Raw genomic sequence first — 216,539 nt, forward strand, 5'->3', positions numbered from 1 at the left:
GGCTATGCACACAATATCTCTAAAATCAACCAGAGCCTTTTGCAAAAAATATCTCCAATTTCATTCTCAAAATGTTCAGGCAAAGAAAATCTGCATCTCCTCTCTAGCAATATAATCATAGCAATATTTGTATTCTATTGCGTATGTCAATGTTTAATTAATCATGTTCATGTTTTGTACCCTGCCCCCTGTGGGTGTTTATGTACACTAGATATAAAGAAGCTGACATCCATATATTCTCTTCCTTATGTATATCACTTCTAAATGCCTTTCAGAGACTTGTATCAATGTGATCGCCATGCATGAACCAGAATCATATTTCTTAACGAACGTTTTCTGTCACTTACTGTTTATCAATTGAAAATGCCCTCTTCCTCTCCCGCAGCACGCACGAGGGATATATCAAAACGGATTTAATTATTGTCAATACAAAGGTCCATGACACTTTAGTCTGTAATTATATGTCAGTGCTAAACAATGTGTACAGTTTTGCCATCGATATCAGTTCCCGCAGATGGAGCTAGCTCATTACACAACGCTGCGATAGCTGACGTCTAATGGTCTGTCATTTACTCGCCTATATCAATACTTCCATCAAGTAACCGGACTCGCACCACTTGTTTAGATTTGTTTAAAAGTCTCAAGAAAATAACAAGCTGGGGCTGTGCTTGACGTATCTGATGAACTGACGTAAGATGTAGTCTTTGTCCGGGGGTTGTAGCAATCACTGAGACAATTTTCTCAACATAACTTACATACTTTCTTACTTTAAAACCAAGTTTAAATAGATGTGCATATGGTTTCATACCCTTATCGTGAGATTGGCGGTTGGGGTATGATTTAAACTATATTCGCGAATCTCTGTGTGGACTCAAAGTAGGTTGAGGAATTTTCCATAAATTGTTTTTCGATGTTATTTAACGATTTTTTCTCACTTTTTGCACATTTAGAATGACAGTCACGCATTGTATTAACTCGTGCATAAGTTTGAGTCTCAACAAACAAACCAGAGCCTGGGGAAAGTACAAGCAATACTTTACACTTTGTAATTATTAAGGAATGGGATGTTAGGATAGTTCATACACAGTCTCAGGAAACAACAAAATATTTGCTGACTTATCGGCACAGAGAAGAGTTACCGCGAAAGAAAATCGTTTATAAAAGAATAAATACAGTAAACAAATTCTTAACAATTTAAAATAACACATCTACAAAATAAAATATTTACATAACGCATTGCAAACAACACAGATAGGGTTTACACACGGTAAGTGTCAGAAAGGAAGGGTTTTTACCGTGAAGATGACGAGAGATCTGGACTCAGTGGGAAGCAGTATAAACTAGTTTACGTCTCTATTTATCATCTCTTTGAACACAGATAAGCCCAGCGCTAGGCTTCTCAAATGAGGCTTCTTATGAATGAAATGCTTATAAAAAGAGTTCAAATATACTTGTAGAGGAGTTTGCATCTATATCTTAAGATTAATGACGTAGAGCTTCCTGTGAATGGATGTATGATACGTATGGAGGGAGTAGAGTAGGACCTGCTTGTTTGTCGATGTACGGAGTAGTGTAAGGCCTACTGGTTTTTCGATGTAAGGAGTAGACTAGGACCTGCTGGCTTGTCGAAATAGGGAGTATAAGACCTGCTGGCTTGTCGATGTCGGTGATTATTGTAAGACCTGCTGGCTGCTCGATGTAGGAAGTATAAGACCTGCTGGCTTGTCGATGTCGGTGATTATTGTAAGACCTGCTGGCTGCTCGATGAAAGGAGAAAGAGACTTGCTGGCTGGTCGATGTAGGAAGTATAAGACCTGCTGGTGTGTCGATGTAGGGAGTAGAGTAAGACCTGTTAGATTCTCAATGTAGGGAATATAAGACCTGATGGCCTGTCGATGTAGGGAGTAGAGTAAGACCTGTTAGATTCTCAATGTAGGGAATATAAGACCTGATGGCCTGTCGATGTAGGGAGTAGACCATGTAGGCTTTTCGATCTAGGGAGTGTAAGATATGATGGCTGTCGATGTATGGGTATAAGACCTGTTGGAATGTCGACCTAAGGAATAGAGTAAGACCTGATGGCTTGTCGACGTAAGGAGTAGAGTAAGATTTTGGTTGATTGGTTTGTTGTTTAACGCCGCACTCAGCAATATTCAAGCTATATGACGGCGGTCTGTAAATAATCGAGTCTGGACCAGACAATCCAGTGATTAATATCATGAACATCGATCCACGTAATTGGGATCGATGACATGTATCAACCAAGTCAGCGAGCCTGACCACCCGATCCCGTTAGTCGCCTTTTACGACAAGCATAGTCGCCTTTTAAGGCAAGTATGGGTTGCTGAAGACCTATTCTACCCCGGAATCTTCACGGGTCGAGTAGAGTAAGAACTAGCTGTTGGCTTGTCGATGTATGGTGGAGGTTAATGACCTGCTGGCTCGTCGGCTTAGAGAGTACAATAAAACCTGCTGTCTTGACGATGAAGGGAGTAGAGTAAAACCTGACTGCTTGTCGATGTAGGAGGTATACGACCTGAGAGCGTGTCGTTGTAGGGAGCAGAATAAAACCCGCTGCCTTGACGATGTAAGGACCAGAGTAAGACCTGCTGGCTTGTCGATAAAGGGAGTATTGTAAGACTTGCTCGCGTGTCGATGTTGGTAGTAATGTAGGACCTGCTAGCTTGTCGATAAAGGGCGTAGTGTAAGACGTGCTCGCGTGTCGATGTTGGTAGTAATGTAGGACCTGCTAGCTTGTCGATGTCGGTAGTAATGTAAGACCTGCTGGCTTGTCGATGTTGGTAGTAATGTAGGACCTGCTAGCTTGTCGATAAAGGGCGTGGTGTAAGACTTGCTCGCGTGTCGATGTTGGTAGTCATGTAAGACCTGCCGGCTTGTCGATAAAGGGCGTGGTGTAAGACTTGCTCGCGTGTCGATGTCGGTAGTAATGTAAGACCTGCTGGCTTGTCGATAAAGGGAGTAGTGTAAGACCTGCAGGCTTGTCGATGGAGCGACTAGAAGAAGAAGAGCAACAACAACAATAATAATAACATTATTACCCCGGTCAATGGATCAATGTGCACTCACCAATATTTCTCAGCTCCCCGCGGAGTACAGAACCCAACCTGCCTGGGAGACGCTAGGTTAACCTCACAGGTACCCATTCATTGCTTGGCACAGAGACACAATTCGTAAAGTCATTTGGCCAAGAAGACACAGAATGCGTTACATGTGCTTCAGCGTGGGGCAGAACTGAAACCCTAGCAACTCTCAATGGAGAAGATGCCGAACACGGTACCCATCAAAGGACTCTCCACGACCAACGTTGCTAAACTTCACCTCATGTGTGACCTGTGCGCTGTGCACAGGACCACGTGCCACCACTATTGAAGCCGTCATTGAACAAAACAAACAACTACTATTATTTAAATAGTTTGTGTGAGCCAAAATACTTATCTGAAAAAAGGTACAGTATCCGATAACTGCATACTTAAATGTGTAGTTGCTCGAAAGAAAATGTTTGCCATATAATATTATAGCTTATTATAATTATAGTTTTAGTTAAATAAGAGGACAGTGCCACAAGTAACGATGAGCAAACACGCCACCCGCAATCTTTGACGTCGACAAATGATGGAAGCTGACATTAGTAGATATGTATGCCATAACTTATGTTTCTTGTCAGTTTTCCAAGAGGGTTTTAAAATATTTATGATGAAATTCAGAATTAACAACCCGAATTGGTGTAATCGGTATTTAATCACGGGTCTTTTACAAGGTGTGACATATGTCTGTAAACACCGCTTCACACACATGCGGGGAAAGATAACACGGATGAAATGACTGTTGATATCAAGCGGACAATTTAACAGCATTTACTAAATTTAACCACCAATCACAAAATGTTTAAAACCTCACATTGGCATTGGGAGAAAGAAAAAAGTGCGGTTAAAGTGCAGGGAAGAAAACAACGTTATGTCCCAGAAAGAGTATAAAACACAACGAGATATATACTGTTGATGAGTTGATGTGCAGCATGCACCAGTCAATGTTAAGCGAACTTTTCGGACGTTGACACTGGTTAGAATGTGCCCAAAGCACAACAATACTGGTCGTAAAGGGGCGGCGAAGAGGACTCCGCAGGCCAGGCTGACGTTCGAAAGCTTTTGTCGTAAGAAGAAGAAGAGGAAGAAGAAGAAGAAAAATAACCTGATGCAGTTGTCACTGATGACCCACACATGGACATGGACAACATAAAATCCCTGATGTTGTCCTCGAAGATTTTCAGTTGTCCCCCTCTTCCGATCCCTCTTCTGTCGATGATCTTCTGATAATCCCTTGTATATTTTGTTCATGTCATTTTATAATAAAATCTGTCATTTCCACAGAATCAACTTCATAAATTAAATGACACCATTTCTGTTACTCTCAATGCGGACTGTTCTTTGCATGACATTAACTGTTGCGTGTATGCTGCTGCTCGAACACTGGATGAACACCATACAGTTTCCAAAGACGCTGTACAACAAAAAGGCAATAAACATAATCATCAAAAGGAAAACGGGTTCCAACAAAAACTAAATGAACAAGGGAAAATATATTCTGGATAGAACTTTGCTTGACATTACGTCCCTCAGGGCAATCAATGTCAGAACCCCAAATATCAATTTGGAAAAAATTAACAACAACACAAAAGAGAAAATTCTAAATCAAATTCATATTTCTCTGAAGGCAACGTTAAAGGTTTGGACAGAAAGAAAAATAATGTGGGACAAGAAAGATAATTTCATAAACCAAAATAAACTGTTCAAATCTAATGAAAAACAGTTTTACAGACAATTCAATGTAACCAATGACAGTGATGAGACCACCCACTATGGATTCCAGTGAAAAGTTTTGGAAACAGTTTTGGTCTGTACCCGGCAACTGGAACCTCGAGGAACCATGAGTAGAGGGTTGGTTACAATGATAATGTACACGACAAAATAACGTCACCATTGTTGTGTTTTATTACAACCGATTGTCCAAGAAAGGTTATTCAAAAGTCCAAATCTAATACGGCGCCAGGGACTGATGATATTAGAAACCGGTGTAGGAAACTGTTCCTATGTGTCTAACCACCTTTACTTCACAGTTTGAATTCTCGTGGGGATACAGGGGTTGTTCCGCCTTGGCTGTGCAAAGGTCCAACAATACTTCTCCCAAAGAAATGCGATTTGACTGACCCTAAAAACTACTGCCACAGTACACAATATTTACAGGGTGCCTCACAGATCTTGTGTCATCGTGCTGCTCTTCCAAAGACATTATTTACATGGAGCAGAAATGGATATTGGGGTTGTAAAGATCAATTGCTAGTTCAGAAAATGATCCTTGAAGAGGGTAAAACGTACCACCTTAACCTCTCAATGTGTTGAATAGACTCCAGAAAAGTTTATGATTCTGTACCTCACGGATGGATTTTGAAGTCTTTAGGACATATTGACATCCCCGAACGACTACTTGTTCCTCAAGTCTTTAAAGAGTTGCTGGTCAACTCAACGTGAGATTTATTCGCAGGGACAGGCAGTGACATCTGAGCCCATTTCTGTAAGAAGGGGAATATTTCAGGACGATTCTTTTAGTCCTTTTGCTTAGCATCCTGGTCCTCCTCAGCACAGCTCCCCAACACCCCCTATACTCACCTCCTTTACATGGATGACCTTCAACTTATTGCCAAAGGAAAATCCACAATAGAAAAACTCCCTGTCGAGTCCTTTTCTAATGACATCGGCATGTGGATTCGACAAAGGCGACATTCTTTATCTGAAACGTGGCAAGGTAGAAGAGGGAGGATCAGTCAATTTTCTTGGGGGAGGAGTTATTGATCATCTCGTGGAAGGTCAGGCCTATACGTACTTAGGGACGCAGGTAAGAGACAAACTCCAGAAGGCCCAAATCAAGGAAAGACTTCGGGCAGAATACAAATTTAGACTTAAGAAATCTGGAGTTCAGAGCTGAACGCTCGCAATAAAGTTAAAGCCTCAAATACTTATGCTGTACGCGTCCTTTCATATTCTATTGGTGTTGTTGATTGGACGAAACAAGAAATTCAGGGTATTGACAACCCTCACGCGAAACATCATGTCAGTTAGTTAGTGTCATGTAAGTGGATGCCCAGCTTTGGCATAAACAGAGTATCTTAAGCGACACGATGGAGTAGCTCGATCCTTCTTCGCCATGCTTGTGGTTTTGACACAGAGGTCCATCGATGGAACGACCCAGAATATGTAGAGGGCGTCATGGAAAATGATAAATGCAAAATTCAATGAAACCATTTATATCATTGAATTATCTTTCCCTTTTGACACCAATGTGATCGACAAGATTTGATCGACAAGATTCAGGAAAAACATGGCAGACGGACCTCGCTTTCGAAATGTTATGCTTGCACCCAAGGTACCGACTCTCCGTTGTTCTTGGTGCCTTAGGTTCGGCTTTTCTGCTAGGAATACAGCCCTTCTAAAATCTCTGTAATGCAGAAGGCTGCAGTGTTTGGGAGTCTTCACATTCTCGGAAACGTTCTTGGTGGGTTCGACTCGGCAGCGTTTCCAGGGAGTAGTCCCATTCGCTGTATGGGATGCGTATCGAGGGGGCAAGGGCCCTGAGGTGATGATGAGCCTAACCAGCCTGACTGTGCCAGGATCACCAAAACCCTCTTTGCTGCATTTTTTATTTTAATCTATAAATAATAATAAAAATAGCCTCGCCCTCTACGGAGTAAAAATACGGTGGTGCCGACGACCTCACCCTCCGCTGTGTATGCATACTGTAATGACGAGGAACCCCCAACACTCAACCTCACCCTCCGCGGTGATTAATAACTGTAATGACATCGAACACCCACCCCTCAACCTCACCCTCCGCTGTGTATACATACTGTAATGACGAGGAACCTCCACCACCCAACCTCACCCTCCGCGGTGATAAGATACTGTAATGACATCGAACACCCACACCTGAACCTCACCCTCCGCGGTAATTAAGTACTTAATGAGGACGAAACCCCACCCCTCAACCTTACCCTCCGCGGTGTATAAATAGTGTTATGACGACGAACCACCACCCCTCAACCTCACCCTCCGCGGTGTATAAATAGTGTTATGACGTCGAACCCCCACCCCTCAACCTCACCCTCCGCGGTGTATAAATAGTGTAATGACGACGAACCCCCACCCCTCAACCTCACCCTCCGCGGTGTATAAATAGTGTAATGACGACGAACCCCCACCCCTCAACCTCACCCTCCGCGGTGTATAAATAGTGTTATGACGACGAACTCCCACCCCTCAACCTCACCCTCCGCGGTGTATAAATAGTGTTATGACGTCGAACCCCCACCCCTCAACCTCACCCTCCGCGGTGTATAAATACTGTAATGACGACGAACCCCTACCCAGGCTCCCGCCAGCCTCCCTACCCCTGAAGACATCTGATGGAATTCACATCTTATCTCAGTCTTCACATCGTGCATCTGGCCGACGACCAATGCACGAGCAGCGCACGCGCAAAAGAGAACCCCTCGTGCGCGTTAAATGCTTTTTGAGATGGAATCTGTATATCTTAAAGAGGGATACTTCGATAAAACGTTTGTTTGGGTTTTAGAGCTTTTCCCAACCAGTAGTAAAATAATATTTTGACAAGTCATTTTTTGTACGTTATTTTTTTCGTCAAGGAAAGCTCTTGGGTTTATTAAGATGTCAGTTATGCGATTCGAATCGCTTTTGATCCGGGTTTCTGGACTCAAACAAAGTTACGATGTGTATTATGATTATGTTATCACGCGCCCCCCTGGGTACTACGTCACGTGAGCTCGTGCGCCGAAATTGAAAGTGGATGAAGCCTTGTTGAACAAAAACACGTTCAAACATCGTATACAGTTTCAAAATATACACAGCTTGGATTTCAAATTGTTTTGTTCTTTATCAACAGATAGAGGGTCTCAAGTCGGTTTGTTTCAGTCGTATTTATCTTTGATAACACAATGTTGATATAAGCAATGCAGACATTAGACATACGGGTCTTCACGACTCTGTGTCACCCTTCTTATGTATTCACTATCAAGGCCATGGGTACAGAGATGTTGAGGTCTTATTTTGATAGATGAAAGTCAGTATCATATGCCATGTCATTTCACAGAATCAAAAACCAAAATGTTACTTTAGATTATAATGACAAATGTGTAAGATTTTTGTTTGGTCGTTTAATGGATATTATCAGTTATCGTGAAAATAGCCGTGACTATTTTCGTACATTAGGATATTTTGCTACGGATTGTTTACATGCTTTGTGATAACATAGTAGCCGTATCATAATAACAGACCGTTACCACACAGCTAGCTTCATCTACTATACCTAGACGTACAATTACGAACATCTGTATGTCGGTGTTGAAGGGTGTGGCAGGCGGTGGTAGAGAATATGATCAATATAAACCACGACATCCTTTATAACACATAAAGGGTACAGGCGGCATTGGGGAGATGTCTCATATGAGGGTTTGTAGGAGGTCATAGGGAGATGTTTTATATGAGGGTGGGTAGGAGGTCCTAGGGGGATGTTTTATTTCAGGGTGGGAAGGCGGTCATAGGGAGATGTTTTATATGAGGGTGGGTATAGGCGGCATTGGGGAGATGTTTCATATGACGGTGGATAGGAGGTCATAGGGAGATGTTTTATATGAGGGTGGGTAGGCGGTCATAGGGAGATGTTTTATATGAGGGTGGGTATAAGCGGTATTGGGGAGATGTTTCATATGGCGGTGGATAGGAGGTCCTAGGGGGATGTTTTATTTCAGGGTGGGTAGGCGGTCATAGCGAGATGTTTTATATGAGGGTGGGTATAGGCGGCATTGGGGAGATGTTTCATATGGCGGTGGATAGGAGGTCATAGGGAGATGTTTTATATGAGGGTGGAAAGGAGGTGCTAGGGAGATGTTTTATTTCAGGGTGGGTAGGAGGTCCTAGGGAGATGGTTTATATGAGGGTGGGTAGGCGGTCATAGGGAGATGTTTTATATGAGGGTGGAAAGGAGGTGCTAGGGAGATGTTTTATTTCAGGGTGGGTAGGAGGTCCTAGGGAGATGGTTTATATGAGGGTGGGTAGGAGGTCAAAGGGAGATGTTTTTTATGAGGGTGGAAGGTCATAGGGAGATGTTTTATATGAAGGTGGGTAGGGGGTCATAGGGGGATGTTTGCTATGAGGGTGGTTAGGAGGTCAAAGGGAGGTGTTTTTCATGAGGATGGGTAGGTGATGATAGGTATTTGTTTTATATGAAGGTGGGTAGGAGGTCATTGGGATATGTTTTTATGAGGGTGGGTAGGAGGTCATAGGGAGATGTTTTTATGAGGGTGGGTATAGGCGGCATTGGGGAGATGTTTTATGTGAGAGTGGGTAAGAGGTCATAGGAAGATGTTTTATATTAGGGTGGGTAGGAGGTCACAGGGATATGTTTTATATGAGGGTGGGTAGGCCGTCATAGGGTGGATGTTTTATATGAGGGTGGGTAGGAGGTCATAGGGAAATGTTTTATATGACGGTGGGTAGGAGGTCACAGGGAGATGTTTTATATGAGAGTGATTGGAGGTCAAAGAGAGAATTTTTTATGAGGATTTGTAGGTGATGATAGGTATATGTTTTATATGAGGGTGGGTAGGAGGTCATAGGGAGATGTTTTATGTAACGGTGGGTAGGAGGTCATAGGAGATGTTTAATACGAGGGTAGGTAGGCGGTCAGATGGTGATGTTTCAAGTTTTATTTATGCTTATTTGTAGTTTCATGCCATGTTTATTGTTTTAAATGGAGTAGTGTCAAACAAACCTGTGGTTGATAGCATGAGCAATGATACCCGCAGTCGCAGCCAGTTCACACAATATGGGCACCCAATCACCAAGTCAACATGGCAAATATGGGGTGCTTGGGGCCTATTCTGACCCGGACTCCTCCCAGGGAGAATAACGGCAGTGGTGTATCTAGGTCATACACCTCACTTCATATGGGCGATGGGAAAGTCTAGTGGCTAAAATGTTAAAGTGAATGATGTGTCATACCCACAGCCAGCAACTTTGCATTATATCAATGACATGAAATATAGATTGTTACTCCGGAAAACTGGCTTCTATACCAACATGGATACAATTTGTGAAGTCAGTGTCTGGTGTTCCCATTGGCATTGCTTGAATACTGCTAAAAGCATCGTAAATCCATACTCACTCACCCACTTAACGTCGAGACAAAAGGTTCACGTGTCATGCTCGCTATCAAGACATCTAGGTCACAGCGGTCGTGACAGAGAGGCCCTTCACAAAACTCCAATTTTCAAAGAAAATCTCATTTAATATCAAGTACATGTTTATATCAAGAATTATGATATATGTTTCTGCTTCCATGGAAATTAAGAATAAAATCAACATTCAAGCTTAATGTGTCTCCTCGTCGCTAATTACAGAGACTACATGAAGGAGCTGTTTACGGCCGAGTTGGCCTATACTCTTGTGTGTCTCTAATTAAACATCTTCTATCAAACACACTTTTATCGTTCCCTTAATCAAGTTATTAAATTAGGAAAATGATTTTTCATGAGATGGCAGGATTTTGATGACAGCGTCAACTCCCCGTCCCTCCTTAGGTCACGTGACCCCGGACCTCCTGCAGCGCGGGGCCGGGAGGGGCGGAGCCCAGCGAGATATGACTTATCTAACAGATTGATATCGCCTGATGTATTGATAGTAGAAGTTCAGACGTTATATGTGGATAAGCGTTTGTCATAAACATCGGGGAATGATTATTGTGTTTGAAAAAAATGTGAAATTTTATCGTATCGCCAACGTTGAATTAGGAAATATAAATATTATATTTAAAATCTCGGTGTTCTATTGTCTTTACAAACACGTGATGCTGCCATTATACACATGTTGTCTTTGTACCAGGTATTACATACAAAAACATGGTATCATATGCAAACCCTTGCAAACTTGCAAAAAACGTGGAAGCAAACATTGCATAAATTCACGTGATATCATATACTGTAACATATAGACACGTGGTATTTTACAATGTTACATTTAGACACATGGTGTCATATGATGTTATATATGGACACGTGGTATCATACAACCTTACACAAAGACAGGTGGTATAATTTAATGCTACATATGGACACATGTTATCTTCTAATATTACATGCAGGCACACGGTAACATATATTGTTACATGTAGAAATGTAGCATTACGTAATGTTTACATCCATTGTATCTTTTTGATAAAACCGTTATCATATCATGCTATATAGAGACACAAGGCATACAGACACATGGTATCATATCATTGTACCTTCACACTATGTTATCGTATAATGCTATATAGCTACACATGACATACAGACACATGGTATCATATCATTTTGCCTTCACAAAAATGTTATCATATAATGCTATATAGCGACACATGGCATACAGACACATAGTATCATATCAATTTACCTCCACACTATGTTATCATTTTATTGCTGGAGACACATGACATACAGACATATGGTATCATACATTTTTTACCTTCACACAAATGTTATCACGTAATACTATAGCGACACATGGCATACAGACACATGGTATCATATCAGTATACCTTCACACTCTGTTATCCTTTTATTGCTAGAGACACATGGCATATAGACACATGGTATCATATCATTTTACCTTCACATAAATGTTATTATATAGTGTTATATAGCGACACATGGCATACAGACACATAGTATCATATCAAATTACCTTCACACTATATTATCGTTTAATGCTATAGAGACACGTGGCATACAGACACATAGTATCATATCTTTTAGCTTCACACTATGTTATCGTTTAATGCTATAGAGACACGTGGCATACAGACCCATGGTATCAAATCAATTTACCTTCGAACTATGTTATCATATAGTGTTATATAGCGACACATGGCATACAGACACATAGTATCATATCAAATTACCTTCACACTATATTATCGTTTAATGCTATAGAGACACGTGGCATACAGACACATAGTATCATATCTTTTAGCTTCACACTATGTTATCGTTAAATGCTATAGAGACACGTGGCATACAGACACATGGTATAAAATCAATTTACCTTCGAACTATGTTATCATGTAATGCTATGTAGACATATGGCATATAGACACATGGTATCATATCATTTTACCTTCACACTATGTTATAATGTAATGCTATAGAGACACGTGGAATACAGACACATAGTATCATATCTTTTAGCTTCACACTATGTTATCATTTAATGCTATAGAGACACGTGGCATACAGACCCATGGTATCAAATCAATTTACCTTCGTACTATGTTATCATGTAATGCTATTGAGACACATGGCATATATACACATGGTATCATATCAATTTACCTTTACACTATGTTATCATGTAATGCTATAGAGACACATGACATACAGACACACATTATCATATCACTTTACCTTCTCCCAACTGTTATTATGTAATGCTATAGAGACATATGGCATACAACCACATGATATCATATCATTTTACCTTCACACTATGTTATCATGTAATGCTATAGAGACACATGGCATACAGACACGTGTTATCATATATTTTTACCTTCACTCATATGTTATCATGTAATGCTCGTTTGATGTTCTATTTCTAGCATTGTGCATCACCAACTCAAACATCATTCACACCCTTCTTCATCTCGTACTTTTAATATATTCCTAAACGTGCATATTGGCAGCTGTGGGTGACGAATGATCTGTGTTGACTTATTACCTGGGCGTGGGGCTAACTACCAACCACTTTCACTGTATGTGTGTATCACATTAGCGCTTCTCGACCCCGTATACCTCCGAGCAGGTGCCTACTACCATTAGTTGTGAGTTAGGGAGGGGCGCGGTGAGAGGGGGTGATGGGTGAGGAGGGGTACAGGGAGGTAGATACGCTAGCGATAATAATCTCTTGATGAAGACAAGTGTAGACCATCAGTGAGAGCTGTCTTAGCTCATCCCGTATCTCCACTTTCCGTCTCCTGCCATTTTCAATTTTTGAATCAACCCCCGCATTGCGCGTGGCGTGAAGTCTCGTGTGAAATCTCGCACTGGATCTCGGCAATAAATCAGCTGTTGTGTGTGAGAGAAGATGGAGTAGTGTATGTAGGGAATCCAGACAGCTTTCACAAGACATTTCGCTGCACTGTTGGCGATCTGACAACTCTACACCAACTCAACCCACACAAACTATGGCCAATGCCAAACATACGTCTCAATCATGAACCTCTATAGATACATTTAACAAGCATCACATTTCCCGCCGTTACGATTCGTGTTTCATTAAGAAATGGCAGCACGTGGTATGGATTGATGCCTCACGTGGTCACACCAACTGACATATGAATTCATTATCAACAATAATTTTGATTCAGGCAAAACAGTGGGTTTCGTTTTAAGGTATTATTCGATATGTTTTGGGAATATGCACACTATATACCCACATACACCACGACATTTGGTCATTATGTCATGTACATATACTCCCGTATCTGGACAATATTAATAGCATATACCCCCACCATGTTTGGGCATTATGCGATGCATATACTCTCGTATCTGGTACATATGCATAGCATATACCCCTACCGTGCTCGGGCATTATGCCATGCATATACTCCCGTATCTGGACAATATGTATAACAAATACCCTGATACACTACCATGTTTGGGCATTATGTCATGCATCTACACCCGTATCTGGACAATATGTATAGCATATACCCTGATACACTACCATGTTTGGGCATTATGTCATGCATCTACACCCGTATCTGGACAATATGTATAGCATATACCCTGATACACTACCATGTTTGGGCATTATGTCTTGTATCTATTCCCGTATCTGGACAATATGTATTGCATATACCCTGATACACTACCATGTTTGGGCATTATGTCATGTATCTACACCCGTATCTGGACAATATGTATAGCATATACCCTGATACACTACCATGTTTGGGCATTATGTCATGTATCTACTCCCGTATCTGGACAATATGTATAGCATATACCCTGATACACTACCATGTTTGGGCATTATGTCATGTATCTACTCCCGTATCTGGACAATATGTATAGCATATACCCTGATACACTACCATGTTTGGGCATTATGTCATGTATCTACACCCGTATCTGGACAATATGTATTGCATATACCCTGATACACTACCATGTTTGGGCATTATGTCATGTATCTACACCCGTATCTGGACAATATGTATAGCATATACCCTGATACACTACCATGTTTGGGCATTATGTCATGTATCTACTCCCGTATCTGGACAATATGTATAGCATATACCCTGATACACTACCATGTTTGGGCATTATGTCATGTATCTACTCCCGTATCTGGACAATATGTAAAGCATTTACCCTGATACACTACCATGTTTGGGCATTATGTCATGCATCTACACCCGTATCTGGACAATATGTAAAGCATATACCCTGATACACTACCATGTTTGGGCATTATGTCATGTATCTATTCCCGTATCTGGACAATATGTAGAGCATATACCCTGATACACTACCATGTTTGGGCATTATGTCATGCATCTACTCCCGTATCTGGACAATATGTATAGCATATACCCCACCATCTTTGAACATTATGTCATGCATATACTCCCGTACCTGGACAATATGTATAGCATATACCCTAATACACTTCCATGTTTGGACATTATGTCATATACATGTATATACCACTGCGTCAGGACAATAGGTATTTGCGTAATAGATAAATCTATTGCTGTGGACATTACATGATGTCATAGAGCTATATCCACGAACACTTGAGTCAGATGAGCAAATTGTTTCGCAGTGTCAAGTCAGAAAAGTCCGTGGCCTGTGGAAAATGGACAAACATGGCGAACTTGCAGGAATCAAGTACTTGCAGAAAAGACCGAAAGGCGAATGCCTAAGCGTCATAATGCTGCTTCAGTAATCATATACAAGGAGAGCGTACATTTCGTTGTAAACTATATATACTCCCATTTCAGGGCAATATATAACCTATTTACTCCCATGTCAGGATAAGATATATCGCTATAAACTCCCATGCCAGGGCAATATATAAACTACATACTCCAATGTCAGAGCAAAATATAAACTATTTACTCCCATGTCAGGGCAAAATATGAACTATAAACTCGCATTTCATGGCAATGTATAAATGATATATATATACTCACATGTCGTGACAAGATGCAAACAATATACCAACATGTCAGGGCAATATGTAGACTATATACTCGCATATCCGAGCAATACATAAAATGTATACTCCCATGTCAGGGCAATCTATAAATTATATACTCCCATGTCAGGGCAATATATAAACTATATACTCCCATGTCAGCGCAATACATAAGATATATATTCCCATGTCAGGGCAATATATAAGCAATATACTCGTATGTCAGTGCAATATAAAAACAACATATTCCAATGTCAGGGCAATATAAAAACAATATATTCCCATGTCAGGGCAATATAAAAACAACATATTCCCATGTCAGGTCAATATAAAAACAATATATTCCCATGTCAGGTCAATATAAAAACAACATATTCCCATGTCAGGGCAATATGAAAACAACATATTCCAATGTCAGGGCAATGTAAAAATATATATTCCCATGTCAGGGCAATATATAAGCTATACACTCTCATGTTAGGGAAACCTGTCAAATGTACCCTTCCGATGCTAATAGTGTATTGGTTGTGTGAGCTGACGGACGACTCCGGTGTCCACGTCAGTACAAGGAGTTTATTTATCGACATATCTAGACGTGCAGACTTTAGCAGGGTGTAAGGCATTTGGCACTGTGAATGACGTCGCTTTCAAAGTGACATCTGTCAACAAATAAATTAAAATCAGTTTAGATGCCTGTGCATCCATTATGATAAGCTAATCAGTGTCTGGTCATTGAGAAATACAGAGGTCAGCCTGGTCCAATCTTTTATCATTGTACTATAGTGTGTGGGGATCTATAACGGGGGTCAGCATGCAGTAGCCATCTAGAATATACTTCTGTCTGTCTACATCACACGTGCATATGATCATCTGTCAACAAATAAATTAAAATCAGTTTAGATGCCTGTGCATCCATTATGATAAGCTAATCAGTGTCTGGTCATTGAGAAATACAGAGGTCAGCCTGGTCCAATCTTTTATCATTGTACTATAGTGTGTGGGGATCTATAACGGGGGTCAGCATGCAGTAGCCATCTAGAATATACTTCTGTCTGTCTACATCACACGTGCATATGATCACAATCTGCCAGACATGCTTTTAATTTAGGAGACACTGATATACACGCGTTATTATTGATGGCAAAAGCCATTTAAGTTTCCAAGTTTGTCCTGGCACGAACATAATCAGATCTCAGAAAAGCAAAAAATTGCAGAATTTTGGGACTAAAATACTGACTAGAGAAAAAGAAACGCGTGTTTATCGATGGTTTGGACAGGAAAAAATGCATGTTATTGAAAGAAAGACGATATTGTTTTTCATCTTGATTTGAAATACCCCCTCTTGCCTTACGATAAATGAGGTATAGCTGAAGGAAAAAGATTATGTTACGTTAAGTCACAGTAAATCTAAATTAGAAAAACTGATGACAGATTGCCGGAAGTACAAGCGGAATAAAAAAAGATTAAACCAACTTTCACCATTGGCATTTATGGAATAACACAAGGACTGATCGGCTCGATCATAATGTGTCTGCATAAGTGGGGTACCAAAGTTGAAGTCCGGTATGGTATCTCAGTGGGCATTCACTATAGAACCAGCATAAGTCCTGACTAGTACGTACTTGAACACATATACACGCACGCACACACGCGTAGCTATATTGGTGCAATAATCATGAATACGATGTTAAACCCCATTTCAACCCACCTCACCCGATGTCCACAAATATAATCTCATTCTGCTGAAACACATTTTAAAATGTATATTAATCTAGCAGTGAATGAAGACACAAATTACACAAAAATATTATCTCAGATTCATTAACTGATTACAACTTTAGACCCTGACTGGAGTTTAAGGCTTTAGTATACGTTCCTGTTTCATCATTTCATACGGAAAATTTACCTAAAATTGTCCTCAAAACAAGAGCCACTTAATGAACAGATCTTTGATTAAAATCAATTTACATAATGCCCCCACCTCGTGGGAACTAAGAAAGTAGTCCCTGGGACAGTGGTTATCAGAGTATGTGACACTTATCTCCTAACCATGATAACTGTCTCACTCCTCTACACTGCCCAGTGCCGGACCGAAGCCTACTCGTCTATCAATGTCATCAAAACACCCTGATAACACTATCACAAGTGCACAGTAAATACCCAACAGCCCATTGCGCCCATCAATGTCATGTTCGTTTCGTTTCCTGCTCCCGTTCGCCTTTTGATGTATCCTTCCACCTCCTTCGACATGCGCACAAGCAAGGAACAGGTGCGACCCCTGTCGGTCATGCGTTACACTACAAGTGTTTCACTTTGCACATGTGTAAGCCATAGGAATATACAGCTCCAACTCAAACGAATAGTCACTTCAGCACGTGTAAGTTAATTGAAAATCTAGCCAGTGAGTGGAGATACATTTATAGATAAGATTTATATTACAGCCGCCGACTTAAGGTGGCTGAAGTTGCAGAAATAATCTCCGTTTGCTTTAGATAAGAGGAATCAAATGGCGGCCGTAATTGTTGAATGTAAGAAAACAAAAATACACCATGTTCACAGAACAAAAACTGAACACGTGTTTTACTGAAAAAATAAATTACATTAAAATAAGCGTTAGCACTGAAGCGAAGTAGAGATGAAGACCGATAAGGAAAATGCATCATTGATTTGTGAAATATTCTCTTAAAAATTACACTCATAATATATGTGAGCCTGCACGCTTGGGTAACCCACATTCTCGACTGTTTTGGAGCGTGCTGTAATAGATGCAATGTATATCTTGTCCATCTTCCTCTTTCACTTTGTTGCAAAATGTTGACATTCCTGCCAGTTCATAAGGTGAGAAAATGTACATGGGGTCTAGCTATTTTTGCGGTTGAACTAAATATGTTTAAGTACTTCATATTAAGAACTGCCAAGTCATCAGGGGGAAAATGAACATGAAAGAACCAATGTCACTTATCTATCACATTTGTTTGGCAGTGGAAGATTTAAGACATTTTCCAGAATACTCCAAACTTAAAAAAAAACAAGACCAGTTATATATTCAGCGTTAAAAATATCTTCAGTGGCATTTTTGTATTGTTTTCGTAAAAAGGGTGACGGCGGGATGGAGAGGTGTGGGTGGCATGGTAGCGTCCCTGACCTGATGCCTCAGCAGGGCCCATTAAAGCGAAGCCCATATTTGATTAATTGTCATAATTGTTGTTATTTACTTCCTTCCAATTTCGACATAGAAATAATTTCAAGCTGATACTAAAAAGTCGGTTCTGGTGAAACTATAAATCCTTGGTAAAATTATGTTTAACGCATGTGCTTACACTTAATGCTAAAAACGTATGACATAAAATGCATTGTATAGTTATGTTTATATAAGACCATTTTTCATCATAATATCTGCGGTTTTATATTTGTAATTCTTTTATTTCGTGAAAGGTAGTGGCTTACTCACTGATTGTGTTCAACACTCTATTAGTGACATGCACTCTGTAGCCTACGTCAGCTTGTGGCATACGCTCTTTGTAGTTTACCCACAATACTTGTGAATTACGCTGTTTGTGGCGTACGCTCTGTGGCTTGTGCTCTGTAGCCTACGCTCTGTTTGTGGCTTGTGCTCTGTAGCCTACGCTCTGTTTGTGGCTTGTGTTCTGTTTGTGATTTCCACTTCGTTCGAGGCTATGGCTCTGTTTGGGAACTGAAACTCATCGCAAAAATGGCTTGGAATTGACTTTAATATTCTCTCCCCAGAAATGTCATCAATATCAATTTTCAGTTTGTATAAGGTGAACATCAACCGCACCTATCCCCAACCCGTGACAAGCCTCGACGATGCCTACACAAACGCGTGGATTTGTGTCCTTATGTGTGTCACAATTATCACAATGATTTGCTAAATGGAATTACAAAAAGAAACTCAAATTTTGCACCCAACAACTTAACGTTAATTTGTTGTCGTGTACGTACTGGTGTTGTGCCATCTCTTTACTCCACTTAAACTGTCAGTGTTTATAAACTAAATTAGTTTGACTCGTTTGATGACAAGAAATATGGGTGTTTTATGAAGTTTTCATTTCTATCAAGATATAAGGAGAACATCAAAGGAGTGATGCTTACACTGGCGTATGTCACAACCACTTCAAAATACAGCTAGGGTTTGATGTGAATAAGAACACGATGGAAAGAAACAGGCAAAGGAATGATGAATTTTGAGTTTGAGTCTAGTTTTTTTTAAAAGGATATCGTAAACAAAATTCTTTCTGAAGGATAGTGCATGCGCGTGTGCATGCATTGAATGATTCATGTTAAAATGTAGAAGTGTTCAAAAACTGCATCTGAAAAGATTAAGAACGCCCTATCTGAGAAATCTGTTTTGAGAACATTTGTTTATATGCATTTAATTGCTTCTTAAGTGCGTACAATAAAACGTATCAAATAAGACGTGAATGGTAATTTATTAAAAACGAACGTGATTTATATTTCACGTGATTTATACTTATATTTCGAATGATAGGATTGTACATTTATAACATCATATGGAAACTCCCTTTTACTTGCTTAATCACAAGATCATCATGGTCATTTGGGTTACATCTATGTTTATATAATGATACTTCACATTTATAATGTATGATATTCTATGTTTTTACGCATTCAACGTGTTCTTTTGTAAACACATAAGAAAGTATAGACAGTATATGTCACGTGTACCTGCTCCTTAAATTTGGAAATAAATTCACTTTTCATCCAACGAGTGTTATGTTGATGATTTCAAAATAATAAATTTAAAGTGGCAAACATAATTATTAAAACAAACATGCTATGGACGGCAGATGTATCAGATTTTAACCTATATTACCTCTAACATATGTAACATTACCGTCTGTGAACCCTCGGATCTGCATAATTTAGGAAATGACCAACACTTTCGGAAAATGTCATGACAGTTATCATATATGTTGACATTAGTAAGAAGTAGACGTTTTTCACACTTGCATTTTTCGGACTAATCACGGCATAAAATGTATCTCTTGCCTGAACTGTCTCGTAAGGGCTGTTTATAGAGGTTTTTAGGAAGCATTTTCCTTCATATTTGAACATGGGAAATTCTTTGACCCAAGCTCTTCTTCTTTGGAGATGTAGATAAGAGTACAAGCATATTTTGATAAAGTCAAGCTGGGTCACGGACTTAGTGCTAGTTAGAGTTTCACTTGAATTTGGGCAAAAACATCGTCCTTATTCGCTTCTTTTGCCATTAGTGTGAACCTGAACGTGAGAAAGTTTTCTATAACTTTGAAATTTGATATTTCCAGTTGCCCCAAAAGGAAACTTATCCTACCTCCTAATTTTCGGTTTGTTCATTTTGAAACAGTCCGGAAAAATAATAATCATATGTTAATAATCATGTGTTTATTGTCATAATGATTCAGTACCTGGAGATTGATAGTTTTGTTGAAGTTCACTCCTCTACAAGACGTCCCCGCTCCAACAGTCGACACGTCCCCGAAGCAAAGGATGCTACACACCCAGCTATTTATAACACCCACCTAAAGAAGCCAAAATTATCAAACGTCAGTCGAGTTGAAATGAAGGAGAACATATTAAAACTTATCACGGAATCTCACCAATCTAGACACGACTTCATAACTGACAAACATCTTCATGAAATAGGCTTTGAAATCTCAACATCATTTTTCCCGCAGGGGAGAATTAAAAGACAAGATTTCGGAATTTTGTCTGAAGTGCAAGACGTAGAGGGACACGAGCGTTCTCGATGTACAAGAAGATAGCAGCCAGACTGAGGACCCCCGGGGGGACGGGCAGATAGCCCCGAGGGTGATCATGATAAAACATACACACTTATTGCCTTCACTATCTGCACGGTCTGAATTATGATTTTTCACTGTAGATATACGACTGGTCTGAGGCAAGGAGATTCCATATAATTCCCCTTCTTTCTCTCTCCACGTGCGCCCTGCATTACCTTATCAAGCCGAAGATTTTTTCCTGTCGAATAGAAAATATTTATGCTTATTATTTTTTATGTTGGGTAAAAAATACTGTAGAATGATCTTGGTTTTGTAAACTGTGAATTAGTCTGCCGGTAGGTGGCGGGCGTGATATACACCATGAGGAGATCGGCTTGATTAGTTAGCAGTCAGCTAAGGAGTAATACACCTAAACTTGCGTGGGCAGAGTAACAACCGAGTTAAAGGGACTCAACTTACATGGAATCGACTTTTGTTAGTATGTACATGTATACGAATATATACGAGTAGATGAGTATGACTTTTACGCCCCTTAAAAAAAATTAGTCATATTACACCAGTAGTGGGGGACAAAGACAGAGGGAGTCACACACTGTACACATGTGGACAATCGAACCTGACGCATTGGCATGACGAGCGAACGCTTTAACCACTTGGCTATCCCCCGCCCCTATAAGCATATGTAGATAACAGAATTCACAAGCCATCCCATTGCATAGATGAGTTGGTGAGTTAGGGTTTAAGCTGTTTTAAGCACTATTCAAGCAATATCTCGATGTGGGACACAAGATATGGGCTTCATACACTGCATATTGTGGGGAATCGATTCCGCACTCTTCGACGTGAGGAGTCAACCACCAGGTTGACCCAACGCTCCTCGTGTGTGTGTAACAATATTGGTAGTCGATTTAATATAAATAAGGGACAAAACCATTTCCATTATCATAAGATGTATCTGCTAAAAGCATAATCGGTTGTAGAATTCCGACTATATCAGAAGCTTATGTTTGTCGATCACTATCAGAATAGTGATGAAACCAGGTGTTCGCGAAAAGATGAGCGTATCGCTCCACTGGTGGCAACCGTCACAAACACATGCAGACGCAAAGCATTTGTGTGACTGAAATACATTGATGCATCATATTTGGAAAAGTCCTCCACATGTCTACCATTCAGCGTTTTGAAAGCTTTCCTAGGGCTTTGAATGATGTTGTAACCAGATCAAAGAGCCTTTGAGCAAGAGTCGTATGACGCTCTTTGAAATCTTGATAGAAGAGCATGCTCGATTGTATCTTAAATGTTGTGAAATATAGATATCAAAGATTGAAGCTGCTGGAATATTGCTCTACATAAAGGCAAAGTTCCCAATTGAAAAGTTTAAGTCCCTCTTGATAATACCGTGTGAATAGATCGTAATCACTCGGTTTCGGTTAGAGGCGGTCTCCTTCATGTCTAATTCAGGTGGGTAAATCAGAAGATCTGAAGTTATACCTGAAGCTTTAGTTACGCGTCATGGCCAAATTCCCCTGTTATGATTTTGTCAATCCGAGCAGAAATTTTTATTCATATGCATAAAGAAACAGATCGGCAAGAAAAAGAGTGCAATTGGTTCCCATGGGGAGGTCTACTTCTTGGTTGACAGTCTTATCCCAAAGTTTCCGATAGCCCACACTGTCACTCCATGCCGCCTATGAGCACTATTGTTTCATTAGCTGAAGTGTCATTGACAGGCTGGAGGAGGCTGCTTCATCAGGCGTCCACTGTAGCCCGACGTGGGCGACATAAACCACCACCGACAGTTACATGGCTGCATGCTATCTATATGATCATCATTGCCCTGATAAAGATGTCACAGTGTGAAGAGCGTTCCCTATGCATTAAGAAGCTGACATTCATATACTTGTTATTTATTATACACTCCTACTTTGTTAACCCCACACGCGTAAGCTGTATATGAACATCCCAATGACATACGGACATACGGACCCCAATATCAGAACCATACACGCTGCTCTACTCAATCATTTCTAACAGACACCAGTATTAGAACCATATACGCTACCCTACTCAATCCTTCCTAATGGACGAACCCCAGTATCAGAACCATGTACACTGCTCCACTCAATCCTTCCTTGCCAACCCCAGTATCAGAAACATGTACACTGCTCCACCCAGTCCTTCCTTACGAACCCCAGTATCAGAACCATGTACGCTGCTCCACTCAATCCTTCCTTGCCAACCCCAGTATCAGAAACATGTACACTGCTCCACCCAGTCCTTCCTTACGAACCCCAGTATCAGAACCATGTACACTGCTCCACTCAATGCTTCCTTACGAACCCCAGTATCAGAACCATGTACGCTGCTCCACTCAATCCTTCCTTGCCAACCCCAGTATCAGAAACATGTACACTGCTCCACTCAATCCTTACTTACGAACCCCAGTATCAGAACCATGTACGCTGCTCCACTCAATCCTTCCTTGCCAACCCCAGTATCAGAACCATGTACACTGCTCCACTCAATGCTTCCTTACGAACCCCAGTATCAGAACCATGTACGCTGCTCCACTCAATCCTTCCTTGCCAACCCCAGTATCAGAAACATGTACACTGCTCCACTCAATCCTTACTTACGAACCCCAGTATCAGAACCATGTACACTGCTCCACTCAATCCTTCCTAACGGAACCAAATGTCACTACCATGTTCTCTGCCCGCTCAATCCTTTCTAACGGACTCGGTATGAGTACCTGCTTGTCGTAAGAGGCGACTAACGGGATCGGGTGGTCGGGCTCGCTGACTTAGTTGATGCATGTCATCGTATCCCAATACCGTGGATCGATGTTATAATGACAATCACCGGATTAGGGAAGATAATTTATGGATGTCAACACTTACTCCTTAGGTGACATTCATTAATTCTGTTCCTTTTGTGTATCACTTCTAAATGCCTTTCTAAGACTAAATCACTAGATTGTCTCCAGACTCGATTATTTACAGACCGCCGTCATTAACTGGAATATATCTGAGTGCGGCGTAAAACAACACACAACAACAACAACAGTATCAGTACCAGGTACGATGTCTCCTTAAACCCTTCATATCAGACCCCAGTATCAGACAAGACGTCTTCTGCGTCCTAACCGAAGTGTCCTAGCACAAGGAGCGGAGGTTAACGGAGGCGAACGGCCAGGGATCAAGACGGGATTAAGTAACAAATCAGACATATAAGACAACATTTAGCTGATCACTAAAACATAAATTTCAATACTCAACCATGACTGTTTGCTTTGGGGACTCATAGCTATAATTGATCTTTGAGTGACCTTTAAGTCACACCTTTACGGTTCCAGTTGGTTGAAGCGTCAGTCAGATAAAGCGAAGCAGTGTCTGATCACACCCAGTTCCAGTATTAGTGCAGACTTCGTGCAGTCAGAGGGACCGATCTACCCACATACCCGTCATTGGTTGGGAAGAATTGGACGCCCATAGTGAAACAACGGTAGGAGATGTAACACAAGATGCGAGGTCGTCTCTAAATAGTCTCCCGTGTCCCTTAAACAGGAAGCCGTCAATATATATCTATATGATAGTATTATCTAATCCATTGGAGAGCATTGATAGACAGGGTAATTGACACCTAGTTATATTAATGCTGGATTATCTTAACTTTCAGCGAGTATTTTACACACTTGCATGGTGACTTTATGGGCGCAATGACGGACGTGTAGATACAGTGGATTTACGATTACTTCTGTGTGTATATCTTTCTCTAGTTACATGAAAGTCGATGTGACCTAACGATGATTGTAGATATGTTGGCGTGGGTGTATACCTGACAATCTGCATTAATGCTCGACCTAGTGGCAGATTGTCAGGGGGTGTTTCTAACATCTTTCTGCTGGTAGCGCGTTTGCTATCATGTATACGTTTAAGTTGAATTGTACTGGGAAGACATTTAAGATGATACATTGCTATGACTAATTACCGCATTGATAACGTCCAACAATGAAGTTAGATTTCAGTAGCGATATGAATGTATCTACGTCATGCTTTCCATTCACAAAATATTAATATATGAGAAAACAGATGATGACGAAACTGGTTAAATATTTTGGATCTCTTTCTTTGAAACACATTTTAGTAAAGATGGTATCGGTGAGAGTGGCACAAATGTACTATTCTCTTGACTAAATATAGAGAGTTAAAACATGTTTGAAAAACCGCTGGTTTTACTTATATGTATAATACTGTAGTGTAGTGTGTAAATATTAATAAATATTTGGTCACGCTCTGTGTTACGCATTGTCGGGCATTTTGTAAATATATTCTAACAAGGTTAGTTACCTGTGACAAACAGTTTTACTTAAAAAACAAACAAATTATTTTTCACTACAAATGTACAGCTGTAATCTATAACTGTTCATATTTCGGTATTTAATTCATTATTGTCATCCATTTGATGTCCAGTATTATTTCTACATTGCAACTTTTTACTATATCACATATTTATATATTTAGAATGCAACGAAGGACCTTGACGAAGAAAGGCTCCATCGCTCAGATTTCGTTTACAAACCGGATATATAGTAGATATAGTGTGCACATGCATGTAAATGATATTCATTTTCTATTTAAAGGTTACATTTCGTACACACACTACACACTAAGTGATATAATTATATTTGTACTAAACCTGTATGTTGTTAACATTCAGTTTGTGAGCTAGGCACACAAGTGTATCTAAAGTTGTATGGTGAAATCATTTATATGCTAAATTGGACGGATATTTCTCCGGTTCAAGTCCCGATTTATAAGAGGAATATACTTGACAGCAAGAAGACCTTGTGGACGAACAAGTTGAACAAATTGTTTGTACAGGGTTACATCATTCCTAGCGTATAAGTAGAAATTTAATGAAGTTGAGTGGTAGACATGTGGAGGACATTTCAAAATTTGAGCATCAGTGACCAACATAAAGCCCGATGCAATTCCCTATTTTGGCTTTACCATATATTCCCGTGTTCGTTTAGGTGAACAATTGACTTGACTTTGCATGTGTTTGTGACGGATGCCCCTGGTGGGGCAGGATACGCTTACCATTTCGCGAACACCTGGTATCAACACTCTATGATAGTGATGCCTCAATACATGCCAATGACGAATACAACGAATATAAGGACGTTCGTAAATAATGCCTAGCTCCCCTAAAACTCCACGTGAGAGGCTCGTTTACCGCCTTCTACGAGATTTAAAGTAGACACAATTTATTAATAACAACTTCTCTTTTAATATCACGGTTATCCATAAATATTGTATCTACTTTGTCATCGGTCAACCTTTTAGAAATGCCTATCAAACAATTCTAAGAAATAACTGTTTAAAATATTTTTTTCCAATTGATCTTATTCCTTAATTGTATTCCCAGATTTCCTACACTTGTAAGAGAATAGGGGTAAGGTTTTTTTTCTTAATTTCTAAAGTAAGCACAAATTCCGAAACTACTATGTATGGGAATACTGAACCAATCCATATTTATATTCGTTTAAAAACTTTCTTTGATATATCTAAAACACAACAATTCGTTGAATAACCTACTACAGCAACATGCCACCGATACACGTATAGTTCCATGCCGCTAATGAAATGTATCAGAAACTATAATATACCATATACATACTACATATATATATATATATGATGTCTTGATATTAATTATATATATATATATATATATATGATGTCTTGATATTAATTATTTATATATATATGATGTCTTGATATTAATTATATATATATATATATATATATGATGTCTTGATATTAATTATTTATATATATATGATGTCTTGATATTAATTATATATATATATATATATATATATTTATATATATATATATATATATGATGTCTTGATATTAATTATATATATATATATGATGTCTTGATATTAATTATTTATATATATATATGATGTCTTGATATTAATTATTTTTATATATATATATATATATATATATATATATATATATATATATATATATATATATTTATATATATATGATGTCTTGATATTAATTATTTAAATATTTTTATATATATATATATTGGTATATATATATTGGTATATATTAATATATTTTGATATATATTGATATTAATTATATATATATATATTTGATGTCTTGATATTAATAATTTAAAAAATGATTTAAATATTTGACTCAAATGATCGGTAAACAACATACCGATAGAGCAGTGTATGCTCACTCTTTTCGCGAACACCTTGTGTCATTTTCAGAGATCCATTCAAATAATTGTCATCACTATTTTGCCTTTTACGCCCTACGAACTGTGTTTACGGCAGATATTCGCGATTGGTTATTCTCTGGTGTTGACGTTTTGAATTTATGAATTCAGTATGTTCATGATTTTGTTGAGAAGTGTTGAATGTCAATTATAAGAAAAAGAATCTGCCTGTAATAAAAATATATTTTGCCATAATCCTGATAAAACATAAGCATGCCTGTGGTTGACAGAACACGCCATGAGTGTTCAAATATTTTCAGTCATCTGTTATCAGAAGGAAAGTATCTTTAATTGTTCCTTTTTTCGTTTAAATTATATCTCCACATGTGAGATGTGTCAACGTGCAAAACCTGCCCCAGCTGCTACTTTCAGTTTACATTCCTTTAAAAAGTCTTCGATGTCGTAAACTGACGCGCGTCGTTTCGGTTGTCGCAATATGACATGCGGAATTGACATGGGAATTAATAATTGCAGAAAAACTAACGTAGTTTTTCCGCTTCAGACAGAGTTCATTTGCTAAAGAAGTTTTGAGTTGATTTGTTAACTTGATATGGATCGGATGTGAACATTTCCTCACATTACATCTAAAATAAGACCAGGGTTTCGCCCTCAAAACATCGCAATTTAACAATCATTGAAAATGGGTTCAAACTGGAATTTCAGTAGTTATAACCACTAGGGAAAATTTATAATCAGGCTGTGACTAAAATATTAAATAAATACTCTTCGCAATATAAAATAGTGTGACACATATATACATTTATTGTGAGGTATTTATATTCATCATTATCGGGAACTGCCAAGGGGGTCCCTACTCCTATTCCCCACCCTGACGCTCAACCCCACCCAACGATAGCCTGATGGCGCTGTATCTTAACACTCTGATCGGACAATCTGTACGGAGTCAAAACTAACGATGGCATAAATAAATGGCCTGCGAAATTCTTGCTTTCAAATGTTCCGGTGCCGAAATGATTTAATGGCGGACAAGTTTGTCACTAGGCTGTAAAGTAGAGAGAAGACATCATGCAGCGCATGGCAACTGTACACCAAACACCTGCGCACAGTCGTCAAAATGGCTGTCGGGGGCTTGGAAAGGGCGAACAGGCAGTTTCATACTCGCAACTGCCTAACTTATTTTAAACTTTTTCCAAACTGAAGTGTGAAAACCCGAGGAGGTGAAAATTTGGGAGGGATCATATTAATCTTCGTCAAAGGAACTAGTTTGTAATGCTTAACGTTGCAGGATCACCCGGTCTCCGTTACAGAACACTTTACGGTGCACGTCAGGTCAGGTCAAAATGACAAGTGTTCAGGTCCCGTTCTTTCTTGTAGAAACATGATTGCTGTCACTCGCGTGCATTACAGCTTACATGCTCCAGATTACATCGGATTCATCTGTGCTACATCTTCCCTTGGTGGGTAATCCCCGACGGTGATGCAAGGGGGAGGGGATGGGGGGGGGGGGGGGGGGGGGGGGGGAGATGACTCTTATCTAAACTTCCAACAGCAACTGTCAGTGAGTGACTTGAGTTTGAAGGCGCTGTTTATTCCAGCCAAGACGGGGGAGACCTGTAATAAGGCTTCATACATTGTATCTAAACCCAAACGCCCCACGTGAAAAATTAGTTAAAATATATCATTCATTGAACATTTGTCAAAATGAAATTACGTACTTGAAATAAACATTGAACAAAAAGAGTTTAATGCCTATTTCCAATTTACGATACAATCCATATATCCTGTTGTCTTAATTAATAGTTTAACGAAATGGCCAAAAATATAATACTTTTAGAAAACAAATTTTCGTTATTAATAATTCTAAATGAAAGTCCTTTCTAAATAAATAAATCAATTTGTTACGGGAAAAGTAATTCTCGCCTTCGGTGATGTTCTAAGTGAAATCTATGACAGTAGATGCAGGAATAACATACGAGAGTATATACATTCATGTATGAAAATAATATATTTCAAAACATAACAGTCACAATGAAATTGTCAAAGTTTACCAAAACAACATGGAAACAAGTGACAAGACTGACACTTACTCCATGGAAACATTTCTTTAAAATATTTGTATTTTTTCTCAATGAACCTTTCCTCGTATGCTGTTTTTATAGGAATCATGGAAACTAGACTAGATATATTCCAGTCATTCCGCAGGACTAACAAGTGACCTGACTGTCGCAATGGAGGAACACGTTTTCAACCCCCACCAGATCACGACAAGTATACCATACCGACTTGTACCTCGCTGCAACCGCCCAGCTGGTGAATGATATTATCAATCTAATGCGAGATAAGTTTAAAACCGGATCGCTGAGCAGGTAATAAGGGCAATCTCACAATTACAAGACGTACACGAGCGTAAATGCCGCAGTAAGAGTGAATGTACAGATATTTCTCTCTAGTCCGAACCTTGTTAGGAACGTACAAATAAAATGTTCAAATGTGTATTACTCATTACCAATGGTTCGATAATAATTTAATGAATTTAATGTTTTAATATCCGTGCTTTCACTGTGTCTAACGTAGTGAGAACCATGAGTCGCACTACTCGGCAACATTCGTAACGACACACATATACCTAGACTAACACTTAGTCAACGAAAAGTTGCTTTGTAAAATAAATATTTATTTTTCTTCGAAAGAACCTTTCCTCTTCTGCTGTTTTCATATGGAATCAAGCAAACTAGACTTGCTTAGTTTGGTCTAGACTTGCCTAGGCTTTTAGTAAAAACACAAAGTTAAAAGAAATATAAATTCAACAGTCATGGCGCAGGACTGACATGTACCATAGCTCGAGTTAAATCCTGGAATGACTATATAAGGAGGAGTGAGTGAGTGAGTGAGTGAGTATGGTTTTACGCCGCTTTTAGCACTATTCCAGCAATATCACGGCGGGGGACACCAGAAATGGGCTTCACACATTGTACCCATGTCGGGAATCGAACCCGGGTCTTCGGCGTGACGAGCGAACGCTTTAACCACTAGGCTACCCGACCGCCCCCATATATAAGGAGGAGGTAGGGCTTTTTGTTAGAGGCAGAATATTTTGATGTCACTGCATCTGAACGTGAAGGTTCAAAGCTGTTCTCGGAAATGAGGAATCAAGCACTTTTGTGGAGACCTACAACTACTTTCAGGACATCCGGTATGTTCAGTAAACAAGTCCTGTTCATTTTTACAACATTTTCGGGAAATTCTCTTTGTAAAAACTGACCGGCCTCTTACGCAACTCTGTTTCATACAATGTGCCATGCACATCGGAGCGGCTTTAAACAGCAAACAAACGAAACAGGTCATGCTCATTAGAGCGGCGTCAAACAACAAACAAACGAAACAGGTCATGCCCATCAGAGCGGCGTCAAACAAAAAACAAACGAAACAGGTCATGCCCATCAGAGCGGCGTCAAACAACAAACAAACGAAACAGGTCATGCCCATCAGAGCGGCGTCCAACAACAAATAAACGAAACAGGTCATGCCCATCAGAGCGGCGTCCAACAAAAAACAAACGAAACAGGTCTTGCACATCAGAGCGGCGTCAAACAAAAAACAAACGAAACAGGTCATGCCCATCAGAGACTTTATGTTGACGTCATCACATGAGCGCCGTTTCCTTGCATTCGACGACTGCGATACCCCATGAGGTGTCAGATTCAACTCGTTTTATGCTACACTACAACAATTCTAAACACGTCATTCATCATTATTTAATGTCAATAGTATCTCCTGTAGTCTTGTCACTGTGTGATAGTTTCATCACACTAACGGGACTTCACGTCAACATTCCCTCTCCATCTTCCCGTAAAACAATGCCTGACATCAGCACCTGTTGGTCGAACTGTCACGCCACCTAGCGGCACATAATTAACGCGTTGCGCGTGCATGTACATTTCACGGGTGATGTGTTGTGTTCAGTGAGACACCGGTGTGTGGGACGATCGTTGCGCATGCGCAGTCTGACTCGCCATATCCTCGAGCTAATGTGGTATGACGTTAAGAAAGACGTTAAGATATTGGGCAGATTTTGTGGCTGTATTGCGCTCCTAGAAGTTGCGAGGGGTCGTGGTCGACTGTCTCTCATCTAAGTAGGGGGATATATATCTATATTGTGACAGGGGAGATAAGGACTGATATTATTCACTTTTTTACATCTCCTGTTTTCACCGCTTGTCTTCATCCATTTTTCACGAGGACTTTTTTCTCTCTTTCTTCATTTCGACGTATACCACCTAGCGGCAGAACAGTAAATGTGTCAGTGAAGCAGACTAAATGCTTGTTTAACCTCTGGAGGGAATCTAAAAGGGTTGTTCGTTTAATGGGTCTCTATACAACCCTGTTCAAAATCTAGTTCTGCTATAACCTAACCGCATTAGGAGTGCGCAGGTTTGTGTATTATTGCCTCACAAGATAACAGTAAATGAGTGATGATTGGTCCTGTTAAAATATTTTCAAAAGAGGGTGGAGATCTATAGTGGCAGGCAGTATGTAGTGAGAAGAGATCAAGGGTGGTCCCCAAGGTGGCCGAAGTCGGTACAGATCTTGGGTTTTCACCAAGAAGGCAGAAGTTCGTACAGATCTAGGGTTTTCACCAAGGAGGCAGAAGTCTGTACAGATCTAGGGTTTTCACCAAGGATGCAGAAGTGTGTAGCTATCTAGGGTGGTCTTCAATGAGACATTATTTAGTGTGTAGAGATCTAGGGTGGTGACCAAGGAGACAGAAGTGTGGAGAGATCTAGGGTGGTTTTCCACGAAGGTAGTACTCAGTGTGTAGAGATCTAGAGTGGTTTTCCACGAAGGTAGTACTCAGAGATCTAGGGTGGTCTTCAATGAGACATTATGTAATGTCTAGAGATCTAGGTTGATGCCCAAGAAGGTAGCTCAGTGCGTAGAGATCTAGGGCGGTGTCCATGGGGGTTGGACGTGTGTGTAGATAGGGTGATCTTCAAGGAGGGCAGAAGTGTCTAGTGATCTAGGGTGGTGACCAGGAAGTTAGTACTTAGTGTCTGGAGATCTAGGGTGGTGTCCAAGGTGGCATACGTGTGTACAGATCTAGGTTGGCGTCCACGAAGGAAGTACTTAGTGTGTATAGATCTAGGCTGGTGTCCACGAAGGTAGTACTTAGTGTGTATGGATCAAGGCTGGTGTCCAAAGGAAAAGACCTGTGTAGAGATCTAGGGTGATGACCAAGCAGACAGAAGATCTAGGGTGGTTTTCCACGAAGGTAGTACTCGGAGATCTAGGGTGGTCTTCAATGAGACATTATGTAATGTCTAGAGATCTAGGTTGATGCCCAAGAAGGTAACTCAGTGCGTAGAGATCTAGAGTGGTTTTCCAGGAAGGTAGTACTCAGTGTGTAGAGATCTAGAGTGGTTTTCCACGAAGGTAGTACTCAGAGATCTAGGGTGGTCTTCAATGAGACATTATGTAATGTCTAGAGATCTAGGTTGATGCCCAAGAAGGTAACTCAGTGCGTAGTGATCTAGGGTGGTGACCAAGGACACATAATGTAATGTCTAGAGATATAGGTTGATGCCCAAGAAGGTAACTCAGTGCGTAGAGATCTAGTGCGGTGTCCATGGGGTTGGACGTGTGTGTAGGAGGGCAGAAGTGTCTAGTGATCTAGGGATGTGACCAGGAAGTTTGTACTTAGTGTCTGGAGATGTAGGGTGGTGTCCAAGGTGGCATACGTGTGAACAGATCTAGGTTGGTGTCCACGAAGGTAGTTCTTAGTGTGTATAGATCTAGGCTGGTGTCCAAAGGAGAAATAACTGTGTAGAGATCTAGGGTGGTCTCCCAGAAGGCAAGTGTCAAAGGAGGCAGTGGAGTTTGTAGAGTCCAGGGTAGTGTCGAAGGAGGCAGTGCCGAGTGTGTAGAGTCCATGGTAGAGTCCAAGGAGGCAGTGCCGAGTGTGTAGAGTCCAGGGTAGTGTCCAAGGAGGCAGTGCCGAGTGTGTAGAGTCCAGGGTAGTGTCCAAGGAGGCAGTGCCGAGTGTGTAGAGTCCAGGGTAGTGTCCAAGGAGGCAGTGCCGAGTGTGTAGAGTCCAGGGTAGTGTCCAAGGAGGCAGTGCCGAGTGTGTAGAGTCCAGGGTAGTGTCCAAGGAGGCAGTGTCGAGTGTGTAGAGTCCAGGGTAGAGTCCAAGGAGGCAGTGCCGAGTGTGTAGAGTCCAGGGTAGTGTCCAAGGAGGCAGTGCCGAGTGTGTAGAGTCCATGGTAGTGTTCAAGGAGGCAGTGCCGAGTGTGTAGAGTCCATGGTAGAGTCCAAGGGGGCAGTGCCGAGTGTGTAGAGTCCAGGGCAGTGTCCAAGGAGGCAGTGCCGAGTGTGTAGAGTCCATGGTAGTGTCCAAGGAGGCAGTGCCGAGTGTGTAGAGTCCAGGGTAGTGTCCAAGGAGGCAGTGCCGAGTGTGTAGAGTCCATGGTAGTATCCAAGGAGGCAGTGCCGAGTGTGTAGAGTCCAGGGTAGTGTCCAAGGAGGCAGTGCCGAGTGTGTAGAGTCCAGGGTAGTGTCCAAGGAGGCAGTGCCGAGTGTGAAGAGTCCAGGGTAGTGTCCAGGCAGTGGTGTGTACAGATATAGGCCGGCTTCACAATAATTTGTCACAAGACAAGTATAGTTGGACTGTTTGGAAATCACTGCAACATTTTAACCGACGACCGACTGTATTTCACTCACAGCTGTCTAAGTTCCGGGTTAGAATCAGTCTTCAGTAAGTGTCGACTAACTGGATCGGATGGTCAGGCTCGCGGAATTTATTGATGCATGCCATCGTATCCCAGTTTAGTACATCGATGCTCATGGATAACTTCTTAATTATGAGGAACACAACGTTTCGGAGTATACACTTACTCCTTAGGTGACATCCTTTAATTCTCTTCCTTATGTGTATCACTTCTAAATGCCTTTCAAAGACTAAATCACTAGATTGCCTGGTCCAGACTTCATTATTAACAGACGGTCGTCATATAGGTGAAATGATAGTGGGTGCAGTGTAAAACAACAATAAAACAAATATATGGTTAGTCTGAGCCTGGTCCGACCACACACATTCATGGTGGGCCACATGTAGGACACCGTAATGCATACATAACTGGAACGATGATCACTATAACCCTGCACATACTACAAATATGCGAGTAATGCCGATGTAAATTTAACTTTCCTTTGTGGGTATTGTTGGCGCTGTCATTGGTGATGATTCATTTTCCCCGAAAGAACCAGACTGGCACATAATGTATGTGATCTGATATCTCCCGTCCTTGAAGACAGAAATGTCGAGAATGGCCATGGCGTTGGTGGGAGTGCTATTTTATACACCAGCAATTTATACAAGAACACATATACTCTGATATTTCAACCATATAGCGTTGCTCCTCACTCGAATAAAATTAAATTAGATTATTAAAATTGGCTATCATTTCATTAAAAACAGATTTAACTTGTTGTTGAAACTACAGATGCACATAACCACACGTAGCGATATTCACTGCTATTTATTAATCTTATCTTAATGAGATTTGTGAATCATCTCCTTGCTTGACCTGAATCTAAAACCGAAAAGTTATCTGCACGTCCGTCAAGGGGCACTAAGAGATAAACCGGAAGTGGGATTTTTCTCACCTCTCGCAGTGAAGAGGGAAGCCGTGTCAACAATGTCACCTCCGATACAAGAGAGCTCATCTCCATCAGGTGTACTGCTGACTGGGGCAAGGGCTAAGGGTCGCGAGTCTGTCCCACCAAGGTGTGTTTGAAGAGTTAATCACTGCTACCTGGCAGGACAGCAGACTTTAGACGCCGGTATACAATGTAAGTCAATTGTACAGCAAACAACTTAAAGTAAAGATAATTGTGCGGGGAAGGTTGAAAGGTGCAAGATGGGTTTTGCATTTTTTTTAGGCCGGTGATGTATTTTTCATATCTGAAAATAGTTCAGACACACACAGACGGCAATGTAAATTTAATATGATAAACAAATACACCCAATCCCAGACTCAGACGGCGTATAAGTGTGTATCACTATATCAATATATCGTTTCCTACAAACAGCGTGAAAACTTTACCAGGCTGCAGTGACGGTCTTTATACACAGATTGGTTCTTAGTCGGTGCTGCGTTGCGTCACCTCTTTATTGTGAAGAGACGGATTTATGACCAGAACTGCGTTGGGACCAACCATTTGACATCCTGGTGTGTCTGTGTGTATCTGAGTGTGCGTGCGTGTAGAGAGAGGGGAGGGGATGGGTCAGTGTGCTGGGAATTCTTTTGAGAGAAGTGTGTTGAGGTGTAAATAAATTAATGTTTTCACAGGAACTATTAAATGTCGAGTATTGTAGTTATGACTGAAAAAGTTCCCCCCTCTTTCCATCACACACACACCTCACACACATCACTTTTGCACACATTTTGCCATATGAAACAAGGAAGAGAGTTTATTTCAAGCTGTTTCGTTTGTGAAATGAGAAATAGGATCAAGAACGCGTCGATTTAACTGCATTAATTCGGTCTAATACTATGTAAGCGTACACTTTATCAAATAAATATCAAACCAAAATTTAGTCTCTCTCGCTCTTTCCAATTATTACAGCCTACGTCTATAATCTGTGTACACACACACACGTATCGACTCAACAACCAACACAACCTACAGGTCTTCAGCAGTCCAGTGTACCGCTTGCAGAATGGTCAAGTGTTGGCGCCAGGAGAAGATTCGATACATCAACCTTTATCTTAGCCTTATCTCAGATATGCACTTTTTCTTCCTAAGATGTATTACTCTGTACCCAAAATATGCGTATATACGTAAATGTTTCAGTTCGGGCCGCCCGCGTTGTGCGAAATATGGGAATTCTGCAGAGCCTAGTAATGGCGCCTCACAAACTTAAATACATTGTACCTATCTCAATCTCAAACTTCCGAATAAAATATGACAAAAACATTCGTAATTCGAAGACAACTTAAATAAAAAGTCTCAAATTTCTGATTTTGTGTGACTGAAGGCTGTTTTATGCCGTATGTGCGGGGGACTTTGTTGTTTGCATGGCATCGTACCATCTTAACAAGAACAAATACGTAAAGCTAGAGCGACACGAATGCAAAATTATATTAATAAGATAAACAGTTATTATGTTATTAATGGCATTACAAGAAAGAAGGGAAAAGTACACGCGTATGGAGTAAATCTGTGTCAACATGAATGATGCCGTGACGTCATCGTTGCAGCAGCGCTGGTATGAACACGTTTTTCACGAACATTCATATGCTCGTGAGAACGCTGGTATAACCTTCAAGATGGCAGCCACTTGGCTTGAGCGTAACACACAAAATAAAGATCAGTACTCAGTACAAAGCCATTCAGATGGTATTTATAACAGGTAAAGTGCATCCCAATTTACCATGACAAGTGGAATTCGACTCATAACTATATATTCACTCAAGACTGCTGCACACGTACCCAAACCCCGTAGATGGGGAACCAGATAAATTCAAGCTATAATGGATATTAGCGTCATAGAATCAACAGGATGGCTTTTAATTTTCAGCATTCTACCGTCTGTGCATCTTGACACGTAATCCTAAAATGTGTGGAGCGAGTACGAATTACTCCATGCGCAGGATGTCCGAGGTGGAAACCAAAGAGTATCACTTTATACCCCAATCGTACTTTGTACTCCCGTCTTTAACAGTGATAAGGAAATCTACTGCGACAGTGGCAGGGCATCACAACCCGACCCGTCATTGCGGGTTACTGGTCGTAGCTCTCATTCCCTTCCCTGTCAGTTCCGTGTTCGATCATTCCGCTGAAAACATTTGGCAATTAATTTAGTTCTTAATACTCATGAGAATTATGTTTCAAGTACTGCACAACCTTTATCTTTACCATACTGGGCATAGGGACGGTGAACCTTAAACTACATGTAAATGTAAATGTCATGTATTTTCTAAAAAAGATCAGAAAGAATGACTGTTTAAGATTTGTTTTCTATTTTAATGGAAGGTAAAGTTATTATTGTATAATCGTAACAAGTCCTGCTTCACTAATTTGTCGCTAAGTGTGAAGGTTTTCGCGATGAAGTTGATCAGTGTCAATTAAATGTCTTACAAGTATATGGGGTTGAGCGTCGCGTTCAAGTATATCTCACTTATATAGCGACGAGTGCATGCACATGTATGTGTGTGTGCGTGCGCTCGTGTGCGTGTGGTCTAATGTCGGTTTTATAGTACTACCCCTCTAAGACACCATGTCGCAGTTTAACATGGCTACCCCGACAGTCCACTCTCCGAGCAAACGCTCTATCCACTAGACGGGCAGTAAATCCAGGAAGATCTGTGCGACCATGTCTGTAACCAGCTTGAGGGGTTGGCGAGGTGCCGCAATTATGTGTGCAGGACAGCCGTACCCGGATCAGATGATCGTACGTTCGAACCTCGAATTATTTAGAGAGCATTAATACCGTTCTCAAGGGGTTTCTACAAAGTGGCTATCATGTTGCGACATTCACGCACATTCGACACAAGCAGAACACACTGAAACCATGTGAACTTTCCCTTCTAATTGTATGTTACTTCCTCGATTCCTCACCACGCACGACGATCTGCGAGGGGACACACAGGACTTGATAATGAACTTCATATTTTAAGACTTTAAAGGATCAAATCGACTTTCCCGATTAGGCCACAATCGGATGCCGTTCGTGTGCCATCTCTAGATCTAAGGAAAACGTGCTTATTTTAGCTACACTTCTGGAACGACACACACTGGTCTTGGTGATGCTTCAACCGAATGCGGACCGTTTCAGGACACACAATGTACTTGATGTTTCAACTGAATGCCCACCGTTTCAGGACACACATTGAACTTGATGCTTCAACTGAATGCTGACCCTCCATGGTCACACATTGGACTTGATGCTTCAACTGAAGGCGGACCCTCCATGGACACACATTGGACTTGATGCTTCAACTGAAGGCGGACCCTCCATGGACACACATTGGACTTGATGCTTCAACTGAATGCGGACCCTCCATGGACACACATTGGACTTGATGCTTCAACTGAATGCGGACCCTCCATGGACACACATTGGACTTGATGCTTCAACTGAATGCGGACCTTCCAGGATACACACTGGACATGGTGATGTTTCAAGTGAATACGGACCTTCCAGGGGACACATTGGACTTAATGCTTCAACTGAATGCGACCCTCCCTTTTATGGAAAGGGTTGTTAGTACAACAAGATTTAGCTACACATCGTCATGGAATGACCTTTGTTGTCATGTTCAAAACGTTCTGCTGAATTTGTTTCAGATTACCAAATAACCCATGCTGTCTATTTTGAAAACGATACAAACATATTTTCATGAACATAATTATCAACCAAACGTTCATTAAAATGAAGGCGTTGGGATCCAGCAGGAACAGATTTTGTCGCATCAAAGTATATATAATAGTTTCTTTACATGAAGGTGTATGTTTGCAACCTTCATCCAAATGATATGGAGAAATATATATGCAAGCTGTAATTAACAGTTATAACAGTAATTAATCAATTCAAAACCAACATTTAGTCATCCTTAAAATCAAATCATATACAGGTTCATCATAATTTGCTACATAAATATTAACACATCATTTACATTAAAATTTAAATTAACTCATTAATCACATTGTGTCATCCTGGACTGAACTTACTGACAAAAACCATCAATCACGTGTTTTCTATTTGGACTGAGTGATTATGTGAACGTTGGTTTACACCGTTTCTAGCAATTCCCCAGCAATAGCACGGAGAGGGACATCTGAAATGTGTGTTACACACTACCCATGTGGGGAATCGAACCCGGGACTTCGACAAGACGAGAAAACACATTCATTACTACACTTTTCTATTCTGAACATGTTATTTTCTCTCTCGAAAATATTCCAAACACACTATGTTTGGTTGATGTTTCAACTGAGGACACACACACACTTATTATGAGTGAGTAATATAGTTCTACGCCGCTTTAGTTAGCAATATCACAGATCCAGAAATGGGCTTCACACATGGTACCCATGTGGGCAATCTAACCCGGGCCTTCGGCGTGTAAATCGAACAGTCTAACCACTAGGCTACCCCACCGTCCCTATTTATTTTGAAGAAAAGTACAGTTAACAAAAAGTGCATCGTGAATAAAATACAAAGCTGAAATGAGAGGTCGTCCTATTAGAAATATATTGGTGAGAATTCATAGTTTTTGGTAGCTGAATAACAAAATATTCCAGAAAACTAACTTGTGTACTTGAAAAACAGAAATATCCCGCTGATAACCTCGTGGTCATGATACACGTACATTTTGATGAGTGGTAGAAAAATAAATATTTCCAGATCTAAAACTCTAATGGATCCTATTACGTTTATGGCCAAGTCAAGATTACTTTTTCAAACTAATGTTTGTATTTTTCACGATTCTTCATGACGGATGAGCTGGAGCCTAATCTCTGACAGCACGAGATCACACCGGTCGCATACGCGTGAACGACTGCTGCAAGGGAGAAAACACAGTTCGGCAAATATACCACAATGTACCAAAAGTACTCTCCCTTGCTTCTAGTTCTTCGAAGAACATAACTTTCAGGCACACTGTTCTGGCTATCGATAAAGCAACCCCTGAAGATCGGGGGTAGAATAGATCTTCAGCAATCCATGCTTGCCGTAAAAGGCCACTATGCTTGTCGTAAGAGGCGACTAACGGGATCGGCTGGTCAGGCTGCTGACTTGGTTGATGCAAGTCATCGTATCCAAATTGCGTGGATTGATGCTCATGATGTCAATCACTGGAATGTCTGGTCCATACTCGATTATTTACAGACCGCCGTCATATTGTCATATTGCTGAGTACGGTGTTAAACAACAAACAAATCACCAAAGAGGTTGCCAACATATTTTGCTGTTCATTTGCCTTATGATTTTGCCATGCATACGAGTAACATATCCCATATATATCAGTATGTGCTTAAATAAATATAAAGAAAACAAGATTCTGAGCTTATGCAAATTATATGACAATTACCATCTCACGAACTGCTCTGTTTTACTACAGAAAGAAATGACACTATCAGAAGGTACTTAATATAATTTATTATTTCCAACTTCAACTTGGCAAAGAGTAAACAATATGTTAACAAAATAACAAGATTAATGACTAGATCAACAAATGTATAGATATTGAGTATGATGGAATCTGTTGTTTTGGCAAGACATTTGAGCAAATGACTACATGCCTCAACTATAGTTGACAAACATCCCTGAAGAACAATAATTATCATAGATCACTTAACCTATACATAAGTTTTATGTTAATCATTTTTTAAATTCATTTTGATTCACAAAATAATTGCTTGAAGCAGCTGTAAAATCAAAATATACCTGACTAACCAAGATGGTTAAAACTCTGCCAGGAGATATAACAGTCATAATAAACACAGAATCTCACCCTTGTGTCTTTTGATATAAAATACATATCAACATGTGTGGCAAAAAGTTTAAAACTCTGCGGCTTGCATGATTTTGGATGATAAGCAGAATTTTTTATATCAAATATATCAACATAAGTCGATAAAATCTAAAATCCCGAGCCTTGGACTTTTAAACTTAGGGTGAGATTCTTGTTATCATCCAAAAATATTCTTCCAACTTTTTAAGTTTGTAAAGAGGAAAAACCAGTGTAAAATGCCCAGCTAACTAGCTTCAGTGGCAGAGAGATGTCATTGATTCGGACGTCTGCAAAGCATTGTGCTGCAATTTCATTTTAGCTTTCATCTTATAGGATCTCACCCAAGCGATATCTCCTGTGAAAGCCAGATTTGGATGATATTATTTATTCAGATTTAACCTGAGAAAATTGTCAAATACACATTAACAATAATACTCGGAACTGTCAAAAATATTTCAAGCTCAAACCCACACTGTATGCTGCCATCATGCAAATGCTCATGTCTGCTGGAGAGTGAATATCATGTCTTGTCCTCCACATCTTCTCGTTTCCTCTTCCTCGGCTGGACTACAGGAGCTGCCTGGGGCTTGTTGTTGCCATACTCTGGGTCAATCAAGTCATCATCATCAGAGAAGAGCAACTGTTCCCCTGCAGGTTTTTCGAGGGACAGCTCAGACACTGAATTGTGTGCTGACTTCTGGGAAGGTGGCTGGGAGGCAGCAGTGGGCAAACTTGTTTTAACAGACTACAAAAGAATTAACATGATTATTATTATTACTTCCAATCTCAAATTTCAAGGGTCCCATGGACTTGTATGGAAATAGACTAGGAACAATATGATGGGAAAAAATTAATTACAATGCATGATGGATAACTTCTTACAACTTATAAAACAAAGCTTGTCTTCAGATTTTTAGTGAAATGCAATACACTATATACGATGAATATATAATGACACACTTGAATATATAAAACCTTTCCCTTTACTGATGGTAATAGCTATAAACATTGAAAAAACAGCATTAATCACCAACCTCTACATCAATTTTTCTGATTTTTACACACACACGTGTGCGTGTGCACACCCACTCACAGACACACGTGCGCGCGCACGCACACACACACACACACAAAATGAAAAGGGAAAGTCCTGTCTTGAAGATCATCATTATGCCATAGAAGAATAAGTATCAGTAATGCTGTCATGCTCTCAGCAAGCCAACTCTAGAGATGGTCATGATCTCAGAGAAAGCAACTCTAGAGGTGGTCATGATCTCAGAAAGTCAACTCTACAGGCTGTCATGATCTCAGATAGCCAACATTACAAACTGTCATGATCTCAGATAGCCAACACTACAAACTGTCATGCTCTCAGAAAGCCAACTCTAGAGACGGTCATGATCTCAGAGAAAGCTAACTCTACAGGCTGTCATGATCTCAGAAAGCTAGCTCTACAGGCTGTCATGATCTCAGAGAGCCAACACTACAAACTGTCATGATCTCAGAAGGCCAAAGACAGGCTGTTATGTACCTGTGCCTGTGACACCATAATGCTCCCAAACCTTACAGTCTTGGCTGGCTTGTTGGCTGACCATGTAGCTGGAAGTATAAAAGATGACTTGTATTACTGCCTGGAGTGTTAAGAGTGTTCCAAATGTAAACTAATTTGTATTTGCACATATACATACAACCCATTGAGAGCCTCCTTTTTTAACCTTGTATTAAAGCAAAATAGGTGCTTTTCTTTGTCAAATATTTCCTGTAACCCACTGAGATTCCAGGTAAATATGTCCCCAGCAACCCATGTTTGTCATAAGAGACAACGAAATGGATCACTTGGTTGAATGCTTTATATTGTATCCCAATTGAGTGGATCAATGCTCACAATGTCAATCACTGGTTGATCTGGTCCAGACTGAATTATTACAGAATGCCAGCATACATATGCAACATTTCATGCTTCTTCTAACAACATTAAAATAATATAGCCAGCAGTCTATCTAAGCAGAGATTTGAACAAGGGCATTTCGTTAATATCTTGATATGATGATAACCCTAAAAGCATTTACCTTTCAGTATTCCCTTGCTGTTACTCCTTGGCGACTTGTCTGTTAAAAGAACATATATGTCAAATTGACAGCAACAAAAGACATTCAGGGTGTATTAAATCAAAATTCATATTTGAAAACACAATTCCAAGCATCAGCTTAAAATTACTAGAGACTAAAAATTTGATCACCTTAGTGATGTCCATGTTGATGACCATCACCCATCCTTAATAAGGAATAAGACTGATATACTGGCACAATGAAATACCGTGATTCCATTGCAGTCACACGCAGCATTGGAAACTGGCACTTGTCCTATAGTCCTTGCCAAACTGCCCAATAGCTAAGGTATCCAACTATAGGTAGGTAGGACAAGTAGAAATTTGCCCTTTATAAATGTTTTGCTATATGTTCTCATTATAAGAACTAGTGGACTAAAGCTGCTCATGCACAGGGATATATCTAAATGTTCAACATTATCTTGTTGAACAGTTTTTTAAAATTCTGATAAATCTAAATGGGCAAAATCTGTTTTTCAGTATTGTTTTGTAAATTGTACATGCTTACCCTTTTTGTGAACACCTGGTGTCATCAATGATTTTAAGTGGTCCTTTTATAATATTTTCACAGCTGTTTTGCCCTTTACGTCAAATGTTCATCTGTTTTGTCAGATAATCTAGACATGGGCATTGTTACAGAATGCTTGTTTTCATCACAGACTGCCTGTCTTTCTTTTTATTTTCTAGTTTTACACATCAGATAATAATTTGTTCTTGTTATTATATCAGAGCTCAAAGTGAAAGCTTATTTCTAAAACTCTACCTTGCTGTTTGTTAGCATCTGCTTTTTTGCCAACATATAAACTGGTTCCTTCGCTCATTTCAAATGGTCCTATCGTTGAAGCTTGAAGTTGAAGGCATCTCTGTGCACTTAAATACCTCTGTGTTCTAGGGCTGACCTTGGCTTTTTGGCTTTTAATCAAATGCTGTGCATCTCTGTGAGCTTTTGGGGACATCTGTTGTGGAGTTCTTCCTCGATATTCTGTGGCATTTCTGCCCTCATCAGCTGCAGAAGGACCTTGACCATCATCATGATGCTTCCATTCTCGTAGTTTCTTTCCTGGGGATACTGAAGAACTAGATTCAAACCCATCAATCAAGAATTGAGCTGTAGGTGGAATTCCTTCAAACCCTGTACTTCTTCTCCGAGAAGGTGATGTTTCACTCAAAATACGCAGTCCCATTTTTGGTGTAGATCGAGGGCTTCTGCCTGGTGATGGTGCATGCTTCTTCGCTTGCTCTTCTGCTTCCACCAAGACTGACCACTTTTCTGACACAGAAGCAAAGAAAGAGGCATTAGGCTGAGAGGTAGAACTCAACCTAGATACGTCCTTAGGCTCTTCCCCAGGACAAGGTGCCCCCCATAACACAGGACTTTCTGAATACAGACATCTGATCTTCACACCTTGTGACCTACCTGGACTAACCTTTGTGTGTTTATCTTTATTTAAGTATAAGTCTGACTCAGAATAGTTTTGTGACTTTGCAAGTGGTGAATCTTTGCACATCATTTGCCTCCTGTGCTGTGCAACAGGAAGAGACATTCTACGACCTCCAGATTGCTCTTCTGCTTTATAACGATGTAAGGGTAAGAACTGTAGTGTGTCTGAACTGGAACTGGCAGTCCCTGATACAACAGTGGACAGATTTCTTCCGGGTCTAGAGGAAATATCATGATAGGGTTCTGACAATGTCATTGTAGAGTTATTAGCTGGACTATCTGCTGAAATAAGAGCATCTTCCCCACATATGCCATCACTTTTCAAACTATTGCTATCACAATTCTTGGGTATGTCTGGTATTTCCAGAATGATACAAGAATCTGAATCTCTTGCACTTCTGCCTGCATCATCATTCATGTCAATCTCTCCAGAACTTCCAGTTTCTAGTTCTGGTTCAGATACTTCATGAACTGTTGACACGCTCTTCTCCTGTGTTTCCACGGTTTCCAATCCATTGCTTTCTGCATGGAAAATCTCCCCTTTCTGAGGCAACAGGCACATTTCACCCACCAAACATGGTGCCACATGTTCAGATAGGTCTTGTCCATCAGTTTGGGAAGAGCTGTTAGCAAGAGGAGGAACAATGGTCTGAGATGTTGAACTGACACACTGATTGTGTGTTTGGGAGGAGGCAGAGTTTGTTTCACATTGAGTCTGAACAGAGCCGTCAGCTGTGTTGATTATTGTCTGAGTGGAAACAATTGATGTTTCATTCTCTGTCTGTGTTTCAATGATTTGAGTGTTGAAGTAGCTCAATGATGTCTGTTGTGTTGCATCTGTCTTATCCCTGTCCACAACAGCCTGAAAATATACAGGGTTTATTTTACCCTTTAAGGAAAAATATGGGATATCATATAGACAAAATAAATCTGCATTACATTCATATTTAATTCTTAAACTTTTGTTTTAAATGACCATGTCATTCAGGGACAAGCCATCTAACAGGATACAGAAAAAGTCATATTGTGACAATGAGCTATCTGTTCATAAAAGCACTTGAGGCAGACATAAAATGATGAAATGATTTTCAGAACAGTTGATGGAATCTTTGCAGTGGAAATGTGTCCTAAAAAAGGCCATACAGGTTTCTTGAAGATCTACACGAATGGTCAAGCTTACCTTGACCTCCAGATACTGCTGTTTCAGCTTGGTGTTAGTCTCCTCAAGCTGAAGGTTCAGTGTTTCTAGGCCTGTTCTGGCTTCATCTGAGGCTGCAAGATCACTCTGTAGAACCAGAAGGTTAGTCTTCAAGACCTCCTCCTGAAAGTTTACAATTGAACATGAAAGACGTATATATGTGTTCCACATCATTCACGTTTACCCTGTGTGATTACTATGGAACAATAGGTCTCAGTGCTCGATTATTCTAAGAGTCAACTAATGCAGATTGGATGGTTACATTGGACTTGTTGGAACATAAGGAATTCATCAACCAATTGATGATCATAACTCACCACCCCCAGATGACAATACATCTGATATGGGCAAGTCAAATTGTCCATAATTAACATTAATGCCTCCCTAGACAATTAATAAAATCACCAAAGTCAATATGACATGATAAAATCGAGTTTATCATATTGTCCCATTCATTCAAATCCAAAATGAAACTTGCTTGAAGAAACATGTAGGTATACATTTATACAATGTTGATGACATTAATAGTTTGGCGGACATGTCACCATGTAATCATTAGTTAAAGGAAATCTGCATTGTATGATAGTAGAGGCACTTTTCAAACTTTCGCAACACTTTTGCAATCGTAAAAATGCCCTCAATAGTCACCCTAAGTGACCTGGCTGATAGTTTGTCATAGCATGAATACTCATGGTCCAGGCTTGATTATTTACAGGCTGCCAAAATACAGCTTCAGTATTGCTGATTGTGCAATACATCATAACTGATAACTGACACACTCTCTTAATTAGTGCAAAGTGACAACTGTTGAATGTTACTGTGACCTGTGTTTTCCACTGAGTGAGTGCCTCTGCCTTGACAACCCTCTCCACATCCAACTCCTGCTGCAGCTTGACCACCTCCTCCTCACCCAACTTCACCATGGATTTCAAGGTCTGGTTCATTTCATCCAGTTCTGCATTTCTCAACCTGTGCTGGTCAGCATTGTCAAGATGTCGCTCTACCAGACTATTCATTTCATGAAGATCATCTAGAGAAACCTGTAAATTGTAGCAAGTCTTTGTTAAATCAATGTTATTTTTGGTTCTACATGGTCTTAATCTACAATAGAAACACCATTAAAGTGCAAGTATCATGAAAAATAGTGATAGATTTTTCTTGCATCATTATGTAGCCAGTATGGCTAGGGGTCAGCAGTCGTATTACTTTGGAGACACATTAATTTTAAGATTTATAGTATTTTCCCCAAACTGTTTGAAATTCATCATGCCTGCCATGGACGCAAATTAACTTTGCTTGTCCTGCACAATGAGACTGCCTCTGTTGTCTAGTGATAGAGCGTCTGGCTGGATAGCGGAAGGTCCAGGGTTTGATCCCCAGTCACATCATACCAAAAGACATTAAAAAATCGTATTTGTTTTCACCCTGTCTGATGCCAGCTTTAAGGTGAGTGAGTGAGTGAGTGAGTGAGTGAGTGAGTGAGTGACTTGGTTTAACAGCGCTTTTGACAGTATTACAGTTATATCGCGGCGAGTCAGCTTAATGTGGGAGGAAAGCTTGTAGTAATGCAGGTCTCAGACGTTTACCACTTCAGCGAAACCAATGAGCACAGGTATGGTGCTGACAAACCTAGAAAGATAATCGGGGCGAACCGGAATCATAGGTTTCTGGTGTGCCCAAGGGACGCAACTCTGGTAGTTAGTCCTGACTAGTACATGCAACCCCCCCCCCCCCCCCCCCCCCCCAACACACACACACATGCATGTTACTATATAAGTGCAATAATCTTGAACGAGATGTTAAACCTCATTTCATCTCAATCGCTATATAGCTGAAATAATGCCAACGCGATGAAAAAAATTAACTCATTCACTCATTTCACCTCACCCCATATATATAGTTATAAAAAGGTAGTGCTAAACATACAAACATACATAGTGCTATACAAAATGCACAAATGAAATTCATGAAGCCAACATACTGAAGTCAGTGAAATATAATAATGAAGTCTTCCAATATATGCACTAAATAAAAGCTACTCAAATCTTTTGATTTGACAATAAAGTCATGAATTCACTGAAGGATATCCATGTTTGTAGAAATACTGACTCAACTGTTGCCATGTAGTATTGTTTTCAAATAATACCCATAGTGTTCCTGATCATAATTTTGTGTTCTGGTAATTTTGATTAATATCTAGCTGTCTTTAGATCAACTGTGTTCAATCATAATAGCAATGATTTTTGAGAGATAAAATAATTGAATGACAATTAGAAACCAACTAAAAACAACTTATTTTTTCCATATGAGCTTATCATAATATATATATGCAAAAAGATTTTCCCAGGGCCATTTGGAAGATGTCCCTGGAAGAATAATATCTCATGTCAATAATCTTTGTGTGTGTGTGGCATTAGAAAAACATGGAGCTGCTAATTAATGACAGACATGAAAATAAGCTTCTTTGTACAATCTGAGCAATTCATAACAAAAAGTTCAAAATGCACCATATATATATGCACGAGAAAACCGCCACTACTCTACATTGATGCTGATTGTTCCCCCTTAACAATCCCTCACACAGCACAGTGGGTCTCCCTTTGAGTCTGTTCTGTTATAGCCCTACCTTATGTCTGGCCTTGTAGTCATCTAGTTCCTTTTCCAGGGCACACCTCTGCTCCACAATCTATGAGGAATAAGTTTTGTTGGTGTGATTCACAAATGTGATGCAAATAAAGAACATTCTCACTTCTCATTGTTATTACTGTTTTCATTGCAATTGTTTCCCTCATTACCTGATGAGTTTCTTTGCAATTGTTTCCCTCATTACCTGATGATTTTCATTGCAATTGTTTCCTTCATTACCTGATGATTTTCATTGCAATTGTTTCCCTCATTACCTGATGATTTTCATTGCAATTGTTTCCTTCATTACCTGATGATTTTCATTGCAATTGTTTCCCTCATTACCTGATGATTTTCATTGCAATTGTTTCCCTCATTACCTGATGATTTTTATTGCAATTGTTTCCTTCATTACCTGATGATTTTCATGACAATTGCTTCCTTCATTACCTGATGATTTTCATTACAATTGCTTCCCTCATTACCTGATGATTTTCATTACAATTGTTTCCTTCATTACCTGATGATTTTCATTACAATTGTTTCCCTCATTACCTGATGATTTTCATTGCAATTGTTTCCCTCATTACCTGATGATTTTCATTGCAATTGTTTCCCTCATTACCTGATGATTTTCATTACAATTGTTTCCTTCATTACCTGATGAGTTTCATTGCAATTGTTTCCTTCATTACCTGACGAGTTTCATTGCAATTGTTTCCCTCATTACCTGATGATTTTCATTGCAATTGTTTCCTTCATTACCTGATGAGTTTCATTGCAATTGTTTCCCTCATTACCTGATGAGTTTCATTGCAATTGTTTCCCTCATTACCTGGCGATTTTGTTTATGGTTGTTACAATAACTTGATAAACTCAAACTGATATAATCTTTGACAGGAATTTAGTTAGAAGATGAAAGTTTTAGGAATAGCAACTTCTTTATTGTTGGTTGAAATCTTGATTGTCAGTGTTGATGAACAGGGCAAGGAGTAGCCCTGCAATGTCAGTACGAACAATAAAATAGTTTTTCATCAAACAAAATTAATATGCCTTCAAACAGTGGGCACGTTCCACTGTTGGATGCATCTGACTAACACCCAAAATATGTGCATGTGCATGAGATATAGTTTTGACCAAGCAGATTCTTGAAGTTTTTAAAACTATAGTTCAATTTATGAAAGAATATCCCAACATCTCACCCTAAATAAGATCCTATTGACTACTGATTGTCTAATTTGTATATTTGGCCTATATACAGTTGTGAGTATGATAAAGGTATTCAGCAGATAGCAGTAAATTGCAAACTCCCTGTATTTAAGATATCAAATCATATATGTAATCAATACCCTGCTACCTGCAAGACCACCTGATCCCGTTTGTCGCCTCTTAAGGCAAGCATGGGTTGCTGAAGACCTATTCTACCCCGGATCTTCACGGGTCAACTCAGCAGTACAGTGTTTGTGCATAAAACATGTAATGTATATAAGCAGCTTTCTAGGGACCTGATAAAAGACTTCTTTTGTGCAAGATTCATATAAGTAACATTATAGTAATTCATTCAAATTTGATAAGGTATGGTGCCTACCAGGTTCATGTGATACTGCAGTGATGCAAGTCTTTGATTCAGCTCCTCTGTGTCAGCAGTGATGATTGGCTGACTTTCCAACTGTGTCCTGAGAGTGACCAGTTGTTGCTGACATCTGTGGAGGTCTGCCTTCTGCTGCTCCATGACACACTTCTGGTGTTCATTCACATACATCAGGCTCCGGTTCAGTTTAACAGCTTCTGTCACTGGCATAGGAAAAGTTCAGTTTCAAGAATGATCTTATCTTTATGCAAGTTCTCCCTGACATAGAGATATGTATTAAACAATTATGTTTTAACCTGTACCTTGTGGAGATTACTGCATGTTAAAGAAAGGGCATTTCAAACCAGGTGTAAAATATAACTAAATAGTCTGTGAAGAAAATCAATCTCGACACATGAAACTGCTTCAGTGTATTTCAGAAGAGCCATACTACAGGACTGACATGTATAACACAACGAAATAAATATCACTGTGCAGAAATAAGTGTGTTAACAAGGTCACAATTAGTGGCATGTGTCAGTGAATGGTGATGGCTGACTTACCGGTGTAAAGTCTGAAAGTATACCCCCACCCCCCTACCCCCCCACCCATTCAAATTTCCACAACATAAGAATGAGTATACCAGTAACTCATGCATAAAGTAGTGGAAAATATTACTGATATGCACAATGGCAAAATATTTCTATGTTGGGAGCACAAAGCTCAAGCATAGTACCAGTAAACAATTATTTCCAGTGCAATTTAGGTATTGCACCTTCATTTAAGTGCTGACCACCCCCGTGGTCTAGTGGTAGAGCGTCCGCCTGGAGAGCGAAAGGTCCGAGGTTCGATCCCCAGCCGCGTCATACCAAAATATGGTAAAAGATGGTACCTCTTGTTACCCTATTTTGGGGCTAAAACAAGGACTGGTCGGCTCATAGTCAGTATACTGTGTCTGAGTGGTGTATTCATGTTAAACTGTGGCATGGTACCTCAGTGAGCTAGCACTATAAATCGGCATCAGTCCGGACTAGTACAAGCAGCCACGCAAAAACACACACATACATGCACATCGCTATATAAGTGCAATAATCTTGGACGCAACGCTAAACCCCATTTCACCTCACCTCACCTCATTTAAGTGCCTCTCACCATCACACGAAAGTCATTATCCCATCACTATCATATACCTGGCTTCTTCCACTCAAAGGAATATAAAGAAATTGAGGATGGGCCATGTCCTTATCTCTATATCTGTATCTGTTGACAGATATGTCCTTTGCCATTTAGACATTGTCCTAGATTGTTAGTAAATTCACAGAAACAGTTTATTATCATACCTCCATGTCAGAATGATGAGATCTGACTATATCACATAATTTTGATAAAATACTATGTATCCCGCCTAGGAGGGAAATACATTTCTCAGTGGGAGAATAAATCCCTTATACCCTGCCATGAAGAAAACAAGCTGCACATGGATTTCTGCCAGGATTATACCCAACTGTTAAGCAAAAAGCAGCATGTTTTTTTTCGAGTCAATGAAAGTCACATGATATAGCACAAGTTAACAGCTGGTTTCTATCAATTTTGAATTTGATTGAATTATTTTACAATGTCATATTAAAACATGTCGGTAAGATAAATTTGTTGTAACTGGATCACTCGGGGTACGTGGGGTTTTATGCGTCCCTTGTTAGTTTTTTTTTTTCCACTCCCCTCTGGCTTGTAGTATAAAACCTACCGCGGGATGTGTAAACCCCATGTACCCCGAGTGATACGGCTGCAACAAATGTTTGTAACCAACACGCAATAATCTGTCATTGTAAAAGAATTAAACCATATTCAAATTTGATAGAAAACAGCTGTTTGATTGAGCTGAGGATAGCTTGCGCTATATCACGTGGCTTCCATTGACTACATGACCTACAATACAAAGTATCTTCAATCAGCGGACACATACACTAACCTTATACCAAAACTAACAATATTGTGGTATATACTGGAATATTTCATTCAATCTAAATATGTTACTTGGATTTAGCTAATCAAATGAGAAAAAATATATATATTGATGAATATCAGAAAACAATATATTTTCATACACTTATCCTGAAAACTTAACATGTATGTGAACATAAAAAAAATCAGGAAGTTAAAACAATACTTCCATTCTGTCTTCCATAAGAATGCAGTTCTGTCTGAAATCCATGAACCCATTAAATACTACTGGCTAATCATCCAATAAAGTCAAACATCTGATCAGATCATGGCATGTTGGGCACCATTTGGCCACACACAAATCTTATGCCTTGAGGATATAACAAAAAACTTCAATCGACATTCATCTTTATATCTCCAATCTTTATTCAACTTCAAACAAATCTACACATCTTTAGTTCTAACAAATCAAATACCACACCATATCAAAACACACAAATATTAAGTTACATCAAAACTGGTCATGCAAAAAAGTTATGATTGGCACATGGTCAATAAAATGATCACCTACACCTCCAATGAGAATTGAGCCAATGAAGCCAAACTGACAATCATTTACATCTGGAATGTTAAAACAGTCAGTAATGGCCCGGGTGTGTGTAGGCTTATCACATTGACAGGGATATAGATCTGTCCCCGCGGACTAGGACATAATCGTGCAAGGTGGATATGATTGGTGTTCCTACCACTAACTGTACAACTGGCTTATGCTGGGGTGTGTGATTGTGCTGAGATTGTAAATGGATGATATGGTTACATGTGATCTGCTGCTTCATTTTCAACTCGTGAGGATTTCATGGTCTGCTGACAGGTAATTCCAGATAAATGTTTAATATGTTAAAAATCTTTTAAATTAAAGGTATAGTTCTACATCGCCATATATTTCTATATTGACTCAAGCTTGAATTATTCTTCTCAAACAGCTGTCAAAACTGAATCTGTATACTTCTCTGTGGACCTTGATAATGATATAGCATGTGCTACGTCTAATGAATGTATTGAAACTTGATGAGACGGTAAAGTAATTACCGGTAGCACCCAGGCTATTTAGAAGGCAAAAGGAGTATATATTGCTATGTTAAGAGCATGGCAGGGGCAACTTGTATTATAATATTGTACATTGTAATGGCAAACAGTTACATTGATTGTAGGCAGGTCAGACTTTTTCATATCACTTCTTAAATAAATGTTAACCTTGTTAAATGCCGGTATGTGTAAAATGCAGGCATTTAGTTGTTTTTAAAAAAAACATGCATAGGCCTGTACTTGCTCTCTCCATAAGACATTTGCAATGACTAAAACGTAAATACATTTGATACAGTCAAACAATGTTGTGTCAAACATTGATGTGTCAAATTTATGGTTGTCTAGAAGTAAAAAGCTTGGTCCCTGCATATTCCTTCTTTATTCCTAATTTTCGGTTGTGTCGAACCTTGAAAAACTTGAAGTATTTACGTAAGTCCCTTCAACTTTGACACAATGGTGTTTGACTGCCATTTGAAAAGATAAGTTACATTTGTTTTGTAAGATTTTGTAGTCATAACAAATTAAAAATAATGACCTGAGACGAAAAAAATACACACATAACATATTTATATGTCCAAAAAGGATGGCAGAATATATCACATTTATTAGCATATTAAGTGCAGTTCTTAATGACAATTTATTGTAGTTTATTAAACATTTGTGTGTAAAGTTTCCGCTTTACTTTATTCAGTTCTAGTGGACACAAATACTTTCATACAACAATGTCCAGTAGTGCATTAATACCCTTGTCAACTACATTGTGAAGTGGCCTCTGAAGGTGCTTATATAATGTCGGTAATTTTCATGTAAGGCCCTTTGCATAACTTAACTGTAAACAGCTTGCTGTTTTTCTGTGTGAACCCACAATACAATGGGAAAATAGGTACTAGAGACTACTAGGGGTGGAAAAGTATACTTAATTAAGAAAAGCATCATCTCAACATCAACCTAACCTTTTTAATTTGATGGTGGATACAACATTTACTACATAACAAAGCAAAACAAAACTGCAGATAGCATAAATTATTTCTATTGTTATGTTATCACTCCTGTCAGCAAATGTCTTTGACAAAACATTTCTAATTGAGATACCAGTGTCCTCAAAGGGCAAGGAATGGCAACATAGCAAATTTGCAGAATTTAATACTTAATCATAAATAGTTGACCAAAATTAAATTTGCAAAACGGAAATAGCATAAAAACAGATGATAAAATCGACAACGAAACAAAAAATTCTGCCACTGTGGGAATTCCCCTCTTTGGGGTTAAAACGGGTTCCAAGTGTTTGATGCACTGCACAGTTTCAGACTATCAGGCAAGTGCCCAGTCTGCAGTGGGTCGTCGCCAACAAATTATCTCGGGGAATAGTATTCAAATCTGTAAAAATATTCATTGAGATTCTGCAGGTTGAGCAGGATAGCACTGAATCTCAATCCAGTTAGTTTGATGCCACCCAAGAAGGAGAAGTATTGAAACCTGGACCATGCCCATGAGGAAGAAGAGACAACTTCTCGCCAACCAGAAACAAGTTAATGATTATCACAATGCTGTATCACATCTGGTTGTGTAAATAATGTAAATTTGAGATGTGAAGGAATAATGTATCTATTGTGTATTTTGTGTCACAAATCGTTTTCTATGTATTACAAGCATCCACCGATCCCGATCCCGATCCCGATCCTGCACAGTGTTTGATATGACACACACACACCTCAAATTACCCCCGGGCCAGCTGCTGGACAAGTAAGAAGTCACTGTTTATGGTACCCAACAGGATGCTAGTAATAAAATGTTAGTTACAGATTGTTAATTGTTATATTAATTATTCACAATATCAAGATCAAAAGTGACATTTCCCGCATTCAACAACTCAATATATACAAAGTTTTTATTTTTGTAGGATTAACAGAAATAGAAACAGCATATGTAAGAATAGCACATTGCCAATGAAAACCTTTGTCATGCACTGCAGCGCCGGTACCTTTAGGCTACACCCCCAAGTATGTTTGTTTTGGAAGCTGATTACGGAGCGTGTGATTTCAGCACTTTCACTTGGACATTTAAATACTTTCTAACAATGTCATAAAAAAAATTCCACTCGGAAACTGACATATAATAATAATAGGACAATTGATATTCACAAAAAAATTGCAATCATATATTTTCTTTAACATTGGTTACAGTATTTGAAAATAAGTGTGCACTTAAACCCAGACACGCAATAATAATACACAACTAGGCTATTGGGTATATGTGTAAAATTTGATCAGTCAACAGCAATATTTTTAACAGCTAAAATCCAAATTTATTATTTGACTATGCTGATCAGAATGTTCTCTGGGGATCAACAGAACAGAAGAGCTGCCTTATAAAGGCTGACAATAGACCAAGTTATCCATAACAGGAAACATCAATATATTCCATTATGGTGCACCTAATCTCATAACAAATTATTGCTATGTCATATATATTTATCAAATTCTGCTTGAATAATGCTGTTACTGTCACAATAATCCCCAATACCCCCTACAGAGATGCTTAATAGCAGTGCTCATACCAACCTCCTTATATACCTAATCATGGCCTATTAGGCAATTTACTGAAGCCTGAACATGTATTCATAAAAACAATAATTTTCTGTTGGTCATGTTTAGAGAAATGCTTCCTCCCTGATGATGTATAACAATTATTTAGGTGCTTTGATTAAGTGCAGTCAATGATGGTAACATTGAGACAGAAATATCAACATTTAGGGCTCGACAAGTCAAGCATACTGCCCTAACCATGAATAGGCAAATGTACAAATGTAATCAATGTATTTGTTGGAGATCAATTACTGGCGATGTAAGGTAAGACAGCGATCCCCTGGCTCACCCTGATTGGTGATTTATCAGGTATTGATCCATATTGATCATGCATTGACTCCGATCACCTGGTGGGCTCCTAGATTAGTCAAATTATTGAAGCATGGACAAGAATATTTGAATAAGTTCTGGCACTGTAAACAAATTCAGCTCCTTAAATGTCAAGTTGTGAATAAAGGAGAGTCAACACTTAATTAATAGTGTTACCTTTGCTGGGTGTAAATGCCAATCAATGAAGAACTTGCCACTGAATTACTGAAGGCGAGGAGACATTGGTAGAGGAAACATTGGTAGTTGCTGTGATATTGGTGAGTAGCTTTATTACCGTTTGAACTAATTTGGAACCCTAAATAAATACAAGTGATTCAATAATTCTTTTTTTTTTTATTTAAAAAAATATGTTTTTATCCAGTGAACAGAAAAAAAATCAAGATTAATGCTAATATCAACTATCATGATCATGTTCATTTGAAAATATAAAATATCATCTGATAAACGTTTCCCACTTTGACAAGATGAATGCAGAACCTCTTGACCTGGACACAATAATTTATGAGTGCATATCGGGCATAATGAATTTCTCACTCTCATGTTTCTTTAAAGTCATGGGTACAATGTGTGAAGCCCATTTCTGGTGTCCCCCGCCGTGATATTGCTGGAATATTGCTAAAAGCGGCGTAAAACCATACTCACTCACTCACTCTTTAAAGTCAGAGAAACAACTATGAATTAAATAATCCATTCTACAATAACAACATTTTCGGTACCATACTTAATGATAATATCTGATCCGTTATAGAACACACCTGTGACTGTTGTGTGCTGGAGTGTTGACAAGCATATGTTATATATACATGCTTTGTGTGCCATGATAAGGGCAATCCCCAGCTAAATAGAAGTCCCACTTCATACACTTGGTCTAATGTACTCCCTGATTGACACATTCATGTGTAGTTACCATGGTCAGACTAGTGCGAGGTACAACCCTCTTGGCTTAAGACATGCTCTGTATATAAATGTTTGATTTACTTGATTGAATGCAACCTTCAACCTGCTGGGGTAAAATGTCACTGTATGTCAATGTTTTAATGTGAATTCGTTGATGAATATTCGTGAATTCTTATAATCAATCTTCATTATATATAATTGCCAATACGTAGAAAATCTTTCCATGAATTTGTTCATTGTGTTAGGAGTGAGTGAGTATGGTTTTATGACAACATATCTGAAACTCCCACATATTTTAAACACCCATCGGGATTCCAGGTAAGAATATTGGTCCCCAGCAACCTATGCTTGGACAACTAACTGGATCAGGTGTTCTGACTTAGTGACTTGTGTGGATCGATGCTCGTGATGTCATTCACTGAATTGCCTGGTCCAGATTCCAGATTATTGCTGACTACGTCGTTAATCAACAAACAAAACGGATACATGGAAATAGCATTGATCGTGACTATGCATGTCATAGCTACTGGACTCCAGCAGAACTCCTGTGTTGCTGGGATTCAAACCCAGACCTCTCACCTACTGTCACATATACTGTTGTCTGCATCAGGAGATTTAGGTGAATCCTAATTACTAGATAACAACTCCGGAAAATCCATTCAACATTTATAGACACAAGGCAGTTTAGATTTTCATACAGGAAATTCACTTTGAAAAATGAAAACATACTGTCAGTAATGCTTTCTTTTTTGTATATATATTTTAATGTGTGTTTTTTTGTGAGTATCTTATAATTCCCCTCATCGAGTGACCATGTTCCAAAGTACATGTTAGGTGACACTTCCCTATTTTTCTTACAAATAAGGAGGCATGGATGGTCCAGTCATCTAAGGTGCCACAATTCGTTGTGCAGAGTTGTGTCCCTTGGGCAAGTCAGAAACCTAATATTGTGGGTCCAAATCCCGGTTCGCCCCAATTATGTTTCTAGGTTTGTCAGCACCATACCCGTGCTCTTGGGTTTCACCGAACTGGTAAACATCTGAGACCTGCACCACTTCCGGCTTTCCTCCCACATTAAGCTGACACGCCATGATTTAACTGGAATACTGTTAAAAGCGGCATTAAACCAAACTCACTCACTCGTTGGTTTTTCTCATATCTTAACTTTTTAATAATAATTTATCAATATACTGCAAACACCTCATAAAGAGAACAATCCTTCTCTTAGAGAAATGAATTTATGTACATGTTTCTGTTAAAATTTCAAATCACTTGCACTTAGAATTTGTATTTTCCACTACAAAGAACAAAGGAGCCGAAACACTGTAAATATTGGCAGTAAAAGGCATCACTTCACACTCTTTTTGATCTGTAGTTTCCAGTGTAAACTTGAACCTTATTTGAGAGTTGGTCTCTTACTAATACTTTATAATTTATTTGTGTTACTGAAATATAGGAATAATATTGGTACTGAAATGTCCTAAGTTGTTAAAGGCACTATTTATAGCTTTGGGTGGGTGGAGTGTCTTGTATTGCTGGGTCCACTGGTTGGGTGGAGAGTCTTGTGTTTCTGGGTCCACTGGGTGGGTGGAGCGTCTTGTGTTGCTCAGGGGCCACTGGGTGGGTTGAATGTCTTGTGTTGCTCAGGGGCCATTTGGTGGGTGGAGTGTCTTGTGTTGCTCAGGGGCGACTGGGTGGGTTCAATGTCTTGTGTTGCTCAGGGTCCACTGGGTGGGTGGAGAGTCTTGTGTTGCTGGGTACACTGGATGGGTGGAGAGTCTGGTGTTACTGGGTCCACTGGTTGGGTGGAATGACTGATGTTGCTGGGCCTACAAGGTGGGTGGAATGTCAGATGTTGCTGGGCCTACAAGGTGGGTGGAATGTCTCGTGTTGCTGGGCCTACAAGGTGGGTGGAATGTCTGATGTTGCTGGGCCTACAAGGTGGTTGGAATGTCTGATGTTGCTGGGCCTACAAGGTGGGTGGAATGTCTTGTTTTGCTGGGTCTACTGGTTGAAGGGAATGTCTGATGTTGCTGGGCCTACAAGGTGGGTGGAATGTTTTTCGTTAATGGGCCCACAAGGTGGGTGGAATGTCTTGTGTTGCTGGGCCCACTGGGTGGGTGGAATGTCGGATGTTACTGGGCCTACAAGGTGGGTGGAATGTCTGATGTTGCTGGGCCTACAAGGTGGGTGGAATGTCTTGTTTTGTTGGGTCTACTGGTTGAAGGGAATGTCTGATGTTGCTGGGCCTACAAGGTGGGTGGAATGTCTTGCGTTAATGGGCCCACAAGGTGGGTGGAATGTCTTGTGTTGCTGGGCCCACTGGATGGGTGGAATGTCGGATGTTACTGGGCCCATTGGGTGGGTGAAATATCTGATGTTGCTGAGCCCACTGGGTGGGTGGAATGTTTGATGTTGCTGGGCCTACTAGGCGGGTGGAATGTCTTGCGTTAATGGGCCCACAAGGTGGGTGGAATGTCTTGTGTTGCTGGGCCCACTGGGTGGGTGGAATATCTGGTGTTACTAGGCCCACTGGGTGGGTGGAATTTCTGGTGTTGCTGGGTCCACTGGTTTGGGTGGAATGTCTGATGTTGCTGGGCCCACTGGGTGGATGGAATGTCTTGTGTTACTGGGCCCACTGGTAGGGTGGAATGTCATGTATTTCTGGGTCCAATAGATGGGTGGAATGACTGGTGTTACTGGGCCCACTGGGTGGGTGGAATGTTTGATGTTGCTGGGCCGACTGGTTGGGTGGAATGTCTTGTGTTGCTGGGTCCACTGGGTGGATGGAATGTCTGGTGTTACTGGGCCCACTGGTAGGGTGGAATGTCTGGTGTTGCTGGGTCCACTGGGTGGATGGAATGTCTGGTGTTACTGGGTCCACTGGTAGGGTGGAATGTCTGGTGTTACTGGGTCCACTGGTAGGGTGGAATGTCTGGTGTTGCTGGGCCCACTGGTAGGGTGGATTGTCTTGTGTTACTGGGTCCACTGGTAAGGTGGAATGTCTGGTGTTACTGGGTCCACTGGTAAGGTGGAATGTCTTGTGTTGTTGGGTCTGCTGGACAGTAACATTCTTTCTTTGATAGGCCCAGGTCCCATTAATATTAATAGTTTATAATCTGAATACAATATCTGAATTCAGAAGAAATTATTTATGCCTAAAATATTTATACCAGTTTGTCATTGCAAAACATCATTATGAATCTACAACAGTAAGCACAGCACACACGACATGGCCTCATGCCAGGAAAAGAGTGTACTGCTGTGACTATTGTAATTGATACAGACTTAACACAATCAAAACATGAACATTAGTTGTGGAATGGGCCTCTAGGGTCACATTAGCTATCAATTTCATATTAGTATTTGGCTACCCATTCTTTAATTCAAAGTACTAAACAAAAAATATTCCAGAGGCAAGTGACAAGTCAAGTGAACGTCTGTTTGCACTCCATTACTCCCGATCCAATGTATAGCGTGTATTGCACACAGTGTCAGGTGTAGCACCCTATGACAGGTGCTTCAACAAGGTCCTGACAACTATCACAGATAATGATCATGAGTGAAAGCCCCGAGTCAACAATGATGTAAGTGGAATCATGGAGTAGTGTGACAGTGGAGTGGTTGTCCTGCACACATGACCGGTTGTAGATGAGCTGATATACCTGTCATGAAGACTGCACTGGTGAAAGTCCAACGTAGTGAGAGAGTACTGTCTCAAAGGAAGGGCACATTTCTGAGCATTGACTAGTGGGCTATTAGTGGACTGTCAGGAACATATACAGTTTATCTCCAGAAACAATTTGTTGCCTATTCCAGTAGGAATGTGTGTGCCCTAGAAACCACCCATAGCAGATCCTCCTTCAGGTGAGTTGGCATGGAGCAGAAAGTATTCAGTACAGCAACTACTGCACATGTGCACTATTGCTAAGACATATTTCCAGCACCTTCAGAGAAACAGTCAGTGAGTTGCTTGTGTTTAAATTACAATAATTATTCCTTCTACATCACCATGGGAATGGGCTCCATGTGTTAAATATAAATTTTCAATGCAAGGGAATAACCAGCCTAGATTTTCTGACAAAACAGATTCCACTTGGCGTAAAGGGCAAAAGCTGTGGAAATTATATGAATGGACCACTGAAAATCAGTGAAAAACAGGAGTTCACGAAAAGGGTAAGCATGTCCTGCCCAACTGGTAGCACCCGCCATTCATACAATTTGCATAATAGAGTAAGTATATATTGCCTGATGCAGCACAGCAGTACTCCTGCCATGCGATGTCAGCCTGTAAACAAAACCAGACAATCAAGTGATGGAATGACAATCAAGCTATGGAATGAATCACATACATGTCTGGTACAACATGTGTCAAGACTTTAATATAGAACCAAAGTACTACCTCACCACAAAACAAGACTTTACATGACAAGTTCTCTTCCCAGCTGTAAGCTCTGGCTGTTAGCTTACTACTCCAAACAAGTTAAGGGCCACCCTTGGCATGACTGATTAATTTTATAATGTGAAATAATTGAGTGGTTCTAAACTTTTTTTAGTAGTATAAAAGTCCAATATTAATTTCTAGGAACATGTATTGTCTTCACAAATTGTGACCATGATGGGAATCAAACCCACATCACAACCATTCAACTGCAATCTAATATCACTGTGTCTCTACCCATGAAAATCTGGGTTAGGTCTTCAGCAACCCATGCTTGCCATAAAAGGCGACTATGCTTGTCGTAAGAGGCGACTAACAGGATCGCGTGGTCAGGCTCGCTGACTTGGTTGATGCATGTCATCGCATCTCAATTGCGTAGATTAATGCTCATGATGTCAATCACTGGATTGTCTGGTCTAGGCTCGATTATTTACAGACCGACGTCATATAGCTGGAATATTGCTGAGTGTGTGGTTAAACAACAAACAAACAAACAAACACTGTGTCTCCCAGCTGCATATACCGACTGGACAAAATGTCAATAAAATCAATGGACTAAATAACCTTAGCTAAGATTACCTGCTAATTTACCTCTGCCTCATTTCTTAACTATCCTTGTGAAAAAATCATCCAGTCGTAGTGTCTTCTGCATCTATTATAGTTTGTTTCCAAATATTTCTTATGAGACATATGGGTTACATCAACCTTATGTTAAAAAGAAAGATCTATTGAAAGTCATTCTTACATGTAACTTTCAGCAGGTAGGCCAAACATTTTTGGACCACCAAAATTTGTAATTGGTAAGTGTACTTGGTGAAAGGTAATAAAATGTCACAGCCAGTATTCATATGCATACCCCCGGTACCTCTGGTATCTGTCACATGAAAAGAACAAAAGTTCATCTAACTTAGAATATAAGCCATATACAACATTTCAGTAATTCCCTTCTTTGAAATGAGTGCTAATGTTCTTTTGTTATTGACCAGAATATCCAACGTGAACTGGAAACTCCTGCTGAAAAACTTCAATGACAATGTACAATAAATATCTCGTGTATTGTTGAAAGGTCAAGTGTAAATAACATGACATAGTAAAGTCCATTTTATTTATGAGATTCGATCTCCAGGACCTCCAATAAACCCATGTCTATACTTTAGTACTAATCCTGCCATACCAATGGGCACACTTTGACTTAGAAGTTGACGGATGTCAAAGTAGATGCCTGTAAAGGCGACGTTTTGGTATAGATCCTTATACCCCTGACACTGTGTCTACCTTGAGTGAGTGAGTTAAAATTTAACGTCACATCGGCAATATTTCAGCCATATCGTGACGAGAAATGACGCATAATACATGTACATAGATTTATTTGGAATAAAAACCTGTCAGCGAAGGACAGTAGGATAACTAGAGTATCACAGTTTCGATTTTAAAACTAGTTTAGAATATTTAAAAGAATACATATTCATTCAACAATACAATATAAAAACGGGCTATAGATCACCAGCAACCAAAGTTAGGCCACCATACTAGGGACCGTGGGGACTTACAATACTTTTGCTACCTGCACAGCTCCCCAGCGGCATTTACACCATCCCCTCAGCTGCTGGTGACCGTTCGCAACAGTTAAAATAAACAAATATACTATGTTTAAAACTGAGGTAAGAATAAATGTACATGTACTTTGAATGCATGATGTGGTCTTACATTTCCTCTCAGATGGACAATACTTTTACGCTGCTTCAACCCCCTTATAGCCACTAACAATCTAAATTATACTTTACCAATATAAAATACAGCTATTTACACAATTCAAAATTTATCAATTAGTTCAATTTCTTTATAAAAAACCTGTAATTAAATGAGAATTGATTCTATTAAAAAGATCCGTTATTGATGTTGATTTGAAATATTTATCCCTTGCGATGGGTGTCTACCTTGAAACAATTCTTTTTATCTCCTGCTTTTATCTGGCCAGGAATCTTGTGTGCTCACGTGCATTGAACAATACTAGTACTGTCTTAAAGGTAAGAGATTGAATATTCTATCAATAACACAACATTTGGTGTGCCAAATTGAATTAATTTACATACTGGATAATGCTGTGTAAATATAAGTGAGAAAACCCTTTCCATATTCCTAAGAAATCGCTGCTAAAATGCTGAATGTGTGACACTGACTATATCATGATCATGTGTTTATGAATCACTATCAAATAGTAATGGTACCAGGTGTTTGCGAAAAGGTGAGTTTATCCTGCCCCACCAGTGGCACCCATCACAAACACATGCAAAGGCTAGTCAATTATAAACCTGAAAAAAACCCACATGGGAACATATGGTGGAAGTGAAAACAGCAAATTGCATCAGACATATATTTTGTCAATCATTCATCATATTTATAATTGTCTACCACATGTCTGCTATAAAACTTTCTGAAAGCTTTACTAAGGCCTTAAATGTTCAAACCTTGATCAAGGTAAATGAATGATTTAGAGGTCCTAGCTTGTATTGAGATACTAGGGCAAAGATCCTCAAAGACCCTAAAGGACCACTGTTTATTTCTAACACTGAAGTTCATACATCCATGTATCCTAATGATACAAATAATGTCTTCTGAGAGATGACAGTTGTAAACTAAAACTAAACATTAATAATACTAAAACAAAAGACGGTTGAATACGACAGTTGAATCTAAAATCCAACCCACTGAAGCTCACAGTTGCTCATATCTACATGTGTAGTCCTCTGTCAATCACTGACTTATGAGATAGAAAGTAGTATAGAAAGCATGTGTGTCAAACAGAGCCGACATTATTCAGGTGTATTGGGAGACAAGCTAAACACTAGTCTACATGCACAGTCACACCCCTGGTGAGCCCAGCCCTGGCAGGTGGGAACACAACCAATGCCAATAGTAACTCCCACAGCTTAACACAATGACGGTCAAGAACTCAAATATCACACACATACTGGTACCAATTTCATTATCAGGCCTCATTATGTGCTGTATATTTTACAGGCTCAACCTAGTTTGCTTTACACTGAATCTGTGATAGTTACCTTCTTGACTGCCTGTTATACTTGTTACGAATGGCGATTTTGTTACTGTGGTTAAATGGCTGGAATTTTATCAATGTGATTCATTCAATCAATCTAATTTTACAGAATCAGCTGCATCTTCTAAAGAGCTATACTCACTTCAAACCTGACTGTTTAACTTTGAAAGATAATATAAAAATAAGAGAGTTGCTATATTCCTAATGTAGTGAATGAACCAATAATGTAAGTAAAAATTTAAAATATTCCCTTGATTTTGCAATAATAATACTCTATGGTAATTTCCAGATAATTTGATACCATATTTGTTACAAAATATATTTAAGTAACAGGATATTCACTGCAATGTTGTAAATTATTAGAACTTTATACAATCACAATCAATCAAAAATGTCCTATGGTCTTTAATAAATACCAGTCAAAATTTCATAATGTGCACGCTCTAAAGACAACATTATTAAGCACCTTGAAAATAAGTACCATCTCATGCTGATTGTTGTGTCATTAGTGGGATTCATTAAATTTTGACAAATGTCAAACAAATTTAAGTTTCATGATCAAATGTTTATACAGTTGGAAAAAGTATGCAAATCACAAGTGTGAAATAAACAAAACTAATTGCAACACATTGTTATATATATGTTTTTTATTTTCCAATGAATATATATCACTAACTCTTCCATAATATACTACTCAAAAGAAGTTAAGGATCTCCCGATTCTTTCATATTGGTAAAGTTAATCTGTCATGGCATGAGAGATTAACTATAGTAATATGAAAGAATCAGGTGATCCTTAACTTCTTTTGAGTAGTATATATTGAAGTACATTATGTTATGTTAACATATTCCCAGGACTGAGTTAATTCTCTAGGTTAATATATATATCACTGGGATTTGGCTGGAGATGGCATTGAGACATTTTCATGATTTTCTCAACTTTCAATAGGACATTCTTCTAAATCTCAGTCAATATCCAAGAAAAAGAACTAATGTGAAATCGTGATATCAGGACTGCATCATATTGCTGGTGTGCACTGACTCGTGTAAAACCACAGTCGATCATGATCACCATGCCCAGGTCCTATGGGATTATATACAGCTAAGTATATACCACTTGTCATTCACACAGAGGTAGTGCTGGAGACTTACTATGGGGAAATGTTCTGGGAGTTCTTAAGGCAGTGTCTGGTGAGCATTAATTTCTGGTTCATAAGAAATACTTTTTCTGGCTTGACATAGAGTTGTTCTCTTCCATAGTTTTGTATCGATAACCAAAGAAAATATTTTGGTGGACACAATGGTCTCTGTATGAAAGGAAACAATGTTAGGTGATCAAGTGATTAGGATCTCTTAAATCAAAGACTGGGTCATTCTCGGGAAAAGAAAGAGGAAATTGATATGTCTGTGCGACAATGTGAAAGTGAAGGCTGTATAATGTTACCGGTATTAACATACGTGACTCGACAGCAATATCACAGAAGCCTGTGTCGAAACAATGCAGGACCAGACCAACCAGTGGCTAATAGCATGAGCAACGATCCGTGCAGTCACTGCAAAATCAGCCAAGTCAAAAATTGTAATCATCTGATCCCATTGATGGCAACTCTTTTGACAATCAAACACATTTTACTTCTAACTAAAAAAATGTTTGAACAAGGTCTTTCATCATTATTGATGGTTTCTGTCTTAGTCAAAGTTCTTCATGCTGGTAATCATTCAAGAAGGTGTTATGCATTCTGAATTTGTACCAAAAAAGCATGACACATAGCTATGTAATATTTCATCCTTATAACTACTTTATGTGTTAAGGTGAGGTGAAATGGGGTTTAACATGGCGTTCAGGGCTATTGCACTTAAACATTGTGTGTGTGTGTGTGTGTGTGTGTGTGTGTGTGTGTGTGTGTGTGTGTGTGTGTGTGTGTGTGTGTGTGTGTGTGTGTGTGTGTGTGTGTGTGTGTGTGTGTGTGTGTGTGTGTGTGTGTGTGTGTGTGTGTGTCTGGTGTTATAAAAGTTATAAAAGTCAGTTTTATACTATTCCACTGAGATACCTCAGTTTAACATGGCTACACCACTCAAGTATAATGACCCCAAGCTACCATTATTTGTTTTATCTCCTTATTGTTGAGCACCAGGCAGGGTAACAACAAGTATCATCTTTTAACATATTTTGGTATAACACGGCCAGAGAACGAACCACTCTCTGGGCAGACACTCTACAGCTATCCACTAGATCCTCAGTGGTTGTCCTATTATATGCAATAACTGATGTTTACTGTATGCTGATCAGACATTTTCCAAACATTTAAAGAATCTAAAATCTGATATGTATATTTTCCATAAAAAAATATTTTTACACAATGATATTTCTTCAAATAAATTTACCCCCAGTTTAGTAGCAACCTCATAAAATATCATCTTATTCAAGCCTTGGTTTAAATTGATTGAAAATATGATTTCACAACATCATTAAATGTGGTTCATATTGATTAGCATCCATGTCATTGTGGATATTATAATAATGGTTTAAATCAATTTCATAAAAGCGAACAAATATTTAGTCATTTTGAAAATACCAAACATGTCGATGCCCTTCACAAAGTTGAACATGTGCACTCCCGCTCACCAACAAGAGACATACCTGCATGTACCGTATTCGACGTAATAAGCGCCCAGGGCGCTCTCAAAATTAGAAAGAGGGGGCTCTTATTAGAATATAATTTTGGTGAAAGACCTGAAAGATCGTAAATTTTGTGGTTTAGGCTGACAGCCTGAAATGATACAAAAGAAAAGTCTGTGCGTATTAGACACGCCAGATTTATTTTTCCAGAATTTAATTAAGGGTGCATATAACACACGAAGGGTGCTAATTGGGATTGTTCACTAGCCAATATACTAGCAAATATCGCCATGGGCGCTTATTAGAGCGGGGCGCTTATAACGTCGATTACGGTAAATGTAATACTTCACAATGTGACAGTCGTATGTTGAACTCACAACACGGGCAGAACCCCTCAAACACAAACAGATAAAGCATACAGAACACCCTGACACAAGAGTCAACTGCAATAAGTTGAGTGTCACACCACAAGGTTCATGAATACATGGCCAACAATAGTATTACACCATCTGTATTCACTCTACAGTCACACTGTTAGTTATAGCGTCTTTAGTTGCCATATGCGGTGTCATATTAGCTTAGCAACTAAACAGGCCATAATGAATTTATCAAGCTGAAAAATTTACACTATTGGTATCTTTGTCGCACATGTCATATCAAATTGAAAACTTGAAACTTACAACGGTATAAATGTCAGGACCAGTACATATGTTTCCGATACAACGGTTTAATGTTAACACAAATGTTAACTATGGAATATATAATGCACTAAATGCGAATGTTTACGCAAGTATTATAGCTAAAATGGATAGCATTATTATAAAAATGCCTGCATGTTGTCAGAAATCTGCGGGCCGCTGTAACTTGGTAGCAGTCCGCATTTCCCTTAGGATGGGCTGTGTTGTATTCTGTTGCCATGTGAGGTCATTGGCATTACACGTCTTGTTTGTGATGTAATCCTATATTATGTTCTATGATGTTGATATTTGTAAATCAGTGACCTCCCTTTCAGCTTTTCTCTCAATAATTTATATTAATAAAGTCACCAACATGTCTCTTAAAAATTAATGTCTTTACACATCACAATTAATGATATAAAACACAAAACAGTGTCGAATAACAAATTCTGTACCAGAATATTTATGTGAAATATGTGAGGTGGGTGTTGGAAAATTCAAAATGTCTGTTATTGACGGTATACGGTCTCATATTAGGTCAGTAACAATCATCTTGGTGTTTTACTGACGGTATATGGGCTCATATCGGGTTAGTAGTTCTGCTCTCTGATAGGTCAATGTCACTTTGGGGCATAATAAATGTTCTTATGACTAGTCCGAGCAACAATGCGAACATTCTGAGGAAAGGACTGTTCTCATGAGTAGAATCCAAGGTCAATTATAACAGTAGCAACCAAACTATTGTGTGTTGCAGCTATTTAGTATGCTCATACCAACAGTTCTACATGAGCAGATAAGCAGTGCTAATACTTCAGTCCATGCATTGAAGGTGTGTCCATTTCTAAGAGGAACAGGTGTAACAGGTGGAACAGTCATTGAAGGTGCTACAATTTGCTGTGCAGAGTTACATCCCTTTAGCATTGCATGATCCTATGATCATGGGTTCAAATCACAGATTTGCCCTTAATGTCATGTAACTAATGCACCATGATATCAGAACACTACCATTACCTTTCAATGGAATGTAGTAATATATACATGGCATATGAACAAATGAAGGCTTATCTTTTTGCTCTGTCCTCATTTTTGTCTCAGACATAAGCATGAGAGTACTAAAGATTTACACCTGAATGATGTATGTAAATTTGGTCATGCTATTTTATCCATACCCACAATGACCATGTCCTAACATAAATTTATTTGATATAACAACATACCGGTACTACTGACTATCTTGGTGCACCACATCATTAATTTTAGTTGACTGAACATTTCTTGTGTCTGTTTGTCATTTTACGCAGCACTCAGCATTATTCCAGCTATATGACGGCAGTCTGTAAATAATAAAGTCTGGACCAGACAATCCAATGATTGACATCATCAGCATCCATCTACGCAATTGGGATATGTTCACAAGTCACAATGTCTGGTCAAGTGATCCCGATAGTCTTGTGCATTCCAGGGGTTGATAACATATTTGGAGGTGGGGAGGTGAAATTGGGTTTAACATTGTGTTCACAATTATTGCACATGCATGTATGTGTGCATCTGCTTGTACTAGTCTGAACTTCTGCTGCTTTACTAGTGCTAGCACACTAAGATACTATGCTGCAGTTTCACATGGATATCCCACTAACACACTATACTCACAGACTCTGAGCTGACCAGTCCTTGGTTAATCCCCTTAATACCAAGCACAGGGTAACAATAAGTCCCATTTTATATTGTCTTTTGGTATGACATATTCAGGCGATCGAACCACAAACTTCCATTCTCTAAGTATATGAAAGCACAAAACCTGACATAAATACATATAAAAAATATAATTTGATCCTTAACTAATAAGTGGTATTCCCCAAACCTAAGCCAATCAGGTTTCTCTGTTTGATGGAACCTCCTAACCTCATTGTCGCTAACATACCAGTAGTTGAACATGTCCAATTTGCTTTTGTCTCTTTATGATTATATTTGAGGTCAATACCTGTTTTAGTGGCCCAGAAAAAAGTAATATCGGCCTCAGACTTTGCCCTTGTTATCCTTTGTAGGGTCCATAAAAACAGGTACTGATCTCATACATAGTCTAAAATAGTATAAAAGATTTGAGGAAAGTATCTAGAATCTTTGTAACTTTTACTTGGTCGGGACTAACACACTGATTGGCAGAATATGAGGTTCACAGTTGAGCAGTCAGGCTGTTGAAGGAGAGGAACAAGTGGACATTGCTTGTGGGGAGCAACTGCTTGTACAGGAACCAGTACCACTAGGAAACATTGTAACATAATCAACCGTCAATAACTTATTGCTAGCCACAGAAATTTGAAGAGGTCTGTGGATATTGGTTGTACACATAAAAGATGCAATCATAAACTCACAAAGGCAGTTCATGGGAATAAGTATGTTGTAGGGATCATCTCAAAGGTTTCTTTTGGTCCACAATATCACTAAATGAAGTGTGATCAGGAATATATTATTTCCTTACTTCAGGCAGTGTTTCCCAACACATTGACAGCATACCTTTACTTTTGACACATCAAGTATAACATGTCAATGCCATAGAATAACCCACATGATTATCCGACAAAGTCTTTTCTCATCAAAACCAAGGACATGAACTATGAAAATAGTGATTCAAATTCTCAATGGGGAAAGAGAAATGAACAAAACTGGCCCTACAAGTTTACAATGCATTGAGATACAATAAAACAGTTATTGGTCATACCCATCACAATAACCTGTTCTCCATGAGCCTATACAATGTGTACAGTGTTTTAAATGAAGACAGTGTGTCACAGTAGCCAACTGTGGTCATATCTGTACTCCACTGCTCTTTAAGAATGTCATAGACATAGAGTGCTCCAATCTGAATGTGTTACTAGAAACAGATAAGCAGCAAGAAGTCTTTGCTTTGGTGAAAATGCACAGAAAACTGTAGGTATATATTTAAAATACAAATATAAAGATACAAATTTTATCTTTAATTAAATTTGTTACAGCATGAAGAATTTGCTTTGAAGGGGCCATCTTCAAGTTCAGACGCCATCTTCAACCGCATCTTCCAGGATTATGACAATGGCAGTGTGAGTGAGTGAGTGAGTTGATTTCACGCCAATTTTAGTAATATTCCAGCAATGTCACGGCGAGGGACACCAGAAATGGGCTTCACACATTGTACCCATGTCGGGAATCGTTCCCAGGTCTTCAGTGTGACGAGCAAACGCTTTAACCACTAGGCTACACGACCGCCCCTGACAATGGCAGAACCAGTGCGGCTGTCCAAGTCACTTGAAAATCTGGCAGCAGATGACATGACACCGTCTCTTGCTGACAAGAAGAGCTTCTCTAAATCGGTGGACAATCTGGAGGATGAATTCAGTCTTCAGTCTGCTGACAAGACCTCTGTCGATCTAAATAATTACTTTGATGATAATGAAGAAGGGACAGATGAAGATTCCAAATCAGAAACCTTTGATAACAATGATCTAGGTTATGATGAAAATGAAGGATCAAACGGCTTAGAAAACATGGAGGCATCTTTGTCTCGCATGACAAGGGTTGTAGATTCAGCTGACCAGTCAGACTGTGTATCAAGTGAACTGGAACCAAGGAAAGACTTGGAAACATCTTTCTATGAATCAAATTCAAAATCATCATCCTCAAAACACAGCAATGTCATGAAAAACATGTTAATTATTCATGGTAAAGAAAAATCAGTTTTAGATAAGAACTGGGAAGAAGTCAAAATTGACAAGGACTTACAAGTTTCTGTGAATGAATTTCTTAAAGGATTTTTTGAAAGTTATTTGAATGGAGCTCCAAATGATGAGAGGATTCTGCTCATCAAAGCTTTGCATGAACGTGCTCTGAAGGCAGAAATATCAAAATGGTTGTGTGCAAAGTTACAGATAGAACGAGATGGTTGGTCACTGAAACTGAGGATGGCCCTGAAGGAGGTTGAGGAGAACAGGAAGACAGCACTAAAGGCAGCAGCAATACTCCAGGACTGCAGCAGCCAGCTCCGCCTTCTGCTGGAGTGTTTCAGCATCAGTGACTCACTGCTGGACTCCATACCTCACAGCAGTAGCAGGGAAGAAATACAGGTAGGTGAAGATTCTATATATAGTAAAATTATTTTCTGCATGGAAGAAATTTAATTCACGAAAAAAATATTGAATTTATAAAAGAAAGAAAGAAAATGGTTTTTAAAAAAACAACTTCTTGTGAAAATGTATTTCAAAAGTTCTTTTTAGGTAATTAAGAACTGATCTGGCTTCATATGGCAAAAAAGACAGAATAAAAAAATATCAAAAGTCCACCTAAACAGTTTATATTGCATAATAAAATACTTTTGACAACATTGTTGTACTAGAGATCCCTGGAACTGTTGGTGGAGATCTGTAATGCCTTGATGGAGGACCGTTTCCAGTGCATGCAGCTTCTGGACATGGAGGAGGAGGAGCAGGAAGGGGGAGAGATGCTGGCTGTGAGGCTGCGGCAGCAACTTCTGGTGCAGCAACACTCATGCAAACATCAGGTGCAGGAGGCCACAGAGAAAACCAAGCAGGCCGAATCAGAGAACCTGAAGCTGCTGAAGGAGGTGGTAAAGATGAAGAAAGTGCTTGGACAGAAGCAGCAAGATGTAGAATGGCTGCGTCAACAGATGACTGACATCAATGAAGTGGTAGCAGCTAAACAGGTGAGGATGGCCAATTGAAGATAGACAGCCATTGTTTAACCAGTCTTAATATGATGCAATTGTGATGACGACACAATATAAATTTCAATGTTGAATGTGCTAATAAATGTATCAAAAGTAATTTCATTTCCAAAGGTACATTGCAGGTTATTAGCATGACATTCAAGAACAGGAAACAGCTTTATGCAAGTCACTTGCTAGGTGCTATGTACATCAAATTGACAATTCATCGCATATATCAATAAACAACACTAATGATGATGGTTTAGATTTTACTGCTGGCAGAGCAGATGGTGTTCAAATCAGTAACATTGTCAGCCAGGTAATAGACAATACTCAATCATGTAACAAATGTTATACATGTATTTGGTATAACACCTTCTTAGTAAAGTACAGATTTGCGTACTTTTTTTGCGGTTGAGTCCCAAATATAACATTTATTACAATGGACCTATTTCTAAATGGCATTGCATGTTCATATACTCACTTATACTTGTATACAGTAGCATGGCTAGATGTTTTTTTAGGACCAGTTCTTTTCAACACCGGCTGGACATACTGACAAGTAAATAGTCCCATGGTACAATGACACACAATCAACAAAGTCACCGGGTCTGACCACCTTGTTAATTGTTGCCTTTGGTTGATGGAGGCCAGTTCTAACACATAATCATGTAATTTATACATATAAATAACTTTTGCTGAAATCAGAAAAGATATGTGACTAAACCAGTGGACCACTCCACACATTCTAAAAGTTATTTGTTAGAGCCATTTGTTTGCGTCCATATATTCAGCTTTACCTACAAGCTTTATTTATCTCAAGCATGCATGATCAAAATATATAGTGCACGATTCAATTAGAAACATAACAAGACACATCACAAATGTTAAGTATGAATATCAATGTTCTATATTTACCACCAGTAAGAATAATGAACACAATCGTATGTCTGCATTCAGGTGAAGGTGCTGGATAAATCGACATCAACAGAATCAACGGCTGACCAGTCCAGACCAAACAAGTCTCAGAGACCATTAACAGAAAGTGTCATTTCCACACAAAAGACATCTTCTACCAAAATGAGCCAGAGGCCAGCAACTGAAACCCAGACGTCCACAAAAGGCAAAGAGGCCTCTGTGATCCATATATCCCAGGAGAAACTCCATGCACTGAAACAGAGGGCCAAGAAACTAGAGGATTCCCTCCATGATGCCATAGCAAGCATGGACAGACTGCGCAAATCCACAGGGCCAGTGACTAACAGCCACAACCTCAGCTTAGCAAATGACATTGACCTGTCCCCTCTGATACTAAATGGAGATGGGCAGGCATCTTCAAGTAGACATACCGGCAGCAAAAAGAATTGGCAAAGAGCTTCTTTTGAAGTGAAAGGTGCTCCGAATACAATGACAACAAAAACTCTCAATCCTATACCGAAACTGAATCTTAAGCATTCAAGTAAACACAACGATAAACGTAGCATATCTGAGAGAGGTCCTCCCAAGGAAACATACAGGCAACTTGAAGTAAAAAAGACTGCAGAATTGTCTGCAACTCTGGCTCATCTCAAAGCTTTCAAACCTCAGGTAGGCAAGGTATCCAAGTGCCTCAGGTGTCAGAAATTGTTTCGGTCAATCGACAATCACAAGTTGGCCTGTCTCTACCATGCTAAGAGTAAAGAGCGAGTAGAGAAGTATACTGAAGGTGGTCAACTGGTTCGTGTTCTGTATATGTGGACTTGCTGTAAACAAGAGGTGGACTCGGAAGGGTGCTGCTATGGACAGCATGTATGACATCAGCCTTATACTGTCCATATTGTGTAGGATATACTCAGGATAATGTGTGGGTGATTGAGATTGTTGTCACGCCACCTAACTTTCAGTATTTCAGGTGTATGAAGTGTCAGCCAAATGTAGGAGGAAAGGATAATGTGACACAGCTGAACCTTCTAGCAAGGATATGGTCCTGACAGTCTAAAGGATAATAATTTAAGCTCCCTGGGATTGGATGGTTAGGTTTGCTTACTAGGTTGATTTCATGTCAATCACTGGATTGTCTGGTCAAGACTGGGATGTACTACCATGCCTTGGCGCCTTACACCACTGGGCCAACCATGTAGTGTAATGAGTTTTTCTGTGAACAGCTAGTGTCATTGTGATAGTTTGATGGTGATTCATGGGCACATCCATATGATATGGTCGGAATCTTTCTGTGGACTGCTTTTAGCTGAGATTTCCTACATGATTATGGAAATGGTTTTGTTTCTATTATTTATGTGTGCTCCAATATTTGGGCATCTTTTTGGCAAGTACTTGAGGGGAACCATGGATATTAAGCCTGCCTAAGAACCAGCGTTTGAAATTGGCACTAGTCCTGTAGTCCTTGCCAAACTGCCCAATAGTTAAGGTATCATAAGGACTAGTAGAAATTTGCACTTTTCAAAGGTTTTGCTGTATGTTATCATTATAAGGACTAGTGGACTAAAACTGTTAGTTTCTACCGCTGAAGAACCGTTTACGTGTATGAAGAAATTGTATGTAATAGCATGAACTCTATTTAGTTTTTATTTATTGACTCTTCAGAAACAGGTCTTTTGGCTAGGCATTTTTTTACATGACAACTGATTTGTTTTGTCATGATTCTTCTAACGCAGACACTTGTTTATGTCAGGGTGAATCAATTTTGGGGGCATACATAACACAACCACAACTTCCTCGAAACCAATTTATTTTTGTCACACAATAATTGGTTCATTGACATGAATGAATGCTCCATAAAAGAATATGAATTAATGAAAACGTTGTACATGTACCTGCTCATGGTATATGTTGAAAAGATATGCAAGATATTGGAAAATAAGAATACACTTACAAACACGAATTGTTGAAATATATTCATTTTATGAAGATAAATCCTGTTCTCATTCAACTGGTGAAGAGTAATGTGAACTGTCAACTATGCAATAATATAGTGATATTTCTGTAATGGTGTTCCATTTTGTCAAAGAAGGATCTATGACTACACATTTTAGCTGCGATATGAATTTTTCTTTTACTGTGATATCATTGTGATAATTGAATTTATTTGAAATAAACAAAACATCTCTTATAAAACATTGTAAGTAGTTTAAAAACCAGACTGGTACTGACTTTTGACTGAAGTGCAACTTCACATTTCATTCGAAATAACAATTACTCTAAAAACAATTGTAAACAATAACCATTGTATGATTTTCTTCTTTCATAACATATACTACAGTGATCACTACAAAGCTACCTTTGGGGTCCAAACAATTTATGAGAGTTATAGACGATCAGCTGTTTAACCGAGGTGGAGTCATAGGGGGTAGATAACCAACACAACAGTACATGCTCTGCCCACCTAACATGATCTATGCTGCACGTTTCAGAGTTTGAAAAAAGATTAGAATAGTAGTTGTTTAAGATTCATAGCGTAAACAAAAGATTTATCAAGTGTTATGCACTTTAAAAAAAACCCATCGTATTGCTTCAGCAAATTCAGGTGTCTATATAGCGATAATCTGTCTGTGGTTTCTGTAAATAAATCTACCAATCACTTCACTCACGGTTTCGTCGAAATGTATGTTTATAATATTGAATAAAACTCATAAAATATACTACAAACATAAGTCCCGACATACATTGAACACGTTTTTAGAACCAGATAGTATAATAATGGGATTAAATTGCGTGCTTCAGTTCGGATTTGTTGTCTGGTATTTCCGGTGTTACACACTCACAGTGAGCAGCTGATAATGGTTTTTTTAGATGCATTACCACGCGCTATAACAGAGTTAGCGCTATATTGATATTGAATTAATTGGTGATCGAATTACAGGAAAAAGGATTTTTAATAAGATAGATAGATAGATAGATAGATATTAATAAGTTGTCTGTCCTACCTGGCACTCAAGAATATCCCTATCACAAGTTGAGTAGTATATACAGGTATGTTCATTCTGCTGCTTCAATATATTGATATGCAACAGACGCTTTAATAAAAACGTTTGCCATATCCTCGTGAAACTGAACTGCAGCATGTAGAACTCTCCTGGTGGACTAAATTCTTTTCGTAATTCAGACCATCTACTCAAGAAATGTGATTGTGTAATGGTTATTCATCAAACCTACTCCCAGTGCACGAACACATGCATGCATGCATTTCTGAAAGTAGTTCTTCTGTTGAGATTTCTGGGTCTACATGCCAAGATGCAAAGGCTAAGCGAACAATTGTTTTTCAGATTTATACTTTTCATCAGGATTAATTTCTTTTTTATTCTAAAATAAAAGAGATAATATAATACAACCAAAACGATGTTGAAAACAAGCATATTCTCAGTTGAACAAAGGCTTCATTTTTATCGTTTGCAAAATTCAGGGCAGGCAATTCCATAAAATAAGAAACAAAGTTGTTCTGGCCTACATAACATGCTGTTGCATGGCAAATACCGTATTTGACGTAATAAGCGCCCAGGGCGCTCACAAAATTAGAAATAAGGGGCTCTTATTAGAATATTATTTTGCTGGAAAACACAGAGTTGAAAGATAATTTTGTGGTTAATGCTGACGGCCTGACTGTTTATATACAACAGATATATTTTTCCAGAATTTAATTGCCAATAATTAAGGGTGCAAATAACACACGAATAAATACGTCTTGTGTACATTGATCAATCGGAAGGGGTGCTAATTGGGATTGTTCACCTGCCAAAATATTAGCAAATATTGCCGTGGGCGCTTATTAGAGCGGTTTGCTTATTACGTCAAATACGGTAATTGATGTGGTCCTATTTTCTTAGTCAAATGACAACAGCTGATTCTTCTGCCAATCATTACCAGGTGAGGATGTCAAGGACAGACAAACACAACAGTGTTTCGACTTGTATCCACTGTGAGGTTAATGGTGCATCAAACAGACACCCCACTGAGATATATTGCCGCATTATAGGACAATATGACACACTTTAACTTCACCATTACAAACCTATACATCAGAAACACTAATCCTCCTTCTATTGTTGGTGTTTCTGTTCTTGGGCTATCATAAAACCCTACGAAAGACTTTTTCAAACATTTCTTTTTAATGACAATACCTATCATTGAGTTATGGGACAGTAACTTCAACCTTTATCAATCCCGTTGTCTAAAGACTGAAAAAGCCAAGTATTGCAGTACCTTAGTTGCTTAGAGGAAAAACTAAATGAGTCAACAGAGTGTTGCTGCAGCGCTTTAAGATCAATCCAGAATATCACATAACACAACCTATTTTTCACTCAGAATGTTGGTTTTATCCTGTCAAAATTGTCAGTTCTGAGGGGTGAGGTGAGGTGAGGTGAGGTGAGGTGAGGTGAGGTGAGGTGAGGTAATGTTGTGTGGCGCCACAGTTGGCAAGCTAAACTTAGTTTCGACCAGTATGAAAAACGATCTACGCCATAGGGGTATGATGACACACAAGCAGGATATTCTTAGGACATACACTAGTCAAGAGGATGCATAATTAGCTTGGAGTTTGTTTGTTTGTTTGTTTGTTGCTTTACATTACACTAATATTCCGTCTATATGAAGGCGGCTCTAAATAATTGAGTCCGGTCTGTAAATAATTGAGTCTGGACCAGAAAAGTCAATCCAGTGATTGACATCATGAGCATTGATCCACACAATTGGGATACAATGACATGCATCAACCAAGTCAGTGAGCCTGACCACCCAATCCTGTTAGTCGCCTCTTAAGACAAGCATTGTTGCCTTTTACGGCAAGAATGGGCTGCTGAAGACGGCTGAGCTTGAAGTTCTGAAGTATTACATGAAGTGTCATACTGGTTAGTGAGCATCAAGAACAACGTACAGCTTTCAATGAAAAAGGCACACAAGGCCAGTTGGTTCATCCAATAATCTTAATTTAAAGTTTTCTTTGTATTGACATTAGTTCATTTGATTTCACAAGGACAAGCAAGGACAAATATTTCATATCAATTAAGTAAGGCATGAGAAAACCACTTTTCCAAGCCAGAGGCTTCAGATCAAACTTTCATATGACTGTCATAAAAAGGTTTTAAATATCCTGACAATATAAAACATATTTAAGGCAACAGTGAAAAGAAAACTTGTCTGAAAACCTGTCAAAGCTTTTTTTAGAAAAGAAGTCAAAAAGAGTGATCTATTGATGACGTGGGAAACAAATATAGAACATATCTGGTAGGGATGTGCGGTTTTATCGGTATACCGGTATATTGCAATACAAATTCATCACGATATGTATCGCAATAAGTTTTTGGCGTATCGGTTTTTCCCTCATTATTCAAACTGTGACTGACATGTATATGCCATGATGTATAGTCTTACCTTATTAAATCAAAACAAAGACAAAACAAATGCTTCATACTCTGTATTTGATTGTAGATAAAAATAATAGAACAATTTATTAAAATTGGTTCATAATTTTGACCAAATTGTTAACATTGCAGCTTTCATATTAATATTTGTCAAAGGGATATGAAAAAAAGCTTTTCTCTTGGTAGAAATTATTTCCCAATATATTTCAATAATATTGCAATATGTTTTTGAAATATTGCAATATATCGCAATACACTTTTTGGTCCAATTCCCAACCCTAATATCTGGTTTATTGAAGCCCTAGTAAAATCCTTTCAGTTCCCCTTCAGCAATGACACTCAGGACCAGTGGAATGGATCGATATCCACAACAAGCACACTTCTTTTTCATGTAACCTTATCAGTTGTAATCACATGAGTTGTCTTGATATGCTACAGTATTGTCAGATGCATTTATAAGTTGTGATGGTTCCTAAACAAATAAAAAAGAAACCTGAAATACAAGAATATATATATGTATATATATACTCTTAACACGTTACACTGGAAATGAGGGTAAAATATATACTTCAGAGATTTGGAGAAAACAAGTATCTCTCAATTTTCACTTGTTTCGGACAAAGAGACGAGTGGCTGTGTCCAACTCTGTTGCTGTAAATACCATACAGGGGCAGCAAGGCAGAAGTCATGTCAGATGCCTTCACCCATTCAGCAACAACTAATTGCGGTGCCTTCCTTCCTTTGTTTTGTTTGTTGGTTGGTTTTGGGGTAGGTGTGATCACTATTCACCATCCATGTGTTCCACTCCCTCCTCACGTTGGCCTTGAATGGTTAATTGAGACAAACATGAAGTGGCTGCACCAGGGATGTGCAGCCTCTGGGGATCACTGCCTGCTGTATTTTACTGTCCGCCAACTTCTTCTTTATAGCTTCGCACAAATGAGCTCAGAACACATACCACACAAGCAGGGACTTGCAGCCCCCAGCACTCCCAGGTCTCTTCATCCGGACATTGTCAATCCACTTGTGTACTAGAGACTCGTCCATCCACCCCTTTTCTTGTACTGTGACGTACACGCCACTGGGGAATTGTCTTTCGCCTTCAGCTTCCGCTTGAATATCAGCATCAGTGTCAGCTTGGTCCCATCGGCCATAAGAGGTCAACACCATGGTGAAGTGTTATTTCTCTGTTTCACATGTTCATACTGACACAGTTGAAGTCCCCTTGGTGTCAATATTCCTTGATCCTCGCATGTCAAAGTTGAGAGGGTTTTTTCGGAAACTACTTTTTCAGTGCTTTTAATTTCCAGAAAAACTTTACTCTTGAATTCCACACTTCAATATATCACAAAATTTGATGTCATTAGGCCTGACCAATTTAATTTCTTGAATTTTTTTAATTAAATAGCTGAAGGTAAAACCTGGTGACCGTAGATACAGTTACATATCAATCTTCAGAGGTTCAGGTCAAAAATGAATGGGGGTACGAGTGGCCCAGTCGTCTAAGGCGCCACGATTTTCTGTGCTGAGTTGTGTCCCTTGGGCACGCCAGAAACCTATAATTGTGGGTTCGAATCCTGGTTCGCCCCGATTATGTTTCTAGGTTTGTCAGCACCATACGCGTGCTCGTGGGTTTCATTGAAGTTGTAAACGTCTGATACCTGCATCACTTTGGGATTTCCTCCCACATTAAGCTGATACGCCGTGGTATAACTGGAATACTGCTAAAAGCAGCGTTAAACCCTAATTCACTCACTCAAAAATGAAAGCAAATGCCATCTGAAGTTTACTGAGAAAACTACTGGGGTATGTGAAATGCTGGACTTCCTCATTGATATCATCTATATACGTGGGGTAAGACATTTAGGCAAGAAGTAGATTTGGGCACCAATTGTGCTCCCCTTCTTACTGATGTGTTTCACTGTTCACATGAATTGAAATTTCTGCTCGAATTGGCAAATTCAAAACAAAGGAAATTTGGTCAGAAAGTTAAACTTTAGCTTCAGGTGTGTTGATGATCTGGTATCATTCAAAGACCAAATATCCAAATCACTTCCACAGATTTACCCACCTGAACTAGAAATAAAGGACTCCAATGAGACCGCCTCATCTGTTTTATAGATCTATGCATACAAAATCAGCGTGACAAAACACTCTCCACAAGAGGGATGTCTGCAACTGTTCAATAGTCAACTTTCCTTTTTTGTCGAGCAATATTCCTGCAGCTCCAGACTTTGGTGTTCACAACTTTTGAGGTACAATCGAGCATGCTCTTTCTACCAAGATTTCAAAGAGCGTCATACAACTATGCTCAGAAGCTGCTTGATCAAGGTTACAACATTCAAAGCCTCAGTAAAGCTTTCAAAAACTATTGTGGAAGACAAATTTGATGCATCACTGACAAAAAATAATGTCCACTGTTATTTCCTATTGTGGCTTGTAACCTAATGTTCCCGTGTTTTTTAAGGTGAACAAATGACTTGCCTTTGAATGAGTCTGTGATGGGTGGCACCATAGGGGAAGGATGCGCTCACCTTTTAGCGAACACCTGGTATCATCACTATCTGCTAGTGATTCATAAACACATTCTCATGATATTGTCACAATATAATGGACTCTACTTTTGGCAGAGATTTCTTAAGAATATGGAAAGGGTTTTGTTGCTTTTGTTTATTATTGTGTATGGCTTTTCTTTGTGAAGATGTCAAGAGTCAGGAGGAAAAATAAACAATAAATGTTGTCAGGGTTGATTTGACGTTACTTTCCTAAATAATATAACTAAATATTAAACACTGATTTGACATGACTTGAACTCTGCCAAAAGAGTCAATTTGACCAAGTACCTTGAAAAGTCATAATATAAATTTTATGACTTATCAGATATAGTCATGGTGAATGTAAAACTGTCCAGTAATCCAATTATCAAGTGGTCTTAGTGCACAAAGCAAGGGGGCTAAGTAACATGGAGCTTTAGAGGCAGAAGCCATAGAAAACAGCCAGATCTGAATGGGTCTGACGGAAGCCTTTATAAATGGTTTAGGCAGTGGGTGTTATGAATGCCATGTTAATCTGAGTACCGACAATGTTATTGACAACAGACACAGTTTTATAACATGGCTCCTTGGAGTGGCAATCTTGATGGGACATTCGTGGGATGAACTCGGATATCCAGATGAATATCTGTAGCTAAGGTAAGACAATAGGCAGAACGGGCAATGTGTTGGCTTGAACATCGGAGATTCAGAACATTTAGCCACAACTGACAGCAGAGGAAAAGGTATTCAACACCAGCCTGACATTACTAAGCAATATTTCCCATTTGTCAAACTGTACAGCGAATATATGTCCTTGGGTTTTTATCTGAGTTTAGAGTGAAAAGTTATTCTCTTCTTACAGATTATGAACTTTTCTAATTACCTATGACTTAACACATGCATGTTCCCAAGAGGTGTGAACAAACTTACCTAAGTAGTATCCTAAGTGAGTATGGTGTTTATTAGTCATTGACTTACAGGAAGTTAATATATGTCAGGGGTAGAAACTAACATATTTAGTCCACAAGTCCTTATAATGATAACATATAGCAAAACACTTAAAAATGGCAAATTTCTACTAGTCCTTATGATACCTTAACTATTGGGCAGTTTGGCAAGGACTACAGGACTAGTGCCAATTTCTACCACTGTATGTCACACTGATTGGAGTGTATCTTGAACCAACTTTGTGGAATCACAGCCTCTTCAAATATACACAAATCATTCAGCAGGGCCTAGATGGTAATATTCAAAAGTAAAGTTTTAACAAGGAAATTTATTATTGATGGTGCTCTATGGATATTATGTCTAAATGATAATATACCCAACAGACAACAGCAACCTGCTACCATAGAGACTAATATGCATACCCCACAAATGTTGAAACAGAATGGATGATGTCTTTAAACAATGAAGCAAAATGTAAAAATGCATGTCCATGACCCTGTAAATCTGTGCTAAGGCAAATATAGAGTTGCATGCTCCACAACACTAACGTTAAGTTGAACACTTTCAGTGATGAACAACACATTACATACACCAGTCTAGTCTGTCTCACAGTCCCTGAACAATAGTATTGCCCCTTCCACCAAGTCCTTACTGTAATGCTATTGTAATAAAGCAAGTCTACATTTTCCCCAGGTTCAGGAATCTCCCATTCCTTTTTAATTTAAATGTAATTGACTGTTTCTATCAAAACTATATATTTTCAGAGACTTAGCATAGTCTAACATCAGTCATGAAACAATATAACCAGTATCAACAAAACAAAGACAGGCAATATATACAGTACATCTTATCACACAAAACAAGCAGATAAACACGATGCCCTACTGAGATTAGATTTAGAAACGACTAAACTGCTTCAGCTTTCATCCTGTTAGAGTGGGTATGTAGCTAATCTGTCAACTAGAGAGTTCCCCTCTTATCTCCATGTTACCCACTATGTATGGGGTAGTCTCAGGTCGTTGTCATAGGCCAAGCCAATACACACAACTTTCTGCTCCATGTACACTCAAGATTATCTTGTCAAGAGTAAAGAACATGTTGAATGATTGAGCCTGGGACGGCTCAGCTATTTCTTTGGCAGCTCTCTATATACAAGGTAGGTGGTCTTTTGTTCATGATTTTTTAAAACAGAAATGAAACCATGCCTTTTGTTCAACATGTTAAATAAATATAAGTTTCTACAGATGTACATATATATATATCATTTGTATACAGAATTGTGTACATGATCTATCTGCTTGTGGGGGCACGGGTGGCTCAGTTGTCTAACGCGCTGCGATTTGCTGTGCAGAGTTGCTGTGCAGAGTTGCGTCCCTTGACCACGCCAGAAACCTATGGTTGTGGGTTCGAATCCCGGTTCACCCCGATTATGTTTCTAGGTTTGACAGCACCGTACCCGTGCTCGTGGGTTTCACTGAAGTGGTACAAGTCTGAGACCTGCATCACTTCGGGCTTTCCTCCCACATTAAGTTGACACGTCGTGATATAACTGTAATACTGTTAAAAGCGGCGTTAAACCCAACTCACTCACTCTATCTGTATGTGTGAAAAGTTGTCTAATCATGGTTGGCATAATCCACAACTGATTAATTGATGATGATTTCCTGAGATCAGGCATGTGTAAGTAAATTATTATTACACATTAAATTTCAAATCATGACGAAAAGGTGAGGTGAGGTGAGATGAAATTTGGTTTAACGTCGCGTCCAAGATTATTGCACTTATATAGCGACGTGCATGCACGTGTGTGTGTGTGTGTGTGTGTGTGTGTGTGTGTGTGTGTGTGTGTGTGTGTGTGTGTGTGTCTGCTTGTACAAGTCAAGACTAATGCCGATTTATAGTGCTAGCCCACTAGGATACCATGCCACAGTATAACATGAATACCCCACTCAGACACAGTATACTGACTCCGAGCTGACCAGTCCTTGTTTTAGACCCTTAATGCCAAGCGCCAGACAGTGTAACAACAAGTACCATCTTTTAGTATGAAGCGTCCGGGGATCAAACCCCAGACCTTCCGCTCTCCAGGCGGACACTCTACCACTAGGCTGCCGACAAATAGGAGATTAAAGTCTATGATATAATTATAATCCATCATTGGGATTGCCTAATAGTAATGAATGATCATTACTGACTCATCACATGATCAAAATAACAAGCATTATGTTAAAGAGATTGAAATGAAAACTTCATATGTCTATCTTGCTGCTATATTCAGACAGCTGAAATATCAAGGTGGAGCTCTGTACCCATCCAGGAATATGCTGCCTATGCCACAGCCTCTACAAACAATTATCTATTTAAATTTCTTAGGAAATAATAAACAAAATATAAGGATATACCTTGCATATACCAAATTATAGACATCTCAACTGTTACTTTCAGTGTTTAAAAGCCCCTCCCTGCCCCATGTAAAACAACACAAACATATTGATCAGCAATGTTGATGGTTGAAAGCCTACAGCATTGAATATTGATGGCTCAGTTCCCTGTCACGCCTTTGAAATAGATCAACACTGGGGTATTCATTTCGGGACATTCTTGTGAGGGGATCCATCAAGGGAGGTATTCACTTGTTGACAAGCTCAACACTGGAGAAACAATATGTGGAGAGTACCGGGTGGGTTACGTTCTAGCTGTGCACAACTGAAGTCTCCCAATGCTGTATGTTGGTATAATCATTTTCTGTCTGTTCAAAATTTGTTCTGATTGTCATGTAATATGTTTTGTAATAAGGCTTTCAATTTATTTGGAATCTTTACTATACCACTTTCAAAATCTTTTAAACTGCTTGTTGTCATTCTATTTAAACATTTTGTTCTATATTCTTTTCAAATAGATACATATATGAATTGAAATTGTGCAGTTTCTTAAGTTATTAATGGATATATAAATGCAATATATGCTGTCATCTTATAACTGTATAATTGAAAAATAAAAACATCTGCATGAACAACTTCTGTATTACAATTAGTAGCGCCGTTTTGGTGTAGGTTCTAACACTGTTATCAAGCAAGTGTTAGAACCTACACCGAAACGTCGCTCCTTATTGTAATAAAGAAGTCGTTCATCCATATATCTTATCCTTACTTAGTACTCCAACTTCTAAATGCCTTTCAAAGAAATAAAAAAATCAATCATAATTATGATGATGTGGACTACACATCTTATAGGCTGACCATGCATCACTGAACACAACAAACCACTTGTGGCATAGTAGACACAATTTATGGATAACAACTTTTTTATGTTCTGTGAGGGGGATGTTTCAGTAGAGATCCTTATACCGTTTCATAAAATTTCATAAACAGTTAAATGAAGATTACAAAAATTGCACAGCAGAATTTGAATATAAAATTTCGAAATTGTTACCGCAGATAAAAATTAGTTTTGCCCTTGAGTACATGTAAAGATTCTATATTCTTTTGTTGCTGACTTCTTACATTATTGATCATGAATGTTCCTTTGCATTAGATGTTATTTTCAACGTAGTCCTATTTTACCTGTCGATTGAAAAGTGCTAAACTGAAAGCACAACATGAGGTTTCAGTGATAAATCTTGTGCCATCAAATCTGCAAGTAACACTGCTCCGTCCTCAAGCACATTATGCTTAACTCCATTCTACTCATGACAAAATTAGATGTGAACTCTGTGGCCTTAGCAAAGCACCAACTTTCAAGCTCTCTGTAGTCCTTAACATTTAAGATATCTTCTAGTTCATTTCTATCTGGTGTTCTGGCCAAAATGTATTGCCACACACGCTTGAAGATTGTAGTAGCCGCAGTCTGCATTTTGTAACTTGTTGTCAGTTGTACATATCATGACTTCAAAAGCCCTACAATGATTGCAAAAGAGAGTATGGTTTTATGCCTTTTGCAGCAATATTCCATTAATATCGCAGTGGGGATACCAGAATTGGGGATCCACATTACCCATGTTGGTCGTGAAAACTGAGCCTTTGGCATAAGTAAAAAACACTTAAGCCACAAGGCTACCTGATTTGAGAAAGCTTCCAGTGATACAGTCATCAAATCAGTTGTTTCAACATGATGTGCTTTAAACCTCCAAAAGATCAATCAGAATTGAGTATGCAGAACTGAGTATTTTCTATAATCATGGTAGAGTACTCAATGAACTAATTTATTCTCTACTTGATTTTACAGGTTTCAACTGACATGACACATAAAGCCAAGTGAGGAACAGAGCATCAACTTAATATCACGAGAATGAAACTACAATAAATACATCTTTGCACATTCCATTTGATCTAATAAACTTAAAAGGAAAAACAATGGCCAGTTCTCTGAAAGAAAATAATCCTGATATCATTGATGACGATATCCAACGACGAGTCCAGGCATTGTTAAGCAGCAAACAATCACACGACAATGGCATCCAGGCATCATCCATATACGAGGAAGATATAGATGACCTTGAGGTGACCTTGAAGAAAGTTCTCCAAGCTGAGAGGAATCACTGGAAGGAGAAGCTCCAGAGTTCAATGCAGGAGATTGACAAGCAGCACAAAGTGATTCTGTCAGCACAGTCAGAATTACAAGCTCTTGCTGATGAGGTTGGGGTGGTACCTCACAATGATGTAGAGGATGACTATAATAGCTGGGGCAGTTCAAAGGATCTTGTAAAATGTCTCCAAGACTATATTCACAAACTCCAAGAATCCAAGACGGAGACACCAAGAGATCCACAGCCATCTGTGGTTGATCTAAAACTTAAAAGCACCATAAGCTCTCTGAAGAAGGAAAAGACTGAACATTTAGCCACCATTACATCTCAGAGCAACCAAATCCGTTGGCTTCAGACTGAGCTGAATTCATACAAACATAAAGTTCACAAATACAGGAAAATTGTGAAAAATTATAATGAACAGACTTCCTCACATTTTCATCTTGATGATATAGAAACTTCCAAGAAATTTCCTAATCAGCAGATTGAGAAACAAGGAGGGGAGAGGGTATATGTTGAAGGGGAACAACTGACATATCCTAATCCGAATGATGAGATTGCATCATGGACACAAAGGTCCAATCAGAAAGGAAAGGATGCACTTCGAGGGAGTCCTCGAGCTGGTATTAGTCAGTGTCTGAGATGTCAGAAACTGTTTAAGCCGAATGAGAACACCAAGTTGGCATGTCGCTTTCACAAGAAGGGTCGTGAGATCAAGGAACAGTACGATGACTCTGGTAGACTCTGCAGGGTTGTATATAAGTGGGCATGTTGTAAGAAGGTCCTGGACTCACCAGGATGTTCTTATGGATTCCATGTCTAGAGAAAGATCTGCTGTACCTTTACCGGATGAGGATGAGGATGAGGATAATGCCTTATTACCGTGAGAATGTTCTTGATATAAAGAATCTCACAACTTAATTTGGGCTGTAGAATTATGTTGATGGGCTCATAGTGATCTAGTGATTTAAATGACCCACCTCAGCTTCTCAAGAGAACACAGGACAACAAACAGGATGATAAATATGAGCTAATTACTATGCATTCCATGTCTAAGATTTCCGGTGGCACAACTCTAAAGCGTTTGGTTCTTCAGGTTGTTTTATTTTGGATGTCTTTTATGCTCATGAAATTCAGTTTTCAACACACAAGAAAATAACATGATGCCCAATCAACACTGATAATCTGCTGTATAAATACTGTGTGGTCACTGGCATGACATTCACTTGTATGTGATAGCCTCTCAATCAAATCCAAAGGTACCCATGAGTTTAAACATGGAGGCATAATATAACCACATGGAAGCGATCATAAAGTATATATGGTATGCATTCTGGAATAAAAAGGGGATTTCAAGAATTTCTTTTGTGGAGTGATGAGCCATAAAAGGTACACTTTGAAAACCTTCCACTGTTCAATAAACATTTCTGGATGCCACAGGCATTGCAGCAACCAAATTCTGCTTTAAGGAGATATACCAGTGATTAATGTGTTTTCAGTTTTCACTGTTAAGAAACAAAGATTGCAAATGTTGTATTGATGTAAAGATAATAAAAATGAAATTTCAATATGCGTCTTCATGTACCTATGTCAGTGTATGCTGGTCATATACCTGACATTCTGTGGAAAGTTTTTTAGGAATTCCATATATCTTAAAATGACAGGAAAAAAAGTGACACTGCATATCACATGAAAAGTGTCAAGTAGTCACCACTTTAATGTACTTGAAGTTCATTGATCATGTTAGATCTAATCTTTACAATGATAATGGAGAACCAATCTGTAACATTCCTTATGTCAAATATCAAAGCTTAAGTACATTAATCGGCGATCTTTGTCACCCTTCACTAAGCCGTGCGTGGACCCGTCTGGTCAAAACTTAACTGACAGTGCATATGGTATGCACGATACAAGCGGTACACGGTACTATCACACCTATTGACAGTTAACCAGTATAGGCTTCACCTCAATCAGCAATGTTCACGCAGGTGTATGGACAGTAATCTTTTCACCTAAACGATGATCTACAAACATATGTTCCATGATTCAATGATACATCAGGGATGACCACGACTGCTTAAATTGTAATAGTAAGCCACTTGATAGCCATTCAAAGCGAGGCGATGCGATCAGCTGATCGTTCATTCCAGGTCCCTGACTTTGTTGACATTTTGCAATCGGTACATAAAATGATGCCCTTGATGTTTGAATATCACGCTTTTAAAAATTAAGTCCATTTTTTTTCATTGTATATGTATGCATATCTATGTTGTATAACCAATGAGGCAATATATATGCATTTCAGTACAGCGGGTAGGCGATGTGGTACACAAAATGTAAAGGTCTTATGTAATGTAAAGTTTTTCAGTAGATTTTGTGAATTTTGACAGCAACAGATGTATTTATCAGGTATACAACTGAGAGAGGAGAGTGAGGAGAATATTTCAACAAATTGTGAAAAAAAGGCATAGACATTTTATGTCATCAACTAAATATCATAATACAATGTTCAAAAAACCGAATTGGAAATCACTTAAATCCAAGGTGTACACATTTTTTACATAGATGTATTGTGGCTGTTGCCCAGGACTACCATGATTACATACATTTCAATTATGATAAATAAAAGATAGATATAATTATGGCATTTTTTGAAATTCTAAATAATTTTTTTTGAGACACAGAGGAGCCTATATATTAGTTTAAATACATATTCAAGGATGCAGATACCAACTACAACTTTTCATATTGTAAATGGAAAACAACATATTCATACTAATTTTCAATCACTATAATGCTGATTGTATTAACATTACACAGTGTCTACACCATCAGCTGATTGTAACAGCTCTTTCTAAATTAGACCTTGCTTTGTATGTATTCCTTATTCCAAACTGATGTTTCAAATTCCCACACAAGCAAATAAAGAATGCCATTCTTTCTTCTCTTTTCATCATTAGATATCTGCATAGCACAATATAATAATTTTATTTGATATCTGTTAGGGCTGGGACGTGTACCTCAGGTACTCGGGCCGGGTGGGTATTGAGTAGGACCCGGGTACCCAGAGGACTACCCGGACCCTTGGTTAGTTATTGATATATTGTTTCATGACAAAAATTTACTATAACTACATGGTTACACAAATCACTAATGTTCACATTTCTTTGTGACTATGATCGCATTCCTTCTGACTCATATATGTTTGAATAAAGATAAAACTTCAGTCAAATTCAGTGTATATACATGACCAGGACATTTTATATGTGTATCTAAATACATTTTGCTCAGGCTATTGTCAAACTATTCTCAATCGGACATTTTGTACCTATATTTTGAAACCAACAGCGGGTAATAGAGGGTGTGAGTACCCGGGTAGTAAATTTGGACTCCAAGCCCAAATATCTTTGTATACTTGTGCATGTGTATTAGTATTAGATTACACATGCGTGACTTTTTATCCGTCATTACATATAAGAATAATCTGTTATATGTAAAAACAAATAACATAAATAAATGCATTTAGATATATCTACACAGACTGGTTGTGGAGTTAAATTTGCATTTATGCCATGATCAAAATATTTGATTATGAACAAATCAAAATCATATTTGCTGCATCTAATAAATAGACAATACTACAGATGTCTTAAGTACTGCTGAATGTAAATCGTGATACATAGCGATAGCATGGTAAATGCATGGGTTGTAAGGGATATAACTTGTAAACATATGCTACCAAAACAAGAAGATACAGCTATCATTTACAACAATGTATATATCATACTCATCTTGTGGGGGTAGTCAGTATTTGTTGTTTGTTGGGACAAATCTCTGTAACTTACTGCTATTTTATGAGCATGAGTATCAGTATTTTGTAAGAAATTGTGCAATATATTAACACCTGTGATGACTCAAAGCACTAAATGATGAGACACATTTTACGAGGGGCATAATAGTACAGGTAAATCTGTTTGTTCAAAGTGATGACTGGTATGTATATTTCAACTGAGTAACTGAGTGGTTTATAGATGCATGGTAGATATATTTTCTTTTGGTATATTCCTAAAAAATATTAACAGACTAAAAAAATGAAATTAGATGTAAGAGGTATTGTCTAATTGAAGTAACATTTAAAATTCAGTCTTAACGATATTTCTTCTTCAATTATAAGAACACAGGTGTATAATAAGCATACATGATCTAGGCCTGTCAAAGATGTCCGTGTTCTGCAAATGTAGGCGTATTCTATTACATGGTAGTATGAAAACTAATTGCTTTAGATTTGAATGCTACAATAGTTAAGGACTTGTAGTGGGAAATAACACAACGGCTGATAAATAAAATGAGTATGCATTATTTCATGTTACCCCAGATTGACACAATGCCTTGTTGTTTTCTGACGTGGAAATGCTATGGCAATATACTGTTTTTCATGGCGTTTTTCCTCTTTCTTCCATTGTGTCATTTTGTGTTTTAGTTGAAGACTCAACAAATGTTGATAATCTAAACTTACAATCACAACAAAATAAATGTTAGTTAAAAATATTCAGTAGTCAAGAACCGTTTTTGAATGAAGTTGCAGCAGAATAACATTTCAGCTTGGCACCGTCACTAAATGCCACTAGTTGTCACAGACCACATTGATCCGAGAACCAGACCAGAAGCGACAACTTGGCACCGTCACGAAATGCCACTAGTTGTCGCAGACCACTTTGGAATAAAAAGATTGCCTATTCATATCACTGTATTGTTACAATCCTATAATTAACTTCCCAAATACAATCCGCAAGAGTAAGTGATGCTCTGAACTCATAGTTCCACAGGGGGGCACATGTGGCCCAGTCACTTAAGGCACAGTGCAGAGTTGCATCCCTTGGGCATGCCAGAAACCAATGATTGTGGGTTCGAATCCTGGTTCGCCCCAATTATGTTTCTAGGTTTGTCAGCACCATACCCATGCTCTAGGGTTTCACCAAAGTGGTAAACGTCTGAGACCTGCATCACTTCTTCCCACATTAAACTGACACGCTGTGATATAACTGAAATAATGTTAAAAACTGCGTTGAACCCATCTCACTGACACTCATAATTCCACGATACTTGCTCTACTACAATGCAAAGTGATACTCAGTATACTATCTCTATTTCCAACATATTTGTTCGCGAGTCCGGTGATGGGCAAATTGTGCAAAAACTCACGGACTTGACATATTCAAGAAAAATATGTCAATAATACATTTTTGAGATGCATGCATAGTGTGTCTATGCATCTCTGGTGTTTTGTGAAAGATAGTAGTGTCTGCCGGGCGATTATCTGTCTAGGAGTAGAGCAGATGTTGCAGAGCACAATAACACAGTGCTACCAACGACCAGCTGATGTAACAAATAGTCCGGTCCGCATGTGATGTTATTTAATAAACATGTATTATATTAACAAACGGGTGATCTCTTCACGTGTAAGTAATAAAAAGGGCATACATAATACGTAAATATTTTCTTCAGCAGGAGCCTAATGTTATTTAAAAATCAAATTATTCAACAAATATAGCTGAACAAATTTTTAATTTGTTGCAGCCTAATTGTCGACCTAGTATAACATAAGTTCTTCAGCACTGTGTTAAGACTTCTCAAGCTGACTTTGTGTTTAGAGATATGTCTAACTGACAACACATGACTTACTGGATCAGTTGAACAGGTTAAGTCTGTTCCTGGGTACCTGATAATGTGGTATTGTGAAAATGAACATGGCTCTATCCAAGCATAAACCTGAGGTTAATTGTAGGACGGAGTGCTGAAGATAAAGTCAAGGGACTGTGAATCTAGGGCTATCTTCTTGTCAGTGTAAGATTGTCAGAAGATCTATGCATAGACGATCTGTATTATGTAAACAAGACAAGACAAACTGCTAGATGGACCATGTCACAGTTAACACCGAGCCACATAACCACTAACATAGATTCACATAGCATGATACCCTTTCAACACAACATAAACACGGCATGTGAGGACTGATCTCATTTGCTGTGCACATAAAATACCCAACTGAATAGTTGCATTAATCCTACACTGTTCATATACATTGCTTAGAAGGCAATAAAAGCTGGTTGCATGGAGAGATCGGAGTTCAACTGGAAACTTCTACACAGTCTGTAGCTCTCCTACTTTCTGACTGTCATTGTTGTTAAGCTTTGTATGTGGCTTTTCATGGACACTCTAATTGTCCTTGCAAGTGATTCAAAATGATATGGATGCCTCGCTAGCAAATCAAAAACGGTTTAGTTTCTTTCCGCATATCAAACGTTATTAAGTATGCAAATAGTGCCAAAGCACTGTAGCTCACCTGGCTATGTTGTCAACAGTTTGAAATGTAAACAAAGACAGCCAACAAAAGTCAGTATTGCTAACCAAAGATTTTGTGAATAATATTGACAACAGTAACCAAATTCAACAATTCTTCTTAATCTGCAAAAATAAATCATTCTCACCATGTATTTTATGAAAGTAACCATAATATTTTGTTGTTTTATACAGGTTTTTCCAGCATGTGTCCAACAACTTTCCTTATCTATTCAGAACCTCTACAGTCATGGATAGAACGTGTTCTGCGCTGTCAGTAACGGCTCGTTCACACCAAGCCAACAATTGGTCAAAAGTAGAGAGATTCGGAGATTTTGCTAGTGAAGAATTTTGTGTCCAGCCATTCAGCTCTACACATATTTGAGTACAATTCAGTGAAACAATCACATTTGCCCTCGTAACAATTAACATTCTGAGTGAACTTAAATGTTAAGTAATAAAATTTCTAAGTTAACAATTGTCAATATACCAGTAGGTTTATTTATGAACACATATCAGTGAACTGAGTTAACTGTCGGCTCACCGACAGCACCTGGCATGAATATGGAAACGTAAGGGGTCAGCCTCGTGTGAAGACGCCCCAGTAACACATATAGTGAATCAGGACTTAGGTCAAATTCAAGATATTCTGGCTAAGATAAGGGTCTGGGAAATGGTTCTGGCTCAAGTAATTGAACTTCATTCAAGCAAGAAGTTCTTCTTCTAGTATCTGGATGTTATCATAATTGAAGAAAGTCAAATCATGTGCTAGATCATGCCACATTATAATACTGTCTAAACATCCATCCGAATGTTGAATAAAAAGATAAAATTATGAAAAGAATACCTTTCCAACAATGTTTCCATTTAATTTCTCAGACTGCTATAGCTACAAAAAACATGAATGAAAAGTCTATATTTTAATCATATTGACAAGATAAATTGAGGGTTTATTCTGTCACATTTTTGACAGAGTTTTCAACAGACCATGCTTGAGGAACAAGTTGACCTAGACAAGAATCGCCTGATTAGATAGATCTATACATAATTTACAAGCACACATCATCCTTAATAGTCATTCTCTATATTGAGTGGTCTAAACGCAGACAAGCTTGGAAGCAAGTCAAAATATGACAGCTTACCTGTGCAAGAAAACACTAGAAAAACAAGATGCAATTACGCTCAATGGAAAACAGTTTGCATAATACAAACATAATTAGTTTCAAATAGCTGTTTTTTCCCTAATGTTATAGCTTCATCATTCTAACAGTTTACCAGACACTGATGTGATGTGTTTAATTTGAAATATTTAAGCTATTCAAGCTACAAACCACTGATAATGTATAATGGAATATTTAGCAGTACATCAGCACACACAGTCAAGTCATGTTCATATATGCGCTGTAGTAGCAGCTCATGCAGAAAATGTGTAACGACAACGCCAGATGTGTCAACACAAATAGAAATTATTATATGAGCATGTGTGTCATACTGATTTTACAAAACGGGTGTTAGAATGCTTGTATTTCCCAAGCGAGAGCGGGGGTAATACATGAATTCATACAAAATTTTGTGTCAAATTAGTATGACACACATGCAAGTATAATAATTTCTTTATTTCCCATTATTTCTTAATTCTTTTGAGCTCCTATTTAGAAAAATGCACTGATCACGAAAACCACAATTGTCAAATGACGTTTGTGACGTTGTTTCTCATGTGATGTCCTTCCGACCTTACATTAAAATAAGATTTGAAGGATGTCAACAATGCCATATATGGGACATAAGCAATACACCGGTACGATTTTTTACACATACGATTTTTATGAACTTGGTTATTTCTAACCTTATGGGTATGAAATGTAATTATGTAACAGGGAGCGGTATTTACATAAGCCTGTTTGGCCTGTTTACCAATCCCTTAAAGTTAATATGAATAAAATATGTTTAAACTAACAACCCCAGAGAATAACCAGTCTCGACTATCACGCCACAATAGATTACATTATGCATAAAAGGCAAAATAGCACTGAAATGGAATTCTTTACCTATATGAAAGAAGTTGGTTGGTTGGTTGTTTAACGGTGCACTCAGCAATATTCCAGATATATGTCGGCGGTCTGTAAATAATCGAGTGTGGACCAGACAATCCAGTGATTTTGTCATGAGCATCGATCCATGCAATTGGGATCGATGACATGCATCAACCAAGTCAGCGAGCCTGACCATCCGATCCCGTCAGTCGCCTTTTACGACAAGCATATTCGCCTTTTACGGCAAGCAATATGGAAGAAGTAGTGAAAACAATGCCACATACTCAACAGCGCCATAATAGTGACAAAGTAATCAATCTCCCAACACATTTCCAGATGATGCAGAGTGACAGGCAAAGAGTCCCAACAAATTCTCCCAGAAAGCAGGATAACTCACAGTAAATAAACATGACAAAATTATTTCAATAATCATAAGACATAAAAGCAGAGGGCATTGTACAAATCCGACTTTATCATGAACATGTGTCCATAAATCACTCTCGAAAAGTAATGATATCAGGTGTTTGCAAAAAGGTGAGCTTACACTTCCCCACCGGTGGCACCCATCACAAACACATGTAAAGGCACATCAATTGTACACCTGAAACAACACAGGTAGAAGTCAGAACACAACATTGTATGTTATTTCATATAGAACATGTCCTAATCTTGTGGTTCCATTTTCTCTACAAGCATTCCCAAAAGCTTTTTATTCTATCGCACTTTTAAATATGTTCCAGGAATTTGACGAAGATTGCTTAAACAAGTATTCAACAACGATTTTTTTTACTCTCATTGTGAATAAATAAAATAACTTATAACAATAAAGGTTCTTATCTCACCTTACATTAAAATACTAGCTTCTGATTGGTTATGCCCGGGCAATTATTTTCCAAATAGCCCGCTTACGTGTCCCACTATGAAATCAGTCGGAACACACCATAGGTAACTAGCATATCTCGAACAAGTATCGTTGAGTTGCAATGAACCTATGTTTATCGAAATGCATTGGGTAATGGGAAGTAAGTTCGTTTGAGTCGTCTGCTACAAATTTTGCTAACTGAGGACACATATTCCGGACCTGTATGAAAGAATGTCAGTAAGATATATTTGTTGTCTACCAATCCCTCGGGCATATAGTGTGATCTACCCTGTGTGTGTCCCTTGCCATCACATAGGCCCACACTGGGAACATCAGGTACATATCCCTCGAGATCGATTGACAACACATAATATACCTATTTCATTCAATCAATTTGAAAGAGAAACTGACTGAACAATATAGGTACATATACCCTGTTTCTTTCAATCAACATGAAAGAGTGAGTGAGTGAGTGAGTGAGTGAGTGAGTGAGTGAGTGAGTGAGTGAGTGAGTGAGTGAGTTTTGGTTTTACGCCGCTTTTAGCAATATTCCAGCAATATCACGGCGGGGGACACCAGAAATGGGCTTCACACATTGTACCCATGTCGGGAATCAACCTGGGTCTCGGCATGATGAGCGAACGCTTTAACCACTAGGCTTCCCGACCTCCCCTCAACATGAAAGAGAGAGTGATTGAACAATATAGGTACATATACCCTGTTTCATTCAATCAACATGAAAGAGACACTGCCTGCACAATATAGGTACATATACCCTGTTTCATTCAATCAACATGAAAGAGACACTGATTGAACAATATAGGTACATATACCCTGTTTTATTCAATCAACATGAAAGAGACACTGATTGAACAATATAGGTACATATACCCTGTTTTATTCAATCAACATGAAAGAGACACTGATTGAACAATATAGGTACATATACCCTGTTTTATTCAATCAACATGAAAGAGACACTGATTGAACAATATAGGTACATATACCCTGTTTCATTCAATCAACATGAAAGAGACACTGATTGAACAATATAGGTACATATACCCTGTTTTATTCAATCAACATGAAAGAGACACTGATTGAACAATATAGGTACATATACCCTGTTTTATTCAATCAACATGAAAGAGACACTGATTGAACAATATAGGTACATATACCCTGTTTTATTCAATCAACATGAAAGAGACACTGATTGAACAATATAGGTACATATACCCTGTTTCATTCAATCAACATGAAAGAGACACTGATTGAACAATATAGGTACATATACCCTGTTTTATTCAATCAACATGAAAGAGACACTGATTGAACAATATAGGTACATATACCCTGTTTTATTCAATCAACATGAAAGAGACACTGATTGAACAATATAGGTACATATACCCTGTTTCATTCAATCAACATGAAAGAGACACTGATTGAACAATATAGGTACATATACCCTGTTTCATTCAATCAACATGAAAGAGACACTGACTGAACAATATAGGTACATATACCCTGTTTCATTCAATCAACATGAAAGAGACACTGACTGAACAATATAGGTACATATACCCTGTTTCATTCAATCAACATGAAAGAGACACTGACTGAACAATATAGGTACATATACCCTGTTTTATTCAATCAACATGAAAGAGACACTGACTGAACAATATAGGTACATGAGTGACTGAGTGAGTGAGTGAGTTGGGTTTAAAGCCGCTTTTAAAGTGGTGCCCAAAGTGGTGCCCGAAGTGGTGCAGGTTTCAGATGTTAATCACTTCGGTGAAACCCACGAGCATGGGTATGGTGCGGACAAACCTAGAAACATAATCGGGGCGAACAGGGATTCGAACCCACAATCATTATACTAAGGTTTCTGGCGTGCAACTCCTTACGCGGCACCTTAGACGACAGGGCCACCCGTGCCCCCAGACACTGACTGAACAATATAGGAACATATACCTTGTTTCATTCAATCAACATGAAAGAGACATGTAAACTAATCAATCTTCTGGTTGCTGGGATAATACATCTGCTTGCATATGCACGTGAGTGACATGACTAAGTCATATGAACATCATGTCATCATTGGACAAAATGTTTCCTCGGGGACCATGGTAACTGCCTTTGAAACAAGGCCCCTATGACATCAGTGTCTCTCCACAGTGTGATCTGTGGATAGTGCTGATATGGCTACAAGGATTACCTCCCTTGTACTGCACTGAAATCACATCTGAAACATGTCCCCCAAATCAACATTTACCAAAGCAACTAAATTCAGAGATTGTTGTACACATAAAGGTTGAGTTTACAAATCATCTTACATGTGGCAAAGAAACAAATGAAAACAATGATCCTTTTATGATCAGATTTATTTGATCTACAGCCAGGATCATACAATGATAACGATACAAAAACAACATTGAAAGTGTGAAATTTAGAATGTCAAAATGCAAATTTTTGTTTATTTTTCTATTAATTTATGTGTGTAAAATAATCCTGGCATGGGATAATTAAGAGTTAAACCCACACAATTAAAACTGTGAGCTTACATTTAAGGCTCTTGTAAGTCTTTTGTAAAAATCCACTGCATGGATTCACACAGTTTTCTGGTTTTCAATTCATACCTAAAATATATACACAGTCGAACTTAATTAAATTTTTACAACAAAAACAAAAGTTATCGACAAAAGTATGACAAACATATAAATCAAAACAGGCGGAGACGATGGGATCAACAAATATTCATGGGAAGGAATGCAGCTTGTGGCATTACTGGAAGCAGGTAAGTGCTAAATTTATTACATATAAACTGGCACGCCTCACTTGCTTCCCACTTCTTTCAGCATACACTATATTATAATTTCAGGATAACAACTTTACAGTTACATGCATTGGATCACTATCACAACATATTTTATGTGGATTCTGTGATGCATGCTTTGAGGTTTTGAAGTGTTATTTGAATGGCTTAACAAATCAAATGACAATGTTTCAACTTAAAGCAGATTATTTATTTGAAACAGATCAACTCTTGAACATCATTTAGTCCAGTACAATAATCTTTGCTTTTTAAGACTGAATCCAACCAACTGTAAATTGTTGATTGTCATATATATGATCTTAGCCTACAATCACTTGGTGCAAGTGGATGGCAATTGTGGCCCAAACCTAAGATCGCGATCTTATGGATTTACAATAATTGCAGCAACAGGGTCGGTTTAAACAAGTGGGTCTAGGAAGAAGTCAACAAGGGATCCCTCAACTTGCATTGTTAGCTTGCTTATTGTTTAACGACACACTCAGCAATATTCCACCTATATGATGGCAGTCTGTAAATAATCGAGTCTGGACCAGACAATCCAGTGATTGATATCATGAGCAACCAATTCAGCAAGCCCGATCCTGTTAGTCGCCTCTTATGACAAGCATAGTCGCCATTTACGGCAAGCATCAAGCATGGGTTGCTGAAGATCTATTCCACCCCGGATCTTCATGGGTCCAACTTGCATTGGGATTCCCCGACATTCCATTGTGATGAGAGTATTCCATCTTGGTGGGCATGACTTATGTTTTACATTCATTGAGAAATGATGGCAATAGATATTGAACACTAATAATTTATTATTCACCAGTGATGCACAAACTTGTGGTCTAATCTAGATTCAAACTACAAGAGAAACAATCAGACTGCAACATTCTATAGAAATAACAAAATAATAACGTCTAAATCCGTATTCATATTAGACTTACACTTTTAACTCAAGGAGTATAAAATACATATGTTCCAGTTAGCAAATTGTGAGGATTGTTTGACAATTTCAAGGACATGTTATGTGTCTTGTACCTACCCCTACTTCACACACAATATAGAATATTTCACACTTCATCGAACCCAGTTGTCAACTTGGTAAGGCCCCTGTACATAATCCTCTACAGATATATCCATCAACACAAAGCCAGGCCCAACACGATAGAGTCAAGTACCAGTAACAAGTTGGGTATTATAGATCACAGGTATAGAGGCACTGTTATAAAATAATATCATACTAAGTAATAATGCCCTCATTCTAGCACCAGCAATTACATATTACCGGAGCTATGTGTTATACTTTTTTAAGTAAGTCTAGTATTGGCTAAACTGCACTGTGGTTATCATCACTAAGTTGATCTGAACAAACATCAAGGCAGATACTATGTGAAAATCAGTGAAGTAACTGATCTATAAAGAGACAAACTGATTAAGACTTTAGAAATATTATATTATTATCAAAGATAAAACAATCACACGCAATCATTTCTGTCGTGTGAACACTAGAAACTAAATGCCAATGTCATAACTGATATAAGACCAGCTTTGATCTGTGAGATAACGCTTGGGTGAGATCACAATGATATTGCATGACAGTGCTTTGCAGACCATTGGTTACCATGACATCACAATCAAATGACATCACTAATCTCTCTGACACGTTTTACACTCAAGACACTAGTATTTACTGTTTACAAATTTAAAAAGTTCAAATTATGATTTGGATGTTAAATGGAATCTTTTTTTGTCATTCGTCAATAAAAATTCAAAACTCTTCAGCAAAACATTTATTCAAAACATTTATCGACTCGTTTGGATATATTTGATGTCAAAAGACATTTGGGTGAGATTCTCTATGTATCATAGCAACCTTTAACTACCGTATTCAACGTAATAAGCGCCCAGGGCGTTCTCAAAATTAGAAATAGGGAGCTCTTATTAGAAAATTATTTTGGTGAAAAAAAAAACAGAGTTGAAAGATAAATTTCATGGTTTATGCTGACAGCCTGATATGTTTATATACGACAAATATATTTTTCCAGAATTTAATTGCCCACAATTAAGGGTGCATATAACACACAAGTGCGTATTATATGCGCATAAATATGTCTTTTGTACATTGATTGATAGGATGGGGTGCTAATTGGGATTGTTCACTAGCCAAAATATTAGCAAATATCGCCATGGGTGCTTATTAGAGTGGGGCGCTTATTACGTCGAATACAGCAGTTCTATCTTGGACAGGAAACAAGAGGTTGATAGCATGAGCAATGGCTCACACTATCAGAGCATAATGAAACACAATCACAAGTACACATTTGTATCAGCTCTAGGTATATGTACTGGAGACATAATGTATTCCAGACTCCCCAATTAATCTGAGCCACAGTCCTATTTCACTGTAAAAAAAAAAAATATGACAGATATTGAGTTATGGTTTGTGTTTTCCACTCTGACACCTTGCTTATTCATTAACATTCTTCTAGTGTCTGCACACCCTAGTACAGACTATAACATGGTAGAGGTATATGACTCCATTAATCAGGCCAAAATCTGTCATACATGACTTAATCTTAAACAGGCATAACAAGGCCTCATTCAAGCCACTACACTAACTACATGTCTACCTGGATCATTTGCTGGTTACCCTCTTAGACAATTGTCTGCTACACAAGTCAAAGTCAAGCTTATGTGGTTGTTCAAGGCTGGATATTGAATGCAGTCCCTCGTTCTCAATCAGACAACATGGTCATGCGAGTTGGGAACATATGATTGGTAATCTGTTGTTACCAATGGTGTTACTTAGCATATTTCGTCAGCTATGAGATTACTCGATGTATACAGTGTGGGAAGATACAATACAGATATCAAAACATTGACCATGTCAACTGGGGGGCTTCTTGATGAGCATGGAGAATGACAACTAAATTCTTTGTATTCGAAAAAGTCTGTGATATTTCCTTGAAAGGTGGAGACATCAGTAACGGATAATTAATCTGCAACGATACAGATGGATACAGTGTTCTAGACACCAAGGTAATGTTGCTGTACGAGATGGAGTTTATTGTCATACTTCTAATCTGTTCAGGAAGAATTTTGATTGAAATTACATACATGTTTGGAAACATTTTTGACAGTTTTGTTAATATTCTCATAACATATCAAAACACTTTACATATTAATAAATGGATTAATTTATAAATGTATTTGTATGATAATACCTCAAAATATTGTGTTGGGATTTTGTTAAAACATCAACAGTTGATCATTGTTTTGAAAAAGTAATTGATCAATCAATGATAAATCATGAATGAGGATAGTGAAATCATCAATTTTGAGAATTCTTTCTTTCATGGAATGACAAGAAATAAATTTTCAAACTTTTACATGATATTTACTATACTCTTTAAAAACAAACACCTTTAGCAGCAAACAACAACAGCCCTTTTACTAAATATTACTTTTTAAATAAACTGATATTACTAAAATATTATTCATCATCGATTCCATGAACAATTAATTGGTTGGAAACTGAATCCAATCAATCCTCGATTAAAGTTATTAATTGAACAACACTGCAACAAAACCCTCTAAAAAATCATTGGAAATATCTGCTGAAAGCAGAGTCTATTGTGTGAATCTGTTTGTAAAAGGTGAGGTGAAATGGGGTTTAACGTCGCGTCCAAGATTATTGCACTTATATGGCGACATGCATGCACGTGTGTGTGTGTTTGTGTGGCTGCTTGTACTAGTCCGGACTTATGCCGATTAATAGTGCTAGCACACTGAGATACCATGCTGCAGTTTAACATGAATACCCCACTCAGACACAGTATACTGACTCCGACCGACCGACCAGTCCTTGTTTTAGCCCCTTAATGCCGTGCGCCAGACAGGGTAACAACAAGTACGATCTTTTAACGTCTTTTGGTATGACGCGGCCGGGGATCGAACCCCTGACCTTCCGCTCTCCGGGCGGACGCTCTACCGCTAGACCACGGAGGTGGTCTGTGTTTGTAAAAACAATCTAACTAAACTCTGTGCCCTTGCTTCTTCTCCAGCCAGCACAATGGATGAGTGTCAGCGGTCAGTCTTACAGCGCCACTTCAAGCAGCTGGCCAGTGACCTCATGTTGTCGGAGGACCTGCTGGGGGACTTGTATCAGCAGCACATCTTTGACAGGAACATGATCGACATCATCAGGGTGAGAATATTGTGTCACATATCTTATTTCCAACATGCAAGCTTGTATTTTTCAGAATGTAAGCCATAAATCAGAGGTGAACCTAAGTTAAACATAACAAATCTGCCAAGACATAACACTGAAGAAGCAGAAGTGACTGAGAGAATATTGTTTTGCACAGTCAACAATGCATAATTATATAACAGTTGCCTAACACACTGGACCTGAAAAACATGTGGTTAACACAAATACTGATCTATGCCAACAGTATATTATGTATTACACTTGCATCCAGAGCAGATAATTTCATAAGCATTATCATGAATTGATGACATTATACTAATCCGTAGCATGACTTGACGGTCATAATATCCATGTTCATCAGCCATCAATCTAAGCATGATATGGTGATCAAAGTTGTCCCAACTTAAGGTTCCATGCGAGAAAAAAGTAACTAAGAATGAATATTGATTCAATCTTTGTATTATTTAAGGCATAGTCATGGACTATGAGATGTGATTGAGCTATTATCTGTGTTTCTCTATAGAGCCAAGCTACAGACAGCGACAGGGTGTACAAGATGCTAGAAATGCTTCCTAAACGTGGACCATCTGCTTTTGACACTTTCATCAACATCATCCAGGACAGCTACCCATGGCTAGCCGCCATGCTGGATTCTAGCTACTTGGCCGCAAAGAGCAAACACCAGCCGAGTTCAGGTGGACAGCATTGCAAGCTGGAGAGGCTGTTCACCGTCACAGGTAAGTCAGGGAACAAGGGAAACAACTCTTTACAGCATAGCTTAAACAGTTTGTAGCCATTGAGACTACTCTTTACAAAATAAGGTTGGATCACATTTCAAGAATCAGCACAGCACAAAATGTTTTAATTCTAAACTCCTTACGATTATTTTAAGATCAGTCCTTAGTTGGTTTCATGGATTTGTTCTTCGCCTCTTTAGCTAACTATTAATAATAGCTAATTATGGTATTTATGAACATGTGCAAACATTATCAGCGCATCACTTTCTTCACTATCCTAGAACTACCTATATCACTATGGAGAATATCAAAGAAGAACTATCAATATTCATGGGAATGGGGGAACAGGTGATCACTTATAGATAAAGTGAATTGCCAGGTGAAGGCAAATATTCCTTATAAATAATGAATGTGATCAAGAAATACTTCTGTCACTACTTTTCAGTAAAGCTAATTGCATTTGTATAAATAGCAAACATTGTCTTGATAAAAAATCCCAGACCAGTGTGTGTTAATTATTTGCAGATTGAAAAAGAATAATACCCATATGACAATAAATGTATTCTTCTTTATTTCAGACGCACCTCAACATCAAGATAAACCAGACTGTGACATAAGGAAAAGAGTTGGGACATTTGTCCACAAGCAGTTCGGTCAGAGTAAGAGGGTCTCCCAAAATGATAAAAAGGCAGTGGAAAGGTTTCTCAATGAACAGCTGAATGATGAAAGGATTCGACTTCAGTCTCTGGCAGAGAAAGCAGAATCTCTCCCAGACACAGAAACCGAATCTGTGGTCTCTCAGGTTAGTGATGTTCAGCAAAAACTGTTTGAAATCCATGTCATTCTAGAGCCATACCTCCAGGGCAAGGCACTTAAAGAATTCAACAACCTCCTTCCAGAAGACATGACCTTTGAAATCATCCAAAAAGAAATCAGATCGGTTTTGGAAAATCTGAATAGAGCTGAGAAAGAACTCACTGAATGTTCTAAGCTGCCTGGGCTTCATGGGGATGAGGAGGACAAATTGCCATTGTGCAGTTACATAGAGAAGTTGATAGAAAAAGTTGAGGATCAGCAAGAGAAGCTTCAAAGTCAGGAAACTAGACTGACAGAACTGCAAGGAGAACTGAATGAATACTCCATCCATATCGACAAACTAGAATCTGAAAGAGAAACTTCTAGGAGTAAGATACAACTTCTATCCAAGGAAGTGTCTCAGGTCAGACATGACAAATTCAAGTTGGAGGAGAGAAACGCCCAACTTGAAAAGATTCATCAACAACATCTTGAAAAGGAAAAGACTCTAGAGAATCTGAAATCAGTTGTGAGAGAACTGCAGGCATCAAAGACTTGCAATAGCAGTGGTAACATAGATGACAGTCAGAATGTCCGATCACGGGAGGTAAATGGACTTCGGAGCAGTATAATAAGACGTACCTTCAGGACAACGGGGGAAAGGTTTGGAAGGACAACACCAAAACCCATCCATAATTACCAGCTGGCCAGAACTAGATACACGGTCAGGAATACAACCAAGAAGAAGGCAAATTTACCATGATAGAAGCGTTAACCATGTAGCAAAATATTCCAAAATGACATGCATTATGAATGTGTTTGTGGTGCCACAGGTAGGGAAGGATATGGTCAGCTTTTCGTGAACATGTGGCATCATTACTATTTGATAGTCATTAAAAAACATTCTTATGATATAGTTGACATTGTACAACAGACTCTGCTTCTTTGAGATTTCTTTTGATTATGGAAATGGTACTTGTTACTTTTATCTACAAACAGTATGTGTATTGCTGCCAAGTGACAGACATGTACTGATGGGGACACCCAAGATTGAGCATTACAGCTGGTGTCTGTGTTTGGAATCAACCCAATCATGTTGTAACAAGACACAAGGCTACTGTAGCACACCAGCACAGGGACAGCCATGATTAGCATCACTGATAGGAGTATGAATTGCTCATATCTGGAACACAACAACCAGTCCTGATACTTATCTGATGTTTTGTATTCAATCAGTTTTTAATGCTGTTAAGGAGTTCATTTGTTTGTGTTGAGAGTGATATATTTCACAAGTCAACATTATTAGTCAAGAATAAAAAAATCTTTCAGTTTCAATCAGTCATGCAATGTGTACAATCAAGATATGTCATGCCTTCCATTTCAAATCAAATAAACAAATATGTATTGAAGTATACTCAATGTCATCATGTCAACACAAAGCATCACCAACCTGCTTCAGCTTCATCTTATCATTCATCGTGTTTGTTCTGAATTTGAGGAAACAAAACATGTCACAAGACACCAAATTAAATGCAGATCTATAATAGTGTAATGTTGAGTGAGTTGGCTACTAGCTTGTGCAATTTGTATTTGTTAGTTCCCAACATATCCATATTCAGATCCATTGCAAACAGTGAGTCAAACAATAAAAAATGTCAACAACTCGTTTTCTGTTCTAATTCGTTTCTTATCGTATAATATGTCTATCAGGTATTGAAAAGTGTCCACAAGAGCAGTAGACTCTCTGTTATCCGACAACATTATCAGTAAGTGCTGACAGCTTGATAAATGGCAAGTCTATTCTCTCTTTACAAATTACCAACATCCAAATGTATATAACCTTGAATAGAAAATGATTACTTAGCATTGCAAATTCACGTGTTTCAGGTTTATTATAGTTCATGCAGTTGATAGCCTTTTGTTCTCAAACCACCACAGTCGTACCTTATCAAGATGAAGTCGTACAGTCACACTAACTCGTTTGACAAATGATTGCTCCAAATCTATATTTAGGCATGACTAAATGCACCTGTAATCCCCCGGCATACATAAGTGTTCCACAGGTACTGCTAGGAGTCCACTAAGCCACCTGACAGTTACGTAAAATAAATGACTTTCTGCACATAACTGTCATATATCTCTATCCCACATTATTCTTGATTAGGGGCGGTCGGGTAGCCTAGTGGTTTAAGCGTTAGCTCGTCACGCCGAAGACCCGGGTTCGATTCCCGACATGGGTACAATGTGTGAAGCCCATTTCTGCTGTCCCCCGCCGTGATATTGCTGGAATATTGCTAAAAGCGGCGTAAAACCATACTCACTCACTCACTCATTCTTGATTAGAGTGGAAAGTACTGGAGTTTTGATTGTTTAGTTTTTAATGTTGCACTCAGCAATATTCCAGGTATATGATGGAGATCTGTAAATAATCAAAACTGCACCAGACAATCTAGTGACTTACATCATGAGCACCGATCTATGCATTTGGGATATTTTGACATGCATCAATCAAGACAGTGAGCCTGATCCTCCGTTCACAGAAGTTGCCTCTTATGACAGGCATGGATTGCTGTAGACCAATTCTAACCCAGAATAGAGGAGATATGATGAAGGGAATTCCATATTTGTATCTCAACCTCAGTGAAGTTGGTCAAGAAAAATATCCTGAGGACATTTCATGATTTTAGCAATTATTTATAGGACATTCTTCTATACCATTTCCAAACTTGAAAAATATCCTCAGGGCAGTTTGGATGACAATCAGACAATGTCCTTGAAAATGAATTGATCTGAGCACTGCAACCAATACTCAAAACACATCTTCATAACAAGAGTCATCAGAAGATGACATATCCCCCCAGTCTGGTGCAATTTGGAAATGGAGTTTGGCTACTTATACTCCACTTTTGGCTCATTGCCATTAGATACCTTTGTTCAACATGTCCTTGATAGAGTTTTGGCTACCAAAGTAGCATGATACAGCTAAAAGACAACATACAAATTATTGCAACAGGCAAAGAAATAGTTATCTAAAGGATAAATGAATAGTAATTTAATTACAATTTCCCTTCTCTGCCATAATTATAGTACCTATAATGCAAGTCTAAAAAGTAATAATAAAAATTCACACACATACTTACCGGTATATATCTGTTCTCTACAGATGAATTATTTTCAACAAATTGACTTAAAGTGTATGGCAGCCTAATTTGCCAAACAAAATAATGCTGTCAGTATTTTTCAAAATCCCAAATCATCAAAAGGCACCAGTTCACCACTAGACTGATCTGTATAACTAGTTCCACAAGAAATATCCAATGGTTTTGGACTTCTGATTCAGAAACGAAAAATGGATATATCAACAGACTGCCAGCGGACAGGCACGCTGATCGCCATATCACCCTGTTTTTCAAATCTGGGGAATAATGATGACCTTGGGTTCCTACAAAAAAGTAGATGCATGAAGGTTGATAGTCCTTGCACCACAACTCCAGGAAATACATCTCCCACTCAAGTAATTTGTGGACAACATCCAGAACAGAAGCTCATTTTTATTGGATAATTATCACCTGGTTACAATGTGCTAGATTTTGGTTGTTGGACATTATATTATGGTCGCTTATATATAGGTAGAACTTTAGTATTCCCTGATATATCTGTACAATTAGATAATTAAAGCAAATATGGCAACAATAAATGAGTTATTACATGTTCATCCACACTTTTCAAAACTTAGTTGACAGTCATTATATTTTGTTTAAAACAATCTGTTAAGGCATAAGCGGTAGAGGTATAACGATACGGGAGGGTCGCGATACGATACGTATCGCGATACAGGGGTCGCGATACGATACGTATCAGGATACAGTGTTTACTGGTACAAGCTAAGCCAAGTTGATGTCTTTCTGCTCTCTAAAAGATGTGACAAGTACAGTTGAAGAAGATATAAGGTGTTTATTTACTGTTATAGCAAATTGTCAGCAATACAGTATGTTTTACTGAAACAAACTGGCTTTGAAACATGAAATACGTTTAACAGTTTCAAAGTACAGTATTTTCTTGAGTATAGTGCGCACCCATGTATAATGCGCACCCCCCCCTAGCGGGTTCAATATGTTGGAAAAAAAAGAAATTTGAATATTATGCGCAGAAAAAAATTACACCGTAGATCTACCCCTTCAGCGAAGTCCGGCAAACGAACGGGTGATGAGAAACTTTGTCAGTACAAATTTGAAATTTGAGATAAAAAATCACCAGACATGTTGATTTACCGTTTAAATTGAATTTTTTTTCAGCTATAGCTAGGCATTGTTTTATATCCAGGGATTAAGATTACCTTGTGTATTTTCTCGTAAACTAAGCCGGACACAGCAATCAGCTGTACACACGTTTTCTTGGAATCTACCGGTAATTCGGTTAAGACACACCCAATGATATAACTTAACAGGATTTTAATGCAAGGATCGGCAAAAGTTGTATCTGAAACTATTTTTTTATCAGGAATAATATATTCCAATATCTTGTTAATTTAGATGCAGCTTTTACTAAACATATTTAAAATAATAATAACCCTAAGCGAAGCCGCTGATCGCTATTGCCGGGTATTATTTTTTACATGGAACCAGTCTGACCAGTCACCGTCAAGGCTCCCATGCGCGTGATCGCGAGAATTACGTGTTGACATAGAATCGTCCAAAAAAACAAATATGACTTTTAACGAATCAAAGTATGGCATTTATGATATATGTATCCATTCTCTGTCAACTAAAGTTCGTACCAAGGCATCAATAGCGGTAATCTGACCGTGGTTGCTGTAAATAACTGTAAGTTGTGCGATCTTCCGATTGCTTCACACACGATTTCGCCGAAATTAATTAAAACAATATTAAAAGGAATTTTGAATAAAATTAATGAAAAAAGTTACAAACATAAGTTCAGATATACAAAGAACACTTTTTATAGCCAGACAGTGCAATTACATGAATAATTTGCGAACTTCAGTATGGATTTGTTGACATGGTATTTCCGGTGTTACGTGCTCACGGTAATGTCTTTCACTGGGGAAAAAAACCATCAAAACTCATTAATTTGTGTATAATGCGCACCCCCTTCTACACAGCTGTGTTTTTTTGAAAAAAGTGCGCACTATACTCAAGAAAATACGTAAGTAAAACTGTGTTATGAAAATATCGTATGTATCGCGATACATGCTTTCCAAATCGATGCATCGTATCGTGGGCTGTGCATTGGGATACAATACTGTATCGCCGTATCGTTACACCACTAATAAGCGGACAAAAATATTTGATGGATGTGGTTTATGTGGAGGATAAATGTTTGCTTGGCTACATACATGTTATATTTTATCAACTGCAGAAAGAAGAGAACACTCATTCTGATTGTGATAAAATGATATTTGCATCATCAGGGAGAATTGTAAAAGAGCAATTTCTTTTTTCTAAAAAGGACAAATAATTACTGAGTCTAGATGTAGCATGAGATTTGCATCTATTTACATTTTTAGATTTTAAACCACGATCGATCAATCATATTGTCAACTAAAAATGTTAGTTGATTTAAAGACCAAGTTGATTAACCCACAGGAATACATAGCTGTACACACACAGAGTATTCTTTATTGACCTGTGTATCCTTCGGCCTCGTAGGGTAGATAGGGCAATAATAATAAAAAGATTCAGTCAAAGATCATCTCTGATAAACAGAAACAGATATAGAAAAACAAATGATCGGTAGCTTGACGATTTGGCAACGTGTTCAATCCGACCAATCTTCCAGGTTGATGCAGTCTTGGCGCGAATTTGGTTAAAATATGCCAAAGAAATATCAAGTGTGCTTTTTCTGTCTGTGATAGTCTGTTAATAGTCTGACTTAATAACTTCACTTCATAAATCTCTTACAAATGTTCGGTCATTCAATTTAAAAAACATGCATGCAATATTTGAAAGAGCTATTATATTTTTGCTACGATTGTCTTACGATCTTTCTGATCCAGATATGTACTATCTCATTGGATGTCTAATACTGTTCTATGCATATCAGACTGCCTATCTGGGATGCTAGCTAACTATTAGCCAATCAATTTGCTTAAAATAATCACATGATACATTCTCACGAAATTTGACAAAGTTTGATGTGTTGATATTTCTGTGCTGACGAGTCACTATGTCAGCTAAAAAGCAAACTAACTTGAGGTTTACTTGAATTTTGACTTTGAAACATTTAGAGGAACCCTGATCATGAAACTCGCTATTTCGACCTCCGAATCAACCAATCATTGTGTTGTTTCTGGAGACAGCAGTGCTGGTCATAATTTGTTCTCATTTCCAAGCGTAACTTTGAGGTAAATTTCTGATAAATCTGATAACCAATGAAGTCATTGTATTAAATTATGCAGGAATATACACGCCTAGTCATGGTGAACACTCTGACTAGCTGCGCTGAATTGGTTGTTTTTGGTTTGGATTCTATTGCATTATGTTTATGTGATTCCTCTGTACATGTGTTGCCACTTGCCATGGTGGGCATGTTTTAAGTAGACTATGTACCTTCCTTGCCACAACTTGCACAACTTGGGGGCTCTCCTTCTTGTAAGTGGGTACCCATCCAATCACTTACCCACTCCTCTTGAGTGGTCCTTTATCCCCCAAGTCTACACCAGAGCTCAGGTCGCAGCCCCGGTCCCCAGACCACTGTCCAAGTCCCCAGTGGCCCCAGGACTATCACCCAGCTCGAGGTTGTTCCTCTCCTTGTGATAAAGTATCAGTCAGCTCCCAAATTTGTGGCAAAATTTTGTTTATGTATGTTGTTTTATCATGTGTATTAAATATTTTGTATTTCATCTCATTGCTCGTTGTGTTTGCACAAATACTTGGCTGATTATTCATTTCAAGTGCCCTACAGGCACCTTGCTGTTACGACTCCCTGTCTTTTCTGTGCAGTTCACATTGTTGATACGATTTAATGATCAGTTGTGGGTCGCTAATCCGGGAGCCTCCCAGATAGATCGGAAGGCATCACATGCATGACATGCACTGGATGGATTATCCATGCATGTTTATGGTTTTACAGTCCTAGCTGGCTGATAACAGGTGTAAATAAAACAATCACAGCACTGTAGTGCAAATATGGTTGTCATATCAGGTGAGTTAACAATGTATAAAGGAATGGTGGTCCGTCTTTTAAACAGAAACGAAATTGTAAACCCTAAAAACTAATCTATGGCAGAATTACAACCTGCAGGTATGTAGAGAGTCATTATAAAGTAGCAATTGTAGTAAGTCAGTAGAAAGAAACTGACTACGACCCGGAACATATCTACTGGCTAAGTCTCCACTCACTGGTTGGTGTGACTTTAACGCCACTTCTGTTATTTATTGGGTAATGATTCAATCAATGCAGATTAAAGTTGCTCAACAAGATAACTCTTTCTCTCTGCCTGGATATTCTGTTTTTAAATGAGAAAATGTAAATACCTACAATACAGGGGGCAAACTAAACTGTTGAAAAATACAACATTTATCAAATGTATATCAATAGTCTTGGGCAACTACAAACATTCAATAGAAAGATCAAACTCTTCTTTGACACAAACAAAACAAATTAGTGTTTAACAGTCTACCTTATAAACATATTTAGCATTTATTTGTTTCCAAATTAACCAACCCAAACAATGTCATTTCAAACAAAGTTGAAAATATTCAAATACAGTACACTATGGTTATTACGAACTCAAAGGGACCACTGATTTAAGTTCGATATAAACATAGTTCGTTATAAGCATATATACATGTATAAACAGCAAATGGTCGGGACCAAAAAATATGTTCGTTATATCCGTCAGTTCGTTATAAACATGTTCGTTATAAACGTAGTTTACTGTACATTAACTTAATTCTGACCTACCAAAACATACATGTATATGTTAATGGGAGAATAAAATAAATGTGACCTAAAATGAAATCATTTCTTCTTTTATTCTCACATGCTTACACCACTATTAGTCTAACATACAGTTATGTTGGTACAAGTGTCTATGACAAGCAGTCAATGTCCAAGAAACTAAAGCTATCTGAAACCCTGTACTACAGCATGAATTAGCAGATGTTGCATGTTCATTAAAAGATACCAATTGAAATGTCCATCTTATAGCAATGATTAATAATTCTAACATGTTATATTTTGTTATTTCTTTTACCCAACATAGGTAATATCAGTTTCTATCGTTTCAAATCCATCAGTCATGTGTACCTTTCTGCTGTCTTGATCTCTGCAAGACAAAATAAGAGACACCACACTTTGCCAAGTGGTTTCAATTTATTCCCCCCTCAAAGATCAGTCAGACCTAATAATAGACAAATTGTCCTGCGGTAATGTATAAGCAACAAACACACAGTGTATTGATATCAACATAGAAAAAAGACTGCTATTTAAACAGTTTGTATACCTTCTCACTGAAAGGATATCTGTTCCACAATGGAGAAAAACCACAAGTCTACCCTGCAGTTCTTCCATGTCAAATTGATGCTTGATTTAAGGGTGAATGAAATGTTTCTCGCACCATTCCTACAGAAGGGAGTTCTGCATGAGGGTGACATCGAGGAGATTCTGGTAAGTAACTAAACACATACCACAACGCTTTGTAGTCCATATAAAGCTGAGTTTCATTATTTCTAAATCTAGTTATTGTGTCATATTGTTCAAGATATACTTGTCCTATGTAGTCAAGCTTGACTGCAACTCGTTCGTTTATTAATATTTACATGACAAAGCTGTGGTTATCCCACCAGTTCAAACTCAATCCCTTCATGGAATATATTTAAACAATGGTGGTAAAGAACATGATTGAACATATTTGTAGTCTGACCCAATAGGTTAATCAGGTTTAATCAAGTATCTTAAATCAAGCCCTGCAATAGATATGTCATTTACAGAGTGGGCCAACTTCAAATGCCAAGACTGCCCAATTCCTCTCTATTCTGCCAAAATGTGGACCACAAGCATATGATGTCTGCATCCTACAACTGAAAGATGTATATCCTTGGATTGCTGAAGAAATGGAGGCGTCTTTCAACAAACTGGCACCAGTTATTGACTACAACAATCCCGGTATGCTATGAGAGGAAACAATTATTGTGAAATGAGTTGCAGTAAATATATATCTGAAAACATCACAATATGGATCCAACCACTGCCACATATTTGACGAAAGTATCTTTCTTATTTGAGTTATGGCTCTTATAGATCTAAATTACACCTAAAATTACACCATGGTCTATGAAATGAGGTTGGTTGGTTGGTTGGTTGGTTGGTTAACGCTGCACTCAGCAATATTCCAGCTATATGACGGCGGTCTGTAAGTAATCGAGTCTGGACCAGACAATCCAATGATTGATATCATGAGCATCAATCCACGCAATTGGGAGCGATGACATGCATCAACCAAGTCAGATACCCTTTCTAGTCAGCATTTTCAGGGATCCATTCATATAATTTTCATCACTGTTTTGCCTTTTGCACCCAATGGAATCAATTTTGGTGGATACTCAAGACTCAGTTAATATTTTGAATTCAAAATTTATTTCATCAATAACATGTTGACAAAAAGCTAACCATGCTATATATAAATTAAATGACAAAATATTTCTTTTTAAACATTGCAGTGTTTGGATTCCTTGACAACAAAGATTGTAAGAATGACCCACTCTCAATATCTGACACCTCAAACACAATTATCTCCAATGGGGAGAGAAATACCAAGACAAATTGTTCCTTCCATGAGGAGAAGAGCAGCATGGTCAGAGAACTGAAACTGATTGTAGCTAGAGTTTATAAAAGGCTTGCAGTGTATTTAGACAGCAGAGGTGTGAAGGAATATGATCTGGCTTTGTCCGAAGTCCCAGAGGACATTCTGGAGGTAGTTGTTAGTGAGATCATAGAAATAATATCAAATCAAGACACAACTCTCTTGGCTATCTCAAGCCTATTTACCCAAGAGGAAAAAGAAGCCAACAGTTTGTATGAAATCATACAGGGTATGAAATCTAATATTGAAAGCATGGAGAGGACACTTGAAGGCATGATTGAGATGGAAAGGAAACTAAAACGGCTTGAAGAAGACCAACAAGAAAAAAATAAATACATAAAGTTGCTGGAAAACTGCACTGAAAATTAAGCTGGATGAGATTGAAAAGCAGAGAAAACAAGAATCCCTCATGGGGAGGAGATTCGACAATGAGGGACACAGTCAACATCTACATGTACAAGGGCATGGCTGTAATGATGATACACCCAAGTTCATGAAGGGGAGTGAAACTGCTAGGACAAATGAGTCTGATGCACATGGACAAACTCACCATTTCCACACTGATCCATCTACTGGTAGATGTGAGGTGCATATTACACTGACCAATATCCACAAAACTACTGGAAAAATAAAAAAGAGCCCTAGACCAGTCGACAGACTCAGTCAAAGACCATCAGGTCAAAATACATCCTGATGCCATTTTCTGACTCCAAGCAATCATCAAGAGAAGCTTTCGATAGGTAACAGGTCAACAGCAATGCCGTTGATGACTGCAGCCCTGGTTAGACCACAAAGTGCAAATATGTCTCTGACCAGTGTAAGGAGACCAGGAACTACAATCAGCAGAGAGGTAACTGGAGATTCACTGAGGGGCGTCTACAGGGACTCCAGATCTGTGTCTGCTAGCCAACAGTCCAGCTCATCCTTGAGATCCAAGGACATCAGTTCAAGCATTGATGGATTCCAGCAGAGACCCTCTTGCTATCAGAAACATCACAAAACAAAATCCACAAGAATTTATGTTTTACAATGTCGGACTTCTCCAAAGACCTCATCTAAGATATTAACCAAACGTAAATCAATGCAATGGCGCTATTGAGACAAGCATGTTTATATCATCCCTACTGATGAACAATCTAAAGTGACTTCAGGGAGAGCCAACTAGTGTTAGTGATTAATTTTTATCTAAACATGATAATAAAAATGACATGAAAGATGTATTTCAGAGTGAGTGAGTGAGTGAGTGAGTGAGTGAGTGAGTGAGTGAGTGAGAGAGAGATATCAAGGCATGATATTTTCGACTTTTACCACTTGAAATCCATAAGCTATTGTATGCTGCTAACAAACTAATGCTTGTGATCAGGGCAAATCTGGCAGTCAAACCCACAATCAATGGATCCTATCATGCTTGAGGGACACAACAGGGAATAAACCACCCATACTGTATTAGGATAACAATGAATTATCTTTCAGCTACATATATTGTTGTACTGATCTACAGTCTGTCCCCGTATTATTTATAATGTGAAAACATTAAAGATTTCAGTGATTTCTGTTTCTTAAAAAAAGAGAGTGAGTGAGTGAGTGAGTGAGTGTTTCCGTTCTCTGCTTTATACTGGATATTGACGTGTCAGTTTTCTAACTTCTTATCAGCCAATACTAGAATATATGATAGTCATTGCAATACCTGGAGAGTTGATGTTTAAATTTTTTTATGTCATCATTGCTACCTTGACATACATCGCTAACTTCAAAAACAGGTGAAAACAGTCCTAGAGCTATTATTAGCAATCATGGGACCAGAAATCTTTAGTCAGTACCGGTATTTTCGTTTGCTACCAGCCAACATTACTGGCAGATAAAGATGCCCCTGGAAACACTGAAATAATCTAGTCTAGGCCAGTGGATGACATTATGAGCAATGTTCAACACAGTACGAAGGATGACACGCAATGAGCGATGTCACTCGGCCCAGTCTGACCACCAGGTCCAATTTAGTAGCCACTTTTCAAAAGAACTAGAGTGTTGGGAACCGAGTCTAACCAAGGTCCCAATGGGATAAATTACCAAATATCTTGGCAGCTGAGCAATTTATCAACAGGCACAGCCTGAACACGGTCACACTCACAAACGTAGAAGTTTATGAGAAATATTGTTTTATCTCCTCGCCTTGTCTTTTGGCATCATTTCCAGTAGAAAATGTAACCAGTCTTCAGGATAGTTGTTAAAGTACAAGGCGAAGGTACTGTTGGATTACTAACTGAGGAGCAAATTGACATTAGAAGTTTGAAATTAGGGGAGGGATGATGAAAGGAACTGAAGAGTCATCTACATAGAATCTATATACATATAATAATATGTAAAAAAATAGTGTCACAGTATTGTAGCTCACCTGAATATGTTGTCAACGGTTCAAAATGTTAACAGACAGCCATGTAACAAAAGGTGCTGTCAGCATTGCTATGGCTGCTGGGTGATTCAAACCTTTTGAACAAATTCAGGTGTCATCTTTAGTGGGTACGGGCATGGTACACAGCAAAATGGTGTATTTTTCAACATGGCTACTGGCAGTCATATTTGGCTTCCAATCAAGATGCCTCGGTACGACTACTAGTCGGGAGGGAAAGGCTGGATTTTATCAAAATTGTGAACTTTGGGTTAAAAGCAAAAAACTTGGCACACTTATACAATGAACCAATCCTAACATTTCTAGATATGGATCCACCTCAGCAGTGCCCCTTGGTGGTAAAAAAATCCAAGATAGTCACCAAATTGATTGAAATCGCTTATGATGCCAATCAATACTAAATATATCATTATCATCTTGTCAACATTAGTAAATTATGCAGGATTAATTGCAAACATTGCTGTATATAATTCAAATATAGTGGTGGTGACGAAAATCCAAGATTGCCACGAAAATTAGTTTATCTTCAATATCCACAATATCAGTATCATTCGTACATTTTGAACAATTCCAAGTAATGTCTCACTGAAAGTATTGGCTTTTGGTACTAAAATTCATTCATTTGAAGCAAGGTCTGTATTCCTTAAGGCAGATCTTGGGAATCTATTAGACTGTATGAACTTGGTTAAATTCTGTAACTGTACACACAACAAGACTGGAATCAAATCATGTCACCAATTCTACATATGAGAGCTCCCAATCAAAGCAAAAAGGTCATATTGCAATCTGACGAAGATATTGGACCAGTACTGAAACATGCCTACAGTCAAAATTTTTATTAGAATCATTAATGCTAGCTAGAGCAGCAACAGTTATCCGCAGAGATGTCTTCAGGTTGAAACGAATTTTCAGAGCAAAATTTCCTTCTGACTAACATGTTCTGTACCTGCCTCTGTGAAAGCTGATGTCAGTATGACATTGGATGGACCAGGCATTGAAACAATCCTCAACAAGAGATACAGTCTCAAGCGTCCCAAACTATCTCAGAACATTGTGTTTTCAATTCATGAAATCTAGGGGCACCAGCTCATCAACACAAAGACACCACAGAGACTGAGAAATGCCAGTCCCAGTTTACTTGGTATTAAACACAATATTCCATCTAATTTCACAACATGGGTTTATGCATTTCGTATGACTGTGTGTGGTGTATTTCAAAAGACATAGCCAACACAGTTTGTGGTGTTCATGAAGATGAAGATGTGGTATGCCCACCAAAAGATAACATCTATCATAATCCTGAGCTACAACAGCAAGATATTCACTTCATGGTACCTGCATTGCAGCATCCAACAGCTGAAGGGAAGGGGACATCACATGTTGTTCTTTTGACTGAAGAAAGCACACAAACAAGGAAAACCAGATTCATGCAGCCCACGGTATATAGTAATGTGCCCCCATCCTTTTTTAGCAAGATGGGTAATTATTAGGGCTGTAAAGATTCACTCATATTTTTGGGGAATCAGACCGTATCCATTCATGACTTGAATTTCTTATTCATGACACAAGAATCGAAAAATTAAATGAGTGTTCTTTAACAAAATATCCACTAATTATATGCATACAAAGATTTCTTCAAAGACAACACTCTTATATATTTAGTTTGACAGTATTGTGGTCACTGGTCATTGTCGCATTTTAGCAGATACTAGTACCTGGATAAGTGCAGTATATAAATGTATAATATTACAATAATCATCAACACTGTCAAACCATGGCAAAAAAATTATTTTGTTATTGTTTTGCTGAAAATAATAAATAATACATCAACTGATGACCTGTTGGTGTATTCGTGAACAAATATTCATATTCGTTACCATATATTCATGATGCGTATCGTATTCGCCTCATAGCGTATTCGTTGCAGCCCTCGTAATTATGTGGCTCATTTCAAAGGACCTTTGACCCGAGATGTAGATAGTGTGAACACGGTACTTGACCATGAGTAAAAGTGGTCAAATCATATGAAGGAAGTCAAGGGGAACAATGATTTCCTCTCATAGGCAGCATTCAGTACGTTATTATCATACAACATATTCTCCAACAACAATTGCCTTCATGCCAATGTTCTCTAATGTGCTAGTCTGTTGATATGACACAGCATTCAATTCATGTGGTTAAAAAGGTTTCATGTGGTTTTTAGCAATTGAATCCAGGTCAGATACCTATGCTTGCAATGGATGAACCACTGTATGCAACTGCTAAAACAATCCAGTGGAACAAAGTGAGCCAAGTTTGGTGCACAATTTTCGCCTTAACCGCCCCACTATACATATGGTGACAGCTCACTCAAAAGGTTTCAGGCCTCAATCTGTCCCTTTTGGTTTTGAGGAGAAGAATTTTTTATCATTTCTAAAATTAAAGATGGCTACCTGGTGGCCATATTGAAATTCCAGTTTTGACGCCTTGAACAACATCCACAAAAAATGTCAGCTGAATCTATCCATTCATTTCATAGAAGAAGTGAACAAAGTAAAAAAATTAAAGACGGCGGGCAACCTGCGAAGACATAAGCTCACCAGGCATATATGGCCAGGTGAGCTAAAGATATTTAACTCTACAAATTTTGTGTGGTGAACAATAATCCAAAAACCAGAAAACATAAGATAATAATTGTTTTTTAGAGCTCCTGCTGGTGATATGTCACAGGCTTTTAGTAATCAATACATCAACACAATGAGTGTGCTCCTCTCGAGCTCTATCGAGAATAGAGCACAATCATAATCATGTGAGTTGTCCCATTATAATCATAATCAGACACTGTAGATGAGATCTGTACAATAATGCTGACTTGGATCAACTCCAAAACTCAACGTGGCAGGGGTAAAAGATAATGTGTCATTTATATTTCTTATCTTTTGTTTTGTTGCTGCTAGGTAGGTTAGTGTTCACAACGACCGACCGTGTAGAGTGCACCAATTGAAACCATCTAGACCTGATATATATGTGATATATGTGAATCAGGTTACTTGGCTTTACGTCACGGCTAGACCCAGGTGTTCGACGGATGACTAGTTAAGTATGACTGAAAGATTTCATCTAACATACGAAAGTGAAGAGAGTTGTCAGGTACACTGACTACAAAAGCGTGGTATTAGGTGTACTAGTGAGATCCAATGACAATATGACAGTGTACGTGCCATAAAGTTGGATATATGTTGTCAAGACTATGGAAATTACTTTTGTTTTTCATGTGAAGATGAAACTTAAGTAGACCCATTCCAGACACTGCTGACAGACGCAAGGAGAGTTCAGGAACACTGGGTCAATAACACTCTATGTTACATCACAACGTTGATTGGATGATCCAATCTCTATATTTATTGATTGGTATGTCAATTAGCAATATAATTAAAATGGTATCACTGATGAAGCGGATCACATTAACACTGAAGATTGGTTGACTGAAGTCTGTGGCAATGAATGCCAAAGAACGGTTGACTCTGCAGAAGTTCCACAATGTGTTGGTTGAAGGTATCATGCTGAGTGAGACTTTCCTTGGAGAGTTCATAGCACAAGGGATTCTAGATCTCGACCTTAAGGAGGAGATCACAGTAAGTCTTTCAGCTCCACTGTCTGGCAGTGAATAGTGCAATATGCAACTCTCAAATTGTTCAGACTTGTTGATTTGAAACATCATCCATGAACAAACAACTTTAAGGTTCTTTTTTAACATCAAATTGTACCATTTCTTGTGACATTAACATTCTAAACATGCAATGTGAAACAATCGATAAAGCCAAACCAATTTCTTGTTTTACAGAATATCTTGCCAGAAAGTTTGCTAAAGTCAAACTGAAGATACAAAGTTGTGTTTGATTTGAAATATACATTTTTATACATTGATTATTAGTTTTCTTTAAATTATAAATGAAACCATATATATGGGGAAAATGAAATGTATATCCTTTACATGGACTCTTCTAAATTGATCATCATTTCAGCCTGGAAAATCTTTTAAACAGGAAACAAAATTTATCTGGCCTAAAATTAAAATTATTTGGTTATTCTCAATATCAAATGACTATATAATTTTTAATTTCTGAACAATAGTTTTCAACAACAAAAAAGCCTCTCCCACTCCATTCCTCTTTAACATTGAATGGTCAGTTCCGAATGTAATTGTTTTCAACTACTTACAAAGACGATCGATATATTTTAGTTTTGCAGATATTTATCCAGCATGCCAAGCCAGGTTAGTGAAGTTGTATGCATAGAGATTACTGCAACTCAGACATGGGTAATAAAAATAGACATATCACATTCAGATGTCATAGATTTATTGAAGGGATAATCTCACAGATGACATTTAAAGTAAATTACAGATATAGATATATCCTAGTGACTGTGGTATGCACCTTTACCACGTTACACACACATCTCAATGGACATGAAGGAAACTGTTTTTCATCTTGGTATGTAGTTTCAGGGGATCCTGGAGTCATTGATTCTTTCCAGTATTCAGTATAATCAGTAGTTGATTATAAAGATGCCCCAAAATTAGGGTATCATTTGGTTTTTTATTCTTAATTTTCTATTACTGTACAATATAGTTGTATGGTATAGTGAAAATTGGTTTGGTCAAGTATATTTAGTACCATATTTGGTTTTCACACAAACATGTTTTCACTGAATTTTTATTGTAAATCAAACCTACATGCAGTCCATGACTCACCAGTCCAAAGCTGAGTCCTTCTGTCTAGGCTAATAATAGTCATTACATTCAGACTAAAATCTTATTAAAAAAGAAGAAGCCGAAAGACATGTTCATGCCAGTAGACACTAGTCGTGGATCAGCAATACCGGTAGACAGGTAGACAGGTAGACATTGGTCCTTGATGCCTATACAATGTACCAATAGTCTTGGCTCAGTATCTGATAAATAAACATTATTTAACAAACACCATAAGTTAATAAAAAAATAATTTACATTCCAAAGTTAGGATTTTTACTAAGGAGTGATTTAATATTAAATATTTTTAAGAATTATTTCTCACAGTTTAGTTTAGGAATGTGTCATGATTACTAATTACTACTCTGCATGAACATAATTACACTGAAATGTGAAAATTTATGTTTCAATTTCAGTTGGATTTAATGGATTTAAACCAGTGACTATTTTACATTTTTTTAAATATTAAACTGAATATTAGACAATAAAACAATATATATATATATATATATATATATATATATATATATATATATATATATATATATATATATATGAAAGCATTGCATTATATGAAAATAATTACACTGAAATGTGAAAATTTATGTTTCAATTTCAGTTGGATTTATATCTATCTATCTATCTATCTATCTATCTATATATATATATATATATATATATATGAAAGCATTGCATTATATGAAAATAACACTACTTTGCCACACAGCAGTCATGTGTATTGCCAATACCCAGGTCTGGTAGACACTAACATTTAATATTTTTTAACAAAACATTCATATGACTTGAAATTCTGTGGTCAAGATTTTCAACTAGGAATAAATATCAAAAGTGGGACAACAAACTTGCATCGAATATGCATCATAATCATAAAAAACATAGTTTGTAACATTTTCTGATCATTTTCAAGATCTGCATTTTTAGTTTTAGGTTTAAAGAAGCATGGGGTGATGGGACAATCTGTATATATGTATATGTTCAGTTATTGACTGACTAATTGGTATTCATGGAAAATAAATTTTAAATATAGGCATTTATTTTGCTCATTTCTTATATACATCAAACAATAATGTTAATGAGTCATTGACACTGGACATGCATATTTATTGGTCTCACCAATAATGAGTGTGTGAGTATGTTTTTATGCCGCTTATAGCAATATATCAGCAATATGAGGACAGGGGACACCAGATATGGGCTTCAAACATTGTATCCATGTGGGGAATGAAACCCAGGCCTCTGATGTGACAAGAAAACGCTTTTACCACTTGGCTACCCTACCTCCCCCTCACCAGTAATGAAATACCTAACAAATGAACAGACAGTTTAAATTGAAAACACATTCTTGGGACAGGCATTGATTTACATTTCTTATAAAGCATTTGTTTACCATTATATGCTTCGTTCATTAAAACTCCACAGGACTGGTGAAATTGTTTCGTAGTTCAGTACTTTTTTTTTGATTCCCCAAGTATTCATAAACATGTAATTCACAGTCATGGATATATTTGGTACTTAAGTTTATATCCACTTCTTGGTATTGTCAAACATGAACATGTATCACAATGACTAAACTCAGTAGACAGATTGTGACCAGTTTCATGACATGTGCTGTATGACCTGTGAAGATCCGGGTTAGAATAGGTCTTCAGCAACCCATGCTTGTCATAAGAGGCGACTATGCTTGTCGTAAGAGGTGCCTAACAGGATCGGGTGGTCAGGCTTGCTGACTTGGTTAATGCATCCCAATTGCCTAGATCAATGATATCAATCACTGGATTGTCTGGTACAGACTTGATTATTTACAGATAGCTGGAATATTGCTAAGTGCCATGTTAAACAACAAACAAACAAATAAACAAACATATACTGTACCATGGAAACTGGTAGTGTTACTTTCTGTCCATTTCAGATAAAAACAGACAGTTACAGTGATATGGATTGAACTTGTGATTAGGTTTAACAAATAAAGCGACAAAACCATTTCCATATTCATAAGAAATCTCTGCCAAAAATAGTCGATTGTACAATTCCAACTATATCATGAGCACGTGTTTATGAATCACTATCAAATAAACAAACCCGAGGCACAAGGCCTGAATCTAGTAAAATTATTTTTGTTCTTAAGTTGTCTAAGGTAATAATTGTCCACTGGACTGCACTGAAAATTATGCTTAGAGCCATATTTGGGCAAGTAGACTCAAAAGGTTTTCACCCAGATTGTATCTGTGTTTGCTTTAACAATGTACTACTCCATGTTGTTTCTAAAGACCTTGACCCTAGTTTACAATATCAACTTCTGTTCATAGAGACTGACCATATGAACTGACACTGAAATATTCCATGGAGACTTGATGACAATATTTTTCAGTGTGAGGTGACCGTAGAAGCCAAGAATGCCAAGTTTCTGTCGGTCTTGCCCCGCCGTGGTCCCAATGCCTTCCCCACCCTACTGCGAGTGCTGGAGAGACAGGCACCCTGGATCAAAGATGAGTTGGAGACATTCTACAACAAGCAGAGACGTATGTTATCTCCCTTGTTCAACATATTGCTGTATATATTCCCATGTCTTCCACTGTAGCCAGAAGTCCAGGGCTTACTAGTGAATACTGCATTACAATGCACATCCGTCAACAAATAAACAACCCTACGTGACTCTGGACTACACCAGGGGTTGATACTATGACTAATGTTCCACTGACATATAATAAACAATAGCCAGGTCACACATTGTTACTCCTTAATTTCATTTTATAAAGAAAAACCTTTCTGGTGGAATCTTCTGAACATGATTTTTGCATGTGCTCTCAGTGATTGAAATGAAGGAGGTCATGGAGTCCTTCATGTTCAGTCACCCAATAAGGACCTTTCAGACACATCTATTTTGTCTATAACATGTGGATTATGGCATGATGGATAATTTGTGTTTACTTGGTATATTCTGCTTATATTAGCATTAATATCTTCCAGGTATCGTGTACACTAGGGACGGTGATTTCGTCCCTGATGATAATACAGATATACAGCCCAGTTATGATCCTCCAAACAGAAGCCAGAGCAGTACTGTACTGGAAAAGGCAGTGCAGACGCTTGAAGATTTCCATAACGAAGAAGATGTCAGTGTCATAAAAAGTTTGCGATCAACAATCGAGCATATCTATCTGAGACTGGTGACCTACCTCCATAGTCAAGGAATAAAGGAATTTAACATTGTTGAATTAAACGTAACCTCTGAGCTACTAGACAGAGTAGCGAGGGAAATGTTGAATGTTGTGTCAAACAAGGACAACATACTTTCAAATATTTCCAGTCAATTTAGCGAAACTGAGAAGCAAATGGCAGAAAATGATGTGTGTAGCATGGTCAAGAGAGTCCTCTCAGATAAAGCATCACTGAAACATTATCTTGACAATAAGGACTTGGAGGTGATGGAGCTAGAGAAAGAATCAAATAAAAGAATTGAAACCCTGGAGGACAAGCTCAGGCAGCTTGAGGAGAAGGTCGAGGAGAAGCAGCTTCGTGTACTAGCACTGGAGGAACAGTTGCAGGGTAAAGAGAGTGAGATCCAGAAGTTGGAAGTTGCTGACAAACTGCGGCTACAGGAGCCACTGTTGAAGAGAATACACAGCTTGATAGATGAGGTGTCCACCGCAAAGAGTCAGAAGGAGAAACAGATGTATCAGACAGAGCAGGAGTATCAGGATCTGCAGAAGGATACTATTGGACTTGAGAATCTGTTGAATCAGCTGAAGGGTGTTCATCATTACCATGAACAACAGCATAGGAGTCATGAGCGGTATCGATCTGTATCCCAGAGCATCAACAATGAGAATATTGGTAGAGATGGAAAGGTGTATCAAGGCATGTTTTCCTCTGAACAAACTTTGACTGTTGATAGTCATTTAGGGTTTGACATGTCAACCAATAAGAATGAGAAAACTTACCAAACAAAACCCAGTAGAAGTCCCAGGAGAAGATTAAAGAGAAGTCCTAGGCCTGGCAACATGCTAGTTAACAGGTCAAATTCAGACACTGTGCCTACTTCGCCAAAGCAGAAAACACCTCGATACCAGCAACCAATATTTAGTAGGCAAGTTTCAGAACTTCACCTTGATAACCGATCAACATCAAGACAAAGTACAGATTTCCTTAGGTCAGTGTCAAGACAAGGAACAGACTTGTCCAGATCTGTATCCAGACAGGCTACTAATTTCTCTTTGAAAAGCAGCACTATGTCTATGCCATACACAAGCCGCCAGGGCACAGAACAGTCTCTCATGAATGGACACCAGTCCCGGACATCAGTCAGATCTGAAGACATTGACCCTCTTGCATCTGCTAGACAAACACCTCGTGATAGTCCTCAACTACAATTAATGACCAGATCTGAAAGTGTTAGGTCAAATCCAAGGCAAAATCGTGCCACATATCAGACAAGAAGGGAAAGAACATGTCGTCTACTGTACATGAGGTGACAAGGTGCATTCGTAGTTGAAAGATAGAACAGGACAAGCTTATTTTGTTGACACACTGTCTCAACATATTTATGTATCTGTGGAGGCTGACCTAAAGTTTCCTACTTGAAAGCTATTTATGTTTAAGGGAATACTTGGAGAAACGATGTTCAAGATCACCATCCAAAATATTACACTTACCATCCTAAAATGGTGAATAGCTCAAATATAAAAAGGAGCATTATGAACATTTATTTATATAGTTTACAGAATACAATCAGAGAAGGAGTCTTCTGGCTTTGAAAACAGCCTGAACAAATGACTCAATCATTATCAATTATTTTCAATCACTATTCATTGAGATGGATGGATCTAAAAGCACAGAAGTACCTTTCACCTCACTGGCAATGTATCTGTCACTTGACTTGACTTGAGTGCATTATCATTTTATACTGCATCAGCAACTGTGCGATAATTTGGGTAAAGACATCAGTTTATACCTCTTGCTGAGACCATCAAACTCAAAGTCACAAATACTTACAGCATGTGATTACCCTGTAACACTAACTGCTTTCTGGATAACAATGTATTTTTGTTTGTTTCTGTGTTACCTGGTTTACAGCTCCTAGACCCAGAGCTCCAGATAAGCTGCGTATCTGCGTAAAATAGGCATCAGAAATGCAGAAATATGCAGTAAAATAAAATCCAAGCGTATCAAATACGCAATGAACATTACAGATACGCTACAAAAATAAAACTTGTGCGTATCATCAAAATATTGTGAAGTAACCCTGCGTATTCGATTCGCAAATCAGCAACTTATTTTGAAATTATAAACGGGCATTCCGTCAACCTTGCCAAACTCCACGATGACAGTTACATCATGATCATTTGCCATCACACTTTCTTGTGGAAGTATCGTGGTATTTTTGAGTCCTACAAAGCTCTCGAACCCACACGACACCAGTTTGCAGGGACTAGATGAATAGTGTTTTTAAATATTTAACTTAAATACCCATATGTGTAAAGACTAGTGGGTAACAGAAATTTGAATACCCAGATAGAATTACTGATACACAATTATTTTAAGATGCATGGGTAAAATACCCACAACACCAAAAGCTTATCTGGAGCTCTGTAGACCATTAAATTTTTCAAATGTTTAATAAAAAAATAATGTGCAATCATTTTATTCTCTCTGGGTCGGTTAAATAACACAATAATAGTGTTGCAGGCATAGGCCCATTTTCAAGGCTTGTTATGTTGAATAATGAAATGTATAACAGAGTAATCATTGTAATCTGTAATAATTGTTACCATCAAGTATGAAAAAAAATCCATAAACCAAGTAACAAAAATTAAAAGGCCATTCACACAGGTGAATAAACATGGACTGACATGTAATGTTCCTGTCATGCTGACTTGGTGTATTATGTGGACACATATAATCTTTATGTACATTCTATTTCATTTGTAGTCACTAGGTGAAGGTAAAGAACTTTATCATGATATACACCTGAAACATTAATGTGCCAAATTATTTTGATTTTTTGTTGAGTTTATTCTTCACTAACATGTCTTTCATGTTGATACATAACTCTTGTTGCCTCTTTACTAACAAGGATCACTGTTGTTTTAAGCATAATTTTATTATTCACAATCATTAATTAAGTGATCAACCATGTCTAGGCAGTAGCATTAGAGCATGTACTTTATGTAGACAGACAGACAGATTGTTTATTCACCTTATTCACCTCAAAATAAAAATACAGTAAATATGTCAATAAAATCTGAGCCACTCCTATACAGAGTTTTGAGATGATATTCGTAGTATATACATTCAGTTAAATGTAAATGTGCAGGAAGACATGTTAAAACCTATACATAGATCTACAAAAAGGATATTAGCAGCTATGTACATAAGATTTTTGCTTTAAAGTATAAATGGCAGGTTTAGGCAGTAAGAAGACAAATGTTGGGGTTGGATAATATATAACTTAACTTTTGTAGGTCATTAAATTGTTTAAACTTTATCACATTCTTCATTTCTTTTGTCATTATGTACGTCATGATGTCGCTACCTTCAGTAATCTCATGTTATTACAACTTGTAGTCTAACTATTTTGCAATATATGAGGCGCAAGATGTAAGTTGCCACAAATTGCTGCACAAAGCTCTGTTCCTCAGTAACCATGATCCACTGGTCATGGACTTGTAATCCTACATTCACCCCCATTGTGATCCTTGCTCTTTCCAGAGATCACATACCAATGTATGTATCTGGTCTTTCTATTCAGAAAATGTCCTTAATAAGACTTCAAAATCTAATCCCTGGCATTGATAGCTGTCGTTATTGTTGATTTGATCCAAGAGCTGGTGATTGAGACCACACAGGCATGTCTCATGACCTGCTATGTTCATTTTTTCATTGTTGTGTTCCTGCTTGACAAGAGCACAGTCATGTCATCAATTTGATTTTAAGAATTTAATTGAAACAATATATATATTTGTGAAACCAGTTGAGTAAATTATAAAGCTCATCTTTGGACTTTCGTGTTTTATCTATCTGTCTGTCTGTCTGTCTATCTATCAGATTCAATGTTGAGAAGAGAAAAGCCCACGGCGATATTTGCTAATATATTGGCAAGTGAACAATCCCAATTAGCACCCCTTCCGATTGATCAATGTACATAAGACTTATTTATTCGCATATAATACGCACTCGTGTGTTATATCCACCCTTAATTACGGGCAATTAAATTAGGAAAAATGTATATGTCGTATATAAACATTTTAGGCTGTCAGCATAAACCACAAAATTTATCTTTCAACTCTGTCTTTTTCACACAAATAATATTCTAATAAGAGCCCCCTATTTCTAATTTGAGAGCGCCCTGGGCACTTATTATGCCGAATACGGTAGCCATGATGTTGCTTCTCATGACGTGATTGTCCTTCAGTCATTGCTGTGGTTCGCTGAACATGTGGGATTTCTTGTGTTGCAGCTCGGGATACAACAGACTGAGACTCGACTCCCGTGAGGCATATATATTATACAGCAACTTCAGATACATTCGAATACTTTCTTTCCAACACTGAAATGATGTGGAATTGCTGTGTAGGGAAATGTACAGAATCTGCTATGACCACGTTTCCTCCATGTATTATGTGTCTGGCTATATGTGCATAGCTTCAATGAAGAAACTCTCCTATTGCATAGCATATACTTTTGAACATATTTTAAGATCACAATTTCTGTAATGCAAAAGTGTATGTCACATAGATTAAACACTATAAGAGCATTAAATAAATTGAAATATGATTGTAATAAGAATATCCATGAGTTTTACCATAATATTTACCAAATGTACACGTAATGAGTGGGTAAATGTTGTTTCTGCTATAGGCAGTAATGGTTTAGTTGTACCATGGCAGACTGAATAATTGAGAAGGGACCAGAAATAACAGCGAATGACAGCATGAGCAATGATCCAGTACAATGACACACAATCTTCCAGCCACACATTATAACACCTGATCTACATTTTAGTCGGTCCTTCTACAAGAATGAGGAAGTATTCAGACTGAAATGGCAACATGAGAGAGTGAGTGTTGTCTTCACTGCAGTCAGCACAACTCTGTCAAGGTGGCCTGAGAGTAACTGGGCTGTGATGGGCAAACCAGTGGATGACAGTATGAGTAACAATCCACACTATCAGACACACAGTCAGCCTCTTCTTGTTAACTATCATGACAAGCATTAACACTAGAGATATACAACGTACACACACAGTCAGCCTCTTCTTGTTAACTATCATGACAAGCATTAACACTAGAGATATACAACGTACACACACAATCAGCCTCTTCTTGTTAACTATCATGACAAGCATTAACACTAGAGATATACAATGTACACACACAATCAGCCTCATCTTGTTAGCTGTCAAGACACAATGAGCACTAGAGATATATATCATACACACACAATCAGCCAGTTAACATTCCATCTTCATCTAGGCTGTTATGACACAATGAGCACTAGAGATATATATCATACACACACAATCAGCCAGTTAACACTCCATTTTCATCTAGGCTGTCATGTTCACTAAATATGAAGTTTGATTAATATTTGTTGGAATACATTCGAATCAGTTTTTTTAATCCACATTCTGCTAACTATTCAAGTTCAATTATCTATGAAGCATGAGATGTACAGAAATTTTATTTGCATTGGCTAGAGGTTTCAAATCAAATGTTTGGGCAGCCCACTCAGCCATCTAGGCTTCAACAATTATGGAAGTCTGACAACCAGTAGTCTTGATCACATACTTTGTGTACCCCTCTGACAAGTCTAAACTGGCACGGCTCCAATAGCCAAAAGGTATGAATGCACAATGTCTTTAAGAAAGTATGGTGCTGACAAACCAAGGACCATAATTATCGCATATGTGTGATTCAAACCCATAATCATGCAATCCTGGCACACCAAAGGAAATGCAACTCTGCATGGCCTTGGACGATTGAACCAACCAAGCCTCCATTTACACATGAACTGTCTACAATTTGAGATACGTGTAATCAGATCCATTGGATATATACAGTTTATCTTCTATTTCTATGAAATATAAAGGCAGGACTATGGTCATCTTCTTGATTCTGATGTATTATATTCCATATTGTCCCATTTTGACATCTACACTCAAGATAACTCTGATGAAAATGTAGGTGCTGAACGACTTGGTCTAATCAAGGACAGCTAACTTCGGAAGTTTATTACAGCTCTCTTCTCGTGAATTAAAGGACATCTATCATGACTGTGTGAGACAAGTCATGACTGTGTGAGACAAGCAACTTACCGGTGGAGCAGGATACACTCTTCTTTTCATGAACACCTCTGTCATCACTATTTGATAGTGATTTATAAACACATACTTATGACATAGTCAGAATCATAAAGAGGACTCTGCTTTTTGCAGAGATTTCCTTTGATTATGATGTGAAAGAATAAAGCAATGTGTGGACTGTTTAAGATACCACATTAGTTGCACCATCCATTTTAGGAGTGAGTGAGTTAATGTTGTTCAACTGTACAATTGGCAATATCCAAGCTACTTACACAAACCACTGACTGAACGCATGAGCCAAGGTTCATACTATTGGGGCAAGAGGACCTGTAATCACCCACCATGCCTGACCAACCGATCCCCTTTAGATGTCTCTTACAAGCAAAGATTAGAATCATTTGAAATTTCTTATTTTATAACAAGCTGTGCAGGAATGTTTCTTGTTATGATGTTTGATAATGCTGGTTGAACTAGTCTGTAAGTGACACGCTAGATAGGATGATATTTACAATAAGAGTAAGCTGGTCCAGGTGAGCAGGGAGAGAGAATGCTTATATTTTCTTGCACAGACCAGGTATATGGTCCTACCATGTGAGCAGTGATTTTACATCCACTTCAGTGATGTTCACAAAGCAAGCATGTCCTCAAACACAAGTGACATACCATCAGCTGCTGCCAATACAAGAGGAAATACTTCTCACAGACAGCAATGTTACAAGATGTCATCACATTGATGTCAAAACAAAACCAAGGAAACAACCAAAGTTCTCACTTTACACATCCTAGTCCCAAGCATTAAAAGTACAAAACCTCTATGATGTTGATGGGAAGTTGCTGAATGAGACATAGCAATTATCTCTCACAAATGCTACAAGACCAGATTGCCTTTTTTTCACTATTATGAAGATGAATTTAAAGACAGATAAAACTTGTAACCTTCATGTGCATTGCTTATCCCATATAAATTGTTGTTTGGGTACATGTAAAATCACAAGATGTTCAGAATACAGTCGTTTAATTCTGTCCTAAAACTGCACTTATTCACACTCCCATCTAATGAAAACACTCTAAAATTTAGAGGGTAACATGATTGTTGTCATAGCACAAAAAATCAAACAATAATTATCATTGTTAATAATTCAAAGAATATTACCTCTATTACATCAGTGCTATGAATACTGTATTTCAGCTGTCATAACACTATAAAAAATTTAAGATTTTCAACAAATGTCCTCTTCTCTGTCAACTACTTATACTCAACACTATTAGCATCTCCCTCCCTAAGACTGTTGCGTATGCATGAGGCGGGAAAACATTAGTTCCTTCCAATATCAGCAACTATATGATATAATGTAGAGGGGAATGTCTGAATAACTCTCTATTCTTTGGTTGATCGGTAATGGGTTGGTTGATCTGTCGTGGTTGTGGTTGATTTGTAGTGGGTTTGGATGATTTGTAGTTGGTTTGGGTGATCCATAGTGAGTATGACTGATCTGTTGTGGATTTGATTGATCCGTAGTGTGTTTGTGGTTTTGGTTGTTTTGTAGTGTTTGGTTGATCCAAAGTGGGTTAGTTGATCTGAAATGGGTTTTGTTGATCTATAGTGGGTTGGTTGATTTGTAATGGGTAGGTTGATCTGCAGTGGGTTTGTGGTTGTGGTTGATCTATTGTGGTTTGGTCGGCCAATAGTGTGTTTGGTTGATTCATACTTGGTTTGGTTGATCTGTTGTGGGTTTGGTTGATCAATAGTTGGTGTGGTTGATCCAAAGTTGGTTTGGTTGATTTGTTATGGGTTTGGTTGATCTGTTGTTGATGTGGTTGATCCAAAGTTGGTTTGGTCGATTTGTTATGGGTTTGGTTGATCTGTTGTGGGTTTGGATTATTTGTTACTGGTTTGGTTGATTCATAGTGGGTTAGGTTGATCTGTTGTGTGTTTGGTTGATCCATAATGGGTGTGGTTGATCTGTTGTGTGTTTGGTTGATCTGTTGTGTGTTTGGTTGATCTGTAGTGAGTTTGGTTGATCTGTAGTGTTTGTGATTGATGTGTAGTGTGTCTTAGCTGAGCAGAGTTTTGTTTAATATGTCATCAGTGCGTTTTGACAGGTTGGGCCGATATGAAGTTAATTTTGTTGATCAGATGTGATTTTGGTTGATATTGAGTGTTGGTTATTTCTGAACTGGGTTTGGTTTATTTGTTATTGGATTGATTGATCTATAGTTATAGTTTGATTGATCTGCATTAGGTTTCATTATTTAGTGGTGGATTTCATAGGTTTGTTGTAGTGGATTGGTTTAATACGTATGTATGCTTGGTTGGATCTGTAGATTATTTGCTTGATCTATAGTGTGTTTGGTTGATCTGTAGATTATTTGGTTGATCTGTAGTGTGTTTGGTTGGATCTGTAGATTATTTGCTTCATCTGTAGTGTGTTTCGTTGGATCTGTAGAGTATTTAGTTGATCTGTAGTGTGTTTGGTTGGATCTTTAGATTACTTGGTTGAACTGTAATGTAGTGGTCGGATCTGTACACTATTTGGTTGATCTGTAGTGTGTTTGGTTGATCTATAGATTATTTGGTTCATCTGTAGTGTGTTTGGTTGATCTGTAGATTATTTGGTTGATCTGTAGTGTGTTTGGTTGATCTATAAATTATTTGGTTGATCTGTAGTGTGTTTGGTTGATCTATAGATTATTTGGTTGATCTGTAGTGTGTTTGGTTGATCTATAGATTATTTGGTTGATCTGTAGTCTGTTTGGTTCATCTGTAGATTATTTGGTTGATCTGTAGTGTTTGGTTGATCTATAGATTATTTGGTTGATCTGTAGTGTGTTTGGTTGATCTGTAGATGATTGGTTGATCTGTAGATGATTGGTTGGATCTGAAGATTATTTGATTGATCTTGAGTGAGTTTAGTTTGATCTGTAGATTATTTAGTTGAATTCTAGTGTGTTTGGTTGGATTTGTAGATTATTTGGTTGATCTGTAGTGTGTTTGGTTGATCTGTAGATTATTTGGTTGATCTGTAGTGTGTTTCGTTGATCTGTAGTGTGTTTGGTTGGATCTGTAGATTATTTGGTTGATCTGTAGTGTGTTTGGTTGATCTGTAGATTATTTGCTTGATCTGTAGTGTGTTTGGTTGATCTATAGATTATAAGGTTGATCTTTAGTTATTTTGGTTGATCTGTAGATTATTTGCTTGGTCTGTTGTGTGTTTGGTTCATCTGTAGATTATTTGGTTGATCTGTAGCCAGTTTGGTTGGATCTGTGGATTATTTAGTTCATCTATCGATTATTTGGTTGATTTGTAGTGTGTTTCGTTGATCTGTAGTGTGTTTGATTGGATCTGTAGATTTTTTTGTTGATCTGTAGATTATTTGGTTGATCTGTTCTGTGTTTGGTTGGATCTGTAGATTATTTCGTTGATCTGTAGTGTGTTTGGTTCATCTGTAACGTGTTTGATGAATCTGTAACGTGTTTGACTGATCTGTAGATTATTTGGTTGATCTGTAGTGAGTTTGGTTGGATCTGTAGATTATTTGGTTGAATTCTAGTGTGTTTGGTTGGATATGTAGATTATTTGGTTGATCTGTAGTGTGTTTGGTTGATCTGTAGTGTGTTTAGTTGATCTGTAGATTATTTGGTTGGATCTGTAGATTATTTGGTTGATCTGTAATGTGTTTGGTTGATCTGTAAATTATTTGGTTGATCTGTTGTGTGTTTGGTTGATCTGTAGTGTGTTTGGTTGATCTGTAGATTATTTGTTTGATGTGTAGTGTGTTTAGTTGATCTGTAGATTATTTGGTTGATGCGTAGTGTGTTTGGTTGGATCTATAGATTATTTGGATGATCTGTAATGTATTTGGTTGATCTATAGATTATTTGGTTAATCTGTAGTGGGTTTGGTTGATCTGTATTGTGTTGGTTGGATCTGTAGATTATTTGGTTGATCTGTAATGTGTTTGGTTGATCTGTAGATTATTTGTTTGATCTGTAGTGTGTTTGGTTGATCAGTAGATTATTTGGTTGATCTGTAGTCAGTTTGGTTAGATCTGTAGATTATTTAGTTGATCTGTAGATTAGTTGGTTGTTCTGTAGTGTGTTTGGTTGATCTGTAGTGTGTTTGATGGATCTGTAACGTGTTAAGCTGATCAGTAGATTATATGATTGATCTGTAGTGAGTTTGGTTTGATCTGTAGATTATTTAGTTGATCTGTAGTGTGTTTGGTTGGATCTGTAGATTATTTGCTTGATCTGTAGTGTGTTTCGTTGGATCTGTAGATTATTTGGTTGATCTGTAGTGTGTTTGGTTGATCTGTAGATTATTTCCTTGATCTGTAGTGTGTTTGGTTGATCCATAGATTATAAGGTTGATCTTTAGTTATTTTGGTTGATCTGTAAATTATTTGCTTGGTCTGTTGTGTGTTTGGTTCATCTGTAGATTATTTGATTGATCTGTAGCCAGTTTGGTTGGATCTGTAGATTATTTAGTTCATCTATAGATTATTTGGTTGATTTGTAGTGTGTTTGGTTGATCTGTAGTGTGTTTGATTGGATCTGTAGATTTTTTATTGATCTGTAGATTATTTGGTTGATCTGTTCTGTGTTTGGTTGGATCTGTAGATTATTTCGTTGATCTGTAGTGTGTTTGGTTCATCTGTAACGTGTTTGATGAATCTGTAACGTGTTTGACTGATCTGTAGATTATTTGGTTGATCTGTAGTGAGTTTGGTTGGATCTGTAGATTATTTGGTTGAATTCTAGTCTGTTTGGTTGGATATGTAGATTATTTGGTTGATCTGTAGTGTGTTTGGTTGATCTGTAGATTATTTGGTTGATCTGTAGTGTGTTTGGTTGATCTGTAGATTATTTGGTTGGATCTGTAGATTATTTGGTTGATCTGTAATGTGTTTGGTTGATCTGTAAATTATTTGGTTGATCTGTTGTGTGTTTGGTTGATCTGTAGTGTGTTTGGTTGATCTGTAGATTATTTGTTTGATGTGTAGTGTGTTTAGTTGATCTGTAGATTATTTGGTTGATGTGTAGTGTGTTTGGTTGGATCTATAGATTATTTGGATGATCTGTAATGTATTTGGTTGATCTGTAGATTATTTGGTTAATCTGTAGTGGGTTTGGTTGATCTGTATTGTGTTTGGTTGGATCTGTAGATTATTTGGTTGATCTGTAATGTGTTTGGTTGATCTGTAGATTATTTGCTTGATCTGTAGATTATATGGATGATCTGTAGTGTGTTTGGTTGATCTGTAGATTATTTGGTTGATCTGTAGTGTTTGGTTGATCTGTAGATTCTTTGGTTGATCTGTAATGTGTTTGGTTGGATCTGTAGATTATTTGGTTGATCTGTAGTGTGTTTGGTTGGATCTGTAGATTATTTGGTTGATCTGTAGTGTGTTTGGTTGATCTGTAGATTATTTGGTTGATCTGTTGTGTGTTTGGTTGATCTGTAGATTATTTGGTTGATCTGTAGTGTGTTTGGTTGGATATGTAGATTATTTGGTTGATCTGTAGTGTGTTTGGTTGATCTGTAGATTATTTGGTTGATCTGTAGATTATTTGGTTGATCTGTTGTGTGTTTGATTGATCTGTAGATTATTTGGTTGATCTGTAGTGTGTTTGGTTGATCTATAGATTATTTGGTTGATCTGTAGTGTGTTTGGTTGATCTGTTGATTATTTGGTTGATCTGTAGTGTGTTTGGTTGATCTGTAGATTATTTGGTTGATCTGTAGTGTGTTTGGTTGATCTGTAGTGTGTTTGGTTGATCTGTAGATTATTTGGTTGATCTGTAGTGCGTTTGGTTGATCTGTAGATTATATGGATGATCTGTAGGGTGTTTGGTTGATCTGTAGATTATTTGCTTGATCTGTAGTGTGTTTGGTTGATCTGTAGATTATTTGCTTGATCTGAAGTGTGTTTGGTTGATCAGTTGTGTGTTTGGTTGATCTGTAGTGTGTTCGGTTGATCTGTAGTGTGTTTGGTTGTATCTATAGATTATTTGGTTGATCTGTATTGTGTTTGGTTGGATCTGTAGATTATTTGGTTGATCTGTAGTGTGTTTGGTTGATCTGTCGATTATTTGGTTGATCTGTAGTGTGTTTGGTTGTTCTGTAGATTATTTGGTTGATCTGTAATGTGTTTGGTTGATATGTTTTAGTTTTTGTTTGATTTTGAATAAAAGTCTAACTTGGCACGTGACTTTGGCGTTTACCACTTTGGTGGAAACCATTAGCACAGTTATAGTGCTTTCAAACCAAGGATCATAATCAGGGTTATGAACCCATGGTCAGTGGAGCCTTGCACCAGCCAGGGAGGCAACTATGAATAGCAAATTGGGATAACCATGCTCCTTGATCTGTGTGGCTTTGGTTCATCATTTGGAGCAAGTGGGTGAATGAATTTTGTTTAATGCCACAGGCAGCAATATTCCAGCTATATCACGAGAGCCTGTAAATAATGGAGCCTGGACCAGAGACTGGAAGCATGAGCAACCACACAATCAGCCAAGTCACAACACCCAGACACCAATTAGGCAGCTCTGACAAAGCATGTTGCACTGGAGGCAGTAACTTTTCACTCAGTAACTGAGTGAGTGAGGTTTTACGCCGCTTTTAGCAATATTCGAGAATATCATGGCAGGGGACACGAATAATGGGCTTCACACATTGTACCCATGATGGGAATCGAACCCGGGTCTTCGGCGTGACGAGCTAACGCTTTAACCACTAGGCTACCCGACCGCCCCTAAACTGTAGCCCTAACACGCCATAATTTACTTACAGCATCACATCTCTTATGGCAGCCCCAGGATGGTTTTTCTTGTAGGTTCGAATCTCAGATTTGTCCAGATTCTTATGCATGTGTTCCAGCATCATGATACCCAAGCTTAAGGGTTTCATAAAAGTGGTACCTTTCCATGACTTTATCTTTCCTCTCTCATTAAGCTGACAAAGTGTGACTTAAGAACTGTATTAAGTACATTAATTAACTTTAAACACTTCAAAATATTATGGAAGCATTAGTGTAAAGTAATGAATCAGTAACGATATCTGATTACTTAGTGATGGTTCTCATCTATTAACAAATTTTATCAGATGGTTATATACTACTCAAAAGAAGTTAAAGAACACCCATTTTTTATATGGGTCAGTAATATAAATAAATTACCAAAGTCATATAAAACAATTGGGTGTTCTTTAACTTCCTAGTTGTATATTTTTAGTACCTGCTAAAATGTTGAATTAACTCATTAAATAACTAATATAACTGATCAGTTTTCCAGTTCTGTTTGCTGTGAGAAGTCCTGTTTAATATTTCTGTTTACTAGTCATATATCAATGTCAAGCTTACGGCTATCCTTCCTGTCATGGGAACTGAACTTGAAATACATTGACAGGTTTTAGCCAACAGATTAAGTGAAGATATCACTACACTTCAACACATGAGATGAACTGAAGCTGTGCATAATATGTAACCTAATCTTCAACATTCCTATATTCACTGGGTTTCTCCTTGTCTGTCTGCTATTCACCAGCTCCAATCAAAAGCCAACAAAAATTTCAAAGAACAGGTAACAGTTGCAATGTCACGCGACACTCACAATAAAAAAGCTGACAAAGCCTACAAGGTCCCCACAAAAAGGTGATCATGGATCTATTTGTTGGTCACACACTGAAGCTGTAGACTTACAATGGACAGGCAAAGATCAACTTTGAAACAGTTGAGCAGTACAAATTGATCACTGATAACACCTCAAAGAGATTGCAAAGTCTTCTGATCGTCAAACCCTTGCCTTGCACATGACAACTGGCAATTACTGAACTGTTGTTCATGACCCCATGACCTCTGGTCCCACCTCCCGTAACTTGAAGAGTAATTACTGAACTAAGCGACTGGTAGTATACCTTGATATTTACAGTAAACTACCTACATGAGAATACCTGTAATCAACACAGAAAATAATGAATGCAAACTTTGATAAAACATAAGTGAAATCAGGAAATATTCTTCAATGGACTAAACATTGTAAATAGCAGCATTAGGCAAATATTCTAACCTTGAAATGTTTATTTTTGAGTATCCAGCTAATGGCTTCTGTGTGTTTTCCAAGGTGACACATACATCAGAGTCTTATACTCCTTACAAGGCTAACTTAGATTATGAAAAAATTTCTTTTATAAAATATTTTTTTCAAAAGAACCTTCCCTCTTCTGCTGTTTTCATAGACTGTGGGATCAAGGAAACTAGACTTGCCTTGGCTTTTAGTAAAAAACAACTAAATAATAACTATATGCATATATATAAATTCCACAGTCATGGCGCAGGATTAACTTCTTACCCATCAGAGTGTTAGTGATGCAGGTACAATGAAGGTGAATTTTACTCCAAAATTTCCATAAATTCTGCATGAATGAAGATAAAGCTGATAGTTAAACTATCAATTATTATTTATAACTGAAATCAAAGTGTCCTGATAAAGATTTTTTTTACATAACATCAATTAAAGTATTACTTCATAAATAAATTCACATGCATCATATCATTTGAAAAATATGCCCATGTTACATTACACCATGGTCCATTTCCTGTACCTCTACCGTGTATCCTCTGTGTTAAAAGTTTTCCAGCAGTGATCTACAATTGTCAGTATTGAATCCTAGCCACCTGATGTCTCAGTCCAAGCTGATTACAGTGATTGATAATGACAAAACATCTATACACATCTACAAATAGCCTCAGCCCCTGCATTGTAATGACAGCACGGGATTTAATTTCCAATCCATACGACAACCCTGTGTCGTGGCCACGATTCCCAGGCATTCCGTGTGTATCATGGGTAATACAGTAAGCATGGCGAGATATGAGTTATGATCCAGGTATCTCTATTGCATGTTGTCGATTGGCTTGGCAAAGGTTTGGACTCAAACAAGGCAGTCAGTGAAGCGATGTAGCACTGATCCCTTGCTGACGACGGCCTCAGTCAGGGTGTTTCCATGTAGAGACTGAAGGACGAAGGACGAGGGGAATATACGAGGTGAGGTAACTTTGAATGTTTGGGTGAAAGAAAATAATTCTTTTATCTTATTCTTTTTTAATCTATTCATATGTTAAAACTAAAACAATGGATGACTAAAAACATGAACTTGGGACAAAATGAAAAAATAACCATCAACACATCACTTTGAAGTACTGGTTGTGTCTTAGTGATACAAACCCAATGTTCATTCTTACAATGTTTAAGTGTTTTAATAATAATGTTTGTAACACTCCAATGAATGTGTGTGAATGTATCAAGTTTCCAGTAATGAACTAATAATATATTTTTCTGCTGTATAAATATACAGGAAGAAAATTGAATTTCTAGATACTGTGTTTGACCAAGTATTTTCTATAAAGTTTATTTTAAACTATTTACAATTGTTCCAAACAAGTTGTTTCTTGGCAAATCAATTACTGCTATTTGACAAACTTTGAGAAGTATTGACTCGGAACCACTTAGAAAAACGATAAGATTAACCTTTTACAGGTCACTGATATAGATTTCTGATTACGAAATGTCTTAGTCTTTACATGAGATATCTTAACAAAACCAATCAACATATTGATTTCAAACTTGAAGGATTAGCGCTTCCAATTCACTGATCCTTGTTGATATCTTCACTGTACATGTAAAATATACTAACAAAAATCTTTATCACATCACGTTTATGACAAAGCAGGATGTTGCCTAAAGTCTGAAAAAGTTCAAATTTATCCACAGAGTGACACAAGTCCCCACCAAGATGGAGGAATCTGAGAAGAGGGTTCTTGGCCAGTACCGACATCGTCTTGCTAATGAAATAGTTGTCACTGAGAGTTTTCTGTGTGCGTTCTGTGAGAGCAATGTACTGGACAAGGAGATGTCCGCTGTAGTTCAGGTCAGTACAGTCATCTTCTGATCAGTTCAGTAGTGACGGTCAAATTGATTGAAATTATGGAAGATTTACTGGAAGGTCCAAATTACAAACCATTCAAAAGCAATTTGCAATAATCAAAGACAAACAATTTTGCATCCGTCAAGTCCTGAGATAGTTTTGTTATCCTGAGAAGGTTATTATTAGTAGTTAATACTTGAAGCAAAACATGAGAAAGAGTGTGGCCAGTGTCTATATTTAAAAATAAAGTCCAGAAGTAAATATATATGTTTGTTTTTGTCAGATGTGATCTAGTTCTATTGAAAATTACATTTTTAAAAAGCAAAATGACATTAATCATTAAATCTTGATGCTCAATCGATTGAGACAATCCAATCATCAATCATGATTATACAACTAATTCCCAACACTACAGATCAGTAACCAGAATCATGAAAGTAACATGTCATCTTATAGCAACACAAGTATTATCAATTTTCAGTTATCAATACATTCAAATGTTGATAATTACTTTTGCCAACGAGTATGTTTTGCGCACCGGTATATGGATATAAACAGAACTGAACCTGTGTGGAAAATATTCCCCTTATAACACCTTTCCAAATACATTCCCTTATAACACCTTTCCAAATACATTCCCTTATAACACCTTTCCAAATACATTCCCTTATAACACCTTTCCAAATACATTCCCTTATAACACCTTTCCAAATACATTCCCTCCTAACACCTTTCCAAATACATTCCCTTATAACACCTTTCCAAATACATTCCCTTATAACACCTTTGCAAATACATTCCCTTATAACACCTTTGCAAATACATTCCCTTATAACACCTTTGCAAATACATTCCCTTATAACACCTTTCCAAATACATTCCCTTATAACACCTTTGCAAATACATTCCCTCATAACACCTTTCCAAATACATTCCCTTATAACACCTTTCCAAATACATTCCCTTATAACACCTTTGCAAATACATTCCCTTAAGCTATAGCTTAAAAGAAAGTGTAATGGTTGCGTGAGTATACTTTTATTGTCAACATCAAGTTAGTGAATCGTACTGATACTTCAGAATGCAAGGCCCACAGGAAGTTATGTATTCCTTGTGTTCCAGAATGAGCTGACTTATGTGATCAAGGCACATTGGGATATAATGTATTCCTTGTGTTTCAAAATGAGCTGACTCACATGATCAAGGCACATTGGGATATAATGTATTCCTGGTGTTTCAGAATAAGCTGACTTATGTGATCAAGGCACATTGGGATATAATGTATTCCTGGTGTTTCAGCAGAATAAGCTGTCACTCACGTGATCAAGGCACATGGGCATATCATGTATTCCTTGTGTTTCAAAATGAGCTGACTTATGTGATCAATGCACACGGGGATATCATGTATTCCTTGTGTTTCAAAATGAGCTGACTTATGTGATCAATGCACACGGGGATATCATGTATTCCTGGTGTTTCAAAATGAGCTGACTTATGTGATCAATGCACACGGGGGTATCATGTATTCCTTGTGTTTGAAAATGAGCTGACTAATATGTTCAATTGATCAATGCACACAGGGATATCATGTATTCCTTGTGTTTCAAAATGAGCTGACTTATGTGATCAATGCATACGGGGATATCATGTATTCCTTGTGTTTCAAAATGAGCTGACTTATGTGATCAAGGTACATGGGCATATCATGTGTTCCTGGTGTTTCAGAATAAGTTTACCCATCTGATCTAGGTACATGGGGATATCATGTATTTCTGGTGTTTCGGTATAAGCTGACTTATGTGATCAAGGTACATGGGCATGTCATATGTTCCTTGTGTTTTTAGAATGAGCTGGCTTATGTGATCAAGGCCCACAGGCATGTAATATATTCCTGGTATTTCAGAATGAGCTGACTGATGTGATCAAGGCCCACAGGCATGTAATATATTCCTGGTATTTCAGAATGAGCTGACTGATGTGATCAAGGCCCACAGGCAAGTCATGTATGCCTGGTGTTTCAGAATGAGCTGAGTTACGTGAGCAAGGCCCACCGCCTGCTGGAGCTGCTGCCCAAGAGAGGCTACAAGGCCTTCACCACCCTGCTGGAGATCCTGTCCATAACCAACCCCTGGCTGGCAGAGAAGATGAAGACTAGCTACATCGAGGAGAAGAACAGAGAAGCTAAACTCAAGATTACATCATCCATCACAGCTTCAGGTGCAATATTTGGAGTGCCCTCTCAAAAAGGTTACTAACGCTGCACCCAACCCTTCTCTGCTCCTTGTAGGCACATGTGAAATATTTGAAATGATTCATCTCTCTTTGTGAATTAAGACATAAGTAATTCATAAAGTTCAGATTGTCATGATTATCTTAAATGCATGTGGGAGGCTTTTTCATACTGATGTCAACTGAATGTTGGGCTGGAGAGATATGATGTTCACACACACTAACTTGTTTCCTCAAATAGTCAGATGTCAATTTGATACAATTTATTTTCTGTATAAAATTCTAGTCCACAAAATGTCACTCCATTTCTAACTAATTTTCAGCATCATTACATATAACAAATCATCATTAAAATAATATAAGAAATTTGTTATTTTTATCATCAAAATGCAAAATCCCCGACAAATTCATATGAAACTGTTTCACTTATTACATACTGACAGCATCAAGTAACTTTTGTGTAATTAAAAGCTTGCAGAGAACAGTAAGTTATTTTATATTTCATATCTTTCATTTTTAAATGACTACATTATTTTCTAAGCAATGCTTAAAACATGTTACACAAATATGAGTATTAAAAACAATTTCTCATCAAAAGGGAATTGTTTTTAATAGTTTATCCCAGTTTGTGATGTAAGAATGTTTGGGCACAAGACAATTATTGAACTAGTTTTGCTTCATTTTGCTTAGCATGCACTGTTGCTTATTTTGGTGGTGGCTTCTGGTTTGTATGTTCCTTGTCCATTTCAGAAGTTTAACTAAATCCAACCAAAGAGATGATTTTGATACTTTTCAGAATTCTAGAAATGAGAAAGAAAAAAGATCATTTATTTTTCTGGTGAACCATTATTTCATATTTAAATGTTTAAAAATGAAAACAAAGATAGTAATCTTGGAATTAAATCAACATAAAACAAGTCTTATTTTTCTGTAACTAAACAAATAATGACAAATCGTCTAAACATTTGATCTCAATATACATCTTCTCAAAAAAGTTCCCTTCCTACAACAGAGCCAATCACCGGGTATGGATCCACCAGTCGAAAACAGCTGGATGATGACATCAAGAAGAAGGTGACCATCTTTATCAAACGCAACCTCTTCCACCTCACTGAGACAGAGCAGAAGGAGACAGAAAAGTGGCTGGCTGAGGAAATCCAGAGGGAACGCACTCGGCAACAAAATAAGCGGTTGATGTCAGATGATGCTGTACGAATCCCAACCCCGGTATTCCAGTCCTCCAAAGAAGTCCAAACAGACACGAATGCTATGGATATTCAGGAGCTGTATGAGGACATGGCTATACACATGTATGGCACAGACTTTGACTTTGAGGTGGATGTGAGTTTCCGAGTAATCAAGGAGCAGGTGAAGGAGATTCTGGACAGGATGAACTGCCTAGATCGGGTGATGATGCAGTGTCTGGAGAAGTTTGAAGATGTGGACCGTATGAGTATGACTCTCCCACAACTGGTGGAAAGGTCAGTATCTATACGTTTGTATGTTGTTTAATGCCACTCTCAGCAAAATGATGGCAGCCTGAAAATAAATTGGCGCTGGACCAGACAAAACAGTGATTGATATTATGATCATGCAATCTACCCAGTCACCGAGTCTTTGCCTCTTATGACAGGCATAGGTCATTTGGAATACTCATGTCTAAACACACCGCAGTTGCATGATTGAGAGTCCCTTGCTATTTTAACATAGATGACTTCCTGGAAATATGACTTATGTCTCACTTGTATTCTGTATTATTTGAAACAATATAGGGTCTAGTGGATAGAGCATCTGCCCAGAGAGCGTAAGGTTGGTGGTTCAATACCCTAGTTACCCAAAGACGTTCAAAGACGATACTTGTTGCTTCCCTGCCTGCCTGCCGGGGACCGGTCAGCTCGGGGTTAATACATTGTGTCCGACTGGGGTATCCATGTTAAACTGTGGCATGGTATCTCAGTGAGCTATCACAATAAAAAGCAGCATAAGTCAAGACAGTACCTGCAACCACCGACACACATTATATGCACGTCGCTACATATATGTGCAATTATCTTGAACAAACGTTAAATCCAATTCATGACACCTGATAAAGTGAAAAACTGCCTCAGCATTTGTTTTGCTGTTAATGTAATTAAAGTAAATTTGGTTCTATAACATAGACCTTAGAAATTACAGTGCTAACATTTTCTCTTTTCTCATTTTGTCAGGTCAACCATAAGTGAGAGAGATCTCAACTACAAGCTGTCAGAGGAGAAACGGCGCAACCAACGTCTTCAGCTAGAGAAAGATTATCTGGTCAAGCATATTGCTCAGCTTGAGTCAGATGTTGACAGACTCTATGACAAACACAATGCAATGTTTGTCCGCCCACAGAAAGCATTTGTAAAAAAGAAACATGAGGTGAGCCAGAAAAAAACCCGGCCGAAATCTGATCGCATTCCTGACCACTATGTCACTATCATTGATGACAGTGACAAAGATGAGGACAGTTCCCGTGACATCAGCCCAGTGGCACCTCGACGCCCGCGACACACACGGTCATCCCCACCCAAATCTGCAGCGCGGTCACGACGAGTCCACAGTAACCAGAGCAGCAGTATGAAAGTAAAAAGTGCAAACTTTGATACAATAAAGTTTGAACCTTCAACACCCTCAACAAAAAGGAAGCCCATTCCAAGCAGAAACTACCAGATACTTTCACAATGCTATAGTTGACAATCATAGATTAATAGGCTTTCAGGGATAATCATCAATACTTCACAGTCTTGTTTATAGAGATTAATATACAAGTGTCTGTCAGATACCATTTGTTTTATAAGTTGTTTCAAAACGTATCTTAAAATTTCAGCATTGAATTGATGCATATTTTGTCTTTTCTCAAGATTGCAGTGGCACATTAATACATAGCATACTGGTCATGTGTGGAGTTACCTACTAGCAGGGATAATTCCAGGGTGGGGCCTTGTGCTTTTTACATTTGAAAAAAGTCCCACATTCTCAAATAAAATGGGTCATTTTAACATTGTGCTGTATGGGCAAGTGTGGGTGTACCTCTGGACTATTTAAAATGTTCAAATGGGCCCAGGTCAGTGAACCCTGTACTAGTGATGTCTGTATGTGTTGGCATGCTTAGAAATCTATGCTGGTCCGCCAGCCTGAGACTACTAAATTGTGCTGCCTCAGGACAAGTAAAAATCCATTGATAGTAGTCTTCACTGACTTTGGTCTGCTAGCCTAGTAACTGGTGCTGATCTGAGGACAAGTAAACATCCAGTGAAGGTAGTCCTCAATGACAAGTAGCATTTGTGGGCTATAATTTGAACCAGTTCTCAATGCCTTAATTTTGAAACAAAGTGGAACAGAATATAACTGACAGTACTAGTGAAATAAGGTTTATACAAGTCTTCTGGAATAGTCTTAAAGAAAACACATTTCCGAGGCTGTGTTGGTTACCAGTGATTTTCATGTTGGTTTCCAGTGATACCTGTATATTCCAAATGTGGATATATATATTGAGCCAAGTTTGGCCTTTATGACTCACTGATGCCATAACGAGAGGAGACAAGTAGATGTAACCTTCAGCATGTACATGTTAATTTGCACTCAACATTGCTTCATTTCCTCAGAGATCTGTATTGTACATTCAAAATAGTGTGTGATAAACATGCTTTGCTTGATTGCAGTCAACATTCTCTGGTGGAAAAAACTTTGAAGTAACAAATATATGCAGATTATCTTGGAAAGGGTACAAAATAATTTGCATCAATTTGAACAAGTATTACTTTTGGTGAGAAAGAATTATTTTTAGTGAGAAAATGTATATGTAAATGAAAAGTCTTGCAGAATTGATAGTGTAAAGGTATGTAACAAATATTTTCATTCATCTCCATTAGTTTATGCATGTTAAATAGGAAGCCATGGTTTGTTTGCCCACATCCGACAAATCATCATTTACTTGTAAAAACATCATATTTCTAACCAACTGTTAAACAGTAAAATATGTTTATAACGAACACGCTGATAACGAACAGACGGATATAACAAACTACTATTTTGGTTCAAGCCATCTGCTGTAAATGTGCTGTATATATATATATACTTATAACGAACTACGGTTATAATGAACTAAAATTAGAGGTCCCTTTGAATTCATTTTAACCGTAGTTTACTGTACATCATTATTCTGAATTCATGTTTAATATTCCATGAATCATAGTCAAAATGTTTTGTTTTGCTATTTGACACTTTTCCTATTACCATGAGTATACAGTCCACCAAATGCAGCATGGGATAGTATCACTTCTCATCCCATGATGCAACACTGTGACAAGGATATGACAGTCTGCTACTAGTCATGGGCTTCATTATCAGTGTTGTCTCCTTTCAATACTAACCTGCAGGTAACACCAGGTCATCGCCTTAATTTCCTCACAAAGAAACGTAACAGTTAGACTACGCTTAGAAAATGCTTAGAAAAGCCAAGTTCAGGCTAGTAGATTCAAAAGCTTTTGGCACAGACTGCCTATTTTCGTACTATATATTTTCAAAATAAGCTAATCTAAACACCATGACATGTATCTCAACTTGAATATAGTTTGGGATAATTACAGTAAAACAAAGTACATTGTATACATCCCCGGTGAAGACCCAGGCTAGAATGTGTCTCCATCACTCCATTGCTTAGTTAAGCTGCAGGAGGCAACTGACTTGGAAACAGTGGGGATAGTGTTATGCTGGTTGTATGATGTGACGGGATCAAGTGGTCTAGCTCAGTGGCTAGGTTGGTCAATCACTTGATGATTCAATATATACAAATAGTATTCATGAAATTTCTTTGCCCAACAGACATGTTTCTGTATCATGATAGTCTGTCACAGTTGGACATGGGTTTCAGAGTTGCAACTGATGGTGGTAGTGCCCTTGTAACAGATATAACAAGACAGATACAAGTTGATCGCAGTTTTGCAGAAGCAGGACAATGTCATCCTCCATTTCATAGACACATAATGTTATATATCCCTTTATCAAGTTTGTATCATGACAGAATCCTGTCTCCCATACCAAAAAGAAAAGCCAAAGTTAAAAGAAATTTTTAATTTTGCTTTTGCAGGAACCACAACCTACTTTACTCTTTTCCATTAATATTTTGAAGAATTGTGATTATAAACATGAACAGATATGAGACACTTTCCTCTGATCCTTCCATCCACTATGGATGGAATAGGTCTGTGTTTCCATTTCTGAATCTTCACTGTTAAAACAATTCACAGTGAACTAGAATGCAAGAAAATGTATGTTCAACATACTGTCAAATTTAGGATCAACCTACAGGTCATACATGGACTTATTAAATTATTACATCAATTTTGTACAGTAACTAAACTTGACGGTTTACAATGAATACTGTACAAATATTAGACAAGCAACCATCGGCAGAAAATGTAATAAAATTCATTGAAAATGTTTTATGAAAGCTTTTATTGTTTTGGTAGCCATATTTGTCTATTATTGTTGATGTGTATGATATAGGTACACATCCAAGCGCAAGGGTATGAGGAGTTGTTTCCCTTTGATCCACTGCTACAGATAAGGAATCACCATGGATGCCCCTGGCAGGATTACAGATCAACATAGGACTACAAATAAAGCAATGTGTAAACTTTCATAAATCTCAAGTGTGAATAAAGTAAACATAAAGATGTACTGAACATTCTGGCAATCTGATGCAGTGAAGTAATGTTACTTAAATGTGTCACAAGAAGAATACACGATCAGGTGGTCAGCGTTAGAAATTGGCACTAGTCCTGTAGTCCTTACAAAACTGCCCATTAGTAAAGGTATCCTAAGGACTAGTAGAAATTGGCCCATTTTAAGGGTTTTGCTATACGTTATCATTATAAGGACTAGTGGACAAAAACTGTTAGTTTCTAACTCTGGTGGTGAGGCTCGCTGACTTGGTTGATGCATGTCTTCGTATCTGAATTATATAGAACGATCCTCATGATGTCAATCACTGGATTGTCTGGTCCAGACACGATTATTTACAGACTGCCTTCATGTATAGCTGGAATATTGCTGAGTGGAGTGTTAAACAACAAACAAACAACAAGAATAGTCCATCGAGTTCCAGTCAGGTTTCTGAAAAATAATGTGTTGTGGGTTCAGTAAACATCTAAAATAAACAGGTTCTCACCAACCACCTTTTCATCCCAACCCCACCGCCCAAACATAAAATTGTCAATTGCTAGTCAGCTTCTATGACAAGCATGGCATACAAGGACCTACTCTACCATAGAATCACCACAGAAGAATAGTTTAGATACACAAACTTTGAGTGAGTGAGCTATGAGGCTGCTTTGAACAGTATTTCAGTTATATCATGGTGTATCAGCTTTGTGTGGGATCGTGCTGACAAACCTAAAAACGAGCTTCTGACACACCTAAGGGATGCAACTCTGCATATATTATATTGTGAATTGTGCTGCCTTAGATGACTGGGCCACCCATGACCCCCGCAAACTTTGAAATCACTTGCAAGAGGTAGATAAAAGTAAGTCACAGTGACCAAACACTAATATTTATGTTGATCATCAATTGTAATCTATCAATTGCAAAAGTACATAACATGGCACACATACTTTACAAATGACCTCCAGTTACCTTGACCTTTAACTATGATCTCTCAAAATGTTATGAGATCACGATTTGAACCCTGGAATAAACAATAAATCCTTTTATGAATTTCTTTGTTGTCCATTTGTGTTTGTATTACAAAACCATCAAAATCAAAGAATCGCCATTATATATAACAGCACATCTTTCATTTTGGTTGTTTTTGTACATATATATCAAATTGATTACAATTTTACAATGTTGAAAGGTTGGAATTCCCTGTAAGCCTCTTTAGAAAAGTGTGAATTTGGAAAATAATCAATAAATTTACACTAAATCCCCTTTTTTTCTATTTGAAAGTTAGACCAGCTTGATTCTAAAAATATGTATCTTAAAAAACATTTAATACTTAACTGAATATTAGAATGGGGGATATATTGATAGGAAAGTTCTTCCCATGTAATGGTAGCTCCATATACTTGGCAAACATCTCTCTGGTGTCAGTGCTCAACAGCCTCTCAACACTCCGATATCAATTAGCACTTCACAACCAAGGCACACTAGACAAACATTTACTGTTCCCGTCAATGAACTCTCATTTCAGTGAGGACCGGAGGTTGAACGAGCAACAATAAATCATACAAAAGACACTTATTGAAATTTGTGAAGACATTATTTAACTATTGACACTCTACTTTCAAGGCAATAAATTCCATCGTGGTGGGCCACAATACACTGACCAATATTATAAACCTACCACGAACAAGTAAATAAAAGTAGGCAAACAGCCATAAAATATGTCCTCAGTACTGAAAGATCATTTGGCTGTGCTGAAGTTGATATTACACAAGGCTGATAAAGACACACTAGAAGGTTTATCTGTTGTCTGGGTGGTTGATACGACAACTTATATCCCGGGTGACATCGTCAGGACAACGTGTATACCCCAAAGTCGGTGTTAACTTTCATTGAGGATAATCCAGATATTCAGGTATATATGTGTTATCTTGGTACCAAGGATTATATCTTCGGGGAGACATGAAAATGTTGAACAAAGATTAAGTGCTTTACCATTTAGTCCATGCTGTGGGTGACGTTAACCTGATGCCATAGAGGTGAGCTACATTTGATGTCTTACCAGCTGATGTGATGAATTAAATGAGGACTAGTTTTAATCATATCAGAAGTTCATTAAAACTTCATTTATTAAAATAATGACATTTTAGACTACATGATGTATTTAAAACATTAAATTATTGTTATTTCATTATTTGTTATTTGTTAATTCATATTCAGATCAAAAGTTCAGCGATAGAAACTAACATTTTCAGTCCACTAGTCCTTATAATGGTAACATATAGCAAAACCCTTAAAAAAGGCAAATTTCTATTAGTCCTATTGGCAAGGACTATGGGACTAGTGTCAATATTGTTTGCTCATGTCATTAGTATTACATCATACATAATTCATTGCTTCACATACACAAGCAAAATATTTATAATTCTACATTTGATATCATCCTGTACTGCCAAGACATGAGGGTCTCTTTGCCTACTCTTGTTTCATGGAACTGTTTGTCAGATCTTAGTCTCAGTGTAGGACTGATAAGCTAATTTTACAGGTCTCACTTGATATAAAGAAATCTCACAGGCTTTGAAACAGTAACTATAGTCACAGACGGTGACTAGCATCTGCCATGTAATCACACAGCTTACATTATGTGCCATAAGACATTATTAATTAAATGCATGGTTGCCTTGGCAATACCTGGTTAAGGAATGAAATCAATACAAAATATGGATAAAGTTTCCTAGTCAAGTACAGAACACTCCATCTGTTGATAAGCTGAGGTATGTTTAAAATACTGATGATCAAAGTGTAATAATGCTCATGAAAATGTTGCTTCGTTGTGTTATTTTTTCTCACATTCTTACATTACCTTAATACAGGTTTCAATAATCTTATGCTATTAAACATTAAACTTCCAAACATAAACTATAAAATTCAAAATTAATTATAATAACAACACAAACTATTGTGACTGAATCCTCTATTCAGTGAAAAGTAAACTACTGTTTACTATATTTACTTTGACATACTGACGTCCACAAGCTACACAATGTGGCCTGTAGCTGGTAACTAGGTATGCATGTAACACAGTAGGGTACATCCTGTAACTGTTTCATAAAACATAACACACATCAAGTGTCTCCCCCTTCATACAAATCTCTTGGAGTGTAGACAAACAAAGAGAGTAGGTTACACAGAACACAAGTGCTGGGAGTGACTGTGATAAAACCTGCAATACAGGCCACTCATAACAGCAGGTTTAGAATCTCATATTCTTCAAAAATGCTTCATATATAAATATACACTAGTTAAGGTATGCATAGGACTTGAGAAAAAATTTTAATTTGGTATTATAGGAAAAATGACCCATTTTTTAAACACATGCCCCCAATAAGAAAACAAGGAAGACAAACTATTAGAAATAAGAAATTCTCTCCCAAAGGGTACCATATTTTCTTGAGTATAGTACGCACATGAGCATAATGCTGCAATATATACCCCAGGTGTGGGTATTAGTACGACTCATATCCGCCTAAAGGGCTTCGACATCGCCAAGATGTTATGGAGCCTTTACACAGGATGGCGACCTTTGTGCCTCCTGTGTGCGACCATAAAATTTGCCAGGTTGTCATTGGAGTCTCAAAGGAGGCTCAAAGGAGGCAGAATGGTTGCCTAGGTCGTTACAATGTAGTACACAGGAGGTTCAGGCATCACAATGAATGCCATTAGCATAATATTATTGGCCTATTATGGTCTGACCATTCAGGAGGTAGTCCACCAATAGCATTCCTGCAGAGTCCAAGAAAACCGAAACCATCATCTTGCCAGCTGATAGAACAGACTTTGCCTTCTCCATTGGAGGAGACTTTAAATGTTACAATTGTTTTGAATGTTGTTTGGTCTCTGGCTGATTACAAGTGATGAACCAAAGACTCTTCCATGGATACAATTCCCTCAACAAAGTCATCTGGGTCTGCTTTAAGACATTTCTGATCAGGAGTCCGAGGCCTTGGAACCCAGCGTGCTGAAACCTTTGTCACATCCAGTTCATTCCTCAGAATGTTTTCAACTCTCTCATGAGAGACACCTACTGCATTGACTGTGTGACATGTGATGAGTCTTTGACCATCCATAATCATATCACTTATTTGACCAACATTTTCCCTAGTGGTGGCAGTTGAAACTCTTCCTGATCTTGGGTCATCTTCAAGCCTCTCTCGTCTTCTCTTAAACTCTGTTGCCCACCACTCAACAGTGGCAAAGGAAGGAGCATCATCGTCTTAAGTTGACTGCATGGGTGACTGGTGAATTAGCCCTTTCAGTTGTAGAAACTGGAGGACAGTGTGGTAACCAATTTCCATTTTCATCAACAGAGAATACCTAGTCACTTGGATGCCTTCAGAAAAATACTGCCCGGGCTGCATATTTGGTTCAAATGCAGCCTGTAAGCATGCAAAATATTGTACTTCATACTTGAAACTCCATACATACTTCATAGTACTCTCATACCTTCAAGATGGAGCAGATTGGGTGCCTTATATTCTCCTTGAATGTACATCATCATAAAGACCAAAAGCTCAAATGAGTTAGTGTCTACTGCCAAAGGGCATACACTTCAATTTCATACTCTCTTAAATGATAACTTTAAGTTCTGTTAATAATATTACAGTTTCACAAAAGTAAGTACTAAATTCAGGCATCCTTGTCATAGCCCTTGTGTTAAAAGTTAAAGACTTAGATGTCGAGAGATTTAAATACCCTCACCAAAAACCTGGGGACCCATATTATGGGCATGGTAGAAATACAAATGACAGTTTCCCCTCTCTGTATTCACCCTCCCATGGGGATTCAGGGTTAGAACAGGTCCCCAGCAAGCTATGCTGGTCATAAGAGACGACCAAATGGATCGAGCGGTAAGATTCAGTGACTAGCTTGATACCATGTCCTTGTATACTGATGGTGTGGATCATTGCTCACAATATCAATGGATTGTCTGGTCCAGATTGGATTATGTACAGGTCACTGTCATATAGCTGGAATATTGCTGAGTGCGGCATTAAAGAAACAAACAAACTGGATACACCCACACACCTAGCTCCACGTCCTCCCAGTGGGAATGGGAGGAGGAAAATCATTACAGAGAACAATGCTGTTAATTCATACTTCTCACTGGAGACAAACAATATGACCTGAGAAAGAGTCTGTAAATTAATAAAAGCTTTATGGATGAAGAACCTGGGTATTATTCTACATAAAGAACACTTGACAATTGTCTCATATCACTCCCCAGGGATACAGGGGAGTTGTATTGACATACTTTAGTTATATTAAGAAACGTCTTTGATTGGAAATTTAGTATCCATAAATAGTATTAACTCAAAAGTATTATTAAAAGTATTGCCACCGGTGGGGCAGGATACGCTCACCTTTTCACGAACACCTGGTATCATTACTATTTGATAGTGATTCATAAACACATGCTCATGATGCATCTGCTTTATGCAAAGATTTCTACTGGATATGGAAAGGGTTTTGTCGCTTTATTTACAACACATCAATATATCAGTTATTATAAAATTCATTATTCTGTATGTGTATAGATAACAATTACCTATGAAGACCTGCAATTAAATAATTATATGCTAATTAAGAACTTGGCTGATCCATTAATTGTTTGAAATTGAATTTTCTTCCTTCTCATTGTCCATCTTCAGTCTTAATAAATATGAACATTTTTGTGGAAGTGAATTATTCATTTAGTGTCAATATTTTAAAATTTGTATTGATACAGCATCAACATTAAAATATTACCCATACAAAAATCACACAACAAACAAAAACAAATACCAAACATTTTGATTCAAACCTCCTGAACACATTCAAGGGTCAAGTGGGAACAAGCATGTGACTTATCAGCGTCATTGGGCCTGTGGAGTCTGAGGAGATGTTTACTGTGAGTTGATAAGCATATTAGGGGAATTATGGAGAGTGGTCAACTTGCATAGTATTTAAAATACCGCATTCAACGTAATAAGCTCCTGGGGCGTTCTCAAAATTAGAAATAGGGGGCTCTTATTAGAATGTAATTTTGGTGAGAAAAATAATTGGTGAGTAAATTTTGTGGTTTATGCTGACAGCCTGAAATGAAACAAAAGAAAAGTATGTGTGTATCATACAAGACAGATATATTTCCAGAATTAAATTGCCCATAATTAAGGGTGCATATAACAAACGAGTGCGTATTATACACGAATAAATAAGTCTTGTGTACATTGATCAATTGGAAGGGGTGCTAATTGGGATTGTTCACCAGCTAATATATACTGAACTGCAAAAGAAACGTCACCCCAAATAACATTGCATGAAATGTTATCATTTGAATATCTGGGTAATGTTTGTCAAAGTTTCTAAAATTTAACACTACCTTGTCCAGAAAAATGAAATTTGACGATAAAAAAAAAGCAGATGACAATAAAACCGATCGCCCAAACGTATCACGAGTTCCGTGCAAATTGAAACGCACATGCATTCCCCCATGTCTTGCCCTATAAAAATCCAGCAACGGTACCAGACCACCGACACTACAGATGACCGAGCATGTAGTGGAAGACTAAGGGTCACCACCCGATGTCAGGATCGTCAGATTGTGCGACAGCATCTTCAAGATGGCTTTGTTACTGCTGGGGAAACTGCTCGACAGACCATGGGGACACACCAGTGACACACTAGTGAGGACACCGTGCGTCGACGATTGACGAGCAGACACCTACACTGTCACAGGCCACACCGGGGACCCATTCTGACACCACTGTCTTCAGTGGGCAACGCAGCACCAGCATCGGCACCACTAGCAGTGGAGAAGAGTCCTCTTCTCAGACGAGAGCCGTTACTGTATCTCAACAGCAGATGGCAGAGAGAGAGTCTGGTGACGCCATGGGAAACTTTATTCGGATGCTTGTGTTGTTGAGAGAGACTCACGGGGTGGTCCGAGCATATGGTGTAGGGTTGGATTGGTCTTGCACAGAGGATTGGCCCTGTGGTCTTCCAGAACATCGGTCCAGGGAGAGGCAATGGTGTCACAGCAGCTCGGTACATTGATCAAGTCTTGAGACCACACGCCATACCTCATTTGGCAAGTTGCCGCAACCACGAGTTTCAGCATGATAACTCCTGTGCCCACACTGCGAGAGCAACAAGAGACTTCCTCCAGCAGAATGGCATCAGAACCATGCCGTGTCCTGCCCTCAGTCCCGATTTAAATCATATTGAGCACCTGTGGGCCGAGATTCAAAGACGGCTGGATGACATCCGACCAAGGCCGACAACTGCAGCTGAACTGCGCCTATTGCCTTCATCAACCGTCTCATCCATTCCATGTATCGACGTTGCACGGCAGTCATCAATGCACATGATAGACACATGAGATACTGACTTGTGATGCCATTTTCTCAGAGACTAGAATTGTGTTTTCACTTTAAGAAATTTGACACTTTAATCTTAACCTTGATGATCAGTTTTGCCAAGTTTCATCTTTTTAATATGTCTCAAAGTATGTTAACAGTGTTTGGACAAATAAGGTTTCTCATATATCTATCCATGGTGATGTTTCTTTTGCAGTTCAGCATATTAGCAAATATCGCCGTGGGTACTTATTAGAGCGGGGCGCTTATTATGTTGAATACGGTTGTGTGTAAAATGAAACATATGTTGAGCCCTACTACATATGGACCAAGATTCATGACAGTTTGAAGCAAATGGCTGAGTAGTGGTCATAAGACTGAGCTTCAGCTTTCACTGCAAAGGTCAAAGCAAGAGTAGAACAGAACATTTCTGTCATTTTTCTTTATGTATCAGTCAAAGGCATTCCTGCGAAAGAATACTTTGACCTTGAAAGAACTTAAACAACTTGAATTGATTACCAAAAATGGAATATTAGAGTATGTGTAGATTAACACACACTTTAGAAAAGAAACAATTTTATCAAACCTTCTGTGACAGGCCTGATTAGAGACGTTTCTACGTGCCCTTCACATTACCGTATATGGCAGACCTTGATTTTAATTTGTCAGTGTCACACTTTAATACCCATGGCCATGAATAAATAGTCAAATAATGTTTATATGTAAATAAAAGCGACAATTTGTTTTCAATAATCATAAGAGATATCTCCTGAAAGCTGAGTCCATTGCAGTGATAGAAACTAACAGTTTAAGCCCACTAATCCTTAAAAATGGCAAATTTCTACCAGTCTTTATGATACCTTAACAATTGGGAACTATGGCAAGGACTATAGGACTAATTCCCATTTCGAACGCTGCATTGTATGATCGTGGCCATATCATGAGAATATGTTTATGAATCACTATCAGATAATGATGATACCAGGTAGATGCAAAAAGGTGATTGTATCCTTCCCCACCAGTGGCACCCATCACAAACACATGCAAAGGCAAGTCAATTGTTCATCTGAAAAAAACATGGTAACATACGGTACAGGTCAAAAATGGGAATTGCATTGAACATTCATTTCGGTACCTGATGCGTCAAATTTGTAAATGTCCTTCACAATGTCAACCATAATTTTTTTCTAAAGCTTAAAACATCTACAAAATCAAAGTCAGTCAGTACTTGTCGAGATCTTGATGGACAAATGCCAATTAATGGCTTGAAAGCCACAGTAGTTATGTACCCAGTATGACTATGTACATGTAATTCCCACGGCATACACGCTTTGTCACCAAGGTACGCTATGGATATTTAATGCTAAGGATAAGTCAATTGCTGTACTGAGCAATTATATATCCAAGTCTACATATCTTCACCAGATGAAACAATACACATAAACAACAGACGGAAAAATATGTCTCTTTCTTACCAACGATAAGTGCAACAAACATAGAATTCAGATTCTGTCAAGCATTCAAATGGTTTTGGTTTTTTAACAGTGTTTTACTGAAAGAATGAGCCGAAGGGACAAGACAGCTGGAGGGGGCGGAGGAGGAGGAGGTAACATGGACCCTCGCAAGCAGGCGACTCTGATGAACTACCACCAGGCCATTGAGGACACCGTGGACCTGGACAAGGTCATGCCGGACATGGAGGAGATCTTCACTCCTCACGAGAAGAGGGACATCAATGTGAGTCACATGAACATGTCCATGCAATGAAAGTAAAGTCAAGTGTCCTGGTCCTAATGGTAAAATGATAATTTTAAAAATTAAGGATTTAGGTGGTTTCTGGATTCAACCACCACATGTGAAGACCTTTAGGACTCAGGGACCCCCTTTAATTTCAAACAATTAACTCATTTCAGTACACACGAAAACATATTCCACATTACTATTGCAGATGTTCTAACCACCAATAAGAAAATACCGAACACTGTATAGGTTTGTTGAAAAAAATTGGAAATAAGGGCATACAGAGAGGGGATATTGGAGGCAGATTTAGGGAACAATTGAACAAGTTTCCCCAAAGCTATAAAAACAATTCTTATATGATTATCATTCCTTTATCTAGTTGAGGTAATTATTTGTATTCGTGCACATCATGAGATATGTATTTGATATCACACAGTTTCCAAATATGCAAAAATTCATTTGTGAAACTTAGTAATCATGAAATGATAAAGGTAATATACAAAACTTATAGTACTGGCAAGAAAGACTGGATCAACACTGTGTAGACATGTGTTAACAGGGAGCACAACAGACCATTATGAATACTTAACACATTTCAGCTTCTTAAATATCATAATGCTTATCATAATAATGATAATGAGTAAGTACATTGACCTGATCACATTTCCATGTTATAAATAATTCAATAATTCAATAAATTTCAAAATCCAATCCAAAAATCAAAAATTGAAAACAAGTATCACAAGAATTCCTTTAAGTAAGTACATTGACCTGATCACATTTCCATGTTATAAATAATTCAATAATTCAATAAATTTCAAAATCCAATCCAAAAATCAAAAATTGAAAACAAGTATCACAAGAATTCCTTTAATGATCTGATGACAAATATAAGTAAACTCACATCTGCATAGCAGTGAAATTACCCCTACTTACACAAAAATCTGTGAATTTTTCAAAGGAATATGTACTCGAATGATGCTTTTATTGAAACTCTATGAACAATTTCTATGTAAGTATTATCTATATTTTGTATTTAGAAACATAATCACAAGCTCTGGATCTAGAATACATTGGTAATGGTAAAAATAATACAATTTACACATACTGTCAAACACTGTTGTGTCGAGGTTGAAGGGACATCCGTAAATACTTCGAGTTATGCGAGGTTTGACACAACCAAAAATGTTGAATACAGAAGGAAGGAATATGCAGGGACCAACCTTTTACTTCGAGACAACCATAAGTTCGACACATCAAATTTCAACACAGCGGTGTTTGACTGTATATCGAATTACACAGACCTGAGACAGATACTGAAACAAAACTGTTGAAAATTCATTCTTTAAAGCATAAAATGGTTCTCCATATTATTAAACATACTTAATTGTCCAAAAAGACAAAGGGATTGGTCACAAGTGCAACACTTATTACCGCCTTCTCCATATGCATGATATGAATACAAAATGTTCCTGTTAATTCAACCTTGAAGCAGCCAACCCAGGGGCTTTTAACAGGCTAAAAGGACAATCATTGCCATGCACAAAAACACTGACATTTGCAACAGAAAGCTGATCTGCTCTGAACAATGACAATTACAAGGAATAAATTATTAAAGGCAACGGCTTGTTCTTCGGATCATCTCTGCAGCTGCTGCTGTAAGATACTTTGTTGGTTGTCTCGGGAGATGTGCTGTATTCATAGTCTGTCTGACACTGAACCGGTTGTTAGCAAACACACATCTAGCAATAAACAGTCCTGCCGTACCTATGAATGAACTCAGATGGTTTCATTCCTGTCTCTTAGATCATCTTTATAACCATTTCCTTTACTGCAGCAGCCACATCTTGCATTATGACAGGTAAGGCGGAACTCACCATAGATCTTACAATATAAGCTTCTGCACAATAACATTCAGTAAGTTTTTATAGTTTTCAAATATATTTTGACAAAAAAATGTAGTGGATACTCTGAAGTACCCTAAAATTTCCACAATTGTAAGCACTATTAGTTTCTAGTAACAATTGTATGATAATGATGAATTGAGAACACATTAAACTGGTATTCAAGTAAGACAGTAGATGTTATGACTGCCAGTGATCTTGAAGGAGTTTTTTAAAGTTTAAATTTTTGGATCCGTAGTGCGTAATACCTCCACGATTTGTCAGACATTCATTCACTTGATGAGGCATAAATCACTTGATGATTGCGATTTGAGGAAGTCTGTCCCACTCTTCTTGAAGCACCTGGCCAAGTTCAGCCAACATGGTTGGCAGCCTTTGACGCTGATGCACTAGTCTCCCTATCATGTCCCAGACATGTTCAGTGGGTGAAAGGTCTGGGCCCAATGCTGGCCATGGCATTCCATGGAAGTTGTGCTGCTTGGGGTGAGCATGGGCGTTGTTGTACTGAAAGACAAAACGTCGACCCACACGCCTTGCAAAGGGTGTCCCAATAGTAATGTCCACGGACCCTTCCTTGCACAATATGGAGTGGATTTCACTCAGTGATAGTGATGCCATACCACATTATAACCGATCCCCCGCCAAATCTGTCATGAGGTCAAAGGATGACATTGGCTTGACGTTCCTTTCGCTAGACACAACTGCACCTATCAATGAAGTCCAAAGTGAACACATGACACGTGACCAGCGACTATTACCCTAGTTTCGACACTGTGTACACCATTGACGTCTGTAGGCAATATGACAATTTGTAAGAGGCGTCACAACATGTTGCCCCTGAGCATAGAGATGAGCTGCACGTAGATTTCTCATCAGACCTGTCACACATACTCGAATAGCCTGGTGTAAGTTGGCAGCAATTTGATTCAGTTTGAGCTTGATTTCATGGACTGCTAATCACAGACTGTGAAACATTGAATGTACTGGCCACTGCCAGATGACTTCTGCCAGTTTACCCCATGCCAGTCTGCAGACGGTCCGCCTATTGCAGACGCCGCATCACTAGTTCATACACAAACAACGAATGAAATCAAGTAAATCAAAATTGCATGATAAGCAGAATCAATCAGACTGACAGAAATCATGATACACAGAGATCAGCGTTAGAAATTGGTACTAGTCCTGTAGTCTTTGCCAAACTGCCCAATAGTTGAGGTATCATAAGGACTAGTAGAAATTTGCCCCTTTTTAAGGGTTTTGCTATATGTTATCATTATAAGGACCAGTGGACTAAAGCTGTTAGTTTCTACGGCTGGAGATTAATCAACCTTCTTTGAAAGTGTCAAAATCAGGAATGATACCCTACACACAGTGTGGGGTTACAGCGTGAGGCACATGCAAACCATAGAATGTGTTTTGGTGTTAAGTTTTACAGACATAAACATTCTTGCATCAGATGTCTGTCATCATGGTCATCAACACTTATCTTTGTCCTATACTTGGTATTAACATTTATGACCCCCTACTATTTTTTAAGAATATATCCTATATGAAATACTACCTGGTAACAGAGCTTTAGATAATATCAGTACTTTCCATGTTTCCTGTAAACTTTCCCCAGATGGCAGCTTCAAAAGAAATCATTGGGGGAAAAATAAACAAAATTTTTGCCAATGTCAGAGGGTGGATACAGATTTTTAGCCTAAAATATAGGTCGGTAGATTTAAACAATTGTTTTTTAAATTCTAATTTCAAATACATTTTGTTTTATTTCCTCAAAAAGTTAAGAAGGAAAAAACAAGGGAAAAAAAAAATGGGGACAGAAGTTTTCAGACAATTTCCAACAGGTTTTAACTATAGTATTTCAAATAAAATATATATATATTGATAGCGATAGAAAATAAGTTGTGGTTTTGAAAAGAGTCTGGTCTTTATACAACAGAAAATATCAATGCTGACAATGTCATTATGATGACATTATTTTTTTTAAAAGTTTGTTTAGACATAACATTATAGCAGATCCTTGTAATTCCTTGACAGCACACAAAGGGGAAGGATCGCATGCGGAGGTTTGTGGACACTATTGCCAGTAAAGACGATGCAGCATTTGATGCCCTTGTGAAGGCGCTACGTCGAGACCACCGCAGACTGGCTACCAGACTCGTACAGGGGGTCAAAGACGAAGACATGAGGCTCAAGCAAGCTGGGGATGGTGAGTTCTCAGACATTACTACAGAAAGTACTAGCTGCTGTTATGTAACACAATATTTTATGGTTAAAAGATTTTTTGTATACTAAATTTGTGCAGCTCAACAATTGTATGTTTTACTTTATGTGGCATCATGTTGTTTGGGTCAGTCAATCTGATGGAGCAAAATAAATGCTAACTTTACAGTAAATGCATTAACATATTTGGGGCAGGATTGAACTGGTGGGTGGTGGTGAGGGTGAGGGTGGGGTAGGGGTGATGGTGTGTGGGGCAGTGGGTGGCGGTAATGGTGTTTTGGGTAGTGAGTGGTGTGTGGGCAGTGGGTGGTGGTGAGGGTGAGGTAGTGGGTGGTGGTGATGGTGTGTGGGGTAGTGGGTGGTGGTAATGGTGTTTTGGGTAGTGAGTGGTGTGTGGGCAGTGGGTGGCGGTGATGGTGTTTTGGGTAGTGGGTGCTGGTGATGGTGTGTGGGGTAGTGGTGGGTGTGTGGGGTAGTGGGGTAGTGGGTGATGGAGTGTGGAGTAGTGGGTGGTGGTGATGGTGTGTCGGGTCGTGGGTGGTGGTGATGGTGTGTGGGGTAGTGGGTGGTGGTGGTGATAGTGTGTAGGGTGGTGGTGATGGTGTGTAGGGTGGTGTTGATGGTGTGTAGGGTGGTGTTGATGGTGTGTGGGGTAGTTGGTGGTGGTGATGGTGTGTAGGGTGGTGGTGATGGTGTGTAGGGTGGTGGTGATGGTGTGTGGGGTAGTTGGTGGTGGTGATGGTGTGTAGGGTGGTGGTGATGGTGTGTAGGGTAGTTGGTGGTGGTGGTGATGGTGTGTAGGGTAGTGGGTGGTAGGTGGGGTAGTGGGGTAGTGGAAGGTGGTGATGGTGTGTGGTGGTGATGGTGTGTGGGGTAGTGGGTGGTGATGGTGTGTGGGGTAGTGGGCGGTGGTGATGGTGTGTGGGGCAGTGGGTGGTGGTGAGGGTGTGTAGGGTAGTGGGTGGTGGTGATGGTGATGGTGTGTGGGGTAGTGGGTGGTGGTGATGGTGTGAAGGGTGGTGGTGATGGTGTGTAGGGTAGTTGGTGGTGGTGGTGATGGTGTGTGGGGTAGTGGGTGGTGGGTGTGGTGGTGATGGTGTGTGGTGGTGATGGTGTGGGGGGTAGTGGGTGGTGATGGTGTGTGGGGTAGTGGGTGGTGGTGATGGTGTGTAGGGTGGTGGTGGTGTGTGGGGTAGTGGGCGGTGGTGATGGTGGTGTTTGGGGTAGTGGGTGGTGGTGATGTAGTGTGGGGTAGTGGGTAATGGGGTGTTTTATTCCTGTTACTGAATTGCCATATGTGATATCTCAATATCATTATATACAACATTATTATACATGTGTATAAGAATCTAAGAAGAGGTATCATCTGCCCCGGGATGTGCATAAACAGCTTCCACTAATTATTACTGGAGATAATATTCCTACTAATCATTGGTGGGAATATGCCAACAGTTTCAAATCAGTAAAGGAGAAATCATGAGAACATGTTGATTCCAGAAGCAGAATCAACAAGCAACAAATGGGGCGAGTTGATTTTCTGCGAGAATCAACAGATTCAAGTGATTCTCAGACTTGTACCATGTTATTGTTGATCTGTAACTTTGCATATTGACCCAAAGTTGCTTCAATTTTACTTGCACATTCAGAATGGCTCAGAATCAACTGCAACATCAATAGCATCACATCATCATAATGGCTTAATCATTGGGGATAAGCATGAATTGTTTCCGACCATCATTATTAGGGATACAATTCCCACTAATCATTGGCGGAAATATATGCCAACATTTTCCTGAAAACAGAGTGTTTTTAGTTTTCAGCAAGGCCTGCTGGCAATGTGAATCACTGTTAGGTTGATCATTGGTTCTTTAATATCTACTACACACACTGGCCCCTGATCCAGTTCAGTTAGAAAAAATATATCTTGGCTTACTTCAGGGAAAGCTATCTTGACCCACTTATGGAAAATTAAATCATAACTTTTGACATTTACATTGCATATCAGTAACCGGATATTTCTTCTAGTTATTGATTTGCTCTGGCATTTCACATTGTTTTCATCTGAAATATTAATTCATCAGCCATGTAGAAACAAAAGGCCAATATTAAACACAGCCATATTGCATGGATGCAACAAATTTAACAAAGAAGACATAGGCTTAATTTGGAGATTAATGTCATGGCTTTCAAACATGTATCAAGTAAGTTTCTTGCTTTGTCCAGAGGCCATTCATAGTCATGTACAGTGCATGTACAATATGTCATTTGTGAGCAGTAATGATACAATGTAAATGGCGCGCTGATGGCGTTACAACTTCCTGCTGCAAATACTACGCAGTGCAATGAACCAATGAATCATATCATGTTTTTTTACCCATGCCATTATAATTAGTGAGTGATAACTTGAAATCTTATATTCTACTTCTCTGGAATATGTTTGGCTGAATGGAAACTGAATGATGAATCTATTGTTAAGATCTGCAGTCAGATCAGAGAAACTTGTTTGGTTTGGTCACACAGCAATGTGAAAGAGAGTTAGGGGACACTTTGTCGAAAGAAAATAATGATCAGTAATTGATGTTAATACTCATTAGATGTATATTATATTATGTGTACCGGGTAAGTGTCAGATCAATTGATGTTTTCTGATTCCTGGCAGATTCTCTAATCTGTGTCATATTTCCTATATATCATAGAATGGTAATAGCATGTCAAAATTTCTATTGAGCTTTGAGCATCATTCCAGTTTTACAGTTTACAACATGTCAGCTTGATGTGGGAAGAAAGCTTAAAGTGATGCAGATCTTAAACATTTGCCACTTTGGTGAAACCCACAAGCATGGGTTTGGTGCTGAAACCTTGAAACAAAATCTGTGCAAATCTAGGATTCGCACCCATGACAACAGGTTTCTGGCACTGAACTAAAGAATGCAATTCTACAGCAGAAAACAGGCAGCACCCCTTGATGACACTGAATCAACATGTTAACATGACAACCCAGTTTGGTCATGACGTAATATGACGCTGAGACTATAAATTTCAGACACAAATTTGGCAATCAAGTGTAATGATTGTTTGTTTGTTGTTTAATACCTCACTCTGCAATATTCGAGCTATATGACGGAGGTCTGTAAATAATCAAGTCTGGACAAGACAATCCAGTGATTGACATCATTAGCATTGATTCAAGGAATTTGAATACGATGACATGCAAGAACCCAGTCAGCAAGCCTGACCACCCGATCCTGTTAGTCGCCTCTTTCAACAAGCATAGTCGCCTTTTACGGCATGCTTGGGTATTCTATTGTAATGAGGAGCAAGTTGGGTTTCATGCAGCCATATCAATTATATTACAGTGTGTCAGCTTAAAGGAAAGCAAAGTCAAAGATGCTTACCTCTTTGGTCTTACATAAAAGCATAAGTATGGTGCTGACAAACAAAGAACCATAACCATGATGAATCTTGGATTCAAACCTGCAATCAGTCGAACCTGGCATGGCTAAGAAAATTGGACATGGAAGAAAACAAGCTGTCTATCTTCTTTCATTGATCATGTGACTCACTGCTGATATGTCTCTATAAATAAACACTGTCTGGACTTTCTTTTACAATTAATGTCATAAAACTGTGCAAACAATTTCAAAATAGTTATATTTGTGAACTTTCATATATTTTCAGGAGTGAAGCAGAAGATTGCTTTGGCGCTTCTTACTACAAGAATTTCGGAGAGACAGAAGGAGACAATCATCTCTAATGTCTCGGATGTGGTAGATTCCGAGCTGCACAGCAAGGCACTGCGTGTGAGCATTCCTGACCACAGAGCTAGTGCAGAGCTGGACCAAATCAACACAAAACTCAAAAGAATTATCAATACTGAGGTGGACCCACTTCTGTATGGACCAGGCTACAGGACAGACCTGAGCCAACAAGAAGCTGATGAGGTGATATCCAAGCTACAAAGCATGCTCGTAGAGCTGAATGTCATTCAGGACTGTTACAGTGCACTGGGTGTGCATGCTTTTTCTGGATCTGGGAAGGCTCTACCCAACATTCTCTGTCAAAGGATAGAGGAAACAAAAACATCCATTGGCATCCTCCAGAAAGAGAAAAAAGACCTCAGTAAAGAAAAAGCCGATTTGACCAAAGAGAAGAGTCTGCAGGGAAAAGATGTTGGAACTTTGGAATCACGTAATCGCAGTCTGGAGCTTCATAACCGGAACCTAGAAGGAGAGTGTGGCAAACTTGATCAGGCTGTTAAGAAACTGACATCAGTTAAGGACAGTCTGGAGATTGAGAAACGAAAACTTCAAGATGAGAATTCCAAACTGATAACTGCAAACCAAAGTTTTCAAACTGAGACATGGAATCTAGGCCTGAACTTCAAGAGGGCAGATGAGCTGAATCAGAAACTGACACGGGAGAACCAGAAACTGTCCTCCAAGAACAGCCTGATAAAGAGGGAGTCCTACGGTCCCAGCTCCTCCAGTTCCCTGAAGGCAGACAATAAGATGCTAGTGGAAGAAAAGATGAGGCTGAGGGCGGAGATGGGCAAGTTGGAGGGGGAGAGGAGGCAACTGCTGATTAGGAACCAGAAGCTGGATTCAGAGAATGACAACCTTCGGGATCAGAAGAGGAAGCTGATGATTGACAAGCGTAAATACTGGGGAGAGAACCAACAGCTGAAAACTGAGGCAAAACGTCTTGCAATTGGTAATGTCCAACCAGTACTGTTGCCTCCAATTGCTGAGGTCCGGGGGAGTAAAGGAAGTTTGATGGGCTCAAGCCAGCAGTCGGGTCACAATGGCCCAGATCGTCACAGCAGACGTACAAGCAACAACAGCCCAACTCGTGGCACATCCACCAACCTTGGAGTTGGAATCCCTGGTCGGAAATCTGTCAACAGCAACACCTTCACAAGCCCTCAAACTGGCTCAAGGAAGACAACAACCTTTAGTTCATCTCCAGGCAAATCACAACAAAATCACCCAAAGTATCGAGCATCTGTCTATGACTACAGACCACAGAACAAATCTGTTCAGTTCAACACTTCACCTACACCACGATATGGCAATAAGGCATAATCTGCTCTAAATAGCATCTACATAATCCAGGACACATGTCACGTAGACACTTAGAAAGGAAACATCTGTGCAGCAAACATTACAAGAACTTCCTTTTCTTGACCAAAATTAGAATTGGTTAGACATGTACAAAGGTTTCTCAAGACAGTCAGGAAGAAACAAAGAGGCATTATTCCAGGGTTAGAACTAAACTCAAAAGCTTTACTAGCCCAGATAAAGATACCAGCCCTTGTTATGTTAAAACAAAGGGGAAATTAGGAAATTTCGATGAACCCAAAGGAATTTGTAATTGCTTAGTCACTGCCTTAAAAACTAATATGTTCATTTGCTGGGCTTACTTCCTCTGTGGCATTAAAGTCATGATGTGCAAGTAGGCAATGACTTCTGGCAGTCTGTATTGTACAACCTTTAGTACTCAACGAAAGCCATCACTGAACTTTCTCATACCGTTTGTTGTACAGTCATGTGTAGTCCTGCCAAATGCACCTTATACCTCACGTGTTAATAGAAGACTCACAATTGCAATACAATCTGTTACATAAGGAATATTTTGTGGAACGTTGGCATGGCCTTGTGGTTATAGCATTCACTCACTCACTCACTCACCTGCATTTACACACACACACTCTCTCGCACACACACACACACACACACTCTCTCGCACACACACACACACACATAAACACATAAACACATAAACACACACACACACACACACACTCTCTCTCTCTCATTCACAATTCAAGGTTGACTTTTACCATATCTAACCTATGATGTACGTGCAGCATGATATTTCAGTTAGAGATTGTTTGTAGGAACTGTGCAGTGTGTATACACCTTCAATTTCGATTTTTTTTCATGGAAGGTGAATCATAAAGCCCAGTTTTCTTCGGCATTCTCTTCAACGTTCCATGGAGGATGAAGTATAAAACATGTTCACATACAGCGTTCCTGTTTACCGGTTATTTACCATTTTTTTACCCGTAAAATTAGTTTTGGACCGGTAATTCATGTCACTGCCTGTCCCTGTGGACCGGCAAATAAAGTACCTTATAAATCTTTGTTGTTGAACAAAACATCAGTGATATTCATATAAGTACATTTTTCGAACAAAGTCAGCTTGTTTGTTACCATCGGGGTTTCCCCTTGTCTATTTCTAGGTTAAATATCCATTGGTAGCGACTTCATCTCGAAATATTAAAAACAGAAGAAAAGAAAATTGTGACTGAAGTTCATGTGAATGATGTATAGATCTAACTAAGTTACTTCAGAGATGACATCTTTGCACTGAACATGATGTTGAAAGAATTAAAACCAAATAATTTTCATACTTTTTTTTAATTGTTGAAGGTTGGGACTGGCAAAAATTAGGGGGAACTGGTAATTTTTAGAGTTGCCAGTCCACAAGGACTGGCAGTTTCAAATGCCAGCGGGAACACTGCTATATGTATGCAGCAAGTACAGACTGTTCAAGAAAAGATAGAAGACACTGCACATGTAAATATGATGTATCTTTACTGGAACATGTAGGCCTATACATTGATGTATATATGCACATGAATGACACACTTGAATCAGGAAAGGCAGCGATAGTAACTAACCCTTTTAGTCTACTAGTCCTTATAATGATAACATTTACACTTAACAATGGCAAATTTCTACAAGTCCTTATGATTCCTTACTATTGGGCAGATTGGCAAGGACTATAGGACCAATATAGTGCCAATTTCTAACGCTGAAAGATGGCAATATAATATAATTTTCTACACCCCTTTTATTTGTATAAGTTGAATGGAATTGCTCCTTTTGCAAAATACCATGTCTTGACTCACATTAATCACAACCAACAGTGTGTATAGGCCATTGATATATATTTACAGAGAAAGTGCCTAAAGAATGGCCACCGAAGGTGGTATCCACTTCACTGATTCAGTGTCTAAACATGTTGTCTGTAATTAATCATTGTCTGTGATACAAATACATGTACCTGTTCTTTATACCTTTTTACACAAGTTGATATTTAAATGTATCCATGAAAATTTGTTAATAAAGTATTTCCCTTGAAATCCCTGTTTGTATCTGCTGTGTGTATATTATAATTATATCACAACAATATTGACTTCAACATGAAGTGAGTGAGTGAGTGAGGTTTTATACCATTTTTAGCAATATTCCAGCAATATCATGATGGAGGACACAAGAAATTGGCTTCACACATTGTACCAATGAAGGGGACCAAAACCAGCTCTTCGGCGTGACGAGCGAACGCTTTAATTACTTGGCTACCCTACCACCCCTCCATTATAGTGTGGTCCTACCAATATGAGAACCTGGCCAAACATGTTCTTATCTGGAATCCTTGCTGAGAGGCTTTGGGTGATTTCTGTTCCCATGTTAAAGGTACATGATCATAAAACATAATCAAAGTCAAATTCAAAGACTGTTTTGTTGCCTTTTAGAGTGAGAGTAGACTCCAAAGTCTTAAGTTGGGCTTACCCGTGTTATTGCCAGATCGCTACAGAATTCCTGCTAGAGCTACTAACAAAACATTCAACATCAAGATCTTAACGAGCATCTGACAAACATATTTTTACTGTCCTAAGGCAAAACCTGAAATATTTTGGTCAAAGATTCTTTAGCTGTGGTTCTTTGGATTCATTTGCCACTCAACCTGAGACTGTCTACTTCCCTGGACTCTATCAAGATCCAGCCAAAGTGAGTGAGTGAGTTGGGTTGAACACCGCTTTTAACAGTATTCCAGTTATATCATGGCGTGTCAGCTTAATGTGGGAGGAAAGCCCTAAGTGATGCAGGCCTCAGACGTTTACCACTTCATGGAAAACCAACAGGCATGGGTATGGTCCAGCAAAAGACCTTCCCATCAGAAAATACTACTATCTGAACTTTGAGCATACACATAATGTAGTAGTAGTAGTAGTAGTAGTAGTAGTAGTAGTAGTAGTAGTAGAAATAGTAGTAGTAGTAGTAGTAGTAGTAGTAGTAGCAGCAGTGATAGTTGTAGTAACTACTAACTACCGCCCCTTAGTCAGGACTGTTGTTTCAATAAGGACGCTACCTGACATGCCTTAAGTCAGTGAGTGTATTGATTAATACAATACACCAACATACCCTCAAACACATCAAGGGAAGTAACTACTGCAGCCTTACTCAACACAGAAGAACACTTGCAAACAATGCCAACTGCTACCTTGAAGTAAACTGGAGACGTCATATACTGTGTAAGGAGCTCAGGAGCTTGTGGCATTGTGTATTCTGGAGCTCGGTGTTTGCTAGCCTGAGACGTGTCAGTTTAGTTACCTGTACAACAATTACAGATGCAAACAAAGTAGTGACAGAAGAGAACATTTGATTTGATAAACTGCAATTGTCATTGTTTTCCTCAATATCACCCATCTTAATGAAAAGCTTTCAACATATTCAAGGAACCCGTGAAGATCCGGAATAGAATAGGTCTTCAGAAACCCATGCTTGCAGTGAAAGGTGACTATGCTTGTCGTAAGAGGCGACTAACAGGATCAGGTGGTCAGGCTCGCTGATTTGGTTGATGCAAGAGATCGTATCTCAATTGTGTGGATCGATGCTCATGATGTCAATCACCGGATTGTCTGGTCCAGACTCAATTAGTTATAGATGCCGTCATGTAGCTCGAATATTGCTGAGTGCGGCGTTAAACAACAAACAAACAAACAAACAATGTTCAAGGAGCAGCCTTTCCCTGAAAGGAAAAGACAATAGGACATATCCTGTATATCCCACCTCTCCATTGAGCTTTAAACTATAAAATGATATTGAAATACATTGCAAAACGATAAATAAAGAATATCAGCTACATGTTGTTATGAAAATTGAAAATTATATACCAAGAAAGAAACCACTTTACATTACTACTTTTAATTATTTTTGTATTGTCATGAACAAAGCCGTACATTCATTGTTGAAAATGTTAAGCATTAAGTATATCTGTCAATTAATATCAGTTATACCTAGTTATGTCTTATGATATTGTTTTATGTACCTCTATTAGCAAAGTCATTCAGATGTATTAACTGTATTTTTCTACATACAGTGATCCCTCATTACAATGCTACCTTTGGGGTCCAAATAATTGATGAGCGTAAAAGACGATCAGCGGTTTAAGCGAGGTGGAGTCGTTGGGTAGATGACCAACACAACAGTACATAATCTGCCTACCTACCACGATATCAACATCGCACACTTCAGAGTTTTATCAGTGATCAGTTTTTTTGCGATGGGGAAACTACATCATATCAGTGTAAAAACTTTAGTTTATTTAAAATGTAAGTAAATTTGGGGAGCCATGTTTTAACCACACTATACTGAAGGGCACAATAGTGAGGGAACGCTGTACAATAAACACAGTTAAAAATAAATTCACTCTTCTGAATGAGACTGAATGAAACAAGTCTTTGTATATTTCATCAACTTATTTCCCTGGAGTGGGCACAAAGAACCTTATCTTTCCATAAGGCAATAATCTTCTGTCTGTATACAACAATGTGCTGTGCATAAGATACTATCACTACTGACTGATCACACTCGATGACCGTGTGAACAATAAACTGCTTGTCGTTACCGTGCAGCACCATGAGCAATGTCATCTGCTCTCAAGACAATCGAGCTGCAAGGTCGTGAGGATTTAGAAGACAATTCCGAGAATTAAGGGATCTTATGTTGTACAAAATGAGCACATAACAACATGTATATTCACTAACACGCCTGTCGACCAGAGAATATGTAATATATGTAACTTAAACAAGATAAAAGATGTGAAAAACACTTCCTTTTGTACTTTCCTAATTATAGTTATTATTATCATTTATAATGTACCTCTCATGTCTATAATTATAATTATTCCCTTATGTAGATAGTTTGTACCTGCTCTTTGAATGTGTTCTGTATAATAAAAAATTTTGATTCTTGAAAACTCTTGATTCTTGATTCACCATCTCCTAAATATCCATGTTCGACTGCCAATCCTCTGAGTGTGAGGACAGTTTAAGAAATGAATGAATTAATATTCTGATGTGAATTAAACTTTTAGAAAGATCATAAAACAGTCATTTGTATTTTTGCTCATTAACATCAGAATATGCCAACATGGTTCAAAAACAAAAACAGAAATACATAGTTGCTACCCTAGGGGACATATCAGTAATTAACTGATGCCAGACTTGTCCAGACACTCGGGATACAGCATGCTGCACATACACCCCAAGTTGTGCCCATAGACACAGCAAACATTGGCACCCAGTACTCTACCCTGCATATAGAAAACGCATACAGAGAGCATGGCAAACAGCAGTGTATACCACAAGTCATCAAGTAAGAAACCCACACTGAATAAGAACCATTAAAATGTTGATCATATAGCGCCATATTTAAACTGACACTTCCAAGGGATACAGTCTGTGTTCTGTGTGTACTCAGCATGCCATCTGATATATAGTTCCACCTCACCTATACAAAACCTGAATAAACTGTTTACACAAGAGTCAATCAGCAATCATTCCCCTACCCACCAAGAACATCGACCACGACTACACCATACATTGGTCAAGGGTTACACAGTGAACATCACGTACTACACAGTATGCAGTTAAACTTCACCCATGTTCAAATATATGACAATAATTGTTGAATGTATAGTTACAAGTTTGGAAGGAAGGCAAATAGTAACCAGTCAGCAGCCCCACCCCTGTGTATGTAGCTAAGGGCTCAAGATGCAACATGGTGACGACTGTGCATCATAACAACGGATTTTGAAAATTGAAGTGTCACTTAAAGTGTCATCCGAGGATTGCACATGTATAGTGGACTGCTTGATGGAGTACACAGCCAGGGGATACTACAGTAGGTCAGTGGTCAGCAGAACTTCCTTTTATGTGTGTTTATGTAGCTGGTGAACTGATGACTCAATTCTGTCACTGTCAACATTGTCAATATTGTCAAAGGAAAATATTCGTTTTTGGAGACTATTTCTGAAATGATACAGTAAGCGATACATTCATGTTTGGATGAAGTGCAAGTTATTTGTTCTATGGTAAAACTTAATCTGAATATACACCAGAAGAATTGTATTTCATGTGGTGATTTTCCTAAACCAATTTGCACAGGAATCAGTAAAAAGCAATCCAGGCTCGCAGGGTCAGAGATCATTAATAAGTAATACACTCTCTGGATATCACTTTTAAAATGACTGTTGCTTATCAAATTATTATTTTCACTTTATTATTTCTCTTAAATGCTCTTGAAATGAAAAGTTATAACAAAACTATAGACTAGGGATTAAGCAGTATTAAAAGATTCTAGAGGGTGCCCATAGAAGCAAACCTCAGTGACCCCTCGACCCACCTTAATTTCAAACACTGTGAAGTGTTGTTTTTTTTAAAAGTTTTAGTCTTGTGCTATACAACAAAACATAATACATAATATATATACAACTCGTTCAAGACAAATTTCACATATTATGTATCATAAAAGGTATAAAAAGGTTGGGCTTAACTCTTTCCTATCAGCAGCACAATTAGTGGAGTATGTGTTTAATATTCATGATCTGTTCAGCATTCATCACAGAAACTGGGAATATTACATCCCTTGTATAAAAGATCCCTTAGCATTGACAAATTGTTATATCAACATTCATCTGATAACAGGCCAACAAATCTAGTTCACAAACACCCTTTGTCTGAAGATAGAACATGTTATATTCAATTAAGAACTGACTTCAATATTTTTGTGTTTAAGGAGGTATAAATCTAGAAACCTGTGTGCACACTGTGTGACTACTTTTAGCAGATATATACAAAGTGGGCACAACAGTTTTTAAGTTTATGAGTCCATGATACAAATACATATTGCAGTCAATTGTTATAAATAAATAGATCAACAATAATAATAACACAGACTGCCTATTTATTCATTCTCACAAAAATAACTGTAGACAGCAATAAGAAAACAATGTTTAATCCTTGCAACGAACATGTCAAACAAATAAACTGCATTAATATTTTGAGCAAGAGTAAAATTTGTATTGCCACATAAAATCAGCCCACAGCAATATGTTTTTTGTTATTTTGCTTTTTGCATTGATCATTGCCAAGAACAGTTCTGTAGCTTCAACAAAGTTCACATTGCATGATTGGTTTGGTTGGTTGGTTTGTTGTTTAACGCCGCACTCAGCAATATTCCAGCTATATGACAGCGGTCTGTAAATAATCGAGTCTGGACCAGACAATCCAGTGATTAATATCATGAGCATTGATTCACGCAATTGGGATCGATGATATGCATCAACCAAGTCAGCGAGCCTGACCACCTGATCCTGTTAGTTGCCTTTTACGACAAGCATAGTCACCTTTTACGGCAAGCATGTGTTGCTGAAGACCTATTGTATATTATATTATATACATCTTCACAGGTCTCACATTGCATGAAGGAATGATACAAGTTTATATACCAATATCTACAACCAAATTGGTAGTTATGTGCAAAAACAAGCCGACACGGACAAAAGACATGATTCAATAAGCTCTTCTTCTACTTGTGTACCATATTGTTTTCTGTATTTGCTAATACCATAACTTATTATTTATACTTGCCTTCAACTTTGTGAAGGAATAAATAGCTTTGTCTTAACATCTTTGTTTGGATGGAAGTATGTTCCAAATTCTAATGAATGATGGAAAACACGACATTCAAGACATCTTGTAAACTGGAGTAAATTTATATATTTCTAAGATTTTGTTATTATTAGTGACAACAGTGTTTGGCAGCAACCAATTTAGATCTGAAAGAGTTTGGTTGTTGATGCTTCTCATTTGAAAGATTACCAAACTGGAAACCACTTTGAATCCAACATTTCTTTCCTTCAGTTAATTTTAACATGATATTTACAGCATGGGCAGCAACCAAACTAGTGTGGAGAAGACCAACATCACCAATGAAGCCGAGGCTAGAGGCAAGAAAGCTGTCAAGGATGAAGTGAACAAGAGAACAGGTCAGACGAACAAAAGCTCCCAAGCAGCTGGGAAAGAAAACACAACCAATCAGAAAGGTCAAACAGGGAAAGGAAGTACCTCAAACAATGCACAAGCATCTGGCAGAGGCAACCAGAAGAACCAGGTTGGAAAGGAAACAACTAATGGGTCCACAGCTCAAGCACCTGGGAAGCGAACAGCTAAAGGTACTGCACCACAGGCAACTGGGAAGGGAGGAACAGCTAATCAAAAGGGTCAAACAGGAAAGGGACCGACTGGTACTTCACAGAAGTCAGGCAAAGGTACTACAGCTAATCAGAAAGAGCATTTTAGAGAGGAGGAAACACAGGCTAAAAAGGGAAATGTCATCAACCAATCAACACCCCGAAATGGCGCTTCCAATGATTCCAATCCAAAAGGACAGACAGGAAAAGCAACCAATGCACAGTATGGCAAAGGCGGCTCAAAAACACCCAGAAATGCCCCTGGTAAGGCCAATAATAACAAAAGTGGTAATAGATATGAAACAAAGGTTGATGAAATTCTCGATGATTTACCTTATGGACAAGACAAGAAAAAGCAGATGAGCCCAAACAGTAAGTCTGGACCCCAACCAGGTAGAAGCGACAGTCCATTATTTGATAGATTCAATAAGGATGCTAGAGACCAGAAGGGGAGGTTTCCTGATATCAATGAAAACAATTACGTCAGTTCAAGAGATATGAAAGAGAAGCATGATAAGAACAGAAGCCCCAGTCCTAATTCCTTGAACCAGAATACAAGACTAACCTCGAATGATGATAGGAAAGGAAGGGATGACAGTCCCAGAAGAGGATCAAATGCTAGTCTTCGTAGGGATTATAGTCCAGACCGACAAGATGACTACAGGAACGATGGACGAGATGACAACAGAAAAGAAAATGGACAATATGAATACAGAAGAGATGGCAGTCCAGGCAGGGAAAGTCCAACTTTTGACCAATACAAGGACAAAATCGAAACTAAGACACGTGGAAGACGAGAAATGCTTGCAAGATCTTCAGAGAGGATGAACATGTATGATGATGATGATGATGAAGATGACACTAATGATGACAAGTCTTCTCAAACATCAAGGGGTAATTACAACAATACTATTTTCATGATATATTTTTCAAAACATGGTTTCACAGTAACAAGTGAAGTTAATGTGATGAAATCTTGTGACTATAATTCAAACAGTGATCAGGACCATTTAATTTAGTACTCAAACCCAGACCTTCAGGCTGACAAAACAAACACCTTAACCGCTTGGCTACCCCACCACCCCTCATGTATAAGAAAGTATTCTTTGGTTTATCACACTATAAATCTCTTATTTCACATTTTCAGTGCAACGAGAGAAAATTGAAACTCATCTGAGATCTAGTAGAGTTCCCGAGACAAAAGTGAGAGGCCTTGCATTACGTCTTTCGCAAGTATATTCTGGACAAACAGATCAGACTCCCCGTACATTTGAAGGACAGAAAACTGAAAGACTACTACGAAAAATCATTCATAATGGCCTTGATCCGATTGTGAATGGGTCAAAGGGTAAGACAAATCTGGACCGGTTTGAGAACGATCCTGAGGGCTTGGCTCAGAAGGTGTCGGAGATGGTACATCAAGTGGAGATGGACCTTCAGGACTGCAAGACTGGACTCAACATTGTAGAGGACAATGAGGATGAGGAAGAGGAGGAAAGGGGCAGGAGAACATCAAGAGATGCGAGTCCTCATAAAAAGGTAGGATATCTGAATACTATACAGGTGTTTATACGTCTTTGCTTTATGCGACCATCACCCGCCCTGTTTAGAAATAAGAGTAAACATGTGTTGTCACTGTCATAGAGCCACTTGTTTTCAAAACTGAACATTTGTTCAATGAAACATCTGTGTAGGATGCAAAACTTTATTCATATCTTAGATTTATGTAATACTGGTACAATGATTGAATCAAAATTGAACAGGGCAAAGGAAAAGGTGGAAATCAAACAAGTCGAGGGAAGAATGGCCCTGGCAATAAGACAAACCGAGAAGGTCAGAAGACAAAGAAGGAATCTGGACGAGAGATTCGTCAAAAGCCTGGGCAACCAGCTGCTCTAGTGATCCAGGACGGGATACGAGAGCTGCAGACTCAGCATGATATCCTCCAGGTACATACGTAGTGCACTGTTTTAATATCAACTTAAAGCTCAGATTAAGAAGATATGATTAATGGATCAAAACCTACTTCACCCTGTCCCATTTGTTGTCATAACAGAGAGGCAGCCTGCAAGTTTATGCATATGCTGTAATCAGCATCATTAGACCAAGATACCATTTGTAATCATACCTGGAACAGCAAAACCAGTTACTAATAGCATCCATTTACACTATTGGGGTTTGAATAAGTGAGAACACTTGGACAAAGCCTGAGTCAAGTAATATTTCTGTCTGTCTGGCTGATATATCATAGCCAATATATTAACATTATAAACCATTAAAATGTTCCCATAACATCAGTTCGGACTCAATATATCAAATTAACGCAATGTTTTACATCACAAGGGTAAATATGAGCATCTGCTGAATGAGAGGAACATGCTACAATCAGATGACAACGAGAACAAGGAAATGGTGGGGACATTCTTCCAGGAAAACAGGAAGCTGGAGCAGGACCTGAAGAAGGTGGAGCAGGAGTCAGGATACCTCAACCAGACTCTAGGCAAGGTGAGACAACCAGACTCTAGGCAAGGTGAGACAACCAGACACTTGGCTAGGTGAGACAACCAGACTCTAGGCAAGGTGAGACAACCAGACTCTAGGCAAGGTGAGACAACCAGACTTTAGGCAAGGTGAGACAACCAGACACTTGGCAAGGTGAGACAACCAGACTCTAGGCAAGGTGAGACAACCAGACACTTGGCTAGGTGAGACAACCAGACTCTAGGCAAGGTGAGACAACCAGACTCTAGGCAAGGTGAGACAACCAGTTTCTAGGCAAGGTGAGACAACCAGACACTTGGCTAGGTGAGACAACCAGTTTCTAGGCAAGGTGAGACAACCAGACACTTGGCAAGATGAGACAACCAGACACTTGGCTAGGTGAGACGACCAGACTCTAGGCAAGGTGAGACAACCAGACTCTAGGCAAGGTGAGACAACCAGACTCTAGGCAAGGTGAGACAACCAGACACTTGGCAAGGTGAGACAACCAGACATTGGGCTAGGTGAGACAACCAGACACTTGGCAAGGTGAGACAACCAGACATTGGGCTAGGTGAGACAACCAGACACTTGGCAAGGTGAGACAACCAGACACTTGGCTAGGTGAGACAACCAGACACTTGTCTATGTGAGACAACCAGACTCTAGGCAAGGTGAGACAACCAGACACTTGGCAAGGTGAGACAACTAGACACTTGGCAAGGTGAAACAACCAGACACTTGGCAAGGTGAGACAGCCAGACACTTGGCAAGGTGAGACAACCAGACACTTGGCAAAGTGAGACAACCAGTTTCTAGGCAAGGTGAGACAACCAGACACTTGGCAAGATGAGACAACCAGACATTGGGCTAGGTGAGACAACCAGACTCTAGGTAAGGTGAGACAACCAGACTCTAGGCAAGGTGAGACAACCAGACACTTGGCAAGGTGAGACAACCAGACTTTAGGCAAGGTGAGACAACCAGACACTTGGCAAGGTGAGACAACCAGACATTGGGCTAGGTGAGACAACCAGACACTTGGCAAGGTGAGACAACCAGACACTTGGCTAGGTGAGACAACCAGACACTTGTCTAGGTGAGACAACCAGACTCTAGGCAAGGTGAGACAACCAGACACTTGGCAAGGTGAGACAACTAGACACTTGGCAAGGTGAGACAACCAGACACTTGGCAAGGTGAGACAGCCAGACACTTGGCAAGGTGAGACAACCAGACACTTGGCAAGGTGAGACAACCAGACATTGGGCTAGGTGAGACAACCAGACACTTGGCAAGGTGAGACAACCAGACACTTGTCAAGGTGAGACAACCAGACACTTGGCAAGGTGAGTCAACCAGACTCTAGGCAAGGTGAGACAACCAGACACTTGGCAAGGTGAGACAACCAGACATTGGGCTAGGTGAGACAACCAGACACTTGGCAAGGTGAGACAACCACACACTTGGCAAGGTGAGACAACCAGACTCTAGGCAAGGTGAGACAACCAGACATCGGGCTAGGTGAGACAATCAATTACTGGGCTAGGTGAGACTTGGCAAGGTGAGACAACCACACACTTGGCAAGGTGAGACAACCAGACACTTGGCAAGGTGAGACAACCACACACTTGGCAAGGTGAGACAACCAGACTCTAGGCAAGGTGAGACAACCAGACATCGGGCTAGGTGAGACAACCAGACACTTGGCAAGGTGAGACAACCAGACACTTGGCAAGGTGAGACAACCACACACTTGGCAAGGTGAGACAACCAGACTCTAGGCAAGGTGAGACAACCAGACAATGGGCTAGGTGAGACAATCAATTACCCGGTACTGGGCTGACTAGGTGAGTCAACCAGACAATGGGTTAGGTGAGTCAACCAGACAATGGGCTACGTGAGACAATTAATTACTGGGCTAGGTGAGTCAACCAGACTCTAGGCAAGGTGAGACAATCAATTACCCGGTACTGGGCTGACTAGGTGAGTCAATCAGACACTGGGTTAGGTGAGTCAACCAGACACTGGGCTAGGTGAGACAACCAGACACTTGGCAAGGTGAGACTGTAAGTGAATCTTACAGGGATTCATGAAAGTCGATGCTTCAATTTTGTTTCAATTTTTTTCTTTTTCATGTAAAAGAGAAAATGAATACAAGATGACAAGCAATAATATATTCAAATACTGATCGTTAGCATTAAACCAAACCCACCAACTCACCATATCACTGTAATGCTAGTTCAGAGTCATGCTTTTATTCTTAACCTATGTTTATCCTACACAGGTGAAGTCTGAGGAGCAGAAACTACGCACAACACTGAAGACAGTTGATGAAGAGAGGACTTTGCTCAGGTCGGAGAACAAGGAGGTTGTTGGAACACTGAAGGGATTGACTCGGGAACTCAACAAACTTCAAGACGAAAATGTTCAGTTGATGTCAGAGAACACCTCAATGCGTAGTGATGTCCGACGCCTGCAGGAGCCAGACAAGAAGATGGTCGGCCAGGTCAGCAGCGTACAACATAGCTCCAACTTGTTGTTAGACAGACAGGCTTGTAACTAGGGGGTAACAACTATCGGAACTGTCAATCAGGGCCATTGCCAATGCCCTACTACTCAATATCAACACATTGATGGAAAATATCAACAGCAGACATCAATACATTTTTACAATACTGATAATTAAAACCCTTTGCATTACATATAACAAAATCTTTTTTTGTACTCACAGTAGAGTGTTAGGCAGGACACATCCCACTAAAGTCGGAGCAATCCCAGGAATGTGCTATTAAGGTGCTTGTATTTCTTGCTTGGTTTACTGATCCACCAAACACAAAATTCAGCATTGGGGAAAAAAACAACTGAAGTTCCAGTATATCTGTTTTTCATTACTGTTAAGTCTGATGATCACACTTAAAAAAGACACATGTTGTATGACCCTTTAATAGTCAAACTAAGCATGAGATGCTGCAATGATTACTATTCATAGTTTTGCCTGGACATGTGTTTGACTGATAAAAGAGAAGGCCTCAGGTTTTGACATAATTGGAATAGTTGGAAATTAAAGATATAGTCATCATACTATTAATTGCAAAACTCCTACAGTGAGTTTTGATATGATTCTTCATTTCTGCTTGCCATCATCTTAATGTCCAAAATTTGAACACCATAAGAGAGAATGGTGCAATGCAGGATATAAATCTTTATGATAACTATGCAGAGACTTCTATCTTATCTCTATTAAGGAATACATCATTCTGAACAAGGGACATAGATGTGTGAAGTTTTCAAGGTTAAGTATTGCAACTGTGAAACACTCTTGACCATCAACAGGACAGAAAGTTCCAAAAAATAAACAACAATCATGAACAAAGTGAAAGCCTTTAATCAACTAGGATGTACAAACTATGGGTTGGAAAAATGTATGTCAGTAGTCAACTTCAAGTATAACAGAATCAAAGGGGCTTCTAATATGAATTAGTTATCTCAGATTATGTCCTTTTCACATGAACACCCTTGTGGGGAATCTGGATTAGACTAGATACCCAGCATTCTATGCTGGCCACAAAGAGGCGCCCACATGGAACAGATGGTCAGGCTTGGTTACTTGGTAGATTGCAGGTCATCAGTGTGGATCGTTGCTCACAATATTGATCACAAACGAATAATCAATCATATACCACAGATCAGCAATAAATACATGTTTTTAAAATAGATACTTTGCAATATCACACATCAGTTACCTCAGTTCACAGAAGTACAAGAATCTGGACACTGAAATGGTTTTACTGAATACAAAATATTGCATCCAATACAGATAACAATTAAGAATGGATGCAAATGATAATCACTGCAAGTTCCATTGGACTCAAAAGAGTGTGGATATTGGAATGATGGAACTAAATTGAAACACGTAAATTTGATTTATCTGATAATTCTGTTTGGATAAGAAATACAATTAATGTTCGTACAGTCCATGTCAGATAAAAGCATTACAGGTACATAGTTTTATTTTATTTCCTGTTCAAGACCCCAAAATTTCATTACCGAGAGTTCCTGGGACTCGCATATATGTATATATGGACCTTGGTAAATCCCTGCAAAGGTCACTGATTTAAGAACAATATGACATACGCTGCTGACATCATCTCCTATCTTCCCACTACAGATACAGCAGCTGACGCAGGAGGCAAAGGAGTTGAAGACCCAGACACGGCGTCTGGAGGGGGAGAAGGGGGCCTTGAGGGCCAGTCTACAGAGGATGGAGGCCACGCTGGACACTGTCCAGACTGAGAAGAAGGAACTGATGCATCACAGGGACACAGTACTCCGTGAGAAGAAGAAGCTGGAGGCCATGAGCAAGAAGTTCTTCAACTCAGGCTCATTGTTTGACTAGGGATGGGTGCCAGGCAAGACTGATGGTTCAGACGTCGGCTCATGACACAGGCCATTAACTAGTAGCTGGGATACAATGAGTGCAGCCATACATGGTGGCCCCTGTTGTGGTGTAGCAAGAACAATGCATAAATCAGTCTAAAATATTATCCATTCACTCACTGTTTAATTAGACTGGCTGTACTTATTAAACAACAATAATACAGTTAAGGAAGAAAAAAGAATTGGTTCTCAGGCAATGTTTTCCTAAACAAGTGGCCTCCTCAGTGCCTAAGCTGCATGAAAGAGTAGGGGGTCCGTAGATACAGATCCAGACACTGTTGTAACAAGCCTCAAGGACCTCAGGGCCCTAGGATCCCCTGTAATTTCAGACACTGCCTATTTACTATGTGAATAATTGTGCAAAGACAGAAGGTTTTTTCCTGTTTCTGTATCTTGTTTTAGTATGGAAGGTGGGAGGAGAGCACTATGCTGGCCAGTAGCGGCCCTGGAGGGAGGACGCAAAGCCCTCCATTGGCCTAGCATGCAGGAGATTTGGGTGTAGGCAATGCCAGTCCACGATTGTTCTCACAAACCATGAGTGATTATATAGACTTGTGGTAGCCTGCTGCATTGGTTATATCCTCTTGAGTGTTTACAGTATACGTGTATATCCCTCAGCAGGATTACTTGATGTGAAAACCAGCAAACTTTGTGGCCTTTACAAGTCGTAGAGGTCACTACGCTGGGATGTAGTTCTGTGGCTGGATGGCAGCCACCAACCCTTCTCCCACTTTGTATAAAAGGAGTCTTTGACATCTTTGTCGATTTCGTAGTCTCCAGTAATGAATCTGGCTGCTTACCGCTGTACTTTTTCGAGTTTCTCTATGTCCTTATGGGTACAGGGATCCCACACAGTCACTCCATATTACATGATTGATCTAATCACTAACGAAATATACATGTATATACATTTCGTCACATTTAAAACATATACCTCCAGCTTTGAACCCATTGCTCTAAACTTACCAGGTCTTTGTACAATCTCTGATGGTCCTTTAGGGATCTAATAGATCGGTAGAGCACACAAAAAAGGCTTAATACCTGAGAACCAAAAATATGTTTTTTAACCTTAGGGTGACTGCACATTCAGACTAACTGTACATTTTCAAGTACATTGATGAAGAAACAAACTTAACTCATTACAAATACAGTAAATCTTGAAATTAACGCAAGCGTGAATTAAATGCAATAAATGTCAGTGGTCTTTGCTCGCATTACTGAACTTCGCATTTATGTCTCCAAAATGACTATCAACAATAAGACGGCCTCACTGCACACTTTCGATAGCAGAAATACCAACTTGAATATAAACACAAACACGATTTATTGAGCACTGACTGACTGATATAGGAGATTTAACATGCGCTTTCCGACTGTAGCGTATTTCGCACACGGTTATTGAGCAGCAGTTGTAACTGGTTTATAACAATGTCATTAAAAGAATAGGAATTACAGAATAGGCATCCGGTGAGTTATCACTCCTGGTGTCAAGAGTTCTACCCACTCGTGTCAAGTTTGTTGACACCTTCTCTGCATACCAATCAGTGAACTGTTGTTGGTTCCATTATTTTTATTGCCTTTGAACTTCCTTAATGCCAGTCAACAGAGTAAACATATAAACTGTGTGTTGTTTTTTAGGAAAACGCTGTTTATTGTTTTTACAGAAGTGCTCTACTCAGTGCTAATAAGTGGTGCTATTTGCTGTTTGATTGGATTAAGGTAAGGATATGTATTATTCCACTGGATATTGGGTGGGGGAGTCGCATTGATATTGAGTCACATTTCTGGCTAGGGGTGAGCAGTTGTATTAATTTGGAGACGCATTAATTTCCAGATTTACAGTAGGTGATGGTTTTGGCATTATTAGCAAATTCTGAACTGATTTCTAAGATCTTTGGACGGCATTTAGAAGTGGAACACATAAGGTGGAGAATATATGGATGTCAACTTCTTTATTATGAGGAACACCCTGATTTCTAAGAAACTTGACATTCCTATTTCGATGTATTCGAGAAAGACCACAAAAAGAAGTTCTCTGAGTGACAATTACTCCTCTGTCACAGAGAACAGAGAGGCCTAGCTGCCAGTGGGACTCTGCTGCCATGATGAATAACACATACAACTGAATGTCTTGGAAACAGCAACACAAACTGTATCTTCACCTTATCTGGGGAAATGGGTTATTTCTACCTGTACATGCATATATATATACTATTACTGTGTGAATTATAGAAGCATTGTTATAGAAATCAGATATTGTATAACTATGTTCATGGTGGATCCATTGGGTGGTGTTATAATCATGCTTCTTACACAATGTAGAACAAAGCTGATAAATTGTTATATTGACAAAGTATGCCTGCATCCTCCAACAATGTTACTGTAATGAGGCTTGGATATTTGAGGCAGCTTAGAAATTGGCACTAGTCCCATAGTCCTTGCCAAACTACCCAATGGTTAAAGTATCATATGGACTGGTAGAAGTTTGCCCTTTTAAAGGGTTTTGCTGTATGTTATCATTATGAGGACTAGTGGACTAAAACTGTTAGTTTTTATCAGTTTGCGGCATTTGAAGATATCCAGTTGGGTTTTTATGAGTCCACAAGACCCTCATTTCCACATCCTCCCCTCCCCCTCACAGTCTCATAAAGTTAAACGGTGTGTCTTCCTGAACATGGAAACGCCACATATCTCAATATTTTCTTCTTAAAATAAAGAATACCAGAATTCCTGGGTAGGTGATCACTGCTGCTTGACCCCAGGCAGATGATGAATCACTTTACATGTACCTAAGATGTGCAGTTTTTCTGCCACCTGAAAGTCTTGTCTATACCAATCTACATCTATTTAGCGAAGGCTTCTGAAAGAAACAGGTCCTCAACCATGTAACACTCCACAAGGACAACTACATATAAGTAAAGACATTTCACTGTCTCCACCTCACACTGAAGACATCATCTTAAACACTGTTAAAGATCCATATGTAATAGATATGAAAAGTTCTTGTAATAATTTTTTTCAAGATATAATGGTTTATTTTAGATAAACATTTTTAGTCAAATTGCCGAAAAACAAAATAAATACCACACAAAACATATTCCTTTATTTATTTGTTTCTTGTTTAACGCCACACTCAGCAATTAGAATTCCAATAGTCATTATGTAATAATATATATCTGTCACTCATGTTTGATTGACAGGTGGCAATAGGTTAACTGTTTGACACAAATTGAAGTGTTAGTACAATCTTGTTTAGGACAACGATGTTGAGTGCAAATAGTGATGCAAGAACAAACTTGTATCTTTTTGCAGTCATTCCATTCTCACAAAGTTTGAGCCTTGTTCCCCGTGGTTCTTAAGAATAACACTCATAACAAACTTTTCTTCTAAAATGTGATTTTTTGAATATTGTTTTAAAAACAATTTTCAATAAAACCACAAGATGTCTATATAAGAAGAAACACTGCACACAAAATTTCAGCTTCATCAGTCAAGCAGTGCTCGCATTCAATCTCAAAACTGGAATGTACGATCTTGGTGAATACACGTTGGCTGAAGAATGAGCAAAGTGAACTTTGGTTGACCAATGTAAGCACATGTTAAGTGATTGTCCTCATATTTTCGGTTGACCAGAGCTGCTCGTACCTACTGAACCCCTCGGGTGCAGAACTCTGGGAAGCAGCCTCCAAGTGACATCATTGCTAGAGTTAATTAGTTCTGTTGATTGATTCAATCAAGAATAAAAGCATTCTAATGACAGTAATGAAGCAACTAGGCTTTTGTAATATGCAGGGATAATTCTAGGGTGGGGCCTTGTGCTTTTAGCCCCTAAATTTAAAAGGCCCATATTTTCAAATACAATGGGGCATTTTAACATTGTGCTGCATGAGTATACATCTGGCATATTTGAAATTTTCACATGAAGGGCCCATGTCAGAAAATTGCTAGAATGAACCCTGAATATGTATGTGTTCTGACATGCATCAGGTAAATTCAACTCTTGATTGTGCATTTTTTTAAAACAAGAATGAAGTTATGATGTTGATTGTGCATCTCTTTTTGGTGTTCTACAAGTTATTTTGAATGTTCATGTCGTCTTACATGCATTATATGGAAAACGTACAATATCAGCTTTGTCAAGAAATAAAACACTTGTTAACCCATCATAGTTTTGTTTTATCATATTAATTCATAAAGTTACATTTAATTCAGCAATCTAGATGACATAGAAATCTGATTCTAGCAAAGAGTTAATTCCCTTGACTCAAGCGTAGTGAACGATAAGGATTGAAGACGTGTGGATTTGTATAATAATAATAATAATACATGATATCCTTGGAAAAAGGCTGACACCACAATATCAAAAATATGCACATGCTGTTACATTTACATCGTACAGGATGGTGATGCTTTGAATTCAAGCTACATTTACCAGCAAAGCCGCTTGTCCATTCTAGAACAGTGCCAGCACACATGGCCACTTCACAATTTGCAGATAACACTGCATATATATGTTTCAAATATCATATTAACTCGTGAAACACCACTTCAAAGATAAAGTTATCATCGGTTGACCTGTTGCAGTTGAATAGGTCAAATGTGGCATTTTCTGCTATTCATTTAACAGAAGGAGATCACATGACAAGCAGAAGTATCTTTAGGGAATGCTGATATTCAAACAAAACTAATCTTGACAGTCATATTTACTTTCCATCCTTATCAAATGTAACTGTTTAGGTTGTTTGATGGTTATGTAAGTGAAATTTGGAATCAAATTTAAGACTGTACAAATTCCTTAATGTGAGGCATGTAACAGCTAAGCCGAGGCTATTCTTGGTATTATCTACTGTAAATCTTGAAATTGACGCGACCGTGAATTAAATGCGAAAAATGCGAGTGGTCTTGGCTCGCATTATTAAACATCGCATTTATATCAACAATAAGACATTTTGTTTAGCAGAAATACCAACTTAGACATACGCTGAAAACAAACAACTATGTTTTCCACATCACTGTTTATTGAGCAGCGCTTGTAACAAGTATATAAACAATGTCATTCAAACACTAACTACATCATGTGAATTGTCACTGCTGGGGTCATGACAAGAGTTCTACTCACTTATGTCATCACTGATCACACCTGCAAGTCCAGACAGACACCACCCACGCAACACAGTGTCTTTGTTCTTTGCGACTGCGTCAAAGGCCATCATGAGCCAGAGCGCATGCATTGCTTTAGCGGATGTACACTACTCAGCGCTAATAAGCAGTTCTATTTGGTGTGTGATTGGATTAATGTAAGGTTGGATTAAGGTGAGGATTCTCCGGTAAACCTGACAGAGGACATTTTCTTTAGATAACATATCCACTGATGCTTGAGAGGAAGGGGTTTCGCATTCATATTGAGTCACATTTTTGGCAAGGGGCCAGCGTTCGCATTCTTTTGGAGACGCATTAATTTCACGATTTACAGTATGTTGTAATCACATGTTGTTTGTTCAATGAAAACAGCTTACCAGACATGAGAGGGAGATGTGTGAAAATTTCATTCGGATTAGAGAGAGTCAATTAGATGATAAATTGGTCCTTTGTCCTATAATTATGGTCAGGAATTAAACAGATTTTAGTTATGATAATTGAATGTTGTAAATTTAGGACCGTCAATGGTCTGGTTTTGACTGAGATCCAGATTGGTCAGGGCCTGGTTTAGACATATTCGACTGTACATATATGTTATTCGGAAAACCACATACATGCTGCATATCAAATGCAGAAAATGAAATTTTCAATATGGCCGCTATAGTGGCCATGTTTAAAGTCAGATAAAATTCTTTGACTAATTTTAGAGACACCATAGCTGGACTCATGTGGATCATGCAAGGTTTCAGCTGCACAGGCCTTGTAGATGTAGAAAATGCGAAGTAATGACGGACAACAGACAGACATTTTAACACAACACATTTGATATGATTTTGTCTCTACTTACCATTTTTCTCCAGTCTCTCCTGGCTGTTACTCAAGTGCTGGAAGTGTACTGTCATAGATCGTAGCTTTTGTTCAAGGGCAGATAACTCTCCCAGCTGCTGATCCGATGAGCTGAGATGAGACTGCAGCTTGTGCTCTTGTTCTCGCAGGTTTTTCTCCAGAGAATACTTGGACAGCTGGAAAAACAATATAGCCTAAATCCTTATACGCGAAGATGAATCTCTTGCTCATGTCCTTCTTCACACTGGAGTGAGTATGGTTTTACACCGCTTTTAGCAATATTCCAACAATGGGCTTCACACATTGTACCTACACGGTGAATAGAAACCAGGGCCTGCAGCATGAGGAGTGAACACTTTAACCACTAGGTTACCCCACCACTCCTTTTCATACTGGATATTAGGGCTGCAACGAATACACTATGAGGCGAATACGATTCGTATCATGAATATAGGGTAAGGAATACGAATATTAATTCACAAATACAATAACAAGTCAGCAGTTGATGTATTATTTGTCATATTCAGCATGTTCAGTGAGGCAACAACAACCACATAAATTATTTGACATGGTTTGGGTTAATTTTTTTAATATATTATTAAATATATTATTCATTTATATACTGCACTTATCCAGGTACTAGATAACAACAATGACCAGTGACCACAATACTGTCAAATTAAATAGTATAAGCGTGTTGTCTTTTGAAGAAATCTATGCATAAAATATGTTCTTATGGGTATTTTGTTTATGTAAATGCATATGCTTGCATATTCATAAATATTCGATTCTAGTGGCCACGAATAACGAATTCATGAATGGATATGGTTCGATTCACCAAATATGCGAGTGAATTGTAACAGCCCTACTGGATATTCTCTGTAGACACAGAGTGTAGATGAAGATATCGTCCATATACTACTGTTAGTTATTGATAATTCAACTTCACATTAAAGACCCGTGAAGATGCGGGTTAGAATAGGTCTTCAGCAACCAATGCTTGACGTAAAAGGCGGCTATGCTAGTCATGAGAGGCAACTAACGGGTCGGGTGGTCAGGCTCGATGACTTGGTTGACACATGTCATCATATCCCTATTGCATGGATAGATGCTCATGATGTCAATCACTGGATTGTCTGGTCCCGACTCGATCATTTACAGACTGCTGTCATATAGCTGAGTGTGGCATTAAACAATCAATAAACAAACAAAACACATTAAACAAATTGTAACATTACTTCATACACACAAAACTGTTCCACCATGTCAAATCTATAACAATGTAAGCACCCATTTCCCTGTTACCTGTAGTGACCGGACACTGTCTTTCAAGGTCTCTGTTTCTTTCTCACCACACTTTCTGTAGATTTTTAGTTGTTTCTGAAAAAGAATCACTTTTTAATATATATATTTCTTTTAAATATATATCTACCCACCACCAAAAGAAACACGAAATATAGAAACATATTGAGAAGTATGTACGTTAAGAGATGTTTCGAGTGTGTACCAATTAATGACAACACTAACAATCAGTCAAGTGTTACCAGAGTGTCTTCATTATCATGATATGGTGAGTTCTAAACTATACACGGTACTCCTGCAAGAGACAAATGGTGCATCTCGAGTCATGGATCTATGATGCCACATGTGATGCGTTCATGAGCATCGGTTCACACAACATACCAGTATATTCCTTTGTGCATCAAACAAATCTAATATCTCTTAAATATGAGTAAGTCTTCATATATTTACCAACATATATGCAGGGATAATTCTAGGGTGGGGCCTTGTGCTTTTAACCCCAAAACTTGAAAAAAGGCCCACATTTTTAAAGGCTAGAGGGCAATTACTGTCAGAAACACTTATCCTGATGCATACTCACACTAAATATTAGTATAATATAAAGTGAAGTAATGATTAGAAATAATCTTTGTGAGATGCTATCAGTGGGTGCCTATAAACCAATTGCAATGTTTAGTCAACAACCCTTGCATCATGGCAAACGCTCACGGTCGAGGTGGTCTGTACAAGACGGTGGCAAAATGAGACCAAGGAAGAACTAGCAAAGACAACTGGAACATGCTCTCAACATGGTTGACGTTCCAAGTCGCTACTGGAGTACCTGGACAATGTGTATCATTTAACCAGCTACTGAACACATCATTAAAAGTCTTTATGGAAGATGACATAACATGTTCAAATAAATATAGAATAAAGTTATGTATATGTATAAAATAAAATAAATGTCATAACCAATGTGGGGTTTTTTAAATTTATTTATAAATTATGAAATAAATGTCAATCTAAATGTCATATATATGAACAAATGTTGTAATGTTCATTGTTTTTAGTGATCTAATGTGGGATATAACAAATGTTATATTTGGGATAATACATTATTAGTATAGTACAGATTCTAGTACTTTTTGGGTTGAGTCCTATCCAGGATTTGAACCCACACTGCCAGAGTGAGGCATCTAAATGCCACTACACAATGTCAGCTATTTTACCCACTCAGTCATCGAGGCCCATCCACCTCTCCCTCCCCCAACTCCTGCATGTGTACTTTACTAAGAATACGGCATTGTGTATTTGTAATGTGGGATGGACTTTATATTTATTGATGAAACAATGCAATGTGCAAATGGATGTAAAGGTCAATAAAAGAAGATTTGTAAACAAATGTTGTAACATAACCTTGTTTTATTAGAGATTGTCACATCGTGTTATGTGGAAGACTATACCCTGCATGCCCATTCTTTAGGGATTCTCCTAGCTTCCCGGCTTCTTAACTAGAGAACAATAGGTGCCCGGCAAGTGAGGGGACCCCTAATCTTCCACCTGACATTCACTCATAAATCATACTCACTGTGCAATTACTGTCAGAGTCACTTATCCTGTGGTCAACACTCCTCTTGTGTAACCTTAACACTCATTATTAAGTTACCATAAACAGAGTGTATAAAAGTATTGTTTGGGTTCTCACATTCTCTTCCTCCAAGAGCCTCATCTTCTCCTGTAAGCTTCGCTCTAAGTCAGTCACGTGCCGCTGGTGCTGTTCTCTGACAGCAGCGAGCTGCCCAACCTCCGCATCCTGCACACATATAACACTGTCATTCATACCTCTTCTATATGTCATAACATTCAGACAACCGATGGGAAACGGTTGGGAATTTTCACTGATTATTGGCCAAAATTAGTTTATCTTAATCAATAAATCCTTGTTTACATCAAGTTATTTTTTTCTGTATTTTAAAAGAACTTTTTTAAACATATTTAACATGACATGAAAAATTCAGAGTCTTAACTCAATGCATATTGATATTGTAAATATTTACAAATAAAAGGAATGGTTGAACAGTTTGATTATATATTTTAAATTGATGAAATAACATTTTACTCATCAAATGACTGAACACACAATACAATCATCGATCCTAATTCAGCATTGGAACATCACTACTCAATCATGCTATGTATCTGCCATATATAACACTGATGTACCGCGTAACCATCAAAATATAATTCTTACACTCATACCATATCAATCATGAATATCTTACCATATTCTTACACTTCCAGGCCATCTGTCATAACAACATATTCTCTTATTGTACACATGACTCAACTATGTCAAGTAAATATGATCACATTTACCATGCTTATATGCCATATTACATGTATATAATGATACATATTTTCCTTTATTCATATCATTTATCTTGTGATAACGCTGATGTTCAAAGTTGCATAATTAGGGAGCCCCCATATTCAAATGGGGTCCTCCCATTTATCAGACACCCAGTTGTCAGAGAGTTTTTAACTGCCACACGCCCCTTTACTCATAAGGACATGACCCAGACACTGGCAATATCTTTGAAGTTTTAAATGGCTCAGTTAAATTGTAAAGATGTTTGTTTTTGATATGGTGCTTAGAATACAACCTGGGTCGTTGAAGTTAATTTTATCACTTAAATGTCAACTGTGGCTTTTTGACGGTATAGTTAACCCAGTTATTCTCTACGGATGCGAAGTATGGGGATTTGAAAACATCTCAACTCTAGAAGGTGTTCACTTGCGTTTTTCTAATATATCTTTTATCTTTAAGAAAATGTACTCCAAGTTTCATGGTACATGGGGAACTTGGAAGACTCCATCTATCCAACATGGATATCCAAAAATGAGAATAATAAGTTTTGGGGCAAAATTACTCTCCAGGAAATCATCTAAATTATTTGACTTTTGACGAACTTGGACTTAGCTACATCTGGTTTTCACAAAGTTTCAAAAATCCTACTTATCTCAAACAAGTGCAAGAGATAAGTCTTCAAAAAGCAAAATGTTTAGTATCATAAAACATGATTGTCTAAATTTTGAAAATCATTAAAACGTACTGCAGGAAAACGTAAGTTTAGGACTTATAACCATAATCTACCTATTGAAACTGGAAAATGGAGAAAAATACCTTTAACTAAAAGGAAATGTCCAATTTGTAAACTATGTGACATAATCATTGATGGTCATTACATATTATGTATATGTTATGTATTATACTTCATCTATATAATGTAAAACTCCTTTAACTGAGCAAAATATTCCAAAGTATAAAGCAATATTAAATCAAGAATATGATATGTCTAAATTTTGTTTTCTTTTGTACCAGTTGTCAGACAGTTGTTGATGGCGGGACTAGTCTATTCGGATTTAAGGGAATATATCACACACCTGATGTGCCCTCAACCATAAAAGTTGTTGTTTTAAGCTGTCTGACAGATGGGGTGTCTGATGAATTGGAGATGACCATTGATTGGTTGTTGGTTTGTTGTTTAACGCTGTACTCAGCAATATTCCAGCTATATGGCAGCGGTCTGTAAATAATCGAGTCTGGATCAGACAATCCAGTGATTGATATCTTGAGCATCGATCCATGCAATTGGGATCGATGACATGCATCAACCAAGTCAGCGAGTCTGACCACCCAATCCCTTAAGTCGCCTCTTACGACAAGCATAGTCGCCTTTTACGGCAAGCATGGGTTGCTGAAGACTTATTCTACCCCGGATCTTCACGGGTCAGATGACCATTGAAATGCTGCAGCTGGAAACCACTACTTTCTACCACTTTCAAACACTACTACAGACATAATGTTATAATCAGTTAAATGCACCACAATTTGTCCAATTCAATATAAATATATACAACCATGCTGAATTATGTTTCCTTGAGGTATATAAGTTTCAAAAATGCACCAATTAACAATGCTTCGAAACACAGAATGTTGAATACATAAAATGTACAATAGCACCACAAACATAATGAAATAGCAACACCAGGCAATGCTGACCAAATGTATCATCCTAGCTCTATGTTACACTGTTGTACTCACACATCTCCTCTCCAGCTGATACTTCTCATTGACCAGCAGCTTGATCCTCTCCTCACTCTCTGTATCATTGCCCTACAAATACACATCAGCTGTTGCACAATACTGCAGGGATTTACCTAGGATTTCAAACTAAGTCCACTTGCAGGCAAATTGGAAAAAAAGGGTTATTCTTTTCAAAGTTGTGATTTACAAAAAGTTGATGTTTTCTTGGTTTCAGAGGTAGTTTAACATTGCATTCAATGCAATAATTTAAGATCAAGAATTCAAGCCTGTTCCCTTTTATCAGTCCTGTCATCAGCAAAATACAAGTCAGGATGTGTTAAGAGATAAGGTTGTGCCTTATACATATTGCACTAGCAGGCAGCAGCACACTTCTTTCAGCAGTAGAAACTAACATGACAAGTTCACCAGACATGGAATAGATTCCATGGAGTATTTATAACACATGACATGTATTGAGACATTCTTAAAAAGCTGATCTTCTACTAGTACTAGCTCTTAGAATATCTTGAACATATGTAGTAGTATGTAATTATGTACATATCATCAAGTGTATTTTAGGTCACCTCTTATTTGAATACCTAAGTTTTAGTCTACCCTCCAATCTAACCTGCTTCACTAATACAATAGCACAGTCACCCTTGTGCTTGCCTTCTCTATTGTTTCTCTGGTCTCTATTGTCTATCCCCAGCCCCTTACTTTCACTGACAGGGTGCATTATGGGACTGGTCAGTTTGAATTTACACTTGTATTTGACTATGTATGGAGACAAGTTCTCAGTTCATTGCTGAAATAATTCAATCAACTGTCAGAGGTTATTTTGTTTGAATTGTATATTTATGTGTTCTTATTTAGTGCTTTGAAGGGTTTGTTAAGGTGCATATGTATGGTTTCTTAACTTCTTTTAATAGTACTTATATTGTTAGGTGTGATAAATGTATATCATATCAGTCATCGTAAACAGATAAATGTAGTAAGGCTAAATTTGCTTACCGGTAAATACTTTAAGTATGTAAGTATGTTTATAATAGATAATCTTAACTAGCATTTTCATGTTGATATTACTTAACTTATTGTGTAACTAAGCATACTGAGTACATTTATTGATAGACTGGAGCTATTTACCTGTAAATTAAAGTTCTGCACTTAACTGCACATGTATGAATGTATGTCTGTATGATGAGGTGAGTGATTAGAATATATATTTTAAGGGTTATTGTATATACCTAAGGATGTAAACATATTGATGTAATATGTTACACTGTAATCATGTTATATATATATTTATGTTCAGGTGTGTCCTGGTAAAGCAAATGATGTCTGATGTAGTGACATCATAGGGCACAGTGCCATACACCTGGTGAGGACATTTACGGTATATTTTGTATGTATTTATGGTGATATGTACTGAAATTGTGTGTTATGTATTAATGCATTTAGCATCATTCTCCCATTATTGATAAGCTATGTTTGTCAATTTATTATATGATAAATCCCCTGTAATATTTAGAGTAAAGTAAGCTAAAACTAATTTCGATGGATCATAACAATGTACATGATCATATATAAGATTCTAATATTTGTTAATAAGTTATAATGTAATGAGTTATTTGTATGTGTAGGTATTGTGCATATTTTAACTCTGTGTATTTATTTTCACAGGGCCTCTGTTCATTTATGCTACTGTATTAAACAACTGTCATCAACAAATCAACCTGCGTTTAGTGATTCATTCACCTAAACCACTCCGGTTACACATATACACAAACTTACTCTGACTTGTGTAACTTTCTAACCCTACCTTTTCATGCGAAAGGTCATAATATTATGATTATGAAATACATAGACTTATGCTCTGACATGTGTGAAATTTTAGAATTACAACATATCATCATGAAACAATATTTTACAAACATTGAAATCCTTTATAAAGTCATGCAACATTATGCCTGCTGTACCCTTCTCAGTTTGACCTCCTCAAGGATTTCCACCAAGCAGTTTCTTAAGTGATAGAACTCTGCATTGCTGAACACTTCTTTGCCACCAAGACAAATTTGCTCATCTGTTTTCTCCATTGTGACTTGCTGCTACCATGTTCTTACAAAGCTCTGCAAAAGCACATTTTAGAAAATTTCAAAAAGACATGTCAGTATTTTTGCAATTCAAATCTGAACTAAAAAAGTGAACAATGCAGTTTTCGAAGGTCATGGGTCCTTGTATGACCCTAATGTTTTCACAGTTGGAACAGCACCTCAGCAAAACGTCACCGGGTGAAAACGGCACCTCGACTCGAGCGAAAACGGCACCTTATTTATTTTTTTACCTTGGTCAAATAAATTATATTAAACTTACATTGTAACTTGCAAACGCCAATAATTGTGAGATGTTAAAACAAGTTTACATTAGAAATTAGCCTCTACTCCAACTATAATCCAACTTAGCTTATACGCAACTCAACTTATTGTGAAAACATAACATGCTTTGAAGAAAAATAATAGAAATTAAACTCACATCGTCTCTTACAAACACAAATAATTGTGAAATAAAACAAATACGATATTAGCCCCCTACTCCAATTAACTCACCGACTCTGATTGGGAGGCGCAGTTAACTTATTGTGAAAACACTGTACGCTTTGAAGTCAACAACAAGGTGGGTGACCAGTCCCTGGCGATCTACAAATTGATCCCAGAGCTGTTCCGAGAGGCCAGTCTGTTGCCTCTACAGTCAAGACTGATTCAGGAGGGACTACTCAGAGCGTATGTTCGCAAATCTTCCACATCGTCAAGAGAAGATCTTCGACATATGGCGAAGATACAAGGATGGAGATATCTCCCTGACCCAAGTACTTTCACAATGTTCGGTTGTTCATGGACCAATTTTGTGAAGAGGATGATGATGATAATGACGATGGACATGCCACATAACTGTATACATGAACATATTTACTTTACATATTACTACAAAAATCACTATCTTTTTTAAAAATAGAGGTGATGTTTTCGCCCGACTCATAGTAGCCCTTTTTGCCAAATGCGGTGCCGTTTTCGCCAGAGAAATCGGTGACTTTTGCTGAGGTGCCGTTTCAGCCTGGGGGCTCAAAAAAACTATAAGAGAAAAGGATGACAAGGACACCCCCTGAATTCCGAACACACCAGACCAGTGCATGTGTCCTGGTAAAGACACACCAAAAGGACGATTTGTCAGAACGTACATAGAATTTAAATGGCCCAAAAGAGTCACATAGACCATGGTTTTATTAGGAATATAAACATAAATAACTGATAAAAATATAAATGACTGATACCTTAGATTGAGCAGAAATGAACTTCAATACGTGAAATTATACAAGTATTGATATGAATTTCTAGAAAAATATTTGCATTATTTGTAAATCCTTATACGATGCATTTAACTGTGTCTTCAATTCTCAACATAATGCCACATGACAGCCTCCCACCTTGTTAGCTCCATTTTCATTATTTAATCTAGACTATAGCTATGTACGCAAATGAAAGATGCATCTGCGATTGATAGAAAGCTTCGAAAATATTGGCTAATGGTTTACCTCCGAAATCAAATGAGATAGATCAACAAACTACATGTTAGAACACGATCTGTGAGTTTCAATACAACATCTTCTGCCGTGATTCTTGTTTCCATACTAAAAGCTCAGCATGTCCTCAAATATCAATAAATACCCGGGTTCGCAGAAACTTTTATATCATTTTCATACTTAGCAGCAACCACCTGACAATGTTTCGACTATTTGTCAACGCAACAGACGGCAGTCAATATTCATATTTTCCCGCGAGTGCCCCTTTGCAATGTTTACAACCACAGTTCCAAAAATAATATCCTGACACAACCGATAATATGCATGAAACGTTTAACCCAGAAATATACACAAAAATGATGAACACTAAAGGAGAATAACTGTAAAGAGAAGATATGATTCTATGTCATTATTAAATTAGATTTGAGAATTATATACAAAAATGATCAAATAACCCAAACCGTTTATCTTATTCATTCCGCTTTCAGGATCAGGGTATTCCGGGTTTTACCAGAACCGGAAGAACTATGTGAACACGTTTAGAAAAACTTATTTCATTTGAATAAAATATTACATCTCCAATGTTCAATATATATGTAGGTATTTCACTAGAACAAAATATTATAAGATAATACATGTGTCATTAGTTTGTATTAAATATAAGGAATATTTTGAATTAAATTTCATTTGCATGATTATTTTCTGCTCGGATCACTAATGAAGGGCTTGTGGGAAACTAGTTTCTAGTAAATTTCACAAGCGGACGACATTTCCTTTCGCAATAGTTTATTTTTAATTTTTGGTTGTAATTCTGTTTATAAAAGTTTGTTCTGTAACGGCAGTTTCATAAGACTTTAGATTTTGGCAAAGAACATTTGAAGAAAACACAGTCCGTCAATTTTATTTGAGAACTATCGTTTGGGGACAGATCTTTCTACCCTGGAAGTTGTAAATCTGCCAGCCTTTACTAAGCCTAGCGTTTCATCAAGCACCATTGAAGCCAGGTACAGTCTAAATAATCACATCTCTTGAAATGGTTTGTTGTGTTAGTGAAAGCTACAACTACTTATCACTGACCAGTTTACAAAGTGTGTTTTTGTTATCCTTATTTCTTAATATCTTTAAAGATACTGATCAAAGCTTTGGTTATGTTCTCATGACTGATTGTCATCCAACATGTCCAAATGTCCTCACAGTGGCTTGTAAAGAAAATATTGGTACCAAGATATATGGTTATTACCAGTGTATTAATACACAACTGTTGCCTAAAGCTAGGTTACTCATGGATAGGTCAATGTATATATCGACATATACCCTGTTTTCAAATGGTCAGTACAGAGATCAAAGTATAGTATGACTCTATATTATCGCGGTATCAGACAGGAAGTGTGGATTACGAGATTTATCCAAACTATCGGTAAATCTCGTAATCCACACCTACTGTCTGCTGTTTACTTATACAAATCTAAGCACGATATTTCATCGCCTGGTCAAATATTGAATACAGCACTTGTAGCGTTCGTAATTGGCGCTAGTCCTAAAGTCCTTGCCAAACGGGGCCCACTCGTCTAAGGCGCTGCGATTCACTGTGTAGAGTCGCGTCCCTTGGGCACGCCAGAAACCTATGATTGTGGGTTCGAATCCCGGTTCGCCCCGATTATGTTTCTAGGTTTGTCAGCACCATACCCGTGCTCGTGGGTTTCACCGAAGTGGTCAACGTCTTGAGACCTGCATCACTTCGGGCTTTCCTCCCACATTAAGCTGACACGCCGTGATGTGACTGGAATACTGTTAAAAGCGGGGTTAAATCCAACTCACTCACTCACTCACTCCTTACCAAACATCCCAATAGTTAAGGTATCCTAAGGAAATTTGCCCTTTTTTGCTATATGGTACCATTATAAGGACTAGTGGACTAAAAGTGTTAGTTTCTATCACTACATGTCAAGGCTACTCGTAAGTATACACGCTAACATGTTTTTTAAGTGGAATTACCCCTACCCCCATTCAAAATTGATTACAAAGAAAACAATTTGTTTGGACGAAGTCCCTTGACCCAAACTAGGTCGTATGCTTACTGATTATGTAAATCCCAAAGAGGAAGTGATGTAAACCACATGATCTACACGTATCACACCACTAAATAGCCATACCACGATAATATAGAGTTGCCCTTGAGTCGCTAATGACCCGTGAAGATTCGGGGTAGAATAGGTCTTCAGCATCCCATGCTTGACATAAAAAGCGACTATGCTTGTCGTAAGAGGCGACTAACAGGATTGGGTGGTCAGGCTTGCTGACTTGGTTGATGCATGTCATCGTATCCCAATATTGCATAGATCGATGCACATAATGTCAATCACTGGATTGTCTGATCCAGACTCGATTATTTACAGAGCGTCATCACATAGCTGGAATATTGCTGAGTGCAGCATTAAACAAAAAATAAACAAATAAACTTTGTTCACTGAACTCAGTAAAGGAAATCAGCATAATCAATTCTAATGGATGTGTCATAAAAGTTGAACAGAGAACAAGAAACATTTTGCATATTACATATTTAATAGGTTACTGTCGTGATAATATAGCATACCATCCTAATTTGATGAGATGGGTTAAAACATCAAGTGAACTCTACTGGAAGAGTCAACTGTAATAACATCCTGCTCACACTGGATATTCATTTTTTTAAATATGGACAGTTTGAGTTTTTTGTTATAGCCATTTTGAATTTGGGTTTGTGGCCATTTTGACATTATTTAGACTGTTTTGACTTATTAGTTTAAAGGACATTTTGACTACAACCCATTTCATATTGATCTTGATTTGTCACTTTATAAGCAAGGTGTAACATCATCATAAAAGCTGATGACTTGATACATCAGCAATGTCATTATTACCGTTCGAAAATAGGGTATGTTAGGATACTACATAAACCTGATAAAGGAAATCAAAGTCTTTATGAATAGTATACTATGAGCCTGGGGGTTGTAGTAAATAAGGCCACATGTTAAAACGTCCACAAACACATTGATCAAAACTGGCCACAAAAAAATCCCTGGTCAAAATGGCCATTTTGACTAAAGTGTCTGTGGCCTTTTTTTTACCTTTTCCCTGAAACATGCAGTGAACATATATCTTGCTGATAATTTTTTATCACAAGCACCTATGAATTTCCTTGTCATTTGTCACTTGACAAAACACTGAAGATAATAATCAGAATCATCCATGATATATTGGGTGTCTCTAGCAAAAACAATTTGTTGTAGGAAGCATCCAGTTTCACCTATCACATCAAAAGCTATGGAAGGTACAGTGTCTGAGAATCCAGTACCCACCCAAACCATTGCCCCATCTACTAATCCCTGGGCAAAGAAGTCAACCCCGTGGGGAAGAAGCCCTCCAGTTGTGCCCTGCTCTCTGGAGGAAGTGATGAGTGAACAGCTGGCAGCAGATCTTCAGGACAAGGAAGGGTGGCCAGAGTTAGGTCCTGTGGAGACAAAACAGACGGTGCAAGGGTAGGAGGATTACTGACACCTATCAATAATAGCACCAATAAGTTCAGTGTCTTGTAACATACTAGATTTGTCATTTCCCAATCTGATACGGTTCATAGATCAGCATACAACGTTATCATGAGCCAAGTGAATATAAGGATGTTAAGTCAATTACTGCTGGAAGCTATCTCATCTGGGCTGTCAAGTAGCAGGTTTAATACTTACTACTTATCATGCTGATTTTCTTCTATTCTTAAAGAAACAGGGGCGGTGGTGTAGCCTAGTGGTTAAAGAGTTCGCTCGTCACGCCAAAGATCCGGGTTTTCCCCACACGAGTACAATGTGTGAAGCCCATTTCTCGTGTCCCCTGCCATAATATTGCTGGAATATTGCTAAAAGCGCATAAAAACATGCTCACTTACTCACTTAAAGAAACATAGTTTTTGCATATTCATGTTTAGCATTTCTAATCTTCTTCCAGCATGTCCAATAAAATGTCCAAATGTAGAAATATTCATAACAATGTGTCATACATGTAACCAGGTTTGTGATTGGAAACACTTTGTCCAACACAGGCTACGGTTGTGATTCTTTATTGCCAGGAGAACAGATAATGAAACTCTGTAATGTACAAAACAATAACATTTTAAGAACAATAGTATTAGTACACCGGTTTCATATACATACATATTCATACAATACAAAGCGAACATTCATTTCATATAAACATACATCTATATTCCCAACATGAACATGAACTTGAGAATGAATAATGAAATTATTATCTTAACCCTACAGTAAACAAATAGATCATCAAGGGCGATAATTTGATCCCGACATTACTTGTAAGTTACACTATAAACGTGGTCTATGATTGTAAATTACATCGAATATTACAAATATAATTGCCACTTTCTACTAAATATTATATTGATTACAGTAACTGATCGTACATTTGGCATGATACACTATTTACAATATGGTATACCTTTAGAGACATTTCAAACATGTAAATTACCGGTACCTGGTGGGTGACACTCTCAAAGCAGCTGCCTTGCATGGTAGCTATGCAGCTATGCAGCACACTTCTATAAATACAATCAGCTATGATATAATACAATTAAAGCATTAAAGAAAATGTTGGCGAATCCTTACTAAACATACTATCTACACACTATTATACAATGTTTGACATTGCATACATATTCTGTATTAACACATTTATAAAAATCTACACATTCACTTAATAAACATTCACACACAGAAATATAGTAGAATGATGTGAAGCTTTTAAAATGTTTACTTTAGCCTTATTTAAATAGTGACTTAGCAATATGGTGACACAATCACCATACCAGAGAAAAGCATTATGGAGATACTGAAATAACAGTACACATAACTTAGAAAACAAAAGTTATATTATTATACAGGTATATATACATAGATATTAGCTAGCAATTCTATATATTACTAACCTTAATTATCGAATTATTTATCCAAAGATCTGTCACTGTCCAAAATGTAAGCTGACTTCCAAAGTGGTGTTGTGTCAAGTGCAAGATGTATGAAAAGTGCACAGTTTGAACAAGCCAATGAATACAAGGCTTGGGTTAGAAGAAGAGAAGAAACAATGACACAAACATGGACTAACCTAACCATACTTTACTTTATAAGTAAACTAATCCAGAAGCCCACAATAGATGTCAAACTAAGAAACTACTTTACTAACAACCTTAGGGGGCACGGGTGGCCCAGTCGTCTAAGGCATCGCTATTCACTGTGCAGAGTTAGTCCCTTGGGTACGCCAGGAACCTATGGTTGTGGGTTTGAATCCCAGTTTGCCCTGATTATGTTTCAAGGTTTGTCAGCACCATACCCGTGCTTGTGGTTTCACTGAAGTGGTAAACGTCTGAGACCTGCATCACTTTGGTCTTTCCTCCCACATTACGCTGACATGCCGTGATATAACTGGAATACTGTTAAAAGCGGCGTTATACCCAACTAACTAACTCACTCACTCACTCACTAACAACCTATAATATACTTATACAGAAATTAAAGGACCTCAATTAGATACAAACATATTTACAACAAAACTGTAAAGCTACACTTGTGTCTGCCACACACTCATCACTAATGCTTATGGGTTTCAAATTGTAATCATGGTAATTTTGGTTGTTTTAGACAAGAAGCTGCTGCAGCTGCTGTTCCTGATGTGACTGAAGATGAAGTGACAGAGATCCTGGCAGCTGCAGGCATAGCTACAGACAAGGATGGGACAAGTGATGAACTTATTGCCCGGATGATGCAGCTAGAGTTTGACAGAGAACATAACAAAATGCTTCAGAAAGAACAGGAAAAATTGAATGGAACTAACAAAGGTAAGAGTAGCAATAATCTTGCAGTGTTCAAAATCTTTTCCTGTTGACATCCCAAGACCTGTCACTTGAATGTTGGGCCTACAATGCTAAAGCTACCAGGTTATGGCCCAACTGAACGGTCACATCTTGTCGCCATTTTAGAATAGCAAGCTTTTTCAGAACATTTGTATTTTTAAGGAATTACAACAATTAGTTGTTCCGAGTATCAGAATTAAGTTCTTCCCACATGTTTGTAAAAGAAAATTGTACCTGTATTTTGACTATTTCAGTTCAAATAACATTTGACAACTATAAGACAAGACATCCAGTATATGAGGCAGAAGAAGAGGAGGATAGTGATGAATATGAAGAGCAACCAGAGAAAAGTAACTGGGGTAGGTGGAACTGTCAACTTAAATTACCACATGTTAATGTAGTAAAGCTCTCCCTTGCACAAAGTGTTCTATCTTTGTTTTAGTATAGAATGTGTCAAAATCTTCCTATTGTCTGATTAAAAGCTTTAAGTTTTATACTGTTAATGTTATACCTGCAGTAATCTTTGTCCCAAGTGTGAAGTTCTGTTCATATAGATCTAAGTTTAAAAAGACTGAGTGCTTGTACAGGTAATACTGAAAACATGGTATTTGGCATGGTGATCTGATTAGTGTTTCAGTTTGATTAATAATTGAAGAAATTCTTCTCTTTACTTTTTTGTCTACAAACCAGGCATTACTCCCCCTGTAATGTGTGAATGAGGATGTTGGTGATGGGTGTAAGGTTACATAGTTTCATTTTGTTGCAGATAAGAAAAGTCCTAAAATTGGCCCCAAAGGTTACACTGGCTCTGGGAAGAACATCACTACCAAGCATGACAAGGAAATCTGTGGCAGGCGCAATGCTGAGAAGATGATGATGGTAGGAAGTTCTAATATGTTTAATTTTTTATATAACAACATGCAGCTTTCAGATGTTCAAGAACTATTGTCTCACCCTCATTACGGTCATTGGTGAATACATGACACTGCCCATATATGATCAAAGGATTGCGTTAACTCAAGTAAAAACACTTCGACCATGTACAGTATTTGTCGGTGACCTGACGTATCTCATTTGAATATGCCTTATTTGAAATTAACTGCTTTTGATTTGAGGGATGATAGGCGAAAAGAAATAATAGTCTTGGTTCTCAGGCACCATCATCATAAAATCTGCCTCATGTTTTGTTTTTATTTCCATCTTTAAAAAATAGAAAGTCTTTAAATATTCATGAACACACGACCCTGTCAGTAAAATGCTTCAATACTTATGAACAACATGATTTCGCCCAAAATTATTGTAAACAGAATTTGGCTACATACTAGCTTGAACAACTCCCTCCACCCGCCCGCACTATATTTTCAAAAGCCATTGCCTGAGAACCAATTATCTTTTGAAGCCTTAGACTAAACTGTTATCACCCCATACTATATTATAGAATTCTAAGTGTACAGTCTTGGTTTTATCTTTATCTTGCTGATTAGTTTTAAGGTTCAAAGGTGGAGGGAATCCCATTAATTTCATGACACAGTTTAGGCCAGGGGTTGAGACTTGCATTAATTTGGTGACATTAATTTCATGACTTGTAGCCATAGTGCTGGATGGTACAATGTGAATAAAAGTTAAACTCAGTGTTGCTGTGTCATTTGTCGAATGTCTTCCAACTGACATCTCATATCTGATTATATTTCAGTTCCCCCCAGGTTTCGGGTCGGGAGATGGTGAGGGCATGGACATGCAGCTGCCGAACCATGTGTACAACAAGCTGAAGGCTCACTCACAGAAGGAGGACAAGCACAGAGAGAAGCTGCACGAGAAGAAGGAACACTCTACTGCTGTATGTACCCTTACACTTGTATACTTCAATCCATGTCTACCAATGGGTCATTTCTATCCACTATCAACTCCAGTATGGATTCTCACTCAGAATAGGCCCCCAGTACTAAGATATTAGTAAGAATACTTGTAAGAGGCAACACCAAACAGGGATTTGGTGATCAAGCTTTGTGACTTTGTTCACCATGCCCTGATAGTTTTGATTGCTGAGCATGCTTTTAGTCTCTTGTATGCCAGGTCCAGATTTAATTATTTTCAGCCAGCTGTAATATGGCGAAATATGGCTGGTGTCAAACAAATATGAACTAACTCACCATCTCTTCTAATGTAGGAAGAGAACAACTACAGTAACCAAACAAGAGCAGCATGGTTGCCTTTTTCATTCCCTGGGTATTTTTGATAATGTCCAATACTTATTAAGATAACTAGGGTATCAGGGCATTCTGTAATCCTTCTCTTTCCTGTTCACATATTCCAGCCTGTAAGATTGCTTTGATATTAACAATATCCAGAATGTTTGTCATATTTTTCAATTTTACTTTACATGTGTGAAACAATAGTTGTGTGTTTGTATGTATATTTAGCTATTCCATGTTACAGGAGCATGCTGTAGATCCCCGGACTCGACTACTGATGTACAAGTTGGTCAACAATGGCGTGTTGGATTCTATTTCTGGCACCATCAGTGGTGGCAAGGAGTCTGTGGTCTTCCATGCTTTTGGTGGCAGGTTAGTGGTGGTATTTTGAAATATCCAATATATGTATATCAAACATCCTTTCTATGATGATGTGTGTGTAAGTTGAGTATATAAATAAAAATAGGTACTGAAAATTGTAGCTGTGGAAACAGTTGGAAACTGATTTACATGACTTATAGAATATTACTGGTAGTTATGTACATAATACATACAGAAGGAATGAACATCTAAATAACAATCTAGTGTAATTAATGTTCATGGTGTCTGTTTTAGTATTGAGGACATGAATGTGCCAAAGGAGTGTGCTATTAAAGTGTTCAAAACAACACTGAATGAATTCAAGAATCGGGAACAGTACGTCCATGGAGATCCCAGGTTTTTCAAGGATGACTTCAAGAAACAGAATCCAAGGAAAATAATGAAACTGTGGGCCAACAAAGAAGCTTACAATCTCAACAGGTAATATTGTAGTCTGTGTTACTGTACTGCATACAATAAGGGGAAGTAACTCTAACCATATTGTGGTGGCTGTTATTTTTGGTTAGATCTTCTTTGCATGTATTATATTTGGAGACATACAAATAATGTTTTTCATGATTCTTTCTTATCTGTCATGTTTTTCATCATTATCAATAATGTTTTAATATTTGATTTGATAATTTGTGTGCAACAGATTTTAGTTGTAATAGTGTGTTGTACATCATGTACATAGCATTGTACTCAAAGTAAAAATTTCCTCTTCTCCCAGGATGAAGAAATTTGACCTCCCCTGCCCCCATGTGGTTGTAAGAAAACAGCATGTTCTCGTCATGTCTTTCATTGGAGAGGATGGAATATCAGCTCCTAAACTGAAGAATGCAAGGATGTCATCTGCAGACATGGAAGATGCATATGCACAAACAAAGAAGGTAATATTCCTTACTTTCTTTCTGTGTTTTTCCTGTTAGGTAAAGTATTGTTGAGAAGGTGTTGGTGTATGAGGAGCAGAAACAATAATGCCACATTTCTGTAATTTCTATGCACATTATGGAACATGTGGTCATCCGTACATTTCATTGCAGCAAATGACTGCAAGATTGCTGATACGCCTTTAAGCACTCATTCCTCACTTAAAAATAAATTAAAGTCTTAGTTCTCAGGCACCGCCAGCATCATCATAAAGTCCACTGCATGTTTCGTTTTTATTTCAATTTTCCAAAAAAATATGAAAAAACTAATACTTAAAAACAGTGCGATAGAGCATGCAGTTATTTCCCTTTACATGTACACTGCTTTACTGTGCATCTCGTGTTATGGTCATATCGGCAATAGGAGTTTGTATGCTTGTTTATGTAGGGAGGCCCTTGCCCAGGTTGATGGTACACAACTGTTTATTTGGTTACATACTAGTTTTAACAGGCAAAAAAACAACAACACCGCACCATATTTTCAAAAGTCATTGTCTGAGAACCAATTCTTTTATTTTTTTAAGCCTCACATGTATTGTGTCATAGTAAGATATTGGTGGTCTCTCTGTTTGTCGTCAATCCCTGTGTTCAATGTCTTTTCATTTTGGTGGTTAGTTTAATATCTTATATATTTATTTATCCCCTTTCATCATTTTCCCTTTCCATATTTTACCAAAATGGCAGCCTCCAGCCAGGAGTGTTGACCATCTGTTTGACGAACTGGAAATATGGCTCTTTATGTTTAAGACCAGCCTTGGTGTCCTATCTCCACTGAGGAGCCGCCCTTTCCTCACCTGTGCATCCAAGCACTGTGTTTTCTGGTGGTGCTTACATTTTGTTGAGGGTATCACCAACACTTCTTAATGTTTCAGATAATGTGGGACTTACAACAGAAATGTGGCATTGTACATGCAGACTTGAGTGAGTTCAACATGTTGTGGCACAAGGATCAGGTGTATGTCATCGATGTGAGTCAGGCTGTGGACCAGGTTCACCCCAAGGCCATGGAGTTCCTCTACAGGGACTGCTGTAACGTCACAAGGGTATGTATACAGTATATAATTTTGTTCACTGACCAGCTTGTTTACAAAAATATGTTGAAAGCCCTCATCATATTTTACTAACCCTACTTTATGGCTACAAACTACACATTTTGTGTTAACCTACATGTATTTTGTGTGTTTTGAGACCATTGTGCTAAACAACAGCGAAGCTGATTGGCTGCTTGGTACCATACGTTTGCCTGAAGTTTGTGATAGTTCTTAGACTATCACACACATTGCTAAAACCAGGTGTACATGTAGATATCAGTCATAATCAGTGTACAGCAAAACCCCAGCTAACTACCACTTTGACATCAAATGATGCCCTAACTGACGTGATGATCTGTAGAAATAAATATGTACTGACTAGAATTTTTAACTAGACAGTCGGGCCAGCTTTACGGAAATGTTGCTAGCCCAATTTAAAAGTCACTGGCATTTGGCTAGTGGGCAGGCAGCTATTTCGAACACTGTATGAATAGCATGTCCCCTGCAAGCATGCCGAGGCAGAATAGATCCCTGGTTACCTATTCTTAGCATAAGAGATGACTGTGGAAGATCTATGTCATGGATTGTTGCTGATGTTGTCGTCACTGCTTTGTCTGACATTCACCTGGTTATATACAGCATGCTTTGATCATGTTGCTATAGGTGGAATATTGTTGACTGCAGCATCACACTGCATTCACTCCCCCTGCGTTTAACCCGCACTCAGCAATATTCCAGCTGTATGACATCAGTCTGTAAATAATGAGGTGTAAAACAGACAGTCCAATGATTGACATCATGAGCATCGATCTACGCAAATGGGACACAATGACCTGCTTTAACCAAGTTAGTTGGTCAAACCACCCAATCCCATTAGTCGCCTCTTACGACAAGCAAGGGTTGCTTTGACATCATTACTTCAATTTCTTTCAGATGTCTGCTTCATGATGGCTTACGAAATATCTGTGTTACACACTTTCAATGCCTTTCTTATATGCAACTAAAATATTACCATGTTAACAAGCAACGGTTTAGCATAAAAAAGCGCCATACAGTCAAGTCTCGTTAATCCGACACTCGTTAATCCGACACTCGGCTTTATCTGACACAAATGATGGGAACCGATTGATTCAGTGCTATTTAGTCCCGTTAATCCGACATTCTCGCACTCCGACTCCGACACACCTAATTTGCAACGAATTACCGAAATCACTCATTAATCAGTCTCGTTAATCCGACACAGTGATCAGCGTACTCCGTGGTCATCTGCCCGCGAGTACACAGCCAGTGTTTTGACACGCACTGGCTGCAGAGATTAACTTAACAATTAACAGGAAAAGCTATTCAAACCTGTATGTACAAAGCTATACAAATGTAGTTTACAAATTGAAGCCAGATAAATGTGCATGAAGCCAGCTTATTTCGTTTTTAATGATTTTATTACAAGGTACACACGGTTATTATCTATCGTGAAGAAGTCCGATTTTCGATCACAAATCAATTAATTTCGTTAATCCGACATACTCGTTAATCCGACACAATCACGTGCAACCAACGATGTCGGATTAACGAGACTTGACTGTACTTTGGTTAAAGCCTATTTCCGGTATCAGCGTTTCCTGTATTCAGATCCACAACCCACTCAAAACATTGCACATCCAGTTTCAAATTCAGTTCAGCATGGTTTAGTCTACAGGTAAACTAGGTCTACTTGGACACTGTATGTTTATCTTCCAGTCAGGCATGTTCAGGAATTTCAAAGATCACAAAATTATCAACAACCCTTTATTTCAGACTTTATGTCACTTGTCCTCTGATCTGACATGGCTGTCAGGTATAGAGCTGTTCAATGTAGTAGTTATGTCAACTCATTGTCAACCAAGAACAGGTGCCATTGTCATACCTACATTCTTTCAATTTTGTTTCCGGGCGGTTGGGTAGCCTAGTGGTTAAAGCGTTCGCTCTTCACGCCGAAGACCCGTGTTCGATTCCCGACATGGGTACAATGTGTGAAGCCCATTTCTGGTGTCCGCCGCCGTGATATTGCTATAGCGGCGTAAAACCATACTCACTCACTCACTCAATTTTGTTTCCAGTTCTTCAATAGTTACGGCGTCCATGATGTGGCATCACCAGAGGAGTTGTTTAATGAAACCACAAGGCTCAGTATTCAGGGAACAGGAGCTGACTTTCTTTGTCAGGTAAGCTGAATAGTGTCTTCATCACCATAGCATCAGTGCAATGTTGAAGCCCGAGCAAGTGAGTTTTACACCACTTAGTTACATCACATCGTATAAGGTTGATGTGGGAGAAAAGCCTGAAGTGATGCAGGACTGAGACGTTTATCACTTTGGTGAAGCCAGTGAACATGAGGATGGTGCTGACAAACATGGAAACATTATGAGGGTAAATGTAAAGGATAGGAACTAACACCAAGGTTTTAACTGAAAATGTAAGCCCAGGGCAGATTGAGCACCCTTTCATCACCTGCCCCGATGGCTGTGTGGGAAAACAGTGGGTTAACAAAACTATACACGATGTGACATTGCAGGTTTGATTCATGTCATGGAATTGTCATGTAAAAAAAATTGGTACTTTTATCCAATCATAAATCAACATTAGACTCATATCAAAAGACCAGTTTATAAAAATTCAACTGTAAAACCTTGGTCTCACAAATAAATTAAAGCTGGGGCATTTCCTTCTGAATGCCCGGGGTCAGTGAATGCATTCAGAGTTTTTCAGCATGTTAAAGAACCCACTAACACAGAAGTGTGTTAGGTCTCAAAGGTTTATAACTTGTATTCAAACCCACAACCACAGGTTTCTGGGACACAACTCTACACAGCGGTTTGTGGTGCCTTAGACAACTGAGCCACACATCTGTCATGTTGTTTTCTAAGAATTTGTGAGTTTTTTTAGGCAGAATAGGTCACCAGCGGTCCATGTTTGTCGCAAAATGAGGATCCGATCAATTTTTCACCTGGTTGTCAAGCCTTGATTATTTGCAACCTAATGTGATATTGCTAGAACATTCCTGACCATGTAACATGGCAGTCACTCATTCATGCCCTTTAAAGTTGAGGTTGATAACAAAGTTTCTGTTCCACCACAGGTTCAGCGCTATGACAAAGACAGGAAGGAATCCATGGTAACACATGCCAATCAATACAAGGAGTATGCTTTCGACTTCCACTTCGATATTTCACAGAGGGAGAGGGAGATGGGTTCACAGGACAGTGATGAAGAGGACTGAACATACAGCACTCAGTACAGTTCGGTCTGACCGGGAATTGCTCACTGCCAAAGCCATGTTGCCCAGCTGAATGCAAGCTAATCTAAAGATGATGTTTGTCTAGCTGCAGTCTTACTGCATCAGGGGTAATGAAAGTATCACAGTCTTTCATGACAAACTTGAAACAGTCGATGTTGGTGTTTGTTTCCTGTTTTCTGACTTTGTTCTTCTCGAAAGAAGAATATATTGCAGACAAACAAGTGAATGAAAGCTCACTTTACTACATCAAAATCAGAATGCTACATCTCGTAATATTTCAATAAGAAATATTAGTGCATATCATTTAATGCATAAAGTTGAAATCAGGTAATGGTTGTACAAGAGTGTATAAGATATTCATGTGTGCCTAGGTAGGTCATCTTGATGTGAAAAGTAAACCCCATGAGATGCACGCGCACACACGCGCACACGCACACACACACACACACACACACACACACACACACACACACACACACACACACGTCTTTGATGTGTAAACAAAATGGTCAGTTACTTCATATATTAAGTTTGACTCATACCAACCTCATCCAGTGATATGTTGCTGTGCCTATATTCTATGACGGATCCGACCATGTATTTGGTGTTCATAAAGTAACATTTACCATGTTTAACCATGTCATTGCATTCTTGATTTAATGAAACAGAATATATTTTTTAGTCTTGACTTTGAAAGTGTATGCCAGTGTTCAAAACTCAAAATTTTCCAGTCTTTTCACACTATGAAATAAGCTAATATTCAGAAACGTTACCATTCCTGATGAAACATTATGTGTGACTTATCATGCTTAGATCAACAGGTGCTTTTGCTTGTTGTACTATATCTAACTGAAACAGGACATATTGATCAGTGGAGTACACACTGCATATTGAAGCAGTACATATTTATTACAGATGCATATTTATTAGAACTGGTCACAGTTACAACATGTAAATATTTGTGCATAATGTGTATGAACTAATTCCAAATGAAATGAAGCCTTGATGTGATTGCCTTCGTCAATGTCATTTTCAAAATGCACAATATGACAATCTCCCAATAGAAAAACTATTTGTTAATGATCAGAAACATAACTGTCGTGTTCTTTTGCAAGAGTGAATGAAATGTGTAGATTGTCTTTCACTCAGCCATTGATGCAGCATGTCTGCATCCTTGTTATAGTTGTTAGTTTCAGTATGTGACTGTAGTGTTGTTTTGTCATAAGGCAAAGAGTTTTGATCATGTCCAGATCACTTCCCATTTGTAATGTGACATTGTCAAACTGATGTGTGATGTTATCACCGAATGAATGTGTGGGATGAGTGATGTTGATTCTATTTATGTCTTGAGTATCATTTACATGGTTCTTTTTACACAGGTGTTGGAATAAAAATTTCAACAAGAAACATGTCAGATTCTGTGGTGTTTGATTCCTACATGACCCTGCATCGTCCAGGTTGCAGAATCTGTAAACAACAGTTACTATTAACCATATTCCATGAAAGAGAAATCCTTTTACTCTAGGTTTCAGGGTGAAGGACATAACCAAATCGTATATCACCCCACCAACAAACCAACAATACTATAAATTTATCCGTTTTAAGAATCTTATTTGGTTTTTTTTCAAGTTTTGTTTAGACCATGCAACCCACTGGGTTTTTATAGTGGAAAGAACTGTGAATCATGTACTACCAAACAGAAGGGAGATTTGACACTGTTATCACCAGGACCGTGTCACAAGGAAAAGGAAACCACAAATGCTTCATGAGACCATATTTATTGTGGATCAAATTTCAGTTTCCACATGATTGTGTGGTTTGTGAGGTTATGGAAACAAATGTTTTTCCAAGGCACAAGATTCGGACCTCTTCTATAATAACTCTTTTTGTATATCCCGCCATGATATTGCTGGAATATTGCTAAAAGCGGCGTAAAACCATACTCACTCACTCACTTTTTGCGTACTATGAATTTACAGAGAAATTAATGACTCCACGCCTACATAAAGAGAGATTCGGCTAGATGCTATGATCTGCCTTGTGTGGGTTTGAATCCCAGATTAACTCTTGTTTATTGTCTTTGCCCTGTCAGAACCAGGCATGGTGCACTTGGGTTTGACCATGCAGAGAGATCAAGGTTACGACATCCGATCCTTGGGGTTTTCTGCTCACAAGATTCAAGAAGTGAAAGGTTTCAATTTGAATCAAAGTATTCACTCTGAAAAGAGCCGGATGTCACTCAATACTAATGTTACACGTTACACTACTTAAAGAACATAGGAAAGCATCCATTGAGTGTTGTAAATGAATAGTTTGTTCATAAATATGCCAAACATTAATAGATTGTTGACCATGGCAAAAAAATAATTGTTTTGTGGAAAATACCAAAACGTCACAAACATTTTGTGTCAATGGTGAAAATGCTCTGGTCGCACAGGCCCGTATGAGCGTTTCTCAGAGTGTATATATATATTGATTCTAAACTCTGGTTTACAGCAAATACTCTATGTAGGCTGACCAATGGGTGGAGGGGTTGAGCCTTTGTTAGTAATTTAAAAAAGAAAAGTGGGAAAGAAGGCAATGTGTGTGTTTCAATCATTCAGGATATTGCACATACCAATTCATCATAAAAGCAACATATGTTATCACGCGTGTCATGATATTACATGACATTTAAAAGCACGATCTCCATATATGTTTGTTCCGGTGGCCAAGCGGTAGCGAGTTGATGAATTATTAGCGAAATGTCACAAGATGTTAAAGTGTTCTCGCAGAGAGGTATTGTATCGACTAAAACGAAATTTTTAAAAAGTACCTAACTTCCCCGTTTTTTCACAAATGTATTCTATCTGTTTCCTGCTACTGAAATGGCCTGTTGACTTGCGATACCCAGTATCAGATTATAACAATATTAATATTTGACAAGCAATTATACACGGAAGCATTTAACTGGAGTTTACCTTGCAATGTAAAACCGAATAACCAGTAAATGATAAACGACCAAGAGCAGAAGCTGTAAGCGAGCTGTAAATCAGTGCGAGACGTCCCACTTGTGGCTGTCTGTCCCAGCATAATATATCATTATTTAAGTTTGGTAATTGATACGAAGTCTAATCAAAGTGAAAGTGCTTCCCCACCGCACTACTACAGACTATATTTAGCTCGCATAAAATGTTAGAACCCTGCCCATGTTGGAGTTTTTGGCAACGAACACGCCGACAAAGCAGACAAATCAGCACTAAAATTAGAAGTAAGCCTCAACCTACCAATATGAAAAAAAAACGAAATTGAAAGTATCAAAAAGGGGGAAATCTTCCAAAAGTGGCAAAATATCTATCAGAAATCTGACAGCAAACTAAAACATCTGCTACAAAATAACAAAAAGTCATCATAAAACCAAAATAAATAACCGAGTAATAACTACAAACAGGCCACACTAAGCTAAACTCCCACCTGCACCGAACTAAAAAACACCAAACCGGTAAATGCCCCCACTGCATCTTAAAAGAAACTCCTGAACACGTAGTACTATATTGCACACATTATTAACAACAAATTACACTAGCAACGCTACCAAACCCCCTAAATGACTTACAAACTTTTAAAGCACAAGGCATCTATCTAATCAAAACAGGCCTACTTGGCCGCATCTAAAAAGGTACAACAAACAAGCTGTCTATAAACCCTATAAACTCACAAAACTCCATTTAGTCCCCACCCCACACCTTTTGCATGACATATTTTAAAATTCCAAATTTGTGCAAATTAAGTAAGCAACCTCGTAAAAGGCGACTAACGGGATCGGGTGGTCAGGTTCGCTGACTTGGTTGATGCATGTTATCGATCCCAATTGCGTGGATCGATGCTCATGATATTAATCACTGGATTGTCTGGTCCAGACTCGATTATTTACAGACCGCCGTCATATAGCTGGAACATTGCTGAGTACGGCGTTAAACAACAAACCAACCAACCTTAAAAAGTCACCCTGGGTTGCCTCACCTTTTTGGACATACCCTTTTCGACCAATCACTAAATGGCCTGGCGGACCCGTGCGCAAAATACACATATGTCGGAAAGCGCACGTTAAATTCCCAATTTAAGTAAGTAAGTATGTTAGAACAGCTCGGTATATGTGATGGTACGCACGGAGTTGTGACGAATAGATAATTCCTCTCAAATAACAGCCCCTACCAGTCAACTTGACATTGAGGAGAGCGGAAGGTCCGGGGTTCGATCCCCGGCCGCGTCATACCAAAAGACGTTAAAAGATGGTACTTGTTGTTACCCTGTCTGGCGCTCGGCATTAAGGGGTTAAAGCAAGGACTGGTCGGCTCGGAGTCAGTATACTGTGTCTGAGTGGGGTATTCATGTTAAACTGCGGCATGGTATATCAGTGTGCTAGCACTATAAATCGGCATCAGTCCGGTCTATTACAAGCAGCCACACACAAACACACACACACACACGTGCATGCGCGTCGCTATATAAGTGCAATAATCTTGGACGCGACGTTAAACCCAATTTCACCTCACCTCACCTCACCTTGACATTGAGATACACCGTCCCACATGGCATGCAGGTGTTCACTCTCTCAGCTCGACGCTCACATATCCCGATCCACGACACATGCAGGCTTTGCATAGAACTTTGCACATAGACCAGGCAACTGCTAAACTGATGGCTTTTGCTTTTCCGGAACTGAAAACTTTCAGTTTGCGGGTTGCCTGTAAGAAATTTAAACGGTATTTGTGTTTTGTGCAAAAGGTATCAGTATTTTTTAAGAAATGTAAGATCACTTTTGTCAAAAGAATGGAGTGTTTCGATATGTTTGCTGTGTTCAAACCATTTTTGTATCACAATTCTACTGATGCAAGCCTATACTTGCGGTTGGTTTCGATTTCGATTACTCGGTTATGTTTGAGAGAACGGTAAGTCGGTAATGTTTGAGAGAACGGTTAGTCGGTAATGTTTGAGAGAACGGTTGCTCGGTAATGTTTGAGAGAACGGTTGCTCGGTAATGTTTGAGAGAACGGTTGCTCGGTAATGTTTGAGAGAACGGTTACTCGGTAATGTTTGAGAGAACGGTTACTCGGTAATGTTTGAGAGAACGGTAAGTCGGTAATGTTTGAGAGAACGGTTGCTCGGTAATGTTTGAGAGAACGGTTGCTCGGTAATGTTTGAGAGAACGGTTGCTCGGTAATGTTTGAGAGAACGGTTACTCGGTAATGTTTGAGAGAACGGTTGCTCGGTAATGTTAGAGAGAACGGTTACTCGGTAATGTTTGAGAGAACGGTTACTCGGTAATGTTTGAGAGAACGGTTACTCGGTAATGTTTGAGAGAACGGTTGCTCGGTAATGTTTGAGAGAACCGTAACTCGATATTTTTTTTAGAGAAACCAATGTCTTTTCTAATTTCCATGTGAAATATGTAAGCGAGACACGGCAACCCCCATGTTGTAAGGCGCATTGTTAACGGTAAATATGTTGTAAGAGAAGAGATTAGATTAGTGTACGAGCATGTGTGCCATACTGAATTTACGAAACGAGTGTCAGAAAAGTTCTTACGCGAGTATGCTGTTGGTTGCATACATGTCTGCCTATTCACAAACGACAGTGAATGTTGTTGTTTTTTTGTTTAAAAGTTATAAGCAGCAAGTAAAAAATAAAATATTAAACTCGCTCCCGTGTAATACCAACTTTATCAAACGAGTAAATAGTTCTGGTATATGACGAGATATTCACTCGTTTCATAAGATTTGTATTACACGGGATCGAGTTTAGTATTCTATATGTATAACACTTAGGGTAAGAAATAACAAAGAAATGAAATCAAACCGTGTGTGCACTAGTGAAAATATCACTTTACGAGAACCGATGAATTGTTTACGTCATCCGGACGACATTGTTGACGTCATTCGAATCTTATTGTGACGTAAGGTCGGAATCACGTCACACTAGATACCTTGATAAC

At 38.3% G+C, this 216,539-nt stretch overlaps 10 protein-coding genes across 17 annotated transcripts; 9 read left to right on the forward strand and 1 right to left on the reverse strand.

Annotated features, from left to right (window-relative positions):
• Positions 1-40,512: 40,512 nt before the first annotated feature.
• Positions 40,513-197,166, reverse strand: LOC124131710 (coiled-coil domain-containing protein 73-like). Of its 2 annotated transcripts, none has more exons than XM_048393298.1 (14): positions 196,899-197,166; positions 195,289-195,438; positions 193,331-193,402; positions 190,931-191,038; positions 189,250-189,324; positions 187,946-188,120; positions 49,847-50,052; positions 48,260-48,319; positions 46,458-46,673; positions 45,616-45,756; positions 43,758-45,297; positions 42,957-42,995; positions 42,419-42,486; positions 40,513-41,632 (listed from the first exon to the last, which is right to left on the reverse strand). In XM_048393298.1, exons 2-14 carry the CDS (start codon positions 195,403-195,405, stop codon positions 41,408-41,410), a joined length of 3,042 nt encoding a protein of 1,013 aa, XP_048249255.1. In that variant the 5' UTR covers positions 195,406-195,438; positions 196,899-197,166; the 3' UTR covers positions 40,513-41,407. The 2 variants fall into 2 exon arrangements, with proteins under 2 accessions (XP_048249255.1, XP_048249261.1); XM_048393304.1 differs by having other exon boundaries at positions 197,081-197,165.
• LOC125378218 lies at positions 52,416-75,716 on the forward strand. Of its 3 annotated transcripts, none has more exons than XM_048393318.1 (4): positions 52,416-52,640; positions 70,456-71,559; positions 71,829-72,155; positions 73,119-75,716. In XM_048393318.1, exons 2-4 carry the CDS (start codon positions 70,714-70,716, stop codon positions 73,950-73,952), a joined length of 2,007 nt encoding a protein of 668 aa, XP_048249275.1. In that variant the 5' UTR covers positions 52,416-52,640; positions 70,456-70,713; the 3' UTR covers positions 73,953-75,716. The 3 variants fall into 3 exon arrangements, with proteins under 3 accessions (XP_048249275.1, XP_048249277.1, XP_048249281.1); XM_048393320.1 differs by lacking the exon at positions 52,416-52,640 and adding an exon at positions 60,008-60,534; XM_048393324.1 differs by lacking the exon at positions 52,416-52,640 and adding an exon at positions 60,549-60,631.
• LOC125378223 lies at positions 81,263-88,086 on the forward strand. Of its 3 annotated transcripts, none has more exons than XM_048393349.1 (2): positions 81,263-81,702; positions 86,218-88,086. In XM_048393349.1, exon 2 carries the CDS (start codon positions 86,346-86,348, stop codon positions 87,339-87,341), a length of 996 nt encoding a protein of 331 aa, XP_048249306.1. In that variant the 5' UTR covers positions 81,263-81,702; positions 86,218-86,345; the 3' UTR covers positions 87,342-88,086. The 3 variants fall into 3 exon arrangements, with proteins under 3 accessions (XP_048249306.1, XP_048249310.1, XP_048249309.1); XM_048393353.1 differs by lacking the exon at positions 81,263-81,702 and adding an exon at positions 82,799-83,149; XM_048393352.1 differs by lacking the exon at positions 81,263-81,702 and adding an exon at positions 84,363-84,717.
• On the forward strand, positions 101,198-105,985 carry LOC125378222. Its single transcript, XM_048393343.1, has 4 exons — positions 101,198-101,618; positions 102,644-102,786; positions 103,313-103,526; positions 104,105-105,985. Exons 2-4 carry the CDS (start codon positions 102,652-102,654, stop codon positions 105,082-105,084), a joined length of 1,329 nt encoding a protein of 442 aa, XP_048249300.1. The 5' UTR covers positions 101,198-101,618; positions 102,644-102,651; the 3' UTR covers positions 105,085-105,985.
• LOC125378224 lies at positions 112,163-115,831 on the forward strand. The gene is made up of 3 exons (XM_048393355.1): positions 112,163-112,949; positions 113,273-113,447; positions 114,002-115,831. Exons 1-3 carry the CDS (start codon positions 112,815-112,817, stop codon positions 114,511-114,513), a joined length of 822 nt encoding a protein of 273 aa, XP_048249312.1. The 5' UTR covers positions 112,163-112,814; the 3' UTR covers positions 114,514-115,831.
• LOC125378219 (interaptin-like) lies at positions 119,117-126,469 on the forward strand. Its single transcript, XM_048393327.1, has 3 exons — positions 119,117-120,165; positions 123,673-123,823; positions 124,272-126,469. The coding sequence occupies exons 1-3, from the start codon at positions 120,031-120,033 to the stop codon at positions 125,774-125,776; spliced, it is 1,791 nt and encodes a 596-aa protein (XP_048249284.1). The 5' UTR covers positions 119,117-120,030; the 3' UTR covers positions 125,777-126,469.
• LOC124131577 lies at positions 139,274-147,214 on the forward strand. Of its 2 annotated transcripts, none has more exons than XM_046494927.2 (5): positions 139,274-139,654; positions 140,381-140,537; positions 142,556-142,781; positions 143,776-144,244; positions 144,971-147,214. In XM_046494927.2, the coding sequence occupies exons 2-5, from the start codon at positions 140,403-140,405 to the stop codon at positions 145,476-145,478; spliced, it is 1,338 nt and encodes a 445-aa protein (XP_046350883.2). In that variant the 5' UTR covers positions 139,274-139,654; positions 140,381-140,402; the 3' UTR covers positions 145,479-147,214. The 2 variants fall into 2 exon arrangements, with proteins under 2 accessions (XP_046350883.2, XP_046350886.2); XM_046494930.2 differs by having other exon boundaries at positions 139,275-139,654; positions 142,556-142,751.
• Positions 149,889-167,444, forward strand: LOC124131578 (nuclear matrix constituent protein 1b-like). 2 transcript variants are annotated; one of them, XM_046494931.2, is made up of 4 exons: positions 149,889-150,490; positions 157,391-157,582; positions 161,530-161,701; positions 165,394-167,444. In XM_046494931.2, exons 2-4 carry the CDS (start codon positions 157,406-157,408, stop codon positions 166,794-166,796), a joined length of 1,752 nt encoding a protein of 583 aa, XP_046350887.2. In that variant the 5' UTR covers positions 149,889-150,490; positions 157,391-157,405; the 3' UTR covers positions 166,797-167,444. The 2 variants fall into 2 exon arrangements, with proteins under 2 accessions (XP_046350887.2, XP_046350888.2); XM_046494932.2 differs by lacking the exons at positions 149,889-150,490; positions 157,391-157,582 and adding an exon at positions 158,246-159,446.
• Positions 172,343-183,191, forward strand: LOC124131579 (putative uncharacterized protein DDB_G0286901). The gene is made up of 7 exons (XM_046494933.2): positions 172,343-172,692; positions 174,734-175,932; positions 176,186-176,577; positions 176,802-176,987; positions 177,382-177,543; positions 179,807-180,028; positions 181,691-183,191. Exons 1-7 carry the CDS (start codon positions 172,661-172,663, stop codon positions 181,916-181,918), a joined length of 2,421 nt encoding a protein of 806 aa, XP_046350889.2. The 5' UTR covers positions 172,343-172,660; the 3' UTR covers positions 181,919-183,191.
• A 462-nt stretch (positions 197,167-197,628) lies between the features above and the next one.
• Positions 197,629-211,972, forward strand: LOC124131580 (serine/threonine-protein kinase RIO3-like). The gene is made up of 12 exons (XM_046494934.2): positions 197,629-197,890; positions 200,156-200,404; positions 202,568-202,764; positions 203,034-203,138; positions 203,546-203,658; positions 204,473-204,616; positions 205,216-205,343; positions 205,587-205,772; positions 206,062-206,221; positions 207,133-207,303; positions 209,388-209,492; positions 210,407-211,972. The coding sequence occupies exons 2-12, from the start codon at positions 200,190-200,192 to the stop codon at positions 210,545-210,547; spliced, it is 1,665 nt and encodes a 554-aa protein (XP_046350890.1). The 5' UTR covers positions 197,629-197,890; positions 200,156-200,189; the 3' UTR covers positions 210,548-211,972.
• Positions 211,973-216,539: the final 4,567 nt, after the last annotated feature.

This window comes from Haliotis rufescens, unplaced genomic scaffold, assembly GCF_023055435.1.
Source record: "Haliotis rufescens isolate VD_foot unplaced genomic scaffold, xgHalRufe1.0.p SCAF_1, whole genome shotgun sequence".
Taxonomy (NCBI): domain Eukaryota; kingdom Metazoa; phylum Mollusca; class Gastropoda; order Lepetellida; family Haliotidae; genus Haliotis; species Haliotis rufescens.

Bases quoted from the DNA above. Each gene is read 5' to 3' on its own strand.
- LOC125378218 (XM_048393318.1), top strand. From the start codon at position 70,714: ATGGCAGAACCAGTGCGGCTGTCCAAGTCACTTGAAAATCTGGCAGCA. The intron at 71,560-71,828 runs GTAGGTGAAGAT...TTGTTGTACTAG, and splicing joins GTAGCAGGGAAGAAATACAG to AGATCCCTGGAACTGTTGGT. The intron at 72,156-73,118 runs GTGAGGATGGCC...GTCTGCATTCAG, and splicing joins AAGTGGTAGCAGCTAAACAG to GTGAAGGTGCTGGATAAATC.
- LOC125378223 (XM_048393349.1), top strand. From the start codon at position 86,346: ATGGCCAGTTCTCTGAAAGAAAATAATCCTGATATCATTGATGACGAT.
- LOC125378222 (XM_048393343.1), top strand. From the start codon at position 102,652: ATGGATGAGTGTCAGCGGTCAGTCTTACAGCGCCACTTCAAGCAGCTG. The intron at 102,787-103,312 runs GTGAGAATATTG...GTTTCTCTATAG, and splicing joins ACATGATCGACATCATCAGG to AGCCAAGCTACAGACAGCGA. The intron at 103,527-104,104 runs GTAAGTCAGGGA...TCTTTATTTCAG, and splicing joins GAGGCTGTTCACCGTCACAG to ACGCACCTCAACATCAAGAT.
- LOC125378224 (XM_048393355.1), top strand. From the start codon at position 112,815: ATGGAGAAAAACCACAAGTCTACCCTGCAGTTCTTCCATGTCAAATTG. The intron at 112,950-113,272 runs GTAAGTAACTAA...TGTCATTTACAG, and splicing joins GTGACATCGAGGAGATTCTG to AGTGGGCCAACTTCAAATGC. The intron at 113,448-114,001 runs GTATGCTATGAG...TAAACATTGCAG, and splicing joins TATTGACTACAACAATCCCG to TGTTTGGATTCCTTGACAAC.
- LOC125378219 (XM_048393327.1), top strand. From the start codon at position 120,031: ATGAATGCCAAAGAACGGTTGACTCTGCAGAAGTTCCACAATGTGTTG. The intron at 120,166-123,672 runs GTAAGTCTTTCA...AATATTTTTCAG, and splicing joins ACCTTAAGGAGGAGATCACA to TGTGAGGTGACCGTAGAAGC. The intron at 123,824-124,271 runs GTATGTTATCTC...AATATCTTCCAG, and splicing joins ATTCTACAACAAGCAGAGAC to GTATCGTGTACACTAGGGAC.
- LOC124131577 (XM_046494927.2), top strand. From the start codon at position 140,403: ATGGAGGAATCTGAGAAGAGGGTTCTTGGCCAGTACCGACATCGTCTT. The intron at 140,538-142,555 runs GTCAGTACAGTC...CTGGTGTTTCAG, and splicing joins AGATGTCCGCTGTAGTTCAG to AATGAGCTGAGTTACGTGAG. The intron at 144,245-144,970 runs GTCAGTATCTAT...TCATTTTGTCAG, and splicing joins CTCCCACAACTGGTGGAAAG to GTCAACCATAAGTGAGAGAG.
- LOC124131578 (XM_046494931.2), top strand. From the start codon at position 157,406: ATGAGCCGAAGGGACAAGACAGCTGGAGGGGGCGGAGGAGGAGGAGGT. The intron at 157,583-161,529 runs GTGAGTCACATG...ATTCCTTGACAG, and splicing joins ACGAGAAGAGGGACATCAAT to CACACAAAGGGGAAGGATCG. The intron at 161,702-165,393 runs GTGAGTTCTCAG...ATATATTTTCAG, and splicing joins GCTCAAGCAAGCTGGGGATG to GAGTGAAGCAGAAGATTGCT.
- LOC124131579 (XM_046494933.2), top strand. From the start codon at position 172,661: ATGGAGTACACAGCCAGGGGATACTACAGTAG. The intron at 177,544-179,806 runs GTGAGACAACCA...TATCCTACACAG, and splicing joins TCAACCAGACTCTAGGCAAG to GTGAAGTCTGAGGAGCAGAA. The intron at 180,029-181,690 runs GTCAGCAGCGTA...TTCCCACTACAG, and splicing joins ACAAGAAGATGGTCGGCCAG to ATACAGCAGCTGACGCAGGA.
- LOC124131710 (XM_048393298.1), bottom strand. From the start codon at position 195,405: ATGGAGAAAACAGATGAGCAAATTTGTCTTGGTGGCAAAGAAGTGTTC. The intron at 189,325-190,930 runs GTGAGAACCCAA...ATTCTTTTTCAG, and splicing joins GGCTCTTGGAGGAAGAGAAT to AAACAACTAAAAATCTACAG. The intron at 42,487-42,956 runs GTAAATGCTTTT...TTATACTTCCAG, and splicing joins CAGCAAGGGAATACTGAAAG to CTACATGGTCAGCCAACAAG.
- LOC124131580 (XM_046494934.2), top strand. From the start codon at position 200,190: ATGGAAGGTACAGTGTCTGAGAATCCAGTACCCACCCAAACCATTGCC. The intron at 200,405-202,567 runs GTAGGAGGATTA...TGGTTGTTTTAG, and splicing joins ACAAAACAGACGGTGCAAGG to ACAAGAAGCTGCTGCAGCTG. The intron at 205,773-206,061 runs GTAATATTGTAG...CTCTTCTCCCAG, and splicing joins GAAGCTTACAATCTCAACAG to GATGAAGAAATTTGACCTCC.